The sequence below is a fragment of the Neocloeon triangulifer genome, unplaced genomic scaffold, assembly GCF_031216515.1.
Source record: "Neocloeon triangulifer isolate White Clay Creek 2 clone unplaced genomic scaffold, ASM3121651v1 ptg000004l, whole genome shotgun sequence".
In the NCBI taxonomy this organism is placed as follows: domain Eukaryota; kingdom Metazoa; phylum Arthropoda; class Insecta; order Ephemeroptera; family Baetidae; genus Neocloeon; species Neocloeon triangulifer.
In genome coordinates, this window is record NW_026775547.1 from 1,653,728 (window position 1) to 1,888,815 (window position 235,088).

Below are 235,088 nucleotides of genomic sequence, written 5' to 3' on the forward strand. Positions count from 1 at the left end.
GGCTGTATTAAATTTCCGGACGCCACGCTTTCAATTAACTTAATGGATGGTTACCTACTTATTGAGAGTGAAAAACGTGTTTTTTTTTCCAGCATTCCCGCGTGTGTCACCGGTCGGCAGATGACGTCCTTTGAGAGAGTAAAAAGTAGCCATTAAAAATAACGTCCGTGCCATTTATTTGATATAATAAAATAGTGTCAGCCGAAATTCAAATAAAAACGTCACTTTGTGCGGTGAAATATTTCTGTCCGCGGACGTGTTTGTTTAAGGAGAGGCTGCACGCATAAATGTGTGCCACTTGTCTTTTCGGAGGAACAGCTGCCTGATGCTCACTTTCTCACCAATGAGGTGTGGGTGTCTGTTTTTAGATATCTGGTTACGCTTTGCACTTAACAGCTTGAAATATTACAAGCCGACGCTATCATCGCCGAACACAACGATTTTTCCCCACAGGAGCGTCGCCACTTTGTGTGTACCGGCGAAGTCGAAGAATATATATTCCGAATATCCTGTTTCCTTTTTTCTGTCAAAATATATGAAACAGATAATATGCTCTTCGTTCTAGATATTTTTTCATATCTTCTGGTACATGTGCTAGATTTCTTGATATTTTTTTACATTGAAACTTGAGTCTTTTCGAAAACTTTTGAAATACTTTTTAAATCATTTTGAGGGAAAAAGTTTAGCAAAATAATTCATTCCTTTTCCTAATTCCAAAAATTTTAAGTGAAAAAATTTCTCAAAATAATTCAATAACATAATCAAATGGTAAGATAAATACATAGTTTTTTTAAAAAAAATTGGTTATCCAAAAATTTTAATTATTTATGTATTTGTCATCAAACTTTGTCTACGTTTGGCTAAAAAAAAATATATACATTAAATATATATTATCACTTCAAATAATTTTTTTTTTTTAATTTACACAGGTCTTAAATGATCTAGAAAAAATTATGAAGAATTTTGTTGTAATTTAAATGTAGTTATGGATTTATTTACATTTTTTATGAATGCCGTGCAAAGTTGAGAACATACTTAACTTTCCAAAGCGTTGGTTTACCATAATGGGGTCATTTAATTACCCTCAAAAGTTCAACAACGTTTGCAACTTTACGATAATTTTTCTTAATGCTTGAAAACAAAAACTTGGGACGGCAGAGAAAATTTTAATTACAGCTCAAGAGGGAGGCATAAATAACAATTAGGAGAGTGCGCCGAGTTACACTTTTACCTTATTGCATCCCCAAAAGGTTAAAGCACATTATATTTGTGCACACCTGCTGGAGGTCTCTGCATTTAACGCCTGCATTAATTAGTTGCACGTAAAAGACTAAAGTGTGTTTACGTGTTTCGCTGTCCTCTGTTGCGAAAATTTATTCCTCTCTGAACGCCGTGGAAACAAATAATAATTTTCTACGAGCCAACTGAGGCCATAATTTCCAACACAAATAATATAAATGGAAACTAGACCGTGCTTAAAATGCACACAGGGCAACAGAAGAAGGTGTGCGATTTGCATCGGTGGAGTGCTTTTTCTATAAACGGCTCTCCAGGGGAAATAAATTCGAATTTTGAAAATTTTCTAATTTTTTTGCTAAACAAACGTGTAGCCGTGTGGGAAATAAGAGACGTATGTGAAAAATTTTCTCTCTCACACGCTTACAAATAGTCGGAGAGAGAAATGTGTATGTCTATTAATGTGGACATATTATGTTGGTCATATTTTACGGCTCCTCAGAGAGTTTGGCGTGCGGTTTTCCAGAAGGGACATGTTAAAAGCCGAAGCATGTTCGGAACTGGTGTAGGGGCGTGAAACCGGGAATGGGACGTTATGATCCAAAAGAGTCATAAAATACGCGAACATTTCCGCGTAGGCATTTCCGAAATTGACGCGTCACCGTCCAAATTCATCATCTCGATATCCTGATGGACCAAAGATATTTCCCAAGAAAAAGAGATCATGAACTTGAGAGAGGCATGTTTAATTTTTTTTTTTTCAATTTTAACCTCATCAAATTTTTGCAGATTCTCATTTGGTTCTTTATTTACACAAAAACAGAGGTGGAAATTGCACATAATTGAAATGATTTTGGAATGCATAAAGCTTGGAAAATTCAAATAATATTTGGAAAAAATTTAAAATCTATTACTTGCTTTAGATATTAAGTTTGAAAGTAATGCATCAAGATTTTTATAGATGGTGATATACGAAAATGAGCCTTCATTTTTTTTTTTGCTTTTTCCAATTGGCTGTAAAAGATTAAAAACTCCGGCGTAAATGCTTTACATGACGATAAAATCATAAGAAGAATAAATTAAAATAAAGTGGAAATATATATCAAAAGAATAAACCTTCAAAATATTAATTTTATTTTATCTATTTTTTATTGGAATAATAATTAAATAATTTTAACAAAATTTTCTTTTATTTTTATTTTTGTCTACACTTTATTTTAAGAAACGAGTCAATTTTTTGCGTATTATCATTGCTTACTAATATAAGTACATATTATTAACATAATCAAAAATTAATAAATTTTCTAATTGTTACTTTAGTTATTAAGAAAAGTGGGGAAAGAGAAAACATCTTAATTTTTTATTTCTAATTTTGACCAAATCAATAAATATTAAAGGATTGTAAATCATATTATAATTTAAAATAAAAAACCCGGGCCCAGGTTCCTATTTTTATTTCAAAAATCGTCATGAGCCTTTTCTGGCTCATAAAACTTATTTTGGATATTTTCGTTTCTTTCCCATAATCATGAGGAAATTATGATAATCCCAGAGGTGAGATTAGGCGTAAAATCGCGTGTCATTACGCACGTCGGCGGCGGTGCTGTGTGAAAAAGGAGGCATCCATGACTAATTAGGCGTGCACGCGAGCAGCGGCGATTTCTGACCTTTCCGCACCGGAATGTTGTCGCCGGGTAATTTAGGTGCCTCTCGACGCAGTATGTCATGTCGGACACAAATGACACGGCCTATTATCTTATTGCTGCAGCCTCTGTAATGATCCGAAGCAGCGCCAACGCGACGCCTCCTCGATTTATCTGATGATTGCAGGACCTCCATCTATGGCTACGTCTCTTTTTACTATCCGAAAATCAAAGCAAGGCACACTGGATTTAATTTATTAAAATTTTTATTCATAACATGTTTTTGTCTAAAAATTTAGAAGATAAAAATGGATAACGTACTGAAAAAACTGGTCAAAATTGTATAGGCACTGATAATTGAATTCATTTTAAAAGATTTACAAAATTCTTGTACTTTATTAAAAAAATCTGGATTGCTTGCATTTAAGGCTTTTAAAAATATTTAACAATTTTTCATTTGAGGAAGAAATAATTAAATATTAATTCCTGTCAGTGTTTTAAAACAATAAGGAGCAAACTTCGATCCTTAATTGTCAAAATCAAGAAATTAAGAAGAGTCTCAAAGAAAATGGTGCAGAAAGTTAAAATAAAGCTTGGAAAAAAAACTTTTTATCCCTTTAATAGTGCAAAATTGTAATCAAGCCGTTTTTTAGTTCGCTCTAACAAATTTTGAAATAGACAAAATTCACAAAGATGCTTCGTAAAAATAAATTTCTTAAAGGAAAGCCTAACATTTTCTCCAGTCAAATCATAAGAAATGCACCATAGCATAAAAGTGGTTTACTCCCCATTTTCCTTTTGTTGAAAGAAAACAAATAAATTTTGACATTAGCTTTCACCACTGTCTCATGCACATGAACTGAAATTGCTGTCCTTTTTTGCTTGCCTGGAATTGGCTGCCTTTTGAATTCGCCACTTCTCTGTTTACAGCGCAGAGGCGAGATGCAATTTTATCGAATGACTCTGTGCTCGCTCGCAGGCGCTCTTTTTATGTCATAGCATATTGTTTTGCCAGCAGCTCATAACAATCATTTTTGAGTGCTTCCAACGCCTCTTCAGATGTGAATATTTTCGGCTGAGTAGTCGTGGGAAGTGTCCTGAAAGTGTATAAGAAAATGCAGCTCATCTAAAAAGGCTCCTTTCCATGTTAAGCACATTTTTTTAAAATTTTCTTCGGCACAGTAATTTCTCCAAATCATGATATTTAGAAAATATATCTTAGTAATTCGAATCAAACTTATTTTCGTAGTAAAAGTTTTGTCTGTTAAAATAAAAGGGACATAAGAAAATGATAAAATTTTTAGTCACCGGAGATTTTATTTCCCAAAATTTAAAATTTTGTCTTGCTTCTCTATTAATTTTTTTCTGTTTTTCTTAGAAAGTTTTAATAAAAAACGACGTTAAGCTCCGTAAGAAAGGCAGATCTCTCTTATTGAGAGGATAAATGAAATTTACGCAAATTTGAGAATACAATAATAAACTGAGAAAATTAGCATTTGATTGAATCAATCTTTTTGTCAAAACATAACTGAAACGTTATTGAAGATAAAAATCATCTCAATAAAATAACTAAATTCTTTTGAAATTTAATTTGATATCTTCACAATTTAGTATTTTAATTTATATTTTTGCACAACTTTAATGTTTTACTCTGTAAATTGTATAAATTTAGATTTATTGCAGAATCGCGTGATAGGTCGGCCGTGTTTGCATTTATATTTATTTTTACACAAATTCGAATAAATTAGCCGTTTTGCGACACTGCTGCTGGAAATTCAATTACCCGACCGCTTGATGTCATTAAATCAACATAAAATATTTTCACCCGAGCTTCATAATTCACCGCAGCCGGCTCGCGCGTGAATTTGCAATTAAAATAAAACACACCGCGTTCCACATTGAAAAGCGTGCACGAGAGAGCGCGGCGCAGACTCGGCTAGTCACGTACACGTCGTGCCGAATTCATGAAGTCAGGGATCAGTGAATTTAGTAATGGGGATTAACACCCTCGGCGCCGACAAACACCGGGCGCGTGTCATTGCGATATTCGACAACAATCGACCGATTATTATTTTCCATACGCTGCACGCTTCTCAGAGCCTGGAGTGTGCGCCTCCCTGCGATAAGAATCTCCTCTGTCTCTACCACACAAACTCGTCGTTTGAATTTTTAACCCTTTGACAAGCAGCCAAACTGTTTATTCACGCACAAGTGCACACCATTATGCATGTTTTTCGCTGATAAGATTGCAGTTTCCGTTTTACAAATTTCAATTGTGCGCCTGTCGCACTAAATGTTACTCTTTGTCCCCGTCAGAGGGGTGCATGAATTGTGTCATTTATAAATAAAATTAATAGCTTATTTGACTCCGTATGCTTGTTCAAATATGACTCTTTCGTGCTCTTTAAACTTAACTTATAAGTTATATTTCCTGTTACAAATTCATGTATACATGTTTGATGTTTTAATTGCAAATTACTATATCAATGAGCTTAAAGTTTAGTGTGTAAATTAAAATATTTAATCAAATTATTACTTTTTAAATTGTATTTAATTAATAATTTAATGTTTATTAATGAATCATTCAAGTCTAGTAAAAATACTGATTTGGTAAAAAAAAATACTTTGACCAAATTACATTGACAATTATTATTATATTTTTATTTTTTAGGAGCCGGTGCTCTCAGGAGCGCCGGCTCCTCAGGAGCGCCGGCTCCTCAGGAGCGCCGGCTCCTCAGGAGCGCCGGCTCCTCAGGAGCGCCGGCTCCTCAGGAGCGCCGGCTCCTCAGGAGCGCCGGCTCCTCAGGAGCGCCGGCTCCTCAGGAGCGCCGGCTCCTCAGGAGCGCCGGCTCCTCAGGAGCGCCGGCTCCTCAGGAGCGCCGGCTCCTCAGGAGCGCCGGCTCCTCAGGAGCGCCGGCTCCTCAGGAGCGCCGGCTCCTCAGGAGCGCCGGCTCCTCAGGAGCGCCGGCTCCTCAGGAGCGCCGGCTCCTCAGGAGCGCCGGCTCCTCAGGAGCGCCGGCTCCTCAGGAGCGCCGGCTCCTCAGGAGCGCCGGCTCCTCAGGAGCGCCGGCTCCTCAGGAGCGCCGGCTCCTCAGGAGCGCCGGCTCCTCAGGAGCGCCGGCTCCTCAGGAGCGCCGGCTCCTCAGGAGCGCCGGCTCCTCAGGAGCGCCGGCTCCTCAGGAGCGCCGGCTCCTCAGGAGCGCCGGCTCCTCAGGAGCGCCGGCTCCTCAGGAGCGCCGGCTCCTCAGGAGCGCCGGCTCCTCAGGAGCGCCGGCTCCTCAGGAGCGCCGGCTCCTCAGGAGCGCCGGCTCCTCAGGAGCGCCGGCTCCTCAGGAGCGCCGGCTCCTCAGGAGCGCCGGCTCCTCAGGAGCGCCGGCTCCTCAGGAGCGCCGGCTCCTCAGGAGCGCCGGCTCCTCCGGAGCGCCGGCTCCTCAGGAGCGCCGGCTCCTCAGGAGCGCCGGCTCCTCAGGAGCGCCGGCTCCTCAGGAGCGCCGGCTCCTCAGGAGCGCCGGCTCCTCAGGAGCGCCGGCTCCTCAGGAGCGCCGGCTCCTCAGGAGCGCCGGCTCCTCAGGAGCGCCGGCTCCTCAGGAGCGCCGGCTCCTCAGGAGCGCCGGCTCCTCAGGAGTTTGCGCGCCGGGAGCCCGTACTCTCAAATTCATATTGAATTTTATAAATTTTTTTCTAAATATGTTTAAATTTTTTCAAAATAATAAAATGATTTATAAAAATATTGAAATAAAAATTTTTAATAAAAAAAAAACTTCTTTTGACTAAAACATAATTGTGGAACTAAAAAAATTTCCGCATGTGAATTTTTCCTTAAACAGAAAATCAAAACTTAGAAAGTTCATGACAAAAAATTATTTTGTTTTGAAGCAGCTGAATTGATAGTTGAAAAACGCAACGGTAAAAATTTTTTCGTGCCGGCTGGGATAAACTAAAATTTCCTCCCGCTCGAAAGTGCTAAAATTTGTCCCGCTGGTATCCTCCCAGGACTAAAGTTCTCCCGGGGAGGATATCTCCAAAGAATGTCCGCCAATAACTTTGTTTTTTCAACAAAATAAATTTCTAACTAACAAAAATTTTTACAAATTATAAATGCTTGCTTTGGTTTTTAACATACGCGCTTGCCTGAAAGATAAAAATTAAATTGGCTCAATTGAATCGATGCTCCCGCACCTCATGATGTTTTCCTTCCTGCCCATTCCACCCTCATGATCCAGTTATTCTCCGTACACAGCCAGTTCCCTTTATATAATAAATGGTGCCGGTCAATAATATTTCCTCATAAATGAGTTGAGTTCTGACACGCCGGGTAATTGGATTTGTTTTGAGCTCGGCTCCTCTGATGCTACTGCTGCGGACGAGTTCGTTTCTCGGCGCAGAGATGAGATTCGGAGCCATTACATGAGTCATGGTCGTGTTTATTATTGCCGTCGTACGTGTGAACCGAGCATGAGGATAAGTCTCTTTATTTCGTCTTGATGCCGCGGCTTCCCCTCTAGTTCTCATTTATTTATTCACCCTCGCTGTGTATATTAGTGCATAAACATTCATCTTGTGGAGCTACACATACGTCTTGTCAAATCTATTGTCTCCCTCTTATGCATTTTTAAATGCGAACGATATTTCTCGTTCAAACAGAAGCCTCGTGGGATCGGTGAACGTAAAAAATAACTCAAGCTCACGATCAATTTAACTAGCTGCGTGCCTGCGCAATCTGCGCGCGGTGACACATTGTATTCGTCCGATTCATGCTGCGTTTGAGTCATACCATCCCAAGCGCGACGATCGCAAAATTGCCTATAGCTCCAGGGTGGTCTTTCACTGTTCTTTGAAGCGTGTTTTGCTTCACATGTCCCATGTCCTAAAACAAACTGTTTCTTTTTATCAAACTTTGCTCGCAAAAAAATTACTTGTGTAAAAATGAGTAAATATTTTTAAATAATTTAAAGTGCTATTGGCGCCCTCCACTAATTAATAATAATTACTATTTTGTGGCAATATTTCAATTTGAAAATAAAATAAAAAATGCATAATTGTCGTTGTGGAAGAGGTAATACATGGTTTTTTTTTTTTTTTGTAAATTTTCCCGTTCTTTTATTTCATTTAAAAAGCAGTATATCTTTTTTAATTCAAATGCATACAAAATTATACAATTACTGAAAGGAAAAGAATATACCCTTCTTACACTATGTTAATAGCGGTTATATGAAGATTACAGTTTGTACAAATATATATCTATTTATAAATTTTTTTAAATTCAATTAATATTTGTTATAATTTATGTGCGCGTATTAATGAAAACACCAAAAAATATTAAGTCAGTTATTATATAAGTAAATATCTTTATACTGTAAATAGTTTAAAATATTCCGTTACATGAGAAATATATTAATATTAATAAAATATTAAATTGTAACTTTTTATAGTAATGAGATTTTTTTTATTAAATTGAATGACATGAAATTTTTTGCCGTAGAATTTAAAACTTAGGTAGATTTTCAGAACGTGGTTTGTCTGCAATCTGCAATGAATATTTGAAAATCTCATTACAAAAGTTATTTAAGTTTGACTGTTTTCAACCACTATCTGAACCGTCAGTTCTTTCATGGAGAGATTCCGAGTGTGATAAGTCGATTCGGACAATTGTTTGAATTTTGCGATTTTTGCTCATTGTTAGATCCTGAAAAGTTGAAAGTCCTTGCATAAATGACTAAAATTTTTATCTCCTTGCCTTTGTTTAATTGGAACTTTATTATGCGCAAATATGAGCGAAATTAGTCGGGCCATTTTTCAGCAAAGAATAAAAACATTTTGCTATTTTCTCATCACATATATATACTAGAGCTCGGTCAAAGTTTTTTACTATTTAAATAGTGAGCGATCCTGAAATTTTATATTAAATTAAGAAAAAATAAATAGTATTTTATTCCGAATGCACACTTCATATTTCCTTTATTTATAAAAAAAGCAAAATACTCGTCCTCCTTATATAGAAAGAAAACATAAAGGAGCTTCAGAATCTTCAAAGCAAGTTTTGGGCGCAGACGATGAAAAATTGCGATAAACCCATCAAGAGTCCGGTCTGCAACCCTTTTCAACCGCTGCGGTTCAAAATGGACGCGGTGGAGCGACGCGATTGGCTAATTACCTACCAGAATACACGTACCGTGTGCAATAATCAATGACCATGCAAATATGCGGCGCTCTCGATATCAGCAGCCGCCCCTCATCAATTAGCGAGGAATTGCACCGCCTGCGGAGTTTGCAAGTCAAGAGGCCGCGTCAACAAAAGCCGCGCCGCCGATCGGCCTCATCTGCATACAACGCCGCTCTTGAATTGAAACTTTATCGGAACACGCGGCATACCTGAGGCCTAATCAAGCCTCGCACAAAAGAGATGGGCCGATAGAACACAGCGCTCGTCGTACATATATCGAGCCAGTCAATCAAACCCGGCAATGCCTCGTTGTAAATGCAAATATCGGCGCCGAAGGAGGATTATCGTGATCACGCGCCGTGCTGTATCTCTGCGGCCCGGCCAACCTGCCACCCTCCTCATGCATAAAGCCAAACTTTCCTTTCCTTTCTTTCTTTTTCGCCGAGAAAAAGGCGCTGCCTCGGATCCCCCCTGGGTACGTCTCATAATACCCTTTTGTAAAATATCCTGCAGTAATTGGCCCCTGCACGCACCTGTGCTCCTCTCTTCTTCTTCCTCCTCCTCATCGTCGTCTCTCTCTCCGGCGGCCTGTATCAAATAAATTTTACAAGGGATTATGTATGCATGCGAAATGAAATTCTGACTTGAGCGGATCATGTCAATTTATAAACGCGGAGAGAGTCCTCCACGCCGCGAGAAAAGAACGAATACATTTTTTACCGGGAGAGAGAAATAAAGCCAACGAGGCGAGGGAGCTTTAAATTTTTATATGCGGTACCGCGTTTCCTTTAACGCTGCCGAAAACTGTGCTTAAGTTCATTCTGCACTCTGCTGAGGAGGAAAATGTCTCAGGTTTTATTAGAAATTTCAACAGAATATTTTTTGAGCTCTGTTAAATGCAAATTTATGTATTTTTCCCCATTAATTTTAAATCAGACAATATATAAACATTTTGAAAATTAATTATGTCAAGTAAACCAGAAAAAACTATCAACTTTGATAGTTTCATTATTATTTCATAGTAAAAACAGTATTACTTTGGACGTAGAAAGAGTCTTATATATTATTAGCCCATGAAAATAATTGAAAATCCATGCCTACTGCGAGCATTTTGCTTTCTGTAATTTTTTCCACTCCTCTGTATCAAATTCTCATTATTTTCAAATATACTCACTTTGGATCAGTATTATTTCAGCACATAATAGTTTAAATAGTTAATATTTTTCATTATTTCATATCATAAGTTGATTCGAAGCAATGCGAAAATTTATAAATCTGGTACTTATACTGGCCATAATTACAAAATATATTTAGAAAATTGACCGCGACTGGACACATTTATACATTCATTCTAAAATGTTAGATATATCACTCAAGCGCAATGTTGGGTATTTATATAATTAATAATTACGTTTTTTTTTTATAATTACTTTTTATTTTTTTTATTTTTTTTGGGGTCAGGCCAAGATAAAGTGTCTTGTCGGCCTGTGCCCTTATTGAACTTGCGGAAGGCAAGCTCCAATCTTTTATTACTTGGGTATTTATTTATTTTATTTTATCTTTATTAACATTAATTTATCATCATTTATTTATTTATATTATTTATTACTCAATAAATAGAAAAAAGCTTCAATTCATCTATTAATGATTTGATCTGTTGTAATTATATAAAGTGAATATAAAATTTATTCCAATTAGAAACACAATATTAGTATTATTAAAAAAAAAATTTAAATTTTTTTTAATAAACTTGCAATAAAATAAAATACATTAATTCAAATTTAAACATTTATAACAAGCATTTATTGACAAGTAACAATTATCTTCATTCAAATTAATAGTGTATTTTACACATTAAGCAAAAAAAAAAAAAAGGAATTTTCACCTATTTTTTGATAAGAATTTTTCCGGAATCCATACGATCGGAAAATCACCCAAAAATGCCGCGAGCAATTACGACGCGGGGAAACGCACGGCCGGCTTTTTTCTATTCCATGGTAGCGAGTGCTAATTCGGCCATTCAGCCACTGGGGGCGCTGCGGCGAGATGGGGCGCGCTGCAGCAGAGCACTCGCCCCTTCACTTCAAGCTTGCGATCTTACTAATTAGGTGTTTAGAGACAATTTTAACTGCAAATTGTAATTCTTATTAGTCGGATTTTTAAAAGATTTGCTTGTTATTCAAATATGTATAATTTATTGTTCCATTTTTCTGCGTTTTAGTGAGAGATGAGTTAAAATTTAGTTATTTTTTAATGGATTATACAGATAAAGAATAAAACTATTTATTTTATTTGACATAATTGATAGGGAAACTTTGTGGAAGCTCATCGAATATTTACCTCTCGTAATCAAAAACTGAATACTTCATATTTTTCCTTAAAAAATTCACATTTTTTTTTTTAATCTTTTAACCCAAAATTCTGGAAATTTTTTAGCAATCATTGCCATCTTTGCAATCATAGCTTTCATTGCAATCATTGCAATCATTGCGATCATTGCAATCATTGCGATCATTGCAATCATTGCAATCTTTGCAATCATAGCATACCCATCATTGAAATTATAGCGATCATAGCAAACATTGCCATCTTTGCAATCATTGCAATCATTGCGATCATTGCAATCATTGCGATCATTGCGATCATTGCAATCATTGCGATCATTGCGATCATTGCGATCATTGCAATCATTGCGATCATTGCGATCATTGCAATCATTGCGATCTTTGCAATCATAGCACACCCATCATTGAAATTATAGCGATCATAGCAATCATTGCGATTATTGCGATCATAGCAATCATTGCGATCATAGCGATCATTGCAATGATTGCTATGATCGCAATGATTGCTATGATCGCAATGATTGCTATGATCGCAATGATTGCTATGATCGCAATGATTGCTATGATCGCAATGATTGCTTTGATCGCAATCATAATAATTCAAATTATAAAATTCCATTATTTAAATTATTTAGTATAGTTGACTTCATTTTAACCCTTTAAATCACGAAAATATTTTACCAAAGTAAACCTAAAAAATTTCCAGAATTTTGGGTTAAAAGATTAAAAAAAAAAATGTGAATTTTTTAAGGAAAAATATAAAGTATTCAGTTTTTGATTACGAGAGGTAAATATTCGATGAGCTTCCACAAAGTTTCCCTATCAATTATGTCAAATAAAATAAATAGTTTTATTCTTTATCTGTATAATCCATTAAAAAATAACTAAATTTTAACTCATCTCTCACTAAAACGCAGAAAAATGGAACAATAAATTATACATATTTGAATAAAAAGCAAATCTTTTAAAAATCCGACTAATAAGAATTACAATTTGCAGTTAAAATTGTCTCTAAACACCTAATTAGTAAGATCGCAAGCTTGAAGTGAAGGGGCGAGTGCTCTGCTGCAGCGCGCCCTATCTCGCCGCAGCGCCCCCAGTGGCTGAATGGCCGAATTAGCACTCGATACCATGGAATAGAAAAAAGCGCACGGCCGCACTAATTTTCCCCGAACTTCCAATAAAGCGTCGATCGACTTGCCGCACATCTATATATGAAACACACAATATATATTTGATCCAGTGCGGCTCCCACGGGCGGTTAATAATTTTTGACAACGGCGGCACGCGCGACAGAGCAGAGCGCACAATTGAGAAATGGTTTCTAATAATAAAACTCGGCGGCGGCGGCAACACGTTAGATTGCTCTTTATTATATGTCATGTGATTGCACGATATTCGCCGAGTTAAAAATGCCAGCGACATGCTCGACTGAACGCACATAAAAGCATAAGGGGTGCACTCACACACGGGGGTGCGAAATGATGATGATGAGATCAGCGCGAGAAAAATTTAAGTGCGCGCGCTGGACCTCGAAAAGGGAAAATGGAAACTGGATTTGTTGTTTACGGGGGTGCGGCGCGAAAGTAATAATGCGCCCGACGAAAGTGCTCTGGGAATTCGGCCTGTTTGTGCCAATGTGTGTGTGTTTTTTTTTATTTAAACGGACTACGCTGTGAAAATTTAAGCCGCTTACGTTGGCTGCCGAGCGCAACGCACAAATTATGTCTCTCGACTTGCTTTTTTCGCCTGTGCTTTAATTTTGAATACTAATTTTGGCGGAAGAGCTCAAAATACAAGAGTCGCGGGGAGCTAATTTGGAAACCCTTATCATTGATAAAACACGCAGCTGACTGTTTTTTTTTCTTTTTAATAAAATTAAAACCTCATTTCTTTGTCAGTTATATTTTAATTTTGTGAAAATACAAAATAAATGAATTAAACACTTTTATTGAAATTAAAATATTTTCAATTGGTTCAAGATTCTGGTTGAGTTATTATTTGAACTTCAGAATTAATTTTAATTTGCTGAAAATACAATTAGAGGGACATCGCTGACATCTGATGAATTTCCATAAGGTTCCATTTCTACATTCAATTTAATTCAATGGACAAATAACTTATTTAAATAAATTATTTTCATACAACCAAGTTCTTGGAAATTTTTTATTTAAAAAAATAATCATCAACCACTTAAAAAGTTGAAAATTAAAGAAAATTGAGAAAATAATTTTATTTATATATTTGTCAATAAAAATATTATCAATAAAATATAACTTCATACAAATAAATATTTACATTTAAAATTATGTAGGTAAATAGATAATAGCTCTTCCACATTCAATTATTATGAGATCTGTAAGGGAAAAGAATTTTTAAGTTTGAAAAATGAAAAAAATAAAAATATAAAACCCTGCGTCGTGTACAATTGGAATCTTTTTTAAATTTAATTCACTGACATTACCTTAACAAAATTTTCCCGGTGATACATTAATAAAACACAATTGCAACTAAATTTAATAAAAATTCTAGTTTTAAACGCTATTATTATATCTGTAAAGGGAAACAGTTTTTAAGGGTGAAAAATGACAAAACAAAAAATATTCATATTTACACCAATTTACCCTTTGTATTATTGAATGTATAATGCAATGTATTCTCTTGTGATAAATCACAAAACTAGTGACTTTGGATTTTGGATAAAATTATCAAATTATTTATCAGTGTTGAAGGTTATAAGAAAAGCAATTTTTTTATAATGCATTTTGCATTTAAAATCCAAGGAGTGTTAAGATGATGATTTTTGTAAAATTAAAATGTAATCTCTCATGAAACTTATATTTTGATAGCAATATATTTGTAATTATTTGATGTAATAATATATTATATTGAATAATCCGATCATATATTAAAAAATGAACCCATATTTTTGCGTTTCAATGAGGAATGAGATGAGAAAAAAATTGGAAAATTGAGCTTATTAGCGAGTGGTGGACTCACAATTCAAATTCATATCCACCCATAGAAACAAATTGCAGGCTGCTGCATAATTAGCCGGAATTTGAAACGTAAGCGAAGCAGCGACAATAATCATAATACCGACCGCACCAACCACATTTTTGCATTTTGCCCGACTTGATGCGCGGGGCCATTTAGCGCGGCCAAAGCTGCACCCTGGCGAGTTCAAAACGGCAAACATCAAAGCAATCCGCAATCTCTGCACAGTCTGATGCACATTTTAAAGTTGGCTAATAATGCGCTCTCCGCACCGCACAATGCGGCGGCCGAGGGCGGCCGAGAGCCCCTGAGCGATATGCAGCCGGCGGGACGTGGAGCGAAAACGACTACCGCACGCGCTATACCTCGCCGTGTCCTCCAGCCCGAAACTCTTAATGCTTCTCTCGTTATTTGGTTTGAATTATGAACTTTTGGATCGTAAAACAATAATGCCGCCACGCTTTATGAGAATTCCGTGCGGTCTCTCTATAGACTCGGCCGACCCAAGTTCGTTCAACCTTCGGCTGCGATCAGATCAATAATCAACCATATTTTTGCCCTCAATACTCAATTAATGCCTGACTGACTACTGGAAAAATTAATAATTAGCTTATTGACTTGCACGTGATTGAAAAAGAATTTCATCAAGCTCAACAAATTGATCCTTTGTGAATTTTAATCTATTAGGGGAACTTCAGGATTAAAATATAAACCTAATTCCACGTAAAGGCAATTGGTACAGTTAATTTTTCCCGTTTCAAGTGGTTTCTTAGGTTCTAAATTCAAATATAAAAAAATTATTATATATTATATCAGGAAATTTTCAAAAAAAAAAAAAAAAAAAAAAAATAATAATAATAATCACCTATTTTGGTATTTTGCACAAATTTCAGCTAATAATTAAATGAATGTAATTCACACATAAAACCTTCCTTATATTTTCCAAGAAAAAATGAGTCTTTTTTAATTTTTCCTATTAGATATTTGATGTATAATCATAAAAATTTCAGTTTTTAACTTATGTGCTTTTTTCCTTTTCAAATATCAGCCCAGTCCGTACCTGTTTGCGATCGAGTTGAGCCCACACTCACTTTCGCGACAAAGTTTGAAAACAAAGGGAGCGTGGAGAGCATGCCAGCTTGTCTATTACCCTGGCGCGACTAAACTTTCGACCAAATAGAAAACTTTGACGTCGGAAATTTTCATAGCCCCGTCGGTAAAGCGGAAAACATACGGTCGCTTAGTTGGAGAGGAAATTACCCAGCAGGGAAGAGAATACTTTGGTATAAATTGAATAGGCAAAGCACGCTAAAGACGTTTCGCAAATTGGTTTAAATAAATTATAAGGGAAAAGTGTTTTCTGCAGTGGATATTTAAAAAAGTTAATCTGACACAAACATTTAAATATGAGAAAAGTTCCTAGTTTTTATTTTATTTTATTTTTGCAAATTAAAATTAAGTTGTAACTCAACATTAAGAATTTCTATGTAAAATCATTTTTCGCTGAATTTTTATAACACTCCAATTCCCCTAAAACGTTGCTGAAAAAAGTTAATAACAATAATAACAAAACAGAATAAAAATTCAATTTTTTTGTTAATTTTTTATTATTTAGGAATGAAGAATAGGGTTCAACTAATTATTTAAAATCAAGATTGCAATTATTTAAAGTTATACACTTAACCCCTTATTTAAAGCAGAGTGTGAACTTCAGGAATAAAATTAGCATTTTTTGGAAGTCTCAAAGAAAAATTGGGAAAAGCCGTTTATAATTTAATCAGATTCGTTTAGTGTTTATTAAATCTTGGACTCCATAATAAACATAATTATTGTTAAACAACACTTAAAAAAATTGTTATAATAAGCATTATACTTGTTATGACGTGGAACAGTTAATGGGTGTCTGAGAATCTTTCCGCTTTTCATCCTCTAATTAAGGAAAAGCACCCCTAGCTCCGCTGCTACACTCAAAACCATAATATTTCCACAAGAAATTTCGCCTCTGCGGCACTTTTCCTAAGAGAAATGATGCGCAATTAAAATAAATATCCGAGAGATTGATGAAAATTGCACGCTCATTATTTTTAAGTAAAAGCCGCCCGCGCTTCTCGAGGGGAGCCGCGCATTATTTCTCCCTCGCCTGCATCCGACTGTGACAGGCACACACAGGTAAAATAAATTTCGAGCGCATCACAGGTGGAGAGGCAATAGAAATAATGAGAGAAGGGTCTCCCCCATCATATCTATCTATCACACCTTTGTTGCACCCTTAATGAATCGCTTTGTTATTTATAAAAGTGGATAAATTTATACCTCTCGTGACACTAAATTATACCGCCATTATATATTTATAGAAAAGAGAGGTCGAAATAGTTTCATTCCCGTTCGAACCCTCGCGATGATATTCTTTGTACCTGCCGCGCTGCCCCGAAATTGAAAAAATGTATAAATGTGTCAGCCGACGTTAACACGGTCGGTAATAAATAAACCTTTAAATGGAACTATGAAATTTATTCTCGGTTTAACAAAAGCTAGGGGCGCGCTTCGCATTGTGCTAACGAGAAAAATAGAGGAAAATAACGTATGCCGGCGTTGAAATATTATTTTATAATTTTGACACGTGGAATTAACGGTGTGAAAAATTATACCCGCTTTTCATCCTGCCGCGCCTGTTATTGGTGCAACTCACAGATATGAGAAATTAATTTAATTTAGATTTCGTGATTATAAGATTGTTCAATAATCCAAATCAATGTGTTTTCAATTTGAAGTAATTAAATAATTAAATAGCCATGAACTAATTTGATGAATGCTTGAGTATAATTAATTATCGGTAAAGGTACATAAATATTATTTTCTGTATTTATTTCAAAAGATTATAGGATTAATGTATATTTTTACTCGAATTAATCTTTTCAAATATTTTATTTATAATTTCTAAGCAAAAAGTGCTGTACAATGAATTATTTAATGATGACGTGTTTGAAACAAATCAAGTTTTGAGCAGACATGATTTTCACAAATTCTTTGTATTTAAATCAAAATAGATCAAATTTTATTCTTTCATCATTAATAAATAGTAACACTGTAATCTTAAGGACTTGCCATTTAAAAAATGTTAATTTTTCAAAATTATTGATTTACCTATACAATAGTGTGTTTTATATTATATAAATTAATGAAATGTAAATACCTGTATTTTATTTTTACACAAAATTTTTATTTCTGAAAAATAAAAACCACAATATTGTTTTATATCAAAAAAAATAATAATATATTAATTCTATAAAATATTTAAATTAATCATTGGCTTAAATTTATTGAAATAATAGAACGTAATAAAATAGATTAAATTAATGTTTTATTATTTAAATTGTTAATTTTATTTTTATAACATTATTTTTGCTTTTTAGTCCAAACAATTAGAAAACTTTGAGTAAATCAATTTAAACTATTATGAAATTAAAAAGTCGAAGTTACACTCAATTATTTTAATTGAGCTCCAGTAAATCTGAATTTTCCTTAACTTTATTTAGTTCAGTCCGTACCTGTTTACAAACTTTGCCATTACAGAAAAAATGTACCCAGCCGTAGTGTGTATGCATGTATTACACGGCCGAGCCACACTCGATCTGCCTCTCTTTCTGTCTGTGGTAACAAATAATTATCCGGGCAGGCGCTGCCGTTGTATTTTCGCCGGCAATTGAAACTTTTTAAAACCAGATGTGGCCGCGCTCTTTTCCCGCACCGAGAGAGACTAAAAAAGCATCGCTGCGCCAGAGAGGGCTTTTAGTGTAAATCACGTGCCTCAAGTACTTGCGCTGCTCAACCCGGCCGTCGTTTAAGTGACTTTCAGCACGGAATGACCTTTAATGATAATATTCCCTCGCATGTGCTGCACCTAAATGCAGCCGACGACACTCATTGTTCGCGGCCAAAAGCGCATTTTGCAAAGAGCTGCGGGATGAATACATTATTTAACTAGGGGAGGTCCATTTCAAATTTTATATACATAACCGGGGTTGCTTTTTATTTGCTTTCGATTCTCATCGCACAGCTGCACTTCTCCTCTTTTATTGTTTTACGACTGGGATTAATATCAATCTCTCTGTTATAGTCGTAAAATCCACCCTTTTCTTTCTTTCAAAGCCGTGAATGCGGCATTTAATTGGAAAAAAGCGCATTTTATTTGTATTCCACTTGAATGATAAAAGTATGCCAGCTGCTCTCCCGCAGGAAAAAAAGAGGGTTTGAGAGGAAGCCAAGAAGTGTGTTTGGAAGAAAAAGTTTGAGAAAGTAGTTGCGCGCAGATATTTGATATATTTATGAAATAGCAACTTCTGACTGAGAGGTTTTGTTTTGGACGAGTGCCATTTGTTTGATGTGATTGTTTTGCGTTTGATTCTAGGTTAAAAAACTTGGTGGACTTGGAACAAATTTTAGAGACCATCAATCTCGGTCTTCCAAACAAGACCGCAGATACGACAAGAGTAAATCAGTGTAACCAAAATTTATTACCAACAATTTTATCAAACGTACTCTTTTTCCACATAACCTTTCAAAGTTTTAACCTAGCGTGCAATTTTTTCTTCAGAAAAAGATGTGACGATAAATTTTAAAGATTCAAATAATGAGATTTAAAATTATAAAACATACTCGTTGGGGATAGAAAATATCAGTGCCATTACTGAGAAATATTGGAAATAAACCTAAAATTTTAAATCTTTTCTTCTATTTTGTCATAATATGAGTTTTGAAATACATTAAACACATTTAGTTTAATAAAAGCATAAAATTTATGTAGTGGGTATTTAAATTTCTTGATCCATGAAATCCGATTGTATAAAGATGATGCTTTAAATATTTAAATTCACAATTCTTCAGCACGAGTATTTTTTTTAATCAATTTCAATCCCATCGATTTTGAAGTTTTTTAAGCACTTTTATTTTGCAATTAATTTTATTTCCTACTTCCTAATTCTATATTTTAAAAAACCACACTATGAGACAAGGTAAATTACACGGACACGGTTCGAATAAAATTGCCTGCGCAAATTGAAATTTAAGAGCAGAGAGCATCATTCCGGACAGTGCGCCGTGCGCCGATCTTGTTAATTATACATGCATCGGCAATACATACATTATGCACACACTCTGTTATGCACCGTGGCCAGGTATATTTATTTATACTCTCGGTACTGTGGAGCACTAAACGAGCAGTAAAAGTAAGTATATGGACAGAATTGTCGGCGTTCGTGTAGCGTAATTTTCCTCCCACAAAGTTTGCCCTGCCATCCGCATAATATGTAAAGCAATTTTGTACTGAGGTATTTTAATTGGACGTTCAAGAATAATATGTGTGTCCCGTACCATTGTGTCGACGTGGAAAATAGAATAACAAGAGAGAATGAAAGAGGACAGAGGCAAACTTTCTGATTTCAATACGGAGATAAAACTTAAATTGACCGAAGAGGGAACTAGTTCAAGCATGGGATTTAAATTATTATTACAATTTGTGATTACAACTAGAGAAATCGCATTACCTTCTTGACTCGATTCACATAAGGAAATAAATTATAAAAATAAACAAATAAGACTTTTCAAATGACGTAAAGACTTGTAAAAAAAAATGATTTAAAAACCTTTGCTTATCAATTGTGTCCGGAAAATTGAGCCAATATAATTAGTTTAATAAAAAAATATTGGTGCCATTTGTATTGCCAAAAATATGAAATATTTAAAAAAATTTGAAGAGAAAATTGGAAAATAAAAAACTCAAAATGTCATAAAATACCCAATAAAATTATATTTTGTTTTTGTTCCAATTTAATACAAATTTGGTCAAGTTTAGGTTGCTTTTTTATGCAATTTTCTAGAAAAAATTGTGTTTATTAAATTTTAAATGATCCGTCAAATTAAATAATTTGTGCTCCATTCAAGAATCAAGCAGCTGGAAAAACCTTAAAATATACCAGACTTGATACAGTAAAATGCTCTTCAAAAACAAATTCAAATTGTGTGGTTTTTCATAATTCAAAGCAGATTTTTGTGTGCGACCTGCAGTCATTTGAAAACATTTCCAATTTTTTGTAATATTTTCTTTATCAAGCAAAATGCTCGATATAGTTTTATCCCACAAATTTCAATTTTTGATCGAATTGAAATTTATTCTGCGGAGTGTTCTTGCGGGTGGAATAAGTAATGGCCTCAAATAAAAAACTTTCGTTCTCTTTCTTGCTCTTTTCGCAAGTCGTGCGCGGCATTAAGGGAAAAGAGAGGGCGGTTTGCCTACGTATCAAACGTCCGAATTCCCACGAGCAGCCGAGAGAAATTTATCTGCGCGCCAATGATCCAAGGGTGAAATAGAAACCCCCGGTGGCTGCGCGAGTGATATACCAGCGGCGGCGGCGGCACCTTTAAGTATTTGCGTCGCTCTTGGTGGTCTGCAAGGGGCGATGATGCCACTTTCCAAGTAAGCCTGGCCCATTTGTAAAACGGAACAAAAAGTCGATAATTCTGCCACCACTAAAAATAACGAGCCGTGAACCTCCAGACCTATTTATTTTTTATTCACACTCAAAATAAATATAACACAATGGCCGAGGCAATTTTTTTACTCGGACTAAAAATTCCGAGAGAAATTTGAAATGCTCGGGCCGTTTATTTCTGATCAATAAAAAAGGAGCACATTAGGCGTCGCGCTTTGATCACGGCGAAAATATTTACGTGTCCGAACGCGCGAAAGAGAATATAATGGCAAGAGATGAGCCTTGTCATCATTTATTGAGGCGGCGTGAGTGTTTCGCTTTGCTTTGCCTGCGCGCCTCTCCACATTTGAATGACAGACAGCTCCATTAAGCAGTCAACACGGAATTGTGATGGGCACAAATATGACGCGAGCTTCGAAAAATCTCTTCCTCTCATCTTCATTCCGAGAGACGCGCGATCGAAAAACGTTTGTTCCAACCGGTGACGTTGAACGCAGGTGTGTGCATATTAAGTGCTGGAAGTGCCGTTTAAATTTCAATTAATGCTTTGTTCAAGTATTAATGGACATTTACAGTCGCGTCTTGATTAAGAACAGAAAAACAGATAAACTATTTTTTTTTTATTATATGTTATTTAATTAAACAAACATGATTTTCTAGTCTCTCTCTTAGAACGTACTTGTGTAATTTTTAGTTTTCAACAAATAATTATAACTTAATCTTATTAAATAGTTTGTTGAATTTAAGTTTAAGGTTTTTTTAAGTATTTTTTTTATTATAAAATATTTTATTCAGTTAAAATAACATTAAATTTATTGTTTCAAATGCTATTACAATCTTGCAATCACAACGTGAAAACACTGATTGAAACCCGTGGTTATTAATTTACGTAAAAAAAATAATTTTTCTCCCTGTATTAACTGAAGGAAACTCTTGTGATACCAACAATCGTTTTTGGTTAAAATATTAGAGAATTGAGATTTGTATTGTTATTAAGATTGCATTTTGCAGCAGATTAAATTTTTATGACTTAATGGCATTCCTTAAAAATAATTAGTAGGATAGATGAGATAAATATTAGTAAACACAGAAATGACAAATGTATGAAAAAAATTATTATTATTGTATAGATTCATTTATTAAAATACTAATGTAGATATTTTAAGTTGATTTAAATCTTAAAATTCAAATTATTAATTTTTTTATATTTCTCCAGGAGTGTTTCAAATTTGTATTATTTTCATTAGTTTTAATTAAAAATTAAACCAGATTTACCTCGGCAAAGAAATGTCTTTGCTTAAAAATAAAAAAAATGTCAAAAGTCAAAATATCTAAAGATCTCGGCAAACCTTTTAGATTTGAACAAAATGCAAACGCTCTTAATTGCATTGAAAGGTTGAATTGTTTTTTGTGATACTTTTTTCAACTTTTCTCCCCCGCAGCCAAAACTGTTTCGTGCAAAGTATTACTCAGATATGACTCAGATTGTAGGGTCACATCATTATATATAAAGGCAACGAATCGAGTAGGTCGGTCCAATCAATCGCTTCGGAGAATCTTTAATTTGTCAAAAATTCAAGGCACATGTCTCGATATAAACGCAGCCTTTCATCGCAGCACTTTGGAATGAAATTTATTGTGTGTGCGAATTTTCGAGGCTCATCTATTACACGCTGCTCTCATGTATTGCCAAAGACGAAGAAGATTTTCGCACAGCACACAAACAAGGCGTTTACAAAGATGGATGATTCAAATATCAGCCGGAGAAAAGTCAAGAGCGCGCGAGTGATCGATTGGTTTTCTGACCACACACGCAGGGGGTCTCATTATTGCATTTCGCCGGCCTCGCTGCTCTCTCGTCGTGTAATTTACAACTCGCTGCACGGCGGCGGCGGCACCCAAAAGAAGGCTCAACCGCGGCGGTCCTCCTCGTCCCTCCTCGCACCACCAACAATAATAACAAAAGTGCGCGAGCGCGTTCAAAATTACATGTGTAGCTAATCACCTTTGCGGGTGAAAAATGACTCTGTATACAAACGCCACAGAGGAAGTGACGACGCTTATTGAGCGCTCTCAATGTGCAGCTGAGAAATTTTTTACCACCAGAGCGGATGGTTTGCAGGCGAAACGCGGAAAAACCATCATCTCGGGGTGCGCAGCGTGGAAAATTGAGTCTCAAGTCGCGCATCACCAGAAATTCCTTTGTGAAAGCAAAAAGGCCAAAAAATATTAATAAAGAGCAAGATAAACATTTTAAGTTAAGAATCGAAGACCTTTTTCTCACTTTAAAGATATAAGCTTTAAACATATTGAGTTTCATTTTGTCACAAAAATTTTATTAAAATTTAGTTTCAAATAATGATTATTATGTAACACGGCGGGCATTCTCTGCTATCGATATCCAAACAAAATTTAAGAATACTAATAATACAGTGATTAATTAAAAGAGAATATCAACTTTTTCTCTTGCCGGCTTTTGGTAGTTTTTGTTTTGTTTAGGAAAATTTATATTACAACAAATTTAATTAAAGATACAAAAACTTACTAAGGAAAAGGGCTGAATTTATGTTCTGAAACAATTAATAAATTTAGTGAAGCATTTCTTATATTTTTTACTACTTTATAAGCAACTTTTCTTTTAAATAATTTAAATAAATAATTTGATTTTAAATGCAAGTTTTACTTTATATTTATAATTATTTTATTTTATTTATTTTTTAGTTTTTGCAACCTAATTTTATTTTTTATTTTTTTAGCTTTGTCAAGGATTATTTTCAGAGGCTCAACTCTTTGTATAATTATATTAAACCGGAAAAGATCAGATTCTCTACCTGTGTTCTATAATTAGATTAATGGAAACCTTACTGTGTAGTATGTTTGTCTGTTGTAAATTTTGATGCATTATAAAAGTTAAAGATATTGAAAAAAAAATAGCGAGTCACAAAATCTGAGGTGCATACTGGGAAAATTAATTTTTTTCCGTCTATTGTAAAAAAATGATGTCAAATAATGAATATTGTTTTTCTTCTTATGTATAATCACAAAAAGCCCCGTGAATCTTGATAATGCCATATTTTGCATTTAAATATTTTTTTTCACTCATGGCCACCGTGAAATAAATTCATTTCAATAACCGGAGCACTTTTGCAATTTTCCACAACACACAACCCGCTGAATTGAACGCGGCGGAAAGGGAAAGTATTTTGGGGGTACAACTTTTGCATTCGTCCCCGGGTGGTTGCAGCCGAGCCGGAGGTCTCCGGAGACCAAATGCGGGTTGTGAAGAGGGTGCATGGCATTCAGCAGGGTAGTTTTAGCCCCTTGGCTGTTTGCTCGCTGATCCTTTTTTTCAGAAAATAATCCGTTGCGGAGGCCGTTTGCATTCTGTTCGGGCCAAAAATGCACGCAAAATAGCTGACGGGGGATGACGGGATGCGCATTTTGAGCGAAAATAAGACCCACTAGCGGATTCTGATCAGATATTTTTGGTGTTGATTGCTAAGCCGACGATGCCCCTGTGGAAATTAAATATGCCCCTCGCTCGCGCGCATCTGTATTGAGTGCGAAACGGGCTCAGCGGGGCGCGCTTGTTTCATATGGACCGCCGGGTAATTCGGTTTCAGTAAAGAGCCGGGGATATCCGGGCACCACCCTCTTCATTAAGAGGCTCGTTTGGATGCTTGTGAAGCGCTTCAAGGGACAAAATCACCGCCGCAGAAACAATATTAAATCTAATTTCATCATACATTATTTTCATGGAAATTAAAATTATGCGTAAATAATAACCCCAAGGAGATGCCAGCCTACTTAAAGGACAATTATGTCTTTTTGAATCTGCTTATCCTCAGCAAAAGCCTCTCACTTTTTTATATTTATTTTATTATTAGAGGAAAAATTTAATTTATACTATAACGAAAACCAGGGGAAATACGGGGAAATATATTTAGCAATTTTTCAAACAGAATATCTTTAATTAAATTAAAAATATTAATTTAGTAGATAATGCAAATATTAAATAAAATTGATAAATTCAGAGTATATTAAAATATATTTGAATAAAAATATGTCTGCAAAAATAAATTTTTAAGTATAAGTTAATTACATAAAATAAACATTCACATTACAAATATTATTTTTTTACTATAGCTGTAGTCAATCAGTGCTTTGATTAAAAAAAAATTAATTAGAAGGTCAAAATATAAAATATAATATTTTCAATTCTTCAACAAGTCAAAACAAGGAATTAATAAATAAATTAACTTGGAAAAAATGGGCTTTTATAATATTTAATTTTATTCTTCTCTGGCCAAAATTTCCAAAAAGGTTTTATGAAATGAAATCAATTAGGATAAAAATTTGGGAGATTAAATTTTTGTTCATTTTATTATTTTTGTCAATCTTTCAATAAAAACTAAAAAAAATCAGTTAAAAAGAGTGAAAAATACTTCTTTGGATGGGCAGTTTATTAAATTTGGCAAAGCAATCTCAAAACTAAACCAATGTATTCTCTGAAAAAAAGGAAATTTTTATTAAAATAAAATCCGTATAGCAAATTTTGAGCGGACTTGGTAAATTACGCACGCAATTTAATTGGAAAATTAAACACGATGTAATTAAATCAACGTCCCCGTGTATTCTGAACGTGCCGGGAAATCACAAACACAAAGCGGGCAGCGAGTCATTCTGCGAATTATCGTCCCTCGCTGTAATGTTAGTTGATAATGAGAAGCTCCTCCATCATCTGCGATAAGAAATCCTTTGGCGAATCAAGCGCGCCCCTTTCCCGACGTTTGTATTTGTGCACATGTTAATTTTATCTCGCTTCCATTCAAGCCCATTGTGCGCGTCCACAGAACTATATCAAAACAATTATTGCGTTGTAACCTCTGGCATTAACGGTACCTTCACCCTTTGTACCGCGAAGAGGGAATGAAACATGAACAATGACTTTCGTCAGTGAAACGGCTCGTCTTCCGCTTTTTAAAGCTCGGGGCTTCAGGGCAGTCGTATAATCGTCTTAATTGGAAAATGTTTGAAGGGGGTGAGAGCGAGAGAGTAAAGTAGCTGTGGGGCGAGTCTGTCACAGTCATGCATAGAATAATAGATTAATTTCCCCTCAGAAATAAAGGCCACAGTTGCCTGCTTTTTTTAAATTAAAATTTTGCAATTTTAATGTCGTACTCAAATAAAAGGCCCATTGTATTATAAAAATATTTGCATTCATTCAAAGTTGCCAAACATTGGGGTGGTTTTTCAATTGAAACAATTTTTTTTCCGCCGGTTGTTTGGAATCAATAGAATCTATAGAATTTGTAAAAAAAAAATACTCGAAAGTTTTGGCAAATGAATTTTTTACATATTTCACTCCCTTTATGTTCCGAGTCGGAAACAAACATGTTCTGACCCTTCTGAATTCACTCACCTCTCACGCCGTAGTGCAGGGAGTGAGCGTGAGGGGGCGCCGGATCGAAAAGGCACGCGCATAACCATAACCAAGCAAGCAGCGAGATATTCACTTATTCAGTGTTTAGCAGCAGCTCGCGAGGAACGGTTGTGTCGCTCTCTGCATTTCGACAGCCACTCACTCGCTCTATCTGTTCACACAGACAATTGGACCAATTTTGGATTTTTTCCGGTGATCAGTGCTCGTTTTATTGTTGTGGTGCTTCAGAGACTTTCGAAAGAAGCCCGACTTCATTTTTTGCTGGTTTCGCATCATCATCAGAAAAAAAGGTGAGAGAATTTGTATTTTTCAAAATAATTACGCTTGTAGACGAAATCGAATTACATAATCGGCGTGTGTGTAATGGAATTGCAATTATCGTCGCACAGGTAATTCGAGTGGGGTGTGTAGTGGCGCAATGATTAGCATTATTCGCAATTCATTAATTGCAAATGTGCTGCAGTCGGCGAATAATTGGCGAGCGTCGGCACCTGAGCCCGAGCGGCACAAACTGTAGTAATAACGAGTAATGGAATTGAACGGCCACTCGGACATATGGGCGCAGATTCCAATTTATTGTTCATGCAGCCGCCGTTCGAGTGGACGCACTGCAGAATTAATGGATTACGCACTTAATGCTGCGGGCAAAGTGTTTGAGGCTTAATTATCAATTCTGTTGGTGCGGCAAAATTGATTCACCCTCGCGTCTATTGAGTTGAGCCGAAAGGCGCCGAAGCTAGCAAATCATGCAGGATTTAAAAGGAAAATCCCAGATTTTCTCGCCTCCTTTTTTAACTACACAGACTGTTTCATTACAAAGGGTCAATAATCAGGTTTAGTAAAAAAATATTTAAACGAAGACAATGTAATACAATATAATATTAATGCAATAATTTATATAATATAGTTATTTTTAATTAATAATTGAATTTAAAAAAAAAATGTGATTTTGAAACTGTAAAAAACCTCAGAGTTTTGGTGCAAAATTTTTTAGAATTGGAAATCGCATAAAATCTAAAAAGAATAAAATTTCTGTTTTTTTGTTAATTAATTTTTCCTTCATTAAAACTTTTTAAATAAAAAGGCAAACCGGCAGCATCATGAGCGCATGACTAGAATGTTTCGTCATTAATTTATATTAATCAAATAAAAAATAAAAATTTCGGCCTTTCTTATGGAACAGATATTAGTAAATTTTATAATGAAGCAATGAAATTTTCATTACAATTTTTTTACATGTTGATTAAATATTCAGATTTGTAAATCCAAGGATATGGAATTTATAATCAAATAATTGGGAGAATTTGACCAAAAGTATAAGTTTGGGATGAAATGCCAGAGATTATATAAAAATTCCCACGGTTATAAAGAGCTAGGCAACAAAACATTCGTCTGCTTTTTGTATAAATTGCACAAACTATAAAAGAGAAAAGTTCTCCACCGCAAGGATGACTGTTTCAATCGTTTTCCCAGGCATTATGTACCTCTCTTTTCGCAATTTGAAAAAAGTAGGGCTCATTGTCCCGCTGCAAAAAAGACGTAATTTGGATGAGACGTTGCCATAAAAAGAAGTTAAAAAGCTCAGCGTGATTTTTTGCAGAAACGGTGCTTCGAAAATATAATATAATGACGAGCATAAGGGAAAGGTTCGATTGTGGCGCAGCAGAAAGAGAACAAATTGCCACCTCTAATACGGACCGGCCGAAAAGCAGCAATGCTTTTATTTTGCGCCTTATATGGGAAATACTCATTCATGCACCTTCTGCTTTTTACGCGCGTCCAACAGCACGAGTGAAAGAAAAGGAGCTAGTCTGGCTGATGGATGTTGGTCCATCAACCTTCCTAATATAAAATGTCCGAAATACAAAATGCATCGGTGTGCCCTTTATCACTGTCACGACCCTTGTTTGTTTGTTTTAATAAAATAATACTGCACTGCCCAAACATTTAACTTCTTATACAAATCGGACACATTGTTTTTTTTTCCTTTGTGAGAGAAAAAATATGAAGAAAATTAATGACAGAAACCCTAAGAAATTTGTATCTGTAAAAAAATATATTTTTTGTTCGTTTTGATTAAAATTCAAAGCAGCTCCACTGGACAAACAAAACTTTTTAGATGAAAGCAGTTCTTTTCTTGCTTGTTTGTTTGTTTTCTCGCTCGGAGCAATAATTAAATTTCGAGAGCCGGCTGGAGGAGCAGATGAGATTTCGGCGCTAATCTATGAAGAAGCAGGCGTGTGATATGCTCGCTGTTGTTGGCTGCTCTCTCGTCTTGGGGTGGCGAACACTTAGCGATATTAGCCTCTCTCGCTCACAGGGTGTACAAACAAACCATTTAAAATAATCCACTTAAGCTAGTCGAGAATTAGCAACACTTATACGTGTGGCGGCAGCTCGTCTGCGTCGCGCCTTGGCAAAGGATTTGGCGCGATTTTGGAAGCGGAAAATCGGCAAAACCTCACGTACTCTGTGCGAAACTCAATTAACACTTTATGTGCTGAAAAGTAAGGAAAGGGTGTGGCTGAAATGAAGTTAAAGAAAAAAGATTAGTTTGTATAGTACAAATGCTTTGCAAATGATTAACAAATTAATATTGTTTAATGCATTGAGCAAATAAAATTTGTATTTTATAAACAATAAAATACAAATTTACTGTAGTTTTTATATCTAATATTATATTTTCAAATTATATTTGTTTTTTTTCTATATTATTTGTAATTTATTTTATGATTTATAAATCTTTTTGTGACAATTTTTAAGTCTTATTATATTATAGTAAAATATAACAATAACTGTTTGAAGATAAAATATTAGCATTTACTGTCATTTATCTGCTCATACATAGTCTCCCCATGGGGATATCAATTGGTACCACGATACACCTTTCCTGCATTTTAATTAAGCGATCTAGCTGTGAATTCCACTCGAAAATATATAAATATTTTAATCTAATTGTACAATATTTTGATTTTTAATTTTATTAGTTAAAACACATTTTACAGCTCTTGAGTTTTCTTCCCTACACTTTATCAGGAGAAAACAACCAAATGTATGAATGTGTTAAATTCATTAATTTCATTAAGATAAATATTTCTTTTTAATGTCTTCAAAATTTTCAGCTATTTAGAAAAAGTTGCATTTTAATTGAAAATCATAATTATTTTTCTTCTTAATTATGGTACAACTAAAGACTTCCTTCCGCTTTCCTGCACTTTTTTCTTCCTCTCAGGACAAATTGCATGTATATCTGTGGAGAAAAGAAAATCGATTGTAGCAACAGCTTGCGAGCTGCAACATTAAGCTAATGCAAAACGAGTGTATCAGTCTGGGTGTCTCTGTATAACGCAAAAGTGGCGGCGGAAACGAGACCACTCTCCATGAATATGTAGGGATCGGTGTGTAAAAATGCCGCCGCAATAAAAGTCTCCGGCGGAGACGAAAAAGTTTTTGGGCAAACAAAATGCACCTGCTACTATTTAAATATTGTAGAGAGAGAAAGAGCATTATGGGCCTCGCGCGCGCAGATGCTGCTCGCGAGCTTTTCCGAGATGAAATTTATTTATGTCCCTGCATATAAAAGAAGTTTGTAAATGCAAATAACGAAAAATAAATTCACCGTGCGTCGGTTTGCTGCGAAAAGGATTAAGCACCGCAAAGAGTGAGAGAGAAAAACAGCCAAACAATGCTAAATTTCCATTTTAAGGTGGTTCATCCGGTATCTGCACTGCAAAAAGTTTCCCATATGATCAAAGCAAATTTAAGGGCCAGGTTGATTTTAATATTTTTCCATCTTGATCAGGGTGATATGATCTTGATTAGGTAAATATTTAAATTATTTTAACCGGTTTTAACCTTTTAATCGGAAATGACTCATTTAATTTTGCTTTATATAAGTCAACCGTGCAGAATTTAATACAACAAAACTCCTTTAAAAAGAAGGAGAGTTAAAGTAAAAAATTTCGCGTTCTTTGTGGCCACTTTGTCCGCTCCAGTCCGCTCGCTCTTTTCCGCCGGAGAATGCAAAAAGCACTGGGGGATGTGTATAGAGAGGAAGCATTGAATAAGAAAGATATATGTATAAAAGAAACGTTCTTTTTCCGTATACAAAAAAGCGAGTGGATTGAACGAGACGGAAAAAGTCTCTCGATCCGCTGCAGCATTTTTGTCGCCCGCCTGGCGCATCAATGTGTAAGTAAACAAGTAGAAAATCTCTCTTTCTCTACCATTCGAAATAAACATTCAGCCAGAGCAGATTTGGCGCTCTTTGTGGAATCGATGCTTTTTCAAAGCGTGGAGAGGAAATCGGGGTTCGTTGATGTATAAGGAATTTTTTCTCCTTTCTGATATCATTATACGACGGCAGTGTCGATTTAAGACGCCGGAGATTAAGGCTGCGGCGGCGGAGTCTTCCTTTCATTCAATGGGGTAGGTTAAGCCTCTCTCCAAGTCGTTTTCAAGTATGGAATCAAATATAAAAGTGACGTCTCCAAACCACACACACACCTCACGCCCGCGCTTTTATATAAAAAATATTGAGGCCCTGCGCGTTCGAATGGCTCTTGAAAAGGTGGTTTCCTTTTTACTCGGCAGCCCAGAGAGCAATAAATAAGAGGATTTGCCTCTTTTTCCTTCCAAAAAGTTCCTTTGAGCAGTTCAACTACTAGCTTGGTGTAACGGGAAAATATACGCATCCAGCAGTACTGCATGAGCATAATTTGTAGAAATGAAATAAAATTGAAATAAAAAGCATTTTTTATATTTTTACCGGCTTTAGACATCTTTGAGTAAAAAAATCACTTTGTAATTATGCATAATATTTTCCCTGCAAATATTTAAAATTCGGTGTGGGGCAGTAATTAATTATTAATCACTTTCATAGCACCATATAATTTCTGGTTTTATTTTAAATTCAATTTATCATTCAAATATGGAAATTATAAAAATACTGCACGATTAATTGTCATTAGTCATTATAATTCAGTATCAATCCATCAAAATCAATAAAATAATATGACACTTTCTGTTGTAATAAAGATTATTTTATATTATTTTTTAAAACTTTACTTAAAATTATAAATTTTAAACATTTTGCTTATTTTAGATCTTTAAATTTTTCAATGATAATTATAAAACTTTTATTAATACAAAATAAGCATTATCAAACAGAAATTTAAATAAGTTATTTGGAAAAGTTTGGAGGCTCTAATTCTAAATATAAGTATTTTAATCCAAATTTAATGTACTTATAGATGAGGCTTATAATACCATGGAAGCCATTTCAATTAAAATTAAATATAGTGCATGTACCTTCTTCGTGCTAAGTATTACATTAAACATTTAATTTTCCGTATTTTCAGTAAATGATAATGATATTGTACTACTAGGCAACTTTTCGGCCTGTCGGAGATTCAATCATTAAAATTTTTGACATTTGTACAAGACACGGATAAATAATTCATGCATTTTACTGGAAGCCCAGGAACATTGCAACTTGCGACCCTGCTGTTATAAAAATAAAAATAAAATATCATAATAAAAGTTGACTTTTTAATCAGCAGTAAAAAAAAAAATAGAAATTTGAGTCATTATGTCATTTAGTCACTTGGGTGTTTGATTAATTTTTCTCACATTTTATTGTACTTTTCAGCGAAAATTGCAAAAGCGGTGCATTTCCAACATTCCTTTTATATTCTTTTCCATGGAATTTTCATGCTTGATATTGCAGTTTGAAATGAGTTTTCGGTGCAGCGATTCTCAGCAACTTATTGCAAACTTTGATCGCGCCGCCGCATGCAATTGCATCCGTAACGAGGATTTGTGCGAGAATCAGCTGTATGTGAAATGATGAAGTAAAACGGAGCGAAACTGGAACACCCCTTTAGCAGCAAAGTGATTTCTTCTGGCCCGAGTCTGGTCGTACATCTCTTTGTGCGCGATAAAGGCGAGCTGAGAGAGAGAGGACGGAGCTCTGATTTATGGAGATATTGCTTTCCTGCACCCTTTTGCCAATCGTGAATTTAGAAAGGGAGCGTTTGCATCTCGTCGCTCTAACCTTTGCGCCCGAGCAAGAGTTGCTCGGTGCCGCCGATATTGGTTTCCAACTTTGTGTGTGTTTGCAAGTTTAAATGTGTATATACGGCCTGGCTGGTCTGCAACCCCCAATACAAATCGGAGGCCAAGTTGGGTGCGGTGAATCAGGCCATGCAAAGAGGCAACCGCGCGCCGGCCGCACTCCCGCACACCTATAAGCTGCAAGGTACATAGACGCCGTGGCGGCGCAAAACTTAATCCCGCCACCCCCGTTTCTCATGAATTCTGCGCGCCCCAGTATAGCTTTTTGGCAAACTTGCCGAAGCAAAGCCTTTGGACAAACCAGGTGCGCGCCGTAGTTTTTATTGATTATTCCAAGAGAGCCACACATCAATATGGCACTCGGAGTTTAGCAGGGGAGCAGCTGCCGCGGTGCACGCTTTGATTGGAATGCGGACGAATGCCCGCGAGAAAATGCAAATTGGCTCGGCCGTTGCATTTTTGGGATGCTTCATTGATTTCCAAAAATTTCAACCCGGGCCATTTTATAAATTTGAACATATAATTTAGAACGAAAAATGGAATTTTATGTTTGAAAAGCTCAATAAAATTATTTTTAATCCAATTAAATAATACCATTTTTTAAGACTCTAAATTTTGTTCAATAATTTAATAATTTTTATCCCTATCGCAAATAAATTATATAAACTAAAGGGGATCTTAAATTTTGTTTAGAACTTAAATAAATTTTTTTATATCTTTCACAAACCGCATATTCTCTCTCACAAATTCATCAGGGTCTTTAGAATCATAAATTATTTTGCAAATAGAGGACCCCATTTTGACATCGTTGATAATATAAAATATTAATTATTAACAAAAATGCTGTTTTCTTTCTTTCTTTCTTCATATTTATCAAATAAAAGTTTTCCAATTAAGGCGAGATTTCGACAGGTGGAAATCTCTCGTGACCACGCACCTTAATAAAGGCTCACTCTTACATCTCATCAGCTAATTTTGAACGCAGAGTGCATCTCTCTCTCTCTCTCTCTCTCTCTCTCTCTCTCTCTCTCTCTCTCTCTCTCTCTCTCTCTCTCTCTCTCTCTCAAGGGGAAAGAGGCTTTGAAAATTAATTAAGCCGCAGGATCGACGAGAAAAGAAAACGGTGCGGGGGAGGCGCGCATCCATTATGGGCATACATTAGTCAGGATATGGATTGTTAAGTGATGATGGTATATTGAAAGTGACATTCTCTCTTCAACCAATGTCAGCGCGATAGATTGTGCGCGACGTGTTTTATTGTCCACTCTCATGAGCTTGTTTTGTATTCACATGCTGGCGGCTCTGAAACGGAAGTTTTCAATAAAATTGCTCAAATAATTCGGCCTCCAAATGTGTACAAAAAAAAAATCTGTCAAGTTTCATATAAGAAGTGGTTCTGTTCAAACTTGAAGAGCATGAGCAATTTAAGCGCAATTTAACCCTCATGTCTGCAGTTGTGTGGCTTCTTTTGAAAAAATTGCAATTCAATATAGCCGCGCTCATGAGGGGCTTTAGCCCTTTCACTCATCCCCCGACCCCTCACCCTGCCTTTTATTCTTGGCAAATTTATTCATAAAAAAATTATGCATGTGTAGAGCTTTCAAAGCCAGACTTAAACGCTTTTTACCGCTCTTTAGCATTTGTAATGATTTTTTTATTGACACACAAAAAATTGCTTTCGGATTCTCGCAGAGAATTTCTTTTCGAGGAGACCCTTTTTTTAATAACACTGCGTTGACGTGCGCCGGTACAAGTGTGTGTTGATATCAGATATCAGAAATAATATGTTCCCTTTTTCGGCACAAACAAACGCATATCGATCTCGGTCCTCTTTCCGCGCCGATATCAGAAAATAAGAGCGTGTTTGTCTGAAGAAAAGGTGCTGCGACTATGAACTTCCTGCGCCGATATATAAATTACTTGTTCTGTGTACACCGGCGTTATCAGTCTCAAAAGTCTCGGGTGTGTCACAATGTTTGGAGTCAATTCGAGAGAGCACAATGAACTTATAATGTGTGTGTGGCGCTGCTGATAATGGGAATGAGACCATTTTTGTTATTGGAAAATATATATACAATAATAATGAATTGACTGACGAACCAATTTTGTGTCACGCCGCCGGAATTGCAACAAGTGACCCAATATTCGCCATAACAAAAGAGAAAAAAGTTTGTGAAATTGACGCAGCTGTCGAACGGAATTGATAACAAAAAAACTGCACATCAATGTTCTAAATTAATGCTGACTGACCTAAATTAGTTTTCTTTTTTCTACATAAGTTATTTAGAAATTAAATACAAAGCCAAAAGTTTGAAATACCAAACTGATTTGGTTAACAGTTTTAAAATATTTTTTATAAGAAATTGAATAATTTTATAGTAAATGATCATGGCCACAAGAAATCAGGCGGATAGATAAAAATATTTGTAAAAATTATATATAATATGCAAAAAATCACAAAAACCGTTCAGAAATTTAAAATAACCTCATATCTTTTGATTTTTTATGACCATGCACACAAATCCTATTAATTTTAATGAATTTTGGAAAATGAGATAAAAATTCAAAAATTTATTTACTTTCTGCATTTTTATTATTGCACAAGTAAAAGTTTTTTTTATGAAATTCTGGAAAAAAATTGGAAATATATTTTCCAAAAATAAAGCTCTTTCTTCCAAAAAGCTCCCCCTTTTCCCTCACAAAAATCTTTCCTGCTCACCTTTCCTCTCTGCACACGTCAAATATTTCAATCTTCGCCGCAATAATGGCATCCCGCGCGCCAGTCGGGTGCTCGGCAGTTTTGACTTATTGCCTTTATAATATTGCTTTCGTCGTGTCGCTGCTGAGCTGCGTTTAAGGTGTATCTCTGTGATGTGTGTCTGCTCGCCACATGTAAACGAATCCCTTTTCTTCTTTTTTTTTTGTCCACCAGATACACATCCATCAAGCACTAATTGCCTCTCTCGCTCTCGCATATTTACATACACAACGCACCACTCTTGCTTTGTGCTCGCGTTTGGGTACATTTTTTTATACTCTATTATAAATTATAAACGAAAATGTAATTTCCGAAGCCATTATTTTATCAGAACCGCGCGTAATGCAAACGTAATTTGGGAAATGGAAAAAGAGACCGTACGAAAAAAACGATGACTTTGTTGATATGCGCCGAGCTCACAGTTCGTTAACTTCTTTATTTTTGCTGCCATCAGAGACGAAGTGAGGAAGAGAGAGTCTCGTCGCGGTGAATACATATATATTTTATGTATGTACTTTTTGTACACGTTTTTCTCTCTCTCGGGAGAAGAGAGACAATGATATATTTTAGTACATATTGCCTGTCTCTTTTGCGCGAGAGCCGAGGCGCTACTTATCAGCCGACGGCAAGCGACGGTAGCGAGTGCAAAACAGATTGCCAAGAGTCAAACTGGCAGGCCGGGCACGTATTTGTAAGATATAGAGTTGTAATAATGAGCTCCATATATTTCTAGATAAGGTCAAACTAATAATGCTCCAGACCAATCGAACTAACAATAAGTGCCAGAGACGCTTTTATTTATATATAAAAGAGAGAAATCCCTTTTTATATTTCGGAGGGATTTAGAAATTACAGGTTTTATCTTATTATATTTTTCGGACCAGTTGCTCCGATCAATTTGCGAGGTAATAAAAAATCTGCAAATGGGATTATCTTGGCGGGTTCGGAAAACAAGCAGCAGTTGTCGTGGTCACAAATTAGCCCCGCAATATCATCGTGGTGCGCTTGCCAAATTTCAAACTCTGAGATGTGTTGTGCCGGTTAATTATGTTGCTCTACGTGCTGAAATATCAAAGCGGAGAACTGAGCAAAAAAATCGTGAGCAATTTTCATAAACAAACTCTCAACGGAAAGAATTAATATAACGTATATTTTTATATAAATTATATGCTTTATTTTTTTTTCGCCGAGCACTAAAATTTGAGCCTCTCTCTCGCAACATGCATGCTCGCGCGGGATATATATTTTTTAACAAGACACATTGCATTCTCAAATTACATCATCTCCCGAGCGTTTTTCTCATGCATGCAAGCTCGAGAGAGAGAGAGAGAGAGTATTTATTTCAGCCGATGAAGGAAGATTTGATATCAGCGCGCCACGGACGAGAAATTATAATTGGAATTTGAAATATTATCTTTTAAAACGCGAGCCGCCGCGTCTTTGTCTCTCTGCGAGGGTGCTCGGCGCGAAACGTATATTATAAAACAAAACATGCGATGCACCGAGACGGGTGTGTGTCGAAAAGGGAGAGAGACGCTTTTATGCATTCGGAGAGACGCACCCTTTCGATACGAGAAACCCTGGGGGGAGGATAAAGTATCAATTTCTTATTCTACACGGAAAATAATTAGATTTTCAAATAATGTAAATGTTTCCCTCCATCTGTTACCGCATCCTTATTAAAGTAAATTATTAAAGAAAATTGCGGACAATGTTTGTGTGCTTTTCTATAATTTCAACAAAACTTATTACAATATATTTAAAAAGAACCTACTGTTCTTCCATTTTTTATTTTATTTCTCCGTTCTTTTAACTTTATTTATTATTTTTAATCAATTGTTTGCCTTCATTCTTAATAACAAACAATATAGGATTTATATTTTAATGGGTTTGAATCCAAAGTAATTGTTTCCACCAAGCTCAAGAATTTCCCATGCAAGATCTTGAAGTGCAAAAGACAATTTTAATTTCCTGTCACCTGTTCAGTTTGAGCTTGTTTTCATTCCACAGAAGTCAAGTTTTTAAATTCACTAATTATTTTGTAAACAGAGGAAAAGGACACTATAAATTCATATTAAGATATGTCTGTGATTTCACATACTAAATTGGCAAGGCTAGAAAATTTATTATATAGGATTAAAAATATAACAAATTTGAATTTTTGCATTTTAACTAAAATTCTTTATTAAAAAAATAGGCAGAAATAAACAACGAAATAAAAAAACAAATTTAAAAAGAATTAAATTAAGATAAATAAATTTAAATCATAAAACTATATACAGGTTGGCCCATAAGTAGTCCGTGATCTTTGACAGCTCGCCACGGGCGAACCGTTGGTCGAATTTGAAAATTCTGCACAGATTCTGAAAGCCCAACTTTCTACAACTTTGCCTGGCATAGTAAGAATTTTGCCAGAGTTGAAATTGTAATTGTTTTAAAAGGAAAACTAAAAAATGAGAAAGTGCCTTATGGGACTTCCCATATAGCAGCATTATGAGTGTCGGAAGTTCAAAGTGAAAATCATGTTTTTTAGGTGAATCGACCCTCCTGAACACGAATCCGTGGTCGGTTTTTTGAAATTCTCATTATTTCTAATTTTTTCCCTCAATTTGCAAATATTTGCAAAATGTGCCAAAAAAACTAACACGTGGAGATAAAAATCTGAAAATTGCTGGAGGGGTGGATCTTGAACATAACAACAACGTAATTTTTCCATACTTGCTATTTTCCGGAAAATTGACCATTTTCACAAGGGGTCCACGTTTTGGTTGATTTCTCGATTTCTATGGGAGTTAAAAATAAAACTTAAAGTGATTCTAAAAGCTGATTAAATTTCCTATCTTTCCTCTGTGAACATTAACTTTCCAACACTGGCTGCTTTTCCGGAAAATTGAAGAAAAAAATTAACTTATTTTTCCCAGAGAGTATGCAACCCGCAACAGAAAGTCGAAATAGCCAAAATGTAGCTTGGTTCTTTGGCAAGACACCCCTAAAATTTCAAAACTTTTCCTCCAGCCGTTTTTCCGCAATCGCCGATTTTCCCGACCCCTTTTGGGAAAAATAAAACTTTTCCGGAAAGGCATGTGTGATGCATCATTCGATTAGGCACGTCAAGGAGATGCTAGAAATGAATTTTTATCAAAATCGGATCATTTTTCAAATTTTCAGAGCAGATTTTGTAAATTAAAAAAAGTTCATTTTTCAAACTGTATTATTATACAAGTCGTTGCTTATTTATAAATTTAAATGCTTGTAAAAACAATAAGACTTAGTTTTGATTGATTTGTACGTTGGTGATAAAGCGTTGACGCGAATCACCATTTTTGACAAAGACCCACCGCGCGGTCCAGACAGCGGAGAAATTAGTTTGGCTCGTGACTAAAGAGGCGTTGATAATCCCCTCCGATTTCTGGCTGCAAATCTGCCTGGCGTGCAATATTGCAGCTGAACATCGGAATAATAAATACAACGCAGCACAAAAGCCAGAGGTTTAATTGTTGAGCCACCACGTGAGGCTCGGCGCGTCGACAATAAAAGTCTCTCTGGTTATTGTTGTAAATAAAAGCGGGCCCGCGCGCTTTTTCCATTTATATGCAAGGGCACCCTCTTTACTCTCACTCGAACACATACATTTATATGTATGCAGTCGGTCGGGCTACAATAATAATAATAAATTCCACTCTTTTCTTTACTTATAATTCTCCACTGCGCTGCGTCGATTCATACAATTGCGACGAATAAAAGCAGCTGCTGATACGCCAGACAAATATGTCTGAATCACACACAGGGTGTATGAATTTATATATTTATCAAAAGCATCGCACCCCCTAGCTTTTTATTTCGCGCTCCTCTTGACTATGACGCGAGACAGCTAAAAATATTACTCTTTATTGGCGGGCACGAATGGCTGGAATTTTTAATATCTGAGACTGTTACGAGTGCGCTTGAATATAAAATTTCATTTCTATTGTTATTCCGCGCCGAGTTGAATTAAAACTTCAGCAGCCTCCTCGAAAGGCAGCAGTCTTAATTAAATATCGGCTTTTCCATCCGCCGGAATGGAATTAATTTGTGTTTCTGTAAAGAAAAGCAAGTTGTATTCAGCTGGCAAAAGAATTCTTGAAGTACAAACTGTAAATTTCGTATGTTTGAAGTAACAATGAGATATTTTATTTTACTTTGGTGAATTTTTCAGCACAAAAGGCTGGAAATTTTTGCTAGTCATATAAAGTAATAATAATCAAAACTCAAAACACTTTAAAATCATACAACATGAATGAAAATCAAAATTTTCTGAGAATTTCTATATACAAAACGAAAAAAAAATCTTGAAAATTTTCACCAAAATTACCAAAGCTATTTTAAGATTTTTTGTAGGCTTTTTTGTAGTAAAATTCCGAGTGTTTTTTTTTCGGTTTTTAAATTCTCAAAGTCAATTAAACGTTATTTTTTTGCTTTTTTTGCTTCTCCATTAAGTGATATATGAGGTCGAAAATCACACGGGAAGTCATAAAATGTGCTACACCGATTTTTAGAGACGAAAAGTTGTCGCGGGCACTTAAAAAATTGTTTGCCCGTCGCGGAGTGAAAGTTATTTTTGAGAGCGGCTCCAGCAGAAGCTGAAACTCACGGAGAAGAGGAATAAATGTATATATAAATTGGGAAACATTCCCACTTGCCCTCGTCGCAACCAACACATTGAAGCAATAATTTTTCCCGACTTTATTGCCAGCATCTCTGCCGCGGCATGTGGTTTTTGATTCGATCCGGCAGCAAAGTAACTCATGTTTTGTGTAATAATCAAGATTACAATCTGGACATGAAAAATAATGTATGTTTTCTCTATTTTTGGCCATTATTGCCTATTAACATATTTTCCACACACAAAACGGCTCGATGACATGCTGATAAAACCAACTGTTCATTCCAAAGCGTGTGGCTTCCATAATTCGCCCAATTTTATGTCCCTTCACCTTTGAAAAAACAACAATGGGAAGATAAAAAAATTTCTCTTCATTTCGCGCATAAAAATTTTAAACGTGTCCAATAATTCCACTCGGTAATTGGATCTTTAAGATATTTCAGCTGGAATAAATGCACATTCGCATATCATTTGAAATAATATGTGTATTTTATAAAATCCGCTCTTCTCGCGCCGAGACGAACTGCTTGCATTCATAATCAATTCTCCGGCGCGAGCACAGAGAGTTCGTGCGCTTGAATAAATTACTCGAGAGAAAGACGAAGAGGTGTTGCTTTTCTCTCGCACCTCTTAATGCACATGTTGATATGCATCAGAAATGGGCATGGAAAACGTCTTATTTCGCCGGTGAAATATCCCTTTGTGCTCGAATGAAGTGAAATAATAATAATGCGGGGCGTTTCTTGAACTTGCGCGCAGACCTTTGCCAACAATCGTGATCCCTGCCAATAAAAATAATGAAATATGGTCTTCAATTTTCTCTCAAAATAATAAAACGAAGGTTAAAAACACAATGAGCGCAAACATTTAGCAGTGCCGTAAAATGTATTTGTTTTTAAAAGTGGATTTAAACATTTCAGAATCGTCGTAAACTCTTAAAAAGGGGGCAAATTTAAAATTTAACAAAAATTCTATAATATATCATGGTTGAAAATCTCATTATAAAAATTTATTGCTTTTTTCAATGAGGGTTCGTATCCTTAGACCAGTCGGTTAAAAAAAATGAAGTCTTATTTTGATATCAATTCTTTTAATTTATGATTTATTCTTTGCCATACGAGTTTTTTTTAACATTTTCTTAAAAACTCTTTGATCTGAATTATCTGAAACTTCATCACTTAACTTTTCAACAATATAATGATTATAATGCTGTAAGTTCAGTTTATTAACCTAAACACTTTTTGCTGTAATTTACTTTATCACTTAAATTTTTTACATTTCTCCCATAATAAACCGGCTGATAAACAGGACCCAATATAAATTTCAAGATAACTCACTTTTATGGTCCAGTGAGAAAATAAACTGCGTGTCGTGTATTTTTGTAATTTACTGCCAGATATCATTAACGGCCATCAAATGAAATTTAATCCCTCTCGGAGCCGCGAAAATTTGATGGTTCGCAGGTGCAATTTTCCGGAACGTTGAAGCAGTAAATATTAAATGCGAGACTTCTTTTGCGTTCAGTTTTTTTCCGAAAAAATATTTTGGGTTTGGCAGACTGTCCAAAGCAATTAATGCCGTATAGTGGCGAGGATGTTTCGGAATTAATGCGGCGGCCGCTTTTAGACGCAATCGTAAATAATTTTTTAATTGGACAGAGCGAGCGGGCGCGCGCGCGTGCAAACATTATTCCGGGTCGCGCCAAAAATTATTTGCTCGGCGATGATTGAAGAGTGGTCGGGGAAATTTATGGGCTTGTACCGAGTTTTAGGATCGTGTAAGCAACGCTAATTTGCGAGGAGATTGCCGGATCGCTTTTTTAGCGGCGGCGGGCGATAATTAAATTCTCAGAGAGAGACGCCGAGAGATTAATGCTTCCTGCTGCGTTTTCCTCCAGACCTGTCTCAGAAATTTCGCACTGACTTTAATTTCTCCGAGTTACGAGTCTCAATCTTGCTCCAATTTTAAAAATTGGCATTGATGTGGATAAAAAGAGCCATAAAAGTTAAGAAAGTTTTAAAAATTAATGAAGCTTCAAATTATATTGCAATCATGATTATCGTAAGTTTTTGCTTACAAAAAAAAAAAAAAAAAAAAAATAAAATAAATAAAAAAATTAAAATTTCCTCATTTTTTTTCTTTGTTCAATTCTGACTTCTTGTTTTTAATATAAAAATATTTTGTTTCTGCTCTTAATATATTCGAGTCATTTGAATATAATTTTTTCATTTTTTTTGAGTATGTAATTTCCTTATGCACATATATGATTTTTTTTAAAAATTTATAGATTCAAACGTAGGCAGACGAAATGAGGAAGCTTAATACTCTCTCCTCTCATTCAAATGCATTGTAAAATAATTCAAATGAATCACGTCGCATCATACCCTGATTAAATTGTGATTGATGATGAAAGTCGCGCCCGAGGGCCACCTTTAAAGTAACCAAAACAGATCCACGCCACAAGAAGAAAACAAGCTTTAATAAATTTAATTAATCTTCTAAATTGGACGCAACTCTGATTAGAACGCTCGTAAACTATTTCTGGTGTTGGTGCACCTCTCGGAATAAAAACCTGCTGGCGGCCCATTTAATCATTTGATTTATGACTTCAGAACAATTTCGATCTCAGAATTCAGACCCACATACCGCAATAATCAAACCAAATTTGTATATTTACATATAGAAAAAACCTATATGTTTGTTTTTATATTATTACAATATAATAAACTGACGCTACACGCCAAGTTTTTATTTTTATTACAGAGGGCTGGCCAATTTTCTGCTTATCGAGTTTGTCGCAAACTCCCCCGACAAAACACACATGCGCGCCTCGACAAATTAAATTTATTTTTGATCTCTTTAAGTTGGACATGTCACTTTTCCCGTCGGAAATAAAAATCTCCCATGCCAACATCTGTATGTATTAGGGGAGACCTGCCTGTCTCATGCCGGTCAAATGCGCACAAAAAGTCGGCAGATGAGACCCGGAGAGCAGACAAAATAATCCAGTTTATATTAGCCGAGTTCAAAAGGAGGACAAATAATACACGGCCTTCGCATGTAGGGAGAGTGAAAGAGAATTTTTTTCTCTCTCTCGGAGAATAAGGTGCGCGTTTGATAAGCTAAGACTCTGCTGGGGCAGAGCTAAAGAGATTTGTTTGGAAAATAAATAAGGTTTTTCCCTCGGACGCTACGCTTTACTTTTTGCACGCGGGTCAGCCATTGATCTGAAAAAATCATCCAAATAGGAAAAATAAACTCACTGGTTCCGAGCGACGCGAAACAGGATTATTGTAAAGTTCAAGAGGCAGCAGCGTTTTTTTTTTTTTTTTTGAATGGGATTTTTTTCCTTCGAATGAGATTAAACTGCCGCCCATTGGAATGACGAATGTGTCCAAGTGGCTCCAGAAATATAAACCAAACTGCTCCCCCTCGCGCCGTGAACTCTGCCAGAAAGTCACATCCCGAGAGCAGTGCACTGTGGTGCATTAAAATTATCTCTCGAGGCCACACAACTTCTTCTTATAATATCAACACACACTGCACCACTGTGCGGGAAGAAAAATGGATTGTGAGCGTGCCGGATTAAAATGATTCTTCAAATTTAGGCTCTCGGAAATAATTACTTAAACTGTAAAGACGCCCACGTGGTGAATGCGTGTAGCTATTTTCGTAACAGAAGATCTGAAATGAACGCATTTGAAAAGTAACTTTAAAATGAAAACACATAATAACTCCCATTTTAAGAAAAACATATGAACTGGAAATATTTGTCAGAACACAAAATTAATATTTTTGTTTCTGCATATTTGCCAAGTATGAACTGAAGTGCTTAATTATTTCAGACCAATTTTTCTGGTATAAATTTGTTCTATCAACAATTTGAGTAAAGATACAGGACGTATTGTCGCTGCCTACTTTATATTGTTATAAAATTAAACGTAAATTCGGAAGAAAAAAAATTAATTTCTTTTTTGTTGTCTACTCACATGGGTCAAAAGTTGCGGAACGGTTTTGAAAGTTATAAATTGAAGTTCCACATTGAAATCAAAAATTGTTACAAATTAAGCAATAATTAATTTCTAAGTACTCAAGAAATTAGTAAAATAATCATTTAAATTCTTTATTGTCAAAAGCGTAATTAAAACTTGAAGCTGTTGGAAATCTGACAATTTTGCAATAATTTGCGATGCAAGCATTTATTTTGTTTTTTAATACGTTATAAAATAATCTTTATTCATAAGAAAATGAAAAGATTAATTTCATTCACTATTATTTGTTCTCGTCTCGCTAATTTGCCCATTGACAGCTGTGTGCTTATTACGTGTCTCTCCATTAAGCTAATTTTTCAAGAGAGCTCCACAGGCGGCGGTGCGAATAACATATGCATACGGTACTCACATCGCCATCTCGTCCTGTCGCTCTTTTTCCTCTTCGCTCTCTCGCCATGTAGCCGAGCTGTCAACACGCAAAAGTAGCAGCAACAACTTTTTTTTCGCAAGGGGAGAAGAAAAGTGGCAAGAATGATGGACAACTCATGAGCATAATGGCCTCTGCTCCTGGCTCCTACCCAGCTGTGCTGCTATATCCCTGTCGTGCGCGTTTGTTGTGTGAGCCAGAAAAGGCATCATTTTGTCCTTTTCCGCGGCTCCGTTTTTGTTTACTCCGTTCCGACCTCCGACATATGGCAAAAAAGAGACGGCGGTGAAAACAGAAGCCATAGAATATATTATTTCATGTAATAGTAGTTTTTGCATACAAAGCAGCAGAGAAAAAAAGATGCATTTTCATGTAAAGAATTCTGTTTGTGAGTAAACATATTTCTCCTTTTTGTTCGCAGGTAAATACATTTGGAAGCCAAACATCTGTCTTTTGAAAGGAAGAAAAAAAATACACGCCGCAACTTTGAGCCGAAAAACAGGTGGAGAAAGTTCAAGGTTTGGTTTTTCAATGAAAATAATTTTTATGTAATTTTAATTTGTTAAATCTCTTTAATTTGCAAACTTGAGACAAATTTAAATTGACAATCATTGTACAGAACTACTGCAAAAATGATAAATGTAGCATTTCGGAAATTTTTGCGATTTATTTCCATGTGGAAATCTGAAAAATATTTAAAAATGTAGTAGAACGAATGCAAATTAATTTATTCTGCTGAATTAATGCAAAGTTCGTACAAATGCCAACAAAGTAAATATTTGCAGGACAATCACTTAAAATACGTCCCTTTTGTAGTAAGTTAATGATTTTAAAAAAAAGTTTGTAAGTTTGGTCCTCATTCCTCATAACTAATTTTTCCTTTAAAGAACCATTCCTTTTTCTATGCTCTATAGAGGAAAGTGTTAATTCAAGAAATGTTTCGATTATGATTCAGGCCGTTTAATTCCCAAAGGCGACCGCAGTGCTGTGAAACATCACAGACAGAAATAATATATATTTATGTTTTCTCTCTTTCTCTCCCAGCGTGCAACTAAGCCTTTTAAAATGAAAAGTAACACGCCTGCATATGCGTGATAGAGCCGCTATGGAGCACATTAAACTTTTTATTCTCTCTGCTCCAGTCCGTCTACATAGCTTTTAAAACACAATTTTTATCTTGAATTATTTCGGACCCATTAATAATAAATAAAAGCACTGCAGCCTCTCTTCCACCGCTTTTTTTTATACGTTTTCGTTATCACTTCCATATGTGTGCGCTGCGTGGAGAGATAATTTCCTATTCAACCGGACTCGCGGGCCAAGGGCCACATTTTACCCAAATGCACTCTAATGTAAATGTGGAATATAATGGAAGTGTGATTTTTATGCCCGTCCTTCTGGGCTTTTTACTCTCGTCATTTATATACCTTTTTCAGACGCATAAAAAGAGTTTTACTGCTCAATCACGGAAAGGAAATTTCCTAATTAGCTGCGTTTGTCAGACCGAGAAAGCTTTCTTCTCGAAATTTCAAACAATATATAAAATTTAATGTCCGGAGTAAAAAGGTCGTACATCATGTACAGGAGAGAAATGAGACAAGCCCGCCGAGCACAAAGAAATAGTGTATAAGATTAAATGGTTGAATAATTTGCTCTTTCTCTCGGCGTGTACCGCAGGGTATTTATTTACGATTCGCCGGGGCATGTTCTGCACTTAAATAATTATTTATTGCTGCACGTTCATGTCATACACGCAGTCGGGAGTATGGATTTAATGCACGAGTGACTTTTGCCTAAATGAAAAAAATCGTACAACAACAGCTTCAGCTAATCATACCCTGTAACAAGTACAAGCAAAAACCATAAAAAATATTAGCTCGATGATATTTACAAAGAGAAATTTACCGTATTAATAAAAAAAACCGAGTGGAGAAAACAAATTTAAACTTATATTTAATATTTAAGTACATTTTTGCAGTTAATTTAAATTAAACAAAAATAGTTTGCTTTGAACTTTCATATAGAGCTTGTGATTTGTGCAGGAAGAAAGAGCGAAAGGAACTCTGGGCTTTTTAGCGTCCTGGCAAGCACATGTAGGGGAAAGAAAAGCAAGTTGCTAACTACATTTGGTTCTTCTTTCTCATTATTAGACGCGTTTCACGCCTCTCTTTTTGCCTCCTCCCTTTGTTCGTGCCCTTAGTTGCTGACCTCTTTTTCTTCTTTTCCTTCCTTTGTGTCCGCGAAGAGAATCGACAAATGCAGTTTCTTATTCTGCTTGGGTGTGGAAAGCGACGAGGCTCCCCTATTGTATAACCTCGGGTCGTAAAATCTGCAACGTAAAAAATTGAAAGTGCTGAAATACTGTACGATTCTTGGTAGTTCATGATTCATGCAGCTTTACTGTCCCATTAACGGCAGAGTTCTTTGATAATGAAAGAAAGATTTTTAAAATTTTTTTACACCTATTCATATTTTAGTTGTAAGACGGGCGAAAAATACTTAATTGTTTTTTTTTAAATTCATTTTTTAATGGAAATAAATTTAAAGATATTTTTTACCATTTCCCCCCCAAATTTCTTAACAGAGCTGATTTATGGAAGAGAAAAGGCAGATTTGATAGTAGCCAATATTTATCTCTAATGAAAAATGTAGAAATAAATTCCAAATATAGCTTTCTGATGCCGTCAAGAAAATTAAAATAATGTCTCAAAAATTAAAGAAAATCGGTTTATTTTTGTTGAAACTTAGAAGTCATTTTTATCGTTACATAATAAATCAAACTAACAAAAATCCTCAACAACAATTCTATTGAATTTGGCACCAAGAAGTGAAAAAAATAAAAAAATAAAGAATACCGGCCTATTTATCATACAATTTGAAATGAACGGTTTCCGTGGCAGCAGTGTCACGCTCGTGAACGCCACTGAAAGCGAAAAAATAATTTTCCCATTCAAAAGTTTTGTGTTGCGGTGCGTGAAATGTATTGATTATTCCCATGGCAGGCGTCGCACATGCATGACTGGCTCATTTAAATAGTGAATAAGCCCGACAACAAAACACACACACATGACTAGTGCATTAAGAGAGTGAAATGTCTAGGAAAAATTCACCGAATGTCTGGAGGCGCGGACGAGAAAGAACGGAAGTTTATGGCTTTACATGTGTGCAGTGCGGGGCTGCCTACTTGTCGCCATTATTCACGCCACTTATTATTCTTGCCTTTTTTCTCACACATGCAGGGAGGGTCAAGGGTCCAGAATACAAGAAGCTGTCGCTGATTTATGGTCGCAACCTTTATTTTCGGAAAGGAAAAAATCGACGTCCATTGAGTGTAACTTTTGTTACCGGGGCTGCTCACAGCATGTCGACAGCAGAAGGCTCCTTTTTTGTCACAAAAGAGGACGGAGATGATGTTTTTTGATAAATTCAAACTTTATTAGGCGCGCCTGGTCTGTAAATCTTCTCCGAAAAACTGGTGCTATTTTTATTTATTTTATAATTAATTTAAATATACACTCTGGTCTTCTTCGAGATGGAAGATTAACCCTATTAATATAAAACGGGATAAAATAAAGCGCCTCCTCATCCAATTAGCAGCATAATTATGGCTATGTTTGTTTTCGTGGAAGAATATTTTGGGGAAAATCCTCCTTCTTCCTCCCAGAGGGTGATAAATTGGAGAGAGATGAAAGATCTCCTCGGATAGCAATCTATCCGCCGACGTTTAACCAATTAAAGCGGCGGCTCATATTTTTCTTCTCTCGTCCCGCAGGTACAAACACCAGAAATATATATAAACGTCCAGACGCATTCTGATTAAAAATCTTCCTTTCTTCATCTCTCACCTTTTTTCCCGCGCGCCAAAGCAATAAAACCACGCGCGCACACCTTTTATTTTCCTCTGCCCCCTGTGGGGTTGTTTTATATTTGTGTTGGTTGTTCATCATTCTGCTGGTACGGTGCGCATCCAAAATTCCATTACATGAACGCGGCGCACTACTATGCCTGAGAGAGCGAAAAGGGAATTACGCGCAAAAAGAGAGAAAAGAAAGAACACCCTGAGGGCGCGGTGCGTATAAAAATTTCACGGTCTCGATATATAAAAAAACCTTTTTTTTTCCGTTTATATGTGTTTATATTTATGACGAGCTGAAAATGCTCTTAGGATTTGCTTGCTCGCCTTCTCCGCCGGCCCAAAGAGAGGAAACAATGTCTTAAATAGTTTATTCGCTCTCCTCTCGGAAGAGATGGAACTTTAAGCGGTGGAAAGTGAAAAAGATACGGAATCTAGTCGGATTTTCCAATTTGTGCTGCAACTGCCGAGGAGGAGCCAAGATTACATTTCTCTCTCTCACTCCAGCACTGGATTTGCAGAGAAGCGCGTCATATTATTCTGGCCGGGGCGCAATCTTAACCCCCTTTGTTTATTAAATTTTAAGAAGGCGCGCGAGAGTATCCCTTGCTCGGTGTGGTCGGATTAAATTTTTCATATAAAAGTCCGCCTTGAAAATTGAAATGAAACAATGAAGGGCTTTATATTCAACTTTTCCTCATTTCTAAGTTTTCAAGATTTCCCTTCTTCCAATCTTAAATTTCAATTATATTAGAATAAAAATAAAAATACCAAAATGATCTTTCAATTTTTTTTTTTAATTTTTTAGTGTTTGTAACCTTTTATTTCTCTTAAGTATATAAACTTAGGAAATTATTTTTTTACAGCCGAATTTGTAGGTTCAAATTAAATTTTAATTTAAATGTTCAGGTTTTGTTGTTGATAGGCAAAAAAAAAATATAAATAAAATAAAATCTAAAAACTACTGTTGTAAAATTCTATTAAATTTAATAAAGAAACTTTCCTGCATGTAGAGTAAACTGATTTCAAAATTCACGAAATTGATTTTTTGAGAAATTTCGCCAGATGGAAGGACTTATTATGATCCCCTCCCGCACCAACGCAATCAATTTGATGATCTTCTTATCAAATTGCAATATGCTTCAATTTTAGATTTTAGCATGACGCGTTCGAGCCCCTTCAATTACGACTGCACTGAGATTCTCCCGCATTATTTATCAATTTAGCACCACCATCCTCTCTCGCTTCTCTTCACTGCAACATTAAGATTTTACTCGAGTACATTCTCATTCTACAGAAAGCAGAGAGGGACGTGCTGCATATGAAAGCGTGGGGGCGTTTTTCAGCAAAAGGGTGGCGCGGTTTCGTGTATGGTGCACGTCCCTCTCTTTCTCCGCACTACGAGGGTGCTGATTATTGCATTATTCTAATTTCCCGCCGAGCGCAACACGCAAAAAGTATAACATCATCAACACCGTCGTCGTCGTCACATCCCGGCCGCGACGCGATATGCAAATTGGCCCGGCAGCGTCAAATTAGATTTGGTGAGAAAAAGCGAAAAGGAAAGAGCGGCGGGGCGGTTTCCCTTCCTGGCCCGCGGAATAAAAAGTTTTCCCATCAAACGAGCAGTTTTATTGGGCATGGACGTTATTATGTTTGAGAGACGTCATAACTTTGATATAATTCGGCAGCTTTTTAAGGGATGCAGGTGTTTTTGACGTAATAAGGGGAGCTATTTGAGTGTACGCGCAGGAATGGTGCAAACGACGGGAAGTTCCGTTTCACCCCCGCGTACACATACACAGGGATGCGTGTCCTTTTAAAAAAATCGACTCAGCCGATTCTGCCTATAAAACGGTTTACGACTCCCACGCATAAATTGATCGAGAAAGTACCGACTGAATAATCAAAATGTGCTCTTTTGACTCCAATTTTTTTTCTTATTTAAGAAAAGAGTAAAAACAAATTTAATATAGAAAAATATCAGGATATTTTATCCACAAAATCTATAGTAAAAAAGCCAATTAAAATTTTATTTTTATTAATTTTAAATCTCGCAAATATTACTTTATATTACAATTAAAATTGTTTTCTATTTCATAATGTTATGATGAATAATATTGCATTTTAATCAATTAAATGTTAAATTATAAATTTGAAATTTTAGTATTATTTATTTAACTGCAGAACACTCGTCTTCTTCATTTTGATTGAAAATTATTGTTTTCCTTTTTTTTAATATAATTTTTAATTATAAATTTTGGTTACCGTCTCTCCTACAAGACATATCAACTGAACCCAGATATGATATTATAGAATGTTTTTGTACAGTAATTGCTGTTTTATTGTTTGCAAAATGAAGTAAATTTAAAAAGAAAAATAAAAATGAGCAGAGATTTGGCGTTGAATTGTTAACTCTGTCTGACTAGTGTCGGTGGCTGGCAACGGGCAGCGTCAACTCTAATAATTCAGAGAGTGGAGCGAGTGAATTTCAGGGCCGCATTGATAAAACATTGAATGTGTCGAGAGGGACCGCTACTCGCTCTACTCGTCCAAAGTGTCAGCAGAACGTACATTTTACTCGTCCTCTCTGCGCCAGCGATGCGTTTCGCGCATATGTACATACGTGCGGTACCTCAAATGAATGAATGAGTTAATTAAGCAAAGAGCAGCTCATCCAGCAGTTTGGCTCCCGAAAGAGCCTGCGTTGTATGTATGTATTTTGGAGAGTAGAATTGTCCACTTTGCATTTTGTCACAAATGAATTGCCCGCCAGCTTAATCAGCACAAACTTAAATTGCCCCAGAGTAAAAAATCGCCGCCGCTTTTTGAATTAATTTGCAAGCGCCGAAAACGAGTTTGCCTGATAATTTATTATCGAAATAGGGATTCTACGAATTTATTTTTTTAATAACGACTTTTTAATACCTTGTTACGTGCCGATTGTTGATTCACGCGCGCGGCTCGGCGTTTTTTTTCTCCTTCTTCATCGAGAGAGGAAACACTTCTGTCGAATAATAATTAATTACATCTAGGTATCTCGGCGCCTCTAAAACACCTGACCGGCTCATGGCCATCGGACTAACCAGCCTCTCCGCTCTCCGTTTGAAAAAATTAATATAAACACGACGCTTAGGGGCAACATCAAAATTCAGGCGCGCTTCCCACATCCCACGCCACAGCTTCGGAATCGATTAAATTTTATTGGGACGTGATTCCCAAGCTAATTAATTAACGCGCCGAAAAGTCAGCACTTTTAGGCGGAAATTTATCGAGAGAGATGAAAAGGAAAACGCCGTTGATTAATTCATCGGATGACTAATTCTTTCTGAATTTCTTCATCCGTTTAGAGATTTGAAAATTTGATAAAGCGGCAGTCACGTTCCGCATCAAAATTAGATGCAAAAATAACAGCAGATGAATTCGAATTTGATTTATCAAACAAAAATAAATAATTAATTTAAATCAAGAATAGTTTAATTCCTCATGAAAGAAATTATTTCCATAACGAAAAGAGGAAAGAAAAAATTTTTGAATAAAAAAACAAATTTGACAAACATTTTTTCTCAATTAAATAACAGAAAATAAATATTTTAGCTGGATTTTTTTATGCACCAAGTTATTAAATATTCTGATTATATAGACGACGGCAAAAAGAGAATGAAAATGATATCTGATGGAAAAACAAAATTCAGTTTCCATGTCGTCGTCATTTCATGAAAAACCACAGCTCACCATTGTTCGTCGTCATGTCCATGCGCGTGAAATCCAATGCAGATACCACCGGTTTTTCGCTGTTCATGTTCCTTTTTTCGCCAGCGCGTTTTATATCCATGATGTTGGCTGTGACTGAAACAAAAGTATCATCTGCGGAAAGCGTGCTTCAAACTTCAAACCTATCATTTGCATGTGCGCTTGATATGTTTTCATGCACACGCCAGACAAATCAAACTGTAATAATATTCTCTCCCTCTCCGTCTGCTGTTATTACAGAACATCATTTTATATATATTTAGTCCAGTTGAATGGGCGTGCTGTGTTTGTCAGTAACAGATGATATAATTTTTACCGCAGCAGCAGCAAAGAAGAGGGAATTTAATTACGTCGGCTGGCGAATTTGTTGCTGAATTGGATTTTGCTGTGTGGGTGTTCGGCGTGTACACAACTTTTGATAGACATCGTTTGCATGCGCGCAACTCTTGAATTATAATTACACACACGCGCGCGCGGCTGTGGCTTTCGAGCTGCAAGTGCCTTTTGAATTAATGAATGAAATTTCCGTGTTTTGTGCTCTTGTGCGGTTACATTAAAACGCAAGCAAGAAGTGAAGCGTACGCAACTAATGCTTTTTAAATTAAAATATTAATTTTTTTATAAATGACACGATTAAAAATAAAAAAATAAACGTGGAAGAAAAATAAATATCAGGAAAAGCATTAAAATTAAACTGTCTTAATTTTATGCTATTAATTTTTTGTAAAGTTATAAATTTAGATTCAGATTGAAAATGTTGAGTCATTACTGCAGTTTTATTATATACACCTATCGCTTTACTTCAATAAAAAAAAAATAGAAATAACATAATACAGCTGAAGTTTCTAATGATTTATTTTTAAATTAAAAACTATACATATTGTTTAGCAAGCAGTTTTAAACTAAATATATTTTCATCATGTTTTTTATGTACCAGAGTTGAGACTAAAGGTCAAATTTTAGAAGTGATAAAAGCTACCGTGATTAAATACATCTTAAAATAAAATATTTATAATAATAATGTAAAATAATTATTTAAAATAAATATAACACAAAAATTGATTTAATAATTTAATCATTAAAGTGGAAATTAAGTATTTTATATTATTAAATATTGTTTTTTATTTATTTTTCGTTTTTAGCACTTTTATTGGTGCGATGCAACATGATATTTGATTTTTATTATTCCGGGCGGGCGCCTCTAGCCGTGGAAAATGATTGATAGAAGCTGTTCAAACACTTTGTTCGGATACCGACACAGACATGGAATTCATTTCGAAGCTGCCGTTGCCCGCCGGGACAACTCCCAAAATATTTTTATTTGTTATTTATCCAGCAGCTCGTCCCTCTCACTCTCTCTCCAATCCATGGACGCACTTGATGAGCGGCTCTTCTAATCTATATTTATATGCTCGCTGCCACGCGTTTATTCCATCCCGGAATAATTTTGGTGGTCCCACCCGTAAATGTGTCATTATCACGTGCACTGCACTGAAAAATTAAACGGCAGAGTCCTTTTTCCGTAGTAATTAACATCCTATAAATTCAGGAACTATTGAAATAAAAGTTTAAATCGTGAACCAGGCCAGTTGCGTTTCTCTGTTGCCTCTAATCTAAAATTTGGAGTTTTATTAGAAAATCTGTATTAATTTAACAGTAAATTAAGTTAATTGACGGAAATTGTAAAAGATATTCAAAAAAATTTGGAGATTATGAAGGATTTCTCATTTTCTGAATTGAGAATTCAATTTTTAATAAATAGTTTACTTTTTAAACAAATTTGGTACATATGATATTTTATTTCTGGTTTTTCCTATTTTCTCTGATGAACAAATTTAACAGTTAATTTGCTGCTCCGGCTAGTTTATAAAATATGGGCTTTAGTCCATTATGTTTGGAGAGAGATAAAGGTGGTGCTGGTGGAGACAATTTTCCCCTATGCGTCGTCGCCATCAGCCCAGCTCGGTACGATTGTCCTCTATGTGCATGTGTATGTGACAGACAACATGATCCAGTGTGCCGGAGCAATATTACAAGAAGGAGATGCTGCAGCAATGTGCGTGCAAGCAAGACAGAGAGAACACCGGCGAAAAAAAAAACTCCCCCACATCGATCAAATCAGCACAGCATCATTTCACGTAAAAAGAGAAGTGACGTGTTGAAAATGAAAATCACAAAAAGTCAAGGGGGACGAAAGAGGAGAAAAGCTAGGAAAGAGCAGAGCAAGCGGCTGGCGACTTCGCAGAAAGTGTATAGAGAGATGATGTCTGATGTTTCAGAGAGAAAGTGACATTTTTATTTCCTCTTTTTTTCATATGGATGCATTTTCCGCGTAATGTTATAATATATTCATATAGTTTTCCTTCAAAAAGCAAAAATAAAGAGCATGCTATCTGATAGATTATTTAAAACAAGATGCATTTAATTTTATAAATTTTAGTTTTTACTTGTATTCTTTTTAGTGACTCTTTTTTTGTAATTACAGAAAATATTTCATAACGTGAAAGAAAACAAAAAAGAAATCCCTTAATATGCCTGAAGATTCAGAAGCAGGACTGACAAAAATACAGTTGAGAATAACTTTTCCTTGACAAATCTATAATATTTACAACATAGGTTCTTTTAGAAAAAAAATAATAAATTTACATTTCTATCTGCATTTTAAGATTATTGTTTAATTTATTAAATTTTATAAATATAAATAATTATTATTTTTTCAATAACTATACAATTTATAATTTGAAAATTTTTAACAAAATATGTATAAATTACAAAACTTAATGTAATAAATCAATAAAAAATAAATTTAATATTGGAAATAAAGTTTATTTATTAATCAACGTGATCATGCAAGAGCTATATGTTAAAATTTTTCATTTATTCAATCCCTGTACGCGTTGGGTCCACTCTGAATTCGTAACTTATTTAATGTCATTATTACTCAATTGTGAAATTTAAAAATGAAAAAAAAATAAATACCTGATATAAAAGCTAGGCTATAATATTGGAAATGCAGGGGCTTAAATTGAGGACGAATATCAACAAATATTACTAAAATATCTTTATTGTCAATAAGAACAAATAGCTTAATGTCAGCTGTCAAACGCCGTCCGAAACGCTTCAATAGTTTTCCCCGTTCACCCCGATTTATTTGGCATAGCGATGATTTACGATTATTGTGACACAGCTTGTGTTTTTGAGGGGACGCGAGCAAGGCCGAAAATGAAATAACAATGATGCGGCGATAACTGACCACTGCGCCATAAGATGATTGCTCTGGTGCTGCTGCTGCTGCATGTGAGAGCGCACAATATAACAGGGAGGGTCGATGTAATGAACATAAGTGAGCAATCCGGCGGCCCGGACGCCGGAACGGAGAGAGCAAGGGGATGAATATTGCGAGCGAGAGAACTGGTATGGCCACTGGCGGAATGAGTGCGGTTTTACCAGTCCTGCCATTAGAGAGCGAAATGGAAAACTTTGGTTAGTCGTTCTAACTAATAAAACACAGCAGCAGAGTATAAGGAAGCTGCTCTCTTCTCGGATTATACATGCAAAGAGAATCCGAGCAAAAGGGTCTCTCTCTCGGCAGCTTTTGAAATTTCTCACAAAGGTTCAACCCTTGCTTGGAACACTTCCAACCAGTTATTGGCTGCGAGTTATCTCAATATTTATTTATACACGCCGAGTTTCTTTGGCTCTCTTCATCTCCTTCAGGGGTTTGTTCGTTCCGGGAGCATTAATGATCATTTTGCTCTTTGAAGCATAAGCAATGAAGAGCGAGGCAATTATGATATTCGCTCTCTCTCTGCTAACTCGAGTGCATTTTCAGACTGAAAGATGCTGTTTGTTGTCGTGCTCGTCTGCCGTGCATAGTCAAAAGGGCGTGTAATGAACAACACTCCGTGCACAAGTATAGTAGGCAACACAAAGCGACGGTCTCTTTTCTCTCTCGCGAATCTGCTCGCGCCCGCGAGTTTATAACGATTAGCAGCTCATTTTGTTTTTTGCAGACAAGACTTGGAAGGCAGCAACAGGGTTGATGAGGAAAACAGACAGTAACGCGTTGTGCAACTAAAATGTATTTTTATTTATTAAAATTTCTGAAATCAAAAATAAACAGAGATAGCAGTTTAAAGCAATCCAAATTTATTATTAAATGTTTCTTAAATTTCAATTTAAATAACAATATTGTGCATTTTATTTATTTTTAGCTTTTATTGCTTTTACGTAACATTATTATTTATTATATTAAAATTACGTTTTCTATTTTACTTGTTCATATATCGTTTTTACAGCGTAATAGTATAATCAACTATAAAAACCCATATAGATTTACCGTAAATTAAAGTATTTATATTAGTGGCAATCACTAAATTTTGTATTAAGCAATCAGTAAAATGCTATCTGTCTCTTAGGTTTGGGACTTTTATTATATTACTTTACAATACTTTCTTCATTCAATTAAATCAAATGAAACAATAAATACAATACAACAAGCTACCTCACATGAATTAGCCATGAATAATAGTTGAAGCGAACTAAAAGTACAAAAAAAAACCATATGATAAAACCTATTAGTAATTATAATCATATTTAATGAAACCAATTTTAATTATTAATTTTTATTATAGAGATCCACTAAATTTGTTTTTTTCACAGACTGCTGCTTTTCTTGCCAGAACAAAATAACACAATTTTTTTGTTTTAATTTGTTCATCAAACTTTGTTAATAACAAATCTCTGGACGGGATGATTTCACTTGCTCGTCTCATCTCGAAGAAAAACAAAACAACGTGCAGCGGTTCTAATTAAACTCTCTCTTTCTCCTGCGCGCTGACGAGATAACATCTCATTAATTTTCAGACGCGCGAGCAGCAAAACAGTTTTAATCAGAGAAATTAAACCCCTCTCTTATATTCAGGCGGGCGTAATTACAATTCAGTCATTCAGCAGCAAGAGAGGCGCGCGGTCAAGTTTGATGGTAATTAATAAAAACTCGCTGCTCTTGATGGAACTTGTTCTCGCGGAGAACTAATCCTGCTGCGTGCAACACTCCACCCATGCAAGAACAATGATGTAATTATTAATTATAAATCTAACAGCGCGGTTATTAATGGCACATGATACGCACGACCGTATACGAAAGCAGTGACACGTCTTATCGCGCTCAATTAATCTGTATTGATTTCTGAATCACACGGCTAATGAAGCGTGATGTGTTTTACCGCACAGAAAGAAAGAATCGTTGTTCTTGGATATAAAAATTAATACCTCTGTTGGAGACTGACCCATAAATTTCTCTCTTTCGAGTGTTAGGAACGGAGAATAGAGCATTTCTCTCTCTTTCTTTCGATGCTGACAAACAACCAAGAGGTGTGTGAGTCTCAATCGGATCGTGAAGCAGATAATCGGGAATGGGATTCTTTTGATTTGGAATATTGGATCAGGAAAATAATTGGAACGCGCCCAGAAAGCCCATTTCAAATGGAATAAATGATCCAGCAGTGAAATTTATTTTTTGTCGGCGTACAATTAATAGGAACATACGTAAGAAATGGAAATTTGATTTTATCGCATGTTGACAATAAGGAATTTGAGGCTTAATTTCAAAAGATTTAGGTGGTATAAAGGTGCAGGATAAAAAAGAATAAATAAGTTTGAAAATTCCAAAATTTTTCTTGTTCTTTAAAAGAAAATTCTAATCTTAAGACATCTATTTCATAGATTTGTTATCATGTTTGAAAATTTTCACCTTAAGGGAGCTTCAAAATATATTAAAATTTTTAATTATTTTCTCTATAGTTTATTCTGAACCCCTGAAACTAATTAAATTTGATATTTGATAAGTTAATTTTTATCACAAAAAATTTACTCTAAATACCAAAAAACTAGTTTACCAATTTTCAAAATATGCAACCTGATCAACAATGCTGTCACGCAGGTTGCGTTTCCTTTGTTACATTTTTTTCTTTCAAGGGAGCAGAGGCCAGAGAGATATTTCCATGTTCTCGTCAGCATTTGTTTCTTTTTAACCAAACAACGTATGGCATCTTTAATCATTCCGTCAAATTCCAAACGGATGCAAAGAATTCTGTACCACCTTTATTGTTTGCATGCAAATCACCCCCACGAATTCTTGGCCCGTAATGCAGATGTCCCGGCGGAAAACAAAAATTTTCTTTTCGAAACCCTCCGTGTCCGTTCTCAGGACGAGGGAAGCATTTTTGCAATGAACTCGTCGTCGTCGTCGCGGAGAAAGGCGAACAGGGGTGCTGTTCACTGCCGCCGTCTGGTATTCCAGATGCGTTTTCAATAAGCTGCCTTTGTGAATGTACATTTCGCTCTCTTGGCGTGCGGGCGAGACCGAGAGAGAGAGGAGTGCACACTCATGCACAATAAGCCGGCCTTGTATATCGATCACAACGGCCACGGGGGCACACACACCAAAACCAACCTTCCTGCTTCTGCCACTGTTTGTCTGACTCGGCTGCAATTTATCAAAACGACCGAGCCAATGGGACGCAGAATTCGTGTTGGCGTGCAGCTTTTAAGTACCGGCCGCCTGCTGCCGGAATAAATTCAGTACACATCCCTCGCCAAATTTAAATATCACAGGGTACGCATTTCCCCGGTGGCTCGCCGGAAAAATGGGAAAGGGCGAGAGAATTTCCGGGTGCGGCGGGATTAATTTTCTGGAAATTATTTCCACTCGGCGCCCACAGTTGTGTTTAATATGGTCTCTGTTTGGAAAAAAACGTACAAGCTGGGGTGCAACAATGGAAATGTTTTATTTCTCTTGAATTTCTATGAACGTCATTCCTGAGTAAAAAAAGTAAGAAAGATATGCTGGAAATGAATTTTACAGTTAGTCATGATAGTATAAATTGAATTCTTACAATTTGAATTGCGAATTTTCTAAAAAAATTCATTTCAACAATCACCTCTGGATTAATTAATTTAAAGATACGAAGAAAAAAATGTGCAGATTTCCATACAAGCTATTTTTTTTTAAATTTTTCAATTTCTGAATAAATTTTTATTTAATTTTATTTATTTCTTTTAATTGCAGTCACAGTTGATGCAAAATCATAATAATTCAAGTTAATATAAGATAAATAGTCAAAATCAAATTATTTTACTTTGTTATGTTTAAATCTAATAAACCGTACTGAATTCCAAACTCCAAATATTTTACTTTCTTCACTCTGATGGACCATAAAATAAAAATATCTTCAGTAAATTTGGTTCGTTGGCCCTTGATTTTATATTCACACAACACAAAAACGAAGCGAAAAGGGTTTGCCGTAGCGACGACATTCTTCTCGTTTCCTTTGAGACTCTTTAAATTTAAGGATTTCCATGTCTTTTCGTTCTCTTTCTTCTTCTGCATGGGTGGAGTTGGTTTACACTACCATAAATAAAATTCATTCCTCGCGCGCCGCGTGCGCTCCTTCTTCTCCGTCCCATGCTTTTCTTTATTCCCTTCTCTCGTCCTCTATATTACAGCTGGAGAGTCATTTTGGTATTGCTCACAAACACACAGCGCGCGGCTTTTCGGAATGTAAATTACAATTTTTAACGTCCCGAAGTTGAAAGGTGTTACACGGCCTGTGTGTTTTAATGCGAGAGAGCGAGTTTATTATTATTATCGCCACACGAGCGCCGGCGCGCTTCGGCACAAGAAGCGCGGCCTTTATTAAACCGAAAACTTTTCTTGGCAGATTAAACTTGTTTTTTACGACTCTTTATGTCGGAATCGTATTTCAGCACACACAAGAGGCGAATGAATTACGTCCGACTCCATTCGACCAAGTGCCATATTGGTGCATCATCGCACACCATAAAAGTTTTCACTTTAAAAATATGGCAAGATTAACTAAGCCCAAAAATAAAATTCTAAATTCACATATTTATCAGTTTAATGATATTTAAAAAATCAGTCAGTATCAATTTTTTTTAAAGTTATTATAATTTTTAAAAATTAATATTGATACATATTACATTAATAAAATGTTTAAAATTAAATTTATTATTACTTTATACAGTGTTTGTTACTTTTTAAAGCTTTAAAATTCATTTCTTGGATAAATGAGGCGTACAAGTTCCTTTACAAATAAATTAATTTGTCTGTGAAAATTAAATATTGTACCCAGCACATGCTTTGCTATGGTTACAAGAGGAGCAATAAAGATATTACTCAAAGGCGGACTTTTTGACGTACTATTTCTGATTACATTGGAACGAAAGGATTTTAAATGATTATTATTTAAAGAAAAAAAATTTACTAATGATCAATCTCATTCGAAATTATAATTCATTTATTTTTAAAATTGTTACTGTACGTAGTTCTTTCAAAACGTAACCAGAGCTGAAATAATAAAGGTCAAAAGTAACATTAAAAATTGACAATTGATACGTCTTCATTGACAAAACTATATTTAAGCCGTTTTTTCTTCGTAATATAAACTGCTTGTTCGCATATCATCTATATGCTCTTCCGTTTTAATTAAGTAATTGCACTCGGTCCAATTAATTTTTTACGATTCCCGGCGGCCGACTTGAAACATCACTCAAAAATAGCTGTGCGCTCATGTTCAACACACAGACAGACCTCGACCGACCAAGCAGCGCATTATTATTTTTATTGCTTGCGTGCTGCTCGAAAATATTCCCTCCTGATTGATGGCATCATAGGCCAACTCTTTAAGACCCGCGCGTACTATAAACGTGGGCTGAGTGATGAGCGGCGCGCCGAACACGAATCCCGGATTAATTTTCCGCGTGTCCGACACGAGAATTTTCAAAAACATTTCAACCGAGAGCGAAAGAAGCACCTGCTTGCATTTTTCAGCCGTACTTAAAACGACCAGACTCTGATGTATCGATCGCTTTTTAAGTTTGCGTGCGCCGCGTTCGTTATATTTGTTGGCAACGAATGCGTATGTTTTGGTTTGTGCGCCAGCGAAATGGATCGCGCCGACTTGACCTCTTTGAGCAAATATCGCGTTTTTGTTCATTAAGCGGCGCCTGATCGACGCCTGCCTGGGTAAATATATTGAATTTCCAGTCGGTACAAAGAGAGAGCGGGCACGACGTGGGTGCGCTTCGTGCTTTTTATGCGTCGGCCCGAGTCCATAAAGTCGGTAATTTGTTTCTTTTTGCACAAATATTATAATGGCGAAATGTAACAAAAGATTGTTAAGTGTCGTTATGGCTTCTAACTCGGAGCTCTATTGTAAAAATGAAAGTATTTCTTTTTTTCTTTCTAATATTCATCTGCTAGAATGTTAACGGCGCAAATGCTTTTACTGAAACAATTTTACTTTAAATAATAAAAATGGTTAAAAATATAATACAATTTATTTATTCTTCAATTGGAAATGAAATTGAAAAGGATAAGCTTTTTTATCCATTAAACTGGTTATAATTTCATGAAGAATAATTTAATTTTTAAACGTTAATTTCTTTCTATCAATAATTTTCAATTCAACTCTTTATCGGAAATAAAATTTTAAGAGACATAGTAATGAAAATCACAATTAATATAGATTAAATTAACTGGGAAATTTGCTGTGTGCGTACAATGGAAATTGTCCCATAATTTGTTTTCTCCACAATTTTTATCATTATATATTAAGAAAATTTTTGCGCCATTTGCAAATTTCAATATCATCAAATAATTTTTTAACTACAGGCTTATTCGTTGAACACATAAAGACACTTTTAAATATTTAATTACAACTAAAATACACGATTTTGAAGCTTTGATATTTGCAGTGAATCAAAATTATGATAAATGTAAATTTCTTATTTTATATTCTAAAATTTATAAAAAAAAAATATTTCATTTTCAAAGCCGATTTTTTTGTAGTTCGCAATACCAATAACTAAATACAGGGCTTTCCCTACAAATTTTTTCCCTTTTCCAAAAAGTTAGACATTTTTTTCAATTCCCCAAAACCCTTTATTTGAACAATGGAGCGTTTAAGCTCACTGCAGCAGCCAAATGCGAGGCAAAAAGTGAAACCACGCCGGCGGCTGATTGCGAACGCGAGAGAGTAAAACGGCGGCTTGTCTGCAGCATTATCATTTGCGCAGCATTATTATATTTTGCACCGGGCCGCAGAGAGACGAGAGGGAAATCATTAGCGTGTCATTGTTCGGGTTTAAAGTGGCTGGCGCGATGATAGCAAGTGACGAGGATGGAGACAGAATTATGCACACCGCTATCGCTCTGATCAATTAAGTCGCTTTTTGTTGTTGGCGAGCAAGAGATGATCAATCGCCGACAGCAGTGAGACCTTGAATGCTAAATGAGCGAGAGAAAGAAAGACGAGACGTGATGTGTACAAGATCATTGTCGCGGTTTAATAGCTGCTTTTGTGCCTGCCTTTCTCGCGCATTGCTTTTTGCTCGGCACGTTGTTTACCGAAGCGGAATGTCTCTTTTGCATTGCTGATTATGGCCGCTCCTCAACCTGCACCTTACGTTGCAGAAGAGACTTGCAAATTTTATTAGGTTTTTCTGCAAAATTAGCAGATAATCTTAGTTTTTCTGGTTTCCAGGCTATTCTTGAATATTTTTTTAAAAATAGGTTAAAATATAAATTTGAGCAAGGAAAATGCGATAAAAAGTCCCATGAGATTTAATGATTCATATTTGCTACAGAAAGAATATTTGGAGATTTCAGCTCGCTCGAGGAAGTCTTTCTAATATTTTGTTAATTAATTTATTTATGCATTTTTATAAAGCAAATATCCCTATATATTTAAGTTGCAAAATTCTTTAAAATGATACGAAATTTCATCAGATGTTTTGCACGTATTATGTATTTCGTTCCATGTATGCTTTTTAGTAGATTTTAGATTCGAAAATTTTATTGAACACAACATGTGTACGACTTAACAGGAGAAGAATACATTTTATACAATTTAGTAGATTTTGTAATTTATTTTAAATATTTTCAGAACATAATAATTTTTAACCATTTTTTAAATTTTAGTATGTATTATGTCGAATTCACCCAATAATTAAAATAAATAAAAGTGAATGGAAATTTGTTCATTAATAGTCAGTGTTTTCTGGGATATGCTTCTTTAAGAAAATCACCGTTCTACACAATTTATATCAAGAATTGGGTTTTTGTTAATACGATTATAAACATATTTCCTCAAAATTGAAATACGTAATCAATATTTTTTAAATACAATACAGCAAATATTAAAAACATTTAAATAAATACATATTAAAAAAATTGCAAATTTCTAATGAAATTGTAATTAAATATATCTTTTTAATAAAATTGTTTTTAATAAATAGGAATATTGTAAACAAATAAATTTCAAACAATATATTTTACTTACGTGTCGATTACAAAACGATTTGAATGTTATATTTTATGCTATTCTAAAATACAGAAGGTAAGGTTGATTGAGCTTTGAACAAGGAAAGAAACTTCCAAACCCATTAGGCCTCGTCAGCAGCGGCTGATCTCGTTTTGAATCATCATCTTTATGTGTCACTCCATTTAAAACAAACTTCAGAACTGATCGCCCACACGCATCTCATTATGATTTTCCTCGCTCGGGGCGATTATTTTTCACGCAGGGACAAATGTGAGTCACAACAAAATTAAGACGCATGCACAAATTAAGGCCGAGAGTTGGTGAGTAAAAAGGTGTGCTTGTGACGTCGACGGTGGCTTCGGCGGCGGCAAATAACCACGGCTTATTATATTATTAAAGCAATAAAGCAACTCATGATTTTTAAATTCATCACTGCGCGGCCGTGTTGTGTCTGATGTGTTTTCGCAGGTCTGACTCACCAAGCAAATTGCTAGAAAAAAGCAACACCAGCATCTGGTGTGCCATTAGAAAATATGATTCGGACAAATCAAAACTCAATTAGCCGCGCAGCAGCCTCGATTGAACGTTGCTCGGACGCAAAAAGAGCAAAGACCCAGCGACAAAACATACACGGCGCTTTTTTCGGGGCCTAATTTCATAATGCTTTCGACGACGACGAGCAAGAACTGAATGTAGCGAGAGGTGCTTTTTAGGAAAAGCAAATTATGTGTCTTTTTGAACTTGTTTCTTGCCCCGTCGTGGGAGCAATGACCACTAGAGCAGCAGAGTGACATACTTTCTTAGTTATATCAGCTACGGGACTGACGCTTTTATTGATTTTAAATCGTTGCAAATTAACATTGAAGTTTCTTAAGGACAGATATCAATAGATTAAAATAGCTTTTGGAAGAAATTATTAACCCTAAATTATAAGTTTTTCAAATATTTACCATTCAATATTAACTTGACGCGTCAAATTTATTCACTCAGAATTTTAATATAATATTGATTTATCCAAAATAATTTCATTTTTAAGAAATAAAATTTGCTAAAATGGAAAAAAAGAAATCTTAAAAAAGTAATAAAATATTTAAAATTTAAAAAAATTAAATGAAAATATCAATAAAATAATACGTTAAATTATTTACATATTTACATGTAAAATACATTTTTTTTATAAATATAAACTTAAAAATTTTCTACTTTCTTCAATAGTTGTAAAAATGAATTGTCTTAATTTTATGTCTGGGAATTTGATCAGCATATTTGTTGAAGCTGTGAGGTAAAACAACCTGTCCTAAATTTGCAAATTTAAACTCTTAAATTGAAATTATTTTGGGCTCCAGCTGGGTCCAGTTTAATTTGTCAGTGTCAACTTCTCATTTTCCTCTCTGCTGCTTACTCGACAAATTATTCTCGTCACAAACATTCATTTGAACCGACGCGTAAATTCAATTAAACCGGCGCTGACCAGCAACAATTCCAGCACATTTTGTGACAGGGTGCTCATCTGGCTCGGGCCAATTTGGAGCTCAATCCTTTAATATTTTAATCCCAGTCGGCCGCCGAGCTAATAAGGGAGCGACTTAATTGCCGGTCAGCCAACCGAGCAATATTAATACCGACGACACATTTCCCTGCGGATTCAAACTCGGGCTAATGTAACGCTGAATGTTTAGCAAGGGAGGCCGAGAGGAGAGGGGGCGAGAAAGATGGGAATAATCGCGGCTACTTATGCGAAATTCCCTGAAGACCGCAGGCGGATATTTCATCTTGGCCACAGATGTTTGGCACGGCACTTGGAATTACTTTCATTGCCTTAGTTAGCCAGAGAGAAAGAGATAGGGTAGCGACCCACGCTTGCATATGAACCACACGGAGAGTCACTTTTAATTTCAACCATAAAAAAAAATTAAATTAAATTAAATACCTCAAAATTTGAGAAAGTTATATAAAATATATGAATGAAAAGTTGACATTTTGTTGAAATTTTACTATTTTTTGTGTTGACAGAGGACATAATTCTATAAAAACTATTATGTCAGAAAAAAATATGTTTTTTTGGGTTGGAACTACTGCATATGCACTGGCTGGTTGCTTCCGGTTTTTACCGGTTTAATTAGGCGGTTATTCTTATCACTATGGCTGTTAGAGGGCGTTTTTCCCACAGCTGATTGTCTGCTTCCTTACAATTTTACTGTCGAGCTACAGTGTTTTTGCGCTCCCTCAAAATGTGTTTCAATTGTGTATCGGTGAGTTTTTTTATGCTCGTTTTGGTTCATAATTAAACGATCAGCTCCAAAAGATAAAAGAAAAGCCGATCTCAAGAGCAAAAACACAGCACGCTCTGTGAACCTTGAAACCGCGGTTCTCCGTATACGTCTGTCCGATTTATTTATATATATTATTCCTTTACCTCTCTTCTTCGCTGAGAGCGAATGTTAATTCTAGCGAGAGAGAAAGAAAGAAATACGAAAACCGTACTGACGACTTGTTTTCTGTGTTCGCAGAAGAAGTGCTGCCGGTGCCACTGATCGCTGAAAACCAACCTCCTGCTCTCGGCGCGCGAGATAAAAAATTACATGTCAGCCACACGCTTATGCAAAAGGTAAGGTGGATTCCACAAAGAGTAAAAAAGCGACACTGTCATTCCTTCATTGAACCGGAGAGGGAAAATTTACTTTAAAAAGAGAGCCGTATTTTTCCAAATTCTGTCTCTCACATTTTCTCTCGCATTGCAATTTAATGTGTATATATTTTCACGCGCACGACGCGCGGAGAATAAAGGGATAAATATATCACACGCGCGCCGGCAAAGGGTTTTTTTTATTTCGATCCGGCTTTAAAGCAGAGAGAGACAGAATCTCGGCGGGCGCAGATGGCCGCGTTGAAAAAGTGTTTTGAATATAATGAGAAAGTGATGTCACTTTTTGTGCATTACGTATTCAGCCCTATTGTGCGAGTGTGTGCGGTTTTTTGAGTCTGATATATCATACGTATACACAACAATAGCGTAATGATAAGCACAAAATAATATGCACGCCGTCGCCTCTGATGTGTTTGTGAAACTCTACCCCCGAACAAAGCTAAAAAGCACTCAATGGCCGCTACAGACATAAATTTCATTTTAATTATTGTCACGATAAATACTTTTAAATTTTCTATGTAGCTGCAAATACAGTTATTCAAATAAATGGTAATTTTCTGCAATATGTTTTTGTTTCAAAAGTCACATTTTAACTATCAAACATGATCATTTTTTTCAAAAAAAGAAAAAAAAATAGCAATATAAATAAATGTAGGGAAGATCTAATTTTTTTTTTCGAAAATAACTTAATTTTCAAAGCAGAAGCAGCTGAGTAACTAAAAATTAAACTATGATTTAAGTGATCGTTGGAGTTTCCAAAGCAATTTTTTTGAACAATTTTTTATTTCAAACATTAGCGACGGTCAATAATTAAAATGTAACAAAATATTAACTTCTGTTCAAAAAGGACTTTTCCCCAGATTCAGAAAAAAGAAAACTACAATAAAATTTCTCTTCCTACATCGTTCTGCGTCTTTGTAACTTATTTGCATGAAGATTTAAAGGAATTTTATACAAAAAATCTGAATATTTCATGCAAAACAAATGCATTTATCTTAAACTAATAATTCATTGGGTGGTCGTAAAACAAAATTGCTAAATCAAACTGATGTACTAATTTTTCAGGCTCCATAACTTTAATTAGCATTTTTTTGCACCGTCCAACTCGCCGTTTTGATTTATGATCCGGCACACTAACATGAAAGCATTATTACGCCACACACCTTACACGTCTAATAACCTGCCAATGTGTCCATTACACCGGTGCACTCTAAATTTAAAACCGGCGAAAGGTCTTTGATTTTACCTGGTGTTCGATTTCACTGTGTAAGCCAATTTGCGACGAAAGCTGCTCATTAATTGAGAGAGTCGTTTTGCACGCTTAATCGAAATCTGTAATTTGCTCTGACATAATTATTAATTGCGATTTGCACGCGAGCGAATTTAAACTATGTAGAGTATAAAATCCTTTTAAGGTTAAAAAAAAATGACGAGTGCTTTTCTCAGGGCACACCCAGATTAGTAATTAAATCTGACCGTTAATTAGCCTCCCTTCAGAGAGATTAAACCGATTAGAAAGAGAAAGATGAAGAAATCACAAGTATATCTTTTGTGCTGGATGAAGATTAATTACTCGAGACACACTGCTTAATCTGCCGTCAAACCCGGTTAAGTGCAATAGAATGTGTTGTCTGCTTTTTCTGATTCTTTTTCGATCTCTCACACATTGCACGCGCAGGGATAATAAATATCCTCTCACGTGCGCGCGTCTTGAAATTGAAAATCTCTCTCTTTATTCGATTTAATTACACAAATGTCAAAGTTTGCGCGGCGGCGGAGTGAAATTAAGGTCAGAGAACCGGCGAGAATAAGAAAAGGCAGCTGCGTCTCTCTCTGCACTTTGATAAAGTGATCGGTTCGAGCATTAATCCTTGTCAAAAGGGCCGCTTTTGCAAGTCGTGGAAATCGTGATTCGCCGGATGATATCTCTCTCGAGCGCGGCTGCAGCAAAAACTCACTTTAATTTACGCACGAGCGCGACTGATTAAATTTATTAAATTTCCAGCCTAGGTTGAAATTCGAGGTGTTTTTGCGCAAAAGTTGCCAAATCCCATTCATCACCTGCAAATCGGCGTTCGTGTAATGAATCAACTTTTACTTTATAATATACTGTGCAGCCCAACTTGATAATTTGATGGTTCGCGCGCTGCAAAAAGGAGACCAGCCGAGGAATTTTTCTTAGCCATTAAAGGGGTCGCGACCTCGGCATTTTGAATAGAAATTATATATATGGGAGGCTATTCTTTTCTTCAAGAGGGCGTTTTGCGAACAGCCGAATTCAATAGCCGGCAATTTCGGAGGATGGCGAAATTTTTTCGCTTTGTGTCTGCGGCTGGAGCTGAATTTAGCAAGAGTTTTATTTAATCGGCGAAACCATCGCTGCTCTTTTATCAATAAAACTCATTGTCTTTCATGCTGGAGGAACAATTGCATAAATTGAAAAGTAAATATATGTATTAATCTGCTGGCGATTCAATTTTCAAAGGTGTGCGACGTAATGAAATCATCAGGCTGGAAAAAAAATAAATACGTTGAGCTCATTAAGGTGCATGAATGATGAGCTTTTCCTTATTAACATGTCATCCGGCAAAAATAAATAGAGAATCGCGAGGATCATCTCTGCCGGTTCTTTTTTCTCCATTAATCAAGGCCTCATTCATTTTCGTTTGCTCGGCTAAACGACGATTATTGTTATCGGCGCAGTCATTGTTGCTGAACGTTTCGCTAAGCGACGCCGTTTTGTTGCACTCTCAGCGCCGCGAGAGTAATAATAAAAGAGAGAAGAAAAACTGAAAGAAAGGATTGTACACTCAAATCTCCTCCGCCTTCGTATAGGCGCGCTTTTGATAAATGAAAGACTTTGTTGGAATGAAAGCTCGACGGGGATTGCGTTGCATATTCCCAGAGTGGCTTAGACAAGATGTAGCTTGGTTATTGCCAGGGACGATGATGTGTCTCAAAACATTAAATTCGGCATTACCTTATTTTTATTTTCATTAATGACATATAATCGCATATAATCCGTTAATTGCATAAGCACATAACTTCTTCATATTTGTGAATACACTTCTTACAGGCAATATGTACTGAGCTAGAAACCTTATAAATTTTCAACTTTTTCATTGAAAAATATAAATGATTTTTGAGTTCTATAAAGTACTATTGACATCAACTAATTTATAAAAGTTTCACAAATAAATCAAATATCATAATATACACTATTGTTATTTAAAGAAGTATAAAAAAGAATTAAAAGATAATATATATTATAATTCTATTGTCCTTGTCAAATTTTTCATAAAATTATGAGTTAAAATCATTGCATTTTAAAAATAATTTTCTATATTTTCTTTACAATTGTTTAAAAAAATTAGAATTTTGGCATTTCAGGATTAGAAAACTGTTTCTAAGTCTGTTTCTGTTATTTTTAAAATTCTCATTACATAAATGAAAATGATTTATTGGATCTTATTCTGAAATTTCTTCTTCTTTTTTCAAAAGAAAGAAAAAAGTTGCAGAGGCTCAGAACCTTTTCATGCATATATTATTCTTTATTCTTGATATCACACCGCACTTATACATATATTTTCCACCTCTTTTTGTTATGAAGACGTTGTTGGTCCGCGCAAAAAATCGCTCCTCGGCCGTTTTTTGCGGTGTGAGCGACAGCTTGGCGGCTGTTTGCGCTTTGGTGATAATGATATAGGTGCTTAAGCGGCGGAGGCCCCTCTGGCTGCCCCAACACACTGCCTGCTTTGCTCATGGTAACACACACAAACCGAAAATTTGGCGCACAAAAGAGGCAGAGATGAGTGGCGTGATAATTATGCGCGCGGCACAAACATGACTCGCGGCGGCGGCGGCGAAAGAGGAAAACTATAAAAAGGAAGCCGCAGATATTTTATGTAATAGGGGCACTTTTATGAATCTCACAAAGAGGAGATTGTAGTTTAAAAAATTTTGGGGGGTTTCTCCACCCCTATGCTGACATCTAATTAAGAAAAATTCCTTTTGATCTTAAAGAGAGAGAAATTATTTAAAATCAAAATTACTTTTTTTTAATTCTTAATTAAAATAAAGAAATTCTCAAGCATGCTGGCTTTGATTTTGAGATTTTCATCCTCGCCTTGTTTTAAATTAACACGCAGAGGCAGGAATTTAATAATCTAATTATCATGATCGTGGAGCGCCTCGGTCTGGAGCAGCACACAGGAAATTTAATTTCACTCGGCTCTCGGCACAATTAAATCTGCAGCCTTTGCCGACGGTATTAAAACATAATATTATGCACACGCGCGAGACCCCAAATAGGCTTAAGCAGTCAAATAATAATAACTCATCTGCGTGGCGGGCCAGATGCGGCTGCTCCCAGAACGCGGCGGACGCGCCACTCGGAGGAGCATTTGTCATTCGACTAATGCCCTCTGCCTGCACTCTCGAATTGCACGCGGTGTTGTTGCACGCGCGAATAAGAGAGAGAGAAAATGCTCGTCGACCCCTATTTACATTGGGATTATGGCCAGAAATTTGTCTTGCCCGCCATAATCCTGAACGCGCACAGCAGTGACGAGCCCTGTTGCCCTTTTCATGCACACGCCAAACGCCCCGTCGGATGAAACCGATTTTCGTAATGCGACACGGCCCTTTGAGTTTTTCCCCGCAGTCTGAATGAGGTTTTATTTGAAGGACACGGTTTTCAGTTGGAGTGGAAAACGAGATTAAAGTGCTTTGCGATAGAAAAAGTACGTCCCTAGAATTTTGCGGCGAGATAAAGGATTCTAAACGCATTGAAATTCCTTTCAAATTTGTAATTTTTGGCAATGACTTGATTTTTTTTAAACAATATTGAGTAAAATATCATTTAATTGTAAATACTTATTCACGTTTATTATAAAAAGATTTTTTTATTGAATTGTGGTTAAATACAAAAAGTTAAACGGCCTTAAATTCCAAATTTCCAGAGGGGAAAAACACACATCTTCCATGAAATCACACAACGAAAACAGATTGAATGAAATGATCATTTTTCTATTTCCTACATTTATCTAAATTATATAATTCTCAAGCCTTTGATGTCATTTTATTTACCTGCATCATTTTTTTTTCGTAAAATATAATTGAAAAAACCATCAATTTCTAAAGCAATGCAGAAAAAAATTAGCCTTTTTTTATTTCTAAGCGCAATTTTTACCCTGAAAAAGTGTTTTACGGGTCAAATGTTATCTTGATACAAAATTTACTGCTCCAAATTTAAATTTTAACATTCGTTTCTAAAAATAGAACTCTCTCATTTGCAAAGAATAACACTTCGGTCGGCTCATATTCTCCTCGGTCCATGTACTTCACGGCACGTTATCAAAGGCGACAGGCGCGGCGAACAACTTCTAATTTTAATTTCATTTCCTCCGATTTCCTTCCTCGCTCTCCTCTGACGTTTATGCAAAACGCCGCGGTGGTGCTCGTTGTCTTGTCTCCAGCAGCAGCGTCTTGAAAACTAATTAATCTTGTGCGGAAAAGAGAGGAGCAAAGAAGAAGAAGAGGAGCGCGAGCCGATTTTAATTAACTGGTTTGCAACTCAAAAGGCTGCCTCTTTTCTAAACATGACGAGAGCGAAACTCTTTTTGCTCTTTTTCATTAAAAAAGGAAAATATTTTTTATATATTTATGAAAAATGAAGGGGAAAAAATGCCGCAAATGGAAAAGGACGGAATTTAATCACCGGGAGTGTTCAAAACACGGTGCTGGAGAGGCGGCCACTGATGAAATATCATCATTCCGCCGTTGACGGAAAATTTTTAATATCTGCCCAGCGTCAGACTCTTATTTGATTGAACTTTGCGTCTCTCTTTGAAGGCAAACTTCCGGCGAAACATCAAATGCGTAATCGCCCAGGGATTTCGATTCCTGCGTCGAGGTTTTAGTTTGCGGCCGCACGTCATTTGCCTGATGGGCATCAAAAGATGAAAAGCGCCGTACGAAATCACATGAAAGTGCGAAGCATAAAGAAGTGAGCAAATGAAAGTACTCTCGCTCCCTCTTGCTCGGATCACGGAAATGCATCCGACCTGCAAAGACGCTGCAGCGACACAGGGGAGCAGCAACTTTTTATGCGAAAATCGAAACTCGCGCGGTGGCGAGAAACTCTGGGGAGGAAATAAAGTAGTGCCGAGAGTTCTTCTCTTGTTACTGACAGCGCGGTGGCGGCGAAAGATCCACGGAGGTGAAAGGGGTGATTTCACTTTTTATGTGCCGCAGTAAAAAGCTGATATTAATTTCGAGAGCTGGCAAAAAGTTGCGAGAGAGCAGAAGTATTGGAAATTGATAAAGATATGGCGAAGATTGATGGCAGAGGCTGTGATATTGGCATCATTTTCCTCTCAGGGGCTGCCTAAATCAAATAGCTAGAGCACTTGAGAAAAGCTGCAGGTCTTTGAGTGTCTTAATGAACCTACGCCACGCGCGCACCAGCAAAGCAAAATTTGTTTTGTGAAACTTTTAATTAACTTCTCGAGAGGCGAAAATTCATCAAAGTATCAAATTGCGTCAGATCGATGCTGCACAAATAAGGCGTCCAAATCAATATGCAGAGAGTGGAAAAAGCCTTTTTCCTCAAAATAGGCAGAATTTAGGCACAAATTTGTTGAATAAATTCCAGATTAAAACATAAGAATTAATTTTTTGTAAAATTGCATTTTCAATTTTAAATTCTATTTACAAAAGCAAAAAATTAAAATAATGAATAAATTACTTTCTTATTGAAATATTTGTGACAGCAAATGGCCTTTCAATGAAGAAATTTATAGAAAAATTTACAATTCCATGCAATTAAAAGTCTATAAAAAATTTAAAAATTGTCTACAAGCCCAATTATACAATCAATTGTTAGTCCCAAACAAATCAATATTTTAACGTGTCTTTGTGACGAGGCCAAAAAAATTTAACAGCCAATCAATATTATTCTCTGCAGAAAATCAGATTGAAACAGTTTCAATGTTGTTTTTGGAGAAAAACAAACCGGCACACGCTGTGGTGGAACATTTCAACCCGATACACAATTTCCTATCAGGTGCGAAATGTCCCAGCCTGACACACGCACCGAATCCATATACGCGCGCGTATCCCTTTTCAAAATGTCAGCTTTGTTTGTTCAGATGTAATTTTGTTATCGTTGGCGCCCCAGCTCGGTGCGCGCAGAACGAAACATAATAATGCGCGCAAAGGTCGACTCTATGCTCATAAAGGTTACATCAACGCAATGACAAGGCAGGAAAAAACTTGAAGTGTAAAAAAGTTCAAGTACCTCGCCGGCGAGAAACGCACGCAGGCTTGCGCTGGCTGGCTCTTGTGGTTTTGGATATAATTCCAGCTGAAGATGATTATTTATCTTGTTTACTGGTTCGCAGCTGACGAGCGTCAACTTGTTGTTTCGATTGCGTTTGGGAATTGTTGTTGCTTGGGGATGATTTGCAGAATTCGGATTTTCTCACACTGTCTAGTTGGAAATTGAGAGATGATTGAATAGAAACGAAAGATGGTGTGCACTTTTTACAGAGAATGAAAATCGTAATTATCCAGACTAATTTCACGTTAAAAAATAAAAATTCTTTAAACTTAAATATATTATATTTATTTGTGTACAAAACTTTTTAAACCAATAAATATTTTGATATATTAAATGATTTAAAAATATTTTACAATATAATTTGTTTATTTTTAGTATGTTATTCAAACTAAACTTCATGTTACAATAATTCTACAACATAATTTTATTAAATATAAGTAAATAAAAAACAAGACAATTTAAATTCCGCTGTTGTGTATAGTTTAGGAGACTAGATTCCAAAATACATTTTAATTTGTCATTGTTAAGCTATTTGAATAGTAATTTGTTTTATTCATAATTAAACAATTACTAATATGTGACTAAAATACTTCTTTAAAAAGTTCAAAAATAGCATAACTCATTTTCTCACAATATCATAATATCATTGCTAATGCCTAATACCAATAAAAGACGTGTTTATCTTGGCAGTTAATTTATTTTTATAATTAACTCCCAGCTTCGTTTTTTTTTGTCCATTCAAATGCATTTCTAAATCCAAATAATGTGCGATTCAACTTTATACATGTAGGAAATTTTCCCTCTTTTAATTTTGAATTTTGTGTAAAAATTCCAAACCCAAGGAAATGCAATCCGACACTTTTTTAACCGATCTTTATCTTCCTCAATCAAATCGAACCCTATAATAAAACATGTAATTTAAACAAGGTGCCACAAGGGTCAAGCGATTGCTGAACGCGGGAGGCACAAATCTGTCCAGAAAAATTCCCTTTGAAGTGACGACGTGGCCAGACACTAACGAGAGGCCGGTGCGTGTCAAAAAAGACGCCGATTAGATCGGCTAAATTAAATTACATCAGAGTATTTATGCGCGCAGGTAATAACAGGTTCGGCCTGTCTAGCCGCTGCATTTTATTGCAGCCCAAGGGATGCATTAATGTATTTTATGCAGCATCACGATTTTTTTTTGTCTGAAACCATAAAAACTATTAAGGCGCGCCTTCCTTCATCCAGCTCATTTCGATTCCAACCCTGTAATAACACTTGAGTAAAAAACTTTTTAGATGTGTACATATTTTATATGTAATGTGTTGAAGAGGAAAAGTACATGGCATAGCGTCTCTCATCACCCTATCAGCCAGATCTCGAGGGAAAAGCTCGTCTCACACGACCCTGTTCTCCTTTCCTTCCCCGCCACTCGGCTATCGGCGTCTTCTCCGGTGCTACGAAGATAATTAGTAAGCCGAGCGACGCGCAGGTACGGTAGATGGAATATTAAGCACCCCGTCAGCTTTTCTTTTCGGGAGAGACGACATTTCCGAGAGGGCTCTGTTCGTTATCGACACCGACCCTTCACTCGCATTTCAGTATAATAATTTATTTTTTTTACCAAAATTCTATACACTCTTTGTTTGCTAATTAGAGGACGAAAAAGTTTTGACGCTGACATTTGCATGTCGGATTGAATGTGTGCCGAAGCAATAAAAAGGCGCGGCGAGAAGCAAACTCGCAGCGCAAACACTCATTTGCAAATCAAAACGCTGTTGACTCGGCGAGTTGGCGCCTCAATCGTCTCTTTCTCTCTCCGTCGTCATTAACAAAACTGCACAAATTCCGTTTTCGCTCTTGCTATGAATACATGTATTATTTGGTGTTGGTGGAGCGGGTAATTTGCCAGCTCCTTGCGCTCGCTGCTCCTTCAAAGACGACGTCGGTAATGAACAAATGGATTTTGTGCTCCAACCCCGGAGCCGCCGTCGCTGCAGCCGAGCCAATACTCCGGATTTGCATACATTACACGGAGAGGCCCTTTTCGCAGCCCAAGAAGAGAGCTAGGGAGGCGAAGGCAAACCGCTCTCGAGTGCGGCTCAAAAGTTGCCGCCGCCACGAGACTGATATCGTTTTAGCAGCCGCAATCGCAGAAGCAGAAACACCGCGAGATGTATATTGATGTGCCGAGAGAGATAAAAGTGCGATTCGCGAGAGAAGGAGATTTCTTTTGGCGGAAGGGAATAACCTCTTTTCGCACTTAACAGTTCGACTGTTTCGATTCAACGTTGAAGACGAAACAAAAAAATCAATACTTCAAAAAAGCTTTTACGCTTATAGAAAAGTTTTAAAATGGACTTTTAAAAATGGCAATTTGTCTCTCTATGGCTCAAATTTTCAAAGCATAATTTATTGGAAAAAATAGCTTTAAGAAAAATTATTTCATGGAAAAAGTATTAATTAAAATATATTATTCTTAATTTATGTTGTAAATTTAATGTCGGATTGATTTCTATAATTACAAAGTGTAATAAAATTATGAATAATCAATTTTTTGAAATTAAAAACTAAATTTTGTAATTAAAGCTGAAGAATATTTTAAAACAGAGTGGAAAAGAAAATTTTATAAAAAAAGTCACAAACCTGATCAGAAATTCCAATTATAATAAAATGCTAAAATTGTTGAAATCAAAAATTAGTTCTAGATTCAGAATGACAATATTTACAAACATTCATATTGCTGGAATGAATTTTGGAGTAAGTTGAAAGCAAAAATAAAAAGACTTTCAGTTTTCGTCAGTATTTTCAATACAACAATAAAAATTAAGTGAATTTTAGATTACTAACAATTCATTTTAAAACAAATCAGGAATCAGGAACTCAAAAAATAATTTATTGCTTGAATTCCAAGACATGTCTTTTGCAAACTGATTAAAAATGTAAAGGGAAAGTTTCCCTATGTATACGTTACGAGACTGCCTTGCCATTTGACCAAAGTTAGCAGACCTTTTGTACTTTGCTCTTTGTCTGGTGCAGGCAAATAGCGCCGAAACACCTCAGCCGAACAACAACAAGAACAACATAGCCGAGAGCAGGGTGTTTGTGCATTTTCGCCAATCGAGTTTGGTACACACGTGTACATAGTTAGCCGTCAGAGTGCTTAGACACAGTTTCCACCCGGTCTGCCACACCTGCATGCAGATTAAACTCGAGAGCAAAACTTTGGGCCGGCGAGCGCAATTTGGCCTCTCATTTCCAGCACGCGCGGCGAGAAGAAAAGCCAGTCCGACCGAGCGGCACCGCACAGCAGCATTCACGGCCTTTAATTAGAAAGTTTGAACTGGCATGAATATATTACAACCCCATGAGATGGGTTAATTGGTTGTTTTGATGCCCCGAACACAACACGAAAATCAATTATCGCCTGGCACGGAATGTGGATTTATGTGTTTTGATGCGATGGATCATTTTTCTTTATTTTCAATAGGATTTTCCTGTTTTTCTTGGCGGAGATATAAATGTTTTATCATTTAATAATATTTAATTTCAATAAAGCAAACCTTCCTTTCTCACAGATGAGGTAGATCGAATAAAATTCCTTCCATTGAGATAATATTCAATGTGAGAAAAATGCAGTTTATATAATTTATGCACTCGCATTTGAAACAAAATTCAACATTAAAAAAGTAATCTGCATAGGAAAATTTCAACAAATCGTATTTAATATAATGAATAAAATAATAATATTTATAAAAAATTATTTATAAAAAGTTTATAATTATTCATTTTTTATTTTGTTTATAGGTACAATTTTAAATTTTAAACTTAAAACTTTGTAACTTTTTTATTTTTTCTTAAGGATTTTCCTATTTTTATTTTGATCCTCGTCATTATAACGATTTTTATACGTGTGCCGGCGGCGGAACAGATTGGGTTTCAGTTCTCGCAGGCGATCAATCATCGCGCTCTCTCTCTCTCTCTCTGTTTCTGCCACGCCGCGACTCACCCCGATGTCATTAAAACGCCGGGGCTATTAATAAAGTATCATCTTTGCTTTCGCTTAAATATATGACTGTCTGACAGATTATTCGGCCATATGGCACTCTAATTCGATGCCGAGAGGGCCGCGTGTGCTCTCGTTCGGCGGCGGGTCTGCCTCTTTATGCGGCGCTGATCCCCTGAATAAACATCGCGTTTCCTCTTTGTGATTGTGTTTACTTTGGATTTGCTTTTGTTTAACAGATCGTGCTCGCGGCGTATCATTCGCCAGCGTTGCAGTAAAAAGTATTTTGTATTTAACAGAAAATATGTTGTTCAAATGTTATAGCTAATTTTTTTAAACAAATTTAAAATTTAAAAAAAAGTATTATTCATTATAATATATGCCATTAAATGTATTTTTAAGGATTTTTGTTAAATAATATTTGCATTTTATCTTAATAATTATATTTTATTGTAATTTTATAGCATAAATATTACTATTATTTTTGGTTGAAGGTAATGTTTTAAAATTAATTAATTTACCAAAGCTCATTATAGTCACAGTTAATACTCTTTATTCTCTAAAGAATATCCTATGGTGGAACTTTTGGCACATGCGAGTAATATTTTTTGCATTTTGAATTAAAGCATAATCAATTTGATACTAAAGGAAAAATGTTATGAAGAAAGTCTTATAACTGTTCTTTTACTAACAATGACAAAAAAACACCCAGACCCATATTTCGGAATCAAATTTGTTTCTTAATTGAGATGGTACATTATATGTGGAAATTTGGAATATGATGCTTTTTAAAACTCACCAAAAGCAATAAATTCAATTTTCTGCTTTTTACTTCCAGCAAAGCTAAATTTCATAATCACAGTCGTCAGCTCCCTATATTTTTAGTTCCAAAGAGCTAAAAATTTTAAAATTCCAGAATCAGCAACATTTTCCGACTCCTTTCCTCATCCTAGCTGATAAAATCTTTGTTTCTCACCCCTCCGCACATGCAAATTTCCCCATCAGGAAAGGTAAAGAAACGGAAAAAGCGCGGCTACAAAATTTAATTCAATTAAGGGGCTGCCGCGGGGTTGAAAAATTACGCAACTTCTCTCTTCTCCGAGACGGTGGTCGCGCGCGCTTTTGTCCTCTCCCGATTCCAACAAAGGAAACCTACTCAGAGAGCGCAGATTTATTTGCACCTTCGGCCAGGAGAGCGGATTGTCTAGACCGCCAGATACAATTTCCAGCACAAAAGCTGCCTGCAGCGAGGCAGACAAACCAAGCCTACAATGGCTCAAATCTTGCTCCCAGAAGACGCGCAAAAGCCACACCGCGCCACCACACAGTTAGCTCAGCTAATTAGCATAGTGTTCGTTGCGACGGACTCTCTGCTGCGAATATACCTCATTGTATATTTGCCAGTAACCTGAGTACATTCTGCGCTCCCCCTGTATAGCTGTGGGTACCGAGCAGAGGACAGACAATACACGTTGGCTGCACTCGCACGATTGTGTGCGTTGTCGTATTTGAGATTGTGCCAATTAATGTTTGATTTGATGCAAAAGCGCGTTTGCACTGCAGAGTTAACACAGAGTATAATTGGCTCGAATTCGCTCACGTTCGTGCATTTTTGCAACCAAACTTCTGGTTAAATAACATGCGGCTCTCGGTCTTGTATTTGCATAATGCTCACGTCGAAACTAAAATACGGCAAGGGAAACGAGATCGCTGACTCTACGTTTTGTTTAATAAGTTCAATGTTTTAAAAGCTCCAATTGGAAAACGCTATAGGATATTTTTATTAAATAATAATTGTATATTTTATATTTTAGTTCTATATTTAATTGTAACAACAGTTATAATATGAACGAGATATGTGTGTTATAGCTGATTATTATCTTTTCATCACAGCCTGAAAGCTTTTTAAATCACTTTAACATTATCTAAATGCTACTAATAATTCATTAAATGAACATTAATTTCGATGCTATAATAAATTTTAACTCATCAAAGAATAAGAAAAACACAAGATGCCAGGAGCTGATGTTGTTCATTATTGAAAATAAAAGTGGCAAAACTTTTAAATATGTCTTAAAATAAAATTTGAGTACTTTTAAAAAAATATAAAATGGAAGAATTATTAATAAAATAACATTAAATAACAAATATATATCAAAAAATAAAATATAATATTAATAAAAATTAAACCTGTTATATTTATTTATCTTTTTAAGTTTTTTAAATAAATTTTTTAAATCTTATTAATTGCAAATAACATTATTTATTATTGCATCACGCATCACAAAAGCATTTACTGCTCATATCAAGATACATCAATCCGATCATAAATTCTAAGTAAATACATTTTATTCTCATTAAGAGTGAAAAAAACAATTTTTTTTTTTATTTCAATGCAATTACAATTTTATAATATTCTGATTTTTTTATGTTAACCCCTTTTACTGGCTTATCAGCTCTCAAGAAAAAAAGTTCCCACACCCCAGACATAAAAATTTCAGACACGCGCACTATTTATTGCCGAAAAGCCGCCACGGGGAAACAATAGTCTGGGCTGCATTATAGTGGTGTTTTTGTTTCCCTTTTTCGTTTCTCCCTTAACCGGGACGGCGAATCCCGCGCAATGATGAATGTAGGGAACGAGACTTAATGGCGTAAGGAAGCCGAGTGATTGAGTGATGTATTGGTCCGAGTTCGACCGAAATAGAGGCCGCTGCACTTTCAGCGGAGAAAGAGAGGTGATAGATTGTGGCTTCCTGGTATTTGCCTCTTTCTTATGCCTCCAGAAAACAAGAAGGCTCGTTAGGGCTGAGAGAAATATGACTTTGCGTCTCGCCGACACAGAACCCCAAATTCGTGAGGCATGACCGCAAAGAGCAATTCGGCGGACAAAGTATGTCTGTTTGTTGAAACAATTGTGGGTGGTGATGATGTGATACCGCACCACGCCTTTTATTATTTATATTTGTACCCGATCTCTTGTCACAAAATAATTCGTAATGGAAAAATCGTATAATTCTCTGATATAAGTACAACATTCTCCGCCCCCTTAAAATGAATTTTTTTCTCCTTACGAGTGTGGCGAATAAATCAATCGCAAACGCCCCTGCCATCTCAAAATATTTAATTATACAGTCTGCGTTTTTTTTTAAAGGGTTATAAATAATGGTGAAATATCGCCACGTCCGCTGGCTCAAAACAAACGAAATGATGGTAAACGGTTGACTTTATTACAGCGCATCGGATTTATATACGCGCGCTTCTCTCTCTCCCACACAGGAAAAGGGAGTTTGCTTTTATTAGTTTATCAGGAGCGAAGCAGAAACCGAGTTATCAACACGCTTCCTGCACCTCGAGACAATAAAGGCAATGAGAAAGAGAGAATAAGGTTTTTTTGCCTCTGGAACCGAGAAGGAAAAAAGAGACGTGGTGCCCCTCGATGTCGTCGGCAGCCACTCGAAGGACGGAAAGAAACTCCAGAGCTCTCAATCTTGAGCCAAAAACTTGAGATAGATGGATGATAGTCGTCGGCGAGACAAAATGAAGAATTGTTTTCGAGCTTCACAATCACTCTAACTCAGTTTACTTCGGGGTATAAAAAGAGTTTGGTTTTTTTAAATGGCCTCTTAATAGGTGATTTTAATTGTTTAAAATAAAAAAGGTTCACAAAAGTAAAGGAATAAGTTTCAATCTCTAAATAGTTGAATTTCATTATTTTGTTTAATTTAGTGAATTATATTAATCAAGATAGATTCAAATGATTTTGGCGGGAAAAGTGAACTTTGATTAATCCTAAATTCAACCCTTATCTAAGCAAAAAAAATTGCTGACTATTTCAATTTCGCAGATTTTGACCCTTTTGAATTGAAAAATAAAAATCATTTATAGCGAAGGAAATTTACTTTTTTAAACTTTTTAACTGTAACTCTTGCAGATTTTTCAATTTGTGCTAAAACGTGGAATTTCTAACTAAGAACAAAATGGGAAGTCGCCCCTCTATAGCTGTTGCAGCGGCTGCGTTTCCTTCTTTGCTGGGCTGAATATGATGATGAGGGTAGTTTCATTTCACGCGTCGCATGAGAGGGCTGAATCAAGCCGCCGCCGCCACCGGATTTAGTAATAATATTTCTCTGCACAGTGGGTGAAATGGAATTGTAGATGAGAGAGAGAGAGACCGGCGGTTGTTAAAGTGCGACAAAGCTCTGAAATGGCCCTTGTCGGCCTCCGGGAACTCAGCTTGCATGTCGGCCAGGCAGATTTTGGGCCAAATGTGCGTCGCGCGTCCGCAGTTTTCAGCCGAGAAATGTGCCGGCTTTCGATTCAATTTGCATGTTTGGCCTTCCTGCACGATTCTTGCTAGTCCAAAACACAATCAAATTTTATCTCGCTGGAAAGGAAGTCATTTTCTAGAAACAACGGATATAGATAAAAGTTAATATTATTTTCCTTGAATAATTTGGAAAAAAAAATCAAAGAGGAATTTAAATTGAAAAAAACAAGATTTTTTTTGAAAAAGTTGATTTTAGTCGCAATTTTACTTCTCATCAACTATCATTATTGGAAAAATTGCTATAGAAAAATTGATTTCATGAATCTTAAGTTTCTAAATCATGTTTTTAAAAAACAACAATAATAATAATAATTTTAGGTGACAATAAAATGTTTCAGCTATAACAAAAGATTGTTTCTTTAAGAAACTTTTTTAATAATTTATTTTCTCTCTGAATTAAAAAAAAAGGAAAAATCGAAGTCATATGTAATCAAAACCAATTTTGTTTCAGTTTTTAAAATTAGAGTCAATTTTATCCAAAAGAAATTAAAATAAATTGATAAACTATTCATTTCTTAATCACAAGAAAATTGTTCTTTCCCTGTCATTTTTTCTGTAGACTACGCCGTCCCTCATCCATTAATATAAGACAACAATCAGTTAATTTATGTATTTAATTTAAAATTAAAATCACACATTACTTCATTTTCTGCTCCATCATCCCATTAAAAATACCAAACGATCGAAGAGACCCTCAATAATGATTGAAGGAGGAAACTAGGCTCGCTTTTTGAAGAATCAATCACCCGCCCAAATCTCTTTATAAAGCAGCATTATATTTTTTAAGGTATAATTTTTTATATATTTCGACTGCCGTAATCAGATTACGATTATTAGGGACAAAACCCGCGGCAGCTGCTCGATATCTGAGGCCCGGCATCGATTTTCCTGGCCACAAAAGAACAGCCCTAAGGAGGTGCCAAATGATTGAAAATTAACAAAGGCGCGCGCCTCTCTTTTATCGTGTGGTGCGTTTTTTTTTATTATATTGTGAGAGGCTCTTTTTCTTGCACACAATAATCGCCACCAAAAGGTGTGATTCCCATTCCATTGATGCCTATCTTTGTGAAACGTTTTTTCTCCGGCCCTGAGGGTTGCAGCTCTTTTTATAAATGTGGGCGGCGTGGGCTCGTTCGACGCACGATTGGCCGCAATTATCCACGCAGCAGCACCCACCAGAAAGAAGAAAAAATTCCGAAAAAGAATAAGAAAAAATAATGCTCAGGGGCAAACTTGTCTCGAGAAGCAGAAAAATATTGATGCGAGGGAATTATTATTAAAATTCAGGATTAATTAAAACGTCTCTCCCTAGTTTGATTAAAGTTTACGACTTCTTTTTCACCACCCTCTTAAATCAAAATTTCATTATTTCTCCTTTACTGTGTTGCATCCTCTTAAAAAGCATAAAAAACAAGATTGCGGCGGCACACGGGGCGGTTTTTCGGGGAGTAATAATGCCGTGGCAGTTTTAAGCACTAAAGGGGCGCACACCTGCTCCTGCCCTTGGTAATGATGCAATATTATTACAAGAACACATCCAAGAGACGATCTCTTCTCTTTTTGCACGCGGCCCCCATAGTAGAAAAGCGTCTCGGAGAGCCATTGTGCTTGGAAGTTACTTTGCTCAGTGCAAACACACATAAATTGCGCTGCACGCCCCTTTGCTTCTGCAACCCCGCAACGAGACCGTCTGCCACCCCCGCAGCCGAAAGAGAGAGAAAGGAAAAGCGAGAGAGAGACGCTTTGAAGCGGGGAAATGTTCTCAAATTTTGCAAGAGAGAAAACGCAGCAAAGTTTCAGCGGTGCACCGACTGAGTCCCCAACAACTGCGGTTTTTGACCTAAACGTGTTGCACTTTGCGGCATGATTGTATGATTATACTGTATAGGTGTGCAATGTGACCATATCAAAGAAAAAATTTGAAATCTGTTAATTTTGTCTCTTGAATTTCCCATGGTTGACTTGATTTGAGATGAATAAACAACGACAATAATTAATTTAGCGGTCAAGTTTGATTTGTCAATAGAAATTTTTGGATTGTGTATAAAATTGGAGCCTAATAGATATTTTATTAATAAAAATCAGAAAATAAAATTAATGCTATGCATAATCTATAAAATTTTTCTAAAAAATTATCAACTATTTTGTGATAATTTCATTGATTTAATCGGCAAAAAATGAGAAATTTTAAAATCTAGATTCTATAAAGAAAGATTTGACAACACGATTGAAACAAATTAGTTTATTTTATTTTTTAATTTCAAACTTTTCAAAATGTTTTGTTTTGTTTATATTCAATTTATTTGTATTGTTTGAATGTTGCTCATTTCATGATTTTGTACTTTTTTATAGATTAAAATTTTCTGTACAACACTAACAATTAGAAATTGTTTGCAAATGAATAAAACAACAAGTTAAGCTTTCTCATGTGTATACTATAAAAAGGTATTTTGCAATTTTATGTGAAAATTATTTGCGTAAATGTTAACCACACTTTGTTCAGGGACCCTCGATCTCCGTTCATTCTCTTTCTTCTGGAAATTACGCAGTTTATCGGAGGCAAACACATTAAGCTCTCGGCATTAAACACAAAATAGCGTCGTGTTCTGCTGCTAACTTGAACAATAAACATCGTTTTCTTAATCTGCCCCTGCCATGGGAACGGAGGCAGGTGTCGCTCATTTAGCACCTTTCCGTCCCAAAACATTCCATTTATTTCGCATCGCCCTTTTCACTGGCTGCTCTGCCCTCTAGAAAAACAGCGTGCCCGTTTAAAGATTTTTCCATTAGAATTAGAATGCGCCGGTGGAACAAATTTAATGAAACGGGCGCTCTCAAGAGGCACTTACGGGGCCCGCTGCAGGTGCTAATTAAATTACGCGGCGACCAAACAATAACACTCTCGCCCCATCCGAAAGTATTTGGCCATCGCATTAAATGTGACTCACACGCACATACGCACTCACCCCGCCCTAGCCTGATGTTGTTTTTATATTAAAAGTGCGAGTGAATAAACACGAAATACGACGGCAGACGCTTCAATTGTTTATCTCTGGCGAAAAGCAGGGCGAAAAATTGCACATGGCATGTGCGAGAGAGATTATGTCGCGGATTAGATTAGGCTGAAGGGCTAAAAAGTACAGTTCATACAAAGAGGCCCACTTAAGACTTGGCAGTGTTTTAAACAATAAAACACGTTTATTATGTTAAAAATTAAAAATTAATATAAATAAATTTTTTCCATTAAACTCCATTTAATTTAGTTTTGAAATAAGTTGATGTTATTAATTTATTTAAACAAATTTCACAATTTAATATTAAATAACGTCTAATATTGACTTTGTCATTTCATTGCTACTACAGTTTCTTGATATTAAAAAGAAAATACTGAAAAATAATATTTTGGTTGCTATCATCAATATTATTTCATTTCATGTTAAATCATGATCAATTTATGTTCTGCCATAACACATTGTCAGCAGCTAAAGCGATTCAGTCTAGATAAATGAATTAATAAAATTAATTGAATTCAATTTTGAAATCGGTATAGATTATTTAATACGTTTTAAGATATATACTAAATTTTAAATATTTAATATCTAAATTTTCAGTTTAGGTCAGAATTCACTATAAATAAATTTACGGTCGCAAAAACCTTTTTAAGACCCCTTTATCAGCTGTGCTTTTAATAGAAGCTGACGTGAGTCTGAAAAAAGTGGTCGTTTTCCTTATCGTCGCCATTTACCATTTCGCAGCAAATTAAGTTTGACCGCGGCAGATTGCCGGACTCTGTGAATTCGACGCCGCCGTCGCTTTTATTAAATAATAAGCCCTCTTTAATACTAAGAGAGCAGAGCGCCCCTTTAACAAGGTCACTCCATATGACAACGGCAGAGAGCATATTTTCCCCTTGCCGTAATAATGCTATTTGTGTCGGTCCTTTTTCATCACCAAAAGCGCACACTCTCTGCCGCCCCAGACCAAGAAAGTGCTTTAGTTTTTACTCCTTCTCGGGACAGCAGTATGTAATCGCCAAGATTGAGTGGATAGAAAATAAAAAAAGAAAGAAACCTGGCCCTGGGCTGTGGCGCACTCGGCCATCAAACGAAAAGCATCCACTTTATTCTCCCACAAATTGAATTGAATTTTTGCAGAACATATTTCTAATAATTTTTATTTTGTTTCAGGTGAGTCCAGAAATCTTTTTCATTGGAAATGGCAATAGATCTGCAGCAGGTGAATATTAATTATTTAAATATTAATTTAACTATTTGAAAACATCTCTTCAAAAACCGGTTTTTCTCGTTTTAAATATTTTAGGGTCAAGTTTATTTGAAATAGTCGATACCAAAATATTTTTAATTTTCCATTGCTTTTATTCAAATGAATTTGCAATCAACTTTTTCTATTGTGAAAAAGAGGCAACTTTAAAAACTGAAAATTCTGCAAAAAATCTCTACCAACCTCCATAGTTCATGGAGCAAAATATTGCAGAATCATAAATGTATAAAATAATATGCTAGGGGCCAAAATTCATCATTACTCAGAAAAATTTGTTTAATATACTTATTTTACATCTGAATGATTAACAAAATCACAATTTCAAAACAATTTTGGACTTAATAAACTGAATTAAGTGAATAAATAAGAATATTTTTCAACAGTCATTTAATTGCATTAATCTCAAGGTTGGTTCCAAAGACGAATTTCCTTTTCTCTCATTGGCAGGTGTTATAGAGAGGAAGCGCCAAAATTCGTCTCACATGACAGCCTCGGATTCGTGGAAAGTAATGTCTAATAATAAAAGAGAGACGGCTTGCGGCGTTCGTTCGTTTGGCATTCGTAATAATTCCGATCAATAAATCAATACGTTTTAAACAGGCGATGCATGCGTTGCTTGCAAACGTCCTCGGCGCCGCGCGTTTGCAAGAACGGAAGGGACGTTTTTTACTTCGCCTCTCTTTCTCGTCGTGACTCTTCTCTCTCTGATGCCTTTGCGAAGATAAGGCGCGGTGCATGCATTAACATGTCGTGCTTTCTTTGAAACGTGAAGTTTCCTCTCTTTTGATCGTGCAAAACGTCGTCTCAACCCTTTTTAGCTTGCGTTTGTGCACCGCGGCCAGTCTTTTCTCAAAGATGTTATAATAAACCTAGCTGCACGTCCGCAATGCAGATGAGAATATTAAGGCTTTTAATGCAAAGTGCAATCTTCAGAAATGATGAATAAAAATGCTTCTTATTTAAATAAAATTATGAATTTAAACTTGCATATTGAAGTTCTTCTACATATTTGCTTCTCATGCTCGTAAAATCATCAAATATGCATCAATTATTGCGAAAAATAAATGAATTGAAAATAAAATAAATATAAATTGATCTAACATGTACAAAAAACAACAGTTAAGGTATAGAAAAAGTTCTGAAAACATGCTAAATTTATATAGTCAAAGTTTGGCAATTTTTGGGATTTTCTGTTCATAATTTTTGAAAATTTTAATAATTTTGAAACTCAAATGCTTGCAATTCTTTTAAATAATTGTTTTAAAAATTGGATAAATAACTTTCAAAACCAGTTTCAATTATAAGTCAGTATTATAAATTCTAATATATGTGTTTTAAATATTCTTCATTTTTGTAGTAAGACTAAAAATAAGTCACGGTTACTCTAAAATTAGTTGGGATAAGAAAAAAATTTACGGCCCCGAGGCAGTTTAGTGTCAGACTGTTGTTCTCGGAATAACACGCTCATATCTCTCACTTTTTCCTTAAACATCCGCTCTTATTGAAAAGCTAAATTATGTAAATTACACTCAATCTTGTCGAAAAATATAACACGAAGAGCCGAAATTTATGATAATATCACGTTTCTCCTAAATAATCTTTCACCACAGCGATCGAATTTCTCCTCCCGAAACAAGGAAAATTAAAATTATACAAAACGTTTAACACCGTACAAAACGTGCAGGCTTGAAAATAATTTACAACGAGGCCAACATTCCACCCAATTAAATATAATTTTCGGTAATTTCGGTCGTGCGGCGCGGCCAATCGGGGCGATCGTTTATCAGAGACCAATGTATACTTAGTATACTTAACCAGCTGACCTCTCGCGCGACGTCGGGCGAGACGTGCATCAGTAAATTTTGATCAGCGAGAGCGGCTGCTGCTGCAATTCCCCTCTCCGGCGAGCGGTAATTACTACCTCCATGCTCACTTCTTATGTGTAATTTTCAATTTTCACCCCGGCAGCAGCTGCGATAAATTTATTTCGGGATGAAAAGACATGACGTCACGCCTTATTCTGATCCATTAAAAATAAATTTTCATATAATGTCTTTCATTCTTTCGAGCCGTTTTATTTTTTTTAATCTCTGTTAGAACATCTCGTCGGCAGCCAGCGATACACATTCGTATAGTTTTTCTTTTCGCGCAGCAGATATTTGATTTCAAAGGCGACGGCGAAAAAATGAGATTTCATAATTCAAAGCGACACAATCAGAAGCGGCGCGCCGACCGAGTATTAATCTTTTATTTAATGGCTCCCAGGTTTCGCAGCAGCAGAGAGTGTCGCAGCCGCCAGAAAAACATATCAAGTGAATGAATATAGCATTGGATGGCCAGACGGTCTCGCTGCGCTAATTGTTGTGCGCCGACTCTTCTCTGACCCTCATTATTTGCATCCGAGCTGCAATCAATCATTTTGAACGTCGGCTCGTTTTATCCCGCTGCCAACCGATTAATTGCAAAATTTAATGTCAATTGAAATGCCAAGCTAGGGTCAAATTAAAAATTAAAAAATCATCAAAATAAATTATAAATAAACTTACACCCCTTTTAATCAATAAATATCAAATTTGCTAAAGGTATTTTAATGAAATGAGTTGTAAATTTAAATTTCATATATCATAGATTCTTTGGTAAAAATGGAAAAAAGTTTTGATAAAATCCGAAAATTCAGTTATATTTTTGGTTTAATATTTCAAATTAAACTAAAAAATTAGAGTGAAAGTAAATTATTATTATTATCATTATTTTTTTTTTTCAAATAAATTACAAGTAAAAATTTTACAATTCTTAACACTTAAGATCAATTTATATGTAAATATTATATTTTTTCCTGATAAAAATGAGTGACACCGGCTCAAAAAAAGTTTTATCACTTCCGAACAGCCTTAAGCGATATTGTCGCCGTTTCTGCCAACTGCTGCAAAACTTTTTAACGCGATTAAAGCCCCCCGGCGAAATTTTGCACGTTCATTTTGTTATTAAATTATTAATTTTGGCCGCTGTGGCAGCGCGTCGGGAGGAAGAGGGCGAAAAAGTACAAGTCTGGTAGCAGCGACGCCGCCGCAGTGGCAAAGCCTTTTTTACTACCTCAATCCTCTTGAGATTTTTCTGCAATATACTTATACCAAAGTCTAATTTAACTTTACACCGCCCGACAGGCAACAACCCACAAAATATATTAGCGAGGCATACAAAATGAGAGAGACTGCCGCTGGATCGTAATTAATTTAATAAAGTCTCTGAAGGAAAGACCGGAAGAATATAAGCTCATAATTTTAAAAACACTGTCTGAAGGAAGGAATAAAAATTCCTTGTAATAATTTATTTTTAAATAACTCGCAAATTATACGGTCTTGCAATTTTTTTATAATTTTTCATTTTGCTTTTATCAAAGTAGATTTAAATCAAGTCATTGATACATGCTACTATCTTTCAAGGGACCATTGCCAATCTTCATATCTTTATATTTTATTTCCAAATACGTAAATAAGTGGAATCTGGAAAGAGAAAGCAAAATGTTGAATTTTTCCAAAAGCTCAATTCGTGAAATAAAGGAGGGTTGATTTTGATCATAATATTTATTTGAATTTCAAATATATTTGTTTTAGATTTTAAATTCCTGGAAAAATTTGAAGGTTTTTTTTTAAATTTTAAATTATATTCAAATTTAGATCTTGGTTCTTATTTAATTTGGAAATTGGACAAATATTAGCTGAAATTTGACAAATAATAGCAAATATTGAGCATTTTGCAAGGTTTTTTTATATTATTTAAAAATCAATAAGTGGATTTTCATAATTAATATTGTAATGTATAACATGAGCTAATATGTTTTTTTTTTTTATTAATTTCTTCATTTTTTTTTTAAATTTTAAAACGTTTTGCTAAAAATAGCCAACTAAAATGATTTTTTATTTCTGAAACAAATGGTGTATTAATTGGTAAAAAAGGTTTGAATTGGATTTTAATAAAATTTAAAAATGTTCAAAAAGTTGAAGCCAAAATTAATGTTCTATCTTGAATAAATTTGTCTTTAAAGTAACTGAAATGATGATCCAGAAATATCACAAGAGGGCCGACCCCTTGCCAAAGTATGTAATGTTCCACTAATGTACTACATGCATACGCCAGAGCAATTTGATGACGAGAGAGCGACATGTATGTTCAGGGCCTGAAAAAACATGTGCTGACCCCTTCTTGCACGCGTAATTATTTTGACTGTCGGGGCCGCGAGTGAAATGTGGCGTCGCACTCGAACGCTGACAGATTCGCCGCCGCATCCCATCTCCACCCCTTTGGCCTATTTCCGGTTTCCAATTACCTCAATCCTAGTCGATCGTAAATATTAATTTCATGCCTGCTCCTGCGTTTGTAGCAATGCCAAATCCCGGCTCTCTCGTTTATTTAGACTCGCGCCGCCCGATGATCAAAGACTCGTTTTCTTCCTCCCATTTTTTTTTTTTACTCTGTAGAAACGCGCGCGGCGTAATGAGCAGAGGAACAACTTGTTTTTCTAATTAATAAACCGCCGCAGAGGTTAGCGAGAGAGCTGCGACCTGGAGTGGAGGCTGCAAAAATTTCTCACACTCGCCTTGATTGATCGCCGTGATCATTAAGCCCGATTTGTGATTTAATGCTTCATTGTCCCAGTTAATTGTTGCAAAATTTACTGGTAATTAGGCGGTCATTCACTATCTATAAGTTAACACTGTCCATTTTTTTTATTCCAATTGTTTACTACGAAAATTGCATAATTTTAATTAATAAGTGAAGTTGTATTTATTTAGTAATAATTGTTGAATTTTATTTAAGGAACATTAATGTAATTCTAACTACTTAAATTCTATGACATGATGAGAACCCGCAATGAAAGGAGGAATTGAAATTTAATCCTTTATTATATCATACAAATGGATGTCATATACAACAATATAATTAAAAAATATTAATGAATCCTAATAGAAATTAATTATTTACTTGCGATAACGAAAAATTTAAGTTTTTTAATTTCAACCAAAATAAATATATATATAATTTAATATTTTGACTGAAAAATTGGATGTTAATTTTAAAATTAAAACAATATATGTTTATTATAAAAATTTCATTTTACACAATAAGGTATCACAATTTGGGTACTAAATAAAACAAGCGATTTTTTGTTGATGAAATGAATTAATCAACATCGAAAATTGAAAATCACCTTTTTACTTCATGAACGTCTACTCAAGTGACAGTTTTTCTTTATCACAAATTCTCTTCTTTTTTTTAATCTTCTAATTTCTCTGTTTTTCACTATAAACGTGGTGAATTTTTTATGAGATTGAAGAAATGAAACACTTTTGTAGTTTTGCAAATTTATAAATGCCTCAGGCAACTTATAGAAAGTATTATCCAATTAACTTGATAGGCCGATCGACGTATCCCCGCGAAAGTGCAGTTTGGCAGAAAAATACGAGGAAAAAACACAAGAAAAGATCAAAGATACACACTTCCTTGAAAGCTGCGAGGCAATCAAACTTGGTGTACCTTGCGGCAATCATTTAATACAACATTTTTATAGACACTTGCACAGTAAAAAAGGCATGTTCGCCGACAGGTCGTTTCACCTCTTTTACGACTTGGAAATCGACCCGCACAAACAACATCGATTATCACCACCGGCCCAAGTCCAAAGGGACAACAGATATAAAAACCGCAGCCTGAATAAAATAACCCTCTCGGGCCAAAACCCGTTACGAATGAAAGCTGCCAAGTCTGTGTATATGAAAAGGCGGTGTGGGATGCACATTGTTTGACTTGCGAGTCAAGACGCCTCTCGCGTTTTATGAGTGGAGCACTTTGTCTGCAGCGCGCCGATCGGCTTACACATGTGCTGTTGTTTTTGGTACACGCACTTGTGGTGAAATATTTTTTTTATTTGCCGCCGGATGATTTTTTTTTAAAGGATCTCATTTTTTTACTCGAAAAGTAACACTTGACTCTCGTTACGGAAAAAGAGGAAAACGCATCTCGGCTTACAAACCTGCTGTTGCTGCGCCTTTCGCAAGATGCTTTTGATAAGAAACTCTTGAGAATGTGCGTGTGCACCAGATGCACTTGTACACAGAGTTTTCCTGCTGCTCCGAGTGACTTGAGGTATTTGTGTCGCGGCAGTAAAAGCCGAGCGCAAGATTAAAAGTTAAAAGCCGTTTATGGCAAAGGATTAAAAATTTCAAATTCCTTCATGCGCTGATTACAAGTTGATGATTAAAAGAAGCATTACGAATGCAGAGATTCAAGATTTCTTCAACGTTTCAATTCAAGATTTCATAGATGATTAATGCATCAACAATCAAGGCTTTCGTCTTTCGCAGAGAACCGTTTTTGAATAAATTTTAATGATAACCTCTCTGACGGGAGAAATTAGTGGCATATTCAAAAGGAAATATAGTATTATAAAATTAAAAATTATACGTATTAATTTTTTAAAAATATTTCAATTTTGAATCACAATTAATAGTGATGTTCCATGATCTTTTAACATTCCTTTTTTAAACCATTTCCTTAGCATCATTTTCTTGTAGTTCCATTTGTTTATATGATTTTATACAATTTTGTAACCTATTTAAAGAAAAAAATCAACTAAACAATTAAAACAATGAATTTTTATTTACCTTTATATACCTAAAGAAAATTAAAACAAACTTATATATTTTAAAAAAATTTTAATTAAATATGTATCATAAAAAATTGAAATAATATTTAATTTTATGATTACCTGTAAAAGTAAACAGTTTAAATTTTAATAATGATTCCTCAAAATCTAATTTTGCTGTCGCAGTGAGGCATGGAAACAGCACATGTTCCCTTTATATGCGAAGAGACCATTCATTTGAACTTTCATATAGGCACCAAAAAGATACACGCAAATTCCTTTTGATCATTCTCACTATGGTGACTTGGACAAGCAGTTTTGGCAAACGACTCGCGCAGACAATGTGCAAAAAGCACACACCGAATTAGCGAGAGGCGCGAAGGCGGAAATTTAATTATGCTCGCACGCGGCGGACCATTAGTGAAACATTAATTATCAGCTAATAATTTCGCCGCCCTTTGAAGTTGCACTCCCCCCAAAATATTGTAATGAACGTGCGAGTTTCCGCGGTCGTAAACTGCTGCTAACTAGCAGAGTAGTTTCAAGTTGGTGCACTGAACAAATATTTATCAAAGCGCGAGCAAAGAGATGCTGCTCTCATCGCTGTTTACAGAATGGCCAGAAGCTCCTTCTTTCGCACAGACGCACGAAAACTTCAATTTTTTCTTTTCATTACTCGCCGATGACGTGCCGCTTCTCTTTTGGCAAAAGCCGCCCGCGGACCCAATTATGCTAAACTAAATAGATAATAACATACGGGAGTGTTAAAATTTCACAAATTGAGCACCATCATCATCGCGGTTTTGTCGGTCGCCATTCTCCGGAGAGATCCAAAAAGCCGCCGACGCCGCCACACACAAACTCGTCCATTCACGCGCCCGGCTGGACGCTTCTCTGCTAATATGTGTGCTCGAATAATGTGTATTCGAGCTGTTTAATGAAACGGAATATTTAATGGAGAGAAGAAACCGCCGCATGTATTTGCGGACACAACACAAGTTAAAGGGTTAATAGAATATTACATTCCTGCTGCAGAGAGTGCCGCACACTCTGTTTTCGTCCGTCCGCTAATAGCATTAGCTGCACAGGAAGTAATACGGGAAATTAAACGCGCCATTTTGCGTAATTGAATTTCAGATTAGGAAACAGTGGTGGTGGGCGAACCGAGAGTGCTGTATAGCGAGGGAAGGGCTTGCAAATTAAATTTGATTGCAGCTTGCTGGAATTAAAATTAAAAATATAATGAAAGTAAAGAAAAACAAGAACTTTTCTAGGGCAAATTAAGTTTGAAATTTTAAACAAAGGTATCAAATTCCTTTCATAGCTCATTGTTGTTGGAAATCTCTAATATTTAACCAAAAATAGTTAATTAAAAGGATTAAAAGCCATGAATTTTTGTCGAAAACAGTCTCATAATTTTTTTTTTCGATCTAAAATAACGTTTGCTTGTATTGAATTTTTTTTATCGCGTTATGTTTCTATTATTAAACAATTACTTATATTTTTTACCTAATAACTATTTAATTTTTGCACTTATATGATTTAAACAAAAATAGTTGTTTCAAAATATTGACTCTGAAGTAATTGACCACTTACGATTTCCTCGCCTTAACACATTTTAAATTAATTGGTAATTGCTCTCCAATTATATAGTTCTTAACAAGCGTTTCTCGTTTGCTCGCTCCAGGGAATAGGAAGAAACCGCACACACTTCCAGAGCAGCCGGCTGGTTTTCTTTCTTTTCTTACATAAAACTGCACGAGTTGTTCGGGCAACTCACATAATTTAGTTGAAATCGGTAACCGGTGCGCGCAGTAAAAATAGAAGTGGAGCTTTTTGTTCCGAGCGAATGAGTTCGCCGGTCCGTTTGCTACAGCACGTGCAGCTGCGACTGAATCTGAAAGCAATTAAAGAGCCGCCAAATACAAGTGCGACCGCAAATCAAAGAGAGCAGGCCCGATTTCAGCTGCGACCCCGCATGCGAGAGTGAAATTCTGCTACAATTCTAATTATGAATTCGTTCAACCCTAGCCCTGAGAGAGAAAAGTAACATGTGCCAAAGACACGCGCTTTTCGGCTGCAGAAAAATCGGAATCGATCGTTTTCATTATTCATCAGGAAAATAATTAATTACTTTCAAAACCGTGGGCGGTCTTAGCGAATACACACAGACAGCATGACACTCCGAAATTAGGCGGCGAGGTGCGGCGGCCATTCATTAATTTCAACCGATCGATAACATAGACTAGGGGAATACATTATTGTGCGCGCCCCTCTGCCCTCGCTCGCTCTCAACGTCGTCATTTAATTCGCATTTGCGGTGCGTGAGTGTGTAATAACCCTTGCTCGCCTCTAATGGAAGATATGAATAAGATATGAAGATGAAAGCATTTCGGAGCACAAGTGTCACCGCACGCGTGTATACGTTTGCGACTTGGTATCTGCGACTCTCTCCCTTTGCGGTGCCTTTGCAAGTGGCTGTGTTATTGATTTTGTTATTTGGTAAAGGTTATGTGCCATAAAAGAATGCCACCTGGGAAATCTAGAGTGGTGCAGCAGGTTACAAATGTTTGCGGTGACGCGCGCGCATTATGCCGAAAAGGAAAGTTGGCGCACGGAAAACTTCTTTTCCCGGCGAGAGACATTTCGAGGTCGCCGGCCGGAAAAGAAGAGGCGAAAGGATAATAAGCCGGGAAGGACGAAATAGGCGACCCCGCTTTTCTCCAGAGGTAATTCTGGGAAGCTCTAGATTGGGGTTAATTCTTTTGGAAAAGCATGAAGATTCTTTTTTTTTAAAACGATATTTTATTCTCATTTTAAAATGGGCTTTATTTTGATATATCAAAATTATAATATATATATAGTTAAATTTTGTATGTTGTCTAAATTTGTAATTTGAATAATATTATTTGTAACGCAGGAAAGGTAGTAGATGAAATTAAGTTACTTCAATCAGTAAACTGATTAGGTTCACTAACTATAATATATGATTTCAATGTTGCTTTTTATACTTTTAATAATATGTGATTCCAAATATGCCAAGAACAGAGTTATTTTAATATAATATAATAAAAGTTATCTAAATTGTAAATATGTAATTAAAATGAATTAAATATTAAAAAAGAAACTAGCAAGTAGTATTTAAAAAAAAGTATTTTAATAGACATTATTAAATTATATTTCATTTTTTTTAAATGATGTTATTATTGATACCGTTTGCTTTCCTCCATTAAAACCACCAATGGATCTCATCACTCATTCTCTCGGTGTTAACCACATTGATTAACCTTTTAACGGCGCGTTGATTCGCTTAATTTGCTCTGGAGCCAATCAGGCAGGGAGCCGGTTAATTCGCGCAGATGTGTTGCAATCCTCCGAAATCGATATCCACCGTGGTGCGGTTTGACGTCGCCTGCCTCTCTCGTGGTGTGTGTTCGCCGCCCCGTGTTTTTGATTGATACGTTTTGTATGTATCCCTGCAAGCAAAAAATCGAGGTTAAATCCGATTTAAAGGCTCTTTCGCTGTCTCTCCGGCAAAATCAATCACCAATCGCTGCTGCCGATTCATATCAACTTTTTGCTCCTCCGAAGCATCAGCTGGTGATGGTTGTTGCAGCAGTGTTTTGCTGACCGGCATTTTCCAATTAAAAATGATTTATTAGAGGTGTTATTAGTTATCACAGCACTGCGTTGTATTTTATCTCGGGCCAAAGTTAGAACGGAAAAGTTCTGCGAATAAAGTCGAAAATTAAGCGTCGCGCAAAGTTTGATGATATAAATTTGGCCAAACACACGTCATTAATCACGGCCGGTAATTGGAGCAGGTGTGAAGGACGTCGGCCGAGATGCGGTGGGTCTCTCTCTCTCAATTTATTTAACACTCACTCGGAAAGGTCAAAACGGAAAATTTTCGGAAACCGCCGCCTGCACTGTGACAGAGCGAGACGGCCCCGGTGAATAATTGCTTTTGCGCAAAAGTGTGTCTGAGGTTTCTAATAATGGAAGGCAGGTCACGTGCTGGAGAGGGTGTGGAGTCAATTTTGAGGGAACACATGTTTTTAATTAAATAATATTCTCGGCCCGTGTGTGCTGCTGCTGGCGAAAATAGACAGTGACAAGTAACAAGTAAGTTAACAAGTCTCTCAGCTGGAGAGGCTACACGTTCTCTTATAATATCCCAATATTTTTTCGAGTTAGTGTGATACCCAGGGCGTGTCCTCGTACTGTCAAAATCACGCAAATTGACAACATATTTATTCACTCGAGTGCAGAAAATTGCTTTCGAGCATCGCGGCGCACAGCGAGAGATTTCCGATTATTTTTGTAGGTCGATCGGTTTCTAACTCTCTTGTATAGTTGATTTTTTTTTCGCGAGCAAGAGAGAAAGAACGAGCGACACTCGATCAATTACGTTAGCGTCGATGCAATCATAATTTATCTCGCGTTGTATATATGAGAGTGGAAAATATGAAAGAAAACATGTTTAAGACGGACAGGACAAGATACAACTGTAAAATTTTTGGAGTTCCAGATTGGGTCGAGTATTTTTATTAACCCACGCTTTTTTATTTATCTAATTTTATTTGATTCCCGATCACCACTGGTTATGCAACTCAAAAACTATATATGATTAATTATTATAAAATAATCTCGCTTACTATTTTCAATAATAATAATTTTAAAAACTATTGCACTATTTGTAGATATATCATAATGATCGTGCAATGCAGAAAAAAACGATAAGTAAAATTAATATCATACACAGCTTTAGTTTTAAATGAAAACTTAATTTCTAATAGAAATGAGTGAAATTTTGCTCAATTTTCGTATTTTTATTGATCTTACAAGAGAATCGCCAAAATTGATTCACCTTTCTATTTTAATTTTTAATTTGACAAATTTTTGACAACAAATGGGATTTTTGTGACAAAATTTTATGAAAATTCATAATATGTTTGTCTTGTTTTATTTATTGAAAAAAAAAACTCAAGCTAATTTAAAGGTCAGTCCATCTGAAGAAAATTTAAGACGATCTTAATTCCCTGCTCTTCCCCATTTATCTTTATTTTTACTTCTTTTTCTTGCCCAACAGTTTGAAACAAAGGGGAGATCAATTGATTCCCTCTGCAAGCCCGACAACAGACAAAGGGAGCATCCATTAATTAGTCGCTCGGCGGCGTTGATTCTGTTTGCGTAGCCAGCATCTATCTCATCAACAGCACACAGGGAGAGAGAGCGAAGCTCGCCGTTGCCAATTGCAGAGAGAGTATTTCTTTGTGTGTGGCGGGCAAGAAATAAATTTATCATCAGGCTGAAGGGGATAAAAGCGAGGAAGAAATATGGCCTTCATAAGGTGCGACAGCGCAAAATAAATTGAGACAAATAGCCGAAAGCAGCGGCGCGCTGCGTTTCTAGGTAGATAATAGAATTTCGCACGGTGCGATGATCAGCGAGATGAAAACAAGCTGCAGAGAAAAACCGAGATTCGCCAAGTAATAAGGGAAATGGCTCTCTACACAGAGATTTGAATTGTGAATATATATGGAACGCTGCCAGTTTGCTGTGCAGTTGTTCTGCATGTTTTTTTTGTCTTTGAAAGAAAACAGACTTCATAAATAAATCTCAACATGGAAAGAAAAAATTGAAGCAAAAATTTCATGTTTTTGGTCCTTATGTGCAACCCCATGTCTTGAGCAAGAATAACACAAAAACTAAGAAAGTTTAAATGAAAATCGCAGCGACTAATAATATCATGCTTAAATTTTAGTTATCAGCCTCTATAGGGCAAAGCTGTTTTAAAGCAACAATTTTATTGTTATTGCAGCTCTTTCATTAGGTTAACGCTCTATAAAGGTTATTTTTCAATGGCTCTTTTAATCTGTCGAATTGATTATCTTAATTTTAAAAATTTAATTTCTTTTGTTCTGATATTATTAACAGAACTGACCTTATCATATAAGGTGAAGAATATTTATTTCAAAAGTGGACGTTTTCTAATTAATTGCTTCATCATTTAATGTGGAATAATAAATTATTGAGCCCAAGAGCCTACCCAAACCATATTGCGTTAACATTTTCCCTCATATAATTGGTAGCATCAAATACCAGTAATTTATTTTTTAACAAATAACAGACATTTAGTTCTAACATTTTGATTGAACTACTTAAATTTTCATGAAAAAATTTGAATTATTGATAGAAAGCTTTTGCACAATTAATAATAAAATAATAAATAGTTAAAATAAGAAAACAATTTTAAAACTATAATAAGCTATTTTATAGTATTATATAAAAAATTTTAAATTTTAATGTGGTTAAAGAAGTAATAGTATTTTGTTTTTCCTTTCCGCATGTTCTTAGCTATTCCACAAACAGTAAAACAAAGAGCTCATTATGCACGCACCAATTCTCAAAGGCGCAGCAATTAGCATAGGTCCGAAGCGTGCCGATCTTGATAACCAGCTCGAAATGTATTTTTAAACGTCGAGTAGGAGGAAAATTATTTTCAATCTGCATTACACACACAATATAATACATGTAAAAGAAGCGAGCTTTGCGCTTTTATCAGATGAGGAAAGTTAGGCTAAATGTCGCATATCGTGTCCTTTGGAGTCGCAAGGGTGGTCGGCGGCGCTCGGCGCTGGAAAACAAAACTGGCTCGCATCGCAGATATGCATCTCTCTGACTGAGTTTATTTACTTGACGACAAGAATAATGCTTCCTCTCAGAAAACAGAGAGACGATGCTGTGCACCAGCTTTAATCTGATTACGAGCGCGGACATATGCTCTCGGCCCCAAGAGGAGATCTCGAATCGCAGATAATCTCGCGTGTGTAGCTCTCTTTGTTCTTTCACTCTTTCAAAGCTGCGGAATTCAAAAGGAAAGACACGGAATAAGTATTGCTGAAAATAATTTGCTGAATAAATTTCAGGAATAACTTTTCCAACCTTTTTAATTGTATTAAAATTCTTGATTACCACAGATATTCTTTTTTATTAAGAATTTTTTTTATATTTAAATAAAAGGGGTTCCAGAAAATAAAAATAAATCGGACTTTAAATAATTATAAATCATATCACAAAAGGATCTAAACTTATTTTATAAAACTGGTTTTGAACAAAAACTAACAAATTAACAAAATCTCAATTTCTAGACAGCGGCAGTCATTATTTCCAAACTAGAAACCTTCGAAGTTAGTCAATTTTTGTCCTAAAACAATTTTCTGAAAAAAAAAAAAAATTTGTAAAGATCAATTTATTAGCATTTATACCATGAATTAATGATTTTCTGAAAGTCTCAAATCCCTTTCAATGCATTTAAGTAAATCTAAGTTAATTAAAAAAATTGTATATAACTTTCATTTTTGTTTCCAGCAAACTTGTCATGCCTTTTAATTATGAAATTTGTGGATTGAAAGCCGCACTTCCTCCGGTCAAAATTAGCATTTTCGGGTGATTAATTTCCACCTAAGCACGTGTGACGAGCCTTGTCGCGAGAATTGGGCGTCCTTGAGCGTTTGGATGCTGATCAGAATTCTAGTCGGCGTTTGGCGAACGCGCCATCAGCCTGATGGATTGCTGACAAACGCTTTTCGCAGCACAATGGCCACCGAACAGGCAGGGATATTTTCGCATTCCGACGGCGTTGATAATTGAATCTGCGAGGAAGTGGCTGCTGGAGCAAAGCGATGGATTTTTTTTGCCCGGCCGCGAACGAGAAAAAAGTTAACAGCAGGATGAGAGAGTGAAAATGAAAGAGCCGTGAGCAATCAGGATGTGAGGCTCATTACAAAATCCCAACAACGTACATACACAATGCGCTGTCATTAACGCCTTGCTTATTGAAATTAATGGTGCGCACCAAGTCTTGGCACATTGTCTGCCGAGATTGCGTGTAAATGCATAGAAAAGCCCCCCGACGCTGGAATTTGTGTAATAAAGGAATTATTGGAGTAATGAAGACAAATTGACGTTTTATCCAGATTGTAATTGATCAAAGCGTTCATAAGACTTGTCGGCCGTTGTAAATTAGTATGGATTTTTTTTTTACAATTTCTACGCTCTTTGTTTATAAATAAATTTGCCATCATGATAATTATCGTTTGTTTTATGGAAAATCCTGTTCAATCCTGTTATTTGAATATTAATTTTTTTTAAGACGTTGCCACTCGAGGAGATGAAAGAGCCAATTGTTTTTTAATATAAAAAACAATTTTTCTGCAACGAGGAAAAGCCCGATCTCTTCATTTCTATAATTTTTTTTATTTGGGTTTCAAAAATATCATCATCGTCAAAATAAGTTTTGCAAATTCTGACATAATTGGTTAAATCCGATTTTAAATGAGAATTTAAGGACTGAACATGAAAAATTGACTTAATAACCTGACGTACCCCTAATCAGGAAAATTTAAACTGGTAAAGCCGATTTTTAAGAAACTTATCTGATTTTATTTTAGAGATAAAATAGGCATTCAAGGGGCCTTTTTTCTTAAACAAAATATTCTCATTCTGAAATAAAAAAGCCTATTTTTCCACTTCACGATAGTATATTTCTTTTCAACGAATTCATTGGTATTTAGTTGCAGCAATTGAGGGGAAAACTGGAACGAGATGTTCGGCTAAACTAATTAACTAGCTTCTGAATTTTTTTTCTCTGCCGGCTACTATATTCTGCTAATTTATTGTAGAAATTTTACAGTCTAAAAAATATGAACAAATACATAATTAAAAGGAGGCAAAAAAAACTGTACTCTGTGCATCCTAAAAAATTCGTAAAATAGAAGTTTTCAACACTCAAAATTTATAATATTTTTTTTTTTCTACTTTTCTGAAATAAAATGCTGATTTTGGCTCATCTCTAAAAAACTTGCATGTTTTTTTAGCATTTTAGAAATTTACGCATTGCTTATGAAATTTAATATGATCCTATGTTCCAATAAAAGGATGAAATTCTTTTGATATCACAATTTCTCCAAAGCACCTTACTTCCAAAGCACTTATTTGCAGACAATCCATTTTCATTTCATATAGAAGTACGGCGTTGTGTAATGTAATTGGATCGGATCGTTGTAAACAAGTCTATAAAAAACGCATTCAAGTCGTTCCATTGACTTAGTCGTATGTCTGTGTGTGCGAGCATCTCTCTCTCGCTTTACGACAACATATCGAACCAACACTCGCATAAATCCGGAGTGAACCTCTCAAAGCACTCGGCATGACATTTGTGTGAACAATTGTCAAGCCGTCGCCGGCGTTGTAGAGGAATTCCCATCGATGCTCACCCACCATAATGAAAGAAACATGTAAAAAAAACAAGCATCAATGAGAGCAAAGAAAAGCTGCCGTGCAGAAACGAGAGGGAAAATAATGAGCCTCTCCAGCAGAAGTTTTTCTCTTCTTCTTCTTCGGGTTCAAAGATGCGGAATCGAATTACAATTGGGGGCACACTTGGGCTTTCTCGTTTTGCGCCGGCCGGCCTCAGATGTGGCTGGCCCGGTTTTCTCTAATGCTTCTGTGCCTCCTGTGTAATTAGATATTTTTGTCGCCATTATTAATAGGAGCGTCGCCGCCCGACACCAGAGTGTTGCTGCGCGTCTGTATGTTTGCTCGGCCACCGTCGGGCGAGGGAGAATTATTGCGCCCACATGTGCGCTCGATTTGACGGGCCAATTATCCACTCACGCACACAGAATCGCGTTGGGTCTTCAATTTGGAACACGACGAATGCCACTCTAACTTCATTCAAGCATAAATACTAGAACCGAAGAAAAAAAATTTAAATAAATTAAAATTCAACCAATAATTACTCTTTATTGAATCTCTTTTGATTCCATAAATTCATTTATAGCAACTGCTATGGTGAAATAAAACTTTTTATCATTAATTTAATTGTTTAAATGCAAATTTATTTCCGCAATGAAATCTGATTCCAAATTGAGGCTCAATTGGAAATTTTCAACATACAAATATGTAATTTTCTAAAGCTCTATTGATTAATTTATGAGCTTCACACACATTTGTTTTTCTAGTTATGCTTTTGAAATGAAGTAAAATTCAATTTTAATTCATATGGTCACTTAAAATCGAACGTGGAATAAAGAAATATTCAATGACCATGATTAAGTCATCTCCCAAAGAAAATTTTCACCTGTGCTCGCATAGAAAAATCAAAGTAAAAACTATTTAAAATTATCTTTAAGGTATTTTTTTTCTCATTAAAGGGTAGAGATTTTCATAGAGATATTATTTGACAAGTTTTGTCAGCAATGTTTTGAAATCAATACACCGGACTTAATTAACTCAGAACATTTAAGTAATCTTTTTCTACCTCTTTGGAATGAAGTGATTATCGTTTGTACTGCATAATGATGAATTTTAATCTTCAGTAAAAAACACTCAGATTCATTCCATAATGTAATGGGTCTTGTTCTGCAAAAGTACGTACTTATAAAATCTATAAAATCCGTTCTTGCGTGAGAAATAGCACGTCCTGAGACGTGCAGAAGACACGCCTAATTAAAGAGTACATTTGCCCGCGAGTTTCTGCACATGTAATGTGGAGCACCGATCTTGGCAGGATGTTCTTATTCTCTTGCGAAAAGAATCCCAAATTACAGAGGAGTCCCTTTTTCAGAACCAGTTAGCCTAACAAGATCTCTCCTCACTCGGCTCCTTAACCGGCGACCGACCTCCTCCTCCTCGTTTTATATAAAACGGATAAAAATGAACGAAAAAAGGGCCAAATTACAGAGCACGGCAGCGTGCGTGATTGTTTGAAAAGCTGCTTTTTCTCACTCGACGGTTTCTTTCACGAAACACAGCCTCGCCTTCTTGAGACGAGGTGTTAAAAAAGTTAATACGCCGTACACCTGCTGCAGGGTCGAAAGGCTGTGATTATCTTTTCTCTCTCTAGTATAGGAATATGAAAAAAAATTCTTGACTTGAGAATAACATGCGTCTCGGTACGTGTCTGTTTCAGCAGCATTCGATGATGTCCTGAAGCTCAACCAGCAGCAGCAAAACCGACCGGCCCGATGGCGAGATTTGCCTTTCACTGCAGCTTTGCTGGGATCATCAGGTGGGCACTTTGCGGCGGCCTCGCCACCCTCCTGCTGCTGCCCAGTCTCTCCAACACCTATGAAATGTGTAAGTGCCTAATTTTTTATTATTATTATGAATTTAATTTTTTAAGAGATTATAGTTTAAAAAGCTCCAAAGAGTTATTTATTGAAATCTAGTGTTTTTTAAGAGGCTAAATTTTTATATTTGGTGAAGCTCTGGAGTTAATTTGTCCAATCGCTGTGCACACATATTTATCTTTTTTCATAATAATCAATGCAATGTTAAGTGATCGCTTTTTTAATTTTTAAGTTTGCGATTTTTTGCTATATATTGAATTTGGATGTGATATAAGCACAGAATTTATGAAATTTAAGGATTTAAACTTGCATTACTTTATGAAGAGAAAATTAAACAAAATATATTTTTACGTAAATTTAATAATATTTTTATGGTTCTTAATTCAAATTAAATTATTTTTTTTTTTAAATATAATTTTGATTTATCTTATTATATAACTATTTTTGGAATTTAAAAATTTCAGTATAACTTATTATTTAGTATGATTTTAGTCTATAAAAAACTATTCAAAATCATGGCATTTTCTAATTGAATATAAATTTGCTACTACCTAATTATACTAATAGACTAATTTAAAAAAACATTGACAGGAATCGCTATTGTATTAAATATGGCTCATTAACTTTGATTCAATTCATGCGGCTTTATCGTCGGAATAAAAATTGTTGATAAAATTAAAAATAATGGATGATATTCACATGCTAACTTGCTTATGACATTTGCTGGTGCTAACTTAGCATGTGAATAACCCCCAATATAAAAAAAATTAGTAATAAATTAGTAATTTTAAATAAGTTTGGCACAAAAATCAAAATGTGACTGCAAGATTGTTTTGTCACCGTTTTCATTTGTACAGAATTATAATATTTTCTAACATTTATTCCCTGCATATTTTGTTTTTACCAGGATTTCAAATTAAAAAATCTTGTAACTTTTAATTGAAAATCAAGTCCCATATGACCTAAAATTACAAGTTCTGCTTGTCCATTTGAGTCACGTAAAGGGAGACGCTAAACGTCAAAATCGCACAGAAAGCCAGAAATTAATCTTCCGGCTCCGTCGGACAAGCCAGAAGCAAGAAGTCATGTTGTCATAATAGCAAAATGGGAAAAGCGGAAAAATCGCAGCTCAGCTGGCGAGCAGCAATCCATTCTGCGCCGGCACACAGAGAGAAAGAGAAGTGAAATTTTTGGCCCGCACTGCGGAGCCTGATTGAGGTATTATGTTTGTTCTGCGTTCTCCCTTTTTATATAGAAAAAAAAGTAATATCTCATCTGATATCTGGACCACGTAGCCGGCAAGAGCACACATTCTGCAGCACCCGAAAGAGATAGGTATTTATATATAAAAGCGGCGGCGGCGTCTTCTTGTTTTCATCCCCGAGGGGTGCGACTAGATATTGCCGCCGGATTATTATATTGCCACGAGCGGCGTAATGCGTTCCAGTCGTTGGATCTTTCTATTTGTGCGCCGCAGCACGCAGTGCGAAAAAAGAGAGAAGACGAGCTTTGCTCGACAAACATCTCGCCAGGATCCGACCTGTTAAGCAAACAGCAATATGGAAGGCCCAAATTAACACCGACGACGTTCCCGGCTCTGATTTTGTTCAAGGCTCTCCAGAGGGAGACCAAGAAGGAGAATAGCGTGAAAAGTTTTTCTGCCCTTAATTAGAGCTTTCGCAATTACGCCTCAGCTCCTTGTTTAACTAGAATTAATTGCATTTTTAACCAGGGACGATACTCCATTCTCTTTTGTCAGGCTACAGATGTTATTCGTTATAATTTAGCACAATTTAATTTATTTTTTAAATTAAAATAAAATTTAAATCTGTTTTTTAATATTTAATGCCTTTAATGTTTACATAATTTTTTTGTTCCAGTTTATTGACTATTTTAAATATTTTATTGAAAGGTGAATTTTATAAATAAAATTTCTTTTCTAATGCACAATCATCTTAAATTTATTTTGTTTTCATAATATTATAAATGCCACTGGTCCCACTAAACTTGTGAAGAATAAACTTTTTAAGATGAATCGATTTGAAATGGCAGTTATTATGCTGATATTTTTTCTCATTTCAATATAAATTTTTTAAATAAAATTATTTTAAATCATGAAAGAAAATGGAAATTTAAGTTTCAAATTCAGTTTTTGTAAGAATCCCAATTAGAGGAACGAACTAAAAAAAGAGCAATTCGCAATCAGCTAAAATTTATGAATATATTCTGAGTTCTGAGCAAAAGTTTTTAATTTCACAAGTCAAACGAACATTTTTACGATTTCAATAATTGCCTCTTCTCACGAGAATATCCGCCTTTCCCATAAACTCTCGGCGCTGCTTGCCCTCTCGTAAATCCAGACGTTTAATATTCAGGTTAGTGGAAGAGTAAAGCTCGCAAGAATTCCGCCTTTCTTTATATTCACTGCCGCTCCGTCTTCGCCGCCGCTCTATATTTTCCGATTTATTGGGAGTTAAAAATATTCCTTTCAATCGAAGTGGAATTAATCCGAGCCTTTTGTTTCACCGAGAAGATTATTCGTTCCATTGTGAGGCAGAGAGAGAGAGAAAAGAGCCGGCAAAGAAAAGAGGATCCAGAGAGGCTTGCGTGAAATAAATTCACGTCGCTGAAACTCGAGAAAGGATTTTAATTGGAGGCGCCGAGGAGGAATTCCTGGCCTTTTTCTCTTTTCATCTCGCGTCGCCGTGATTATAATTGCTGCGCTTTTCACTCTGCACTCGCGATGCATTGTTTCGCGGCCAAAGAGGGAAGATTCATAATATTCTGCTCGTTTCGAAAACGAATCTCGGTCCAGCTGAGAACAATTGGACTGATTCGACAGCTGCTGCAGGTGCAGCCAAACTTCTCTTTTGATAAATCACCCCTTCTCTTTTTCTTCCACCTTTTTACTTTCTTTCTTTCTTTCCTCCTTGTTTTATTCTCCAGCGAGAGCTGCAGGAAATTTATTTATCGCCTTGTGCAAGCGAGAGTAGCTGGCGGAATGAAGAGAAGCGAAACGTGTCTGAAATCATAATGGCCCCTCATGTTCGAGAAAAAGAGAGGGTGTCGGAGAAAAATAACACCGGCAATATTGAAATTCCCAATTTATGTCTCTATTTTAAGTGGCTGCCTTTTAAGAGACTCGGAATTAAGATGCAAAAGCTGTCGCAAAACCGGGGAGCGTGTTTTTTTTCCTTTCGGCGATGATTTGGGGCCAATAAAAACGCACCACCGTACTTTGGAGATTGTCCAAAAACATATCTACTAGACATAATAAGTCTGAATGGAATAGCCACAACACGCCCGTTCTATAGTATTATTAGTTCCGGCGGCACTTTCCAACTTTATCTCATCTTTTTTTTGTTTTTCTGCCATTTTTCTCGGCAGCCTTTTTACATGGTAATGGCTGCTATTTGCATTCAGCCGAGTTTGCACTTGATCATAAATTATTTCTGCCCGCCGAAACTCATTAACAGAGTCTGAAAGTGTTTATTTATTAATTGCGGTTCTTACGAAGTTTGCATGGTTGCTTATTTTCAGCAAGCATAATATCAAATTTTTACTATATAACATTCTGTAAGTTTTATTTCCACAACAAATATGCTTGAATAAGCCATTTACTCAAAAAATATCCCCTTTTAAATAACTTTTCATAAATGGCAAAAATTCCATTACCTCTTTTCTTGTGCGATTCAATTTTTTTTATCTGAAAATATTTGATTTAAGAATTTTGTATATAGATAGATGTCCGATGATATATCATCTGCCTACAATTAGAGATTCTTATGAGGACGATATCAAATTGAATTTGTCATTTACTCATCAATGCCAAAAATTGAATTTATATATTATTTTATAAATATTTTTTTTTAGGAACAAAAATATAATATTCAATGTTAAAAAATTCAACGATATCAAAAAACGTACTTTATGATAAAATATAAACAAAAATCAAATAAAAGTATTAAAAAGTTATATCTTTGTAATAAAAAATAACAATGTTATCATTTTCTTCATAGTAATTTTTAGTATTTTTTTTTTAAATAATACTTACATACAGCTAGCCACATCTCAATTGAATTTCCTCCAATAGTTCAAAAAAAGATGGAAAATTAAATAAATCGAGACATTATTATCATTGATATTGAAATAATTATATGTATTATCATTTAAATATTTGCTTAATTTAGCCACTTTTCGGTCAATATACTTGCACCGTCTTTCAATTCAAACTTACGTTCGATCTGTTTGTTTTCTATATTCTCGCCATAAAATGTTTTCACCTTGGCTGGTGTGGCAAAAGACTGCTCCGTGTAGAGCAGTAAAATCGGAAGCCGCCTCCGGCAAATCCCCATGCGACTTGCTGCTTCGGCGAAAATCTCGTGAAAAACGACGCCTGCTCTTCGCAAGCAAGACTGGGCGCTCACTTATGGTTTCCTGCCCGCAACAAACAAGGATAAATGGGAATATGAAAGTCTATTTCCCAGAGCGGGCTGCGCGTGGCAGCCGTGCTACTGTCGGGACGCACTTTTTCTATTTTAGAAGTCCCGCAGGAGTTGGGCGAAAAACTAAATACTCGAGCACACACACACACGAGCTTCCTCCAGCCGCACCTTCTTCCGGGAAAAAGTTGCTTTTTCTACTCCCAGCGGGAGTATTAGTAGTGATCCTGGGAAATTAGGAAATATTGCGCACATTTGTTGCGTCAAACGGTGCCGCTCCCGTGAGCGTGAAATGAAAGCCGTATTGTTACTTAGACTTTTTTAGCGGGAATGCTATCGGAAAAAATGGATACACATTTTCTGGATATATTGAAAGATATTTTTTTTATAATAATCCCTGTTGAGTTATTTTGTTAGAAATTGTTGGTTAAAAAACACCATCAAGAAAAAATTAAATACTTTTTTCATTCATATAAAGTTTGCATTAAACAGCTTTGCTCAAATAAAATTAAATAATTAAATTAGCAAGGTAGAAAATTGATTAAAGAGAAAAAAAATTCTGGCTTCAAAAGTCATTAATAAAGTTGATTCTATCAAATAAGTTTATTTGACTGTCTTAGAACAAGGAGGTTTAAATTGAAATCACATCTCTGAATTGGTTAGAAATTATTAAAATTGTTGTGGTTTATAAAAATGATTGAAAGGTTTTATTAGATTTGGGACGTGGAATTGTGAAAGGAATACTATTAGCAAAAATGTTATTAATTAAATATAATTTTTATTTACTAACAATACAAGCTAAGAAGGAAATTAATTTTCACTTTATCTTATGAAGTTCTGCCAGTGAGCGATTCTATAATATTTATTTTAGCTAGCAAATTAATTTTGAAAATGCCAGATTCATTAATGATTAGGAACGTCTCGCTAACATTTAGCTATGAAATACGAAAAATTAACAAATTTAATAAAATAACGATTTGAGGATAAAAATAAATATAATAAATTATATATAACACAGTCTGTTATATCTAATTTAAATTTATTAGCTTTATAAATTTTAGCATTCATTTATTTTATGCAAAATATTATCTTCTGTTGCATATTTTATATGAATATTAGCAAAGAATAGCCATAAGCGGCTGAATTGAAGGTATCGAAGACAATAGGCCGTATCGGTTTCAGGCACGAGGAGCTTATTATGATTCAAGGCACGGCAGGGCTCGCTGAGAGATAATGCATTGGTACATTGTATTGTCGCTTCCTGTTGCTGCGCATTGTCCGGCAATTTATAATCTTCGACACTATGTTCGAGAATGTATTCCGATTTAATTATTTATCAGCGGATAAAAGTGGTACAAAAAGCGGCCGCGACGAAATAATAATCCTGGAGGGGGAAAAACTCTGGGCATGCTTTTGCTCTTTGCGGTGCGAGCGGCAGAAAAATGGCCAAACAGGAAAGCCATAAATACAGAGCATTTGCCGGCAATGTTTTCTGAGCGAGAGGGAGAAATATTACCTCGGTGCGGCCACGTTGGCTCTCTCTCGTACATCACACATAAGCCATTAGTGAAAAGGAGGACATACGAGCGCGATTCCGCAGGGACTTTCGGGAGTGCTAAAATGGGGCTTTGTCGGCGTCGTCGCTGGAGAACTCGCAAGGGACCGCAGAATTTTTGTTCTCCGCAGATGAAGGGGCATCGCTAAAAGCAGCGCATTATGTTTTTATTTTTGGCTCTCATTACCGAAAAGAAAAAGATTCGTATGGTTAAAAGGGAAACTGGGAAAAAGCGAAATTAGTCTCATTAGTGAAAGTAGTGTATCCGAGGGCTTTAGTTGTAAAAGTTTATTATTTGCTCATATGCTTTCTGGACCTTCAAATTTTCAGTTTTTCTCTTCTTTTTTTTAATGCGATTCTTATAAAAAAAGTTATTAGTTTCTCTCGTTTAATTTTTTTCTAGTCGACTATAAGTTTGTTTTTATTATCTTGCTGCGATTTTATTCTCTATTCGTCTGTGGATTTCAAATTAGCCTTACAAGTTTCACTGATTGTGAGAGCTTATGGGAATAAGGTTGTGGTAACACAATTTAAAGTATAAAGAACTATATCGTGATGAGTGATGAGCGTTGCTTGAGGTGGACCAGTCTCATTGGTTTTATAGGTCATAAAGGTTATCAATAAGTATGTGTAAAAATGTGTTTTTATTTTGCATTCTGTACATGAACCAAGAGAAAAATGTTTCCTGTTTTATTTTATCTTAATTTCATTAATTTCATTCCTTAAATTTGAAACAAATTGACGATGGAATAACAACAAATGATGTTCTTGAACAGGAGTCAGGAGTTATTTTAAAATATAATCCTCTATTCAAGAAAAGACCAAAAATTTATATATAATATTGTTTATACTAAAGATACCAATAAGAACATAATTTATTAAAGATAATTATTTTTTTGGACATAATTGAATGTAAATTTTTGTCAATATAGCTAAAATAAATGGAATATATATTTTTTTAAACTAATAAAAATTTTTACTTATAAAGCAAAATATAAAAATGAAAAAATTATAAATTGTTACTTAACTTTTTATAATATTAATTTAACAACTTTTACTTTGTTACCACATTTTGATCACTATTTTTGCCACGCCTCTTCCTTTAAAGCACTGAAAATGCAAATGATATTATAGAAATGAAAGGAAAATTTCCTTCTATAAACACTGCGAGCATAACAGTTCAGTCTCGACCCCGATTTCACGAAATTCATTCCTGCAACAGACTGATTATCATTTGAACCAAAATCGTAATTTGAGACGTGTACCTCATCTGTCGATGAGGGCTGGATGTTCCCATTGTTGTCTTTTCAAAAAACAGCAGCCATCATTCGCCGGAGAATTTTGCGTCTGTGAAACGCACCAAATCAACGGCGTAGCAGGGCAGCAGCCGTTTTTATCTTTCCACATGTCAAAATCATCCCTTGCTTCATTTCTCCTCTCTCGATCACGTTCAGCTCAAAAATCTAGAGCAGAAAAACGCCATTTTCATAGATCAATACGCTGGAAATAATAAATTTCCGCTGCTCTCATCCGTCACCGCCGAAGAACTTCTCTGCCCTTTTTTATTCTTTCTCGCGTCAAACAAAACACGCGAGCGGGAATTACATATTAAACAGGATATTAAAAAGAAAATCCGACGCTCTCGTGCTCACTTCGATTTTATAAATTTTTCTCATGGTCTCCGGAAAAGAGGGCGTCGGGCGCGAAATGAGGAATTGGCATCGTAGCAATGTAGTCGGAGCATGATCATGAATAATATGTCGGCCTGATTGGCTGCATATTTCGACGAGGGATTTATGGCCGCCGAGGTCTCGCATTAAAAAAGTACCAATGAATTCTGTGAATAATTTAGTGGCGCCCGCACACACCAGTGTAGCTCCCGAATTTGCATAACACAATATCTGGATGCGTGGCGAGGGAATTCGTCCGTGCATGCAGCGCCGCCGCCGGCTCGCCTGAATTTATGATTTGTTTTATCCCTTTGTCCGGTGGCCGAGCGCATTTTCATAATCCACCCATAAAAATTGTATTTGCTGCGCACACATTTTATCGGCTCTCTCTTTTTTTGGTGCAGAATATTTGATATTCAGTGAAAGAATTGATGATCCGATTACTGATACTTCATAAAAATGTGTTATTTAATATACAGCTGCTGCTGTTAATAATGTACCTAGTCGTTAATTAAGTATCATAAAATATTAAAATTTTTATAAATCAGACAATTTTTAATTGATACTTATATCGTTTATTGGCTTATATAAATAACAAGAATAATAAATAATTGTATTATATGACAATTGTCTTCCCAATTTTTAAATTTTTTTATATTTTATTTATAATTATTAGCAATCAGAACAGAAACAGGTGGTTTGGTTTTTAATGATAATAAAAATAAAACAAAAAATATTTGTAAAAATTTATATAAGTATTGATAATGAAATTAAAGAATAATGTTGTAGTTTGTTGAAAATAATAGATATGGAACTCTCTTTAAGCAAGACTTGACAGTGTATAATATTCTCTAAGATTTAAAGTTTCCATGTAAATTTGTTCTTAAATTTAATGTCAAGATCTCATCACTAATCAGGAAATAAATAAAATCGAGAAAACTTTTTTTTTTAAATCAACAAAATCATTTTTAAATGGTTTTATCAGTTTTTGTAGCACACAATTCTTTTTAAAGCATTTAAAAGCATATTGATTTGGCAATTTAATTAAAATTTCACGCCCCACACCATCGCAAATGTGACCGCACCGATAAAGCCCCCGTGCATCTCTTCACCTGCGTATCACAGCAACTCCCAAATGCAAACGCATGCAATCTGCGCTGTCAGTCGCGATGATGGATTAACACCGAGAGCTGGAAAATAAATCGAGCGGCAACACCACCATCAACTTTCACCCTTTCGCTATACACGCTGCAAGCATATTTATTTACGAATTTATTTATGTACGCGCTGGGCGGCCCTGCTGTCAAAAACAGAAAAAGAAGCGAGTCTGATTCATTGTTGCCAACATTAGGGCCCCCGGTTAATAATTAACCCGGGTAATTTCCCTTCCATTACACCTCTGCTGCAATATGGCCAGCAGCTGGGGCCGAATCGCTGCATAATTCAGCTTTGAGCTTCGACCGGTTCCGGCCGGGCTATGCAAAATAATGATGACGCGCTTAAAGCTGCACCGTCACTAAATGTGCCTCCATTAAGCTTGAATTCGCGAATCGATTGGAGAGGAATCATATAAAAAAAAAAGGAAAACACGAGAGAAGAGTTTTATTTATTTATTTTTCCAGCAGTCTGCTCGGCGCCGGCTGACGAGATTATTCTCGCGCTTTTGATAAAGCTGCTGGATGCGTTTTTGTGTGTTTCTCTCTGGATGGCCGGCACAAGCGGATACTTCCTGCGCCGCGCTTTTAAGCTGTAAACCCTTTCTCGTTATCTTTATGAATGCAGACACGTGTAAAACACGCACGTTGCCAGAGTGGGCAGCACTTAAAAGGGTGAATAAATAGACGTGCGTAACTGGCTGATGTGGATATACCGCGTTATCCGACCGGACGCACGAATGTTGCGAGATGCTGGGTGCTTTATGGAATTTTAGAGGGGAAAGTTATGATTTTCTTAAAAGAGTAATCAACATTGGGGTCATTATCCTGAATGCATTAAGCTAATATATTTTTTTAATTGCATAATTGTTACTTTTTATATTTTTAAATTTATGCAATACATATGTCTTAATTAAAAAATGTAGCCAACTTATTTATGATAATGATTAATAATTTTTTTCATTAAATTTAACCTCACCAAACATTTAGGAATTAAGAAAAATGTCAATTTAGAGAAGTTTTAAAACTAAATTATTGAATCCATGAATATGTTATATGTTGTCAGTCTCTATTACTCATTATTAAATATATTTAATTATTATTAGGTAGTTAACATCATTAATACAAAAATTATCTAGATGAGGCCCCCTTTTTTGTAATATCTATGTTCATTCGTGAAAATATCTATAAGTTTAAGTTTACCTGACTTCGTAGAATTTTTTTATATTTTGTAGATTCATGGGTAAGAAAAAATTTTGAGTTACAAGTTGCATTTCAAATACAATTTTTTGACTGTAGTCAACAAATAAAATAATGCGATAAATAAATTACTTTTTATTATAATAGTTATTTTTTGTATAATATAAAATATATTATAAAATTATTTTAAAATAAGTAATAAAGTATTTAATTTTTTAAAATGTAGCTTTTACATGTTTTTGCAATTAAATTTGATCACTCATCAATCCTGAAATCACTTGATCGATATACTAATGAGAATTTGATGTTCATTTCAGCCCAATGCATCGCGCCAATGGGCATGGAGTCCGGCGCAATCCGGGACGAGGACATATCAGCGAGCTCATCTTTTGATAGCGGAAACGTGGGCCCTCAGCACGGAAGGTAAGCGCCATTTCACAAACATACACATAGATATGCACGCATATATCTGCTCCTAAATCTATTTCCCCGCCCGGGTTGTGCACGCGCGTCGCCGACGAGACGCAAAGTTTGCCCGAACCCTTTCTTGTTTGTTTGCATTATTAAGGCAAACAAACAACTACTGCAACACCGGCGCAATGAGTTTCAACCCCGAAACAATACGACGACGGCGGCGGGCCTCGGGAGTCCACGCAGTATCGATCGCAACGTTAATATGATTTTTTATTGTTTCCGTGTGGCGAAGTGACCCGTAAGAAAGATGCAAGGAGTTTCCCCTTTTGCAGCGAGCGTGTGTGTCGGCTTCTCGCCCCCGCTGCCTGTTTTTTAGCACCACGTCCAGTGTATAAAGAAGAGAAGAAAGAAAGTCCCCGGCTGGGCGAAAACGTTTGATGGCCACAGACTAAAAGGGACGTTCTCGAAAACGGGCCTTGACCGTTTCAAAATTATCTAATCGCACAGCTCAAAAAAAAAGACCAATGAAAAAGCCCTCAGGTTTTTTTTAAACTCAATCTTAAATTTGATAATTGCATATTGTGCCAATCTGTTTTGAAAATATTTATAGACTGTTTAAAAAAAAAAATACATTATATTGGAATATGTTTTGAATAGTTTGGGTTGTATATACTTAATTTTGAAGACTTTATTTCTTTGTTGATCGTAGTACAGGAAAACAGTCACCTTCAAACTATAAGTTGAGGATTCACAAAGTTTAAATGCAATAAAAGTCATATTTAATATTTCTGAATGGAAAACTTTTTACTTATCTAAGGATTTTTTTTTCAATTTGAATTTCATTTAACAAAGAAAATGTAATTTAAATAAAAGTTTAAGAAATAAATTGTAGAAAATTTGATCAAGCCCTTTATTGGGAAGGTCCTGAGCTCTCTCTAGTGCAAACGCGCGCGGCTCTTTTTTCGCCAGTTGGGGAGATAAAAAGCGGCGACCGGCCCTTCCTCCGAGGAGTGTTAATCCAAGGCTGGCGCTCTCTCTCTCTCTCTCTATTAAAGTGCATATGTGCCGGCCCGAGAGGAAAAATCATTAAAAACAGGCCTCAGGTGCGAGAGAGAGCAGCACAGACAATGGCCCGGGCGAAAGTATGGTGCGCCCTTATCGCGCGCCAGGGAGAAATGTTGTTTCCCGTTTCCTTGGCAGAACAGGAAGCGGCAGAGATTAGGCCGCGCGCAGGGTTGCATACCTGCCTTCTCGTCGTCCGCGTGCTGGTGCGTGAGATATTAAATTAAATGCAATTTGCTCGCGCGCGCCCCGCGAAACAATTCCACTCTCCGGCAGAGCGTGAAAATCTGAATGTGGAAAATGGAAAATGTCAGAGTGGAGAGCAGCATTAAATGTGAAACTCAAGTTCATATTCTGAAGCAGACAATTTGAGGTAAAAACAAAATGGAAAGTGAGAAATATTAATATTAAACGTGAAAAATGACTTTCGCTTAATTTTTCCTGAATATTAATTTTAATTTTATTTAAAAAAGTATTAAATATAGACAATAAATCCTTAGGAATACAGAGGCTATAAATTCATTGTAATGCCAACTTAAAACTGCATAAAATGTAAAGCAGTCTCAAATTTCCAAAAATATTCTCTATATTTTTGAGAAATTAAACAAAACATTTAATATAATCCAACTTTTTTTTATTCAGAATTTCAGATTTCAGAATGACTGTATTAATTAGAAAAATCTATATCAATAATTAATTTTGGACCAAATCAAATAATTTTTTTTTTAATTTCCAAGTCAAAATTTGACATTCCACCAGAAATATATCTTCTATTTATTTTTTAATTTTTTTTTCTTTTCATTGTAACCATTTTCTTCTGAGCCCAAGTGTAATTAAATTTAGTGCGTGTTGTGTAAACTGCGAGGCAGGCGAGCAATTTCGTTAGTTCACGGGGCACGTCGCTGCTCTGGCTTGAATTATGGCGGCGCACGCTGTTGGCGCGGCGTGTTTAATTTTAAAACAAATCCACCTTGTTCCTGCCGCTCTATTAATAAAATATGAAATGAAAATGCGAGCAGAGTGGTATGTGCGTCGTAGCTCTCGAGCGCAGCTTTTCGGGGGATAATCAGTGCAGCCCCTAATCCTTCCTATCTCACCACGTCATTAAATTTGTAACTCAAGAATAGCTTCACGGGAGGGGCACGTGGGGGCAGAAAAGAGTTCTAACAAATGACTAATGATGGGATGTGCGGCCTGTTTGAACGTGGAAAAAATAGCAGAGAAAATATAATCATATTTCGGGTGGCGGTTATGTTTTAGTTGTGTCGCCGTCATTAGTACACGAGCCCCTTTCGGCACTTACCAGACATCAAAAGTGCACTCTGTTGAAATAAAAGTGACGCTTTCAGTACTTTCTTGATATTCACCCGTTGTAACACATACAAGAACAGCATTTCTTTGTAATGAAGTTTATTAAATTAGAAGAATATATTAAAATGAAAAAATATTTATACTAATATCATATCATTATTTATTTTTATGATATTAACATATTTTTAAAAAAGCTTAAAATTGTAATTTTATTTAATTAAATATTTATTGGGGTTTTTTTTTAATTTTTGTCATTTAACTTTAAGATGTAAAATTTAACAAAGTATAACAATGGTTTTAAATTTTATTTAAAAAATATATATAGTACCATCAAGATCATGTGATAATAATGTTTCTTGAATAATAACTCTTATGTACACCCATAGCTGCTAAAAGAGTTTTTTTATGTCCCTATAATTATTATATTAGGATAAATGGTTATTGACATCAATGATGTTCTTCAATATAGAATTAATAAAAATAATTTTATATATATTTATTTTATTGCTTCCTACCTGTAATGAAGACTCAAAATAAAAATAATAATAAAATAAATAAATAAGATTTCAGCAGATTTTAGAGAGTTTTTTTCAGTAAAATAATTTGTTCTTTCCATTAAAACATTTTTCTCTCTGCAGCTGGATAAAAAAAACTGGGTCGAAGGAGGAAAACAAGTCGTTCTCAACTTCTTGTGTATACCTTTCGTTTTTTAGGATTAACCGAGCCAATCTCGGCAGATCTGGCATCGGACCAAAAGCGATAGCAAACATTAGCTTTCGGGGGAGTTAATGCACCTGACTGCACTTATTTCTCCGCTGCTCATCTCCTCGGGGTCAATGCGGCGTCTGCGGACTAATGTTTTATTTATCGCCCACAGTCTGTTTTATTCATGTTGCTAACAAAATCAAACCGCACCCCACTCAGCTGCGAGGGGTGAATCTGCCTGAGCAAGAAAGCCCTTGATTCGGCGTGACTTGGCCGGATGCTTTTCGCAGGAGGGATATAGAGATGCATTAGCCGGCGACGCCTGCCACTGCGCCGGGTATGCAACCGGGCGAGCTGCGGCGACGGCCAAAAAGCCTACTCGCTAGCCCGGGGCGGAATTATTATTGCCGGAGATTTATTCTCACGCGTCCAGCAACTCTGATTTGTATCTCGCAGAGCTTGGAATAATGTTGTTTTTTATTTCGCCAATTCGATTTAACGGGTGTGCTGAGTTATGAATCATCTTGTGTTCACTCACTTTTGAAGGCCACCGCGCGGCATTCCGCTGTCTGCTGAATTTATGCCAATCGTAAAAGGTAGCCAATGGATTTCTCTCGTTTTCGCGAATTAATGTAATTTTTTAACCATCCGCTTATTTATTTTATTATTCCGTGCAAAATAAAACCGGACAAACTGCTTCTGAGAAGGGAACGCCGCCAATCTCCAGTAGTCCAAAATAAGAAACGAAGACAAATATTTTCGTAATCCCACGATCCTCTGATTTTATGTTAATATAATAATATAACCTGCCATTTTTTTTTTATTAAGTGACAATACGATATCATTAAAATTTAATATTTTTCAAAATTCACTCCATTTTTAAGTTCACCTCTTTCTCATTTTCAACTAATTATGAATCAATTAAAATGAGGTTGACACTGATACAATTTGAAATGTTTAAAATTGAGGAATTTTAATTTTGAAGGGAAATTATATTAATTAAAACTGCAACCAATTTTTAAAATTGAAGTTTTTTAAATGAAACCTGAACCCCTCCCTTTATTAATTTGGAGGTTAATATTAGAAAAAGATAAACAATATCTCTTGTTAAAATTGTCTTCTCCTCTATCTCAATTTGTGCATATTTGACAAAAATCGGTCAATACTTTATGGCGATGTTCCCCAGTGAGAAGGAATTATGGTGGAATTAATGGTCGCCCGCCGATGTCAAACAAAATTTGGATTTCACCTGTGATGTATCGTTATTGTCATCCGGCAGCTTAATAGAACGGATTATTTATTTCGGTCTCGCAGCGACAAAAAGCTTCTCTGGACCCGCGCTTTGACTAATGTTGCACACGCGTCAATACACGTACGTTGGCGGCGCTGCTGATAAATAAAAAATTGGACGAGACAAAAAGTGACACACGCACGTCGAGACGCTTTTTACGCGGCCCATTCAACGCAGCTGCCGAGGCCATTTGTTTATTTCCCAGTCACTATGTGCACCGCAAACACAAACAACCAATAAATTACCTGCCTAGAATATTTTTTCCATCTAGAAAATTGATTACTGTTGGTGAAATCAGTGATGTTTTTAATGAATCTGTTTACTTGGTTTTTAAAATGAAAATAATTCAGAAAAACATTAATTTATAAATTGAACTAGCATAAATTAATTCCATTCAAACTAGAAAAAAATGAATGGCTCTAGAAAAAAAACTTCAAATAATTTCATGCTATGGCAAAAATTGAATTTGACAAAGAGAATTTAAAAAAAAATTCCTTTAAAATAATATAAAGTTTTTAGAAAAGACCAACACTTATTAAATGAAAGGTTTATTGACAAATCTCAATTTTTTTTTTTAACAAAATGGGAAAATGATATAAATTTGGCAGTGAATATGATATTTTGTTAGAAATAAAAAAGTCAGCCAAACTGTTTTTCAAACGTAATTTGCGTCATCGGGCATGCAATAAATTGAAAAATTAGTCATAACAATTTATTTGCTAATAAATTAAACATCTGCCCGAGCAACAAAACACGCGTATATCTTCCCCGGTCACAATCAATTTACGCTGGCAACAATCTGGTTTGCGTTCTTTGAAAAATAAAGAAAGCCCCTGCCGAGCGGCTTTTCTGCGAAAACAAAGAAACGCGGCGGGAGCCGCTTCTCTTGCATTGCGAATCGGCCGTAAATCGTCCTCCATTAAAGGCATAAAAATTGATATTTATTTATTCCGCAGGCTCAAAGGTAGGGAGTTTAATTGTAATTTATTGTGGCCGGCAGCTTTGCGCGCACTACAAGATCCAGCATATATACCGGAATTATTTATACAATGCACACGCGGCGAGTCCATAAAGCGGCGGCGTCGGCGTAACTCGCGCACACAGCACGCGGTGAAATGTGTTCGCCGTGTGCCCATAAAACAAGCTGCTTTAATGTTTCTTTAATACGGCAGTAAGGGCAAGGGCGTTTTTGTTTCGCGAGAGCGCGGCCAACGCTTTGTGCCTCCTTTTTTGCCACCGAATTTTCTCTCCAAAGTCACAAAAGCCGATCGAGATAATTTTCATTCCGGATTGTTGGCGGATAACAGGGACAGAATTTCTGAAAGGCAACACCGGCCTATAAATTTATCTCTGCCGTAAAAGGTTAATTTGAGCGGCACACGAGAAAATACACCAGTTTTGATTTTTTTCTTTCCCTTTCTTTAGCTCTTTTTGTTTTGTTTTCGAAACTGAAGTCTGGTTTAATCAATTTTACTGCTGCCTTTTTTACTTAAAATTGTGTAGTGTCTTTTGATAGAACGGATATATAATTTATGAAGCAAAACTTTGCAGAGCAAAATTTAAATAAATAAAAAAATCTTGTACTTGGGGATATATAAAAAAATTTATTTTATGTGAATTGTTCAATATTTTTAAATTATTTTAATTATATTAATTATTTTCTTTTAAAATAATTTTTCTAATTTTAATTAATTGAATTTTTTAGTAAGAATTTATGGAATTCAATTTTATTTCATTTTATTTTATAATAAAAATAATAAAATATACGTTTTCAATGCACTGTACTTGAGACGTCTCGTCTGTTTTGTGACAGCAATGGAAATTCAATGTGCATTGCACGGTCGAAATTTGGTTGAATGTTACTTTTATTCTTTAAAACTAAAATTTCTTTATTTCAAAATTAATGTAACTTGGTGCCACTTGGTGCATAGCATAACCTTTTTTAATTGCAATTTTCTTATAATAATTGGTGTAAATTAAACAGTTGCTCTGACTTTGAGAATACAAGTAATTCCAATTATTTGGATCTTTTACTGGAATTATTGTAAGTAAAAATTTTCACTGTAGATATTTTGGATATTTTCATAAAATTTTCCGTCTTTTTACCAATTTTTTGAACCAAAACCAACGAACAATAAGAGAGGATGAATTTTTAACGAGAGCTCAATGGCTTGAAAAAACTTTGGCCCAACAACTTGGCGACGACGACAAGCATCGGGGCTACAACTTTGCGAGTTTTTGTCCGTGTCGGTCGTGTCGTCAAAGGAAAACTTTCGACATCAAACCGTCCATGATGAGGCGGACGGAAATTCGCCGTTCGAAAGACACTACATGCAAAAGAGCGAGGGACGCAAATCCGGCCGTTGTAGTACAACTTAAGATTCGCTGCGAGAACGAGACAGCAGAATGATTTTAGCCTTTGTGTTTCGCTGCGTGGCCTATGGATGGGAGATGATAGCAGATACACGACTTCTAAATCTAGCCGTGCCTGCTCGTGTTCGACAGGTTCTCGGTTCAAAAGGTCAACAGGCGTCTCTCTCTTTTTTTTCGCCGAGCGTGAATCGCAACGCCTGCCTTGTTACATGGGTGGAAATGATGCCGGCGCCGAATAAAATTCTGCACCGGATTGCATGGGCGTCGGATTATTATTTTATCTTGTTTGACATTTTCACGCGTCGGTACCTGCCGGCGTGGAAATGTTTTGTTATTATTAGCCGTGTGAAATACAAAATAATAAAAGTGTCAGTGGGGAATGTTCGTGTGTGTGTTTTTCGGCGTTTTTTTTTCACATACTGGTAACGATACGCCCATAAAAACTTTGTTATTGACACCTTGTGCAACAATAAACTATTTATTGGCAGTTGCTTGATCAACACCCGACCCACCCAATTTCCCAATTTTACTGTCGTTGGAAATGCAAAAAATTGTCCAGAGAGACTATAAAATACTTTAATGTTAATAATATTTGTAATGTGCTTTAAAAAAATTTTAATTTTATTAAGTTAGTGTGATTCATATTTTTCCAATTAGTCTTTTTATATAATTGAATATAATTAATTTTATTTTCCTTTTTTATATATTGCATTTTTAACTCATCTTTTAATTCTATTTTTACTATTAAATAATATTGAACTAGAAGAACTAATTAAAAATATTGATAATAATTCCAATTCGTACAACCCCATTAATTTGGTTCCAGGGTTTTCATCTATTGGATCATCGTAGGCTTCGAACTTAGTCGAATTTTATTTCTTTAGATACGCAAGCACCATTTGTACGAAATTAACCAACGATTTAATTAAATAATGAATAAAATAGATGTTCTAAAAGCCTTCCTGTTGATATATTCTTAGCCCCAATTCAAAATTTTTCAACATTGATTTATTATGGATGCGTGGCCGCACTAGAAGATGATTCTAGGAAAGAAAATATGGGGCCGAAGGGATTATTATCAAGATTGGATTTTTTTTTAGAAATTTAACTTTGTGTCTTATGAAAATTTTTTTGTTTCCCTTTTCCCATATTTAAAATAAAATCATCCCAAAATTTAAGGCTCAAAAGTTAACAATTTGCATTTGAAATACTGTTTAACATAACTATTAGATAATAAAATTTGGGATTCACGGACATAAAAATAACCAAATCTTATCATTACTCCTATGAGAACATTGCTAGAGCCTCCTTGAATACCAATAAGGAGACAAAAACCTTCATTATCAAAACAAAATACCTATAACGTTTGTCCATGAAATCTGCCTTTGGGTAATAATAAAAATAATTGAATATCCTATTATCAAAACCATGCACAAAATTTAATTTACTTCGAAGTTTTTGAAAATATTAACTTACATTTGCATGTCTCATATATATTATATTGTTATTTTTCTTTAGTGTTCCGTTGTGTGATTTTCTCCTATCAGAGACGCGTTTTTTAAGATTTTCTTTATTATCAATATGGCTCTTGATCATCCTGATTTTACTCTCCACAGTTGAAGTGCATTTCCAGAAAATTCCTCTGAACTCTCATTTGATCGGCACTCTCGAGCACAAAAAGGTAGAATCACACTCGAGTGCACAAAGAAAAGGGTCAGGTTCGACTGTAGGGAGTGCATCAGCGGGAATTTAAGTGCTGCTCGTTGAGCGACCATTATCATTATTCCGCTGGAGATCCATCATCATTTTTAAGATTTCACCGGCGCGCTCACCCTGCGGATTGAGTGATGACGGAAACGTGCAAGCATTCGAGAGCGGCTCGATATTAGCACACGCTTTTTTAAAGTGCATTTTCCTCTCTTTCTGGTCCCTTTACTTACAAAAGAAGCACAAATGCCTCTTTTCAAAAATGGACACTTTTCACATGAAATGTTGAATATTTCCCCAAATGTTTGCGCATCAATCACCATTATCAGTTTAAACATTTCCTTAATTCGCGTTCCCCTCCTGTGAAAAGTGAAAATTTAATTTCCGGGCCGAGCTCACCCTATTTTGAAAATATTTACCCTGCAATAGGACTAGATAAGGGAAGTCTTTGTTGGTGCTCGCGGTTAGTTAGACCGTCAGCACGTACTCTGCATTTTGTTTAGCGAGAATGGGGTGGCAGCGGCGGCACCACCGATAAGCCGGTCCATTTTCGCTGAAATGCACTCTAAAAAGTTATTCGCGTTCGGCGGCACAGTCTATGCGCACCCGCCGGTGGATCGAATTTGAAGATAAGCCACGACTGGCTTTTTTACTGCTCGTTTCGAGCTTCATACATTATGCGAAGGCGGACGGACGGCTGGGTGAGAATGTGTGTGATAGAGCAGAAACCGTGCTGGCGGAAAATTTGCACCCAGCTATAGACTATAGACGAGCGGCCCGGCGCATGACTGGCGTTTTCAATTTCGCACTTGAACAACAAGAAGCCACTGATGTTAATTTGCTTTTTAAGAGCACGGTTTTGAAGTTAAAACATTTCCACATTCTGTAAACTGTCTTTAATTAAAATTATCATTTATTTTTATAAAAATAGCATATTTCATTGTTTTAAAAATATACATAATTAATGTATAATTTTATATTTACTTAATTTGATTATAATTTTTTTATTATTAATGCCTTCAGTATTTGATTGCATATTAATCTTTGTAGATAATTTATTTAAAATTTAAACATTCTTATTATTGTATTTATAATAGTTTCAAACGATGTTGTGTCTAATTGTTTGATGATCAAAATTTTTGTTAAATAACTGGTCCTGTTTATATGTAAACTGAGAGGATAATATAATGAGAAAAAAATATTGAAGGAAGAAATAAAAATTTACTGCAAAATATCGTCTAATTCAGATGCATTCAGAACGGAAAAGCGTGGTGTATGACAATTTTCATACCCTATCAAAAAAGTTGCATTTGATTTCTTTAAGATAAATGCTATTAGCTTTTTAATGTTTAATTAAAATCAATTTTATTTCGATTTTTTTAAATTTTATCAGCAGGGAAAACTTTATTTCTAAACATCTCATATCTAATATTTTATTATACTTCCTGAAAATGCATAGAAATTTCTGAGACTATGCACGGAAAATGGAAAAAGCAGATCCGCAAGCCGCCTCCGGTGCTTTTTAGACTTTTCCAATTTTCTCCTCTCTTTCAACAAGTGCCGCGTGCGTAGGAGGAACAAAAAGCAGCAGTGAAAATGTATATCAGAGAGAATCTTTCTTTCTCTCTTTCGGCGGCTCGTTATGCAAAATACATACTTGCACGCGAGGGGTACCTGCTGGCTGGAGAGAGACGATTGGCGTCTTCCAATATCGGCGGCGGAGAGAAATAAAGAGAAAAAAGAGTGGGCTAGCTGCTGGCACTGCTGGCTCGACGATGATGATGGATGGAGGAGAAATTCGACGAGACAATACACATGCAAATATCCACACAACACAACGCAAAAGGAATAAAAAAAGGAATGTTTCCATCAGCGAGTTGCTTCAAAAGACTCGCTTTTCTCTTTGTTATTATTGAAATGTATTCCGGCCCCTTATTGATGTCAGCCGATGCATTATGAGAAGAATTCACTTTATTACGCATTCGGGAAATTTGCATCGCGTATAGGTGCGGAGATATTGAATTTCAGCGAGACAGCTGAGAGAAGAAAAATTGTCTTGTACGAGAGTAGCAAATGCAATATCAGTTCCAGATGCGATATTCACCTTGTTATACGTGAAACATGTAAAAAGTGTTGAAAATTAGTCCGTACAGAATAAAATACATTAGAAAATTTCACAAATAAATCACAATTAAATTTAATTAATAGGTTCAAAACGTAAGGAAAACAACTAAAAGTACCTGTTTTAATTTGCAAAATTCCTTAAATTTTTTATGAACTGAAGATGAGTTGCAAAAATTGAGTTTGATAGAGATTATGAAATAGTGCTTGACCTCAGCGTTGGCAATTTGATTCTTTTTTTCTTTTTCACTATATTTATGATTAAATGACATTAATTTATTATTAATATTATCATATTTCAGCATTATAGAATAATTGAGAAAAAAAGGAAAAGGGCATATCGAAATTTTATTTTTTCATCCTGGAAAATTACACTAAACTGAAAATCTCAGATTTGGAAATTGGGAATAAATTTCCTTCAAATTAAATTGTTCTGGTTACTATGTAAATAATATGGTAACGTTATACCTGTCAAAATTTCATTTGTGTTTCAAAATCCGTGCAGAGAATTTGCATAACAAACGCGCGGGCTAATACGCCGTGAAAGCAAAACAAGTGTTACTGAGACTGACGGCAAAGCAGCAGCGAATAAATTTGAGCTCAGTGGAGCGCTATGTTTTTGATAGACAGAATCATTGCCGCGGAACTCTCTCTCGCTTCTCCTCGAGCACACTTATTCTGCATGTGCAGGAAAATCACTCGTTCGAAAAGCGGCAGCGTCGTGTCTGCTTTTTCACGGAGCAAATCTTTGATTTTCGCTTGATGCCCAAGCTAATGCAGTCAGCCGACAGTCTCGTCTCTTTTTGGCATGACAGATGGAAAATAAATGCGAGAAAGCCGAGGGGAAAAGGTGCTCGTTTTTCCTCCATCATTATCACTGCCCAACCAGTGGAAAAGCTTCGAGTTGAAAAGAAGAATATATATATTTTTTTCCAAACCGGCGGGGAAAAGACGCCGGCGTCTCTGCGTCGGATGTAGATTTACTTTTTGCTCGGAGAGAGGTCACTTTTTTGATGAGCCCCGGTTTATATTTCATTATTTAATAGCCCGAGGCGCGAACGCATATGAAAAGGGCGCTCTAATTTTCCGGTTCCACGTGCTGCCAAGGGCCAGTCTCGCGTTGATAAGGCGGAAATTGATATCAACAATCGATGTGCGCGCATAATAAAGCAATAAAAGTTTATGGCCGCGAATGCCCTGGTGGCGAGAACCCGGCGAGTTCCAAACTTGCTCGCGCTCCAGCCAGATAAAACGCATTCAACACATTTATTGGTGCGCCGGCTGGTGATTAATTAAAAAGTTGCTCGGGCGCACAAAGAGCCGCTTTCAGTAATGTATATATTTTTATATCATAGTTACAGAGAGAGAGAGAGCGCCACAGGGCACTTTTGACGAGGGGGCTATTTACAATTAGCATCACGCATAGAAAAAATGCACTGGAGAGATTTCAAGGACGTGAAGTTTTTAAGTAATTAAATAACAGCAAACAATAATTTGTTTAAATTTATACTTCAGATTATTTTATAAAATTTGAAATAATAATTTTTAATGATTTATATGTGTTTTTAATAATTAAATTTCCCACTCCAATATTTTTTTTAATTTTAAATGAACAATAAGACATTATAAACACGCTCCAACCTTTTTGTTTCTTTTATATAAATTTTGGTCCACATATTTTGGAATAATGAATCTTTAAAGAAATTATCTGAGCTCTTACAAGGATCCCTAACTTTGTCAAAATATTAAACTTACAGGAAATTGTGAATTTAATTAAGAAACATAAACTCTGAAACTATGAAATTATATGCCAACCAAACATTATTTCGAAACACGCTACAAATTTGTGCTAATGCATAATGTTTAATGTTTGCCGTTCCTTTGATGGCAAATAAATGCGGTCGGATTAATTTCGAGCAGCAGAACAGCGCCCGCATGCGATGGCCGTTGGTTGTCATCATAGTGAACAAAGAGCGCGAAATCTGTGCTTTTGGCTTTTTAATGAACCGCAAAACGGATAAAATCGTGCTTTTCGCCGTTCATGCGGGACGCAAAAGAGCCGGGTATTAAATTAAATGAAGCGTTTCAAAAGAGAGTTGGCGAAAAAACCACAGTTGGGGTTTCACTCCGTGGAAATGAAATGCGATTTTGACGAGAGGTGTTTCCAGGGTAACTGAATAAAAGCGGGGGCGCCTTTTCTGAAATGAAGTGAGTGTTGCGGCGGAGATGTACAGCTCTTGAGAGTGTAATGGCGAAAACCATTGTGGGCAACACTCGGGACAACAAGGGGCCTTGAAGCGGTCCGTCTCTCTCTCGCTTCTTCTTTGCAGCCATTTAATTATCAGCACTTTGCATTCAGCTGTGTCTGCAATGTGAGCTAATTGCACTCGCCCGTTGCCTGCCAATGGCCAAAGTCAACATTGCAGTGCAGAAAAGAGCATGCGAGCGAAATGAAACGTCGAGAGCTTTGACTAGCAAAGTTCTTTGCTATGCAAAAGTGCACTCGTACAAGTGTCAGTCGGTTTAATAAATTTCTCTAGTTTTAATTGAATTTTTAATGGCTTCCAACAACTACTTGCTTGAGAGCTTTTTGAATAATTCATTCAAAACGTAAATTAAATTGTAAAGTGATGAATGATGATGGATTTTGTCATATTTTTACTTACCAGGTTTTCATAAAATGAAAATGTCTCATATTGAATAAGACTGAAAACCACTTTCGTGAATATGCTATTATAATTTCATTTAACTTTGGTATAATTTGCAAAAAAAAAAAACGAAAAAAAAACACTATAAATTGCCAATTTTGCTTTAAAACGAAATTTCCAGGAAGATTTTTGATTAAAATATTAGGCTTAAAAAGTCATCCCCACTGTTTGTGGAAAATGATCGACACTTTTCACCAAGTTTATATAAATTTCATGTTTTTTTTTCAACATAATATTTAACCGTAAGAAATATAAATTTATTCCAACTTTTTAGTAAATTGAAATTCGCGTCGCTAATACAAACAGCGACACCGCAATCAAATATTTAAATTTTGAATAAATATATGCGAGAGGTGTGCAAACGACAAGCTCGAAGTTTAAGCAAACATTGATTGACATTTTGCTTGTGCACGTTTCAACATCAAATGGGAAATCACACCCAATGGTGTTGCTATAATTGCGTTCTGACAAATTTGTCTCAAAAGCCCAGAAGCGCGGGTGCGCCTTATTAATGCGAGACTTCAGAATTCAATTTGCAAACTATTAGTTATCGGAGGCGGCGTGTTCGCTGCATCTGATCGTCAGGTTGGTAATTGTGTTGTGAATACCTGAGTAATTACAGCACCCGGCAGCACAGAGACGTGTGCGTGAAACGCGTATTATTGATTTCGGCGAAGAGGTTTATGTAGTTTCGCTTTGCCGGGTGGAGAGAGCGAGAGCAGGGCAAGTTTGTTATGCTTCTCTTGCTCTCTCGCTCATTCATTACCCCCTCGACGCAATTAAAATACTTCAATAAATTAAACGGCGCCGCCTGCTGCCACATAATAGGTCTTGCAGCTTCTTGCTGTAGCAACATGAAATTATATATACTCTCGAGACGCCGCAGTTGACAACGTGTAATTGCTACTTAATAGACTTATATTAAATTTCTCAACCGTGCAAGCCACTTGAATCAACGTCTTATGTGCAGTTTCGATTGAAGACGCAAAGCAATCGCAAATGAAAGGGTTATTTGGATCAAGTAAATGCTAAGAAAAGGGCTTTAATTAGAATTTCTGTAAATGGAAACTTCAAAAGTATGTTTTCTTTAGTCAATTTTTAATTATTTTTCAGTGTTCTACTGCATCTGTTTCAAAATTATTCATTGTTCCGCAAAGATTCTCTACAATTATCTAATAGAAACTAAATTTTAACGACTAAAATCCAAAATCCTGTAACTATAATTTCATATTATCTATAGAGTTGTGAGAAAGTAAAAATATTGAAAAAAGGTTTTCCTCGAAGTTTGTTTAAAAAAAATTTATCCTTTAGCAGTTCCAAATATTATCAAAATCTTTCATAGACTTTTATAAGACCTATTAAAAATATATATTCAGTCCATGAAAGATTCTTAAAAATAGTTCAAAAATTAAAAAGCCGCGTTTTCAGTTTCACTCTTAATTTAAGAAGATAAAGCAATTTAAAAACACACCACAAATGAACATACTATTTAATTTTCTTCTTCTTTTGTTCAAGAAAATTATTTTCCGCACACAATTAATAAAAATTATTTACAGTTTAAACGAAATGTATCAATAATTTCTTGACTAATCTTGATGTTTGTTCTGTTTGCAGGGTTCGCACGGAGAGTCACGGCGGCGCGTGGTGCCCGAAGCAGCAAATCACCAAATCGCCGCGCGAGTGGCTCGAGATCAACCTGCACGAGGTGCACGTGATCACCGCCTCCGAGACCCAGGGTCGCTTCGGCAACGGACAGGGTCAGGAGTTCGCCGAAGCCTACGTCCTCGAGTACTGGCGCCCGCGACTCGGCAAGTGGGTGCGCTACCGCAACTTCAAAGGAGAAGAGGTAAAGCATTAAGAATATTATAGACCCGGCGAGCTTTTCTTATCCGCAGCCGTCTGTTTCCTCGGACGAATGGAAACGACTCTCGCGGATCGATAGCCGCGGTAACAAAAGCTCTCGTGACGTCACCTGGCTTACCTTCACAAGATCAGGGGCGGACCGCGAAAATTTGGATTTAAAATTGGATGAAATGAAAATAAAATTTATTTAGCTGCAAAATGAAACATGAAACAGTGAAAGATGAAAATTATTATAAAATATTTAAAGCTAAAATTTAAAAATTACCAAATTAATATTCTGAATTTGATTGAGGCAATTTCCTGCAGTAATTTTTCTGATTAAATTACGTAATTTAACCTTTTTGGTGCAAAAACTACTGAAATCAACTCCAGAGGGAACTTCTCAAAGTTAAATGACCTGTGATTTTTGCGAGTAATTTTTCTCCCGTCTTTTTGCTTTCTTTCAAAGTTTTTTATTCTCTGCGGCGCATGATGCCGCCCCTGCTGCGAAGAAGTACGTACGCTATTTATTCCCAAGCGCCCTCATTTCCATGACGGTCCCCTACCTATGCGAAAACGCGACGCTCTGCTCTCGCAAACACAAACTGTCGGGCGATATTTTATTCTTTACGGTGGTGGCACCCATTAAAGCGGCGCGCCATTATTCGTGGAATTGCATCAAAGCTCACACAGAAGGCCCTGCCGCGCCGCTCACTCCATCATCAATATTTGATGCACTTAAGAGTAAATGGAGTAATTTGTCATTCATTCTTTTGTGTTGTTGCCACCGGCAAACTTTGCACTCGCGATGGTTTTGTCTGTTTGCGTAACGAACAAAACGTATCAAAACTTGCTTTGATTGGAGAGAGTGAGAGAGAAAAACTCACTGGCGCCCACACACGGGGTGGGAAGAAAATTTTGTTTTTCTGCCCCGTCATTTTGATCAATAACATACCTCGAAGTGATGGATTCATTTTCTCCAGCCGAAAATAACTCGCAAATATAGATTAATATAAAGTATGCATTATTATTTCACGGCTGAAAAAAAAAATCGCATTTTTCCAATAAAATCAGTGTATAATTTTGTGCAAACGTTCTAATATAGCATCCATTATCTCAAAATCCATTCTACCTGGTAAATTTTATGATAGTTCTTCGTTTTAAAGAAACAGTAACAATTTGAAAAAAATAATATCATTAAAATAACAGTTATTTGCTTGATTTTTTCACCGAAATTACAACCAAAATTTATAATTATTAAATATTGAAAATTTGAATTTATAATTTTATGTTAAAAAAATAAAATTTAAAATATATACAGAAATTATGTAAAAAATACTGCTCATCATAATAATAATAAAAAAAAAAAATAGAAATAATGCCAAAAAGTACTTGCAGGTCATCGCTCTTTTCATTTTTGGTGAAAAGTTAAAGAAAATCGTTGTTGTTATTTTGAATTTACGAATGTTTCAATTTCATATCGCAAAAAAAGCCTTAGTTAGAATGAACACCAGAGAAGAAGTTTTACCAATAAATTTAAAATTACTTATCTTATTTGGAATAAAGAAGTTTTTTTTTTATTAAACTTCAATATCACAGCACAACTTCTTTGATCTTCTCTGTTCACAATATGATTCGTTTAAAATTTCTAAACAAAATAACTCAATTCTGTGCGCGTCTGTCGATTCCAAAACAATCCAAAGCTGCTGCTACCCTTTTTTTTACGATCGTCTTTGTTTTCCACTCTTTTTCGGGCCTTTCTTTCTTCTCTTTCTTCTTTTCACATTCGTTCGTCTTAGGATCATTTCTTAAAAGCTGTCAGCGACAAAGAAATCCAAGTTGTTAAAATTCCTGAGCGACACTCTCGGACGCGCTCCATTCAAATCGAGAATCGTCTCGCGTCGACACAATGTTAGGATTTCTCTGTGAATTAGTCAAATTTTTTTAGCCCTCTTCTCGGGGATAAACAGGCAATTAAACGGGCACTTTGGAAGGCGTTCGTAGAATTTTAATGACCACGACAGTGAAAAATTTCCGCTCTTATATTAAACCCTTTCGAGTGTAATTACACGCAATTCCAACTCAAGCGTCATCGCGCCGGAGATTAATTGGTGCCTTCATATTTTAACGTTTCGTTTCTCATTTCGCAGCAAGTTGAAAATTCCATTGCATTTATTTATATGAATAGAAATATTTCGTGTGTGGAATTCTGGAAAAATTCTTTGATAAGCCTGTGACGTGAGCAATTAATTTTTCCCCGCACACGCAATTTATCGGAGCAAAGTTCTCTTTTCTTTTCTACGCTTCGAACGGCAAAACCATCAAAAAATATAAAAGCCGCTTTGATTTATCGCACGCGGGGTTGCTGTTCGTTTTATCGCCTCGGCACGCACCCAAAGAGAAAAAAAGAAAGCTCGGTGGATTTCCATCAGAAATATTAAAGTGCGAGAGCTTAATAACTCCATCACAACACACGCGAGCGATTGTTTCTGTTTGAAGTTGGGACGAAATGGCCTGCGAGTTAAATGGGCTGGGCGATATTCAGGCGATGATGGACACCACCCCCGGCGGCGTTGTGTGCCGCTGACAACGTGATATCTAATGGCCATCTCGATTGCCGACTGCATTTTGTGTGCAGGCACGCGGGAAATTGGAAAATGCTCGCCAACTTTCCGCGTGTTTGCCAGCTGGTTTTTCATCTATTCCCGCAGCCGGACAGCAAGAAGGGTTCCTCCTGCTTTTCTAGTTTCTTTTTTCGTAAAAAGAAGCATTCCACCCCTGCGGCCAAATGCGGAGAAAAAAATTGATGATTTCTCGCCCCACCGGATTTTCGTGTCTGGAGAGTATTTATCAAAAAATCGATAACCAGCTGAGTAATTTCTCCTGAGAAAATCGTAAAATCTGTGAATAATTTTCTGCTCTAATTAATTCAATGTATCCGAATTTAGGGAATATTTATCGCACCTGCTATTTTATCCGATAAAAGTTTTGTCCAAACACGAAAAAGAGAGCGTGTGCGTCTCTCGAATTGCCAATATTTTATGTCACGTCCGATAATAAAAAGCGAAGAGCTTCGCCCAGGTGGGGTCTCGTTACTGCAGCACACCCCGAACGAAAAAATTGTACGCGGTGGCAGCCATGGTGCTGCAGGAAATGATGTGATGAAGATTGAAAGAAATGTGTAGCCGCACGGCCATTACCAAGTCCACGCGAGGGGTTGCCGAGCGCCGTAAAGCATGGTGGGAATTAAGTTGGATCTCAGTCAGTTGGCGAAAATTGGTATTTCTCTGACAGCAAATGGTGCCATCTCAGATATGCACACATTTTCCATTAAAATCTTGTAATTTTAATATTTTTAACTATTGATATGAAAGGAAAAAATAAAATATTAAAGGAAGAGTTAGATTTAAATTCAAAAGCTTATTTTTTGAAAATATATGGTTGTTTCAGGTTGTTTTTGATACAGTTGATTTTTTTTCAAAAAATTAAAGTTTCTTTGAATTTATATTGTTTCAAAATTAATTTCTGGAAATGCATCTCTCTTCAAATTGTGTCATTTTGATTCAAATATGTGATACAAGATACAACCCTTTTTAGACTATCTGAGACAGTGGTTATTAATTTCTTGAAGATTATTTAGATTTAATTCATTTTTGATGTGTGATGAATTATTTGTGAAATAGCTTTTTTGAGACATTTTGAACCAAATTTTAAACCTAAATTCTCCTCATATATGGAAGACATCTTATAATCCATCTATTTGTGATTCAAAATATTATTTTATCCAGAACCTGTCGGTTTTTCCTCATTTTGTTATCTTATTTTTTTTATTATTTTTTTAATACCATAAAATGTATAATTTACAACCAAACCTTTTTATATTCTTTCCGATATTCACAGAAATTTATTATTCATATCAACCAATCTAGAGCCAATTCAATTCGATCTGGTGCCATAAACGTCTGCAATAAATTATTCAATCTGATCCAAATCCTGTTTCCAACCCCATTTCACCCTGCACGACGGTAATCCTCTCTCTCAAGAACAAATTTCTCTTTCCCAGAGGTGTTTCGCGTGCTGGGTCGGTTGGTTGCGTGACCCAAAGACACTAGTTAGCTTCGGCTGGCTACTTTCGAGGGGGTGTTAATAATTGACTTTAAGCCGGCCGGCGGCTGATGCGGCGAACAAAAGAGAGGCCGCTGGATTTGATGGCGGCCCTTACATACCACCGCACCAATCCAAGCAATCATCTAATTCAATTTGGGCCTTGCTTTCTGTTTTAGGTGATTACCGGAAATAAGAACACCTACCTCGAGGCCAAGAATGAGCTGGACCCGCCGATTTGGGCGAGCAAGATTCGATTTTTGCCCTACAGCTACCACCGCAGAACCGTCTGCATGAGGGTGGAAATTTATGGCTGCTACTGGAATGGTAGGTTTCATATTTTATAAAACGTATTATTAAAATGAATTTCGTTGAAACATAGCAGATATTAGTGCGAAACTAATAAATTTTCATTGATCAAGATAATCATATGGGGGTGATAGAATTAAATATTTATAATAATTTATCATAGTTTTGAAAACTATTAATATTTTCAGGGAGAGAAACAGTTTAATTTATTAAAATTAATTTAAAAATACTAAACAAATTATTTTATAAATTGAATAATAAAAATAAAACAAACAAAAAATATATTAAATTTGTCAATGGTAAAAAAAATATCATTATTTATTGTAAACAAATAAATTTATAAAATACAACATATTTTTAAGTGTTAACAAACCCTTCAGTTCAATAAACTGAAAGGCTAATTTTTTAACAATCATTTACAGAGAAGAAAAATTTGAACAATTACCTTTCCTATTTAACCTTTTTGTCAAAATAAACTTGTTTCTAACTAATTTAAAATACTTAAACTCTGAAATTCTCTTCCAGATGGAATTGTGAGCTACTCCATGCCGCAAGGGGACAAAAGAGGAAACGGTTGGGAATTCTTCGACTCCACCTACGACGGCGTGTGGGACGGCGACTTGCTCAAACGAGGCCTCGGGATGCTTTCTGATGGCAAAGTTGGACCCGAGAATTTCAAACTCGGCTACTACGATGAAAGAGGTAACTTTCGGTGGCGCCTCCGTGGAAAGTTTTTCGCGCGCCATTGAATTCGGAATTTCCGCAGGCCCTCAGATTTTATGTCTGCGTCAGTTTTTGTCATTAAATATATCGCCCTTTAAATTGGCGCCGATCAATAATGAGCCACTCGAGCATTCAAGTAATTGTGAAATTATTCCGTCTTGTTTTCTCGAGAGTGCTCGACGACGTGAAATAATTGGCCGGTGAATAAAATAACGACTCGGTTTTTCTTTCAGGACAAGGGTGGGTCGGCTGGCGCAACGACACGCGAAACGGCAAGGCGGTCGAAGTCAAATTCGAGTTCGACAAAGTGCGCGAGTTCAACGCGGTGCACATTTACTGCAACAACCAGTTCACCAAGGACGTCCAGGTGAGTCTTGAACTTTTGTAAAATATTTAAAAAAAAAAGCTATTCAAAACGAGTAGCAAAGAGAGAGGGGAAAGAAAGTATAAGGCCAATTATTTTGTGTGCCCTCAAAAGAAGTCTGAATGGGGCAGGCAGGAGAGATTGAAAAGGGAGAAGAAAGAAAGCAAACGGCGCATGGATTTTTTTTTATACTTTTGGAAAGATAAAACACGAAGGGGTCGAGTTGCTCTGAGTAAATTTGCGTTACATTCCCCGTCTGTAAAAAGGGCTCTCATACCAATGTCTGAGTGCCAAAAGCGAAAAAGAAAAACAAGTTCCTTTATTGATAAAAATTTCAGCTAATTATCAGACATTAATTGGCCCTCGGTTTTGGAAAAACAAACTTTTTCCTTGGGTTGATGACCTTAGGGTAGGAAAGTATAAAATTAAGAGCGCTCGAGTTGCTCGGAGAGAGATGAGCGTGTCCGGATAAACTTTGACGCAGCTCCGGGGGCCGGCGCAGCTTTTCCTTTTCAGAGAGAGCTACTTGCATATCATAAGTATGTACACGAAACAAGCGCAGATTGCATGTACTCTGGACGCAAGTACATGGCCCCATCTTTTCCATTCGCCGTCAAGAGCCGAGCTGGAGAGCTCGACCGGCCGACCACTCGCATTTCTGAACAAGCATTTCCACTCGGCCACACTCCATGGAAATTAGTGGTTATAAATCAAGGGTGCTCTCTCGCGCGCTGTTGTGCGCTGCTATGCATTTTTTTTTTTTATCTTGTCCGCTTGTGGTGGTCGGCAGAAGGTTCTTTCCGAGCTTATGGAGATTTTAAGAGGGAATGAGCGAATAAAACTTACGAGGGAAAAAAGTAGAGGGGACACTTCATGTGGCAAGTTATATATTTTAATTCGCTAAATACGACGGTTTCTAAAATGCTCGACCACCCATGGAATATAAAATTCAGAGTGATAAAAAAAATATATATGTTAAAATAAAGTTTTATGCAACTCCTTGACTGATATGTTGTGCAGATTGCATTTTGAGCACCACTTTTTGGTCAGAAAATAATATAGAAAGTGACAGAAGAAGAAACTGTTTTTTACTGGTACTGTGCAAAGATATTGTAACCTTTCAAATTAAATTGTTGAAAAACTTATTGAAAAAAAAATACAAATAAAAGACTAAATAAATATTTAAAACATTCCAAATAATACAAAAATTCTTAATTGTCGTCAAAAAATCTATGAAGATCTTTTTTCTATTGAAAATTCCAAAATAAATTTAAACCTTAATTGCAAAATTTCATTCAAATAATAACAATTCACAAACATCTTTTGCTGGATTGAATTTTCGATCGATTTAAAATGGAAAATTTTTAATTTTTGATGCATAAAATTCTCTGTAGAATGATGCATATAACGAAAATAAAATTCTATATTTTGAAAGTTTTCTTGGCTAACTTTTAGAAAAGCCTGATCACACCACTTTGAGTGCCAACTTTTTTCAACAACATCGATTTTAAGAAACTTTCTTAATTCAAGGCGCGTTTTAAAGGGCAATATTTCTCCGCAAAGCGACAGTCTGGCTGAGAAACAAGCTGCTTAACCCCGCTGGGAGAACATTAAATCATTCTCGCATTTTTTAATATGGGCTTCGCACCGCTACTGCTTCTAATGGATTTCTTAAAACCTTCTTTCTCCCCGCTTGTCTCTGTGACGGGGGGTGCACGTACAGTATTAGCATGTTTTTCATAACCTCTAAGCTGACACGTTTCCTTTATGACGTTAAATAAACCCGCATTTATATATCCAACCCCGCAATCCGAATATGTGCATTTCTTTATAGGAGGGAGATGAATATTATTATTATTTCACTGCTCCGGGACCAGGCAAAATCAACATCGGCTGAAAGAGCTTTAAAATAATGGCGCGGGGGTGGAAAGTTTCTTTCTTATACTTCCGGATGAGACAGACTCTTTCCAGAATCGCAACGACCGAAATAAGAAATAAGAGGGAGAAGAGACTGCAAAAACGACACTTGCTCTCTCCGTTGTGTAATCATATATCACAATGATATTACCGGGGTAATGTCTGCCGTTGACGTTTCCACTACTTGTATAAAAAATAGCTTCTCGATGATCTCCTCGCTTTTCCGCGCTCTGTTTGTTTTCGAAAGAAAAACGAGTCCCGTCGCCAGCCGGAGATTGGATGGCGGAAAATCCATGCATGTCTGATTAACTTAAAAAATATGTGTTGCATTTCAACGAGAGCAGGAAATAAGAAATTTTTGAACCAAAACGTTTCTTGCAGCTGACAGTTTGTCCTCCGTCTATTTTAATATACGGAGATAGAAGCTGCTTTCTTTATCAATATGCTAGGCGTGGCTGCAGATCGTCTCGTTTCCAAGTCTAATGCTCTCGCACAGCGACATAAAACTCTTCCTCCACTTCCTAGAGATAAAACTCTAGTTTATTGAGTTGTAAAGCCGCATTTTATGCGTTATATTCTAGGCAAAAGGTGGTTAGGCAAATAATGCACATTTCAGACCGGTATGCGCTGCGGCTTCTGTCTCTCAGAAGTTATTACTCTCCGCCTCGCACGCCACACTGATGAGAAAATTTTTATATAAATGTCGTTAAAAATTTGATACTTCTTCTCGTGCTTTGATGGCACCAGAGTCCATAAAACGGTGGCGGAAATGGTATTTGAGGAATTACAATTAATTCGGTCTTGAGAAAATTAATTTTGTGTTTTTATATAATCCTCGTGGTATTTTACAATTTATTAACTTAAGCCAGTGAATTTTATTTAATAAAATCCCACTCAACGTGTTCATCTTATCAAAAATATAAGAATCCTCATTGAATTTTGTCTTTTTTAAATCGATGAAAAAAGAACAGCCCCAGTAATTGTCTCATTCCAACTTCATGATACAAAAACTTTGAAATAAATTAAATTTTATTTATATTTATTCGCCATGTATTCCTTTTTTTAAATTTATATCATGACATGATATTAGGCTGCTTAAATGTATGAAAGTTTGCTTATAGCCACTAAATAAATTTAATAGCCCAGTTTTAACAAGGAAATGTTTTATTATTTCTTCAAGGAGTGATGATTGAAATAGAAATATATGGAGAAATGTACAATCAAGAGTAACTAATTTTTGATTCAAATATTCAGACAGTAGCAGATTATTTGAAACCGTTTTTTTTTTTTTATCAAATTAAACATTGGTTAAACAAGGAAAAGCTCTGTTCTCCATTTCAATAATTAAACCACGAGCTCAAATTAATTTCCCTATCCCAAAGGTTCTTTTTGGGCTTCGCGAGCTTTGAAATAATATTACGAGACAATGAATCGCTGAAAAGCTCTCGCTCGAAAGCGAACAAAACGAAGCAGTACAAGCTGCTCGCGCACTCAATTTTTCTCATGTGTAACGCACCCATAAATGATGATTGCTTTCAGAGGATAAAATAAAACTTTAAATTTCATAGCCGCTTTCCTCATCCATCGGAGAGAGCCATAAAATTTTTACCCTCTCATAGTCGGCGCTGATGGGAATTTTTGATTAAACAAATAAAAGGAACACACACACATGCATTTAAATATAAAACACTTCAGACTTTCGATCCGAGCTCCAGATTGCGCCATCCAAGTCGAAACTTGTATTCTCTCAAATTTCGGCTGGATTTAATGAAACTCTGATTTACGACGTTAATTAATTAGCAAACAAACTTGCTCTCTCCGCTTTAGTAATAATTCGCAACAGCTTGTGCGCGCCTTGCTTATTATATTTTCCTTTTGGATTCTGCGTGTGCTGCTGCTGCTGATTAATGACGTGCATGGAATATTATTACACAGACGAGGAGCCGCCGCCGCTCTGATGAAATATTTGTGTAGCGATAAATGAGAAATTTTGAATGACGTGCGGCTGCAAGGAGATGTGAGAAGCCACCCCTTTTTCGTTGGCAATAATCGCTTTTGGGTGGGTGGGCGCGCGAGACTCCACCTCGGAATGGGCGAATTACGCGCATAACTCTCGAGACGGCACGCGAGAGAGAGAATCGGCAACACACACACACGTTATTAATCTTTTGAAACCGACAAAGTTGATGTTTTACGTCAGCTTTCAAATTTTGAAGTGGAGAGAAATGGGAGAGAGATAACGATCGATTTGAGCTCCATGACTTTTTGGAAGCAGATTAATTTGTTCTGCAGAACCTAACAATTTATAAAATATTCTACTTGAGTTTAATCATTTAAATTTACCATTACTTTTATAATGTATTATTATGACAATTTTATTAATTGCAAATAAAGTTATTTTTATATTATTAAATATTGTTATATATTTTAAAATATTATTAAAATATTTTTAAGTTTTTTTTAAACATAATTGAGTACATGGACAGCATAAAATTTACATAAAATTAAACTTTTTTGCAATAATATTTTATTACAGTACAGCTCAATAGTTTCATAAATGTCAATCAATACTGAATTTTCTTCAGACCAAAGAGGGATTTTCTGACTCTTGGGTATCATTGTGATTTTATACAATTTTTTTTATTATATTTCAATTATGTATTATTTTCACTAAGTTTTCAAACGAAAACTGCCCCCGCTGTTGATTGCACACATTCGTGACTGACCTCAAAATAAATTAAATGGCAATTTCGCCGCAGGGTCCCCCGCACCAAAAATGAGACATTTTTTTCCTTCTCAAATCGCGTGCCTGCGCATATTTAATTAAAACATATACATCCAACCGGCAACATTAATCACCAAATCCCGCGTGAGCTTGAATTATTATACGGTCGGAATCGGGCGAGCGTAATTTAGCCGCACAAGCACGCCTGTGGAAATTAATTCAGAGTTTTCTCCCTCTCACTCGAGAACTCCCTTTTTTGCCAATCAACCGCCAACGTTATTAAAAATCAAGGCACTTTCGGTATTAAAATTACGCGAGCAATCGACGCTTGGCATGAAAAGCGGGGAAAATATACAAGGCTTCGCCCCGCTTTGACTCGCTTTATTACAAAAATTTTCAATTAAAAGTAATTTTTATATATTCGTCGGCACAAATCATATTTCATTTGCCTCTCTTTTATTTCACTTTGATTAAATTCACAACAAAGTTATAAAAGATGAAAGGAAGGAGGGAAAGTCAACAAGGAGACGTTCTTTTTTTCACAAAAAGTTTTATGAAAATTTCGCTTTGCAGGTTTTCGCCGAGGCCAAGGTGTTCTTCAGCGTTGGCGGCCAACATTTCCCCGGGGAGCCGATCACCTACACGTACATCGAGGACAGAATTTTTGAGACTTCAAGGAACATTTCGATCAAACTCCATCACCGCGTGGGCCGCTTTGTCAAACTTCAGCTGCATTTCGCCGCCAAGTGGATCATGATCAGCGAAGTTTCCTTCGATTCTGGTGAGTGGAAAACTTTTTTGATTAATTATAGGATGGGACGCACAATATTTCAAATTATTTCAAGTCTGGTGATATTTTTTCTTTAAGTAATATTTCTTTAAATTGCAAGATTTTATGTTTAATTTGAGCTGAATTTAAAAGCGGCTTATTAAAAACCTAAAACAAACACAATTTTGTTCTAACAAAGTTCTATTTAAAAACTTATTTCATAAATTAAAATCCTCAAAAATGATTTTTTTACCCAAAATTTTTTTATTATTATAAAAAGTTAAAAATTGTCTATATACGATTTAAATTTTTCATTCATTTTCATCGCCATTTCACAAGAGAGACATTTTTTGTTGCTGTGTTTCTCAAAATCAATTCCCCATTCAATGGAAGCAAAACTTTTTTAATTAAAAGATTGGTGTTTGAGATACTTGCCTTGTTGTTAAAAAAAAAAAAAACTAAGTGAATTTCCTTATCAAGAATTTTCCAGAACCATATTTTACCCCGGCAGTGTATGACGTGTATAAATAAAAATCCTGCAGTCATTTCGCACACACGCCCATATTCGTGCAAACGCAAAACAAACAAACAGCGCGTGCATATCGCAAAATATTATTTCGACCTCGTGTGTCACCGCGTGCCGGAATGAGAGGGAAGGGTCAAATGCATGTTTAAAAAAAACAAGCCACTTGAAAGCGGCGGCGGCGGCGCAGCCACCCTTTGTGCGCGGCTCTCGCTCTCTCTTCATATTTTAGTCATTCCGGGCGAGTTTTGGTGACACAAAACCCAAAGGCACGCGGCGCACAGTCGCATAAATCATGCACGACTCGAATACATACACACAAGAGCACAGTTCAAAAGCAACGTGGCCTGATGCTCGCGGCGGCCACTAAAATTTTTATTTCAGGCGTCTCTCTAGGAAGTGTTTCCGCACTATACGTCCTATTTTTAAAAAACACCCGACTTTTTACGTTAAACACGGGCGATGGAAAAAAAATACGCCACAGCCGCATGCGGGAAATTGAATTTTAGATAAATGCGGAGTATAAAAAAACGGCAGTTCGGGCGAGTTTAGCACAGGCAGCAGGTTTATTTTACTTCTCGAAGTTAATTGAACTCTGCAAGTTTACGAGAATTTTATTCCTTCCAATCTAATGCCAAAGTGACAGCAATTGTTTTTCACTGTGAGTTAAGTGGAGCGAAAAGAGAGTAAATTTTGCCCAACATTGCTGTTTTTTTCACAGTAAATTTGGTAACAAACACGGTTTTATTGCAATAAATATAAAATGAGACAAATTTTCCCTTCCCAGATTTTCATTTCCTTCCGAGCAACTTGGCCCAATTCCTTCAAAATTGGGAGCATATTTTCAGAGACGGGAATTTCCGTTTACATTCGGAGCAATTTTCCAGCACATTTAATTTTTCCTACCTGTGTGTGCGTCTCTTTTCTCTCTTTCTTTTTTTACATTATGAAATATGACAGCGGCCGTAATCCTTGCACCAAGGAATGTGAAATATGGCCCGGAACAAAGGCGCGTGTATGCTCGCAGTAAAAAAAAATTACAATGCTTGTAAGAATTTAATTAATCTGCGCATAAAGGCATACCTGAAATAATGGCATGCAAATATCGCCCCGGGGCCAAGTAGCTCATCAAAAGCGCACCACCTTTTCGGTTAAACACGAGAATTCGCTCCTGGAAAACACAAAAGCCGCCGCCGCCGACTTGGCTAACGAGGCGAAGAATTTTTCAATATCGGCCACGAGATATGAAATCGCCAAAGGCTTAAACTCTCGTGCGTGTGTACAAAAGCGGCGTTTTCAGCTTTGGCGAAAGTGCAAGTGAGCTGCTAGTCGTACTCGCTGCTCACTTACGCCGCCATTCCCCGCCGGCGACGACTTTATTAAAACCAAAATAGCGCCGACATGGAATCCTTTCACAGCAAATTGTTTGATGCTGTCATAGTGGATAATTTATGCCTCGGCGGAACCTTTGAACCGCCAAGTGCCACCGAAAAAAAATTGCACCCCATCTCAAACATTAATCAAACTTTTCATTTATTTTTACAAGCGAAAACATGGTGGAAAAAGTTTAATTTTGTTTTAAATCCTTCCAAAGTTCATTCGAACAATGGATCATTGAAAATTGCTCCATTCTGTTTCCAGGAACGGTTTTAGATTTATTCAGGATTTTTAATTTAATATCTACTAATTTTTAGGCTTCAGTTTTATTTTTTATTTACGCGTATATTTTGCAAAGCTTGAATTTGAAAGCAATGCCAGTTTGAAGGAAAATTCAGTTAAGGGATGTTTTTTAATAGAAAATCAATCTCAGTTCCATTCATATGACTTTTCTCCAAAAATCAGTGTTATGATAATATCTTAAAAAATAATTATATTGATCTTAAATTTAATTTTATTTCTTTCCCAAACATATTTTTGTGATATTTTCCATGACAGTACCTTAGACTTTTTCAATAGCATTTTGAGCTTAAAGTCAACTTTATTAAAAAGGAATTTACTATTTTTTCACTAGTCTATGCATAATTAAAATAGTCCTGATCCCAAAAGCACCTTATCAAATTTTCATCAAACCTCCCTTGTCCTTTTTCAATAAAGTCCTCTTCGGACTCTGCAAATATTTGTCCACCGTAGATTGTAGTTTCTTTTTCGGACGGTGAATGGACCTTTATTCTTTTGCAAAAGCTCTCGTCAAGGGCAAACAATCTTGAATAAGCAATATCAAACGCAGGCGGAACTTTTGTGCTCCGGAGTTTGTTCTTCGCCTTTTACTCTCCAACCCGGCGACACAAAAGTGAATATCGATTGGAGGAAAAGTGTGTAACTGGAGAATTTCCATCTCTCTTTGCAGACATCGCGCACGGAAACTTCACTGTCGAGACCAAACCGGCCACGGACGCACCGGAACAGAGTGACGTCTACGTCGAGAAGTCGTCCCTTCCCCAGGACGTTGAAGTCCCAGGTTAGTTTCTGCACTAAAATTATTACTATCACTCGCACAAGAACGTTGTTTGCATACTACAAGGAAAATATATCTTGCTAGTTTAGTTTTATTTATTCAATTTAAATAAAATTAAAATTTTATAAGTTACAAAATTTTACAAGGTATTTTTTAAATCAATTTAATGCAAAGTAAACGTTTATTTTATCCATTAATAAATTATTCAATATTTTATTTTATTTCTTATTATTTTAGATAATTTGTACTGTATAATTATTTTTGCGCAAAAATAGTACTGGTTACAATTTTTTAATTTTAGTTTAACAATATTTTTATTTTATATAACTTATCCAATATTATGTCACATCATTCTCTCAATTGATACCTGCATTTGTGTAACTTTTTCACCTCTGTATTAATTCTACAAAAATTCATTAATTTTCTCTTTATAATTTGTATTTTAATGACTGGATTATTACATTTAAAAAAAAATTACATTCTTTTCATTTGAATAAATGCAAAGAATGATTCAATGAAATTAATTTAATTAGAATTAATGAAAAAAAAATTAAATATAATTGTTTCATGTTTAGAAACAAAATATTTATGGCATAATATGAAAATCATATTATGCTTTTGATTGTAAAATATTTTACTGTTGCAAATATGAAATTTTAAATCTGTTTTCCAGTATCTTCAGCTCAACAAGAAGACCAGACGTTCATCGCCGTGATCCTGGGCGTGGTGACCTCGGTGGTGCTCATAACCGTGGTCGTGGTCATCCTGGCGCGGTACACGCGGCGCAAGAACTTTGCCAGTCCGCTGGCGTCGAAGGCGCCGCTGAGTGGCGCCGAAAACACCGGCGGCCCCAGCAACAACGCGTACACCAGCGTGACGGTCGACGACAACTACAACCAGCCGCGGGGCAGCACCACGGCCACGGCCGACCGCAGAGGCCTGCTGGCCGCCTCCAGGGCCGACGACTACCAGGAGCCGTACCAGGCCCTCAAGTACGCGCCCTACTACAGCTACAGCCCCGTCGTCATGGAGATGAAGGACATGATCAGCGACTCGCTCATCAGAGGATCAGCTCCACAATCAGGTAAAATACACATTTTTTTTAAGATTACAATTTTAAAATTAAAAAAAAAATGACGATTTTCTTAAATAATACAATAACAATGAAAAAAAAAATGAATGATCTAAAAATATAAAATTTTATTAAATTTTCCCGTATTAGTGATTTGGTTAGGTTTATTTTGAGGGCAATTACAATTAATTAAGAATAATTTTTGGCCACATTTCCTTGAAAGATCCGGAAAGATCAATTTTTTTTTTATCAAACAGACTTGTTTTGACAATGAGAGTAAAAGGAAAATCGTTGAAGGAACAGAGCAACAATGCACATTGAAGTAAAAAATAATAATAACACAAAGAATTTTGTGCCACCCTCATTGACGTTTTGAGTTTATGATGACTTGGCAAACTTCAAAATACCAACAAATAGTAAAAAATTAAATTTGTTGCATTTCAACATAAAGATTTATTTTGTATTATAGGAAAACTGTTGCAATGTTGAAGAGTAAATTGAAAATTCAACAGTTAAATTTAACTTAGAACTTAGCAGCCATCAAAGCTTGGTCAACTAGGTTTAGTTTTTGATTGCTCATTATTTAAATATTAAAGTGTTTGGACCTTTTTTAATTTCAGTTAAAGTCTCAAGTCTCAATTTCATTATTCTACTGGTTGTTTTGATTTTCAAGTTATTTCTGGAAAGGAAAAAGAATTTTACTCAATACCACATTTCACAATCATGTTGAGACAGTTCAATTTTTTTTTTTTTTTTTTTTATTAGCATAATTTATTCTTTTCACTCAGCCTAATCAAGCATCCTACTCATCAATCTGGTTGTAAATTTAACAAAGTTTTCCATTTTTGATACTGGTTATTGAAATTCACATAAATAACTACTTTTCACGCTGACCGCAGCCCAATATTTCAATAAACCTGTAAGATAGCTTTATGATGTAGCAATTTTTTTTTTTTTGCTCGCCGGCACACAATATAATAAAAGTCGTCGGCAGCACAAGCTCTTGTTGTGCTCTCGTGAATTTGACAATGGGGAGCACATAAATCACCGGTAATAGCCAGGTAATTGTGCGAAAGAGCTTTCGGGGAGCATCGAGCGACGAGACACGTTCGGTAATTGGCAGTGGCGATGATCGATGGCTTGGGTGTGTCCGCGCTGGATCATTGTTATTATGCTAATAGCGCGCGGGCCTAATTAGCACAAAATTTATCGCACGCTCCCGAAAACATCGCACTTCTTGACTAATAAAGTGCTTTCAATCGGCCGATCACCACCGCAGGCTGTTTTAAATAAAATGAAATAAATCACCTCTCTTGTGTTGTTGTTAACAGACACGTCGTACGAGTACGCCGTTCCCGAGCTGGGCGGCAGTGTGCCCCTTTTAAGCAACCACGAAAACTCTCTGGCCCGCTCCGAACACGGATCGCTCTTCTCCAGGAATTCCAACCCCCAGGGCATCAACGTGCCCATCCCGAAACCACCCTCTTCAAGGACGTCGGAGGAATCGTCTGGAAGTCGTGGGAAAAGGGTGAGTTAATACAACAATTAGGCAATTGTAATTTTAAGTGGATTGAAATAAGCATTATTATAAATTATTTTTTAGCAATTTGTAAAAAAAAAAAAAATTAATATTTTAAGATAATTTATTTTTAAATTTAAGTTTATATTTAAAACATTTTGTGATTAATGTGATTATTATTTGCACAATATAATTATTTATATTAATTTTAAATACTTTGTTCAAAAAATTCTAAAGTTTTATTTCAAAGATTTTTTATAATAGACAAATAAGTGAAGCATCAAATTATATAAATTTCTGCTGTTGTCAATGTAATTAATTACAATATTTGAAAAAAATACTCTCCTAAATTGGGATGTACCTTCCTTATTTGAATATTTTGATTAATTATATTTTTAACTGAATAAACACAATAGACAATAGATAAAATAGCAGAAATGTAAAAATTAATTACTCAGCAAACCTACCAATATTTAATTGTGCTATATTTGCATACGTTCAAACTTAACTAAAACAATCTGTGGGATCCAGACCCCTAGAAATTTTCCCTTGGTCCATCACTCTCAATTTAAAAATTGCGGATTTATTAATTCAAACTTAAATAATTTTATACTGTTCATTGATTTGTAAATAAATTGCGCCATTTTGTCTCCGTTAACAATTTTACCCGTTTTCCTTTTCAGTCTCCAAGCCACCAACAAGAAGCTCTGAAGCGTCGTCTGGAGCAGACGGTGGTGCCCGAGTTTCCCAGACACAGACTACGCATGCTGACCATTCTGGCCGAGGGCAATTTCGGAAAGGTAAGTGCCCAAATCCCAACGCCTTCTTTTCTCCTTTTTTTCTCTCTCCACAGACCCAATCTTCTCGCAAAAGTTAATTCAATATATCGCGCCCGAAGTTTGCCGAGTGCAAATTGGCAAACACTGAACTGGGCTTTGGCCCCATCAATAATTAGAGTCGGCACCACTGGTGGCGGCTCCCAGGAGAAATTAGCGTTGATTAAATTATAATTCCCACAGCTGTACGTGGCTGAGGCGGACGGAATACCTGAGTACGGATCGACCAAAACGCAGGGCAAGCGATTCGTCGCTGTCAAATTTGTCGAGCCGAGCACTACTGAGAGTGACAGGTAAGTTCAAATTAAACTTTCTTTTACTTCCAAAATGTGTTTTTTTTTTTATTTTTTTTTTATTAACTTGAATGGAAACTTTAATTATTTATGAGCTGTATATAATTTTAAATAAAATGAAAAAATATCATAAATTGAGGTCAGTAAAGATTGTGGCGCTAGAGAATAAGTTTGAGATTGATTTGATTTATTTTTCAGCTAATATTTTGTACTTTTCTTGCTGATTAAATAGAGCATAATATTAAACCCTGATCAAAACAAAGCCGTTTATTTTTTTAAATAAATTTATATTTGACGAATTAAATATATTTTTAAAAATATGCTTGTATTTAGCTGACTTTTGAATTCATTTTTTTTTCAAGCAAATTTTGAATTGACAGCCTTTAAAATTTGCAAATCGTTTTGTTGAAAAATGTAAACTACCAAAAAAAAAAAACCTAAACACCTGCTATAAAGTTCTCCCATACTCATTTCGCAGCGCATAAAATTATAATAATCATTATATTTCCCGGGCACCACACGCGCTCCCTCTGTTATGCTTTACGACCCCATTCCCGACATAACTCTTGATATGCTATGCATTGAAATTAAACCTTTATGACGAAAACACACATACCTGGTGGCCGCGCGTGTTTATTATTTTAGCGTGTGCGCTCGATTTCCATGAGCGCGCTGCAATGTTTATTATTTCGGGTGGCAAAATTTTATTGCTCTCGCAAGTGCCCATAAATAACTCCGAAATTCGCCTAGGCTCACCTATAAATTTGAAACTGAATTTCAGAATCGAGTTCTACCATGAGGTGCGCATTATTGCCGCTCTTGAGGACGCAAACATCGCCAGGGTGCTGGGCATGTGCTCGAGGGAGGAGCCCAAGTGCATCGTCTACGAGTACCTGGAGCACGGTGACCTCAGGTCGTTCCTTGCCTCACACGTTCACGCCGAAGGAAGTCGTACCCTTCCAGTTTCAGCAGTTCAGGCCGCAGGAATTAAAACCCTCAGGTAGAGAGAAATCAACGAAATTAAAATTAGAAAGAAAAATGAAGTTTCATTTATTTTAAAAAGTAAGTTTCGGAAGATAAATGGCATTTTTTTTTTCAAATAAGTTTATTTATTTCTTGTGCTCACTCCAGTCTTATTTCTAAATTAAATAAATTTATTTAGAACAATTTAAATTGATTTTCAATTATTCATTGTGTTTTCAGCTTCAACTGTTTACTCTACATGGCGACTCAAATTGCGTCTGGAATGCGGTATTTGGAATCACTCAACTTTGTTCATCGAGACTTGGCTACCAGGTGAGTGTTTTAAAAATGCCTGTCAATCAACAGAATGCAACCTGAAACGCACGTGCTTAATGCAGGTTGCATATTTTAGGATTTTTTGCTCACCGCTTATTTTGCTTTTAGGAACTGTCTTGTCGGTGTTGGATATGTGGTCAAAATATCAGACTTTGCACAGGACAACGAGGAGTACGCCGAGGACTATTATCACATTGCCAAGGGTGGTGTCTCCATCGCTCTTCCTGTTAGATGGATGCCCTGGGAAAGTCTATTCATGGTGAGTTTAAAGAGAGAAAAAAACAGACAAAGATTTCCAATATTTATTAAATTAAAACGTTCTTGTAGCGGTAGAAGTGCAATGTTTGTCTTAATATTAAATTTTAGAACAGGATCAAATTCATTTTTTTTTTTTTTTAATTTAACTTGTCTTTAAAAGACTTGAAAAATTACTTCATTATATAGTAATTTTTTTAATAGTGAATCTGTTAACTGTTAAATCCTTATTTAAATTATTTATTTCCATTTTAATTTCCTTTCAGGACAAGTACACAACTAAGAGTGACGTTTGGTCCTTTGCTGTAACCCTGTGGGAAATCCTGACAATGGCTCGGCACCAACCGTACGACCACCTGGCCTCCAACCAGCAAGTGGTGGACCAGCTCGGCCTGTTGCAGGACGAAGACGAGGATCATTTTGTGCGTCTGCCCAAGCCGGCCGCTTGTCCGAGGGACGTGTACGACCTGATGAAGGAGTGTTGGCGCCGCGTCGACGTCGAAAGGCCCTCCTTCCGCGAAATTCACCTCTTCCTGCAGCGGAAAAACTTGGGATACGCCCCGATGTAGATGTGCAGTGTGCTTATTTGCTTGCAAGGATTTTACAATGAAATAAGACTTTGAAATTTGTGCGAGAGTTGATGTAAAAAGTAGCACGACTCTTTTAATCTTCATTTTAATGAGACTTTCAGAGGCACAGAAAAGTTTATGATTTTAAGATTTTTCTTCCAGTTCCTTAAGATTTTTCCAAGAGGAATGTGAGATAATCGTGGAGGGATTTCCTAACTGTGCCTATATTTTGTATTAATTTGTAAAGCTTTGGTGTTTTTCTCACCTGTCTTGTAAAATTGATGATCCCTTGCTATGTAAATTTTCCCTGTTTCAAGTGCTTTTTTGTGATGATTCACACACTTTACACAGGAATATACGGCGGACAAAGTTCTTGAGGACAATAAGTAAGAAACTTTTCTCTCTACTTTTTTAAGCTGAATAATTTTAACCCCGTAAGGTCATGAATATTTTAATGCACATTTAAAAACAAATGTTTAGATCATCGATCTTAAAAGAATGGGATATAGACTAAAAAAATCATTAAATTTCTAATAATTTTTTTATTTTTATTTCTGAATTGACTTGGTTTTGAAAAACCTTGCTGATTTTTTTTCATCTCTATACAATTTTTCTATGTTAAAATTTTCAACAATTTTGGATGAGAGGTGGCGGCAGCCCTAATTATAGGGAGAGCAACAGCACACTGACCAGAAAGGCTATTTTTCTCTGAAAAAAAAAAAGAATCACGTGCAATTCTCTCTATTTCTGATCTGCACTTTTGACAATCTCTTTCTATAAAATATACGAATTCGCAGAAAAAAAGAAACAAACGCCTCTAAAACAAAAAGTGCTATAACATTTTTCATTATTTCTGAAGATCAAAAGCTTGTGTTAGTTAAAAATTTAATGTGTCTGCCAGTTGGAACAAAGAAAATAACAAAAAAGAATAGTAATCGAGCATTTTTATGTGATAAGGTACTAAAAAATTGTTGAAAAGAGTAACGACTGAATGCTTTTATCTGCGCACATTAGCAATTAATGTTTAAGGAAAGTGCTTCGTAGTGTTGTTACTATTCAATTCACACACTCTGCAAAAATCATGAAAAATAGCTGCGTCGAAAATGGGATCATACCAAGAATGCAATTAATGAGAAGGACTAAAAATGATTGTATTAATTGTGTACTCATATGCAAATGTGCTATAACTATATAGAAAAACCCTCACCCCAGAAACAAAATGATATAGCTTTTGAACTTATATCGTGTAAATTTTGCTGCAAAAATTGTGCCAGAGTTTGGAGTATTATAATGGTAGGGTGTCATTTTAAAAATTTTAAATTCTTTTGCACTGAAATAATAGATATATTAAATAATAAAGATAAAAATGCATCACAGTGAGACAAAGAAGACCCATCTCTGGCACAAGGAAAATGTGTGTCAATGTAAAATATTGGGCACAAATTTAATATAATATATAAAAACGGTCAAGTAGGCAGGCCTACAGTAAACATGCGCAAAGGTGTGAAAAGTCGTCGTGTCTGCAAAAAGCACAAAAATGCAAGAGCCTAGTAGCAGTTTTGCGCGTTTTGTGAACAAAAAGTAATAAACACACTCAATCAATAACAATTCTCAAGTAGTAGCAAATTGTGTGGCGCATCAATATCAAACTAGACTGTATGGACGCAAAAATGTTCGTTGTAAAATATATATGCAGGATAAAAAATAATGTGTTTGATCTGCATGATCTCTCTTCTCAAAACTCGAGAACGAATAGCTTGTTCGAAGCCGCAGGACCACTCAAATTTATCTCGTGCTTTCTTAGTGAGCAGCATTTTTTTTTATTTCCTTATTAGTAAAAACAAGTAAATTTACTTCGATGATTTTCGTCTAAACACATTTTATATAAAACTAGTCAGCAGTGCTCTTTTGGTGCAAGAAGTATATGAAAATTTAAATAATGTAAAAGGGTGCATAAAAAAATCACCCTTCCGAACCCTGTTCAAGTAGCTTGGAAAATTACACACAAAGCAACAAACCATATTATTGAGATGATGTAGTTCTAATTTGTACCATAATTGTAACAAAGAATGCCCTGCACATATCAAAGGGAGAATAGATGCATATTTATTTGTAGATAATACGACGAAGTTAACTGTAACTATATTTAAAACAAAAACTGCAAATAATAAATGTTCAGTTTATATTAAATTCAAAGGTTTGATCATTTACAAACAACTCGCATTTCACTTGAAGAAAAGAAAATATTTATTTGGGAATTTCAATTTTCAGCTCCAGCTGTATAATGGAATTTTCAATTTAGAAATGTACAAAATAATGCCTCGATGTCTCTTTATCAAGAGGCAAAAATTAATAGAAAAGACTTAGGAAGTGTAGCTTTGTCTGCTGTAGAGATCCAGAGTCAAGGCACTCAGGAAGGCTGGGTAGCTATTCTGATCCTCCAGGTGGAGTCTGATCAATTCCTGGATGGTTTCAGCAAAGGGTGTGGAGGGCATCTCGATGGTGTCATCATCACGCACCTGCCCAGAGATAATTAGTTTATGGAATGGATAATTTGAATGATGATTACATTGAAGAGAAGGTACTCGTCATCTGCGCAATAAGTGCTGGTCAGTTTAAACAGGCCGTTTTGCATGCGCTCAACCTTGTAGCCCAGGAGTAGGTATAGGGATTGACGGAACTCCTTGCTTGATTTCTTGAAAGCTTCGATCAGCCGAGTGTTTTTCACCTCTGAAGACTCCAGCTGTTTTCGCAGCTCTGGAAAAGGAAACAAAAATTTAAGCTTCTGATTATCATTAAAAATTGTGACAAATAGAGCGATTTATTTGTGAATTTATAGCGTTACTCTTTTTAGATGTTTTTTTGTCATCTCAGTTTCAACATAATTTTAATGTAGAACAAATTTATATGAAACATTGTCAAACAAATTAATTTTTAATTTGATGGATCTTACCATTGATGGTCCTGTTGCTTTCAATTTGGAGATTCTCGTCAGCAACGGCAGTCACATTCAGGAAACTCTTCTCCTTGGACTGCAGAATTTTCACCTTCTCTTTCAGTCTGTCGTTGGCCTCTCTCAATCGCTTCATCTCCTCCGCCTTTCTGGCGTCCTCTTGGGCAAGGGGGTTCATTCGGAAGTGCATGACCTTGGTCTCAGAAGGGTTGTAGTCCCCGCGCAGAGCACGCCGCTCAAGCAGCATCTTCATTTCCTCGTTCAGTTCCTCCAAGGCGGTGACTCGTGATTTGGCTTTCTGAAGGTCATTTTCGCACAACTGGAAAAAAACAGATGAAAATATGCACATTTGGAAAGTTAGACAAAAATTATTTGATGATCTGATTTAAAAAAAGAATATCATCAGTGCAAGTTCGGTGGACAAGACCTGCACCCGTAAAAATTTTTAAAATCAAGGTCTATCAAACGTCTAATCTCTGTTCGGCTGAGTAGACCTGCACCCGTAAAATTTTTTAAAATCAAGGTCTATCAAACGTCTAATCAATCTTGACGCTGGTCAAGTGTTGGTAAAAATTAGATGTTTGTTATTTAAAAAAATATCATCGGCTTGTTTTGATTTTCTTGGGATCAGTTTTACTTGAATCAACAAAAGAAAGTTAGTTCGTCATACCTGCAGTTTCTCCTGCAAAGCAGTGAACTCCCTGTTGGCAGGAGAGGTGTCCCCGGACTTTGTCTGGGCCAATTCTTGCTCTAGCTGCTGCACCATTTCTCTCAACTCTTTGGCTGACTTTTCGGCAGACTCAATTCGCTTCTGCTGCAGAAGCTTCATTTGGTTCGGAGCAATAGTTAAATCTCCTTCGTATGCAGTCAAAACTTGTTGAATACTGTCACGCTCCTAGAATTAACAAGGAAAAAAAATTAGAATGCTTATTTTTCATATTTTACAATAGATCAAAGGTAGAAATACAAGATGTGGTTAGATGAAAAGTAAAAATGTTAATTCGACAGTTTCTAGAAGAAGGTCCTTTGCCACTAATGCCAATTTTCTATCTTTCTACTATTTAGCCAAAACCACAGCACCGTTGAAAACTAGGTTAGTCAAAATTTTATCAACCCACAACCAGAGTCTTCAACCTGCTGTGGCGAATGCTTTGTACCTGAATAATGAGCTGCAGCTTCCTCTCCATCTTTCTGAGCGTCACAGCCTGCGCCTCAGCCGAAGTCTGGATGCTGATGCGCCTCTCTTGCTCGCTGCGGAGTTGGGCTTCGGCAATCTCCTTTTCTCTATTAGCCGATTTTAGCTGCGAGACAGCTTCAGAAAGATCAGAACGGAGAACGACAATTTTTTGCTCGAGATTTTGAAACACCGACGACACAGAGCGCGGAGAAATTCTTTCCTCGTCAATTTCACTCACCGTGTTGATCGCCATCGCATGCCACTCCTTCAGCTCGGAATCCTTGGTCTAGAGTTTTTTGTGTTAATAATTTTGATCAATTTATTATAAAAAAAAAAAAAAATGAATCTTTAAGGAAACCTTCACAAGTTGTTCGAGGATGGCGCATTTTTGAGCCATCTGGTCCACCTTGCTGGCCTGCTCCTGCAGACTGTTGGCCTTTTCCTCCAACAGCAGTTTTCCCCTCAGAAGTTCCTTGCTCTGGATCAACTTGTCCTCGAGTTCCTGCACCTTCTTGGAAGTGGCAGACGAGGCCACCGAAGATCGTCGTTCGATGAGGAGGGACTCTCGTTTTGAATCGAGCTCCAGTTCCAGGTCTCGAATGCGCACTTCCTTCACCTCGATCACTTCTCGGAGGGCTTGCTCTTGGAACTCCCTCGCCTTCAACTTGTTCACCTCGTCCTCCAAGTGGTTCAGTCTGTTCTGCTGCTGCGTGTTGATGTTTTTGGTCGTCTGCAGGTCACTCTCCTGCAGCTCGATTTTGTGCTTCAGGCTGCTCTCCATACGTTGATGCTCCGAGAGAAGCTGTTCATAAAAATTTGAATAAATACAACCAATGCAACTAAAAACAGAAAACTCCTAAAAAAAAATGGTGATTGGAAATTTGAATTATTTTGTTTTGAATAACGATAAATATTTGAAATATTAAAATTAAAATAATGTACCTCATTGTGCTTCTGTTCCAAACAAGAGTAGTCCTTCTGCCAATTGAACTTCTCCAGGTCGTGTTTGGCTTTCTGTTCTCTCAGCTTGTTCTCGGCAGCCAAAAGCAAATCTTCCGTCTCTTGCTTCTTCTTGCTCAAACCGTCAACCTGCTCCTTCATTCGTTGCATCTAAAATTTAAATTGCCAATTTTGATTTGCTTCGATTTGAAAAGTTCTGACGTACGGCAAGTTTATCTTTTTCCTTCTGCCGCTCCAGCAGCATCTTCTCAGTATCAATCACAGACATCATGTCTTTCTTGAAAGTCTCCTGCTTTGCTGCCATCGAGTGCAAATCACTGATTCTGGCGTCGACACTCTCAAGCAGCTTGTATCTTTGCTCTCTGCACACCGGAGACCAGTCAATGCCACCTGAAATCCATGGAATTTATTAATTATTGTTATTCTCAATTGAAAGTTAACAGAAAAAAAAGTTCCTTCTAAATTATTATATTTTAAGACAGATGAAGAATAATATGAAATATAATAAATTATGTAATTTTATATTGTATTATATCTGGATATTATACTGTATGTTTATGTTGTACACGAAAGTGTCTAATAAATTTCTGATGATGATAATTTTTCTTTTATATCAAATAAATATTTAATTTGAAAGTAAAAAATTAGCCGAATTTGAGCCTCTGAAGTCATTTTTTATGGTTTTAATTTTTAATGAATTGATAGATGATGAAATGACATAACGTTTTTTAAAAGAAATCATATTTTGGAGCAAAATTACATCTTTCTTTTAAATTAATATTTCATATAAAAGGATAATTTATAAATAAATAATAAAATTCATAAAAAAATAGCTAATAAAATTATCTATGGTAAAATTTCTCTTCTTAAAATTTTCAAAGCACATGGCAATCTTAAAAAACAAGAAAACGGAAAAATATTTTGTCCTTAATTAAAATGTCAAAGTTTGACTTGGAGTCCTGAGAAGGTAAATAAAATTCTGATGGCAATGCCAAAATTACAAAAATGGAAGAATTGGCTTTATTTTTCTATGTAAGTTGAAATTTTTAAAAAAATTTGTATTAATTTAAAAACATTTGTAAAAAAATTTACCACTAAACTTTTTATAATTCTGCTCAAAAAATTATTTGTTTTAAATTAAAAAAGAAAACGTTTCGTCATTTTAGCAACTATTTATGTGCAAATACGAAGATTAATTTTAATTATTTTTAAACAGTTGAAGAATTTGACACTCAAGAAGATGATCATGGAAATTAATGAATCGTGCTCTTCCCTTGTTGCAGAAATTGTTTTTCATTAATGTTATTTTTTTTAATATATTAAAAAGTCGTCTCATGCTTTGGTGCCCTCATTTCATGCTGAATTTGAGACGTCAAAGGACTTTGCCAACCTACCAAGGACCTCGTACGGACCAGGAACCATCACTGTGACCTCAAGGTAGGGAAAAACCGCGAATTCTATTTAATTGAACGCGCGTAGAGCTCATTTTTTCAATTATTGCCGTTGAGCGACAAATATTTGGTAATTTTTTTCTTCCAAATTTCAAATGGGTTAAAACTTAAAACCACAACAAATTTAACTTCAAACTCAAAGTTACTGTAAATATAAAACTTTATAATTATGCATACCTCCAGGGGTGGTTGGAAACTTTTTGGTTGGCGAGGCAAAATCCGTGGCGTCGGAGGCGTCGCTCCTCCTCTTGGCCGCGCTCCTCAGCAGAACGTCCGTCGGGACGCTGTAGGAAGTGTTGCTGACCGTGGAAGCCTCAAAGAACAGCTTCTTGGTCACGCTCCTCGTGCTCTCTTCGAGGAAGGAAGTGCTTGAGACATTGCTCGGGGCGGCGAAGCCCATGAACTTTTGGTTGCTCATGCCGACGCGAGGTCGAGAGGCCGAATCGTGCCGTTTGAAGTTCTCGACGATCTCTGCGAAATCCTCGGGCAGCTGCGATTTGCGCCTTTCCGCCATTTTGCGGCCTTCGAACTCTGCTGATTTTAAAAGCTGGTTAATTAACGTTAATTTAGATAATTAAATTGACCTACCCACGCAGTTGTCTAGGAAGATATTAGGGCAATTTCAATATTTTCTGAAGAGGAACGAGACAATTTAACGTTCTCGTCTTATTTTGGTTTTAAGTACTAAGTTTGGCCACCAGTGGCGCTGATGCTTGAATCGGAAGAAAAGGCGCGAATCGTGATTCCTTATCCAGCCACGTGGTGTCGTCCCTATTGATTTCCATGAACAGCCAAATGTTTCAAATTTGAAACTCAGTTGTCTCAGTTTCTTGAGTTTTTACCGTCTTTCCATTTATTAAAATGATTTATAACCACCCATTTTATTTTGATTCTACTTAAATTTTCAAGATAAATTTGTTAAATTAATTTAATTTTTTGTCATAATGGCCATTGTTGATCACCGAGCGCTCTGCTTCATTATTAACCCTTGCTTGGATCTTGCGGTCGGCCGGTCGAGTGTGTACCTGTGGCACACAAGGGTCGTCGTGTTCGTGTTGGGAAAAGATGTGCTTACTTTGTCGCCCCCTCTAGACCGAAGGTTGTTAGTTTTGAATCTCCGCTGGAGCTGCTCTCTTGCGGAGGCGAAAACTCTCAAAAGTGGCCGCGTGCTCAGAGAATTCCGCTGCGACAAAGGGAAGAAGAAGTGTGCGTGCGGCGGCGTCCTTTGGTGCCTGCCTCGGTGTACAACGCCGAACATCGTGTTCGCATCAAAAGACGCGACGGGTTTTGAAGTTTCCAAAGACGTATTAACTCAGAGAGAGACGAGTCAAGAAATTGCCTCTTTAAGTTTTCTTGCCTAAGCCGATTAGTTGGTTGTCAGGGATTGGTTGTTATAGCTGTTGGAAAATATTGACTTCGCAAGTAAATATAGATGCCCATTAAATAATATTATAGAGCACTTACTTTATTTATTTCTCTCTCCTTTAACAAATAAATAATTTATACCTCACCCACACATTTCTTATTTCATATTTATCAAATACCACGGTTAATTTCACTGCATTTCTGCAATCATTTATTTTTTCTTCAGAAATATTTAATTTCAGATTAGAAAAATTATCATTCAGATCAATAAAATCATAATTATACAATTTTTAACAAAATATAACATTACTTCCGAGTCTTCTCACAATTATTACTAGGCATTAAGAAGGGTAAAAAAAAAAAATAATAAATTGTTAAGTTAAACAAAATGATGCGTGATATGCGATTATTAAATTGTATTTACCAGAAAGAATAACAACTATTATAAATTGTAATTGTTTTAGCTAGTAATTTGTAATCTTTTCTAAGTGAATTTTAACGTGTTTTCATTTGTTTTTTCATTCAAACCAGTAAAGTAGGGTTTTGTGACAGATGCTTAGTGTTTACGACGCGTGTAATCTCATTGCGAATAACAAGAAGAAAGTTTTTTTTAGTATCATTTTATGAGTTTATTTTTGTTCACCGAAAAATTGAATAACAAAAGCTGATGTAAATAAATTTTACAGAGCTATTTTATTTAACACTATTTATACCATCCATTTATTCCTTCTTCTTTGATGCTAACATTTGCTAAATTCCATTAGCGTATTGTGAGCAAGATGAACATTTTATATTTAATTAAAAAAAAGTAAAAATGATTAATTTTGTTGCTAACTTAGTAGAAATAATACAGAATTGGTGTGAGAATAATCCAAGTGTAAAGTTTTTTTTTTGTGATTTCTTGGATCATTTGTTCTATGAGATCGAATATTTATCTATATGGATTTTGTTAATTTTGGCTCTCATTGAATTTAACTTATGTTTTTTGTAATTTAAAACTTGCCGATCATATCGATTAAATGGAATTTTATTGAAATGCCTCCGAGCCACTCGGAATTAATTAAATATAAAACAATATGAAATCTCCGCTCTCGGATTGCAAAGTGCAGAGCGAATCTTAACGAGTTGCCGGGGGATTGTGAAGAGGTGAAATTTTCTCGAAATGTGCCGTCGGAATAAGAGAAAAGGCTTTTGTGCCACTTCTTCGATTCAGATCATTTCGAGCTGAAGACAAACGCACACACAAAGAGAGACGGAAAGAGAGAGGAAAGCCTATGCAAACACGCGCGCCGGGCAAAATCAATTCGGGCGCGAATGATAAAAAAAAAAAAAGAGTGAGAGGGTGTCTGCGTGAATGCGGATCGTCATGAAGATTAAAATGGCAAAAAGAGCAGGGCAATGTTTCAAAAGTTTTATTTCCTCTTCTCAAAAGCTTTTTTTTTGCGCCGCGTGGACGTGTGTGTGTGCTTTATGGGGAAAGTTAATAAAAGCGCAGCCACCATTGATTTATCGGCACAAATAAATTTCGCTCTGCCATCAAGCGAAGCAAAGTTTTAATTTGGCATTTTACGCGCCTGCGAGAGAGAAAGAGAATAACGTATACGTGTGTGTGTGTTCCCCGGAATACAATGAAAAAGTTTCGCGTCGCTCTCGCGAGCGCCGCCCCGTTATTATTATGTCGAGGCGTGTTATTTAATAAAATATATGCTCGGATCAAGGGGCCCTTGGTTGGAGCAAAAGTGAGTGCCTCTCGCTTCAAGTGAGTGAAAACCATGAAAAGTTTGCCTCTCTCTAGCTCGGCGCTGCTGTTATTTCACCGCGCGCCGAACACAATTGCGCTCTCTCTCTCAAAATAACGTGCGGTTGCATTTCCCTCTCAACCCCACCCACACTCCTCTCACGTTTTATCCAGGAAAAGGAACAATGCAATAAAGAATTAAAGTTTGGCATTCCTATCCGTCTTCCTTTTATATGCGCCTCGCACCCCCGGCTTGCTTTTTATTTGTCGTAAAATAGCTGTTAAAATCATTCATGCTTCTAATCTGGCGCCGCGTTCTCTCTGGAAATAATGCTTTTCCACCCACAGCTCGGCCGGGTAATTCTCCCCAGCGAACGTGGTAAATTTGTTTCTGCGGTTTTACCGGTATGGCTCATATTGCCCTCGCGTGCGTTAAACTTTAAAAGCTTTATAACAAAAAAATTGGAGAGAAAAAGGAAAAGGATTCAGATTTTTAGCTCGCACGTTAAAAATTTTATAAAATCCTGAATTATTTTCGAACAATTTGCGTCAGAAAAAGCTAAAAATTTAAATAGAATGAAAGAGTTATACAAGCATTAATAATTTGAGCAAATTAATAGCTTTTGTTTCGTTTTAGATCTTTAATTTAATTGTAATAAAACAATTTTTAATTATAAATTATTTTTATATTTATTAGGTATTAATTTTCTTTTTGTCTAATTTTATCTTTCAGGCAAGATATAGCTTTTCTTTTAATCCCTAAATAGGTTTTATTTTAATTCTTTGTTAAAATATAATTTTATAAATCAATTATAACAGATCGTATAATAAATATTATTAGACATAAATTTCATGGATTTGTTTCCAAAAATTGTATTTATTTTAAAATTTCAAATTTTTTCATTCCATATCCATTCACAAAAAAAACAATTAATATAAAGTAATGCTGATAAGAATATTAAGAATACATAGTATACAGAAAAAAATTGTGATTTTTATTTTTAAATCTATGAAGGAAAATACAGAACGGTAGATTAGTCCCACTTTAAACTTGCAAAAAAAAAAAATTAAACATCGTTGAACGTAACCATTGTTGATTTTCTTCATTTATTAATTTTTTTTTTCAAGCAATTCAACGTGTTTCGTGTTTTTTTTTTTAACTTCATATTACTGCAACATTAAAATTTTTAATTTTACAAAGCTGATTCACCAAAATCTTCGCTTTCAAAATAGCTAAATCCGTTACCACAATGTACAATATGGTTTGAAGCACGATCATTCATGTAAATCTGTTCTCTCCTGACGATGCGAACATCGTAAAAAAGCAACATATTGCGAAACAATATGAGCGCCCGCCGAGATGAAAAGTCCGCCCGAGGTGCTTCTGTGAAAATCGGGCTCACCCCCGCATGTGCACACCGGGCTGAATATATATTCAAATCAGTAGCCTATGAACTTGATGGCGGTTTGACTGAAATATATTGGCTGCCTCCACGGATCAATTCTCCGCCGAGCCCCGAGGCGCGCCGGAATATTTTAGCCGATATTTTTACGCGAACAAATCAATTAGCACAGATTGAAAGCAGATAGTGTAGCGAGAGCGTGTTCGATGGTGGCAGCCGAAACAGACGGGCGCGGTGAACAAATGTGGCCCTGCCGGTAAAATCCTCTTCCGCTCCCAAGTGGCGAATAATTTACACTCTATCACGCGCGCACCGAAATAATAAATGTCTGCAACCGTGCGCAGTTTAAATTACACACACGCGCCTCTCTCCTCCGAATGTATTTAACGATTTTGACGCCAATTCCTGCTCGGCACGTATAATGTCCCGATGGAAATTATTCAACCGCTAATAATCATAATGGGTCGATTACAGGTAAAAGCCTTTTATACTATAGAATGTTTTCTTCCCTCCGCTTTCCGTCAAAAAGAGGACCCACAAAGAAATTTCTTTCATCAATTTCGTATTCACTTTCACCAGCAAAAAATCGTCAAAGGAAGCACCGAGCGATCCAAAATTGGGCAGGAAAGTGTAAATTAGAAGTTAAAATAATCTCATGATGACGCACGTTTTCAAAATCTGCCAAGTCAAGTGATTTCATACAAAAGAGGGAAAACCGCTGGAACAAGGTTAGGTATGATAATAAAATGTTGACGTTGCAAAAAATTTATTAAAATTTTCAAAAATATTTTACTACTTACGAGATAATTTTTTTTAATGAATTTGTTATAAAGTTATTAATTTTGCTTTACAATAGAGACGAACCACAAAAGGCTCTTTATTTCATATGGGCGATATTTTCAATTAATTGAGTAGGAGTTTAAGTAAATTTCAATATTAAGTTTCCCTAAATTCAAAGTAAATAGAAGCTTACCATATTTATTTAATTTTCAACAGTCACGACTGTGCCAATTATAACAAACTGTTATTCCGAAACTCTAGTTTGAGTAATTTTATCCTGATATTTGTGATATTTGAACACCGCCACATTTTTAAATCAAAATTTCCAAATTCACGAGTGTGAATACTCAGAAAATCTAGCCAAATTAATTTTATCCTGATTTTTGTGTTGAGCCTATATTTTTATTATAAAACATTTTAAAATTCACAATTCTCTATGATTTATCATTACAGTTAAAAAAAATGGCAACTGTGCATTTTTGCTCTTTATATTTTAATCTAGTTAAAAAAAAAACACACACACACACAATGTCCCTTAATCGTATTATAAAAATAAAAAATATTTCCATATTATGGAACTCTTATTTATTTTTCACCACCCTAATAACAAGTCTTTTTTCCCGTCTCTTTTTTATCTCTTCCGCATAATTTTAAGTTTTTTGGACTATGAATAAAAAGTGTGGTCGGAAGAGACACAATTTCCACCGTCACACTTCAAATGTTTTTCCTTGTCTTTTCTTTTTCGCAGGAAAAAACAACACGTACCAGGGCGTTTCACAGGAGATTACCAGAGCAGACGCAGATGTAGGTGGGCTCAGTCGGCAGCGAGATGCTGTCAGCGAAAGCCTGCTGTGAGCCGACAATTTGATTTTTTCCTTCTTTCCTCGGCAGCCCTTGCAAACAATGCAAACTAGAGACGCGGTTATTTGGTGAAGACGGTGCCCCTCGTTGTCGGTCGTTTTGCCTCGGAGGCGGAATTAAATCAAGTGGATCACGGGGATGTCAAAGGGCCTCTCTCTCGTTTTCGATGAAGTTATTTTGCAAGTGCTCCGGGCTCGTTTCTCCCCGAGAGCAGGAAACAATGCCATTTATATATTTGCGGTGCATTTTGCTAGCAGTTTGACCCTGATCAATCTGGAGAAGCTGCAGACGACGGGGCCAATCTTTCCAGAGGTCCTCACGCTCCAGCGAGCCGCTCGCTCGCTCGTTCCCTTCGTCGATTGGCCCATCCAAGGCGCGCTAGCCCTCGCAAAAGTCTCCGGGGACGGCGGGCGAAAGGCACAAGTCTCACGGGATGTGCGACACACACAGCACAAAACTTGCTACTCAAAAAAGTTGCCCCGTCGCCTTCTCGAGCGTTTTTTCAATTATTTATTAGGGCTACGGGATATTTTAGGCGATTGACACTGTTTTTTTTCCATCATAATACATACACGGTCATGTGAATAGGGAACGGATTTTCGCTGACGACCGGATTTGCGCAGAACTTGCGCAAAAAGAATGAGTCGAGACTTCTGACATGCGCCGGCAAAATAGTTTTTCTTTGCTCGTTATTGACAAAAAATTTCCTTTTATGATCCATTAAACGACTATTAACCTAATGAACAAAATAAATATTATAATAATGGAATAAAATTATGAAATTTTTTAGATTCAAAATAAATTTAATTATCTTTTCAATAATAGAGACCATCAATTCTGGATGATTGTCTGACAATATTTTTGTTTTAATCAATTTGTTGAAATGAAAATATATCAATTTAATAAAAAATGTCGATTTTATACAATTAAAAAAATAATTTTTTTTAAAAATTACATAATATTGTGATCATAACTTCCAGAACATTGAGCAATATGAGTAATCTACCAACATTTACATTTTCAGTACATCTTAATCATAACTCTCTGTTTAGTTATTGAGGATTAAGAAAAGATTTTGTCAATCGTTAATGTTATTTGGATAATAAATTTTTTTCTTTTGTTCTTTAAAATCCAGAGGGGAAAAGGTAATTTGAACAAACTGTTTGATTAGCTTGTAAATACAAAAAGAAAGATGCATCTCTGTGAGAGTTAAGAAATAAATCGTTTTTAATTTTTTCCTTATTTACATTTGTCCTGAAAAGCATCAAATAATTTCTTTTTTTTTTTAGGAAGCATCTTATTATAAACGGGAATTATTGATAAAAATTATATGATAGCAGTTTCAAGAATCTTTATAAAACTGGCAAATGGACACTTTGCAATGCGCGTGCAGGCATGAATCATTTGATTTTCTGGCCATGCTGGACTTCTATCATTATGCGATGGCATCCTTTGAATCTGATTTCAAAGCATTAATTAATTTCTGATTTTTAAGGAAGGTGTCTCATTTTAAACGGGAACTATTAATAAATTTTATGTGTAAGCAGCTTTGTGAATCTTTCTACAACTGCCAAATGCACACTCTGTTCTGCGCGTGCAAGTTTCAATTTTTTGAAATTCTCGTCAATTTATATTGAGGACTATTATCGGTATACGAGAAACTACAATAAATTTTGACTCAGTTTATAAAAATATTGAAATTTATTGCTTTTTAATGAGAATAAATGCTAATTATTTCAACTTATATTCTGAAGCAAATTAACAGTTTCCCCATTATTATTAAAAAATCAATTGAATAAAAAAATTATAGATAAAAATAATTCAATCATGTCTCATGTCACACTATCTTTTCCTTCTTCTAGCAGTGACTGAAAAAATAGACACTGAGTTTTTTTTGCAGGAATTGTAACAGACTGATTAAGATATTATTTTCCTTTTCAATAAAATAAGTATTAAAAAATAATCTGGAACTTTTAAAGAACACATTATTATGTTTCCATGAATGGAATAAGTAGGGCGGAATCTATGGGTATAAGATATCTTGAATCCAGCAGCACCTGCGGCGCTTGCTCATGTGCGTTTTATCGCGTTCTTTACAAATATGAAACGTATCTACTACACGCTGTAAGGCTTTTGCGAATATCCCATTCAGAGGCAGCAACCGAAAGGCTCCGTTCGTAAAGTTATTTCGCACAGAGCGCCGCGATTTTTTGTTCCACGGCGCGGATCGCTCAGTGACGCGCGCGCGTTTGTTACGCCCTCTGCCATATTTTATTACACGCTCATTATTTTCTGTTCTGTACTCCACAGCTTGCTCGGCAGCTATTGGCGCGACAAAAAAAAAAAAAAAAAAAATTGCACACTGATGAAACAGTTGGAAACTCTTCTAGAATGTTTTCAAACCTAATCAGCTCTGAAAATAAATTTAAATATTATATTTTTATTAAACGTCAAAACGATATTCGGTTTCAAACGAGGTGACAAGTTTACGCAAATCTCGGTTTCTCGGTTTCCATTCAGATTCGAGAGTGCTTCCTTTCACAACGGCCAGTAGAGCTGTAACCTCGAAACCCACAACTCTAAGCCAACCATATCAATTCACACTTTGCAGGGCGAAAGCAAATCCTGGTGGTTTGCCCGGTGGAGACTTGCCGCTTTCCGGGGGGTCGTTTTCTCTCTCTCATATCTACAATAATTTCCTTTTGCAGCCGAGTACATTAAGTTGGCATAAGAGGAAAGATTAATATTAATATTAGTCTTTGTGTGAGATTTATTTATACGGCGCGGTCTGCGGTCCATTGTTCCACGGCGGGGCCTTTGTTCCTGCACTGGCGACTCTGTTTTTCCTGCGGTCACGTGACCTGCTAATGAAACAACCCGCGGCTCGCTCGCACCGTGTATTGTTCCAGGCTCGGGCTCGGAATTTGAATAAGCCAGGCGCGCACACACTAGGCGAAAATAAATAATAAGATCTGCACCGGAGATTCGTCATAAAGTTTTAGTTACGATTAATTTTCTCAACAGGTGCCCCTCTTTCTCACACCACCCGGATAATTACCGAGTGTGTAATGACCTCGATTAATTCGAGCTCGGCGTTGTCGAATTTTTTTCGCCGCAGAGAGATAAATCCCCAGCAAAAAGCACGGAGCACGGTCGCATTTGCATATTTCGCCGCCGCAGCAAGAAACGGTTATTGTTATATGTATTTTTTTTTTATTCCGTGCGGTCGTTATACAGACTCTGTTGTTGCAAAAGTAATTAAAATATAATCAATGATGAAGCGTGCGAAATAAAATGCTGCTCATTAATACAGATGAAACGCTGAAAAATTCAAGCGACATGGTAATGCACTAGGTACGGCGTTAAGTACAAGTTTCGCAGTGACACTTATCAGCGAAATTTAATTTAATTCCAGAGCTCTGCGGCAAAGCTGCTGCATTGTGGATTCCCGCCTTCATAATACAATATTATTTCGCAAAACTAAGCCCAACGGGCGCAAATGAAGAGCGAGGGTGCGCATTCATCAATTTAGAGCTGCAGTTGCTCAACTGCTGTGCGTGTGCTTTACTTTCATATAAATCTAGAAAAGCTTGCTAAGCTCCGGCAGTTGCTGTGTTAAATTCGCGCCCCGACGCTTCTTCCCACAATATGCGCGGACCCTCGCTTCTCTTAAAACCCTAAAATAAATAAAAGCTTTTATGAAAATTGAAGGCTCTCCAGGCTCTTTCTCTCCCGATTCGCGAGAGGCCTTAAGAATATATAAAATATACACCGAGAGCGAAGAGAAGAGAGAATGGAAGAAAGGAGTACATACATATAAGGAGAGAGAGTTGCCATGGCATCAAAATTTATGTAAATTACAATATAAAAATGCTAAATTGTGGAATTAAGTGACAGCTTTAAACTTTAATCCGCGGCGGGAGAGCGGCGGGAGCAGGGAAGAAAGTTTAGAAGCGCAGCGAGCGAGAGAGTGCGGATGGTCTCACTTGGGCAAATCCGGCGAGAGAGCCTCTCTCTCTCTCTCTCTCTCTTACTCTTTCCCTTTGTTTCAGCAGCCATGTAGTTCCTCCGCGCCACGCCTCTTGAATCTGCATAATGCCACCGTCGCTGATATCCACACGCAGTCGCTTCTAATTGAATTGAGTCAGTAATTGAGTGGAAACTTTTTCCGAGCAGCTCGCCGAGCCGTAAGAATAATGGGTTCCTTGTCGCCGCCTTAACTTTTTTGTAACGCAATTATCACCCATGCCGGGCGAAAAAAAGGGAAGCCGCCGGAATGAGCGGTGTAATTGCGGCTCATCATCTGCGGCACCGCACGTTGAATGAACCGTGGCCGCCGCCGCCACCGAGATTCATCGCCGGCTATTTTTCACGCATAATTTGCACACGGGCCCTGTTCTAAAGCCGGGCTGTTGGTTTTATTTAATCTGCGGCTGTCCACCAATGAAACGTTTCAAATGACTCGCAGAAAGGCAAGTGTGGAAAAAATTTGATTTATGAGCTGCAGACTCTCCCCACCAGTTTTTCAGCCAGCCCTGGAAAACTAAAAGAAAAAATACTATGCGCAATCAGAATTTAAAAAAAATTAATAATAATAATAATTTATAAGAATCGCATTAGTTTACGAATTTTTGGATGTTAAATTTTACATAAATATATATATTTTTTTTTTAGTAAATGTTTGTTTTTTAAATCATACACTTTCTTGAATAATGAAAAGTCTTTCTGGCAAGGTGCAATTTTATTAGGCTGAATATTTAATAAAAAAAATTCCACTAGATAAATCTTAAAAATTAATTATTAAAGCCATCAATTTCTGCAAATTTTCCATCTGTAGATTGATCAAATTTATTGGCATTTTAATTGAATTTTTATTTTGAAAAAAATTGGTTCTTAAAATAAATTGATGAGGGTTGCTAGCAAATATAAAAAAACCTTGGGAGATTGTTCAGAAATTAAGAATAAGGTCCAAATAGTCCAAGTATTATTTTGCGAATTTGAAATTTTAATTTGAATTCTAAAAATGTGTCTGCAACTTGCATGTCACGTCTGTCGTGCAGGTTGCCTATCTCACTCGCGCGCAGGCTTATTTTTTGCTGGAATTTTTCTCGCGTCTCTCTTTCCCGTATATACACTGCTGTGTTCTCGCCGCGAGGCTAATAATGCACTCTCGACTCGTAACAGCAGCGCACTTCGTCACATGTGCTGGCTGGAAAATGTATAAAATTCCACTGGTGCTGTCGGCTGGAAATAATGAAAAGTTGCAGTATAGCGAGCTTTGCGCGCGCGAGAGTTCGGAACTCTCTTTATGAAGAAAGTAAGCAAGCAGCAACCGGCATGCCCGAAACGCCCAACTTTTTGTCTCTCTCCCGTCTTTTGTATGCAAAAGCAGGCCGCTGGCATGAAAATTCTGCAGCATGTGTACAAACAAGGGTCGCCCCTGGACACGTGGCTAGCTTGAGGACAGTAATGCTTTTATGCAACTTGCATGCCAAATGGCGAAACGCTGCTCCTTGATGCAATTTGCTTTTGTCGGTGACCCTATTTTGCTGCAATATACTTACGTCGTTCATCACTACTTTCCCATAATCAAGCAAAACAAGACCAGCATCGTTTGAAAACTTGACGAGTCTTGAATTGAATAAGAGAGCAGAATTGCAGTATGAGAGAGACACATAAGAATTAATATCTATTAAATTGTTAATATTATATGCTGATAATTCTTAATAATTCATGTATGGACAATAATGATTAAAACTTATTTCTTTCCCACAGTAATAATAATTGCAACAGTTGGAGACAAGTATTTTATATTTTTTAATTCTGACAAAAAAAATAGTGCAAAAAATATAATATTTTATTGAAAAATTTGAAACCAAATATTAAAATGTTAATTATTATTAATAAAATATGTTAAAAATAATTTAAAATGCTTATAATTAAATTTAAAATAATTGTGTGATTTGCTTTTCTTTAAGCTTATTTATATAGTTATTTACATAAATAAAAATATTGTAAAATTGTACTGAACTTATATTATTTAATAAACCTGCTATGCTCCTCCAAGACATCAAAAGTGATCAAAAGTGATTAAACTTGTACGGATCGAGTTATTTTATGCAAATTAAAACTGATTTCAAAATCAATTTGAACATGCCGTAACAATGAATCGACCAAAACAAGCTACTTCTTTAATAATGAGATAAATTTGGTGAAATTGTACTGATAATTTTGATGGAAAGCAAAATTATACATTATGCTCTTTTTAAATAATTATTTTGCAGCAATAAAAGTTTATTATGTCTTCTCAAACTTTTTTTGTAATTTTTTAATAATTTAAAGACGCACTAGTTTAACAATTTTTTACTTTTAATAATGATTTTTAGACATTATTTATTTATAAAACAAATAAAAAGTTGAAGTTCAACAAAGGTGTGAGGCGCTAGCATGGAAAGATAATTGGGAAATCGTGTCTAATATACGTCAGGAAAAGCTGTGAAAACAAACTTAGTTTAGTGTAAACAGTGCACAACACAATACGTGATTTATTTCCGTTTTTCGCCAGCTCTGGTCGCAATATGTCATAGAATTAAACGCGACAAACAAAGAGATTACCGAGATTTATTTCTCTTTCGAGAGAAAGAGAAAAATGGGCCTCCCCACTAAAGGGGAACTTGAGAAACCAACTTACTCCGTGGGCGACAGGCAAAGAAAAAAATTCACCTCGGTATGGCGGGAAAAAAATTTGTGTCAACTGATTTATTTGAATTTTATCAAACCGCGCCAGTGGCGAAATTATTTCTTTTTTCATTGTACGCCGCTGCTATTGTAAAGCAATTAGATTTCAATCTTAACGGCAGCGGGTGGGCGTTTCTCTCTCTCTCTCGCGTACGTCTCGTGAATAAAGCGTTCCAATTTGCTCTCTTTTTTCAGGCGCAGGTTCATTCTTCATCCTGTCGCAGCCAGAAGAGAGCGCTCGCTGCTCTTGCTATACCTTTGCAATGCGAGGCTCTTAAAATTCCATTTACAGAGCGCGAGAGAGAAAACAGCCAGCTTGGCAGCTGCAAAGCGCCGAGTCTGTGAATTTCCTACGCCAATACGGATGTAAAATATATTTCCTCGGCTGCAAAAAGTCGAGCGAAAAAAATTGCGTTTATGCTGCGCGCATCAGTCTTTTTTCCATCCCTCATGGGGAATCTATTAAACTGTTAAAACGCAAAGAGAGAAGAAAGCAAGCGGCCCTTTGCACATTAGAAGTTAAATTCTGCTCGGCGCGCGCGCCCGTTTTTATTGCTGCAGAAAAGAGAATTTTAAATTTTGTTTCCTGGGACACGCGATGCTGTAGGTGGGCCTTTTACGCCAGCTAGTAGCTCTACATCAAAAAGGCTCGAAACAAAATAAATGACAGCGGCATCAGCAGCTTTTTCTACATTTGCTTTTTACACTTTCACAGAACCATGTTTAGTCCAAAAGGAAATTGCTTTAAAAGTTTATTATAAAAAGTTAATATATAATATTTTTACAGGATATTAAAATATTAATAATAATGTAATTAAATCTTTATTTTTTGTTTTAATAATTTACAGTTACTTATACTTTTTATTTTTATTCAAATCATTTTGTTTGTATTCTTGGGTTGTTTATTAAAATCTTCTTGAAAAATAATAACATTGAAAGTAAGAAAAAGGTACAATTTTAATTATTATATCTTTGGAGGCACCAATTAATACACATATTATATTACTTCATGTGAAAAATCGATCGTTGGAATTAGTAAGTTCAGAAGCTAAATATTTAAAATAAAATTAATTATTAATCAAGGTCGCTGCTATCTCTTACCCTTTTAAAGAAGTAGTAGTTATCACTTTGTGTAAATTTCACAGAGAATTCTTGTGAATGATTCTAGCTTTATTTGACTATTTTATTTTGACTAATATAATATTTCGGCCAAAAAGTCAACATTTCAATAACGATAATCTTCTCCCAGTTGAATTGTCAAAATTTATTAAAATATTTTTCTGTTACAATCTCAATGATAAGGACGAACACAAAATAAGTCCACTTATTATAATATTTTAATGTAAAAATTCCAGCTTTGATGATTTGCATTTCGCACGAATTGCGGTGACCCGATTCGTAGCACCTCGTTTAACCCAAGCGCTTTGAAGCTAACCTCTGGAATCGCGCATTCCGTTCGCTCCGTCACCGTTGCTGTGTTGCTGCTGCTGCTGGTCCGTTTCTCTCTTTTCACTCCCCGGTTGCTTCTGGCTTTGACAAAATGCCACGCAAGATTTACGACGGGGCTCAATTTGCCACAACTTTTTTATGCCTACCATTGATTGCTGAAAGCCCCGGTGGAGGTTGTTGTGATTTTATTTCGCCGCTGCTGCCGAATCACTCAATCGAATGGCGCATTTGCGCTCTCCTCGAGCCACCGTGCGATTTTGCGAATTAAAAAGTAGTAAAAGCGAGAATACAGAGATCCACATTTATCTGGGCGCTGTTTTTCTCTGGTTTATGGTGAGTGTGTGCTTTGGATTTGGGCGAGAGATAAACCTGGCGCATGGAAATGATTTCTAGCTTTGTGTGTGACAAAGGACGCAAAAAGCGGAAAAATCTCGCGAGTCGTTTTTGCGAAGCAATGAAACGGAAGTATCGCGATTTCGGGCCGTCGCGAATATAATGAAACTCGCTTTGCCATCTCGCCATAGAGAGGAACTTCTAAATTGTTTAAATAAAATCGTCGCGCGGCGAATGGCGTGTGTGTTCTCCGATGCATAAGTGTATATTATATTAGGCTGATTTATGGCGCTGCGTGATTTGGGGAGTGTCTGCGCGCGCGTTTGAATGAATGGCTTTTTCTGGCACCGGAATGAGCACTCTGGGCGATATATTATTCTTGGTGTGAGAAATTGGAGCGCCCCCAGACAGCTTGCAACGTCAGAAAAAAGGTCCTTTTGGCTGCCGAGAGTAGATAGAACTCGTCGCAAATGGAGACGCAAAGTTTAACTGCATCTTATTTCACAGACTTTTAAGTGACATTTGAAGGTCTAAAAGTGGGAAAAAAAGTTTATAACGAAAGGGTTGAATATATTAGTGAATTTTGAATCCACAAAAAAGAAGCTAAGTAGATTGGAAATAATACTGATATAATAAGTTAAATTTTTTTAATATCACACTGAAATATTTTGCTCGATGGACTTTCTTAAGATTTTCTTCTACTGCAAAATATGTGGTTTCGGTTATAAAAGCTGAATATGCAGAAATAAGATGATAATATTGAGCTTTTAAGGTGCGTAATTTTCACTTGCAAAAGTTTCGTTTTTAAGCACTGTTTTGCCTTAATAATATTAATTAATAATTAATTAAAAATATTCTACTTGATGTAAAAATATCAAATTAGGTAATTTAATAAGTTTCTATATATACACAGTAAAAAAACGTTTTAACGTTTTTGAAAACCTCAATGTAATAAAAATGTACTTAGCAGTGACTTAATTTATAATGAAAAAAGATTCTAAAGTATGGTCATCAATTTTACAGATATTATCCATCCTTAATGTTTCTTATTATTATTTGAACTCAATTTAAAATCAATAAAAATTAACAAATTTTTTAAAATGGTGCAAATAAAATTTTATTGGATGTCAACAAGGAAAATTATGTTTTCACAACTTAAAAATAAAAATATAATATAAACAACCAAAAGAATAAACGCACTGTTATAAAGTAAGATTATTCTTCAAATAGTTGTTAGTGTAAATGTGTTTTATCTGATCGAATTAGTATATTATTTTGTAGTGTGAAAAGTGTAAAGCATTTTCAGGGTTAAATTTTTAAAAGGTTTTTACGTGGTTCTACTGAAACTGTGCGAGAAGAACTTGGATTTAAAGAATGAACACCAAAATTTGAGTCACAAAAAGTAATAATTTTTAGATCCATTTAAAAAAAATGTTTTTTTTTAATCAAAAGTAAAAATTTTAGTGAGTAATAAATTCTTTAAAGCCAAGGTTTTTCTCGCACAGTTTCAGTAAAACCTCGTAAAAACCTCTAATAGTTTATTCTTAAACATCCCGCATTAATTCATTTATTTATCTTTTGATACATTGTGTATGAAATTCTCCACAAAAAGCTTATACGTGATTATCTCTCTGATAAAAGTTTGTTCTGCTCTCTGCACATCGGAACGAGAGTAGGGTCGTCACAAACCGAGTTTCCGCAGCATGCATTGAACGAACCCGGCCGTGCGTCAAATACTCTCAACGTGCGTACATACGAAAAGTGAAATTGGCAAACTTTGGGGTTGCAACGAGAGAGCGCTTGCTTTTCTACTTGCCTAGTGTGCATCATATTAAAATTTTTAGCGTGTTTGCAGAGAGGCCGAAGAGAGTCTTTCGGTCCCTCAGACACAAAGTGAAGCCCCGAGCGGCGCCCCTGGATTTTGGTTGTTTGAGGCTCTCCTTGTCCGGCCCCGACTGACCACTACACTTCCGCCGACGGGCTACCCGCTGGAATTCGCTCTTTTGAGCCAAACTTTCCTTCCACCCTCTCCTTCGATGAATACTTTTAAGATTAAGGTCACATTCTATTTTACGATTCCACACCGAAGCCGACAATAGCCATAAAAATGTATCCCGCGAAAGGCAGGCAACATAACGAACGCGCTCTACGTGAATTTAATCTTTTCGCCCTCCCGCCACGCTGCTGACAATATCCACACATAATGCACACTACGGAGCCGGTATATAAATTTTCCAGATGCAAATATGCAACTTCTTCTGCTTTTCATGTCGGCCGAGTGGTGTGTTTTTGAAGTCTGTTTATATGCGCTGCTGACCCGCAGCCAAGCAAAGTACTCGAGAAAATGAGCTCAGCGAACGGAGAGTAAGAAAGGAAAATGAAAAGAGAAAAAAAGATGAGATGGTCTGGCAGTGCATCAAGGTGCTGCAGACGCTTCATTACGAATTCAATTTGCCCCGTAGTTCACCGGCTGCATCGCATTATTTTCATTTCTATAGGAAGTAGCAATTCAATTTCTGCACGTCATTTCAATGTAACTTGTGAAAAATATGGGGGCTATTCAAGTTTCTCATTCCGACCATATATTCCATTTCTAAACAATTTGTATGCACTCTTCCTTTAGCTTGATCAAAAGTAAATGGTGCTTGTTGAAATGATGATACAAACAGCGTTGAAAAATTATCTTGAAATTGAAGATTTGTTAAGTTTTTCAGAATCAAATTTTTGGAAATTATTTAAATTTTTCAACAAATCTACTACAATATTAATGTTGATGTTTGATTAAATATTCAGGAAGACAGGAGGAAAACAAGCCTAAATGTGTTATTTAAAAAGCAATTTAGGTGCCAAATAAAGTATTTAGTAAAATTGAGCCGTTAAAAACGGACATTGGCTCTAATACAAATAATTCAATTTAAAAGATTTTGAAGCTACCATTAACCGAATAATTAAAAAAAAGGGACTAATCTCAAAATTAAATAATTTGGAGAAAAAATTGTGCTAGAAATAATTCGTTATTTATTTTATCTTTGCTTTTTTTCCATCTTTGATATTGACGAAACAATTAATTTTGTAGGTAACCATCTTTCAAGTAACTAATTTCCAGATAATTAATATATTTACAGACTTGAAGGTTTCAAATGTCACCATATTTTAAAATAATTAATTGAGCATAAAAAAATACTAAGATTATATTCTAAAGAAGCTGGTGTTGTGTAAAAACCGTCAAAAAATATTTTTTGTAATTAAGCAAAATATATTTGATTCCAGCTCTTTTTATCATTCGATTTATGAGGATTCCTGATTAAAAAGAAAAATTATTCAAGATATTGCTAAATATTTCATAAATTTGAAATGAACAGCTAAACATACAATATTTTTGCATAAAATATAAAACACAACATTTTAGAAAGACTAAAGAAAATATGCTAAAGAAAGGCTCTTGCTTGGAAACAGAAATGTAATCAAAACAAGCTTTTTGTGGATAACCTTTGCCATTTCTCAATGTGACTGTGAGAAGTTGAGAGCGCCATGAATACAATCATATTTTCGCATGTGTAAGACGCCGCCGCGTTTGGGCGTGTCGTTGACGACCGAGCTGAAAAAATGTTTGACAAACGATTTGTCGTGAATGATATTTCTTTTAGGTCACGTACGCGTTCTCGGTTTTGCTGCGAAAAGAGATGCGCTGTGCAGATTACAAAGGGATGTAAAGGGAGCGAGAAAAAAAAGACACCTGCTGCCATAAAAACAGCAGCAGCACATCCCTGAGCGGCGCCAAAGAATAAATTGTAACACGAGTCAAAACGCCATGTAATGTGAAAGAAATGTTATATACGAAGCTGTCACCGCTTTTTTGCACCTCTGCGCGCCCGAAAATGAGAATCAAGCACAAAAGCCGCCGCTCGCTCGCGCCACACGCGCGCGCACACACACGAGAGACGCGTTTGCCTACTTCGCTGATTTATTTTCGCACCCTGCGGAACGCTGAATTCCTTCTCGTTTCGCACCGAGACGACTTTCATCTTTTTTGATAACGTCAAATTCGCCCTCGCTTTGAAATTGATTCTCTAAAAATGCCGGCGAACGTCTAAATAAATATGATTTCATATTTTCCTCTACGAATGCGATAGGCACGCGTTTCCCGGAAATATTCACTGAAGGCAATTTCAAGTCAGGTAATGACGAGACTAAAAGAGCTTTTCCAAGCTGCTTTCCTTTTACTTTGATATCAGCGGGTTTCGCAGAAATTTATTGAATTCATATAATAAGCCTTGGATCGAATTTAAATTAAGGACGTGAAAAGTACCCAACCTAATTAAAACATGCATATTCTTGAGAGCGCAATCGCACAACACATAATCAACTCAATTTGAGGGTTCACTAATTACTTCTTGTTTTACTTAATATTATAATTTACATTAACACTTGTCTTGTATATAATTTTCAAGGTAATTTTATTTTTAATAATATTAATTTGTTAGTTTTCTAATTGTTTTAGGTTTTAATTATATTTTAATTACATATTTATTTTGAATATAAATAATTTTTATTTTTATTACGCAAACATTTCCGTTAAAAATTCAAAATTATAATTTTTAGTTTTATTATTTTTTTGTATACAAATTTGATGGTTTGAGTATGGAAACATGAATCATGAAATAAAAATTATATCAATCGCTTTAGGGGACATGTAATCTTAAAAATGAAGAGTTATTTAATTTTGATAAAGATAAAAACAGAATAGAAAAAAACTGCACATTATTTGTCTCATTCTAAGTCTGCTATGATATGACGAAAAAAAGGGTATATTTTGCTTCCCCTTGCGACAAAATCAATACAAAAAATTGAACTTTTTGCCCCGAGGCCTTTCCTCTCGTAATTGGCAGGCCACGTCATCCATGTTAACATTGACTTTTTGAGCGTGTTTATCCGTCCAAGGCAGACAATATGCAAAACAATGTGTTATTTTCCTCGTGTGCAAAAAGCATTTTCACAGCGAAATTGGCCGGTTTTCGTTGTGCGAAACAATTACGTTATTTACAAGTTTACCAAACAAAAAGTTAAATAATTAGACGCGCTCAGTGAAGAGAGCTGAGGTTTTTCATAGGCCATTAAAGTGGCGACAGAATGTCTCTTTTGAACAGAGCTTCGTTCTTGTTATTTCGTTATTTTGCAAAGCACAGCAGCAGCTACTCCGCCATCGCATTTTTTTTATACCTCCTCTCGTTTGCCTTGAGGGTATCACCGCGCTTGTTGCAAAAGTTAATGCTCACCAGCATTTGCATAAAGTCGCCCATTTTTAGCTCTGATATTGCACTCTGTAACACACAAGGTAATTTATTATGCAGCTTTTTTATTTCATTACTTAAAGCAACACTCTCTTGAGTGGTCTAACAAAGTTTAATGGGCTTAAACGCGCGTTAATTAAATCCACGGCGGCGACGAGGAAATTACTTTTCTCTCTCTCATAATTGCGTGCGATAAATTTCTCATTTTTATCGCATTCCGCATGCAGCAAAAAGTGGGACACAAAAAGAATTAGCCGCCGAGAGCAAGACGAAAAAATGTGTTTGTTTGCTCGGCTCAAGAGTCTGAAATATTCACTGGGTCGACGACGACGGGCAAACTTTCTCGAGCCAACTGCTTTAGCAGCAGAGTGGACTCTTTTAATTGAGATTTTTTGAATAAATTTATCATGAACTCGCTCCGAGACTAGCTAACGGAGGAAAGGCCGGGAAATGCTTTCGGGGATTATTTAAATTACGCAACGAGAATCCACGCGAGCCAAAAAGTGCACAGCTTTCACAGTCAACATTTTCCGTGCCCATTAATTTACTCGTTTACATAATAAAATCGGTAATTGTGTCTGTTGATTGAGTTGGATGAAGCCAAATATTTGATCATTTGATAATTTTAATAATCATTTTGTGAGGTTAAATGTTATTCATAACTCCAAAATTCATTTTACCATCACAGGCGTGTTTTGTCGAATTAATGAATTTTTTACATTAAATAGGATTCAGTAATTCTAGGATAACAACGGATGCTGTGTTATTTATAAGTAGTTTATTTTCATATTTTTTTATTATTATCACAACATCAGAAATACCTAATTGAATACGCAACGGCTGACTCTAATCTCTAATAAGAAACTTTCTGGGTTTTTTATATTATTAAAACTATTCCTGTCTGTTTTCTAAATATTTTTACAATTTTTGAAAATATTACGTCTCTACATTGACCAACTGATACAGCTTACACTGATAAAAAGGGATAATATAATGCGTCAAAATTTTAGCTTTTTAATAAAAACATTTTTTAATATCTAAAAAAAAATTTAATTAGTTTTTAATAACTGAAACTGTTTTATAAAAATGTTTAAAAAATTTAAGATTTATATAGCGTTATAAAATAAATAAAAATCATTTTCAACATTCTAATTATTGCTCAAAAATAAATTTATGATGATGCCCATGCATTCACTATTGCAAAAAAATACACATAATTTCTTTAAAGAAATTTTCAATCAAGCTGAAAATTTTGAATAATGATGATAAAAATTTGGATCTGGGCTTTTTTAAATAGATAATATTTTTTTTTTAAAGCTGGGTTGAAGATTTTAAAATGAAATCAAGACGCTACAAAATTGAAAACCAAAATAATTTACAGAAGTGCTACGTTCGTTCTTGAAATGTGTCGTAAATTGCAATTAAAAGTTTTTTGTAACAAGACTCCAATTCCTGTTCCTCCTAAATGAAACGCACCATCAAATTTTAGCCGAACTTTCACCTCTAACGCCGCGAATCTCCAAAGCAAAGATATAATTCGCGCAATAATCAAAATAATTTCACGCGTCGATGAACTTCTGTAAACATCTTTGCAGTGCAGCAATCCCTTGCTAATGCGATGATTGGTGTAATCTCGCTCGCCGAGCAGCGCACACACTGTTTTCTCTCTCTCAACTCTCACCGTCGACGAAAGAGAACATTTTCCGTTTTAATGAATTTGCAAACAACAAGGCTGCTGCCGAATAACATTAAGTGCCTTTGAACTCTGCAGAGCGAAAGCCTTTGTCGGGGGCGCTGCTTGCTTTGCTTTCTCATATTTGCCGTTAATCGAGAGGGAAAACTTCTTAAGCCGCCGCTGAGCGCGCGCAATTCGATTAGCGCTCGATGAATAAGGGATAATTTCACACACGCGCCAAACCAACACATTCCAACAAGAGACCAAATCACTCTCTCAGCCGCCTTTCAGCGTCCCAACTTATACTCAGCGCTGCAATAAAATTAAAGCTCGAAAGCACCCGCTCGCTCCGTCGCTCCCCCATTAAAAGTATAATTGAACGTGGCGCCTGTTGATAACAAAATTTGCATTTCCGAATGGCAAAGGCTCATCCATAATAAATTACTGCTGTTTCTTGCGGTTGTTTCGGCAGAGTTCGGGAGAGAGAAGAGTTATGCAATACTCTGTCTCGCATTCGCAGCAAGAGAGAGACCAACTTTTGAAATAACTTTTGCTGCCTGTTCTTCTGCTTCGGCCCCGCGCCATGCTTTATGCCGCCAAACTTGTATTTACGCCAAATTAAAAGATGATTGATGAGTTGTTTGCGCCAATTTCCTCTCCTCGAACAACAAGAGCGCTGTTTTCTCTCGCCCGCGCGCGCGCTTGTCGTCCGTTTAATGAATTGGATATCTTTTCCCGACAGCGAAAGTGCCACTTTTGCCACCTCAAAAGTTCAACCGCGCTGTCCGTGCTCGCAAAGGGAAACAAATCTTTTCTGCTCGTGCCAACTTCGATTATTTTCTTCTCTCTCTGCTCGGAATGCCGCAAAATAATTGGATGCTGAAAATGATACGGAGCAGAGACAGGCACGTGTATATGCGGTCTCTGGAGAGGTAACAATTTTTAAGGCACCTCTCTCCGCTTGTGTTACATTCAAATGAATGAAACTCGCTCAAAACTTTTAATGGCGTAATGAATCAAAGTGCGCGCGAAGAGAAAACTGCGTGTCAGCACTGGCGTTTTCTAATTATTTTTATCTCTTGCGGAAGTTGCACGCCTCCTTAATATCTTTTATCTGCAGGAAGGACGCGCATTAGTCTCCGAGTCAACTTACAAACTCATATTTTTAAAATTAGCGCTGCTCGAGGATTTCTTTTGGCCGAGATTGCGTTAGTCCGGAGCTTTCGGAATTAGATTCTCTGCCTCTTGAGATGAAATGTAAGTGCTTATTAGGAGAGAAAATGATTAAGTTATAGCAGCAAGCATTAATTTTTGCAAATGACACTCTTGATATAAAAAAATAATTGCATAATATACAAGCCATGCATTAATACAAAACTGAACAAATTGGAATTTTTGCTTGGGAATTTAATAAGTTTATAATATTCTATAGGCTTGCTCTAGGTCTATGGGTTGAAAATAACTGAAGATCAGTTTTATTTAATCTAGATTTTAATTTTAAAATACTTTATTCAACTGGATTCAATTGTTTTTATTTAAAACTCAAAAATTTTTACTAACCACCAAAACAATTTTTTGAAGAAAAAGTTATAAAGAAAAATTGATTTGTCCAAAATCAAATGATTATTTTCAAACATCTGAATAGTCTCTTTTCTTCTAAGCTCCTCTCTGGTCCTTATCAGTTGGAAACCTACAAAATAATCCAGGGGAGCATTTGTGTTATACACTCATTTGGTGCAGGAATTCCAATAATAATACAAAGAAACGGCAGCACAAGAAACAAAGGCAAAAATGTTTTTTTTTTCATTAAATTCCCTGGCGTACAACTGGAGTGCAAAGTTCACCCCTCTCGATATGAAGCCCTGAACAGACGTTGGCACCTTATTGCTGAAACTCTCAAACGAGGGGAGATTCAGAGTAAAATTTTGACGCTCTAAGAACGATAATTAATTCAACGTTGTTCCTCAGTATTTTTGCTAACACTTTTAATATATTTCCTGTCATTTAAACGTAATTGTTTAATTTCTGGTTTACTGTTTTCCCAGAAGCCTCCTAATTGATAAAGAAAAAAAAATTATCTTTATTATTTAAATTGATTTTCAGGTACAAAAGTAATGAACGGATTCTTATATTTTTCCCACTTACTTAAAAAAAAATCAATGAAATTGAAGAAAAGTTTGTCTTATTATTTTTCAACGAAGTTACTTTGAAAAAATCAGCTTCATCATTAATGAAAACACCAATTTTTTCCAACACATATCTAAATATTTTATACTTTCTTTGCTCCTACCACGGTATAAAATACATAAAACTGTAAGACAATTCCACCCTAAAAGTTATGATGTGTAATTTGTATGGAAAGTGTTTACTAAGCTTGAAGACAATTTAACTAGTTCATAAAATTACAGAAACAGCATCGCATCGTGTCACATTTGAGTGTGCGGCAGTACATAAAAATGATTTATTTCAGCCTGATGCGCGTCGCTTATTTGAATAAAAATTGTATTTTATTCCATTGTGTCGCAAAAAAGAGGTATGAAATAAAAATTATTGCAGCGGAAGTAGGTCGTAAAATAGGCGAACAGAGAGAGCGGGCGAATTATATTTAGAATAAGAACAAACAGACCGTCAACCCGCACACAAACACATTCAAATAAGGCGAAATAAAATAAGCAGAAATTCACATTTCGCAGGGCGGGTCTCGACTCGCGGGGACAAATGTATTAGCATAGAGGACATTTTCGAGAGAGAATAAGCTGCGGGGGGCAGAATGAAAAGTGTGCCGTCAAAAACAAGCACCCCTGCCAGCCGCTGTTTTATTTCCGGCGCGATGTCTTTTGTGTTGTGTTTCGCTCCCCATAAGATTAAATTGTTTTTTATGAGAAAAAGTGCGAGAGAGGAGCAGCGAGCGTGGTGGACTTGGCGCGCTGCTTCTTTTTTATCCAGCCGGCTGGTGCCATAATATAATAACTTGACGTGGGCAATAAAAATATTTCACCAAATCTCTCCTCTCTGCTTCTCCTATGCCGCTGTGCCGGAACGATTCTTCTCCTGTAAGTGAGCACGGAAAAAAAGTTCGGCCAACTTTTCCATTGCTCGGGCGTGATTTATTTATGAATTTCGCACGCCTCTTGCTTTGCTCCTCCTCACAGCAGCAGCTTTATCTCCCTTCCGTGCAGAATAAGAAAATAAAAATTATCAAGGGGAGATATTTCACGTTCCATTAGAAGCGCCGCTTTGATGAATTATTTTATCGCCTGTACGCCTCCCAGCCCATATTTCTCCCGAAACTCTCGAGACTCGCTGCTGCAATCATGCCTCAATTATTTCTCTCCTCGCCGCCCGAAATTGTGCCTATTAATTTCATCCGCCAATTTTTCTCCATTTTTTTCTCACTTGAAAACTTCTCTCGATAAATATCGGCCCGTTTTGTTTGCACGACTGATATAAATATATAATTTGCAGCTGAATGTGAAATTTGCGTTGGCGAAAAGCCGATTTTCCTCCGTACAAATTCCGGCGCCACCTTATTTTTTGAGGCTGGCAGGCACCCTCTCTCGCTCTTGGGTTTACTTTTCTCTTTTCCATCTGCCATTTGAATCTGAAGAGGCTGAAAGGTATTCAAATAAGCCTTTCCCAGCTCGGGTGAAATCGTCTCAATTATATACCTCCCGGAGGTTTCTCTCAACCCGCTGGCAAAAGCAGCCTCATTATCCAGTACTTTTCATTATGCATCGTCTTTGTCCCGACTGAATTATATCTCCGCTTGAAAAGGCCTCATTTTGATGCAAATTAATGGCAAATTTATTGATTTAGCGCAAAAAATTCAATGTGCGCTAGCGGAAAGCTATTCAGGCGACGTGAATTACAATATTATATATAATTTTCCTACTTGGTACTCTCTGCGGTAAAAAGCCCTAATGATGTATAAGGAACGTAGTTTGTGTATAGGAATGGCCCGATTTAAATCTGTTAAAGTTTTTAACACTGTAAAATAATAATTTAGTTTTGCAACAATAATTAAAAATTTCTAAATGCGTTATAAATTTTTAATTATCATTTAGGATTTCTTAATAATTTAAAAACAAAATGCATGCTTCAAAGATTTTTACGAAGACATGCTGACCTGTATGAATATATAAAATTTAATAATGCACAAATTTTTTCTTTAAATTTTGAAATGAATTAAAAGAAAAAAAATTATTTTTATGCCATTTTTATCTTAAAATAACTACAACTAGTAATCAATCAAAAACAAATTAAATTTCCTATTTAATTTTTGATAAAATTGGAATAATTTAATTTTAATAATTTCTATAACATATTTTATTTTAAAATTTTAATATAAAATTAAAAGTTAATTAATTTTATTTATCAAGAAATTATGCTTCGTGAAAACCAAAAACTATAACCAAATGTATGAATTTCAATGAGGAATTAACTAATTATTTGTACATTATCATTGAAAAAAATTGCCTTTTTTTCAGTTTGCACTTTTCCCAGGGATGCGAAACATTTTTGACTCTCGTCGCTCAAAATGAATGTTTATTTTTTTACTGCTGGCAGGCAGAGCGAATTCCCTGCAGCGGCCCCGAAACAACAAAATAGAGAGAGGAGAGCGACAAATTGCATCGCAATATTTCATTCCCGTGTCAAACTGAAAATACTGGCTTCTCCGGCGGGACGCGTTTTAAACGCAATTTCACGCAGGGTTAAGTCGCAAAGTTGAAAATTTGCATCAGGCGCGCGCGTGCCGGCACGAATCTCCGAAAAGGGAAAGGAAATAAGGAGGTCGGGAGAGAGAGCAAGAAGAAGAATTGACGCAGATAAGTTGGGCGTCTCGTTTCTTGACATTTTCATGCCGGACACACAAAAGCGGCGTTATCAATTGGATCTCGAGGGAGAAGTGATGGCTGCGGACCATCGGTCACTTGGCCAAAGTGCTCCCCAGCTGCACAACCACCACGCCAGCTAGGCCAGCAGCTTCTCAACCTCGCCATGAATGAAATCCCACTTGGCGTTATTTGCACTGATGCTCGACCTCTGCGTCCGGGCCTCTTCAAAATTACGAGCGTTTTTAATTAGCAAATTAATCACTTCAGAGAAGCAACACCGGCGATGCTTCATAATTTAGCTACAAATGTGCGTGACTGTGCTCGCTTTGACCTGGAATAATAAACAGAAACGGGTTGAAAATTTGCTGAAATACTCTAAAAATAAAAAAATAAATAAAAACCGGAGAAAGATTCTCAGCTTGCGTTTCGTCAAATAAAGTGTTAAGGCGGCTCTATCATTTTATTTTAAATTGAATGGTAACACTCGAAGTGGATTTCATGAAAAATCGAGGCTCGCTTTTGGTTTCAATTTTTCATTTAATTTTCAAGCTATATTTTTCTAGATATTAAAGTAGTGCTTTGAAATGCAAATACGAAAGTTTGAAGATTATATTATATATTTATAAAATGAAATAGATACGGAACCATTCTATCAAACAGAATTACACCCCTGGTTCAGAACTGGTGCGGAATTGATGCAGAACAGCTGAACCGGTCCTGCACCAGTTCTGTACCATTTTTGAAACAGGTTTGCACTAATTCTAAATTTTGATACAAAAAATTTCAAATTCCTTTAAAAATAAAATTCATATAAACATATTTACATGGGTATGAGGCATAAATTGATATTTGAGCTTGATAAAGATAGAGAATTTTATATTTTCATTTGAATATTAAGAAAAATAGGGAGCCTCGTTCATCCAAAGATATTTCAGCGGCAGGTTTAAAATAAAAAAAGACCAAAATTTTTAAGAAAGTGGCAATAGACCCAGGACTAAAATAGTGAATTTTATAATTTCAAAATTTGTATTTTTTTAAATAATTGATTTTGGATCCGAGGTTTGAAATATACGACAAGACCATATTTGCGCAAAAACACTATTATTCTATCTGACAGAATTTGACACCTGGTTCAGATTTGGTTCAGAAATGGTGCAGAACAGGTGCAGCATTGATGTATACCAGCTGAACACCAGTTCTGTACCATTTTTGAACCCGGTCTGCACTAATTCTATGTTTGAAAAATTATATTGGGGGAGATTCAATAGACTTAGCTCTCTTGGGATATCTTTTATCCCGGGATAAATCCAAAGGGACATAATTAAAACCACTGTCCCGGCTTAAATATTTTTTATCCCGCCTTCAATTTTTTTGTCCCCAAGTCCATGGGGATAACTTTTCTTAGCCTCCTCAACGGGACAAACATTTGACCCGCGGTAAAATCAAATCAGCTGGTGTTATTAAAAGATCCTCAACCTCAACATGCTCACGAACTTTTTAACTTTTGGCTAATTGCAACGAAAAAAAACTTTCAAATCAGAATTCGGTAAGGATCATGGAAATGAGGGCAAAATTGAAATCCAAAGCTAACACAAAAATCTGTATCAAACATAATTTGAAATTGCTTATTTACTTTTTACTTTTATTGCCGGCATTACCAGAAGTGCCGGCATTACCAGAAGTGCCGGCATTGCCAGCAGTGCCGGCAATTAGTTAACATGAAAAAGTAAAAAAAAGTTTATGCTTTTCTTTCATCTGAAGTGTTGCCCAAATATTTAAAGACCTTTTCATCAAAGTGAACTTGGTCAAAAAAATATCTTTCTCATGGCTATCAAATCAATTATTGAACCAGTGGCTGGCTACCAGCTTCTGGCTGTCAAAAATGCAATGACACTCGGCCTATGTCGAGAAATTTTTAGATTTTTTACCCATCAGCTGACATTTTTGTTTAAAATTGACAGCAAGTTCAACTGGCTCAGCAGTCGAAATAGTTGATGGCTGGTTGACGGAATGCAATTCTTCAATGCAACTGTTGGATCCAACTCTTTCATCGGTGCAAAACTGTTGGATCCAATTGGATCAAACTTTTTCGTCGGTGCAAAACTGTTGGATCAAATTGGATCCAACTCTTTCCTCGGTGCAAAACTGTTGGATCAAATTGGATCCAACTCTTTCCTCGGTGCAAAACTGTTGGATCAAATTGGATCCAACTCTTTCCTCGGTGCAAAACTGTTGGACATGTTGAATACTTGATTTGATAGCCGTAAGAAAAAGATTTATTTGACCAATTTCATTTTGATAAAAAGGTCTTTAAATATTTGGGCAACACTTCAGATGGAAAAAAATCATAAACTTTTTTTACTTTTTCATGTTCACTAATTTTTTTCCATTTTTATTTGTAAAGTGTAATTAAAAGATTTAGCAAATATAATTTCTCTACAAATGAGAAAATAAATTTGAGAATTTTAATATTTTTGAGTTGCGAAATGTAATCATGCATGCAGCACATTTGATCAGCACCAAAAGAGAAAAGTAAACAACTTGGCTTGGGTTCATACATTATTATTATATTATTACTAATTCTTTTTTTTTTTTTTGCTTATTGCAAAGTTATATTAAATGGGGAGCAGGATTACTTTTCTTAATTGGTCTGATTTTCATTGCATTATTGATATCATCAGAAAATTTTGTTTGAAAATTCTAAATCATCAAATTTATATTAAATTAAAAATTATATTTCCTTTTACCTCATATTTGATCTCATTTTGGAATTTTATACAAAATCTGAAATTCGATTTTTAGTTTTTAAATATTATGAAAACAATTCTGATCCCAGTGTTTATTTTTTTATCAAAACTAATTATAATACGTAATTGACGTATTAGATAATATAAATTAGACTTTACAATTAATTTATATTCCAAACATACGTAATAATTTACATATTCTTTGATATTCTTGTCAATTCCAATATGTTTTTGCATTCTGAAGTATCTCTATTACTTATTTTTATGGGAAAAGCCGCGGCGCATAGCGGCGCCTGGCGCTCATCAATACTGCCAGTTATTTGCTAAAAAGCTCTCACATGCACACAAAAGACCTTGATGATGAAAGTTGGCGCATGCATACATATAATATCTGGTATTAGCAGCAACGGAGTTTTGTCGTAAAAATGAATGTACACTGCTTTCCTGCTTTGTCGGTGAAAAGTGCCCTGGAGGAAATGAGAATGCAAAACTTGATTGAAGCCATTGTGCAGCTCGGAATGCGAGCGACGGAGAGAAACAAATGAGCAGAGACTATGCTATTGTCACGGCCGCCTTTTAAGTGAATTTCATCACCGCATCTCTCTCTTTCTCTGCGGGTTTAATTCTTGGCTGGATGTGACGAGAGTCGCGGCAAATAATCGATCTTCTGTCTCCCCATCAAATCAGTGGTTCGGGGCCAGTGCACGGACCTGACCTGTCTAGACTGCAATTAGTTTACGGGGCTTAATAAACTACGCAGATATTACACGGAAACGACGGTTCTCGGCCCATAAATTATAAGTTGTTATCAGTGTCGCCTGGGCGCACAGCTTCATGGGGGTATTTTGTGAGCACCAATGGTCGCAAAGTTTTAAATTACATCTTGTGTCAAAAGTAAGGGGAGGCCCAAATGGTCAAATTATTCTATTTTGCTTTTTAAAATTTTCGGGAGTAGTTTAAAAAATTTAAATTTTATTCATTTAAATTGGCTAATGTAAAATGTAAAATAATTTTTTTGTTTATAAAAGATAATTTGCTTCAAATTTTTTTATTTTAAGCCTGCTAATATTTTAATTTTTTTTAATACATGTATTATTATAAGTTTTTGATAATTTTAGGTTGATTTTGATCAAACAAACCCTCTCTTAAAAGAGTTTAAAATTTTTTTGTAAAATTTTGTATATATATTTAGTCACATATCGACTTTAGTGCCATCAACGTTTACATGGAGAATTTTAAAATTAATAACGATGTTTCATGGCTCTACTATTTAAGATATGAATTGCTAAAATTACTAAAATTTATTCTCAATTAAAAACTGTTTTTAAGCAATTATAATAGATTGATGTAAACGATTCCAATGCAACTATTTGAGCTATTTTAAGCATTTCTCTATAAATTAAAAAAAAGCGCTCATATGAACTTAACATGTGGCCTTGAGCTTAAAAAACTCGATTCTTTTGAGAGACAATTTTCAAAATCAGCAGTCTTTTTATTTGACTAATTGAGCATGATGATTAAATAATACATTAATAAAGAGCGACAACGAATGAAAAAAAGTTTTACCTTTCATAATTGTGTTATTTGTTTAGCCAAAAAATAATTTTTTGTATATGCACGCTCTGATTTTTTTTTTCACTGGGATACAAGAACACACGCATCGTGTTTTCTGTTTTACTTTTTACATCTCGCCGTTTTAGTTGTTTTACCATTGTGATCCCGACACGTAAATTTAGTTAACACATTTCGTGGTCCATCAAGCATTTAATTGTTTTTTTTTCCCCATTCGCGGCTCAACAACGCCTCTCTTCCTTCTTCCTGCAATGCACTTTTGTCTATTTTAAAATTTAAAAACTATAAAACGATGCTTTTTACAAATGAACTCTCATCAACTGATTCGTCTCCGCTTTTTGTTTCAGATTCAACTACAGGTGGTGGACCTTTCACCTCTTTGTTTTCGTGGAGGCTCTCACCGATTTCTCTGCCGTTGATTTTTAGTTGCAATGGTGCGTGTTTTGATAGTGGCAGAATTAATAAAATTAGAGGAGCGCCCAATATATTTTGACAAAAAAAAAATCACTGGCATGGACTGCCCGAGACTATTTTAATATAAAACAGAAACAAAAAAAATCGTGTTTTAAGTTTTGAAAAAGCGGCCTTATTGACAAGCTTACTTAGTAAAAAATGATAGAGAGTGAAATTTAAAATACGTGACAACAAGATATAATTATATAACACTTCTCTTAATCATAATTAATCAGCGTGGACTGTTAGAAATAAATTTATGAAAAAAGTTTAGTTGGAAAGTGCATAATTAAAAGGACTGTGCGGCATTTGGGTCAGAATGCACATTAAAAGGGCGAAAATCAGCATCCCTTTATCTGGCGGGAGCGTGGAGAGCAGGCAAAAGTATTATTTAGAGCCATCTCTTGGGCACTAAATTGTGAATTATTGCGGGCCCCGCTGAGAGAGGGTACATAAAAATTAATATTTACTCGAATATTATTCAGTTATGCGGTGGCTGGAGAGTGAGCTCGAGCTCACCACCAGACTCTGTGCCATCGAGAGCAATTTTATTACGGCGAATATATCCATATTTATGAGCAGAACACGCTCTTCCTTTTATACCAACCAACTCGCCAGCGCGCGCTTTTGCTACTCGATGCTGCACAATCATTTTTTGGCTCGCAACTTCATATATAATTTTCATGCTCTGCCTGCCTCGAATCTGTATGTGTGCGCGCCCTTTTTCTCTCTCGTTCTCCCGAGGATGCAAATCCCCGCATTTTCTGAAAAGCTCTCTTCGAGCTGACTGCGAGGAATTTGTGTTTTTTCTCCTCGACAGTTCGCGAGTTACAGTTCAAGCCGTTTATTATGCCACGGCCGTCGGCTCTGCAGTTTTTTTTATTCATTTCCATAATTGAGCTGAAAGAAGGAGATTATTTTAATTATTCCGGATCCGCAAGACATTCGTCATGATTACTGCTAATGCTTTTGTTGTTCGGAGATGATGTCTGCCAGCTCGTAAAAGATCTTAGGTATATAAAACCACGTTATTATTTTTATTATGCGCGGCGCAATTTTTCTGCTGAAATTTCTTTCACATATTTCCTTCTTACTTTACGACCGTAAAACGGGGCGTGGGAAATTGGGTACATCCACTTTAAAAATTCAAGTCAAGATATCCATTATTCGTCCGCGTAGAGAACACAACAGCCGCGTGTGGCCTTGCTTTAGCGCTTGGGTGAACTTCAAAATAAGCTGCCAAAAAGTTGACGAAAAGTTGCGCCACCGAAAAGTTATTCGATCGGTTGTGAAGACGCGCGCTGCTTTTTCCAGCAGGAGACAACAGCAGTGTTTTAGGAATTTGATATGAGGTTAGGAAGTTGTGGCAAGTTTTGATTAAATTGGACACTGCTGCTTTTGTAACTGATCCATCTGGTTCTGCTACAAAAGCATTAATTTTGGATTAAAGCCCTTGAAATTTTTATTGAATTATACAATCCCTGCGTGTTTGAAAAAAAAATGATTATTATTTATTAATTGAAGTTGATAATTTACCAATTAATGAACAAATTTATCATTAATTAGTTTTACATTATAAGTTAAATCTGAAAAATACTCACATAATTTTTAAACATAATTTTGATATCCGTGAATTTTGAATCATAATAATTTTATGGTGATTTGCCTCGATGGGTTTTTGTGAGTTGTTAATTGTTTCAGAAAAAAATATCCTGCTCTACATGTATCGGCTGCGGGCTGCAGCCATAATTCATCAGCTTTCTCGGCGGTGGTCAAGAGAAGACTGTTTAAATTCAAATCATCATGAATCAACCCTCAATCTTGAAATTCTACCACATAATAATTTTACTTGAAATTAATTACTTTCCTTCCGATACTTTAATTTTTAAGGTTCCATATTCACAATTATTTGCTACTCAAAATTAATGTCACTAATTCACTACTAGTCGTATTTATAAAATCATTATGTCTTCTGTGCTGTGCATAACATTTATTCTATTTTTTACTGTACAATGAAATTATTAGCAAGTTAGCACAAAACATTAGTGAAAATATTTTCAAGACTATCATTCTTTTATATTTTAGCAATGAAAACAACCTAAAAATTATAATATTTAAAATATTATAATAAAATGAATTAAAATTTCAAATAAAATGTACAAATATTATTTTTAATTCTTAGTTTTAAAGTTTGTATATTAACAATTTGCATTTTAATAAACCCCCCCCCCCTTGGTAGATGAAGTTTATTAGTGTATCGCACGCGTCTGCTTTGTTTGCGTAAAAATATTTCCAGCGATCGACAAAGTTCAAATCTACGTGCGATGCTAACAGTCACATTATTGCATGGATCCGTTTGTACTTATCATCTGATGAATATTTCATCATTAAATTTTAAACTTCTTCTGCGCGTTTCACTGGTGTAGTTGTATAAAAGTTAAATTATAATCAATTATAATATTAAAGTCAATTAATGTATGATAAATTTAAGAACTAATATCTGTATTCAGCTTTCTTTAGCAACATCTTTTTATAAACGAAACTGACATTAAATTTTAACTTTCGTTTTGACGGAATAATCTCATGAAAAAAGTGTGCATTTAAATGTTTGCAATCATTTTTAATGAACCGAAAAAGGAGGGATTGTGATGGGGGAAACAACAACAATTATTTAATTAAATTTATCTGCTCAAAAAATGTGTTGTGATAAAAAAAATTAATTAATTTTGGTAGTTAGAGAATTATTTACGGGCTCTTGTGTTGGCATCTTGAAATCGGAAAAAGACACTCTTTCTAAAAAGCATTTTAACGAGCCCCTGAGCAGCGGGACGTCGCGAACCGACAGCTCATTAAAAGTACCGCGGGCGCAACACAAATCACGCGCTCTGAAAATCATTTAGTTAATTATTACGTCTTTTACACCAGCGAACAAAAGTATTTCCTCCCCTCGCAGCATTTTTAATTATCCAACATCGCGTCGGGCGAAAGCGGCGCGAATAATAAGCCGCAGAGAGAAAAAGATGAATGTGAATGTGCATTTCGCTTTCGGCGAGACACAATAATCAATGCTCCTTTTTGCATGACGCGAACGAAAGGGGCTCGAGACGAGAGGGGGGATCGAAGCAAATTATTGCGCAGCCCTTCTACTGCTCTCTTTCTTTCTTTCTCTCCATGTGAAATAACTTTTAATGAGGAAAAACAAGGACAATAGCGGCACAATGGCTCACGGTCGGCCGGATCCGCCTGGGAAAAAGAATTGGCCAAGTGAGCCGGCGGATTGCGAGAGTGAACAAGAAGGGTCCGAGAGAGAGGCTGTGCGAGAGAGTACGCATTATCTCGCCATTCAGATCACGTGTCGCGCGGGCTGCATCATCATCAGCAGCTAGCACTCAAGTGGAATTAGCACTTTTGTCCCCGGCGCACTAAAATTGCCCTCGCCAGCCTCGACCTCTCCACCTCGTTCTCGCCAGATTGAATATTTCAAATGGGCCGCTCGTACTGTACCGACGGCATCTGTTAGTCACTTTATGGGCCCATTTACTAACTTGGATTTATGCTCAATTAATTTGTTCGCAAGTTTGATAATCTGCCCTGACGACGAGAATTCCTCTCTCTCTTGAGCTTTCCTCTACTGTGTGTTGATTGCCGTCTGGGTCACGTGTGTGCGTTGCCATTCTACGTGGGAGTGCGTCGCGGGGTAATTGCGCAGCTGGAAATTTGCACACACACAGAGAGACGCAATTTGCACGCTCGTAAATTTTAATTGGCTCCATTGCTACCGACGAAGCAAGTGCTGGAATTATTGCAATTAATTAATTAGGTTATTTGTCAACGGTGCGTACAAACCCAGTTAACTATTTATTACTTTTTGAACGAAAAACTTCAGACTGCTTGATAACTGCTTCAATATTGGATGTACGATAAGAGATAAAAAGCTTATAATATAATATAACACAAAACAGTAATTAAATGCCTTTCAAAAAACTACTGTATAATTTTTTCCTCTCAATATTTTCTTTGTTAGTAGTTTTTATTTAATATTTTTTAATACTTGATTGATTTATCTTTTTATTGATAGAAATTACTTCGTGGTACGCTAAAGTTTTAAATTTAATACATATTAAAATTATTTACTTATATTAAAATATTATTTAATTTGTAATTTCAACAGAGTTAAAATATATATAAATCAGTTATAATTAATATTTATTTTTAAAATTTTATATTTTATTATTGTTAGAACTTCTGAAAAATTTTAAACGTTTTTTAGTAAAAGCTATTGTTTTTCAAAAGCAACTAAAGAAATTTGATATGCATGTGTGATTGTCAGTTAACAAACATAATTTTGAAAAATAATTCTAATGTATTCTTTGTCTTTGCAGATGTGCAACATTTCATTTGAATTCTCTCATGTGTCGTTCATAAAATTAACCGGTTATGGAATAATTAAGTACTGAAAGGATGGAAATTAAGAACTGAGTCAATTTAATATCCTAATTGTACCATTGTCGACGTATTAATTTCGTTCAAATAGCTCATTGCTTTATCAAGCCAAATTTTTATAAATACTTTATTTTTTTAAGCAAAATTTAAATAATTTATTGTAATAAATATATTATTGGAGTGGTTACATGCCAATTTTTTGCAAAGAGATGACAATTTAGACTCAAAATTGAGTTCCATGTGAGTGCTAACGCAATAATCTTTTTGACGATTTGTATTATTAATAGATTATTATTGATTATTTATTTATTTATTTATTGAGTTCTTATTGTAATATGGCTTGATATAACAAATTTACTTTGAGCTGCAATTAGCTACTTTTCAAAGAAATACAGATGCAGGCAATATAGTAAAGTTCATCATGTTATCAGTAAACTTGCCTACAGAACTAAACTTACGCACCGACCCGATTTTGTAGCAACATCACGTCCTTGCTCAACAATAAAATGAGCAGGTTATACAAGCGAGACAATAGAAATTAAAAGATCATACCTAGAAATAGCAAATATTTTTACTGGTATATTAATTTCTGTCCCTAGTTTGGAACTTACTGGTTTTCAAAGAAGGTAATTTGAATTTAAATATATATATATTTTTTTTGCCTTAAAAAATTATTTATTAAAATTTATGTTCAAATTGGGACTAAATACATATTGTAAAATAGTTCCTATGGTAAAAATGAATGTGGAAAATTATTTAAAAAGAGACTTTGATCTGGAAGTAATAATTATTCAATTAATGTAAATTAAAAAAAATATGAAAATTAAGAAAATCAAGCTCGTCCTTGTTGTAAAAAATTGTTTTTATTCACAAACAAAACGGCTCTGTTTTTTAATATAAACAATTTTTTATAACGAGAACAAGCCCGATTTTCTTCATTTTCATGATCATCTCCTCCAGTGTCAACCTCTTAAAAAAATATCTTCTAGTTTCACAATGTATTACATACTATTTTCAATGATATGTATAATGCGCAAAGCTGTGTAGGCAGAATTAATTTTAAAATAAAATCATATGCCCTTTTTTATTTCCACTTCGTTTATAGATTTACATTTGTTTGGGAAAATTTTTACCATATTTTTACATAAATACAAGTTAGTATGGTACGCGAACAATGGTTTATGCTCCTCATCATAACAGCCACCTCTCAAATGAAGTGCCGAACGAGAGGCTCATTCGTTCAAGCAGAAAAATTCAAACATCCCCACAGCATCATTTGAGTGTCTCCCGTGAGGATCGTGTCGTTGTCACCTGTTCCTCGCGCAAAAACTCCCGAGCTTTTTTAATGATGAAACGATATTCCGCATTAATGACATTCCGAAAGGTGCGACGATTCCCATGACAATGATGTCCACTGGAAAAAAATATGAATTATCTGGAAAGAGAAAGAGAGAGACCAACCGCTGGCTTTGCACAACTAAGCTATTAACCCGCTAACACATTTACACTCCCAGCAGGCCGAAGACGTAAGACCAAGCCGGGGCTAATTGTTATGCATCCCGCGCGACTCGCAGTGCTAACCGTGTTGCATTACTCTGATATACGAGCGCGTCCCTCTCACTAGACTAGGCACCGGAAATTAAATATCCGAAAAATTTATTTCCCCTGGTCCTTCCTTAATCATGCACGACTGCCAACGCGTTTCTCATTCGCTTCAACAAAAATAGAATTATCTCTCGTCGCGCAGGATAACGTCCGTCGTCGTTGTTGCGCCGAAACACAACCAACAGCCCAGTTTGCGGTTTCGTATTTCAGCGAGCGAAAGTATGCAACCGGCGGGGCGTGAACGAGCCGCGGGAAGCCTACCCTTTCCAGGCCGTATGCATGCACGGCCGGCCACCTCTCGGCGCGCAGATGTCGCGCCGGCTGCCATTCCCACGCCGGACTGAATTCTCTCTCCCGCCTGTGTGTGTATGTTAATTAGAACGTTGCTTTATGCGATTAAATGTGGATCGGTCGTCATAATGAGGTATTAGCCCGAGTAAGCACGTTTTTGTTAATTAATATTTTGCTGACATTTATTGCGAGCGCTCTCATTCATTGAAATCCGCGCGCGTTTATTCGTTTTGACTTTGCCCCGAGTTCGATCGTGTCTGTCCGACGCACTTGCTTGCCGGCTAACTTTTGACAAAACGGACATCGCTCCTCGCAATTTCGCACAATGGCCCGCTATAAATTACTTGGCCGCACCTGCCCCACCGAGCCCCGCCTGCGAGAGCGAGCGCTTGAAAAAATTTATTCCCTCTCTCTGGCTCTCGTCCGGCAAATTGCTTTCGTGTTACGGTCTTTGTCATTGAATCTGAATTTAACGGCCAGCTTGGCAATCGCGTTTTCAATTGTGTGACCATCATTAATCCAAAAGTGATTTTGCTATCAAGTTTAATCATTGCACTGGATTTAATTTGTCCAATTATCGAATAAGTGGAAATTGTAACAAGTACATATTTGCTATTGGAATATATTCTAATCAATTCCATTAAATTTATTAGATTGAAAATAAACAGAATAATCTGACAAAAAAATTTAATATTTATTTGCAAATTAAATCAGTACTTTTATATTGTAATGTAGTGTTTACTTTTTAATGCAAAAATTTGTTTAAATTTATATATTATAACATCCTATTTTATATATTTTTTTTTTTAAATATTTTTTACAATTAAATTATTTTTTCTCCGTTAATAACTATGCACTACAATATTTCCGTAACAACATAAAACTATATCAATCTCATTTTTTAGTATATAAATAAATTCAGACAATGCATGAAGAAGAACAATAGACTTTGCTGTCTTTAAAATGTATATTATGTGGTTATCATCAGAAATTAGTTTATCATCTAAAAATCTTAATATATTCCTTCAGTAACGGTAAGATCTGGTCACGTTTAATTAATAAAAAAGACATAATCTTATTGATATTGTAGCCTAACAATAAGTACATCAACCAATTCATCCTGTAAAAGTAAAATTTTAATTTTTCCAAATCTAAAGCAAACAGAAGCGATCGGTAATCAAAATTGTGCGCGTGTGAGTGACTCCAATTCCAAATTCTTTCTACCTGACACCGAAATCGTTCTGACTGGCCGGCTGGATTTGCTGGAAATCCAATTAAAACGATGAAAAAATAAAGCTGATTATCGCGTCGCCGCTGAAAAAAAAAATGCGCGCCCATCTCACTTTGACGCTTCAAAGTGAAAAAACAAATTTGCGTTTCATAATCCCTTCCTGAAAAGGTTGCGAATAAATTTTGCAGCAGGCTTTGCATTTCACGGACGTTTCGCCGTTGAATGATGTGCTTTCATGCAGAATGAATGGCACCGGCTCAAATTATGATTTAATACACTCGCGACGTCTGGTCCGTGTACCTGTGCGCATAATTTTTTTTTATTCAACCGGTTAGTCACTTGTACTGAATAAATATATTCCGCCGACTTCGCTAATTGTGATTCATGCTCTCTCATTAAATTTTAATCTCTCATTTGGTATGCAAATGCAATATCAAAATATGCACGTCGAAAAGCCGGATTATTTGAAAAATATTTTGCAAACCGAGAGAGCTCATTACGAAACCAGCAACTTTTTCCGCATCGACAGAAGTGCACATAAAAATGTGAAAAATCGGATTTACATTCAACAGCAGCGAAACGATGCTCGAGCAAAATAAACTAGCGGAGAAAATCCAGCAGCAGGAACAAAGCCGGAGAGTGGTTGAGAGTTTTTCGAGAGCGCAGCAAACCCCTCGAATATCGCTACATTTCGAATGCAAAGTGAAGTGGACGAGACAAAAATAAAATGGGAAGTCAGCCCGGCGGGGACTGGAAAAGCTTCGGCGGAAGAAAAAGAGAAAGAAAATTAGTCGGGCTGGTTCGCTCTGAAAATGTGCCACTTTGAATACAGCAGCGAAGCAGCAGTCGACAGAATTATTATCGTTTTGTTGGCGTATAGTCATGACGATAATGCTCCTTTACAAATCCCCATGGAGGCATTTGGAGACGTTGTGGTGGAGCTGAAGCTGAATGCCGTTGAGATACTTGTCATGTAACAAACCCGACGCTCCGCTCGAATATTATTAAACGTATATATAAATGTATATAAATGTAGCCCATGTACACACGCACGCTGCGAAAAGAGAGAAAACGCAGAGAGAGGAGAGAGGAGTCGCCGCCGCATTGAAAATAATGTGTGCCGCCGCATCTTTTTTAATGATAATAAGGCCGCCGCTGCCGCCACACTCGCCTCGCCACGCTCCAAATTGAAAGCAATGGCCCCAAATTTATTACGCGGACCTCCTTCCTCTCTGCCTATTTGCATGCGAAAGTTGCTGCCTGCGAATTAACAAAACTCGCCCGTGTGCTAATTAATTTTATTTCTTCGTGCGCATTAAAAAATTATCCCGGAGCTTGTTCGTTTAAAGTGGTTTTTTTTAACACACCAAAATTGTAGGGGGAAGAAATTGAATTAAAATATACAAACATGAGGTTGAAAACACACTACACAGGCGATAAAAGGGTTAATTAAAAGCAGTTGGACAATTAAAAGTGGTATGATGAGATATATCACTGGCGCTGGAATTAATAACGTCGAACGCAGTTGGCGGTTCGTCGTCGTCCCTCGCTGAACTGCGCCACATGGTACTTCCCTCGAGCCGCCGTAATTTCCAGACGGCTGAACAAGCCCAGCAAAGCGGCTGGATGAAAAAAAAGAGGAATACCCTTGCTGGGTTCTTTCAATGTAGAGAGCCTAGAATCCACCACAACTCTGCGTCGTGCCTTCACTTAATGAAATAAAAAAGGGCAGTAAAATTTTATCGTTTAATTTTGATTTTGTTATATAGATGGTTCAGTTTGTCAGGGATTCAAAAGATTTTAAATTTTTATGCACCAACCAAAATTGACAAGACAGATTTTATGCAAAAAAATTTTAAAACTCTTTAAATTCTTGAAAGTTAATGGTATATCTAGCCAGATTATTTGAATGTAATAAATTTCCATTGAAGAATCCATGAATGTTAATTAAATTTATTATTTTAAGCAAAAATATTTTTCCGAATGGGAGATGCTGGGAGTAGAATTATAATCATATTTTATAAAAACTGCAAATTTAACAACTATATGTGTTTTCTATTTAATGATCGCAAGATTGAGCATGATACATCAAGAATAGTATCTATTTTATATATTTTGAAATAGAAAATATTTTTTATAATAATTTTTTTTTATATTTACATGACACCAGGATCTGCGATTATTTTAAATTTTTTTGCAATGGATTATACATATTACCAATTTAATGCAAATAAAATTAAATCCTAAAAAATATGTTTTTTATATATAAAATGTAATGAAATTTATTTTTTATAAATATAATACAAATTTTATATTATTTAGATTTTAATTTTTTTTTAAGTCCAACAAATTAAATTCATATTTTTCTGAACTGTCATTACTTAATCATTTCAAGATTTTCAAGTTGATGTATAATAAAATTTTGTTGAGTGTATAATAGTAAAATTACTTCATACATGATGTAGGGAAATTATTTAAATCCAACGATGAAATAAGATTTAAGCAGAAAAAATTAACTTTAAACTCTCAAACTAGTTTCCAATAAAATTTTATCTTTTACACGCAGCAATTCAATTTGCTTCAACTTTTCCAACTATAGAGAAAAATGATTGCTGCCGTTTTGCAAATTGCTTCCCTTCTCAGTCGGCGTAAAAGATGGATTTTTCTCCCTGTCAGAACATTTTCCCGCTTACGTCACGCTTCTGAAGCGAAGAAGCTCCACTGGATATTTCTTTTTGTTCAATCAAGAGCAGTTGTTTGTTTGTTGATCATAATGACCAGCTGATTTCCTCCGCCAGCAAGCATCGCCGTCCAGCTTACTGTGTTGGTTGAAAAAACCTCAGCCGACAAGTGAAGTCATCAGGATCCGAGATTGAACCGAGTCCCTGGCTAAACATATAAGCACTTCATTACCAAAGGCTCTTCTTTTTTTTGCGATGGCTCGGCAGACGAATGATGTAACATTTTCAATTTCATGCCTGAGGCGTTTTTGTTTGACGGTTTATCGCAGTCCGGCCATTCATTCTGCTCTCTCCGTGCGGACCAAAAATTGTTTCCTCCATCACGGCGGATAAATTGAAACTTAATAACATTACGCCACTCATTTTTACTGTTACGACTGGAAAAATATTTCCAGTCACGGCGCCGCAGTAAAACATTTTTACAACGCGCGGCCTCGGCCAACTGGACGGGCGTGTTTTTGCGCGACGAGGTGTGTGTGCGGCTGCGTACATTGTTATTACCGACGGCATAAAGCGTTGGCTTAAAAATTTAATTTCGCCCTCGGCTGCAGCGGAATAATGCGTCCGGCCATTGTGCAGAGTGGAAAGGGAGCGAGCGAGCGCCGAGTGAAAACTCTGATTAGAGCATTCACCACCGCTCTCGCCATATTAATCTTGGCCAGACCATTATTATGCGTCTGCGAGAGAGAAATTGCCGGTGCTGAAAGGCACCTCGGCAGCGCCGCAGTATCGAGAGCCAATAAAAAGAGTGATGCAATTTACTTTCTTTCGTTCCTCCCTCCCTCAATTTCGACAAATAGCTTCGTCCCGGCGGCAGCGCGTGTCGAAAAGCAGCAGAAATTTTCTGCTAACCAGTTCTTTTATTCCGACAAAGCTTAACATTTCTCATTCTGCCCGTCGTCAGCGAATTCTGTTTCAATCGCGGCAAGAAGCGAAAAATCTCGGAAAGAACGAAAGAAAGAAAGCTCACTCGGCAAAAACTCTCTCGCTCGCACCAGGACACTTCTTTTTACATCGGTAATTAACCGCCCGTCGGTTGCGGCCATGCTGAGTCGTAAAAACAGCGACATGTGTATTACAGTGGCAATAAATTATTTTATTTTACACCCTGGGGCAATTGAAATCAATATAAAAGCGTTCGAGAGCAGGACGTGGCTCCGAACGTAATTCGGTGAATTTGGTATTCGCACGGCGTCCTTTCGACTAGCTGTTGCCGCGCTTTGGTTTTGCTGAACTTGAAGCCGTACTCGACGGGTATATTATTGGAGGTGCATTTGTATCGGCCCACACACGTGGCAGCTGTACCAGCTCATTGATTTTATCCGAGTGAAATTGAGAAAGAAAGGAATCCGACAACAAGAGAGAGAGCGAAGCAGGAAGGCGTCGAAAATGAAACTCGATTGGTTTCTATTGATTAACGAACAAGCTCTTGTTGATTATTAATAGTAAATATCTAACATTTCCGGCCTTTGTTTTCTTTTTCTTTCTCTACACAAAAAAATACAACCGCAAACACAACAGAAGCAAGATTGATCGGCAGACCAACTCCACGGGGACTTAATTGAATTAGAAATGGTTAATTAACACTATTGCCAAGTGTGATGCTGCACAAACATGGCCGCAGAGCGGTTGGCAAATTTACAGTGGACAAGTAAATGTGTGTGTTTGTATACATTTCGACACAGTACCCTGTTGATTGATGACCTGTAATGGCTAGTGAGGGAGGGATGTGTGAATGCATAGAGTGGCTAAAATTGCTGTCAAAGCTAACCCGTTTCGAAACTCCAGCACTCAAAGCGGCAATTAGATGAATTGATGTCGTAATTAGCCTAAATTTATAATTATTCATAATAATATAGTTCAAGCAATGAAAGGAAAATTTGCAGCTTCCGAGAACATTTATTAATCTTTCAAGTATACCATTTAATTAGATACGGTTCCATCTAAGAATCTTGTGCAAAATGCGAGTTTTTTTTTATCTGTTTTAAATACAAGAATTTGGCTTTTTTTAATACAAATTAATTCTAAACTTGAAAATTTTGTCTGGTAGATTGCTGATCACGAGTAGTAACGCAAAGGGAAGGCTTCTAAAAACTATTACGCGCGCGGACCTTGAGAAATTGGCACATGTATCGAAGAGAGGAATGCCCGAAATTAAGACGCGCTGTCTCATCAAGACTTTGGAGGGCCGATTTTGTAGCCACTCTAGCAAAATGTGAGTTCGTGAGAGAGAGAGAGATCGAGGAGAGCAAGCAGGGCACACAGAAACAGAATTTCCGCCTCGGCGCGTGAGCAATATAGCACTCGAGAGTATCTCTTTTCTTCCTCGTCCTCATCTCTCTCTCTCGTCGTATTCGGGCTAACGAGAACGCAAAAGATGCGAGCACAAACATTTTTCGATTGGCGAGAGAACAGCAGCACAGCGCGGCAGAAAACACGAGATGCTCTTTCCAGCTGCCGGCACATCACAGTCTTGTTAAAATCTTGCTCCAATTAAGAATCCAATTATAATCAGAAGAAGCGCACGAAGAACATCTTTCTCTCTACTCGGGGGGCGAAGAGGGCATCGGCTAATTTTCAGAGTTACCTTCCGTGACAACTTCAAAGCACACGCATTATATTTCTGAATAATTGTTCACGTTCACCGAGCGACTGAAAAGTGGCGCGCACTCCCGCTCTCAATTAAAAACGTCCGAATGCTCGGCTTTGTCCGTCTCAATTAGCACCTTTTTTCCACTTCACCTCACCACTAACAACAACATTAATCCGTTTTGGCGCGGCCTCTCCTTCTCTGTCATTAGCCAACTCGGAATCAATACGAGTGAAGTCTTTCCTTCGTTGTTCTTACTCGGACCGTCCGTCCGTCTGTCTAGCTTCCGAGCAGTTGGTTGCAAAAAGCGCCCGACTAATTTAGCAGCCTGCCAGCCTCATCAATTACCTGATGATGGAGATTATGGTTGCCAAGAGTGCCGCCACCACAGCTTCAAAGCTCCGTCCTGCGAACAGAATTATTATTTCAGCCAGATTACGCACTCGGCTTGTCAATCCTCGGGGCCAACTTTTCTAAGTGCCTTCCTCAGTTGGCGCGCGACGAGAGCAAAAATAACCGCAGCGGAAAACGACAACTTTTTTATCTCGAAAGTTTGCGCGCGAAAGAGCGGCGAGCTAACTTCATTGTCAAAGTGAGTGAAATCATAAAAAGACCCACCGCTGCGACCCATAAAGAATTTTACTTACGAGCTCTTTCTTAAAAACTTACTCGCTCCGTTATTTCCGCTATAGCTGCTGCCATTTCTCGCAATAAACAAAACAACGCGGCGCACCCCCGGGGAAAATCAAATATAATTCCGCCTTTCGAGCTGGGATTGCGCCAGTGGTGCCTCAAAGCCTGATTAATTTTCCGGTATTCCAGGAATTTGTTTTATTCAGCGAATAATAGAATGTATTTCGCTTTGATATGCAAACAGAGAATTCTAATCCGTTGAAATTTTCCTTGTTCTCAAATTAATGACATGAATTTAATCCGTGAAATAGCTTTTGCAGGAAGTGGGAAATAAAGCAACATTGTTTATTTAAAACTCAATTTCATATGGAACGTAAGATTTTTTATGGAACGAAATAAGAGAAATATATCAATTTAATTTCCTCTTACCGTCTCATTTGGAAATTCAATTAAGATATTTTTTCATTTCCAATTTTAAACGGCACAATGAACAAAAAAATATTGCAGAAAAGGGGTTTGAACAGACAAATTTTACTTGAAGAAAATTGATATTTTTGCTATGCATGATTAATTAGCAAGTTAGCAACTAATCGAAAAAAATCCAATCCTTTGTTAATCTCTATCAACAGACACAAAAGCTGAAAGCATTAATAAAATTTAAAATATGAGGAAACCTTGTCAAAAAGTCACAAATAGAAAGTCAATTAAAGAAAACTTATGAATAAGCCATAAGGATGATATATTATTTTATGTTGAAGCATAAATCGCAGAGTTTTCTTCATATATTTCACCTTAATTGAATAATTTATCAATTAGCGTAATCAGAATCACTAAAAGCCAACAGTAAAATTAGAAGTTAATTTTTTAAGAATAGATAGTCCTGATATTCAAGCGGGAGATTATTTATAAATTAAAGAACAATACTAATGTAATAAAATTGTTTCAATAATATGATTGCTATACAAATTGAAAATATGATGTTACTAAAAAAAATATTTTAATTCATAAAATGTTAAATATAAATTTTATAAATAAATATTAAAGTTATTGTGTAAAAATGTAAAATTAATAATGTTACACGTATATAAATGAAATATATATGCAGATAATTATTTAATAAAATAGTTTTTTATGCTACATAATTCTATAATTTTTGTTTCAAAATTGAGTGGCTAGAATTGCTGCTTTGGTCAGTCAAAGCCCAAGGTTATCTAACCTGTTTGCAAGGCTTTCTAAATGTAATATTTAATCTTCATTTTGCTCATAGAGCGTAGTTTTATCACCGGGCCTTTGCTATCCCCGGGGAATAAACACAATTTCGCTCGCTCCCGTCGCCTTTTGAGGTGTTAATCGCAAAACGGGCGCGTTGGCGAAACGTGCGGTTCGCCACTAAAGATGCGGAAAGTCTCACCTGCGGCGCCGGCCGAATCGCTGTGTCTGACAGAAGCAGGTGGCCACGGCGAAGTTTCCTGGTCAGCCTGGTAGACGACAGCCTCGCCGATTCTGCGGTACAAGTTGAAAAGACTGGCCACGCAGCGCAGATTGAGTTTGCCCTCGGAGAAAACGGGTCGGTACAGTCGCAGTTCGGAAATCGCCGTCTCCAAACCGGCGCCCTCCTCCTTTATCCACGACCGCTTTGGGCTGATCTGCGAACAGCGAATTTCCATTTTTTCCTCATGAAGAAAATTTCAAATCGAGAGACGCAGCAATTGAATCTAAAATTATAATTTTATGGCACTCGTCATCTCTGGTATGCAACCAATATTACCCCCAGACCAAAAGTACCCCACTCTCAACGCGGACATTAGTACCCCGCAGACCTCTACTGAAGCAGTGCCAAAACTATTTTTTTATTCGGTTTCATTTAAAATTATAAGTTCAATTATTATTATTTCTTATTTATCAATATAATGAGCGTGAGCCAGAAAATTTACTGCTTGAATTTTAATTTGTTGAAGTTATTTTCAAATTTCTAGAAACTCTGTTTTTTTTCTAAATTTGTTGTATTTTTATTATAAAGCTATATTTAATCTAGTTAAATGTAGGTTTTTAGTTATTATTATAAAAAAATATTTATAAATTAAAAAAATTACTTATATTTTTGTTTGGTATTTGATTTCTTTTAATAATGATTGTTTTTTAAATTATGTTATGCTCTGGTCAGAAAAACAAAAAAAATTGTATTTTAAATATTTAAATCAATTCTAGACAAATAGAGTTATTGAGAAATTTATTACGTTCTAAAATAAATTATTGAAACTAGTTGTTTCCAACTTTCCAATTAATAAATTGTAATTTTTCTATAAAGATAATATTATTTCAAAATTTCCCAGAAATAAATGACGCGATGAAAGATTTAATATTAAAATAGCTTTTTAAAGCTTTTTTTTTATAAATTTGTACAAACAAATCTCAGTCCCACTTGTATTTTAATTAATAAGAAAATATGAAAATTTTATTAATCCAATTAATAATAGTTTGAAGCAGGGTACTTTTGGTTAGGGGGTACTATTGACCTACAATCGTCATCGTCATCTCTTGATCCCGACGGGAAAAGAGAAAGAGCGTCTCTATAAAAATTTTACGACTAACCTGCATGCCGTTGACGAACCAAGTGATGTTGGGGGCCGGAAACGAAAGCGCCGAGGTGCAGTTGGCCAAAATCGGCTCGTCCGTTTTGAAGCGGTATTTTTCGATTTCGATTCGCGGCGTTTCCTGCGGCACGTCTGCGAACCAGGAAATGATTGGAAAAGGGGCCGCAACAGGGCCAAATAATACACTCACCGACAACCAGCATCGGGGCCGACTTGACGTCCGTGTGGAAGGTGGGCTGGTCTCCGGAAACCTCGCACTTGTAGTTGCCGGTTAGGTCCCTCTGCACGTCGCGCAGAACCACCGATTTATTGCCAGACCGAAACTCCTGCCGCAACACAAAGAGCAACGTTATCAATATTGCGCGCTCAACGACTGAGCTACACGGAAATAGAAAAAGAATATAAAGTCAAAATCCTGTTCGCAGAGCACAGTTTGTTTAACAAAACGAAACGAGTGTTCTGGAAGGAAAACAAAGAGACGGATTGGAAGGAAAAATGTCATTATTTTCAGACAGGATGCCACTTATAGTAAGACATTTCAAGGAAAAGAGGAACGAGCGCTGCTTTTTAGGGAAAATATTTACCCAAAAAAATGTAGAAGCAAAACTTTCCATCCGTTTTGCCTCTAGATAAGAATATGGTTGGCGTCAAGAAGGCCAACTTTTTTGCGTAAAAGCCACTTTAAAAGTCAACCTTATAAACAAACTTTGCCCGTGTCTAATTAATCTTCACTAAAGGCTGAAAGTGCACGAGTCGCTGCTGCTTTTATTCTTTGCAAAAGTGAGCACCGCACGACCGCAGATCACACAAAATGTGCACTCCCGAGGGGGTGTGTGTTTTGGTTTACTGCCCAGGGGCGCCGCGAATGGTGCACAAGGGGTAGCTCTAATATCGCGCATTAGAGGGCTGCCTGTCGGTTTCCTCTCCCCAGTTTTGCGTTTTTCCGGTTCGCGATTCCGCATGATTCCGTTTTTGTTTCAAATATTAATGCTGCCTACAAAGGGTGGAAATAACTTGGCGGAATGTTTGCAGCGAGGAGCTGCATTATTTTTTATTTAGAACGAGCGCCGCCACGATACTAGGGCTTTAAGCAACTGGCGGATTAATAACATAATAATTAATGAAGTGCTGGCGGATCTGAAACTTCCGCTCCTCGGCTGCTTATGAAGTTGATACTGCAGTTGTGAGCGGAACTGACACGCTTCTTACTTGAAAATGATGCGCATTGCGTTTTTTTTTTGTTCGGCTCAGGAAGACAGTTTCTGTCAAAATGTGAAAGGGTCAAGAAAGCGTTGTACCATTGAAGATATAAACTTTTTTTGGTTATTCTGACAGCTCCCATGCTAATAAACAAATAAAGTACATATGTATGCTATTTTATTGATTTAAAAAACAAAAAATTGGTTGAAATAACTAGAAACACTTATTATTATTTTTTATCTGGCTTCTTATTGTATGTATAACTAGTTTACTTTTTTCTAGAACTGCCTGCTCAATCATCTCCCTTTTTAATTTGACACTAACTAAGTTTTGTTGTTTAAATAAAATAAACAAATTTTAAAACTTATAATAGAATTCAAGTTTGAACAGATTCACTTTTATAAAAGTATTTTAAATTATGTTCGTAATAAATTTTTTTTCTAAATAATTTTATTTATAAATTTAATTTTTTGCAGTTATTCTGTTAAATATGAGTTGAAACGTTGTTCTTGTGCTATTGTTAAATAATTTAGATAATAACTTTTATAAATACTTCACAATTTATTCACAACAGTGGCACAAGAGGCCACTCGGTTTGTCGGATCACGGAGCACTGGTATCTGTGTTTAAGATTTACATTTGTTTTTTCACCGTTGAATAATTAGATTAGTTAAAAAATCAAAATCAAAATTTGAACAAAATAATAATATTTTTAATTTAGTGTTCTGATTCACGAGAGTCATTAATATTGTTAGATAAGTTGTAAAATTGCAGAGAACGGCTGATATGATCGTTGGTCGATAATTCTTAATGATCGTATATAAAAAGAATTTATCATCATGTACAGTAATTTCATTATAAAGGACACCAAAGAAGAATAATTAACAAGGTAAAAAATCTCATTTCTGGCATTTTCATACTTTTTTTTATTACTGTTTTTTTTTTCATTATGAAGGAGTAGAGCAAATAATTTATTTTAATTTGAAAAACCTTTCCCTGCTCAAGTGCATTAGAACGCAAAGAGATTCTCATTTTTCCTCGAAAAAAAGCGGGAAAATAATTGAAGCCACTCGAGAACGTCGTCTCGGAAGCAAAGCTCAAGAAGTCTGAGGCACTCACTTTGATGCTTTTGTACGAAACTGAAAAATGACTCCCAAATGGAGCGGGGTGTTCGTTTAGTCAAACGAGGCTCACGTTTTTGTCTCCGCAGATGCGACGATGCGGTGTCGGGGCTGACCTGTTGCCTCCTCGCTCATTTGGATTCTCCGGGCAACAGTTAAATCAAGGAAAGCGGGCGAGGCCCGGCTAGGCCAAGAAAGGGAAAAAGTTTTGATGAAGGGTGCGGTATGCGGCTAATCCTAATATAATGAGTTGAAAACTGGCGAAAAGTGCTACACAGACTACGCCGGGATTAAGGCAGCGAGCGGAAAAGTTTGGATCGATTAAATATAACCACTTTGGCTTGGCGTTGCACAGAGCCAGCCACTAGTCTCCCCGGCTTATGTTTGAATAAACAAGTGAGAATTCAATTAGTCCGCCTGCGAGGGAACAAACTTTTAACAACTAATACAGAAACTAATTTGCAGAAATTTCACCGCACATAAATTCATGCATATATTTGCTGCGGAGCGGGGGAGCAGCGAAAATCAACAAACAAACAAAAACAAACACACACGCGAGCAATCAAGAAGTCTCTGCGAATTAATATAACCCTGGAGGGTAAAAATAATAATCGCATAAAGCAGCCGAGCGACTCTAATTGCGTCGTAATCCGGCGGTAATCTTGCGAAATTAATTACTCGGACATGATTTAATAAAAGCTCGGAGAGCAAAGTCAGTTTGGACCGCAATGTAACTTTGTCCCGTCGGCCCCAATAATAAAGCATAAATTGTTGATGATAACAACTCACATCGACCAAAACTCCGGGGACCGGGAAGACCCTTGTGGGCGGAGCCTCCTTGGCGACGAAGTTGAAAAACTCTTGCTCGTCCTTATACCACTTGATCGAGTAAAGCAAGGCGCCCTCCAAGTCGTAGTCGCAGGTCAACTCGACGCTGCTGCCCCTGCGAACGGCCTCAGGCACTTTGATCTGCAGGTCCCGCAATCCGTTGCTGGCTGCAATTTCACAAATATGAAAGGATTAATATTGAAATCTTGATGGAATTCGTCTTCGGAGGGAAAAAATTGGGTCTTTTGAGGTTGGAATTAATTGAAATTGGATATGAATCTCAGGCAAAATGATACACTGAGATAGATTTCAATAAACGCTGGCATGAGAAATGAGAGCTTGTGGAGCCGGACGGAAAATTGATACAAACAAATGGCATCGCGAAATCGGCGTCGTTCTCTCTCGGATATACACCGTTGACGGAATGGAAAAGCTCAACTCCGCCGCTCTCTCGTGGAAAATATATACCGTGTGCCATTGTTATGATGCTCGCTCGTGAAATAAAAATAAATCACACGCGAGCGTGACGGCGACTTGATGAATATTTTATCTGATGGCACTGGAAATTTCAGTCATTGGCAATGACGAGAGTGCATTTTGCGCCACGATACGCGTGCAAAAGTCGCCGCTTTAGATATATTGCAAAAAAAAAGAGAAATTTCACCCGCTCGTTAATAATGTATGCGTGCGTGCACTCGGTTTTCGTAGCGCAATCATGCACGACTTGTTTTGTTACATCGCCTGGAGCAAAATATTTTAGAGGTAAAAAGTGCTTTTTTTTATTAAAAACCAAAATATCAGTAAAATATGGAAAAGTTGAAATAAATAATTTTTTTAGGCATGGAGTTTGAAACAGGAAAGAGAGAAATATAGCAAAAAAATCAATTCAAATCGCCATAGCTACTTTCGTTTATAAAAATAACATAAAAAGCATTGAAGTGTGATTTAATGGAGTGATTACGATTTGCAATAAAATATATTGATTTTGCACTCAATATGATGGTAAAGATGAAATTGAAAATATAAAAGATTTCAATTTTCTGTGAAGGGGGCATGGGTTTTTAGCTTACAAAATCGATACAGTTCCTTAACACATTCAAATTACTGTTTTTTAATTGATTGTACATAATCTGGAAAAAAAGGTTAATCCTATCCTTCATTAAAATCTAATTTTTTTGTAAAAACAAAACAAAAAGTTAAGAAAAAAGTAAAAAATATATCATTTTTAATCAATTGAAATTTGATATGTAACTAAAACATGAGCAATAATTATTTTATTATATTATTAAATATTAGAATAATTAGCTTATAATATTCAACCATTCAAAAGGAACACCATTTTTTTATGCTATATGATTATTTTCCTGTCGGCTAAATATTTTTACCATTATTTTTTATCCTTTTTAATACATCCGGCAAATCAATTTTGCTTGTCTAATAACAAAGAGAATTGACGTCCGCAGTTAGATAATAATGAATATTGAAGAAAGCAGCTTTTCATTTGAATCGCGTTTGATTGAGTGGCGGAAATTTTCTCACACGCGTTTTTCCTCTCCCCTGCGCAGTCATTAGGCAAAACGTTCTTTTTGTTCCGCTAAAAAACAAGGTCAATCGGGGCTCACTGAGCAGAGAGGTCTCTTATTTTCCCCCGACCCTTTTCTTCCGAGGAAAACTTTTTGCGCGGAATGACACGGGGAATCGATTAAGATTCGATGACAGGGAGGGTCGACGGGACGAAATGACAAGAGAAAAAAAATCTGCCGTCGATCGTCGGGGTGCGAAGCAAGAAGTTTCAAACTGGGCTTGCAGATGCTTCAAGGGCCTCCTTTACAATGATATATATTCTTGAATTTAAAAAAAAAAAAATACATAATTTTATGACTCAAATTGAAAATAAATAATATAAAATATAAAAAATATTGCTTTTCAAACGGTTACAAAATAACTGCAAAATAAAAGAAGTTCCTCAAAGGTTTTTGTTTTCCCTTGAACATTTACTTTTAAAATCAGGAATTTTAAACAAATTCAATATTAAATAAATTTAAAATACCATTGTTTTTACTGAAACAATAAACAAGTCACAAAACCCATCGAGGAAAAGCCGATTTTAAATTCTAATCACCATCAAAAATACTCTAATTCAAACAATGAGATTGACTTGTCAATCTTCGCTCAAGGTTTAAATAATAATTTTAGTGGAAAACATTTAATCACATTTTCACCATAAAAAGAAAGAATTTTTTATAATTATTTCAATTTTGCGTTCTTTAAAATTCAAGATTAAAAGTCATTACCGCAGATGGACTTCAACAAACACGGGGCTTAGCACGTGTCAAACTCGCTAATTGCCAGTCGCCAATAAATGACCTGAATAATTCAGCGCACCATTATGCATGCAAAACAATTGGCTAGGCGTAATGCAATTACATATCATTAAAAGATTACACGGTGGCGTGATTTTGCGGAATGCGCCGTCGTGCGAAATTAGCCCCAGAGGTGGATTTTATTGAGCACGTATACGGTGCGTGCGTCTCTCTGTGATGATCGCAGTCGCAGCTTTGATTACCTTTAGCCATGGTTGCGGTGGAATATCGGAATGCATGTGAATGTAGCAGCGAGAGATGGATGAGATGTGTGTATGGATGTGGGCGCAAACACAAATAGAACGCTGCACATATCGTGTTGTGAATGCAAACACAACACACGCGCATTTATATACAAAAGGTGACGCATCGCTTTCAATTGTGTATTAGCCACGGCCGGTGAGCTGCAAAGCCAGAACCGCGAGCTGGGTTGACACGCGCAAATTTGCAGGGCCATCTCCGACGGGGCCTTTTGTCTTTTGATTGAATCCGATTAATCTTCCGGTGCACGTGCGCCGGCTACACGTTTGCCTAATGTCATATATTGCTCGTACAAGAGGCAGCTTGAGAATAAATAAGGGTAATAACTCTCCACAACCTCTCTTTGTTTTCGCGAAAGCCGTTATTTGTCTGCCGAGCCAGAGGTGTCAAAAGTTATGATCATTTCCCGCGCCCGTCATCCATCCAATCTGCTGACGCGCGCACATAATTCTTCTAGCTTTTCAGCCAAATATATCGCAAAGTTTAGCTCTGGAAATTGCCATAAGCTAATTGTTATCAAAATTTTAATGTATTTAAAAATATAATATATTTGTAAATATTTAATTTTTTATACAAAAATTTCATTTTTTTGTGTGTGTGAAGCTTATAGTTATTTAATTTATTAAAATTATTATCTTTAATAAGCAATGTTTTGTTATTTCTTTAGAATTACAAATTTAAAAAAATTAGAGTCCTACAAATATAGATAATTACAGTATATAAATTTAATTTCGTCCATATCAATCTTCAATAAACCAAGTGAGTGAACTAAGAAATTATAATGATGTAGTTGTTAGCTTCGGAAATCCTTATTAATTTGACTTACAGTGTGAAATTTTATTGAGACAGGAAATTTAAATTTTGCTTGCAAAAATTATTTTACTTACATTTTAGCAAAAAAAAAAAAAAAAAATGTTTTATATCATTTACCATAAGAAATCATTATTTATATTATCACACCATCACAAATTTCATAAAAATTGAACAAACTTTGCTAGTTTATTTTCAGATCCTATTGTGTTATATAATTCAATAAAATAATTTTTTGACTGTAGAGAATTTTCCTGTAAGAAACTGAACTTTCTGGAAACCTGCTGAAAACTGGCAAAATTGTTCTTGTCCCACCTGCACTTGAGTTAAAACCGAAACTCGTTGGGGTTTTTATTTTTTGTGTGCCTCGAGCACCGCTTTGAATAACAACTTTGAAGTCTCTTCTCTCGCTCTATTTTTTATCCTTCGGCGCGCGCTAAAAATGGCGATATAAAAGGCCAGCATCAGATTAAGCCGTTTCGGCTTATGTGCTACTTGAGAAGGGTCGTCGTCGGCTAAAAGGTCGGGGTCCATAAAGTTTTGACAGTGCGGGAAAGTGATTTGAGCGATGACCGCACAGCGTGCTGTTGGCTGGCGATGCAACGAATCGACGCCAGGACAGATGGGCGACCGTTTTTGTGCACCATCAAATGGGGAATACTATACATTGGACGTGAGGCACGCACTCCACGTACCACCCAAGTCGGCCCGGACAAACAAATTTCGAGTCTGCTTTTGCCACCGATATCCGCTGAAAGGACGTCCGTTTCTTGTCCTCCTATTTTTCTCTCGCGCCTCCGGAAAAAAGAAACTTGCCGAGAGACGTTTATAGAGAGACAGCGGCGGATATATCGCATAACGATTTTCAAGATTTCTATCTCCAAAGGCAAAGCATAATGGAACACTTTGGGGAAGTTTCAGCTCGAGTCCGTAACGAATTGATTCTCTATTGAAATTTCATAGCAGCTAATGGAATGCCAACATTCATTGTTTGTTTACCAAACTCAACACAAATTTGCGCATCCAATTGAGTTAATGTAAATTTTTCCTCAATATTGTTTTTGGAAGCAAATTTCGTTAAAAACAAGTTTTTACTGCTTCATTGTAAATAAGTAAATTAAAAAATTAATTAAACCCTTAAAGTAAGTAAACTAAATTTTAAGATAATATAATATTTAAAAAAATATATTATTCTTTTATGCATTGTTTGAATATTTTTTAATTACACGATTATTTGTTTAAACGTATTGTAATATTTTTATAAAATTATCTCACAATTTTAGGAGGAATTAAATTTTTAATTTAATAAATTTATATTATATTGACCAAAATTCAGACGAAGATACTAATATCGTATAACTATAACTAAGTTCACAGTCTCAGCGATGCTTTATTTGCTTAGTGATATGTTGAAATAATGTGTACACAATTGAAACATAAGATATTTGTTAACTGCTTGGAAATCAGAAAGCAGAAAGTTAATTATTCAATTATCATTATTCAAATTTAAAAATGCAGCATAAATAAATATTGTGGCAAAAATCAGTTTGAGTCATGATGCATATCACAGGCAATAATAAATAATTGATATCATCAATACTAAAATGAACAATTTGAAATTTAATTTGAAATAATTGTTTAAGCAGTTTTAAGTACCAATCCATGACGTTTTCATTTTTTTATGCAGTCAATTTTTCAAAGAGTGCCAAACCCGTTTTTCATTTCAAAATCGCCTTTGTTCATCATAAATCGAAATATTTTAATCAATTTCTGTCAACAAATTTTGTAGTTAAGTATATCACCTTAGAATATAATTAAAAAATCTCTGTTTCTATTTTCTGCTATTTTAATTTTAGTATTTTATTTTCGACTTTATCGAAACAAGTTTTGCATTTCTTCTATTTGAATCTTCTACTTTTATTATTTTTATTATTATTATTGAAAACAGAATAATAATTCAATGATAATTGAATTGCACATTGAATTTGCGACTTTAAATTAAATTTTAAATGGGTTGATTTATATGAGCCTTTTAGCAAAGTTGGAAAATTCAGTAATAACTACCAAACAATCAGCGCGATCCGACGTTTTTGTTAACCATTACCGACGATACGGAACGAAGATTCCAGCGGGCCGTAAAAAGCACGAATCATTCAGATTGGGCGAAAACGAAAATATCCGCTCCAAATTGGCAAAGCGGAAACGTCGAATAAAAGGTGTTTGCCGGCAAAAAGTGGGCAGACGATTTTTTAATTCCCGAGCTGCCGATATAGCATCAGAAAAACGTCACGGCGCGGCGCACAAAGGCAAAAATATGATATTGGAAAGGGCGCGCGGGGTGTGAAAAGGAAGGTGTCCCACGGCACCATAGAGGCATTTGCATTCTTCATAACACGGAATCGAGTATGAATGCCAAGCTTGTGTCAGCATTATTCAATATGAATGCCGGCGAGCGAGCTTGAAGTGTCAGCATTCCGGCGACAGCATTCCAGTCATCAATCACTCTCGGGAGCGCGCGCTATTGATTAAGCCAACCAACAGAGGCTCGGCGCACACGCGACGAGTCACAACACACGAGAGAGAGAACTGATTGCGAAAGCCTGCAGATTCGGTGGCTGCAAATCAAATAATGAACGATGCAAATGCGCGCAGATTCACGTCAGCCACTCGAATGGAACGTTTTAATTAGAGAGCAGCGCGCTCTGTCATTCGATTGCAATGACATGGACTAATCCTCCGCCTGTTTCACTCGCCCAGTCATATATTAATATATATATATTTCACTGTGAGAGTGTGTGTGGTGTGCAAATAATTATCGCAGAGTTGCAGCCGCCGCACTCTCGCACACCACGCTGGAGTTGAGAGCAGAGTCGCTTGCTCGGCAAAGACAAATTGTCACTGTAGCTCTCGAGAGTGTCACTCGCCTCTGCTCCCAATAGACTATTTAAACGACTTGCAGCGTGTGCTGAAAGAGAGAGAGAGAGAGATTCCTCCTCTTCGAATAAAGAGATACACACTTGGAGACACACACAGTGTGTTTGCTTTTTCTCGCTGCAGCAGCAAAGTCAATTTCCACGCTTCTTATTTCGCAATGGAATGAAGAGAGCGAGAAAGAGACGCTCCAGTCGGCAGAAGGTGCATCTTTCTATTGCGCAACACAGTGCTGAGGGAAATTAAGTTTTTCCTGCATATACAATGATATTTCTCAAGACGAGCTTTTTATAACTTTGTGCTTGTTAAAATATGCTAACTAGCTGCGTTTCGTTTTTAGTTCAAGCTTCGACAACTTCAGACATAATTCGTCTTTTGAAATAAATTGTTGAAATTTGCTTTCAGCTGCAACAAATTTTTACAATAGATATTTTCTCTGTTTGTTATTGCAACTTCATGATGTTATAGACATCACCATTTATGAAACATTAAGAAATTTCCTCCTTTGATTATCTGTAGCGGAATTAAGCTCAGCGAACAATTTGTAATTTTTTAAGTACTTTTGGTGGCTGAAAAGACTTTTTGAGTTAGGCTACCCGTTAGTCCCATGTGTCAAGAAATTGCATACTTCAACGAAAATCAGGCGTTAAGCCATTATTGACATAATTTATGAATGATTAGCTGGAAGATCAAAAGGCCTCACTTTGATATTCACTCTGCTTACAAAAATTAGTCATCCAAAAAAACTAATATTAAACATTTTTCTAATTTATTGTATCATTATTTTGCATGTGATGTTTTCTTCAGAAATAAATTAAATAATGATTAATTGCTTTAAAAGTGAAATTTTTTCCTATTGTAAAGAACATTGATGCAAAATATTAATTTTTTAAATTAAAATTCAATTAGTGAGTTGCAATCCTGTGCACATTTTAATCTCGTGCCATTGCCCACAAATAAATTCCCTCGGTCACGTCTTGTTTTGTCATATAACTTTCATTTATTTATTTTTTATTATCAGTTTTGAATATTTGTATGATATTTAAATTGTGTCAAGCAAATTTTGTGTAGTGGTTAACCAATTATGAGTTTAGTTTGGCACTAAAGTTTATATAAATATTTTTTTCCTTCGAAAGTTGAAACATTTTCATCAAATTATGCGGATAATTTTGTGCGTCAATTTTACCGAAACCACATCAATAATAAAAAGTGCCTTAACGAGTTAGCAAACAATATGCATCGAAAAAGCTGAAAAGTGGACAAAATTGTGGAAACCTGATATATTTTTAATTAATTAGCTGTTTTGTTTACCGTGCGCCTACGTGAATCATTTAACCACTCCGGGCCAAGCACCGCGGCTCGCGCTTTTCCGCGGGCAAAGGGTTGAGGGTGTGTGTTTCCAAACAAAGCTGTTTGATTACCTTGATTGCTGTTAAATAAATCATAAGCACACGCACCACACACAGCCAGTTTGTGTTTCGGCAAAAAGAAAGAAAAATAAAAAACAGCAGCAACGCTTTTGCGATTTTTATGAACCACCCAGCTTTTTTGACATGGGCGCCACTTTGCACAGAATTCGATGATGGAATTTCAAATGCCGTACCCACACTACTTCCATTCGCAGCAGCAGTAGTTTAAAACGAAAAACTAAATTACCTCACTAATTCGGCTGCAAAGTTCTGTAATTGCCATTAGCGCTCATTAAAATGCTCAGCATTGTTGTTCGGAGCCATAAATTGAATTAACTCATTAAGGCGAAATTACGAAATGATGGTGTGAGTGTAGGTGGCGAGAATCTGCTGCTCACTAGCGCTAATGGCGAAAATTTGATTACAAACTCGCACACACATTTCGCCGAATGGCCGTTTCCGCCCCACCGATATTGCACCGAGCGAGGGTGAAATTGTTCCACGCTAAATATAAAATGATCGTAAGTGGCGAACGTGCATTTCATTTGCAAGCAGAGAGAGCACCACTTCGCTCTGTTATATATGTATTTCTTGTGAAAATAAACTCCCTTCCCATCTGATATCGATTATATCGTCGTAAAAACCCTCGCCGGCGGCTCTTCCTCTCGACCGAGGAACCTCTCGAGTGTGCGACGGAATTATAGGAAATAAGAGCCTCGGGAAACTGCAACAGAATCACGTTCGGGCCGGGAACAAAAAGAGATATGGCTATAAATCAGATACAATATTTCCAGACGAGTGGGCGCTCTCACTTGGTTGAATAGCCAATGATATTATTAATCAATCACCGATTCAATCAGCCGGGCTTCAAACCTCTCTCCTGGGAACCGATGTTTAATCCCGACGACTCGGGCATTTGTTGTCGGCGTGGAACCGACGAAGCACAACATTTTAACAAGATGCAGAGAGAAGCTCTTTCCCCATTCGCTCGCCTGAGAGCAAATCCACCTGATTATTCTCCTCGACAGCGCCATTTGCTCATTCCGTCGTCTGTTTTAATTTCGCGATTGCGTCGCAGAGATTATTTTGAGCTCCGGCTGCCCGGGGAACAATTGCGATTCGCTCGTTATTGGAGTTGTAAAATGCCATGTTAAAAGGACACGCTGTTTTTGTTCACGTCATTTTTGATGAAGGAATCTCGTTCGCATCATTTGTTGGCGGAAAATCGATCGACTTCAAACGGACATAAAAATGACCGCAGCTTATACAAAAAGCAGAGTCCACGAACAAAAGCTTTTTGTTCGTGGAAAATGAAATGCGATATTTTTCGAAAGAGAGAAAAACATATTTATATCAATTCAGTAGAAATGCTGCGCAAAATTGGTTTATTTCTTTTATTGTGTGTTTTTAAATTAAGAACAGAAATTGATCTTTGTCGTTTGTTTATAAAGCTTAGAAGAAATAATTTCTCTTTATAAGCTGAATTCCTCTTCCTTGAACGTAAAGAATAGGAGTTATTTTTCAACGCAAGTTAACTCAAAAGTTTTTGCTCCGTTGCGATTCAAAAGGCAGAGAGAGAAAACTCAAAGACGCAGCTGGCGAAACTTGGCCGAACCATGCAATTAAATGTTTCCAGCGAAATTTTAAGTGAAACGTATAATAATGTCGTGCGAGCTTCAAAGAAAGACAAGCCGGCGCGCACACACACGAGTTTTAAGAACAACTTCATGGTTAAATTATATGTGCTTAAGCGGCACACAATGGAGCATTGTTTCGCCGAGGGCTTTGAATGGCCAGACTTTGTTTGAATTAAAACGGCGGCGTGGAAAATAATAGGGGGTAAAAACAAAATGGAATTGCGTCTGACATGAGTAGGTGGAAAATGAAGGTAAAATCACCAAAGAATATTATATAAAAATACAAACACTGGAATTTCGGAGAAGCTGAACAATGGAACGAGTTCTTTGCTCTTTTATTCGTCTTTATTTCTTTTTGTTATGACTCTTATTGTTTGATAAAAAATAATTGTTGAAATTTGATGAAAATATACAATTTTTGGAATCATTAAATTAGATTAATTAGTACTTTTTAAGGGATCGAGTGAAAATCATTGCCAGCAAAAATAATAATAATTGAATGTCCAGGATTTTAAGACAATCACAATACAATTTTTCAGGTACAAGATTTTCATTTTAATCACTTTAAAATCTCCAATTTTCTTTACAGGTTGATTTCCATCAAATATTGCAAATTGCATTTCATCCCACTTAATCAAGCTTTTAATGGCAAAATGCATTCAAAACGTAAAGAAAATGTCACATTATAAAAAAAACTTGACTACAATTCCAAATAAGTCAATAAATATTAATACATAAATAAATCAATTTATTTACAAATAAATAAATAATAGCAATAAAAATAATTGTAATTTAAATCTATTATATACAATCTAAAGAAGGAGAATATATTAATAGTTTTGCTAAAGCACATTGCATAATTATTCCTCCTACATTATTTTATCATTTTGTTTGCTATACTATACTTGGAATTACAATAATAATTAAGTCCTTCTATTTAATCTTTTCTTTGATGTGCAGTCTAGTTTCTTTTATGTAATTATTCTTCAATCTCATACAAATTGTACAAGCGCTACTCTTTCATATTCTCATTTTCATCAAAGCATTTATAAGGATATTCTTCATAATTAATTTTAAAAAAAACAAGCAAAGAGAAACAATTTTATCGATCGCGCTCTTTCCCCAAACAAATTTCAAATCAGAGAACGTGTGCTTGGAAGCAAAAACAAAGTCGCTTTTTATCTCGGTAGAGCCATATTGCAACACATGTCAGCTGCAGGGGCAACTTGGGTCACCGGGGTCAGCCACCGATGGCAACTTGAGCGGCACATAAAAAAGCGATGAAAATATGTATATATGCAGCGCGCGGCGGTGACGGCGAGAAGAAAGGGGTAGTTATAAGCTGTTGCACGCCTGATTATGATGAAAAAGGTAGCGAGGCCGTTGTAACGCAATTATAAAAGCGGCGCGCGCGATGATGAAAGCAAGCAAGCAAGCGAGCGAGCGAGCGAGCAAGAGAGAGCGAAGCATTCATACTTGGAGGGAGCGAGAGGCGCTCCTCTGTGTACACGCCGCCTCTCGAAATTGCTTTAGGTGCTGTTGTAAAACAGTAAACACCCAACCGACTGCCTCTTTGCGACAAAGTTTATCAAGCGGGCAGCTCCACCGATGGAGGCTTATGCAAATGAAAGCAATTTGCATCAGGCGGAGAATAATCCCTTAAATATAAACCTATAGCGCGTGCGTTTGCTCTCTCTGGCTGGCTGGAATGGCAGACCCGAACGAAAAAGGGCGAAAAACACGTTGCAAATAACGCCCCTGCTGCGTGCGTTAATATATTGCCGCCGACTGGCTTCTCGACAAAAAACGTTTCATTTAAACGTTCGGGCGTTTTCTTCTGCCCACACTCTGGCCCTTTTTGCCCGGGCAAGAAATTAAGTGTGTGTTTATACCTATGGACGGAAAACCCACCTATATCGCCGTTTCAGTCGTGTTTGCTTGTTTGTTTTTGCGTTTGTTGGTTTGCCGCTATATTTATTTATGCAGCAAGCGAGACGGACCTGTTCACCGGGTTGCATACCTCGGCTCGTGGCAGGGGATCCAATTATGTTCAACAAGAGCGGCCGTTCTTTCTTTATTCTACCTTGGCTTCTCCGTCGCCGGCTGCACTTATAAAGCAAGTCTTTAATTACAAAGCGAAAATTAAAAGCGTTCTTTGTGAAGGCGATTGTTTGAGAGAGAGTGCCGCGCGCCGAGTGAGTTTTTGCCCGAGCGAGATTTTGAAACCTGTGCATCGCGCCGAGTGAGGAAGTTTACCTTTGTGTTGGCAGGTGGCATAAAGAAATATCAAAGGGGTTTTGACGGCGAGTGAAACCGGCTCTGAACGACAGCACTGACGACCGGCGATGGAAATGTGTGTTTGATCAAGCGCAATACGTGCTGTGTCAAACATGGCCTCACTTTTGCTGGAAACTGTCAGAGCGAGTTTGAAGCCCAAAAGTGCTTTTTAACGAGCAGACGGAATTGAAAATGGTGAATTTTTATTCGAAACGGGGATCTTTTCATACATTTTTTCATCAAAGATATTTTTCATATCTCAAATTGAAAACGTGCTGTAATTTTCCCTATATAATTATACAAATTTCACTATGTTATGAATTTTATTGAATGAAATGAAAGTATTTATTGTACACCACCAATCAAGAAATGATTTTTATTGCAAGTTGATTAGTTTTATTATCCAGTAAGGCACATATTTGGTTTGTTGTTGCTTCTTTTGTGGTTGTTGGAAAAGATTCAATTTCGAGTTTGTTCAGAGTCAATTGATATTTTGCAGTTATATTGATCCAGTGCCTTTCTCAGCATTTCTTGAGATGATTCCGGACTACCATTACCAGTAATGCATATTTGGTCTGTGTGTAATTTGATCACAAAGGTCCCTCCCCAAAAAATTTGAATTCTTATTTTTGAAAATTGTGCTACAAACGAATGCTCTCCATTAAGTTACCGGTTTCTAAGGTCCATAACTTTGCTTCTTCCTTGGTCACAAGGCGTCGTGTTAAAAAAAAAAATATTTAAATATTATATTATTATTATAATTATTATTATTAGTATTATTATTAGTATTATTATTATTATTATTATTATTATTATTATTATTATTATTATTATTATTATTATTATTATTATTATTATTATAAAGACCTTTGCTTTTTGTGTGGTCGTTGGAAAAAGTTAAATTTCAAGTTTATTCCAAGTCAATAATTGATATTTTGAAGTCATATTGATCCAGTGGATTTCTCAGCATTTCCTGAGATGATTCCCGACCACCATTACCAGTAATGCATATTTGGTCTGCGTGTATTTTGATCGCAAATGTCCCTCAATAAAATTTTGAATGCTCCTTATATAACAGTTGGCTCCGATCGAATGATCTCCATCAAGTTACCGGTTCCAAAGGTCCTTTCTTCCTTGGTCACAAGGATTAATGTGATTTTTTTTTATAAATTTTTATTACAATTGGCAGGTATGGGCAGATTATTATTAATCTCTCAGTATTTCCTGAGATGATTCCTGACTACCATTATTCCATTTTTATATTGCAATTAGTAAGAGCGTAAGATTTTTGTACCTTAAAGTTACGTAAAATTTATAAAATTACAAGTAATACGTATTTTACAACCTAAAATCTCAAACCTTAATGAAAAACAAAAATATTAAAATTTTTAAATTCATGTTTCTGTTATTAATTTTATTTTTTCTGAACTTTTTTATCAATAATAATTCCACGTATTTGAAGATCAATACAATTCAATTCCCCGACCGAGTTAAACCACGCGTTGGGTAATCCGAGTTATTCAAGCAAAAGTTACCGTCTCGTGTATATGATGCCTTGTTGTGTTTGCACAAATCTGTATCGCTGAGGTGTATATATTGTGTGTTTATATCGAAGTATGGAATCAGCGCTTTTGCCCCGGGGATTAGTGAGGCCGCTCGGCTGAATTGCCGGCAGAAGCGCGCGAACGCGTTCTCGCGCGCGCACTAAACTAATAACCAAAAGTGCAACGGCATGCATAATGTCCGTGGGAATTCCATCCATTATGCGTGCAGACACGCGGCAGAATTGAATTGACTAGAATAAATGGGGAGCTGCTTGCAAGTGCTCGAGCAGCCAATTCGTCTGCCTTCACACCAATGCGTGAAATTGAGAGGAGTCACGCTTAGTTTACCAAAGCGGCAACGGGATCCTTAGCTCGAAATATATTCACCAGAGAACAAGTTCAAAGTAGGCTCGTGTGTGTGTGAGTGAGTCTGTGAGGAGGAAAAAGAAGATTTTTTTTCTCTCAACAAGTCTGATAGCAGAAAAAGCGAATTAGCCGCGCTCTCTACTCCCACCGGTCCCCGTCCTGATTTGATTGTGTTTGCCTGTTGAAAACTTGCTTGATTTGCTTTCCGCCAGGATATACAAGATTTGATTTTTTTTCCGCTAAAGAAGGCCGATCGAATCAATGCAGAGCTACTTTTCAAAGCACTGCCGAATGTATTTTTAATGCGGGCGTAGATAAGGCGGAGCAGAAGAAGAAGTATTGATGAGGGAACATTATTTTTCTCCGTTAGCATCCATCGGGGGAATGCGGGTCGCAATCAGTGCGGATCTGTGCTTTTTTTCTCTCCACCTACCTTGCGAGAAGGAAAAAAGCAGCAGCAGAAGGCGAAGCCTGTTTTCGCCACCCATTGCGATGCTGATTGCGAAGATTCAGAAGGGTTCGGCTGATGATACTGGTGAAAGGCCCCTCATCTGAAACGAAAAGCATGCAAAAGTTTTAATGAATCCAAACCAGCAAAGGTGGACACGCTATTCAAACAAGCAGAGGGACCTTGCGTAACTTTCTTTTTTTTTTCAGTCAAAAGTTGGTTGCTTCGATTCAGGTGGCGTGCGAGTTTCTCTCCGCAAGTCCCGCAAGGCATTCCGGGATCCTGCTTGTGTCACCTGAGATTTCGCCATGCTTTGATGTCGACGACCCCCACCCCCTTGCGGGTTTTCAGTTACGTGCGAGCCGTGACTGAATGGAGCGGAGAGGAAGAGGCGCGCGAGCCAAGATAAGAGAAATAATCCCATCAGCTCGTGCCCGCCAATAAATCTCTATCTGTGCCGTCGCAAGCGATATATAATTCAGCCTTTTTTTTCTCTCCGGGGAGGCGAGTCGAGTGAAAAGTTCTTTCCTTTCTGGCCGGCCTAATCCTAATTCCGGTTTTAAATGCGCGCCTCCGGGGACGTCCGAATAGTTTCATTTTGGCTAAAACGAAAAAGGAGCGCGCACTAAACTTTCAATCGTTCAAGTTGGAAAATAGTTTTAGGCCGGTGGGCCCAAAAGGCCATGAACAAATTTTAAGTTATATCCTACTTTTCCTGCGCAGAGTTTTGAGAAATTAATGTTGAAGATTTATTTCCATCAGTTTCTTAATTTTGGAACGGATAATGTGAATTTATTAACTCAATCAAGATTGCTTACTAAAAATAATTAAAATAAGATATATTTTGCATGGAAAAAATATTAAATAGATTCACAATATTTTTTTTTTACAAAGTATAACGGTTTTGTATTAATCAAAGTTAATTTTGTTTGCGTGTATATAGATGGATGAGTTTGTTTTTCTTTAGAAGTTATTTATCGTTTTCACAGAATTGTTTTAAAATACGAGTGACTTAATTTCAAAAATTTTTAAAAAACTAAGTAAAAAAAATTAATACAATTTTAAACTACATAAACAGTTTTAAATTTCAATCTTTAAATCAATATAAATACAATTATATAAATTAAATTTTAAATGTAATTTTTCATTTTTTTATTCTAATTGAGCATGTAGTTCAAATATTGACAACGTTTAAATAAAATCTTGATTGTTTTTTTTTTAACAACATTTTTATTACATAATCAATCCTGCGCTGTAATTTTTTGAAACATTTCAAAGTTAAAATCTCATCCATCAAATGCTAGTCCATTGAATTTCAAATATAATGCAAATTAAAAGCCCGAAAAATTTTATTTAAAAAAAGTTAATTTCATAAAGTCGGCACAAATAATTAAATCCTCAAAAAAAGTGTTAGCAAGAAAATAAATAAAACTGTAATATTCAAGCTGCGCCTTTTAAGCAAACTTGGCTGCTGCTGCTGCTGCTGCTTTAACACAAATTCATTTCATTGCCAGAATATTAAGTGACAATTAAAAAATAATGAAAAGGGCTGTGGAACTAATGAGACGGCGCCGTTCGCCGGCCAAAAAGTAATGATTGCACGAGAAATTTAATTTTGATAATTCACCAGATTGCAAGGGAAGGGAAAGGGAAACGCGCGCCTCCACGCTCAGCGACCCCAACAATAATTTCGCGAGACGGCCTCTCCACGCAATAAGTCTTGGCCATTTCAACGCAAACATCACCCCAGGCAGGAAGGTTGTATGTATAAAAATAATTAAAATCCGGATCCTCTGTCTCTCTGCAGTCGGAAAAGCAGGGAGACGCAAAAGTGCTGCTTCGAGGGCGCGCGCATTGTTTGCTTCTTTTTGCGGAGAAAAAAGGAAAAGCAGAGGGAAAAATCTGCTCGTCGCACATAAATATTTCGGTGCATCCATACAAACCCACTGGACCGACTGCCGCTACTATATTTGGATTTCTTCCAGTGCCCGACTCCTTCCAGCAGTTTACTAATAAATGCCCTTCTCGTCGGCTGCAGCGAATAATCATAAAATTTGATGCCCAGTGTGCGATTTTATTTCGCAGCCGCTGGCCGAAAATTGAAATTAATTGCCACGCTCACTGGTGCGGTGCCGCCTAAAGCGGCCAAATGAATACAAACATTTATTACTGCACCAATTTCCCGCCCCCTTTGTTACAAGAAAAAATGATCTAAAAGTTTGAAGGACTTTTTTAATTGGCACTTGAGGAGGTTTTCTTGGCAAACAATCGGATTTATCGGAATTGATTATATTTAACAAGCGACTATACTTTATGGAAGAATATCTTTAAATCACGAAAAAATACATTAGAATAGGATCGTTTTGCCAAATTTTTTTATAAAGTAAAACTTTTCAATTTCGAAAGTGCCCGACATTTTATTACAAACTATGCAATAATTCTTGGTGCTCAATTTCAAAGGATTTTAATAGATTTGGAAAGGATTTAAATTTGGTATCTGCTGTTTAATTTGAAAAACCTGATATTTTTTTAAATTTAATTTACAATATCAATGATCACTCAATCGATAACAAATTCCACTCACATAAATTTTGATTTTTATTAGAATTGCTTTTTGTGTTTTACAAAACAAGAGTTGTGTTGTGCCTCCTACACGAGGAAAAGCAATTAGCATTTAGTGCAGACATTGAGGAAAAGCCGATTTCAATTTGTATAACAAGTGTTTTGAAACGTTTTGCAATAAAAAAATTGAAGCTTTGTAATAAAAAACATATACAGAGCAGCTCCACATTTTCCTGCTAACCTTTAAAGTGCCATTTCAAGTTCTTTTTGCAACATGGTCTAGTGAAAAAGAGAAACTTTTTATAAAATGGTTGTTATCAACATCTCCATATTGAATTGAAATTTATTGATGTGAATGAAAGTAATTAAAGTTAATATTCTTTTCAAGTAATAGTTAATATTACTAGATTTTGCACACTAATTCAAACTAGAAGAATTTTACTTTGGAATTGAACACATAATGACTTGCTAGAGAAAGATGTAGAGCGTTGCCGTGTGAGATTGATGTGAATTTTTTCCAATCCCAGTTGGGATCAATTATAAATAAATATAAAAAAACAAATGAAGAAAATCCGCTTAAAATCAGTTAAGGTGCTGAAAATAAATCATTAATAACAACTGTTTGAAGGAAGCTTCAATATTCAGTAAGTGGGAGATGAACTTCTAACTATGAAGAATGAAAGTTTCTTGCAATGACTTTGCGAGCAATAAGCATTCAAAAATAAATTTTTTTTACCTTAATACTTTTTAAGGCAGATATTTGTTAACAATTTTTTTGTGTTCTTCTTATTGTAAGTACCTAATTATATCAAAATTGTTTGGCTTTTTTTCAAAAGTGCAGAGGATAAATTTTGTCCTTAAAGTTTGCGAATTGATTTTGTCAAATGTTACATTTTACTGTGAAAATAAACGAAACTGAAAGACCGACATTTCTCACAATCGTAATTATCATAATTTATAAAAAAAATTCTCCGTATTTTTGGTGTGAAAACTATTTTAGTTCATTTCCACGGCTTCCTGCCAAAAGCAAAGTAAATAAAGAAAACGACTTTTCCGCCGAGTTGGAATTAAAGAGAAAAATGACTCTTGCGATAAAATTTCGTCCAAAGGGACACGACGCATTCCCAAAACGGAGGCCAAAGAGAAGCAGTTTTTTATTACCTCTGCTCTCCATTTTTATATTTTTAATTTTTTTATGAACACATGTTTATTTTTTCCCGGATAAAATTTAAAAGCTGCCAAAACTCTCCGGCGCGGACGTGAGGGACCAGGACACAAAGGCCGGTGCGCAATTAAAATATAATTAGTACGACGAGGTGGATATTTTTTTTAAATAATTTCCCACGAGACGACCCCGGTTCTCTCCTTGCGAATAATATAAAGCGGCGGCAGCAGCTCTTCCTTTGACATTACTTGTATAATCCGATTCGGCGAAAACACACACACGTGAGAAACAAGACCGCTGCGAGCTGCATCAAAAGTACAACCCTCGGAAAACAATTTCGTTTTTTGCTGCGACGCGCGACAGCGTCAAATTTATGTTTGAAGTTTCGCTTGTATAGAAAAGAAAAAGCGGTGAGTTGACGGAACGTGAGGGAAAATCGTGTGGCGCGGATGAAAATAACAAAGTGACGAAGAGCAACTCACTTGATCCAGTGAAAAGTGTGGCTTTCGCCGAGCACGAGGGATGAGCGCGAATCTTCTCTGCCTTTGAAAAGTTCTTAAGCCGAGACACACTCAGTTGGGCAATGGATCACCCACGACTTGCAAGTGCGCAGCCACCGATTGCCTCCGCCGCCGGAATCCGTCACTGACAATGCCCGACTGACTACCCGGCTGGAAAGACCTTTCGCTTCTGCAGCCACAGCCAGCAGCCTCCCCATCTGCAAAAGGACCACACGCGTGCGCCCTCGCCCCCTCGGCCTGTGCAGTGCACTTGGCAGTGCAATAACTCAGCCCTTTCCATTCACTTTTGGCACTAGACCGTTCCGTCAGCAAAATGAATACCGATGAATACTGAGTAGCTCGACTCAATTCATCATGATTTTTTCGCTGGCCCGACACTTTTTTCCTCATCCACCGACACCGGTAACAAACGACGCCGCGTTACTTTTCTCCTCCTTGGCTTTAATTAGTTCGTTTTTTATTATAAAAGTTCGATTCAATGGGGGGCCCGTTTTAATTAGGCGCTGACGTAAATAACGGGTCTTTCTCCTCCGCTCCACCTTTTACTTTTTTGGATAATGTACGTTTTGTGCAAAGAGCAAATTAATGCACGTGCGACTATCAATTCGAAAAGCGATAGTTTTTTTTGCGGAATTTTCCTGTTTTACAAGAGTTAGTACGAAATTTAGAAGAAACTTCAAGCAAATCATTATTTTTATTGTTAATTTTTTTATATAAAAATGCCTCTAAAGCACTGAATAAAAATGAAGATATATATGGAGAAAAAGGTGCAGAATTCATGTGATTTTGTGCAGCTGAAATAAGTAAAAAAATGAAACAATAGACAATTATTTCTTTTGATTTAAAAAGCTATGTTTTATGCTGTTATGAGGTGAACTAGTTTTTTAATAATTCACTTTTCCAAGATTGTGAGATTTTAGATAACGTTTTGCTCTTCAAAAAGGCAGTCAAATTAGAAAAAATTTAAATGTAGGTCAATTCAGTTTATTTAAGTAAAATGCTCATTCGAATGGAGGATTTTTTATCGTATGGGTGATTTTAAGTGGTTCTAGAAACTCGATTATACTTTAAAAAGCTTGCTTAGTAAAGTAAATTTTAGTATGTCAAGCATGTAACAGGTTGGAAAAAATACAAGAAAAACATATTATCCCCATCAGTCTGCGTCTTCTATTAAAATCAATCCTGTGTTCTTATTTAAAAAAATTTATAATAATTAAAAATATCAATTACAAATATTTATTTTATTTAAAAAAAAAATTACTTGCTTCAAACAGATTATTAATTTAATTTTTTTTGTTCCAAGTGCCGAACCTGGGAATCTTTGAACTCAAATTTCAGCCTAAAGAGAATTTCTGGATCGAATTGGCTCTTCTACTAGAAAAGTCAGTAAATCAGTTAAATATTTTGCTGCTGTAACACATTAACCGAACAATTCCTTACTATTCTCTTTTGTCTTGAGTTTAATTAGCTTTCGATTTTACTAAAAAAAGTTCAATTCAATTGGTTCCGTTTTAATTAGGCGTTGGTATAAATAACGGTCTTTCTCCGCCTCCTATACTTTTCGCATTTCGTGAAAAGAGCAAAAATTGTGTGTGTGTGTGTGTTGTATACACGTACGCGGCTGTCAGATCAAAAGGCGAAAAGCGGGATTTCACCAGCGGCTCGAAACTTTTTCGGCGCGGTGCGCAATTTACATTGTAGATTTTGCATTTACTCTCTTCAAAGGGACATTGTGACGTCACTTTGTACGCATACTTTTGACCGTTTTTGGCCCGCCCGAGTAAAGTTTTCGCTCTTGATTTTACACTTATACTTGTACCCAGCCGACTTCTTCTTTTTATTTTTCCCGAAAGAAAGTTCCCCCACATCAAAGAATCCGAGTCCATTATTCATCTTTGGGCCACTGCTTTTTTTCTTCATCTTCTCTTTTTTGTTCGGGGGAGAGAAAACCAAAGAGATCTTGTTTTTCTAATGATAAACAACCCTTGGAGAAGTCACAAGTTTGAGAAAGAGGAGGAGTGAAATTCGTTTATCTCTGTGTGTGTGTGTTTTGGTGGAATCTATATCTCTGAATATTGGTTTAGGGGACTCTTGTGTCGCTCATAACTTATGCGTTGCGAGAGGAATGCGACATTATAAGTTGGCAAGTTGTTGACGTTTCTGAATTTATTTATGGACTTTCCTTTATATAGAATCGTCTATCAAGGGTATGCGGAAAGTCGGCAGATTGAAATAATCTAAACTGATAGATATCAATGATGGAAAATATTTAAATCTTGTGTCTTCTACATTCAATAAAAAATTTATAATAATTAAAAAAAGACAGCATGAAGTGATGATTGTAAAAATGTAAGCATTTTACTGTTTAGTCTGATCCTGATCTATAATACGTACATAACTTTCTATATAGAAAATGATATTCACAATCAGTTATCATTAATGGAAAAAATTAAAACAATTTACATAAATTTCTTCTCTACTGATTTTAAGAAGTAAAACTACTAAATCAACATTGAATCTACCTAACTCAATTTCAATCGAGATGTGAATGAAAACTCAATAAAAAAAAATACTAAATGCACTCACATTTTTCACTTTCAACCTAGGCTCATGACTGTGGGATATTTTTAATCTCCGAAGGTTTTAGCAAAATTCTTGCCGTAGTGGTGGTGCCGTTATTTCCAACATTTGACTTATTTTTAATAAATTGCTTTCAACAATTGATGGTAAACAATTTGGTTGTAGCAATGTGGACAATTAGACAACTATAATAATATAACAATTCATTCTATTGCTCTGGAATTCATTGTTTAAATTAAGGACTTTACAACAATGGTTGTTAAATTTTCCAATTATTGATAAAATGTTTCCTATTGTCGAAAAGCCTTGATTTGACTGTGTCATTAAGAAGGCCTTAAACTGAAAATGTTAATAAACCACTCAGGTTTCTTCCATAATTTATTATTCATGTTTCAATTTTGTAGAAAGAAAGCATCGCTATATTTATCTGTAGCGAATTTGCCAGGAAAATATAATTGAAAATATATATGTTCTAATAATTTTTCATTTAAAATAATAAGTTTAAAGAAAGAAATTGTGTAAATAGTACATAATTTTAATGCAAATAATAAAACATGAAGTTTATGTATTTTTTTCAAAATGAACATTAATTAATAACCATGTATCAAATAAATTGGCAGATTTGGTCAATAATCTGATATCTAATTCATATTGATGTGAAATCTCGAAGAAATTTTATAAAACTAATCACACGTACATTAAAGAAAACTAACTCCATCAAGCTTTATCAACATAGAACTTGATTGGTAAAGATGAAAATACTTTTAAAACATAATAAAAAAGGTGATCTAGCAAAGCAATTTATAAAATATACAGTTGAACTTAAAACACTATTTTACTTTTTCGATTGCAGTGCGAGACGTAACTGCCATTTAATGAAATTCCCTCATCCCCATTTCATTTGTTGTCTTTGTTGTAGTGGTGTGTGGGCGCCGTCGGCCACTAAAAACTAAACGCACACGAACTGTTTTCTTTAGTGGTCAGTTAAGGGGCCCTTAATGCCATTTATCGGTTGATTGACAAATTACGGCCGTTGTTTATCCCCGGCGGGGTTTCTTTTCGCAGTTTAGGACTCATTCGGTGGCAAGGGCAGTAAAGAAAGAAAGAACGCGCGGCGGCCGGAAAGCAGCACCACCTTTTATCTTTATTGATACGCACGCGGAATTGCAGCGGATTTATTTGTCATTGCGCGCGCTAACTGCGATAAAAGTTTATGTTATCTTTCATTGTTGGGCGGGAGAGGTTTATTTGCATCGCATCAAAAATTTTATCCCAAGTGTGCGATCTTGTGGCGCCACACTAAAATCTCGTGGCGGCGGGCGCGCGCATAATAAAAAATATGCCTCGACGCCCCGTTGGATATTCAAGACGAAAACAAGATTATTTTGCCAATAATTCTATGTCGGAAAATGGCATAAATATGCAAATATAGCGCGCGCAGCCTCGGATACACGCACAAAATACACAGGCAGCTGGCAGTAGAAGCGAGTATATTATTGAGATATTGACTCTCTATATTTACTCGATTTTTTACGAGATGATGTTTCGGCGAAAGTGGTTAGAGCGCATAAAAAATTGTGCAGAGTACCTTCGAGTGCCGAATATTTTGTTTTTCCATCGACACCGGTCAATTTCGCGCTCATAAATAATGTCCAGTTTGGACATGGTAATCAGTTAAATTTCATTAAAATTTCATATCAGCTCGTGAATAAATATCGATTGTGGCTGTTCTGGTTTGAAAAGCGAGTGCCGGAGCACCAGCTTTTGGGCAATGTTCCATGAAAGGCGGACTGACAAACCACAAAAATTATGTTATGGCAAAGGGGAGGTTATTTCCCACACTGCTGCACATATTTGTGTATAAAGTATGCCGTTTTAATTTGGTTTTATCATGTTTGACCAATTAAAAAATTCAATTGGCATTACTAAAGTGGCAAGAAAACATTAATTCACGCCAAAATTCATTTTGACTAGTGATCTTTGCGATTGTGACACTTTGATGGAAATAACTGTGAAGGTAATATTGATATTTTGAGGCACTCCAATTATTAAAAAAACTTTTACTAAGGCTAATATTAGCTCAAATATTTTAATAGCGGACAATTATTTAATTTTAAAATTATGTTGATTATTAGAGGGTATTCAATTTGAAATCAAAATCACATAAGGCAAGTAGATCATCAATATTATGTATAATTAGTATAAAGTGCAGCTTGATCATTGGATGCTATTTATTTATTAATATGTATATAATATCAAAAAAGTATTACAAAAAATATTAATAACAAACGTAATATAATTACAATTTTCTTTCAATTTTAAAGTAAAATAAATAAACTGGTTGATATTATAATATTAAATATTAAGTCAATTTAAAAATTCTTTGAACATAAAATTTATTAAAATGGTTATTTAAAAATGAAATTATCTGTTAAAATCAGTATATTAATTTTTAAATTTCTTGAATATTTTTAAATTGAAAAAAAGCTTGACCAACAACTTATTTTATAGAAAGGTACGTAAACTTTGTTTTAGCGTCAACAATCCTTCCCCGTTCCTCTTTTGCAGTCCCCTGTGGAGCGACTTCTCTTTGACAGGCGAACTTTTGCTTTATCCTTTGCTGCCCACACTTTTTTACGAGCGAGAATTTTCACAGAAAGTCTCTCACCGTGACGAAATTTCACGAATTTTACCCCTTCTGACAGGCAGCGGCACCACGTGCGTAATTAGTCGGGCGTAATTTCGCTAATGACAAAAAGTTTTTAAGGCTCTTAAAGGTGCGGATATAAAAGAAGAAGACGACGGGCTGGCAATCAAGTAATTATTAACGCACACACACACACACACCCAATCCGGGCGGCGTCAAAGCGGGGCGAATTATTGATATCGTCAAAGCCATAAAGACGCCTGATGGAGTTGACGCGCTTTTAATACCGGCGGTGCGAGTGGGTGTGTGTATATTATATCGAATAATTATTAATTAATAACTTTGCAGAATGGCACATCAAAGAGAAAGTGGAGCGGCAGCCGGTCGGGTGAGAGTGTGTGTGTGTGCATGAGAGGCCATGAAAATACGAACGCGCGCCGCCAAAATATTGATCTTAAAAGCTGATGAGGCATGAAAAGAGCCAGATAGATTCGCAGCATCTGAGGCGCGCGCCAAAGAGAAGGAGGAAATTAAAATCCTCCGCACAAGTCTTCGTTCGTTCGGCCGATTGAACGTCTGGAGAGCCAAAAGATTTTCTTCCTCCTCCTCTTCTCTCTCTGCCTTCGGATTAGAAAACCGAATTCGTTCTCGTCTCTCTCCGTGTGTTGTGGTGGCGCACGACACTTTTTGCTCTGCGCATTTGTACGCTTTTGCAATCAAAAACACACCACCGCTGAATCGCACTTGTTATCTCGGCGGAGCTTGTTCAACACGCGCCCCACTCGTTCTCGCCGAAATTGGATTCCTCGAATCGTTATTCACAGACCTTTTTGTGCACGGCCCCAAATCTGCCCCCTTTTTTGCGCTGCACTCGCGCAGGTGCTGAATATGAGTTTGTACTTTTTGTCCGATTTCCGGCCGGCGACGGGGAGAGAAAGAAAGAAATCCACCCCAAAGCTCCGTTTCATTCTTTCATTCGTTTTCTCCTTTCAGATTCTTTCTATTAAGGCGCTCTTTGGCGCGAATAAATTTTGATAAATAAGGTCGCGGATATATTGATATTGTGAAGGCGCCGCCGTTTTCATTGGGAGTGATTTGACAGAAATTGCCCTGCGGAAGAAATTCTTCCAATTGAATTTGCCATTCGGGCCAACGTTCATTTCTCGTCCGTCGCTGGCGGTTCCGATTGAAAAGGACGTTTGTGCGAGTCGAGCACGTGCTTTTATTGGTCGGTGCCACGTATGGAGTGGAAAAGGGGATTCGAGTCTAATGATTTTCAAAGAGCGGCTAAGTTGAAGTGAGATTTATTGCCGACAGCTTGTTAATTGCGAATTCATAACTTTTACCTCAAATCTTATTAAATGTGCACATTGCTTCAGTCATTGTTATACGCAAATAATTATAAATTACAATTCGGTCAATAATTTTTACATACAATAATTTTTAGTTGTCTTTGATGTCGCGTAAAAAATCGTTTAGTTGTTTTATTTCTGATGGTAAGTGGTGCATTGTATAGTTTTTTTTTATGTATTGAAATTTTTATTTTGAACTTTGCTTCTTTTTTAAATTAATATTTTAAATTTAGTTATTTTTATGTAAATTTTTGTTATAAATCTTTCAATTTTAGTATTTTTGGGCAACAGAAAAAAAATTAATAATGCTATCATTTTATAAATTAAAAATCATTGTTTCAAATTTATTATTTAATTAATTTATTTACTTATGAGATTTTTAACATTAAGACATTTGAATTTGCTTCAATGCACGTAAGCAGTTGATTTTTCTGTTCATGTATTCTTTGAATTGTTGCTCTAATTCACTAATTTTATTGCTAGGGGATAGGAATGTTCATAGAATAAAATTTTTTCAGTCTATATTTCAAAATGTCACCAAATTAATTAATCCAGCCATATTAATGTTATATTAGTTTTTGATTAAACAAATTACTCCTCAAAACAATATAATTCCCCTGAAATTTTGGCCAAAATTCCTCCCTATCCGCAGACTGGAATGTTTTCTCCCAAATTCCACGCTCAATTTTAAGCAGCAGTCGGCGGCGAGTATGGATTTTACATTCAAAACCGGTTCACCTGCTCCAGCACATCCATCCTCATTCGCGAAAGAGCTCGGTTGCAGCTTCTCGCTCTCTCATCCACATTTGTTTCCTTTGTCAAAGTCAATACGCACGTGAGTCTGCGGCGGGAAATTAAGCACGGCGTCGTCGGTCGTTTCCCACATCTCACGCGAGAGTTGCAAGAAAGAAAATACTCGCGAAATTTTATTGCTTTTATCCGCGAATGGAATTAACACGGGCGTTCTCCCCTTGGGGTCGTCGTCGGCGGCATTAGCAATGCAAAACGCGCGGAGCTGTGCACTTGTTGTAATCTGCATGACTGTATGGAATGGAAAGTTCATCGCGCCGAAATAATTAAGTGAATTCAAATGTATATGTGCGCACGCCCTAGTAAAAATCAGCGGAAAGTTGAGCACTGCTAATTTAATAAACGGCACACACGCCGGGCGAGCTCCATTCTCGCTCCGGCAGACCCACCCGGGTGGCTGCTTTTGTTTAAAGCAAAAATGTACGGTTTTCATAACGAATTGCCTCTATTTTATTTAATTAAGGCGCCGAGTGAATAAAAGTCCCGGTGAGGCCGAGAGTGCCTAATTCATTTCCAAGAGGGATGAAGGCGTGCGAAATTATGCGCGGAAATTACACAATGGCCCGACTGCGATGTTTTGAAATGAGGTTTGCGTGTACCAATTAAATATATATGTGCCCACTAGATGAAATTCGACGCATTTGCTCTTAGCTTGTAAATTATGGACAGCGATTTCATTCAATAAACAACGCGGCGCGCCCGCCCGCCCACCGCAGAGTGGTGATTTCAATTAACAATTTGAGCGCGCATTGATGTTGGAACGTCCGATGGGGGAATTTCGGCGTACCGTGGACACGCGTAATTAGCAGTAATTTATCTTATTTCGTATAGTCCGATGCTTTATTTACTTTAATTAGCGAGTGAACTGAAATTGTTTGACGCTGAAATGTTGAGCAAATATTTTGATTTAAATTAATTGTGATTTTGTTTGTTTGCCCTCGCATGACATTCTAGAATAGATTCATGTATATTGATTTGTCATTTTATATATTAATTCATCTCCAACTGCTAATATTGTCTCACTGGTTATATTAAATTATTTCCTACTCTATCAGCAACCAAATCACAGATGAAACCAAAGCTCTCTATTTTAAAAAATAAATCATTGACTTTTTTATATGGAGCGGAGCACAAATTCAATATATCAGTTTGAATAATTGAAATGAGCAGTATTTAATTTTTATTGGAAGTCATTGCGTGAGTTTAGTGCGGTTTATGTACATTTCTTTGTTACTATAATTTACATTTATTTAACTTGATGGAAAACGCGGACTATATTGATAAAAATGAAACAGCTATTTTTTTTTAAATTACAGGATTAATCCCTTTAAAAAATTTCCAATATTTTTATATTCTTTATATTCTACAATTTTTAATTTTTGCTCTACTTTCAAACAATAATATTAAATAAAATTAAAATAAAAGGGAAATTTATATTTAAAAAATTATCATCGCTTATGTAGAATATTGAAACAAGTCAAATGTAACGGAATCAACATTCATTAAACTTAGTTTAATCGATATTAAACAGTTTCTTCCTGAATTAAACAAATAAGAAAATGAAATTTAAATGAGCATTTCAATCAAAGATTAAAGTCAATAAGACAATTAAATTTGAGAATGTAAAAGACTTTTTAGAAGAGTTCCCAAGCTTTTCATATCTGTTTTCAAACCCAAGGACCCTTGTGTGAGCAGCTAAAGAATTTCTGTGAAAAATCAATTGCTCTTTTCTCGCAGAAAGCGTGTGTACGAGAAGCGTGCAAAAACAGTGTACGCTAGATTTTCGCTCAAATTAAGGGATTGCTTCCTAACAAATGTGTTCTCCTCCGTCTTTCTCTCTCGTCGTCCTCGTCGAAAAAAAAACTTCGCTCGTTAATGAGCAGCAAAAACGCAGAGTTCACGCAGCAGCAGAGGGGAATTCGTTCTGCTCTCGAACTTAAAATAACAAGAGCCCATTTTTCAGGCGTGTGCTGGTATGACTGAATTCAGAGAACGAGTGAGAGAAGCAAGGAAAGCCAGCAGGGTGGAAAAATATGCGCATTTATCTTGGCGAGTGCGCCGCGAACTTCCTCCTTTTCTCCATCGGCGCGCTGGATTTTTTTTCGCGTGTCGCCCAAAGTGCATTTGCAGAATTAAAATTCACTGAGTCGCTCGTTGATGGCGGAGAGAATGTTTTCACGGCATAACTTTTAACTGCAAGCGCGGAGTGATCTTTTTATTATTATTATCTCTCTGGCGCACAATGCCTCTCTCTCTTTCTCGGAGACGACGTCGTCGACGAGAGCAGGATACTGCAGCCGTAAATCCAAATGCCGCCTTTCATATCTCTCGAACGACTCCTTCTTTACTCGCAGGAACATATCAAGTGTATACTATTAGACGTGCATGTTCTTCCGTTTTTGATAAAGAGAATAGTCGATATTCTCGCATGCGGTCAATAATTTTCCAATACACTTTTTATTTCACTTTTTCTTGGGATTCCCTTTTTTATCAGAAAAAAAGCATCAGAAAATATATTCCAAAACATCATTCGTTGAACTAAAACATCAGAAATTCATTTTTTTTAGAGAAAGCAACAGACATAATCAACTTTTGCAATTAAGCAACATCCTTAGCTGGGGGATAATTAAAATGAAACCCAAAATATATTCTTATAGAACTTTTCACGAAAGAATATTAAAGAGAGGAAACTGTGAGAAATTTTTTTATCAGATTATCGAGCTTACAATTATTTAAAATTATAAAACTTTAAAATTCCAATACGCATCTAAATTTTAACGTGCTAGTTCAGTGTCAAAATTTTACAGCGTGAAATATATGTTTGTTTTTCTGACTTAAATAAAGTTAGGGATTTAATGACTGAAGTTTGCTTAGAGCAACGTTTATTAAAACTGTATATTTTCATGTTCATTGAATATAATGAATAATGTTAATCCTAAAACTCATGGTGTTATGATTTGAAGGGTGAAAATTTTGCTAAAGAAATTATTTAAAATCACTGTTCAAAAATTAAGTCTGGTTTGCTTCAAAAAATTTAAATTAAATATGACACTCATGAATTTTGACTCTTATAATTTTGAAATATTAAAAAAATGATTTAATTTCAATTAAATGACTTGGAATTAATGTTTTAGTTACTATGAAGTTATGACACTTTAATATCAAGATTTCTGAAAAAATACATATCTTTTGCTACTAATGCAAAATATAAATTTCTGATCAATAACGTTGATTCTTTTTCATCGAAGAATATATTTGATGTCTTAGCTGGCAACGGGAGTCCGGTTGGCGCATGATTTTGCCATGATTGGAATAAATCAACTGTGCCAAATCGATCGAAAACCAATATGCAAATTGTTGAGAATTTTTCTGCGCTCTCTCTCGCTCGCCGTCAGTTGCAAGAGACGTGCAGTACACTCGACCGATACATACAGATAGAATCGCGAATGAGAATGAAATATAACGTGGATGCCACTCGCTCGACGTGTTCATCTCCTGAATAATGGCTTTTGTATCATGCGCGCC

At 36.0% G+C, this 235,088-nt stretch overlaps 3 protein-coding genes across 7 annotated transcripts; 1 reads left to right on the plus strand and 2 right to left on the minus strand.

The window, feature by feature from the left end:
• The first annotated feature begins 26,408 nt into the window (after positions 1–26,408).
• LOC132193556 (discoidin domain-containing receptor 2-like) lies at positions 26,409–151,006 on the plus strand. Of its 3 annotated transcripts, none has more exons than XM_059614301.1 (18): positions 26,409–26,605; positions 65,674–65,771; positions 103,376–103,542; positions 113,874–113,979; positions 128,863–129,094; positions 133,374–133,521; positions 134,029–134,205; positions 134,460–134,593; positions 139,806–140,013; positions 142,872–142,982; positions 143,653–144,063; positions 145,383–145,579; positions 146,254–146,370; positions 146,590–146,699; positions 147,481–147,699; positions 147,903–147,995; positions 148,107–148,257; positions 148,520–151,006. In XM_059614301.1, exons 3-18 carry the CDS (start codon positions 103,431–103,433, stop codon positions 148,820–148,822), a joined length of 2,829 nt encoding a protein of 942 aa, XP_059470284.1. In that variant the 5' UTR covers positions 26,409–26,605; positions 65,674–65,771; positions 103,376–103,430; the 3' UTR covers positions 148,823–151,006. The 3 variants fall into 3 exon arrangements, with proteins under 3 accessions (XP_059470284.1, XP_059470283.1, XP_059470285.1); XM_059614300.1 differs by having other exon boundaries at positions 103,379–103,542; XM_059614302.1 differs by lacking the exon at positions 26,409–26,605 and adding an exon at positions 44,637–44,727 and having other exon boundaries at positions 103,379–103,542.
• A 39-nt stretch (positions 151,007–151,045) lies between these two features.
• Positions 151,046–156,056, minus strand: LOC132193348 (mitotic spindle assembly checkpoint protein MAD1). Of its 3 annotated transcripts, XM_059613962.1 has the most exons (11): positions 155,952–156,056; positions 155,541–155,894; positions 154,118–154,302; positions 153,895–154,062; positions 153,311–153,754; positions 153,191–153,238; positions 152,933–153,076; positions 152,446–152,670; positions 151,776–152,094; positions 151,392–151,579; positions 151,046–151,341 (listed from the first exon to the last, which is right to left on the minus strand). In XM_059613962.1, exons 2-11 carry the CDS (start codon positions 155,875–155,877, stop codon positions 151,186–151,188), a joined length of 2,214 nt encoding a protein of 737 aa, XP_059469945.1. In that variant the 5' UTR covers positions 155,878–155,894; positions 155,952–156,056; the 3' UTR covers positions 151,046–151,185. The 3 variants fall into 3 exon arrangements, with proteins under 3 accessions (XP_059469945.1, XP_059469943.1, XP_059469944.1); XM_059613960.1 differs by having other exon boundaries at positions 152,933–153,238; XM_059613961.1 differs by having other exon boundaries at positions 152,933–153,238; positions 155,541–155,897; positions 155,952–156,038.
• A 42,285-nt stretch (positions 156,057–198,341) lies between these two features.
• Positions 198,342–224,317, minus strand: LOC132193439 (uncharacterized). The gene is made up of 7 exons (XM_059614107.1): positions 224,136–224,317; positions 219,912–220,029; positions 205,842–206,047; positions 202,922–203,057; positions 202,730–202,863; positions 201,549–201,783; positions 198,342–199,910 (listed from the first exon to the last, which is right to left on the minus strand). The coding sequence occupies exons 2-7, from the start codon at positions 219,964–219,966 to the stop codon at positions 199,849–199,851; spliced, it is 828 nt and encodes a 275-aa protein (XP_059470090.1). The 5' UTR covers positions 219,967–220,029; positions 224,136–224,317; the 3' UTR covers positions 198,342–199,848.
• Positions 224,318–235,088: the final 10,771 nt, after the last annotated feature.

Bases quoted from the DNA above. Each gene is read 5' to 3' on its own strand.
- LOC132193556 (XM_059614301.1), top strand. From the start codon at position 103,431: ATGGCGAGATTTGCCTTTCACTGCAGCTTTGCTGGGATCATCAGGTGG. The intron at 133,522-134,028 runs GTAGGTTTCATA...ATTCTCTTCCAG, and splicing joins TTATGGCTGCTACTGGAATG to ATGGAATTGTGAGCTACTCC. The intron at 144,064-145,382 runs GTAAAATACACA...TGTTGTTAACAG, and splicing joins AGGATCAGCTCCACAATCAG to ACACGTCGTACGAGTACGCC.
- LOC132193348 (XM_059613960.1), bottom strand. From the start codon at position 155,877: ATGGCGGAAAGGCGCAAATCGCAGCTGCCCGAGGATTTCGCAGAGATC. The intron at 152,671-152,932 runs GTACAAAGCATT...TGTTAATTCTAG, and splicing joins AGCTGCAGCTCATTATTCAG to GAGCGTGACAGTATTCAACA. The intron at 151,342-151,391 runs GTAATCATCATT...ATCTCTGGGCAG, and splicing joins ACGAGTACCTTCTCTTCAAT to GTGCGTGATGATGACACCAT.
- LOC132193439 (XM_059614107.1), bottom strand. From the start codon at position 219,966: ATGGGTGGCGAAAACAGGCTTCGCCTTCTGCTGCTGCTTTTTTCCTTC. The intron at 206,048-219,911 runs GTAGGTGGAGAG...GTGAAATTGCAG, and splicing joins GCTTTTTTCCTTCTCGCAAG to CCAGCAACGGATTGCGGGAC. The intron at 203,058-205,841 runs GTGAGTTGTTAT...GTGTTGCGGCAG, and splicing joins TCCCCGGAGTTTTGGTCGAT to GAGTTTCGGTCTGGCAATAA.